We start from the raw sequence: 227,261 nt of genomic DNA on the forward strand, positions 1-227,261 counted from the left end.
CCACATTGGATATCAATGCTACACCACATTGGATATCAGTGCTGCATCACATTGAATATCAGAGCCACATTATATTTAATATCAGTGATACATAAACTATATCAAGTTCTACATTTTAACTGGACATTGAGCACCAAAGCAACTTTTTACATTTTGCTTTTTATGACCGAACCCAAGATCATATGGACTCTTGTTTTTTCCAGCCTCTCTTCCAGCACCACACAAATGAGGAATAAATACCCTTTTAAAAGCTACTGAGTGTTTCATCATTCAGAAAAATTACCACTAGCTGGCGAAAATGTTGAAATAAAAATAAAATGAGTTCTAATAAACTCACAATAACAACCGGAACATACTAAACATACTAAATTTACTAGCGCCAGTGTGTTCTGGAGTGCAAGGAGCAAAAAGAAAATTACCTTTGCCTTACTGCACACAGTGGACAGCAACAGAAGCATCGTGTAAAGACCACTCCTGTAAACTTCTCAGGACAATAGACTGACCAAATATGCAAATATTTTAGTTTGTACAGAGTTCAGACCTTAACTCAGTTTCCCTGGGGTGAAGTGGAACACGCTGGTGGCCCAGGGTGAGCCTGTTTAACGCACTAATGAAGAGAAGTGGACTTAAGAGAACATCTAGGAAGGAGACATTGTTGTGTCCTTAACAGCAGAGCTGGGTTTACAGAGAGCTTCCCTCCGTTATCCTGCAAATAAAGCGGTTTGACATTCGGAAGACATGTTTAGTTTGTGACGAGTGTTTTTCTTGTTTTCTTTCCTGTGAAGCCGGAGCAAGGATTTCTGGGAGACAGTTTCTATTTCTCGCTAAAAGATTTGAGAGACGCAGCCACAATTTAGCAGAGTAGTCCAGTTTGAGCACCGACAGTCCCCTCTCCCCCTGTCTGAGGCAGGGTCACGACCCCAAGGTGGGGGGGGGGGGGGGGGACTCAGGAAAAGGCAACATTCGGGGTCGACGATCAGTGATTCTGATTGGGTAACTGATTTGCCCCCCTGTTCACCTTTAATTCTTGATGTGACTGCCCGCTGAAGGGACCACAGAGTGCTACTGGGGAATTTAACCTATACTGGCAAGCAGCTTGTGTAAATCCGGCGGGATATTGTGCTTTTCACTAGTGTTTGTCTTCTCTAAGCTGCAGTTCCTAGACAAATCCTTATAACTCACAGTACGGAGTAAATCTGCTTTTTGTCCTTTTGAAGACATTTCAGTAAATTGAAATAAGTGTGAAAGAACTGAGCAGACATTGATATCAGTAACATTATAAGGAAGTAGTGACAATTGCATTAAAGGGGTATAGTACTGGAGAGTATGGAAGTAGTAACAATTGCATTAAAGGGGTATAGTACTGGAGAGTATGGAAGTAGTAACAGTAGCATTAAAGGGGTATAGTACTGAAGAGTATGGAAGTAGTAACAGTAGCATTTGCAGCGTTAATAGTTAATATCAGTGATATCAGCTGGCAGCAGTGCGGCTCCCTGAGAGCCTTGCAGAGAAAAACTCCTGTCTATTCATGTGGAAAAGATTTTCTACCTTGAAAGCCAATTAACAAAATGGCAAACGCCTCATTATCTCATGTCTCACAGTAATGTATGATTAGCACAGCCTGGAGGTTGCCGTGGCAATGCCAGATTCTGTAGTCTATCTGCCCACCGTCTGAGAGGAAGCCGGTTGGCGTGGTGACAGGGCAGATCGGGGGGGGGGGGTCAGGGGCCACGTCTGCAGTGCGGTGGCCGGACTTGGCCGCGTTGGGATCGAGCCCGTATGCTAGAGGAAAGATTAGGCGGTAATTGGCTCAGACAGACTCCAGCGGCACTCATCTTGCCGAAAGAAGACCATGTAGCGTTGGTGCCCAAGAACACGCTTCCATGTTTCCATCCCATCCCGTTCAACCCAGAGCCAAGGGACTTACCGGCATCCTTATGGGAACGCGCACGTTAGCCCAAGGGTGCTGGCAGCCGCTCCTGACATCATTTGGATTCGGCCTGCTGATGGATTAACTGGCGTGCTTTTCCTCAGTGTCTCCGAAGGATTAATATGTTTCGCAAAGCGATTCTCACGCCAACCGCGCTCTAGGGATGGACGTAAATTACTCGAAGAAAAGGGGGATGCTCCTGCGGCCGGGGGCTTTTGTGGAACGGAGTGTATTTTAACAGCTGCTTCGGGGAAAACAGAGACGCACTTCCATTTAGACGGGGTATGTGGATTGCTCTGTTAATATAACGCAATCCAAACGTTTAAACAACAAACTAAAACAGTGCCATTAGGGCTCGGAATGGGCAATGGGCGCTTAAACGGCCGGACCGCGACTTTCATGTAGGGAGTCCTGTTTACACTGGAGCTTAAGCCCTGCATTAGTGTCCCTTAAAGGTGGGGGCCTGGCACCTTGGGGAGGGCTTTCACAACCTGTCTGCCTGCGCTGGCCCCCATTAACAAGGACCTGTGGCATGGAGATGGGCAGAAAGTATGTAAAAGATGCTGCAGGCAGGGACTCGTGTCCAGCCACCAGGCCCCATCCCAAGTGGGATGAAGCAATCGCTCACCTGTGCCTGAGCGCAGAGTAGAGAGCGAACACTGCCCTCTACAGGCAGCTCCAGGTGTAGCAGCCGTTGACTTACCTCCCCCCTCTACGAGACCGCATTACTTACAGGAGGTGGTCACCCACAACAGACTTACAGACCTCTCACTGTTTTTTAATACACTGGATATTAAGGGGGTTTTTTTCACCAAAGGTATAGCAGATATTTCACACCATCAAGCCTCCGGCGCTAGTTTAAGCTTCTTACCCTTAATGCCCCCCACTGTCGTCAGGTCCAGTGAGGAAGGAGTATCACTGTCACACAAAATATCTCCTCATGGAGCAGCTCCCCCTCCAGGCCTTGCTTGGGACAACAGCTTCACTATGCTTGCCTACAAAACAGGGGGAGAACAGGACAGGTCCATCAATTAGCTACACCATCAAGGATGTAGGAAAGGGTCGGATATTGTGGGGACACAACAATTTATATGTAAAGGTATATTTTTGGGGGGAGATGAATGAAAGCAAATTAAGTATTAAATACGCAAAACCCCCCCATCCTCCTTAATTCCTGCAATCCAAACACAGTACATGGTTTATGGAGTCACTGGTCTTTTAAGACATAACCCAGGGGACACAGGTGACACCAGCCCATAGGTACACTGTGGGGCCACTTTAAGCATTTGCAACCCGAAATCCAGCGGCTAAACCGATCGGTTTTTTATCAGAGTTCTCGGCCTATTGGATAGCGTTAGCGTTGTGCTAACAGTCAGAGCTGTCCCACTGGAATTAGCCATGGAGCTTGTTATACGTGTTAATGGAGGCCAGCCAGCTCGCTGGGTTATCCCGCTTGCTGAACACTCCCTGGGCTCTCACTCACGTTGGTTATTTTCCCCATAAATTAAGCTCAAATGAGACGAGAAGTGACAAGAGCGCACTCGGTGGAGCGAGAGAGAGAGAGGGAGAGAGAGCGAGAGAGAGAGAAAGAGAGAGAAAGAGAGAGAAGGCCAGAGCCAAGTTTCCACATTATCTAATGTACCCTTGAGGAGCAAGACAGAAGCGGAGCCAGGGAAACGTGCTGAAAAGACAAGCATCGCGTGGGGGACAGGAAGTGTCTGTCCCAGTCAGTCAGGGCCCATTGGTCAGTTACAAGCTAAAAGACAGAGGAACGTGGCAGGACGATAGCAACCGGCATGCAGTAACCCCCACAGCCTTGCTTTGGTTCCAGAAATGGCAGGGCCACGTTCAACCTCCGTCTTGGGACCAGGATACATAGACATTCTGGACCTGTCCCATGCTGAACCACAGCATTCTGGCACATTCCTTCCCAGATTCCTTCATCTGCCAGCTCAGGTGCCACTTCTGTGTTGTCTTCCATGTTCAAGGAGATGCTCTCTGGTGACCTTTTCACATTTTCCTCACTTACATGACTGGACAAGGAGATGAACTGTGTGACTCAAATCCAGCAAAAAAAAAAAGGAAAATAAAATTAAAGGATGATCCAACCCATAATGCATAGCGCTATACCTGGTCAGTGTCACAAGGCCACCGATTCTGAGTAGAATCGGCCCGCAGAACGACATGGCGCTTTAGACGTGACGGCAAGTGACTTGTGGAGTCTTTGTAATTCTTCATCACATGACACAGATTGAGTCTTGCCAGTAGGCGGGGTCTGATCACGGTTAACCTGGGATTGACTTGGATGGGGACTTCTCCATAAACAGCTGTGGTCTCTTGAGGGTCACTGAGAACGTACCAGTTTCCAGCACGTCCCGCTATACCCATTAGTGGACGGGAAACTCTTTTGACATCATAACACCCCGCCCACTTCCAGCCACCATCCATCCAAGAGTCCCCATACGTGAAGGAGTAACTTACAATGTTCAGAAAAGCCAGGTGTCCGATTTAAAAAAAAAAAAGGCAGAAATAATGGAAAATGTGGGACTCTTAAAGGACGTTTTAATATTTTTTACATTTTAACAGTCCACGGAATATGTCGAGAAGCTGTTCCAGGTTTTTCACGCTGTTCCTAAGTGCTGCGGTACATGGAGTATTTTCTTTGCCGCTCGGCCAAATCCTGTAGCCAGGGCGACTTGCACTTTTGCCCACAGACACCTGCTCTCTTTGCTGGCGCTGCTCTGGAGAAGGAGGCCCTATGAGAAGGACAGCCGAAGGCCTGCAGAGAGGCAGCCGAAGGCCTGCAGAGAGGCAGCCGAAGGCCTGCAGAGAGGCACGCAAAGATCTGCTGGCTCTGATGCTGACAGCACTTTCAGGGCACTTTTAGGGGCAGCCCACCCCCCCCATCCTCTCCGCTGGTCCTTCAGGCTCTTTCTCTGCTTAGCTTACCTGAGCTCTTAGCTGCATGATTAAGCCAATTGTTCCTTTAATTGAAGGAGCTTTAACCCCCCCCCTCCCCCCGGTGATTTAAAGACTTCTGTAATACCAGCTAAACCAGCGCCCCCAAGCCCGGACAGCAGGGGTCAGATTCATTTCACACACAGGAAACCAGCTGAAGGCGCCGTTAGCGCAGTTCTGGCAAAAAACTGAAAGGGCCCGCCAGAGATTCCCCCAGGCCTCTGCACCAGCAGCATCCAGCAGAGTACAGATGGGTCATCAGACTTCGCCGGACTGTGAAGCTTCTGGTTAACAGGTTTGTCGTGGGGCGGCGAACGCAGCAAAGCAGACAGGGAGAGCGAGCCAGCGAGCTGCATCCTACCAGGAGGAGTCGTTTGTTTAGGACCGGCACCAGAACCAAGGCGGTGTGTATGTTACTAACCCACCTCCCGATCCATGTGCACACCAGAGCCTCTTAATGCTGTAGTGTTTGCGGCAGGGGGGCGTACGGCACGGTTTATGATTTGTTAGCTGACATGGTCTGGTGACCTCAGAGGACTTGCTGAATGTTGACTGAGATGATCCGAAGTTTTCATAGCTGCTCTGCCAAATCAGGTGAAAAGTGGTATTAGGCTCGATTTTGACCCCCCCCCAGCCCACCCTTGCCCAGCTCGCCCCCAAAGGTATTTCCTAGAAAAAAGTATTAGTGGTGACTAACCTCTTAGAAGTGACAAGGCTTCATACATCATGCAATTTATTTTATCTACTAGTTTATCTAAACTATTGTGTGCAGAGTGTGCATGTTATCCCGGTGTCACAGGAATTCTCCTGCAGAACAAAGGTATGCTGTAAAGCTAACTGGCATCGCTAAACTACCCATAGTACATGTGTATGTGCAATGGACTGGCATCCCGTCCAGCGTCCACCCCGGCCTTGTGGCTTATGTACCCTGGAATAGACGCCTGCATACCTTGTAAGACCCGACCCAGGATAAGTAGTTAGAAGATGGATGGATGGATGGATTGATTTAATGTACTGAAACTTGCAAAATCATGTCACCTATTTTTATCCTACACCCACTTGATAAAAACTATATGAAGTTATACATGTAAATGTTTGGATTTTCCCCAGGAACAAAAACACACTGAGAGGTGTCATTCTAACACACCTTCCAGACCCCCCCCCCTCGCTTTCTTGGCTGCCGGGGAGCCCTGAGCGCATACCAGGGGGCCGTCGCCTGCTGTGCAAAGGCTGAGATGGTTACTGCCATGACCCGGTGTGAACTGTGAACCAGGACAAGGTGGTCTGAGTCTAGTGTGTGTGGAGCAGGGCGAGGGGGGGGGGCATTACACAGCAGAAAACCTTTCGTTTGTGAGGGGGAGGGTTTTCAGACATATCGCTTGGGCTAATCAGGTTCCTCTCCAGCTTCCTGAACCTTTATCATGATAAGACCTTGTCCCGTCCAGCTGGGACCTGAAGATTCAGGGGTTTACAACCTGCAGCCCGTCAATAAATGTCAATATCTGTGCGCCGCACAGGTTTCCTGTTCCCACACCGAGAGTGTTTATGGACCCCAAGTCCGTCCTTTATCAGCAGCATAAGCGTGTCCCCTAACTTGTTGTGACACATGAGGAGCACACAAAGCCTCTACATCCTCGTAGCTTTCCCAATGCAAGCAGGCAGGAGGCTGCCCTTGTTGGAGGGGACGACTCGAAGCGAAGGTGACGTAGTGGGGCCTTTCAGGTGGTGCTGGCTGGCTTCTCCCTTGCTCTCTTGGTACTTGGCAGGCAGGGTTATTGTTTGGAAAAGCTTGAGCCCAAAGCAGTGGTGACTGTTTCATGGCTGCGGAGCAGAGCCTGTCTGTCACTGGCCAAAACAGGTCACACTCTCGCATTCGGTTGCCTGCGGGATCTCCTCCGTTCTCACCTTCCTGGGCATGCGTTGTGTCGCTTTTACAAGATTGTTCTCTTCACTCTGCACTACCTTTAAATTTGACTTCATTTGTTTTGGTTAAAAATATGCTTCAGACTCAAGGTCAGAGCAGTTCATTTGAAGCTCTTTCTCCCGTGAAGAGGATGATGTAGGAAACTGGAGGGAGATTAGGAGTCAGGAAGCCAGGACTGCACAACAGGGAGCCAAAGAGCCAAGATGCCTGATGCACTTCAATCTCCTGCTCCATATCACTTATACATGAATCAGCGGATTAACCAATGAGTACGATAGACTTCAGTGATGTCATGAAGTCTCTAGACTATGAATAGGGCTGCACTCCATATATGCTAGTCGCATAAAGTGCTCAAACCAGGCCATGTTTATACTTTTCTTTTAAAACAATATACATATAAATAAAATCCCAGATATTCATCGAAACGTTTCTCTGTAGAGATTCATCTTTTAATTCTTCATCTTTTAATTAAGAGTAATTGTTATATACAAATTCAAAAGGCCACGTTTCCACACGAATAGAGCACACAGGTAGAATTTGAACTTATCTTATGGATTGTTTAGTATTGCTCATACTCAATAAACCAGTTGGCCCTGCTCAAGCCCAAGGCATTTATTGCAGTTAGATTCCCAGCAGTTTAAGCACGGAACGCTGGGCTTATCAGCTGCTCCGTAGGACTGAGAATATTTCAGGAATGTAACCTTTACTTACCAGGTCCTAGTGCATTCTTTACAGCGCGCGGTCCCGTCCCATTGTTTAATATCGACCCGTGCCGCAGTACAAAGGACTGCGCGCGAAACTTTGAAAGCTTCTTTGCTTAATATTTCGTCTCGCTGCATAAAATAATACGTCTATATGCGACACATGCTGTAAGTCCGTCTTTCACCCACTAGTGGGACTAATCATATATAATAACCATTAGCCCAACAATGGAATTTACGTGCGTATAATTAGAAACTTTTCGAAGTTGGCATACTGTTTTAAATGGCTTTGGGAATGTCAGTTTGGCCATTGGACCTGTAGACTAACCACTACATAGGCCTATATAGTTTAACAAACTACATAAAAATAGTTATACTAAATTACTACCAATGCCCGCTTCTAAAAATGACATAACTTCATGCCATATGAATTAATATGCATTCAATTGCGTTCTATAATTTCCCTAATACAGGAATGTGAATCGTTTTTTCAAATGAAACAGAAGGAGGCATCAGAAATCCGCAGAGACGCGCCCAACCTGGAAATGAGTTGGATATCCCTGCTCTGCTCGTATTGCCGTTCTGTGCCGTATTGACTGGCATGCAGCGCCATCTTACGGCGAAAGTTTGAAACTGCAGTTGGCAAGTATACAGAAAGTAGGTACCGCAACTTGATGATGTCGCACATTCTTGTGGAAAACGTCTCATTTTCGAACGGGTGACTATGTATTATGAACAGGTAAATGCAGGAAATACTTCAACGCCCTTAAATTTGTAAAGGTTAACATTTTCAAGGCTATATTTTTAAGATCATGAATAATATACGAATGAAACATTGTTTTAGATTGTTACGAATTAATCCATCCTCCCACAAGTCTCCTAAACGCTTAATCAAAATGGGTATTTAACGGATTATGTTTTAAGATGGTGGTCTACGTTGTTATAGTGCTGTTTAAGTCAAACTTTTATCAGCAGCAGTAATTTGTCATGGAAATTGGCGAAGTTCAATTTACAACATGTATTCTAAGCTATTAAATCTGTTACTCTTAAAATTGCCTACAGGTTATTAAAAATAAATATCTCTAATAATACAAATGTTTTTTTCTTAAAACATGAAATAATCACATTCTGTTGTATTTTATTGAAATCTTTAACTTTTAATTTGAATTTTTTACTTGAAACAATATTAAATGTACCCAAATTATTAATTTGTCAAGTTCTTTAGTATCATATATATTTTAAAATATACTTTGCTTGATTAACTGCTCAACTGGTACATGCAGTCGTAGTGCAACCATCCGACCTCCACTCTCGGGGATACGGGGATATCTGCCTTACTTTTTCATAGGTCTCATACTGAATGTAAATCAGCCCGGAGAGTCATCCTGTAAGACGAGACACACGTGTGGTATCAGCATACGACCTGACCGAAAGAAACGGAGAAGAGGCAGACAGTAAATCAACCAAATCCTTAGATAGCGCTGCTTTGCGCAGGCACTACCGCGTCCTTTGATGGGATCGCCGGGGAGTGGGTTTTGCATGTAGCTGCCATATGTCAGCTATATATCACACTCCTAAAAGCCATTACCCAAGATTTTTAACTGAAACCATCGCTCTTCCAGGCAATGTCATAATCCCCCTTCATCGGTATGTGGAGCGTCCCGCACCATCCCGGCGGTGAGCCGCCTTCCCAGTCGGCTGCGGGTCAGAGCCCCAGACTGGGACACATGTGCCGTCAGATTGCAACTGTGCATCCGGAGGCGAACTCCATCCGCAAGTGTCAGAAAATATTAAGGCGCTGGTACTTCAAAGGCAGGACCTTAAAGGAGTGCGGCAAAAAACTGCAGACGCTTACTGCGGAAGATGCTGAACTGCGTCTCTACGTTTCATTTCGCCTCTGCTTCAAACGGGGGCAACGTAATAAGCAGTTATACATTGCCCTGACTAACACAAACAGGAAATGTGGCTGTGCTTCTGTGATAACGTCTTCATATAGACCTCAAAGTAGCTTCAAAGAAAGAAAAGCATAATCTGACATCCACAAATAGTTTACACTTATTAGTGGTTGGTGTGATAGTGTGAAGGTGGCCCTTCGAGTCAAGGATTGCGTTGTGACTCTGAGCTAGGAATCTGACCCGAGATTTCATTAGTAATCCATTTGTAATGACTAGAAATAGTACAAATCACTTTGGATTATAGCTAAGCAACAAAGTAAAACTTGAGAAGAACCACTCAGCTCCGCGTACCTACAGGACACCGCTTTCTGTCGGCCAACATGAGCTAAACAAGAATAATGTGAAGTCATGCTCTATGAAACTTTATACACGTTTTCTGGTCATTACCTAAGATTGCTTTGTGTTAACTTTGGCAGACCCCGGCTTGGCTCTGAAATTAAAAGGGATGATGTATTTCCTCCTATTTATTGTTTGCACTGGGCTACTGAAGGAAAAATGAGAGACGTACGCCTGTGGCTGGGCGGCGGATGCCAGGAAAAACACGGCCGGGCTTACAGCGGTGCCTCATTAGCTTATGGAAAACAGGTCCCACATGGCACCACGGGGTGTAAATACATTAAACCATCTCAGACCGCTGCTGTCTGGTGCCAGTTTTTCCCCTCTTTTTCTTCTTAGAAAATCGCATAAGTCGACAGTGTTGATTTCCTTCTCTTGCACATCTCATAAATTTGATGAATAAATTCAAGGCGACTTTTACATATGATATACATATGAATAGTAAATGCAGTAAAATAATGGTATTTCTTGTAAGCTTCGTGAAGAAATTATCTAAAATGTCTAAAATAATTGTGGAATATAAAAATGCATGTGTTCTTGTCTTTTGTTGTGCTATAAAGCGCTATAAAGCTATACATTTTAAAATGCACTTATTACATGTATTCATGTCAAATTAAGTTCATGGTTTTATTTTCATTTATGTGGATACTGACAGGTAGTTAAAATGTAAAGATGCAGTTTTAGGTGGTAGTATTATATTTTGAATTATATTGTAGTCAATAATTTATTTTAAAACCACATAGAAAACTGAAGCTGATAGGGGAAAACCTGAAAAAATCGTATTCATCTTTACTTATGTCATGTATAGTATATACAGTCAAGTTATGGTCCTCCTAAGATCCTGCTTGATGGAAAAACGAATTTGCAGAACTTCCTATGCGCGTGCAGCGTCCAGTGAGGCAAAACTGTGATTGCTGTCAATGTAGCTAGAAAAACATGTAGTTTTTTATGTAAACAGAAGACAGGTGTTTTTTTTTTAGAATTTAGATAGGGAAAAGTGAATTAAGAGATACATTTACGAACAAAGTTGGGATGTAGAGCGCGTGTTTTCCTCATATTTGTCGATCATGCGCAATAACGTCGTCTCCTAGCAACGGACAACTGATTGCAGCTAACCTAGCAACGAGCATCCGCCGAACATGACGGACGACTTAGATGATTTGTTAGACGAAGTGGAATTAAGGTTTTGCCGTGATGTTTCCGAAATTTCAGTGACCTCTTCTACTTATAAAGAGGACAGAGCTCACTCATCTGGGAGCAAAAAGAAACCAGAAAGGAAAAGCGGAACGAACGGGTACTGTTCTGGCTGGCTAGCATGGCTAGCTTAGCATGGCTAGCTTAGCATTAACTCTATGTCCAACAGCCTGGACGGCTAGGTGGTTGTGGTATCTGCTGGGTAGTACCCGTTCGGCAACACGTTGCATGAGTCATTTTGTACTTCAGTTCTGCTGTTGTCCTGAAGTTAGTTAGCTCGCCGACTAGTTAGGCTAGTGCTTAAGCAAAGCTAACTCGAGGGTAGCAGATGTAACAACCACGCTAGTCCTTTCGTGCATTTTGGCCAGCTAGATGGGCGCTTGGTTATAAAGCAGTTTTCTTTGTTTTTAAAGAATTTCTAACACTGTACCCGCAATTGTAATTATAATTGGCTATTTACACGTCGCTAAAATACAGACTGTAGTAGTGGAAATCTGTATTCTCGTGGATGGCTAACGAGCGTGTTTGTAATAAGCAGCTGCTGTTTTAGGGTCACATTTGCGGATTTTGCTGAATTGCATTTAGCTTCAGGCTTTTGGATTAAATTATTTCTGCTTGGGTCGTGATTTACTATTTAATTCTAATGGTTATAATTATTTTCTTTTCAGGCCAGTGGTCATAAATTAAACAAAGTTACTAAAAAGTTAATGAAGGTGGACGATCCTTCTAAGTATTTTTCTCCAATCGTTTCTTTTCAGTTCCGGTAAATCGGGATTGTCAAATGGAGGTGCCGAGGAAGAAGATATAGACGCATTCCTAGATGACATATTGGACAACGACTTCGATTCCCTAAGTTTAGATGTAAGGGGCGTGTATATGAAACGTGTCCCTCACCCTGCATGCATGTTTTTAGCAACATCCGTGTCACTGTCGCACCCATGACAGCCTGTTATAGTGTTGTATACACGATAAGATTAAGGCCGACTTTATTCGTTCTCCTTGAAACGCTCATCTTTCATACCTAGTGCTGCCCCTTCTCACCGCCTGTCAGATAACTGGCATCTTGAAGCTGTCCAGGGAGTGTGTCAGGCAAGTTAGCGAGGAGAGATTGTGCCTCTCATCCTGTGCCTCCATATCTGTAAATTTAACAGGAGCCCAAAGTGGTCAAGCACGACGTGAAGAATCCACCGTGTTCTCCAGCAAATAGAAAGTAAGGCCAGTACTCCATTGCGGTGTTTAGTTTGCTGACTTCTCTGATGTACCAGTAGCTGAATGTTTGAGTGGTGTGGCACAGTCAACCCTCACAGTCCTTCAGTTTACATTTCTTTACACTTTCCTTTTCAGCTGGATGAGTTAATGATTCCCTGCTGTTTTCCCACACTCTTAGATGCTGCCCTGTCTTCTTGGGTGGAAGCTCAGTAGGAACCGGCCTGGGAACCAGTACTTCTCAAAGGTATGTGCAGGTGGACTGCCGAGAAGATGCCATCAGAGAAACTTACCTTTGTCATTTATGACAGCACTCACTCCCTTGTTAGTGCCTTTCGTGTTGAAAGCACTGCACCTTTTCCAACCCGTCTTGAACATGGCAGGTTAACATTTTCCACCAGTCAGTCCTGTGTTTCTACTTTGTTTTTCTAATTGCTGTCAGTGATACATCTTATTTGCGATTTTGGTCTCCCAGATCCCTCTTGTGTGAATGGGCAGTATTTACGCCATTGCACTTGTTGTAGCCAAGTTTGAGGAAAGCTACAGTCACACTGCTGGGACTTGACACACAAGGTTGGTAATATACACTGTTGACACAGCTGTTAGTCCACTGAAATGGTAAAATTCTTATGTTTCTGAACACATCTGGGTACAGCGACATCACACGCACCAGAGCAGTTAAATATCTGCAGTGCAATATGAAAGTCTAAGGCACTGAGGGAAGCCTCTGGATATGCTTTATAAACCGCTCTTTTAGCGCCAAAGCAGGCCATCGGTGCTGGAGCAGGCGGCATTCTGACTGGTGTCTGTCCAAACCGCGACGTTATCCAGCCGGTTTGCTTTTGCGTATGGTGCATGGCCATCTGCAGGGCACCGCACTGGGTGGAGCTGGTTTAGGGTGAGCGGGTGCAGAACGCAGCTGCTCACAGGCCCAGTTTCTTAACAACAGAGGTTTGAGGTTGATATCATTACCGTAACCATGCCTCCCCATGAGGCTTTGTTTCTCCTGCAGTCAGACTGCTTGTTCTCATCACTTGCTCTGTAGGGTTGTCTTATTTGTAATTAAAAAGGGATCCGTTGGGTTCTGAAATCAGCGTCGGGGAGAGAAACTGAGAATGTGGAGCGTAGGAAAATACACAAATCTGTGGAATAACACATTGCATCACCGGCCGCTCTCTCTGGCCTGTACTCAAATGTATTGAACCCTCGCTCTGAATTCTCCCAGGCTGCTGCCGCCAGTAACACAGAGGCGATTGATGTGAGCCGTTAAACTGCACACAGCGAGATGGCTGAGGTGGTAACGGGCTTCCCAGCAGTAACGTATATCAGCGGTCTGTCACCTGGGGGATGTCATGCCAGGTCCTTTGGCTAAGTAAACACGCCGTCCACACGCAGGAGCTTGACGTGCGTTTGGTCCCTGCTCCCGGCCTGTTCGCTGGGAGGGTACACACGGGTTAAGGCTTTAAAAGCCTCTGCAGCAGGCGATTAAGTGTTTGCAGTCTGTCATTCCAGCGGCCGAAACAATCTCTCGGCCGCTTTTTTGGTCTGAGCCACGGAGCCGAGCTCAGTTTAGTAACGTAGATGGGATCCGTAGTTGGCTTCTTGAAGCGGAGCCCCCACCGAGTGCCCAGCATCACCAGGCTGCATTGTGTGCCATTGCGGTTGGACCTGCTAATCGGGTACTCCGGGAGGGGGGGTCCGAGAGCAATCGGAAAAGCCCCCCCCCATGCACACTCGCTGGGAAAGGGGTCACTGGTGTTTATCTTTTTATGATCTTTCACTCTCTGTCGGGAACGAACTGTTATTTTAAGGACTGAGAACCAGCAGCGAGGCTGTTATTAAGGCAGAGACTGAGCCTGGGTGTGAGGTGGGGGGTGGGACATTCACACATCTTGTAGTGCTGCGGCAGTTTATTTTAATGCACTGTCACGATGCCCCTGGCGTTACCATGCAGAGCTTCTCGTTGTCTATGGTTTTTCCCCTTTTCACACTCCCTGTGTGTTTGTTTGTGAAAGGTGACACCAGAGGGTCCTTTATTTGCATTTCTTAATATCAGCGTGGGGGCAGTGTGTGCCTCAGTGGTCTAAGCCTCTGTGTCTGTGATCAGAAGGTCGTCGGTTCGAGCCAGGCCTCGGCACGTCTGCGGGTCCATGAGCAAAGCTCTCATCCCCCAGCTCCCTGGGTGCCACTTGGGGAGAGTAAGTTGGGGGATACGTAAAGAGAATTTCCGTAAACGTGAAATCATCATCATCATCGACGTTCTTTTAATCACGTGCGCTTTGTGTGTTTCGTGGATATAAACTCAAGGTTTAAAACGGATTTAAAAGTGTTTCGAGTTCCTGACAGCACTGTGGCTGTTCCAAACAAAGCTGTGAATTTTGCTTACAGGGCGTGCAACCAGTTGCGCTGCACTTCCTGCGATTTCCGTGTGACCATGTTTGACGATTATGAGTGGGACCCATCCTGCGATTACCTCTTCTTCAGGTAAGGTTATGCTGCGTTGGACACAGGAGTGCGTGACTGCAGAATGTCTTATCCCCTTTGGTCATTAGGGGGCAGTGTTAGTCCTCCTTTGGCAGGGCCTGTGGGTGGACGGGACAAAACACACGTGAGAGTCATCAGGAGCCCTGTGCCTCAGTTCAGTAAATCTGTTATGCTTGGTGTTCATTTTCGGCAGCTATTTTCTCTGAATATAAGGGCAGCTGAAATGCAAACCAGTTTTCTGCTGGCTGTAGTTATGGGTTTCACAGCAGGGACAATAGTTCATTAACAAAATGTTGTAGTTCATAAATGAAATATGCAGACCTTTTCACACCATTTTTGGGGGGTAGCAGCTGATAGCTGTTACTTTCTTTCATGCCGGGAGCCCTTTGATGCAGTGACCAAGACTGCAGGGCTGTGCTTCAGCAGCATACATGGGATATGTAGCTGAAACATTTAAATGTTACGTTAATTTTAAACAAGTACCCAGATCCTCATTGATACATGTGATAGGGCACGAGTTTGCTTCCATACATCTGTCCAGGATAACTGGGCACATGACCGGAGACGCTCTGAACTCTGAATGGGGTTCCAATTTATCCCAGGGCACACAAATGCATGCACTCACACAGAAAGACAGACACTGTCATTTAGAGACAGCAAGTCGTCTGTATTTCACTCATATTATTTTTTGGAAGTTATGCGGCAAGAAGCTGAAATACCCAAAGGAAACCCAATGGTGACATGGGAAGAACTTCCAGACTGCGCACACACAGAAGCACGGCTTGTCGTTTGATTTACGTCTAGATGTAAGGACCTCTTTTGCTCATAACATCATCCTCTGTAAACGTTAGATATTGTAGCGTGTGAAGATCCCACCACAGGTGACACCAACAACAAATGACATTAACAATCACTTCAGTCAGGTGTCTAAGCTGTTCTATCACTTAATCGAACAGTAAGAGATGCTCTTGGCCAGGGAAGTTACTAGGATCTTAAAACATCTGGGGACCCGCCTCAGAGACCAAACCTTTCTGAGGGTTTGAGAGCTGAGAATATGGTAGTTAAACATGACAGGTGAACCTAATATATTGGCCACATATTACAGATAACATCCATCCATCCATTTTCCAAACAGCTTATCCTACTGGGTCGCGGGGGGTCGGGAGCCTATCCCGGAAGCAATGGGCACGAGGCAGGGAACAACCCAGGATGGGGGGCCAGCCCATCGCAGGGCACAACAGATAACATGTTATTGGTGAATTATACACAGTGATATTAAGAATGTCTAGTATATAAAATGAGAGATTATGAAGGTCTTTTAATGATCTTTATGCATTCAGGAACATTAATTCTGTGATTTTATCAGTGTAGAGGAGATGCTGTAAGCATTTACGGGACCTTAGCGGTGTGCTGTTGTAATGGTGTTTTCTTACTTGTGTTTAGAGTTCAGTAGAAAAAGCAAACTTCATCCCAAGACTGCATCATAAAGAAGATCCTCCGAGTTTCAACTTTAATACACAAATTCTATACTAAACACTAAAGCCCAATATAGTTATGATATTTCGCAATGAAACATACCTGAAAGTTTTCTGGCAGTGACATGAGTAATGAAGAGTATAAAACTTTTCGCAAAATTTCCATGGCAGTGTTGCAATATCTTGCAAAGAGCATAACAGCTTCTCGTCAGAATTCTTTGAAAAATGTTTCATTTTTGTCGTAACCATGGCACCTGCTTTTGAACGTGGAGGACGATGAATGTGACGGGTTCCGTTTCACATTTTGATCTGACAGTTGTTTGTTGCACCCCTGCTGTCTTAAGTCATTTTCCATTCATCTCAGGTTCAGTGTTGGCTAAGCAATTGTCTGCTGCACAAATTACGTGCGAATGCATGCAATCAACTTCGGTAATTCCTCTTCGTGGGCTTGTAGCGAGCCTACAGTCAACACGGTGTAATGACAATTTGCTCCTATTGTGTGAAGAAAATAGCTTCTGTGCTTTTAAGCGTAATTCAAATGTCCTGGCTCTTATGTCCAATCCAAGGTGATCACACAAAGACTTCAGGCCACTGTGAGCATAAGACTGTTTAATTTATCTCACAGTGGGTCGAAAATTACAGTGACCTATTGGGGGGACATGTCTGAGGTTTCCTTCAAACTTCAAAGTCCCTATCACTGGGTGCAGTGAGTAGACCATGCAGTGTGAGTACAAGGAGTGCTGAAAATCATTCTGCATGTGCACACTTCTGGTTTAATGTTCCAATTGGCTGAATTGACTCTCATTTATATTTTATATTATCAACTTAGTAAGTTAAGAAAATTAACTAGATGTAATTATCCTTAAGGCATGTTCCGGACATCTGGCTGTGCTGCTAGTCCCGAATGATATTTGGAATCCTCCCCCCAGCAGGAGAGAAAGGGACCTGGTGTTTGAAATGAAATTCAGGATGTTGTTGGGCTGGGGGTGGGATGCTGGCATGCCGGGCGGGGGTGGGGGGGGGGACATGGCAATTTTTGTCAGCCGTGCTGTCGGTCTCCGCCCTGCAGGAACAATATGCCCAGCCGTGAGCGGCTGCACAGCAAGCTGAGGAGGAGGAGGGGGGCGCGGGCGTATGCCTGCCAGTGCAGCTGGCGCTCAGCACTGCACCTCACACACCTGAGGGACGAAGCCCGCCTGAAGTGGGTCTGTGGGAAACACCAGGTCTGAAGCTCCTGCTCCAGCTGTGATCCCCATGTATTTCTTGGTATTTTTGGTCATTTAATAACAGTTTTTTAAGATATCTTCCAAGTGTGTATGTGCGTGTTTATATGTCTTTTATATACACATACATGCGTGTCTGTGTATTTGCCGATATTGAATAAGGTTCTGCCTGTGTGGCCCTCTCTTTTGGCCACGCCTCCTAATCATCCAGGGTTTGGGGTGGAATAATGAGCCACTGATGTTTATCGCAGTGGGATCCTATGCAGTATTCTGGCCAATCTGTTACTTTGTGTTCTCACCCTTTTTTTTTTTAATTGACAAATTTGGAAGCATAGTAATACTGGGCGCCCCTTGAAATCTACCAGGGGAACACTGTTCTCTGCAGAGTGCCGTTCTGTGGGCTGGAGCGGAGACCTCTGCGAAGGGACCTGTATTGTTCTCTTCACAGCAGCTGTCAGGACGCTGGCAAGATGGGTGAGATGCTGGATCTGGGCAGTAAACACAGGGGATCCCCGACACGCACCTGTCAGGGCTCTTACACTGTCATGCTTAATGGTATCCTTGTGTCACACAACACTCTCTTCAGTCATCGATGTTATTCAGCTTTTCAAACTGGCCATATAATATTCTCCAGTATCTGCTGGTGTTGGCTGTCTGTCCTGCAGTGGAGAAGCTTCGGATTGAGAAAAGCACAATTTAACTAATGGAGTCATATTGAATTTGCATTTGTATGTGAAATATGAAACTCACATAGACATATCGATGCGGTTACTTTGCATGAGAACTTGGTTTATTTATATGTACATGGTCATTTAACAAATGCGTGTGTGGCTGGTCATTGTAATTTTCAGATGGATGTTTAATCCTTGCCATCAGAATGTTTATCTCTGGCCGCTATTGGCTGCTTTGACTTCAAGGCCCAGATTACCCTGCTGGTTCTGCCTTAACTGCTATACCAAAGCCCTCTGCTTCATTCTGTATGTGTTTCTTCCGCCTTTCAAGGGTCATATTATGTGAGAGAAGTACGATTTTCTCATCGTTGTAACATAGATTGTAACACTGGGTGTATGTCGTCCTCATGCCCTCTGCTGCCTGGGATAGGCTCAAGGCCTTCATGTGACCCTGACCAGGATAAGTGGATGGATGTATGGATGGATGTATGGATGGATGGATAGATGGACGGACAGACGGACGCTGTAACAGATAATTACAAAAATTACATTTTTGTACTTAGACCTGAAAAGGAAGCTAATTTTAATAAAAGCTTTGATTGCTTTGAAGAAAATTAGAAGATTCCAAAATACTGAACTATGAGTACTTGTATTGCTTTCTAGAATGTTCTAAAGTGTAGCTGTGTTCATGCTTACTTCTGTGTGTCTGGTATGAAATGTCACAAATGCTTATTTTTTTACACAGCAGGAATGATCTCTGTCAGGAATGATGTGTAACAAACAAATAAATCATGAAACACACCCTTTGGCACATGTACATTGTCTTGTTTGGGGGGATATTGTAAACACTTGAGGTATTGCACCAGCAGGTGGTTGTCTGTCTGACACTGTCTTGTCAACAGAGCTGCAGGCAGATTTCATCTCGCTTGTTTGCAAACATCAGTCTCAGGGTGTCATTTCATGGCACGTCCATGACGTTTTCATAGTCACTGTCAGAGGAGGATGCAGGGTCCTGGCTGACAGACGTCCGCAGGGGTGCTTTATCCCAGCCCACATTCTGGTAATCATCCTCTGAGGAAGTGCTAGAATTCCCTGGAAGAGGAATGACAATCCAGTATCAGGCTGGAGCCCCATAAATCTTCCCATCTTGGAAATGGAACAAAACCACTCAAGAAACTGGGAAAAGTTGCTCTTAACAGATATGTTTCTTTGAAAAGACATAAATTTCCATATTGACATATCACCAAATTAAAGCTGCACTGTTTATTGTTTAAATAATCAGCAATTAAAAAACTGAACATCAGTTTAACGCCTGCTCCTTCCCGCCATATGTGTTTCTTGCTGAGAACCACTATAAAAGCAGGCAGAAAACTGTAGTGGTAAATTAAAATAATTGGCATATTAATTGACAGGTTTAAAGCCAGAGTATTACGAATGCGTCAGAAGGGACCGGGATCACGCTGAAGTTCCAGTCGTGGTTTCCATCACTCAAGTCGGCACGACATCGGCCAGCCAGCCCTTTGGCTCGAAAGGGCCCAGGTGCCAAGACCGTAAATTACCAGGACTCAGCGGAGCTGCTGGGATGGGGTCATCAGGGTCTCCGGGGTCACTACTGCCCGCAGGGTGTGGGCAGTCGATGACAGGAGGCATAGTTGAGTCCTCAGGGGCCGAGACGTCACCCTGACCTTGGGGAAGAGAAAACGAATTCTGAGTGAAAAGCACAGGAGATTCTGTGCTTTGATTGTTAAACAGCCACTTGCTGCTCCTTAGTACACTGGTGTAGGGAAGCCAAAGTCAATTGCGCACAGAATTAAGCAGCAGTCACCAGCGTGGCTGTGTGTGTTTGGAGCCACTGGGAACAGGGGGACTAACCTTGTTTGAGTAGCTCCTCTGCGTCAGGCCCTGTGTTCGTGTACTCTTCTCCAGATGACGTGCTGGAGGATTCGTGGTCAAGCAGGTTCACTGTGATGTAATAAGAGTTGTAGATGGGATCCAGAAGACTGTTGCACTTTTTTTGTATAGTTACCTAATAGTGCAGTGGGGGTTTATCCAGAGCGGCTGAGATGCCCACGTTTGCATTTAATGAATGACAGTAGGGCTACAGAGGTGCAGAGCATCCTCACCGTTTTCTCTGCTGTCGCATCCGAGATCGGGGTTGATGTAGCACTCTCCAGATGACGTGCTCGAGCTGTCTTCGTATACTGCCGGTTGGTGTGGAGGAGAGATCGGACTCTCGGGACAGCTGGCTGAAATGAGTTTTAATACATCAAAATCCAGCTCCAGGTGAAGTTAACCTTTACTGTGTACGTGTGTTTTTGAAGTGCAGGGGCTGGTCTTGAAGCTGCCTTTGCACCATGTAAGTTGAGTCATTCCTTACCCTGTTCTTCAGCCGGCTTCTGCATCACTGCACTGCTTTGCACAGTTCCGCCATGTACTGAGTCTGAAACAGAGGATGTCTTTCATTTTGTCTATGAACTAGGGATGAGAATTATAGTAATTTCTCAGGCTGAGCTCTCTGGCATAAAAGCGAGCGCTAAGTACTTAGGTGCTCATGGGAGGGTGGAGCAGAATAACTGAGAGAGAGTTGGGGTTTAGATAACATAGTTAAGGTGGTCGCCTACTTCAAAAGAAATTGATGCAATAGTAGCAGGGTGCCAGAGGCAAACATTTTCATTTGTTCTGAACCCACTCACTGCCCACGATTAGCTGACATAATGTGACGCTACGGGGTTGGTCAGCAGGACTAATCACGCAGTCACTGACATGCTTTGCACCGCACCGTTCTTCTTTAAATAGTGTGAATCAATATGTGTATTCATGTATTTATGTTAATAGTAGTGATGTAGTCAAGACCACTTATTCTGAGACCAAGTCATTACCAAGACCAGACTGTATCGAGACTGAGACAAGACCAAGACCAAAGCAGGGCTAGACCAATTCAAGATCAGAAATAAACTTGGGGCAGGGCAATATGGCCTAAATTTTGCGTCAGGTATAATTCGAACATGGACATTTTAAATGCTTTTGTACAGATGTAACATTTTTTTAAATAAGACGCACTTATTGGTTGCAAACAGATGAATATAAAGCCATTGTGATAAATACTGAGTGATCTTGACTGGTCTCAAAATAAAACCTAGAGTCCTCTATATCAAAGACCAAGACAAGAGTCAAAATATAGTCAATTCCAAGATGAGACCAAGACCAGTCTCAAGTACTACAACACTAGTTAATATTAAATGTCACTTTAAATGTCGATTGTGGAGTGACACGGTATGAACAAGTTAGCAGGAGCATTTTATGTGTGCGACAGGTTGTTCTCGCCAATGTGTTCGATTTAATTTTGTCCGGACATCATTTGCAATGCGCAGCCTGCACCCTTAACTATTGTGGAGCTGGACTGAAAAATAAGTACATAGTACCCTACGTCAGTGTAACTGCATTGTGATTTGGCCATTAAAAATGTATTCCATTCCTGAAGCAACACGCTCTGTTCAGCTGTGCTTATTTGGCATGTACTAAAAGGGATTCACATTTCAGTGTACAAATATTCTAATATATCTCCACTTTCACCATAGAGTACTTAGAGTACAGATACACTTTTGAGTATGCAAGTATGCTTTCGGATACTTGAGTGCTCAAGTATACGTCCCCATTCCAATATCAACCTCAATTTGCTATTTTCGTGAGCATTTTATAATTTTTCCCAGACCCCGAAAGACCTGTGTTCGGTGAAATACAGGCATTGTCTCACTCCTATAGGATGCCATGGCAACTGCAGGCTCCAAACTGAAATCATAGTGTTCGTATGTCGAGTGGTCCGACGTCGAGTCGTCAGCGCTGGCCTGGGCCTGCAGCCTCCTAGGGATTGCCATGCCTGTGGGCAGGGAAAACGAGGCATGCTTTGGTGACAGGCAGAGAGGCCGGCAGCTGGGAAGTCCGTCAAGGCGCCCTTTACTGTCGGGGGGTGTCAATGTGGAAACAAAGCAGGAAGACAAAGCTGTGTCAGTCTGGAATGCTGGTTATGTGTTCTGCCTGTGTAAGATGTGGGGGTGGTCCTGACCCACTGGGCTACCACCTGGTTCTCCATGTTTGGGTAAGGACCGGAGTCACATAACCTTTTGAGCTGCATGTCGAATGGCCCTAACATTGTAGTTCTGTAGAGAAGCATGGATCAGCAAAAGGAGGCTGGCAGAGATGGTGTTTTGCGTTGAATGGCTGCTCACCGTGGCCTTTCCCGAAATACCGGCAGAGCGCGATATTCACAGCTGGAACCATCAGGAGAATGAGGGTCAGGACGATGCAGCCGATCACTGCGGGGGGCAGTCTGGCCGGTGCCCTTGTGATCAGGACTGTGCTCTCCATAACTGCAACACATAAACTCTTTAGGGGGTTGAAGTCTGTGCCTCATCTGCAACAACACTGGAATTAGGTAGAGCAGTATTTCCCAAGCCGGTCCATGTTTTTGCTCCCTCCCAGCTCCCTGTCAAACAGTCCACATTTTTTATCTCTTCCAGCTCCAGCAAGGAGCAGAAATATGGATTGGGAAACACTGAAACAGAGAAACATTAACTTGGTCATGTGCATATTCACCTGTGGTCAAAGTGAGGTTGTCGGGCATCTGTGTCATGTTGGCCGTAGTCGGATAGGAATGTTTTGATGCTGCAACGGCAGAGATGGATAGAGTCAATGGGAGACAGTTGCAGTGTTGCCTGTTGGCACAGGCTGGTAGAGGCGTTTAATAAACACTGATTATCCTCCTGCTGCTGAAGAGGCCAGCTGTGCATATGAAGTCTTAAATATTCAGGTATTGTTCATTAATTATGTATCTGCTTGACATGAACCATGCATCGGCGCCATGCACTTAGCAGAGGTGAGGGTTACCTGAGCATACGACTCCTGCGTCCTCTTTATGGCCACAGAACTGTTCATGTTTCTTGAAGGGGCACTGGCGCAGTTGGGTCTCATTTCCGGAACAGTTGACCTCAACCATGGTGATGTGGCCCTTGCCTGGCCCAAAGGACACCCTCTCGCCCGTCGCTTCCACAGCGATGCCACATCCCAGCTGCACGCAGACCACCCTCGCATCCTTCTCATCCCACCCATCGTCACACACGGTGCCCCAGGTCCCGTTCTGCCACATCTCCACCCGCCCTGCACAGCGGTCCGAGCCTCCCACCAATCGGACATCGGCGTTCCCTGAATGACACACGGACCCACCAATGAGGTGGTATTCCTCAAAATGAGCGAACAAGGTATCTTTTTTAAAATGCAGACTCACAACAGGTGATGTTGGACACTTCGGTGCAGCCACTCAGCGTGGCCCCCTTGCAATGCAGCTGGCCGTTCACGTAGCTGCAGTCTATCAGACAGAGGGAGTCGGCAGCCACACTGCCCCGGGTGACCTCATACACCCCCCCGCAGACTTTCCTTGCTGCCACCTTCGTGTCCTCGGTGGAGAGTTGCACTGCTGTCCACTTCCCGCCATGAAGCACCTCCAGTGTCCCAGAGCAGTTGTTGGACAGTCTGGGTGTAACACCCACTGAAAAGGAGAGGGAGTGGGAGACACACAGGACACACAAAGCAGGAACTGTCACACCTTCCTGCTTGACTGTCATAATAAGGACATGCTGGTGACATGGTGGGGACATAATGGACATGATGGGGACATGCTGGGGACCTGATGGGGACATTCTGGGGCAGGGTTGGGGGGTTAATCTATGATGGTCTCCTTGGTTACAGGCATCTGGTATATCACACAGAATGTCTTCCTATTTCCTATGAGGCATGCAGTTCCCCTGGCAACGCTGAATTCCTGAGGCAGCAGGGCTCCTGTGAGTGCGGGGTGGCCTCGTGGCTGTGGCCCGTGCTGCTCGATGCACCGAGCACGGCACCCCTGCCTGCTGCAAGGGCCCATCTGCCACCACATCCTGTGACTCATTTCCTCTGGAAATGTCAGACTTTCCTTTGTCTGCGGGTCGGAGCAGTTTTTAGAACAGCAAAGCCCACCCCTCCACCCCGATGCAAACCACGTGATCCGCGTGGCACGGAGGTCACACAGTCGTTGGCTGGTGACACTGAACTCTGAGATTTGTGTTCACGAAAGCTGCAAAGTTTATTCTCACCATGAAATTCTCGGAAAAACTATGATTTTTTTTTTGTATTAATTTTAATGATTCCAGACGAGTGATGTATCCATGACAGCTGTGTACGGCTCACAAACGAAGGGTGTCGTTCAGACTAATAGTGCACAGATCACAGTATTTTACCAGTATATATAAAAACCATCACATATGCCTCATTCCCACCAACATGGAGCCGGGGCTGGGCTGGTTCTCATTTGGTGCCTTTTGAGAACCTACCCGCGTTTCCACCAGTTTCAAAAATGAATGTAGGCGGAAGTGAGAGTAAAGTAAAGAGTCATATATATTCGGTTTTGTTGGATTTATTTTGATCTGTTTCAGATTTTAAGTTTTTATAAGTTGCCAAACGAAAAAAAGATTTCAGAGTATGACTTGTTGCGCCCCGTCTGTACTGCCTGTATCCAGTTCTGTCTCATTAAAAGCTCCACATCCGTGTGCGTAAGTGAGTTTATTCATTGTGTTACTGCTGTCCTCTTAAGGATCGCGCAATAAAAGAGTGCCAGTATCTGAACTTTGCTGTGCTCCTCATGATCTCTTCACCTCTCGAGTGCCACAGTATTTTATTTATTAGACCTGCGGCTTGGTTTTACAGTGCAAAGTTATTCTGCTAATAAGATATCTACCTGCTTCACTACAGGCACCGGTGATATCACACAAAACTATATCAGTTATGGACTAAATTTTCCGGGTATGCAGAAGGTTTGGTTAGACAGCCCATCCCACTTTCGGTGACATTACGGGCACTAATTTTCTTTGTGGAGACCCATAAATGTTTAATTAAACATTAAAAAATGTTACCTTATTATCATTACCTTATAAATGCTACTGGATGAACTGTATATAAGCAATAACATACTCAAAGCTGTGTGCTTTGTATCACAGCTGTGATCCTGCAGCCCTCGGTCTGTGGCCTCATGCCTACAACCGAATCACAGCCAGGATATATTGGAGTACAACCGCGCGACTTCGAGTATGTTATTGCTTGAATAAAAACGGACTGATTGCTGGTATTCCGAAGCTGTCAGACATATAAATACTTAAGAAAATTAGTATTCCTACGTGACATTGCAGACATGACGGCTAAACACCCAGATACATGGTGGGACCGCCAAGAGCATGATCACGCGATCTCTTTCCGGAATCTTCTGCACTCGCGCCGTCCGGCTTGGCTAGGTAGACCCTAAGCACCTCACTGAGGGGTCACAGGTCTGGCTGTCAGGACTCCTGAGCATCACTTCAGACCTTTACACAGCTAGTCTACCATGTGGCTCACCTCGCATATATTATTTACATATAAGAAACAAGCTGCAACCAGATACTTAATTGCCGCTCTGATGCTATAGGACGGGTAACATTTTTTCAACTTGTAAATGCTGTTGATAGCCAGAATCTACATAAGAACATAAGAAATTTACAAACGACAGGAGGCCATTCAGCCCATCAAGCTTGTTTGGTAAAAACTTACCTAATAGCTCAGAGTTGTTAAAATCTTATCTAGCTTTGATTTAAAGGAACCCAGGGTTTTAGCTTGCGCTACACTAGCAGGAAGAGTATTCCATACTCTAACTACATGCTGTGTAAAGAAGTGTTTTCTTCAAATTCACTTTAAAATGTTCTCCCGCTAATTTCCACCTATGGCCACGAGTTCTAGTATTTAAACTGATCTAGGCTGGGATTATTATACTGTAAATGACAGCTGTAATCAAGGAATCAATCACTATTCAGTTAAACATAAGAAATGCTACAGAGGTATGTGTACTATAGTTACGCAGTGTCAGAGTGCAGCGACAGGACAGGCAAGGAAGCCGATTGCCGGGGTGCCTGAGGGCAGCCGGTTAGACAGCGCGCCGCAATGACAAATCTGCTTTATTTGTGTATTCTGGAAACAAAGCACTACTGCTTATTAAATTATTAAATACTTACTTGATATTCTTAATTTAGACTTCACACTAAGTGAAGTATTTTTGTCTAGGGTCCCTACAATTGCCTGTGCGCCATGTTAAGGTAAAGTAGCTATTAACTGTACGATTTTAAAGGTTGCGCATCTTGAAAAAGCAGAATGCAGCTGATGCTGCACGGTGGTGATCTGTGCTCCTGCACTGGCATTGTGGATGAGCTGGACATGCCACTGAGAGGAGGTGCCACATCTGGGTACATTTATAATTATGAGGCACGATTGGCTTTTGTCTTGGTTTTTAACTGTTAATCTTTTAATCTGTCTTTCTGTTTCATCAGAGTTTGTTTCTGTGGTAACAGGGCCGTCAGCCTCACAGAGATAATGGCTGTACGACCAACAGGAGGACATCTCAGGACATCAGGAGGAGTTTTTCCATCGTTAAGAGCTTCACGTCGGTGTATCGCTGCCTCTGTTTGGGTTCCGCACGAGTTTGAACAAACAACTCCAGAGGCGACACGTGCAGCGGAGTATCACTAAGCATGTGTGTTTTTCAGTTAGTGGGTCTCCTTAAACTCACCCGGGGGTGCGGCCGATGTATTGGTCACTCCCGTGCCATTCGAGAGCTTTTCATGTTGCTTTTCCGGTGGGGTTCCAAGCCCTGTGGGGTGATAAACGGCCAGAGAGTTGGTGTTAAGAGACTGCACCATCCTTCACTCCGCGTCAGGTCTGCCGGCGTCGCCGAGGTCGATGGGCGCTACAGGGATTCACCATTAATGCTGGAATAAAGTTGCCCCCGGGTCACATGACCGTGAGCAATGGGTACATCCTACCGGGCTTAAAAATCCTGTGTTTCTGTTACAAAGGCTAAGGCCCAGGGGTAAACACCATGGCAAATGCTAATGAACAGTTTAATTAAAACGCAATTTTTTTTTTACCACAGACATGCTATTTAAACACATAGCCTATATAGTTTTTTTCCCAGTGAAAACATTTTGCCACAGACACAGATGAGTGCTGACACTGACGATTCCTCCTGTGGCCTAATCCCTAATTTCACATCTTACGGCAGTACCATTCAGTTACTTCGGATGACATCTGCCTGTCATGGTCACCTGGAGTTTTACCTGTAGTTTGACCTTTAGTACAGTCATGGTCACCTGGACTTTTACCTGTAGAATGACCTTTAGTACGGGCATGGTCACCTGGAGTTTTACCTGTACTTTTGACATTTAGTACGGTCATGGTCACCTGGAGTTTTACCTGAACTTTTGACCTTTAGTACGGTCATAGTCACCTGGAGTTTTACCTGTACTTTTGACATTTAGTACGGTCATGGTCACCTGGAGTTTTACCTGAACTTTTGACCTTTAGTACGGTCATGGTCACCTGGAGTTTTACCTGTAGTTTGACCTTTAATATGACCATGGGACAGTTTGTCATGTATCAAAAAAGAAGAATGGAATGCAGCCGTATCGGGTTTCACTTTTATCTGTACCGCTTTACAAGAAGACCTGCGTTTGTCATTTATAAAAAGTAGCAACTCATTAATAATTTTCTTTATAATCATTTATTAACGATTTACAAAGTGCTTACAACCTAATTACTGCACATCGGTACCTCATCATTGTGCTACATTTGTATCCCACAGTTGTGTTTTGTCACAGAGTGTCGTGCACTGGACGTCATACGGTGCCCGATTAGTATGCGACATAAAAAATTTGAATTGTAATAATTACTTACATTATAAAACATCTATGAATCTTTATTAAGGGTAGTCTTACTGTAGAGTGGTACCCAGTTAGCATTATAGAATTAGGGTTATAGATCAAACTGGGAATTGCTGGTGTAAAACCAGTGTTTTGTTATGATGATCCTGGGGACGAGTCAGTCATACATACAGCATTATGTTTGCAGACTGATGCTCCATTACCATGACCCTGAGACTTAACTGGTTATAGAAATATTGTTATATGTAAGAATGATGTAAACCAGTATACCCTAACTGGGATCCAGGGGATCTTTGTTAAGTTCATCAGTCTAATGGATGTTAATTAGTGATCTTTTAAACATTCCATGTAAATGTTAGATCATACATATAGCTAGGTGAAAAGCTTACCAAACAAAATCATTGTTTGCATGACTTCTGGAGCAGGTAAGAAAATCATGTTGAAAAACACTGAGAGACGTACGCAGAAAGCGGTGTGATTTTGTTACTTATTGTTGACGGATTTAAATTGAAATTAATCGTCTGATCGGCGCTATTTAATCAGGTGTTCAGGAAGTCAAATTTGAAGTATTTAAAAAATCAAAAATATTTTATAACCAAAAATAAAAATTTTTGGCTATGTGGATATATCTACGATGGAAAGACCAGAACAGTCATCTAAGATGTGGACCTGATCCCGGTATATTTGGCTCTTCTATTCAGCGTTTTTCTTGTCTAAAACAGAATCACACGCCTTTAATCCTGAACAGAGTGAACGGTCCAAAACATTCCTCACCTAAAAGGACATTTTATTCCAACAGAAGAACGCTGAAGAATAACATCCAGGTATTTTAAAGTTACTGACTCCCAGGTTGAAGGCCGTGTTAATGAAGGCATGTTGGTGACACTACAGCGCCAACAGAACAACCTTAATGTCAGTCATTCCACATGTAGATATGTGTGTCGAAGCTCACAGGTCACATTTCAAACAGCTTTTGTAAGGGGGGTATCGGATTGGGACCATGGCTTTTCAGTCACGGATTGGATTGTGACTGAAAGGAGATAATGTCGCATTCCATTAGAACTTAGAGAACGTAAAGCAGGGAACTTCTAATATGCTCCTTTCACACAAACACACGGCTGCCTTGTCTGTATCTTCACTGCAACTCCACACCGTACAGAAGCCCACAGAGAACATCCAACATTATCTTTTTCTGTCTCGTTATGTCGAGATCACAGCTCATTTTTCTAATGATCTCACCGTAGCCAAAGTTGTTTTCTCAAGAATACAAGCATATTTTCTTGAGATCACAAAATAATGAACGTTTTCTCCGGAAAACAAAAATTGTAATTACGCATATAATCGTGTCTGTGACCAAGATGTCCGCCGCGTTTGTCCAGAGAAAAAGCGGAACGGATTCCACTACAAATGCGACTGAATCTTTTTTGTTTATTGCATTCCAACCAAAAGTGTGAAATTCCCCCCATGAGCTCATTGTGAAAAATTAATTTCAGGCTCTGAATGCAAGTCCTCTATGGATTTCTGTAGGATCGAGATTTAGTGAATTATTCCTTTAAAAAATATCAGCGGCAGTAAAACTACAGGGTTAGCCAAAAGTAGGTATACAGTTTTTATTTTGCAAAGTTATTGCTTAAAGTAGGTATAGAGTTTTGAATTTTCAGTACTCATTCGGTCACGTTTAGTCACATTCCAAATGTCCTCCGATACTTTACTACAGCCTGTTCCTGTCACTGTGGCACACAAATCCCGGTTAGCATCAATGTCTACAAATGCTTACTAGGCGAAGTCCTTCGATTCATCGACTGTGGGGCTTCCTCTCAAAAACTACGCCCGAAAAACAAGCCCATGGGTGTGAGGTCAGGTGAGTGTGGTGGCCAGTCAGTGCTGGCAAGTCACCCAATCTAATGCGATGGAAAGGTGAAGGTGTTCTCAAGGTACCTGAAATGTCACAGTGTCGGGGACAGGCTGCAGGAATGTTTCATCCATATATCAGGAATGGAACATTAACAGAGGAGATTTCAAACATCTAAGACACTAAACATGGCCCAATTGATGTAATACAAAAAGCTCTATACTTACTTCAAAAAATAATCTTTACTTTGCAAAATGAAAACTGCATACCTACCCTGTACATTTCACAGTATTCTGGTTAAACCTTGTAATTGGTCCTCATTTCACGTACTTGCCGAACTTGGGGGGGGGGGGGGGGGGGGGGGGGGTGTTGTGCGCACGGATCATGGAACAGCTACAGTCCGTTATGCCAGTAGTTTTCACGTTGTCAGAAAAATGTCACACCCCATGTGTTAAATGAAGTATGGCAACAGAACCGTCAATTTGCTTATACAGTCCAGTGATTCATTATTACCACAAAAGACTCTTTATCAATCCACTCTCTCTTTATGTCCATGCTCAGCTTAGTATCGGCGTCCCGTTACGCAAACAGGACAGTCTGTGCCCAGATCGGCGGACAGCGCAGTGCCACGCGAGGCCGGTATAATGAAGGCAAGGAAGTCAAGAGCTGTGATGTTCATCGATAAAATCGGCAAACATACAGTCGCATCTAGAATAAGCTCTGTGCTGTTTCTCCTTTGAGCGGACCTTCCCTTAGGTACCCTGTTAGGTGTAGCTAACGAGAAGCCCAGCATTTGCAGGCCACGGGTGGGCCTGACGTGGACCTGCCACGGACCTGCCACACGTCCCGGAACTGCTGAGGCCACGACGCGAGTCAGCCGGCCCATCGCTGTCACACTCTGTCAATTTCAATTTCACGCTGGAAAACATCTGACTTCCAGTTTCTCTATGGATTAATATATCTGTCAACATTATATGTTTTTTAAACCAAATTTACACTTCAATGACTTGAATGTTTAATTAATATTTTCACCTGGTAACTATTAAAATCCTCTAGAGTGTGACTCTTAAAATTAGGATTAGCGATTGCAGTTCATTATATATATTAATATGTTTTTATGTATTCATGCTTTGACTCATTTTTAATTGAGGAGTTAATAACAGTTTCAAAAAGCGGACCTGCTGTCTTCTCCTTCCCGAGGAAGGCAGGATGCACACGTTTGGATCCAGAAAACCTCCCTGTGGACGCACGGCAAATCCTGTTCCGAAGTCTCAGTCACTGACTCAGTCTGGGTAGATTTCAGGTTATTTTGCGTGTTCAGTACTTTGTGGAGTGTAATCGATGCCTTAGTGAAGGCTGACGCACACTAACGTGAGAAGAGTGGCCAAGATGCACGCAGATACGCTCACACGCTCTACGGCGGTCAGACTGAGTGTCCCGCTCGCGGTTCTTGTTGCTATGAATAGGTTCATGTGTGGCCGTCCTGGTTAAATCACCAGACAATGTTAAGCATGCCTCAGGCCTCAGTGAAAACAGCAGTCAGTTTTAACACTTGTTCTTCCCCAAAGGACCTTTCCCCCCTACTCAATCCATCCTGTACTTATCCAATATTTTATTAAGGATTCTCACCACACTATACTCAATTTTTTTTTTCGCTCTTTTTTTTGTGAAATTCCAGCACTTTCCTGCTAATTACTTTGAGGAAGGTGTGTTCAGTGGTGTCTAACCATGTAGGAATTTCCCCAAATAATGTTTTTTTTTTTTTAACAAATATATATATATATATATATATATTTTAAAATTGCAAACTGAATGAAGAATTTAAAGGTATAAGTTTAACGCAAAAATAACGTATTTAAAAATTCTCCAAGTATGAATATCCATTCTTTTTCTCTTCCGGTCCATTGAACGGAAACAACTTCTCTGTTCATACTGATGTCGCAAATTTTTAAATTGTTACCAAATCTATTACCTGCCACCGATACATATTTAGCAGTTAATCTCAGGTGTGTTTTTAAAGTTTACTGAGTTTAAAGTATCGTTTCAAATATGCACTCACTGGATGCTCTGTAAAATATGGAAACTATTAAAAATATATATATATATTTAGCGCAATAATTTAAGGAAGGCCCCTTTGGTTCTGAACTGGATTTGGATCCAGGTGACTGGACTTGCTTAACAAGCCAGGTGTGTGGTTTGTCTTTAAAAAATAACTTTCCAGGAGCAGGTGTTTGTGTGTGTCACCTGCACTGGACTCAGGACAGAACCATGCAATTTCAGATTTCCGCAATGGAGGATAAATTAATTCACATGCAGGGGATGTGGTGTGTTTAACAAAGCACTTTGTTTATGGCTACACTGCCGACCCGCTCAGCGCCTCCATTTCTCTGCTTTGATAATATAAGTGCTTAATGAAACCGAAGTATTATAATTTACCATCTGAACTAAACGAAAAGCACTAAATTTCCAAAGCATAGAACCCTACTTCTCCTGTTAGCCACTGACCATAGACTTGGTTGTTTGTGTGCGGATTTCTTCTGCGTCAACAGCTACAAACCCAGATTAATGATTTGCTGTAAAGCATCAGTATACAGAAGAGGCAATTCCTCCTACCTTTATCAATTAGAGCCGGACTGGATGACATCCAGACGTGCCGCCTGTCCATCGTGGTCTGACCTAAAGGAGGCGGTAGCTCAGCTGGAGCTTCTTACCTTGGAAGAGGCCGACAGTCTGAAGGACAGTGAGCGCCTGCAGCAGTCTGTACTTCCATCTCATGGCGAGGACTCTGCTGTGGGGGCCGCCTGTCTCTTTGATAAAAAAGCGACGTTTGGTGACAAAAGGAAAAATTCTGTCTTCATGTGCGTCTGTTTGGCGCGGCGTTCGCAGAGCCTCGGCCCGCCAGCAGGTAACCTCAGCCACTGTTGGTGCGTTTGTAACATGTGGTTTCTGCCTTTGCTGCTTGTGGGCTTACTGGGTCACATGGCCCTCTTTGGGTCATGTGACCGCACACTGCTCCCCATGCTGAGTGCATGCAGGGCATCGGCGCATCTGATCACGGATGGAAACTTCAGATATAAAAAAAAAGACGATGCTTAGCAGTTCTGCAGGGCTGTGCCCTAAACATGCACCACATTCTCAAGCAGAGCTTGGGAAGTTGCATGTATAGCTGCTGCCGTTTATAAAAGCCGTGAGACTTGATTATTTGGGTCCAATGAAAAAGTTTTAAGACAAAACAAAAAAAAACAAAGAGCATTCACGGCCTTCTGAAATGCCACAGGAGCCATTAAAACCAGGCATAATAGTAGCATCATTAGTTATTTCCTTTGAAAAGGCTTTACACAGTATCGGCTATGAGCTGATGCTCTTTGAGGCCGCAAATCGTATTTCAGATCCCTCATAATCATGGTGTTTGTGTGTCCTGATTTGGCTGATTGGGCTCATTATGTCTGGTTGTGCAGGTGTGCTTCAGGTTAGACACATAACCACAGACCCCACGGACTTGCTGAATGAAGTAGAGCAGCACGCATGGGTCACTGGCTTGTGGTGCCACAGACCAGACCAGCTGCTCCTTTGCGGATACAGCTCTTACCAGCAAACTTTCCAGACCCAGTTCTGCTGTCCTGAAGGTAACTGCAACCTGGGGACTGAGTGTTTCTCTCTGTACAGTGGCTTTGGAGCCCATAAGGGTGACAGGAGATGAGAAAGGTGGGTCACTTGATGGCCCCCCGTTATCTAATGACTCCCGTGAGTCCTGCATATGAGCAGTGCAGCGGACATCTTGGTCACAGACATGATTTATATAGACTTCCCTCACCTGCTGCAACACTCACAGCAAACAGTGTCCAGGGTGGCGCTAGTGAGCAGGTACTGAAAGACAGAGACAAACAAAGTCTGCTTTACATTACGGTGAGGATTAGTGAAAATGACAGACTGCTCAAAGTCTCATGTCACCATTATTTTAATGGCCATATACCAGCATTACAATATTATTCCATGCGTGTAAGAGTAATGAAAACCAGCTATTTATTACCTTTGTTTTCGCCTAGTATAGGAGCTGCTGTTTCAGAGATTTCCCTAATAAGCATATTTGGCATCGGCTGTAGTTTCTGGATGGAGGCAGGTCATTTGAATATGGCAGCTACAGTACCGTATTCTTCCAGCAGAGGTCGCTGCAGCTTTACTCAGGTCATTCCCAGTCGTCCGTTACGTCATTCCCAACAGCTAGGTGTGTTTATCCTTAATTTATACTTGACGATGGTCATTTATAATACAGTATGAATAGCGTGGCAGTTTTTAAATGATTGTTACGTAATTCACAGCTTGGTGCGATTATACCACCAGAGTCATTTGTCCATATTTTTTTTCAGTTTACCAGCTGTTATTTAATTCACACCTTTACAGTTTAAACCGCTTGTTTTCGTTTTCATGCTTAATTACTGTGATTCTTTTTAAGCTTATCTGTTTTACCTCATTTTATTACTTGTTACTTCATGAAAGAGTTGTCAAATATGAAATCACTTGTTTTCACAAAATTATATGTCCAGTCTGTATTTCTTCTTTGTAATGAGATCTAAAAAACTGAAGAATTTAATCTGTCTTCTATTTTTTTTTTCTTTTGACAAGTCCCAGTTACGAAGCTGAATTCAGAACTCGTTCCATTACAGCCGTCCTCTGAAATGGTTATAAAAGATAACTGCAAATTGCTGTTGCCACAAGAGCAGGGAGGGAGACTGACAGTCCCTTCAGTTGGAGTTAATAATTCATATGTATAGATTTCTAATTTGACTAGGGATCAAATACCCTGGCCTTCCTGACTGGATTTCCCTGCTGAAATACCATTCACCATTTATTAATGTTCATAAAAGACATTTCCTATATTTTGGTTCCTATGAGGGGCGGCATGGTGGTGCAGTGGTTAGCACTGTTGCCTCACATCTCTGGGACCCGGCTTCGAGTCTCTGCCTGGGTCACATGTGTGTTTTGTTGTGGGGTTTCCTCTGGGTACTCCGGTTTCCCCCTACAGTCTGCATGTGTGTGTGAATGGTGTGTGAGTGTGCCCTGCGATGGGCTGGCCCCCCATCCTGGGTTGTTCCCTGCCTTGTGCCCATTGCTTCCGCGATAGGCTCCGGACCCCCCGTGACCCAGTAGGATAAACGGATTGGAAAATGAATGGTTCCTATGAGGCAGCTCTTCCATACAGAAGATTTTGGAATTCATTGATGCTTCAATGGCAGTTAATATAATAATATATTCATGTTATGAGTTCGGTGAAGACAGTAATTTCCAGATCCTTCCATTTTTGTTTTTCCAGGAAGTTAATAGAGGTCTGCTTTTGCCAGTTTCCTTGCCTGTACCAACATTAGTGAATGAGTGTGAAATTGGTGCAGCCAAAATGGAAGCCAGGTGCTCCACCTTAATCTTAGTGGGGACAAGTAATCCATAAGAAAATCCAGGTCTTTGTCAGTAAGTCTTGTAAATTATCAGTCTGTTCATAAAGTATTTGCTTAATCATAGTTGTAAAAAGGCACAATGCTTGACCTGTTATGTTGCCCAGAGCTTGAACAAAGAAACATCTTAACTTGCCCACACCCAGGAAATCTAATCCAATGAAAATTCAGTGGCATATGAAAAACATGCGTTTCCAGTCATATGTATTTACTGTAAAGTGGTGTCAATTTTTCTACCAACTAAGAAGAAGGATGTTAAGCCGGGAAGCAGCAATAACAGCCTCCAGTTAGGAAGCTGCATTGTTGCGTGTTGTGTGTCTCTGATAGGAAAGTGGACAGCCCACTGGTTAAGAGCACGAAGTCTGCTGCAGGTTTTAACTTGAGCTGCTCCATAAATTCCCCCTATATCATGTGTGAAAAAAATAGTAAGATAAGCAAGTAAATGTAGATGTATATCGCCACCTGCTGGCGGATTGTGAGTATGAGTAACGAGTTTAGCCCCCATACTGTGCTCCTCAGCTCTACATAAAGACGCATAGATAAAGCAGGATGCCAGTCAATTAAATCTAACCTCAATTTCACCCCCACACTTACCCAGAACCCTTCGCCTGTAGGACTTTCTGTGGCTGGGCATCCTTCCCATCAGTAATTACTGTTGGCTGTGGTAAATTGTAATTGTGGGGCATGTAGGGGTTGCCATACTGAGAGCGTTTAGAACGTCTTGGGTCATGTGGGACCACTTTCGGCTGCAGAGGCGATTCCTCCTCTGGATGTCGTCTTCTTTCAGCTCTCTGTGGAGTATTAGCCCCCACCTGCACACTGGAATTTCACGGGGCAGCTGTTTCCTGAATCAGCAGCGATAGTGCTGTGCCGGTATCCTGATCGCCATGGGCATCAGGCATGTAACCCCCCCCCCACCCCCCACAAAATGTATTTCTGGCTATGGACATGACGGGCATCAACGCGAGAAAGGTGCCGCATCCCCGGCAGTGAGTGTGACTCACGGAGCCCAGTGAACGCTGACACTGCTGGGGGATCCTCTGCAGATCCAGCAGGCATCTCAGGCTCTGTAACTGGAAACTGTTCCATCCTCATTTTTGCTTCTATTTTCCCCAAAAGGAAAGATGCCATGTGTGAGTGCGTAGTAATAACATTAATAATGACGACATTCCACAGAAGAACAAGCCCACCTGACGGTCAGTTCCTAGCCACAGGTGTGATGGCAGCACAAGTCACATTCATCAGTTATTTCTGGCCATAGCGATCACCCAGGGAGAACAGAATCGCACCGGCCCCCTTTCTCGATACTGGCCTTTCTGACTGTTTTCAATCTAGTCTTTTCACAAGATAACAAAAACTACAGCTGCTTTTTCCTCAGAGAGAGCAGAAATTTTACCAAGAGGAAACGTTAGCTTGAAAAATCAGTGGCAATGCAGCACCGAGGCTCAGGAATCACACACAACGTGGCTTTTCTTTACTGTACAATCCTGGTTTTTCAGTAAGTGCTTCCATCCAAAGCAGCGCACTGAAGCGGTGAGACTCATTCCTAACCCCAGACAGGCAGGGGGACGAGCTGTAGTACTGTGTTTATGTAATACCTGCTGAGGAATCTGATAAATGTGTTTTCTCCTCTGACTGCAAGCACGGCTCTTATTCTGGCCCACACAACAACCGCCACTCAAGCAATCATCGAGGCGACCAGCAGCGCAGTAGGATTTACCCACAGCTCTTTGGGTGATTTTCTGGGCCTTTAGTTAAATTTCTGTGTGAGTGACATTGGTATATGGACACGGTGGATATCATTTTCTAAGATGGGGCCAATGTGACTCCTTACTGAATGTGCTGGATGTGGAAGCAGCACAGCTATGACCCACACAGGACAATCACACATAAGAATTAATGTGCCAGGACAGAGACTGACAAGGCACCATCCAGGACCATCTAGAGCAGTGTAGAACTGTGTAGAACGTAGACTGTCTGTGGGTGCCCAAGGAGCAGGTTGGGAAACCCCGGCGTGGGGGGCCTGCTGTACTGTCATAGCGCGTGGTAAACTGAGTTCACAGGATCAGCAAGAAGTGGTCCGAATGCTCCTCTATTTGCATAACTCAATTCATAAAGCAACGAGCGGCAACAGCGACAGTAACAGCAATAACATCGATAACAACTGCAGCCGCAACCGTGATACAACAGTAACAACAGCAACATCAACCACCACATAATACACATTTACAACAACTTATCATTAAACAAGCATGTGTGTACTATTGGTTGTGTGTGTGTGTGTGTGTGTGTGTTTGTGTGTGTGGACGTATACCTATATGTGTATGTATGTATGCAAGTGTAACGATTTCTCCATGGATGTGCGAGTAGTTGATGTGGGACTCAGCTGGAGGTTTCGGAGAATGTAACCCCGAATAGGGCTTTACTTTCTTAGCCTACTATAGCTAATAATAAATCACCTTACATAAATCGCTGTCAGTATATATTTTTTTCCGCGCCAGGTGCTCTTGTGGAAACCAGGCACTGATGCTCCTTGAGGGAGAAGATAAATACTGCAGCTTGTGCAGGTTTACTGGGCTGGTGTGTGTTAAATTTGGGGATGTGGTTAATACTGTTACATAACAGTCCTGGATTTTTGAATAAACCCGTTTTACCACCTTCTTTTACAAAATCAGGGTTTATATTTGAGAGACAGAACAACAATGCCAAGGTAAAGTCAGATTTTCATTCTATGGCATTTTTCATTACCAGAGTCAGAGGACAGGAGCAAGTCATTCATCATTCTGCCAAATGTTGTTTCACTGCTATGGTGGCATCTGAACATTGTTGGATTGTGCAAAGATAAACAGCTTCTGGTAAAACGTGGACATTTCTGACACCGGAAGGTTTCACACAGGCCTAAAAGTAGATTATATAAATTGAGATTTGACTCCTTTAAGAAAGCCTTGATTGCACTGTCTTAGAGAACAAGTCCAAAAAATTATATAATAAGAGAAAATTACAGGCAGTAACTCTAGCACACACCTGCCGTTATCGATAGGTTCCTGCAGAGTTATTGTGGCTATAAACCTGTTCTTTGAACTGATCAACCAACGTTTTTAACCACAGACTTCCTCTAACTGCCAAACAGATGCAGTAAAAGGTGTCAGAGATGGTGGGCCGTCACCCTAGGAAGGGCTGGAGGAGCGGAACAGTCCACTGAGAGGGCAGCAGAGTGTGCGGGAGCTGGAAGCAGCGCCTTCCCTGGAGCATATGTGCATATACTGGTAACACATCCAGGGCGGAAATGGGTGATCCATGAAATGGGGTCTCATTATTTGGACTTTTCATGCCTGGAAGCCAGGAACTGAATGACAAGTTACCACCCCCTGAAAGCAGGTTGATGCTGCACAAAAGCTCAACAGGAAGCCTTGTGGGTTTGCTTCTAGCCCCAGCTGTCTGCATTTCCTCAACTAATACATTTTCCCCCAAAATTTCTATGGTGGTACGTATCATGTTATCAGATAGTCCAGTAAGAACAAGTTGAGACATGTCAATCAAAGGCCACTAAGTGTTATGGGTAAGGGAAGCATTTCAATAGCACCTGCATTTTTGAAGCCGGGGCTGAATAACAGCACTTTCCCCCTCATGTTGATGCCACTCACATGAGACCTTGGTCATCCTCAGTAACATAGGGTCTCTGGAGACACTCATGTTCTGCTTGTCTGGTTTGCTGCGCTATTTCTGGTCAGAGCAGGAAACCGCAGAGACCAAAACTGACGAGAAGCAGCCATCAAGGCTTTTGTGAGGTGTATGGCAGTTCGCTCACCTGAAAGGCATCAGCTGTGGGTAAAACAGATTTACACTTAATATGGCAATATACAGTCACGGGAGAATAGAAATATGGAAATGTGTCCATGTCTGAACTCCACACTGCCAGCCAACCTTTCTGGTACAGGAAGCTCCTGTATGGTGTGGCAAAAACAGTGGCTGTTGGGCAGATGCTCATTTTTACCTTGGTAACATAGAGGGACAAGCATGTTGCAGCATAAACACCCCATAAACAAGGAAACTCCAGCAGGACCGAAGACTGGGGGAGTTCCTGTTTTCTCGGTGTGCACACCAAGCAGTAGGAGTCATATCGCAAAGAAAGTCATGTCACAAATAATCAGTCAGGTCTTAATTTTAAGACTGCTTAGAAAGGAAGACGAAAAATGCTCAGACGTTTTTTCTGTGACGATAATGGAACAAAAGCTTTAATGACAAATGCTTTTAAAATCACTGTTGAAAAATAAACCAAATGAGAATACTACAGAGAGACAACTGGACAATGAGTGATGTGATGCTCTTTGCAGAACTTAATTAAGCGGTTTGCCAACAAATAAAAAGTATGAATGCAGTAGTGCAATTTTAAAAACGTGCATGCATGCTTGTAATTGGATAACACTAGTTTGGACAGCATCCGGAAATCATCACATCAGGCAGAATCCTGCTCCACTCCGCCCTGTTGGTCAGCATAATGCTGATCTTGTTTCACATTTGTCTTACAATGTTTCACATTCCTGCCCTTGTGTGATTCACTACAGCTGCCTCTTGTTTTGCTCCCTCATTAGTCGTGGCCTTCACGTCGATCTTGCTTGTGTCCCGGCCCATTCGTAGGTGTCATGCCCGGCTCGTCCGCTCCTCCTGTGTGCCACGCCCCCTGATTACCCACGTGTTTTCTCCCGATTGTACCCAGCTGTATCCAGTTCATTTGCTCAGTCCTGTCTATTTCAGTCCGTGTCTTACCTGAGTCCTTCGTCCGTCATTGATGTTAGTGGCGTTCCATGTCTCCTGCTCCCCTTTCCTTTATTAAAACCCCGTTTTCCCCGTATCCCGCTTGCCTGCCTGCTCCTTCCACTCCTTATCCGCACGATCGCCGCTCTGCTCGCGATCGCTGCCCACGACCCGTGACAGTAGGTTCTGTGCTCCTGGTTTTTAATCACCCGTGACCCAGTGCTGCCATCTGGCATGACTCACGCTTTCCAACTCACGCAAGAAATCTTACGGCAAATCTATATTATTCCATTATAAACCTAAAATTAGCCATATCAAAAGCTTTAGGTAGTTTGCAAACCCTACAGATTATTGACAAGGCAATAAAACTCTTAAATACATATAAGTGCTTGTGAAAATTTGTCTTGAATTGAAAATCTCACACTGCCAGCTGACCAATGCTAGCAATCCAGTCGCAATCTTGTTCCTTTCCATTTTAGTCTATTAGCTGAACGATCCACGTTTGTTTGCCTCCTCTCCTGCTCGTGTTTTTGAAAGAGGATACAAGTTTATTCTTAACAATATGAAGATGTGTTAATATGAAAACATTTTGTTTGAAATTAAATTTTGGTTTTATTTATATTTAGTGATAAAGTTCATATAAAGGCATTTAAGAATTGGAATGTTCCTCATTACAACAGTTAAGTCTATGTCCTTAAACACTTCATTCAAACCTAATGTCACACTATAATGACGGCTTTAAGGATGTTTCCTTCAGGAATTAAGAATTGATTGAGGTAGACTAATATGTGCGTGCATGTGTGTGCATGTGTGTGATAGACTATGACTAATCCTGTTAGTTTCATTTGCCTACATGTACTGTAGATTTAGTCGACTAAATATTCTGTAATTTGTCAACAAACTAGACAAACAAAAACCAAAAAAAAATCAGAAGACTAAAACAGCTAAAACTGTTTTTTTGTCAAAGAACTGACTAAAACTAAATCAAAACATGCTGTCAAAGTTAACAGTTTCTGAGATAAAAATACATCACCGGAACTCAACCATGCTGCAGAAAACAGCATTTTTATTTATAAAAGTAACCGTTTTTGAAACTTGTTACTAAAAGTGATGGATGTTAAAGTTACCGCTAGATTTCACAAAAAAAAAAAAGATACAACTGGATGATTTTCTGATAATGCAACTATTACTTTCACTTAATAACTTACATATTTCCTAATTGCGCATGAAAATGAATGCTTCAGTCTAAGTATCATAAATTAAAATTATTTCTCCATTGTGGTAAAATATGTTGTAACCAAAGGAAACCAAAAAAAACATGGCAGGAGAGGAAATAGTCGATTTAGTTAGTTTCCTGCAGCTGACAGTTATTCCCAGCCACAGGCTACAAGGCAGCAGCTCAATATGAGCAACAAGACAATTTGCAGTTTTCAGGACCAGGCAGACAAATCGATTCCGCCATTTATTTATTTTTTACCCCAAATAGGTAACAATAGAATCATGTGGGATGGCTGAACTACAACTGAAGCAGATACAAATCATTCAGGGGAACAAAGACTTTCCGAAGCTCTGACTGACCGCTTTCAGGAGCGAGATGAACATCAGTCTTTATGCATCACTTACATTTCAGGTGGTCGTTGAAGCTTGTGCTCTTCTTCTCTGAATCCTTTAAAATTTACATGGAGAGCTGAATGAAACACTCAAGTGCTCCAAAGCAACACTGTGGCAGACACTCATCAAGGCGGAGATTAGTGCATTTCAGACACAACTGTCAGCTGTGGAGTAAGGTGGACTACCAGTGCTTCCCTCTTTCATTTCATGCCACAGCAGACTTCCTGTTACCATATTCAGCATTACTTCCAAAAACAGGAACCTTCCATGAGTATCTCAGCATTTAGTGGCACCAAACACGTCTGACCAAGGTAACAGACCTTCACAAGATCACACAGCAGGCCAATCACACAGCAGGCCTATTACGTCTGTGGCCGTCTGGTGAGTGCGGCTCATGGTTTTCCCCGCTCTCAGCACCCAGAGATCTATGTAGGCTTCATCAAATGGCTTATTTCAACATCAGGTGGCTCCATTGTACTTTGAGCCGTCCAACCCCCCCCCTGTTGCCACTCATCCAGAATTTCACAAGAGTTCTTTCACTTTCATTGGACATGAAGACCAGTGTCAAGGGCCTTCTGTAGAACTCCCATACAATATATTGATTTTGATTGAATAGAGAATTTGAGATTGAGAGACTGCATGCAAGTAGGAAACTAAGAGCTTTTTTTCTCAATATTTCACATAAAACAAATTTGATGCACCACTTTGCACCACATTTTCTGATCACGTGTCAGTCATGCTCATCACAGCCTACAGACCTCTCGTCAGACGCGTCAAACCCGTCCAGAAGCAGACAAAGATCTGGCCCCCAGGAGCCATCTCTGCTCTTCAAGACTGTTTTGAGCGCACTGACTGGGACATGTTCAGGGAGGCGGCAACCTACGGTGACTCTGCTAACCTGGAGGAGTACACGACCTCGGTCACTGGCTACATCAGCAAGTGCATTGAGGATGTCACCATCTCCAAGAACATCATAACACGCTCCAACCGGAAGCCCTGGATGACTACGGAGGTGCGCACGCTGCTGAGAACCCGTGACACCGCTTTAAAATCAGGTGACCAGGCTCCCCTGAGAACAGCGAGGGCCAACCTGTCCAGGGCCATCAGAGTGGCGAAGCGTGCCCACGCCCAGATACTACACAGCCACTTCAAAGACACTGGGGATGTTCGGCGCATGTGGCAGGGCATCCAGGGCATCACCAACTACAGGGCATCTCCACCTGCCTGTGACGGTGAGGCCTCCCTTCCAGACGTGCTGAATAGCTTCTACGCACGGCTTGAAGCCCAAAACAGCATGGCAGTGAGGAAGTCCATCCCACCTCCCAACGACCAGGTGCTCTGTCTGACCGCGGCTGATGTGAGGAAAACTCTGCTTAGAGTCAACCCGCGGAAAGCTGCTGAACCAGACAACATCCCTGGTTGTGTGCTCAGAGGATGTGCAGAACAGCTGGCTGATGTTCTCACAAACATCTTCAACATCTCTCTGAGCACCACAGTCATCCCAACATGCTTCAAAACCGCCACCATCATCCCCATGCCAAAGAAGTCTTCAGTTTCCCGCCTCAATGACTATCGTCCCGTTGCATTCACACCCATCATCATGAAGTGCTTCGAGAGGCTCGTCATGAGGCACATCAAGTCCCTACTGCCACCTTCACTGGACCCCCTGCAGTTTGCATACCGTCCCAACCGCTCTACGGACGACGCCCTCACCCATCTAGACAAAAAGGACACTTATGTTAGAATGCTGTTCATAGACTTCAGCTCAGCATTCAACACCATCGTTCCTCAGCATCTGATCGGGAAGCTGAGACTGCTGGGCTTAAATACCTCTCTCTGCAACTGGGTCCTGGACTTCCTGACTGGGAGGCCTCAGTCAGTCAGGATAGGGAGCAACATCTCCAGCACCATCACGCTGAACACGGGAGCCCCCCAGGGTTGTGTGCTCAGCCCTCTACTTTTCACGCTGTTGACCCATGACTGTGCAGCAATGCACAGCTCAAACCACATAATTAAGTTTGTCGATGACACAACTGTGGTGGGTCTGATCAGTGGGAAAGATGAGGTAGCCTACAGAGAGGTGTGACGGCTGACGGACTGGTGCAGAGCCAACAATCTCTCCCTGAACGTGGACAAAACAAAGGAGGTGGTTGTCGACTTCAGGAGGGCACAGAGAGATCACTCCCCGCTGAGCATCGGCAGCTCCTCAGAGGAGATCGTCCAGAGCACCAAGTTCCTCGGTGTCCACATCACGGAGAACCTCACGTGGACCCTCAACACCAGCTCCATTGCCAAGAAGGCCCAGCAGCGTCTCTACTTCCTGCGGAGACTGAGGAGAGCGCACCTTCCACCCCCAATCCTCACCATGTTTTATAGAGGGACCATAGAGAGCATTCTCTGTGGCTGCATCACAGCCTGGTACGGGAATTGCAGCGTCTTGGACCGCAAGACCCTACAGAGGATTGTGAGGACGGCCGAGAAGATCATTGGGGTCTCTCTCCCCTCTATTACGGACATCTACACCACACGCAGCATCCGCAAAGCCACCAGCATTGTGGATGACCCCTCACACACACTCTTCTCCCTCCTCCCATCTGGCAAAAGGTTCCGTAGCAGACGGGCCTCCACTGCCAGAATGGGGAACAGCTTCTTCCCACAGGCCATCAGACTCCTCAACCGGAACTGAACACAATCCCCCCCACACATCTGTACATCTGTATATAATATTTATTGTTATTATACCACGGCATTTTTGTACAGCATTTTTGCACAAACAACCTTCGCTGCTACCATACAGTAACAAATACCGTATCCAGAATGTTACCACTGTTAATTGGCACTGTATGCTGTCTTGTCAATCTGTACTGCTATGCTGTCCTGTTTGCACTTATGATGTCGCTCTGTTTTGTCCTGCTCTGTGTTGCCCCATGGTCCTGGAGGAACGTTATCTCATTTCTCTGTATACTGTGTGTATGGTTGAAATGACAATAAAACCTACTTGACTTGACTTTAAGGTCTCTCCCTCACACACACGCAAACACACACACACACGCAAACACTCATTCACTCACTAAAATGTTATACAACGTCAACTGGATGATTTTCTGATGATGTAACTATTACTTTCACTTAATAACTTACATATTTCCTAATTGTGCATGAAAATGAATGCTTCAGTCTAAATATCACAAATTAAAATTATTTCTCCATTGTGGTAAACCAGAGGAATATAAATAATTTAAAAGGAAACCAAAAAAAACATGGCAGGAGAGGAAATGGTCGATTTAGTTAGTTTCCTGCAGCTGACAGTTATTCCCACCCACAGGCTACAAGGCAGCAGCTCAATATGAGCAACAAGACAATTTGCAGTTTTCAGGACCAGGCAGACAACTCGATTCCGCCATTTTTTTTTTTAACCCCAAATAGGTAACAATAGAATCATGTGGGATGGCTGAACTACAACTGAAGCAGATACAAATCATTCAGGGGAACAAAGACTTTCTAAAGCGGTTACACCAAACTGCCACGGAAGCTCTGACTGACCACTTTCAGGAGCGAGATGAACATCAGTCTTTATGCATGAGTTACATTTCAGGTGGTCGTTGAAGCTTGTGCTCTTCTTCTCTGAATCCTTTCAAATTTATATAGAGAACTGTACCTCTTTCCCTCCCCCCCACCCTTAATGCAGTTAAAGAACCCACAGTTGGGGGCAGGGAAAGTCAGAAAATCAATCACCTTTTAGGAATTCCAGTCTCCTTCATGGAGAAGCAGGTAAGGGGTTTTGAGATCCTATTGGTCTCAGACACAAAAGGAGCAAAAGAAAAGCTCATAATTCTGAGGAAGCTTGCATCTGAAACCCTGGAGGACTCGCAGGTGGCTTTGCGAGCTGCAGGTGGCGTCCTTTCACTTCCCCAGGATTTTAACAGTTCATTGTCATTGTGAACGATAAATGTGCAGTTTAAATTTAATGCAATCATTCACAGCATTGTGCAGAAATAACATCAGAAAGTTGTCAAGCATCCCTTGATTATGGTAGGTTTTTGAAAGCAAAGTGGAGCACAAGTTTAATAAAAGATAAGTTACAAATGGTACAGACCTAAGCTAGTCACGCTGACTGTCTCTGACCTAGATCATTGTAGGTTAGTGAAGCATAATGAATTATGTCTTATAAATTAATAAATAAAAAGAACCACAGCCATGTGGGGGAAAAGAAAAACCACGAACAGGACATAATGCAAAACCCAGCCACTTTATTGCTGTAATGCACTGGTGAATCACTGACAGGCCAATCATGAAAAAGGACCACAATCTTTGACCCAGCTGTGGGATGTGTAGAAAGGTGTGTCCTTGCATTGTTTACGCATACACCGCATTTGTAGTAGTATCTCTCTTCCACAGACAAGCGTTTTCTGTATTTTTAAAAAGACCCATAGTGTCATCAGGATATCATTTATTTAATAAAGACAGTCATGCACCTTGGCCCAGGGTCAGCCATTCCAGTGTTTACTGGATCAGCTGCTGTTCACTGTGAACACAAACCTCATTCCTTAGCCTCACCCAGGCAGGACAAAACACAAACACAAAAACTGGAGCAACACAAATATATTTCCTCAGAAAATAAGCAACTAAGAATTATGCTAGGTTACATTCAGGTTTAAGCCCTTCTGAAACATTTTAGCTTTTAAACAAGCAGTAAAGACAGACGATAGACAGGAAAATGAAAAACAGACAATTAAGAAACCATTTGTAGGAAAATCTCAAATAGGGGCACCAAGAAATGTCTAATTTACTGTAAACTAGACTCAGGTTCTCTAAAGTCCACCCCAGACACTTAACTGAAAGACGGGGGTGCTGCTATGTGGAGGGCTGCTTGCTGGCCCCCCCAGGCACGTGGGTAATAGTTAGGGCAACATTTCCCAAGCCAGTCCTTCCGGACCCACAGAGCGTCCACGTTTTTGGGAGCTGGGAGGATGCACAAACGTGGACTATCTGCAGGTCCCCGAGGACTGGATTGGAAAACACTGCTACGGAATCAGAGTGTATAGTGTGGGACATGAACTGAGGCACAGCAGACACCCTGATAAAAAAAACGGTCCTTTTTTTTTTTTGCTCAGACAGCTGAACCCTCAAAAGTACAGAATAAGAGTGAGAAACTTGAGAGAGCATTTAATCCTCCTTGCCATTACAGAACGCATTGTTGTTTATCCTCTACAAAGAGTAATCACAACACATCAAATGAAACGTGGTTGGGTGGGGGGGGGGGGGGGAATAGTTAAGTGCTCATTTGAGGGAAAATTATTGCTGAACATTAGATGTCTTTATGCTACAGTACAGCACAGCACTCAAAGGGAAGAACACAGGGGTCCCTTTTTTGTTTTTAAAGGAGTCATGTCTGCCCTTCAAGCAAACAATTTATTAAAAAGATAACACCTGTGCTTATGGGGACTGTTTTAGTAAAAATCACATAATATAATGCCTGTAATCCATTGGCCAGGCTGAACGAAACACTCAAGTGCTCCAAAGCAATACTGTGGCAGACACTCATCAAGGCGGAGATTAGTGCATTTCAGACACAACTGTCAGCTGTGGAGTAAGGTGGACTACCAGTGCTTCCCTCTTTCATTTCATGCCACAGCAGACTTCCTGTTACCATATTCAGCATTACTTCCAAAAACAGGAACCTTCCATGAGTATCTCAGCATTTAGTGGCACCAAACACGTCTGACCAAGGTAACAGACCTTCACAAGATCACACAGCAGGCCAATCACACAGCAGGCCTATTACGTCTGTGGCCGTCTGGTGAGTGCGGCTCATGGTTTTCCCTGCTCTCAGCACCCAGAGATCTATGTAGGCTTCATCAAATGGCTTATTTCAACATCAGGTGGCTCCATTGTACTTTGAGCCGTCCAACCCCCCCTGTTGCCACTCATCCAGAATTTCACAAGAGTTCTTTCACTTTCATTGGACATGAAGACCATACAATATATTGATTTTGATTGAATAGAGAATTTGAGATTGAGAGACTGCATGCAAGTAGGAAACTAAGCTTTTTTTCCCAATATTTCACATAAAAAAATTTTGATGTGCCACTTTAAGGCCTCTCCCTCACACACACGCAAACACACACACACACACACGCAAACACTCACTCACTCACTAAAATGCTATACAATGTCAGTTTCATTTGTAATGTGGTTCATCTGCCTATTCATTTAAGTCTGTGAAGTACAAAACAACCTTACTTTGTCCTTTCCCTGAAACTACGTAGCATTTTCTTGACAGGCTGAATTTATATATTTATCCTAAGGCACAGCGGTGATTAAGACTTACGAAAAGACTTATGTGAGCGTCTGCTTTTTCAAACAGCGCTGCAGAATTTTGCAAGTTTTGAGAAGCCTCTGCCTGATTTGTCATGAGCAATACAGATCAGATATGCATACAACATGCGGTCACATTTCAAGAAAATTTGATTTACCATCCAGGGTTTGCATATTCATTTGATTTGTTAATTACAGAGTGGATCATTATATACCAAACATAAGATTTTAAAAAGCTGTGTATAAAGGGTAGAAAAAAACTGAATAAAAATGTACACACACCAAAACTTTGCCTGAAAGCTTTACAACAGAAATGCCTTTTGTCGAGAGGGTACCAATGTTCACATCTCTGTAAAAACACCAGCATTGAGGCAGGCACATGCTTCAAGGTTCATTGGTAGAAAAATATATGGCTAGGAAAAGGAGATCAGAAGATATAAATTCATTATAAAAGCAGCTGACACCAGAACTGGAAATGAGCAAAAGAGAACAGAGCACATGTTGAAGTTCTGGGTTTTAAAACCCAGCCTTAAGTTCCTCAAAATGAAGAGTGACAAAAGAAACACTAAACTCAGGCAGAATCGGAGGCAATGAGATTTGGGTTGGAAGGGTGGGTTAGACTAAAACAGCTATACACTCACTTGCAGGTTATCACCATCCTCATCAGGCCTGGGAGACTAAGGCTAGTTATGGATCTCAGGATTCAAAAGATCAAACGAAAAGGAAAGGCAAACGCACACACACACCTCACTAGTGCACCTGCATGGTTTGCTAATTTCAAGCCCATTGGGGAAGGAGAAATTTCCAAAAAAAAAAAAGGAAAGATCCTATTTTACGGTCCCAGAAGGTGAGGAAAGTGCAGGAAGTCCTCAATCACTACTGTCGTCTTCATCCTCATCGTCAGACACATTGTTGCCACAGAATTTGTTTGAGCTATGGCTGTAGGAGTCCGAGCGGACAGAGAAGCCACTGGGAACCCCCGGCTGTCCCACAGAAAGCTGCTCATAGCAGAACTCGCACACGCGCACAGGCTTCGATGACTGGCTGGGCAGCAAGAATTTCTTCTCCGAGCACTGGCCGCACACCACGAAGCCACACTTTCTGCAGTGGTGCCTCCGGCTCACCGGCGTGAACTTAATCTTCTGGCAGCGCATGCAGACAGACGCCTCAGAGTCAGGGACCCAGACGGCAGCATGCTCACTGCTGGGCAACTTTCCACTCTTCTCTAAAAGGTCTGACACGCACTTGTTGATGTGGTTCATCCACTCCGACTTCTCTGTGGCAGTGGCAGCATAGACTGCAAAGGACTTGGTGGGCGTCTTGATGAGCCAGCCGTTCCGCAGGTCCCCTTCGTCCTCCACCGTGTCTATGGTGACGCTCTCCAGTGGGATGATATGTTGCTTGTTGTACTTCTTCTTCTGAATGACTATGTTGCCATAAACAAGGATGTCGTTGAAGAGGAAGAACTGACGGGCCTTGGGCTTCTTACGGCACAGTTTAGTTAACACACCCTCTCCGATGAGGACCCGTCCTGGGATGGCCAGCGGCTGACCTGCCGCCCCAAAGCAGCCCTCCACCACTGCAATGCGCTTAGAGTTGGCCTCACTGTTAGCTAGGCGGTCAACCATCCTTCCGTCACCTGCGGTGGAGAGACAAATTGCATACCCCGCATTAATCATAAAGCCAGATCTTGTGAAAAAGTGGAGGCAATATTTTGATAATCTGTTTGGTTTCATGCACCGATACCACACTGATGTACTACAGGGTTGTCAAGTGGATTGTCCAGTACTTGGGTATGCAGCGCAATTTTGAGCACACATGTAGTACTTCACATTAAATACAATAAGATGATACTGTACAGCCAATTTGTTGCACATTTGTAATGGGAACTAGAGCAAGCACTATACCCATTAATGCCTTGACACATTTTTCAAAGCTTGTCTGTTATCCCTTCATACATGTCTACTCCATTTTAAAACGGCTTATCCAATAAATCCCATAAGGTTCTCAGCCATCAATGGCTGCATTTAGTCACATTGCTACATGTTTCATGCAGTTTATACCTATTCTGCTTCTCAGACAAAGCTTTGATTTTACACAAGTGTAAAAAAGTTAATTCTTAAAAATATATGTATTAATTTTTTTTTATTAAACTTCTATTATTATTATTATTATTATTAATCTCTTAAAATTAAATCAGTATCACAATAGAGGAGAGCTCAATAGTTCAATGAACCCCCCTCCCCACCCTGAAGTTTGTCTCTTATGGAAATGAAAGTTTAGTTGAAGCGATCAAGGAAGTCAGGTTAAAAAAAAAAAAAAAAAACACGAGAGCAGCCCCCAGGATTTAAGACTAAGTTGCAGATTCTGTCTAAACAAAACAGCAGATGTAACACTGTGATTGATGCAGACTACAGAATTAAGATTAATATTCCAAAGCATAGTCAAATAAGGTACAACCAGACCCTTACGAATAAAATTTCTGAAGTGTCCCAAAGCTCAGAGGAATTCATAGACTGAAACACACCTTCTTATAAGTGGGTCGACAGACCTGAATTACTGCATGAAGTAGTATAAAAAGGAATGTTCTTGCAATTACAGCCAGCAAACAGTGAAAGTCTCTCCCACACAGCTAACTGGGGTGTCCACTGCTGACAATGCACATGTCACACCTTCAGGTGGAAGAAACTCGTGCAAAATTCCTTCCAAGTTGTCTCATTTCTACAATCTTCACTTCATCACAAGACACTCAAACGAGCTTTAAGCCCACACATTCAGCTTCAGTGAGATTCAGAAAACGCTGTCAAATGGAACATGAACTTGAGAATATTGTCCATTTATAATACACCAAAAACAGTAAGACAGTAAATATCTTGAACATTAGCCATGGCTTCCATTCCGATAAATTGAAAAGGATGAACTGAAAGCTGTCAGCTATGATTTTTGGCATGTGAAAAATCAGAGGTAGAAAGGTAGGTAGTTGAAATGTTACAGCCATGACAGCATGTATGGCTGCAAAAAAATCTGAATATCACCACTACTGATGAGTAGGTGTCATCAAAAAAAGGATATGTGGGGAAAACAGGCCCCTTGAGACATTTAGTTAACAAGGAAGCTGGTAAAGCTTGTAACCAAGGACAACAGGCTACACACACTACATGGCATGGCATGAGACGTGCTATGACAGCTCCCACAGCTTGACAGTAAACTTGTAACCTATGACTAACCTCTTCCATTCCATGGAACAGCAGCAGCGTTAAGAAACCAGGATTGGCCTGGACTTGCTCTTGCTTGCCAGTTGGGTAGAGAAGCGTGTTACTTCTACCTGCTTGGCTTTTCACACATATATAAAAAACGTATTAGTTGCCATTCAGCTACTCCAACTTTGTAGGTAGATGAATACATCTGATTCTCATAATGAGTGTCTATTAATTAAAGACGACCATGGAGAAACAAAAGTGCACTTAGAGGTTGACTGAGTGGCAGGAACAAGCTTGAAAGCCGGCTGACTCAAAAGCCTGCACAAAACGAATCTTTTGCAATCATGCAAGTATAAACAGGGGACAAGATTAGCAAAAACAAAAATGTAAAGATATCACCAGCTTTCAAAATCAACAAAATTCTCCCCTCAGTAGCAGAATATACTAATTCTCACTGTTTTTAGTCACAGCATAAAATGACCACCTTCAGAGCAATAAGACTATTTTAAAGTTATTGTAAAGTTGATCAGTCTCAGACTAATAATGGGAGATGAAGTGTTATTCAATATGGATGTGGCGAAATCGAGGCGTCATCAAATGAAATGAATATTTCAAATAAGTAAATATAAATATTACACTGGAATAGTGCAAGTTTGTATCTGTCAATGGCCATGGCAAATGGGCAGCATTACAATTTTACACAGTAAGAATATATTCTTAAAAAGGGAGAACAGGCAGTAGTGGTTCATCCAATGGCTATGACTATCGGGGAACAGGTGTCACACGCTGACCCCTTCTTACACCCCTCTTAAGTTATTTGAGGGATCCAGGCAAAAAGTAGTTACTATCACTGTTCCCTGGCCATTAGTCTCATTAAGCTGGAATCCGCCAGGCCATCTGGTACACCTGTTCACACATGTCCCAGATGGTGTGAAGCTTACTGCTTTTCATCAGTTATCAGGCAGAACAGTTTATAAGAAGGCAGGGAAAATGCTGCAGCTAACCATACATCCTAGGTAGCCACGTAGCAGCTGAATAAGTGGATCAGATGACCAGTGCAGGTGGCCTGTGAATGGGACTCAGGGAAATACCGTCCTGTTGCATCTGTTACAGAAGCATAATATACTGCTAAACATACTTTAGAGCACCTATCCAAACCTTTTGACGGATCAGGTATTGGCCATATGTGAGCTGACCGTACGTCTAATAATTTAGTTTTTGGCATGTTAAATGTATTTGTACAATCAATTGCACGACAGCTCTTTCCCATTTTAGATGCATTTTTTTTTTGCGGCATTCAAGCTGAACGCAACGCTCTTCTCTGTCTTTTTGACTCAGTGGGTGTGAGCGCAGTGACTTCCACCTGCTGTGATGTCACATACCCTAGGCAAAAATCTGGAAGTATTTTATGTTTTTAAAAACAACTAGTGGCACAGCAATTTGCAATCTTTGTAAAAACAAAGTTTTGAGAAGTGGGAGTAACATTTAGTGGAAAATCCTACTAAACAAAGTGCACACAATTGTTCAACTCAATGTGAGTGATATGAAAAAGGCAATGGATGATTTGGGAGTTGCTAAGTTGGCCTGTTTTGCACACTCGCTAAAGCTTGTGATGCATGAGGAGCTGCTATTACAACAAATTGTAAGTGACGCTGTTGCCAGTGGAAGAAAAACTGTGGGACATTTTAAGTATTTGCCACTTGCATATACGCTCTTAGAAGATATTAATATTGAACTGAAAATGCCTCAAAAACATTTAAAACAAGATGTACAAACCAGGTGGAACAGTACATTATGTATGTTTCTAATAGCTTAGAGATTTTTTGGCATATTTTTTCATCTGTATTTACTAGCTTAAAAATAATATATAAAGTATAACTACATATAATATTTTAAATTAAAAAATTTTAATAAAAAGAGCTCTTGTATCAGAATCTGTATTGGTATTGGCAGTAGTGTATCGAAATTGGATCAGAACTGGAAAAATGTGTATCAGCTCATCTCTAGTGTCTGTATCTTCGACAATATTTAAAATTTATCAATTTGACCACTCCGTTTAGTGACTGAGTTTAAACGATCATGTCATTCAGCAAAAAGTACACAAAGGGAAAATTACAGTAGTCTAGGCATGATCACAATGGTGATTACAATTTTACTTCAGCTTTCTAAACTCTTATCCACTTTTATTCTTCAAGAAGTGGACATTTTGACATTTTGTACATACTACTTTTCTGTACTACTATCTTTCACAGTCCAGTATGCACTGGTCGGGCATATGAAATTTGATTGTAAATCCACGCAGTGGTCAGAAAATAAAATTTTCATTACTGTCATATTTGCAAATGATTAATAACTAAGTCAGTAGCTACATGAGGAGTTAGCAGCACCAGAGCTAAAGAAATAATTACTAAACTAATGGAGACTGCATGCACTGGATGATCAGTCATTTGGCAATCTTTAGCGCCAGCAAGCCCCCCCAGTTGCCAAGTGGCTTGGAGGTTATTTGGCTATTGGTATTGGTGATATTATACAAACATGTATCAGTTATTGATCAAAATTTCCACATTGTCACGCCACCACTGACCCCTCCCAGACTCTCCTGCACAAAGCCAGCCATTTTTACATATGCGAAACAGCAAAGCTAGTGGCCAATAGCTTGTTGCCATATGACCAAACAATGAGATCCAATGTTTTTAGCAATTTTTCCATTTTTTCAATACCACAGCTCTTTACTACAGTTCTGGGAAGTAGGGTTCACAACAGTCACAGCAGACATCTGATAGCAGGCTGCTGAGCAGAAACCCACTCCATGGAATTGGTTAATTAATGAGCATACCATCCGCCTTTAATCTCCTGGCAGGTCAGATACAAGCAGACCAATTTGTTGTTCTGAACAAATTAACTTTAAAACTCCTGACAAACAGGGATTCCAGGCACCAAATATTTAGGCAGGTCATAAGTGAAAGCTTCCACTACCCCATTCAAACAGTGTGTCCTTAAGACTTTTCCAACTAGCTAAGAGATAAAATACCCAGGTCTTATCCTTGCAGTGTGCTGACACTGCATTGCTGGGTTACAAAAGAAAAGTGATGAGAGCCAGTTTTACTCAATATCTATCAATCTTTACACTTCACTCACACTTACACTTACAGTCAATTGAGTTTGCAATAAACAGTGCCACAACAAAGCACAAAGTATATTACAGGACACAAATCACCCCAGCTGTAAGCTGGCAGAAAGGTTTGTAGCACTAAAACGTACAGATGTAGGAACAGTTTCCTCCCCTAAGCTGCCCCCATCACCAATAGCAGACTCTGCACTACTGCAGTGTTATTGGTACCTGCACTTGTAATGTCTAATATCTTTTACTTATTTTTACTGCACTCTCGTACATCATCCTTGTATACTGAGAGTTATTCTTTGTACTGGGTGTGGCTGAACAAGTGGATTGTAATGTTCTCATTTCATAAAGCCAATAAAAAAATATTGAATCTTAAATTATATTGCACTTGCTTGGCTTTTCTCCATATTATGCTAAAATCAGTAACTAGAGTGGCCTTTGCAACAAAAATTCCAGTATCTATATTTAATGCCAACTGACACATTTAATTTTCTACTTAACCATAAAAAGAGGGAAAAGGCATCAAAGTGTCAACCTACATAACTGCCAACAGCAAATCCTAGAAGAAACATTGGGAATTAAATTTGTCTGTTTCCTATGGAAATTAATTTTGAAATTTAGCATAAAAAAAATCAACAGTAAATTAACATGACATATGGGAACTCTTTAAATATAAAAAAGCGAAGCTCCAAAAGTTTAAATTATAAATGCACTTTTAGTAAAAACCCAGCGCAAAACGCTAATTTCCTGTTTACCTACACATTCCAGTAATAGACACCCACAGGAAGAGATAAGGCTTTACATATGCCATTTAAAATACTGAAACGATACAGTGCTCCAAACCACATCCTAGAGGCAACTCTCTCAAGTGTTTAATAGCTTATCTAGCTACTAACATGGCACTCAAAATTAAAGTATGTTTATGCTGGCATCTTCAACCAGACACATACGTATGGATCATACACAAGTAAACTAAGCTTTAAATCCTTCAGGCCATTACTGAAGTACTTCATTGTGTTGAGAGTGGGGGTTTAAGGTCACCATTGACACATGTGGAATTGGGTTTGTATCTTGGGAAAAGCATATAATGTTTAACTTCCAATCAAACTCCTAGTTAAAAGGAATGCGTCCAATTAGAGGGAATGTGCAAAGGCTTGACCAAAAAGAAGCATAAAAAATAATGACAGTTCATTGACTGACTATGTATAGAGCATGCAGATGAGGCAGATCCCATCTTCTCTTCAAATATGGCAAAGAGTCATATCAGAGGTGGAAGTCATGCAACATGCATTTAGGAAGATGATGAGACATTTCTCGTGTCCCCACAAATTACCATGGAACACTCAAGTAGATTAAAGTGAATTTAATCTCCAGTGCACTGGCACTAATATGGTGTTCATTATATATGGTCATAAGAAATCGTTTACTTATAAATGGACTTTGAAAACAGTCAGTACCATTAATTCACTAAAAACAAGCTTCCAAATTGTAAACTTGTTAAAAAAAGAGAGAGAGAGAGAGAGAGAGAGAGAGAAAGGGATAAGGCCATGAATTAAGCAGTCCTCACAAGACATACCAGCAGGTTCATTTCTAATATACATGCATCCCAATTTAAAATACTAACTTGAGATTAAATACTTCTAAAAACCACAAAACAGTAATCGAATTGAACCTCATAAATTTTCCACTGCTAATGTTTCAAAATAACCTTCTTACATCATGAGAGACAATTCATTTGTAGAGTAACAGTTGGAATAAAGTTTCAGTAGTGCACATGATGGCAAGATTAGACTCAGCTCTGCACAAGCGTATTACGTTGAGAACTCTGCTAAGAGTCACTCACTCATTTGCAGCAACCAGGTTTCAAGAGGCAAAGGACAATCAACATGCTCACTGGGGATGAAATGAGTAAAGAGAATGATGAAATGACCGACGACGTCTAAAAGAACAAGCAGCTTCTATGTGCCAGATGTGACCCATAAGCAGCAAGGCGGAAGCCCACTATTCATCACAGTAACCTTAGCTGCACTGATATGCAAATTAAGTAGGAAGACTTCTCGCATTTTAAGTGAATTATTCAGTCAATAAATCTATTTAAAGGATTTTGCCCATTTAACTTAAATAAGAGGTCATCTAAAGACATGTCAAACAATGGACTTAACACATCCAAAGGATACCCAGCCTTTTATGACATTTTCATCTAAAATAACAATGCGCAAAAATGAATGTCAGCTTTAATTCTCACATATCAGACAATTACTTTGCAGACAATGGCACTGCTCGATGCAGCACCACTCTGATAGCCACTATACTTAATTTTATACCATGGTGAGCAATTCCTTCACATAGCAACTATGCTAGTAATTTTTCTAGATATCTTTGATGTTAAATTCTTCCAAATTACCATCAGTGTGACTTTTACTATCTGGAAGTGGTGTAATGTAGCTAGAAGGTGTTCCCCCATTTCTGCTATTAGGCTCCTTTAAAAAAATTCTAAACTATAAACATTATGTGACAGAAAATATATTGTCATGCGTCACATAATGTTTCAGTCAATGGAGGACCAAATATACGATGATAGTCCTGTAAGGAAACGGAACTAAAAATGTTTATAATGCCTTGTGACATTGTAACAATTGTAACATCACAGCGCAAAGCATGCAATGCGTGGTTGTGCTGATGCCGGTGTAAACAAACCTATTGTGCTGTCAGTCATATAAAGGCATAGCACATACAATAATATACAGTACATAACAGAGAAGGTTTCAAAGTAATACTCCACTTTGGGATAGCAGGAGAAATCTGTATTGGAAAGAAAGATATTTTAACAATATTTAAAAACTAAATTAACTAAACAATCACTACTCGGCTTACCCTCCATCAGCTTCCCCCATGAGATGCTAAATGAATGTTTTAGCTGTGAATTCTGGGATTCTGAGTAGTCACAACCAAAGCACTTGTTCCGTTTACAACCAGGAAGGAATACGGTTGGTTTCTATATAAATAAATAAATCTTCATTAAAGCCCTCATTTTATTGCACAGCTAAAGTATAAAACATACAGTATCTATATCTCGTTTTGAAAAAAATTGATATACTGTAAAAATTCTATACGGCCAGTCCTAGCTTTAGCAACATCATATTTTTTCCCCTACGCTTTGGAAACAAATCGTGTGGTCCTCCTTGGTCTTCGAAGCCCCTCAGTTGAAAACCACTGGTTTAAAAGCTCCATTAACTCCTAGAAGTTGGTACACTCATCGTTAGAATGGAGCAAAGTCAGAGTTAACAGCCAGGGCCGAACTGTTAGTTCTAATTCCAAAATATGTAATTGGCAAGTCCCACTTATCAGTGGGACATGCCCGAAACACCTCACCAGAGAGGTATCCAGGAGGCATCCTGACCAGATGCCTGAGCCACTTCATCTGGCTCCTCTCGAAGTGGAGGAGCAGTGGCTCTACTCCTAGTCCCTCCTGAATGGCCGAGCTCCTCACCCTAAGGGTGAACTGAGCCACCCTGCGGAGGAAACCCATTTTGGATGCTTGTATTCGTGACCTTGTTCTTTCGGTCACTACCAACAGCTCATGACCATAGATGAGGGTAGAAACGTAGATCGACTGGTAAATCGAGAGTTTCGCCTTATGGCTCAGCTCCTTCTTCACCATGACAGATTGATGCAGCACACGCATCACTGCCGACGCCGCACCGATCTGTTTGTCACTCTCCATTCCATCCTTCCCTCACTCGTGAACAAAGACAATCAGCTAGTGTCTCAATTGTGAATATGAATAAAACTTCTCTTGCCAACCTAGGTTTCAGATATCAACCTGGGAATAGGAGTATCTTTTTTTACCCATAAAAATCAATTCTGACATTACAGATCAATGCACTGAATTGATTCAAGACGATGGGGCAATGCATCAGTACACCCCTACAGAACATACATATTTCTTATTTTACTTTTTTTATTTTTTTCTCAATTTTCAGCTGCAGATCTTCACCTGTACAATATGTTCAAAACTTTTGAAAACAATCTATGAAATATCATTTGAGTTATCATACTAACCTACGTGTCTGCAGTTACGGTAGTGGACCAGTATGAGTCATATGTATTCCAGTCTGGGGAATAATGATTTGACTTCAAGAAACAGGTCAGCTTTCCAATAGAACATATTAAAAAAAATTTAAATAGGACATTCCAAACCATGATAAAAATCAACAGAAGCACTAGTGTGTCTTTAGAGACTTCATGTAGAGACCTACTCAAAAAGACGAGTCCATGTGGAACAAAGCAGTCATGCTGAAAAAGAAACATGACGATATCTGCTTTTCTCATTTACACGCATGCCAAGGTCCTCCCAACTGTCACAATCCAAGTGCTACACCGACAAAACTGGTAGCAAAAAACCAGTGTGAAACAGTGGGAAACAGATTTTTTCCACTAGAGCTGAAGAGCACAAAGCAATGCTACCTCAACGAGGCAAAACATCAAACATGGCCAGAGATCTGTCGGACAAATATCCCACCCATTTCAAGGAATTCAAAGACCGACAGGTGATTGCTGACCATTTCACTCCCCTTGTCCATAAAAGAAATCAGAGTGATCGAAAAGCCTCTCCGAAGAATTAATATACATGCTCATACATAGTCTACGGTGATGCGTGGGTCCATTTCACAAGTGACCTGAACTCGACGATTAATTCAAACCGACCATGACCTGAGCTGCTTATATTAATAAAGATAAACTTATGCCCCACCTTTTTTTGAATAATATGGGAGGTATACCGGTTCATCTGGTGTACTGATTTCCAGTAAGAATTTTTCATATACCGCCATACCATATGCGTTGTAGTATACCTGAAACAGCATAAGTAAGGCTGTACAGCAAATTATATAATATTGCTTGCCGCTAGAAGCACTACGGGGTGTTGTGCAGAGTATATTGAGAAGGGACCCCGATTAACTGTGCGCACCTTTCTTACTAACAGTTGTAACTTAGTGACAACAATTTCGCCATATATAACAGTTTAGGATTTTAGCATTTATAGGTACTGCTTCAGTCTGTGCCTGAAAATTTGGATTATGTGTAAAATTAATTAGGTCTGCAATTAAATGCATATTGGTAAAGCAAAATCCCTAATATTATTGATTTATCAAGCTAATAAAATCATGGTTGCTGGTTAGGCAGACGTTGCTACCAATCTAAAAAAAAAAAAAAATCAATAAAACATGCTACAGTGGAGCTAAATATACAGTTACAGTAAAAACATGTCACTATCTGGCTATATATGCATATTATTAATCTAATAAACCATTTTTTGATAACATACATCTTTTGAAGAAGATTCAAATGCATTTTACATATCTAATCAATAAAACATGCAGGTTGGGCTAAAAATGGTTATAATCAAATCATCTCAACCAAGCTAAATATACATTACTAATCTAATAAAACATGTTGATAATGTATATCTTAATAGCAACATCAAACATGTTGGTTAAACCACAATAAAACATGGCAGTTATACCATCAAGCTAAACCCACCCGTCCATTTCCTGTAACTGCTTGTCTCATTCAGGGTCACGGGGGTCCTGGAGACTTAGAGCACAAGGTGGGAAACAGCCCAGGATCGGGCACCAAGCCAACGCAGGGCACAGTCACACACCATTCCCTAACACATCTACACCAATGAGCAATTTAGCAACTCCAATTCACTTTACCATGTTTTTGGACAGTGGGGAGAAATCTGAGTACCTGGGGGAAACCCCACGATTACATGGGGATAACATGCAATCTCCACACACATGGAGCACATGCTGCACCACAGTACTGCCCTATATGTAAACCGTTTATATATTATATATATATATATATATATATATAAACTTTCCTGAATGTATTATACTGTGATAAATGTTGGCTGCAGAAATAAGGCTGAACTTGAAAAGTTATGTGGTAACTTGTAACCTTCAATTGCATCATCATGACTGTATCATTAGTCAAACAGTTGATCGACACAGGAGGTAGGATTTTGAACGGGGGAATACATTTTGCATGACATGGCCAAGCAAACCTTATGGTAATTAAAGCCTTAATTATAACACGATGAAATTATGTGTTGAATCACTACCCGACCCATGCCACACTTCCTCACCAGCCATGCCAATAGCTCACACTGAATTGCATTTCAAATACGTGACATATGAAAGAGACCCTGTGATAAGAACACATGGTATAATTTGGCCAATCAGCACAACCACAACAAGGTAAAGCTGCCATATCGCCCGGCCCTAAAGCACATTTTTAAAGGCCTTATCTGAATGAAGTAGGTGGGGGGGGATCGATTCAGTTACAAATCATGATTTTTTGACGTGGCGATTTTTTGGTCACCAGGAATGTCACAAATCAATATTTAAATATCAATTTAAAGATGGGTTACTGTAATTATGTTGATCACATTTGTTACAGCTGATATCTAACCTGTTGTATGTAACCCAATATTGTTAAGGGATTCACATCTGCAAGTCATGGCACTGTGCTATTACGAATGAGCAAGCAAGTGCAGAGGCTTTTCCAACACTGTATTTAAATCCAAAACAGAAAACAAGCTGGAATTGCGCTGAAACTAGCCTCTCTTTATGGTATGGCTCGAGTATGGTTTGGTTACTGTATGCCAGTGGAAAAGCACCATTAGAATAGGTGTCAAAGTACTGGCATGCTACATGTTTTTAATTAATCTGGTGCACAAATCTTTTTTCCAAAGAATTTAAAAAAATGTAACATCATTCCTCTAATCTCATCAGCAAACTTCCTTTAATGAGTTTGAGGTTCAGTAGTTGGAGTTTTGATAATATGACACCAGTGTGTTCTCTACATTAACATTGTGAGATTGTACTTTCTTTGTTTTCCACTAACAGTGTGTAAATAAGTTGCCATTTGTAAATTTTCAATGAAGTTTAAAAAAAAGGTTTAATCGAATGGCCTCGGGGACAATGATCTACACCCCTTAGATTAACTTAGCTTCACATAAAATAACCAAGTAAACAAAATAACTGCATAACCATAATATTCTCACACTTCTGACTTGAATGTGTTCCTGGGAGGAGGGGGATGAAGGATGGAGGGTTGCAATGTCATGGTTATCATCCATCTTGATAATAGCATCATAATTGGACCAAAACGTGGCACACAGTTAAATGACAATAGGTGCAGTGTAATATTTACATAATTTACAGTTTGCCCTAACTTTAGAAAGAAAAATTGTTTATTTGCACATGTGTTATAGTGTTAACTGTGAAATAAAAAGTTCCACATAATGGAAGCTCAACAGGCTGCATCAGCCGGGGGGGGAGGGATGTAGTGCTGCCGTTCCAGAACTGCGACATGAGATCATGAACATTTGTATCGCAATTTTGTTACAGGTTTCAGAACCTTTACACCATTACTTTAAATTTTGACCTTTAATGCTGGTCAGGAAAAACTGAAAAATCACGATACATAAATCGGCAAACAAATATCGATATAAAATCAAACAGAGGTCTCTGCTAATTATCAACACGGTCATCTAATAACTTAGCACTACTAATGGCAACAAGACAACATTTCTGTGATTACATAATAGGACTGTGCAATATGACCAAAATCTCATATACCGATAATGATAAAAACCAACTCATATCCCGATAGCAATATATATCACGGTTGCAGATACGGTATACAGAGCCCCAAAGAGATCTGGGTGGGAAAATATTTTCTGAAATTGTTTTGGTCCTCTCACAATAGTTTTGCGTTCCCTCACAATACTTTTCCGTTACTATTAACTGCATCCATTTAAATTACAAAAGATAGAAATAATAGACTAAAGTATAAACCTAAACAATACAGACATGTCCAGTTAAGCGTACTTTAAGCATTAAACTATGAGCGACAATACATTCCATGTAACTTTCATATGTTTTTTATACGCATTTGTAAATAATTACACTGTGTCCATTCACACTCAGTTTTTGTAAACAAAACAGCTGGGCTATTGAAGATGATGTGTACCCACAAACATTAAAATATTAATTAAAATTCACCCATAAAGAAATCTGGAAAACCAAGATGTGCTGCTTACTTTTGTTGAAAGACATGACAGCCGGAAACCTGAATATAAAGCTAAATTTACCGCAGTGTCATACTTAACGTTTAAACCGGAGCCACTCCATACAAGTGCCCCATCCCATGTGTTGGTGTGTAACCTTACAAAACTGTCATCCAAATGCTGCCATAAACAGTGTATTTTGCAATATCACAAAATAGAGCATAATATGCAATGAGACACTTATTTCATCATTCGATGTATATATATATATATATATATATATATATATATATATATATATATATATATATATATATATATATATATATATATAATAAATATATTGCACAGCACTATTACATAACAATAATAGATACTTTATTAAGTTCTCTTTTCTCTGCTGGTTGCAAAGACCAGCCACCCACAGCAGAGCCCAGGGAGCTGGGGATGAAAGCCTTGTTCAAGGATCCGCAGACGTGCCGAGGCCTGGTGACCTTGTAATCACAGGCACAGAGGCTTAGACCACTGAGCCCGACCTTAGCGCTGAGCTTGAATGATTAGCTCAAATGCACAAGTACAGCTTCAGACTGTACTTGTTACATTTACTGAAGCTTGCTACGCGCTAAGGTTAATCAACCCTAAGGGGGCATAACACAGCAGTTATACTACCCCTCTCCATAGTATAAAGTCTTGGGTGACAGAAAACAAAACTGCGTTACTTCCACCATATTTCGAAACAAACACAGATTACATGACAACCTGTCAGAAAACTAAAGAAAGGAGACGTTTAAGGTACAGTGAGATATGTATCTTTTAGTATAACAGCCTAATTAGTTTATTTCACTGACAGTAACGTTACCTAACCTTGTAAACACATACATGATGAGCTGCATATCACCAGGCATTACATATTACTTTTTAACAAATGAAAGTTCGTTTCACACAAAACATGATGCACATGAGACCGTTAAGGAGTTTAAAAGTTACGGGAGGACGCTATGAGTTTCAGTTCTTATATTTACGCGTTGGCTTAATAGTAACGCGTCTTTCGGAAGCTGTACTTAGACAACAGGCTGCAAGCAGACGACCGCATATATAATGTATTAATGACAAGGAGCCAAAAATACGTACAGGGCCAGAGCTCAAGAAAGTACCAGACACCCCAAAAACGACGGTTTAGTAAAACTTATCGGTGGCCTAAGATCGCACAGCCAGTAGATAAACACAATAAAACCGTACAGTTTACGTGTTTGTTTACAAAAATAACTCGAGACTCATAAAAACACTATCATAAGTGAACATAACATATGGTTGCCGTTAAGCCTGGTAGCGATAAAATACAGAGAATATTCCACGTCACAAATGCTTAATGTACTATTTGGGAATGGAAAAATGCCACCCTGCCTACTGCTTATAGCAAACATGCCGAATTTTGACCAGTTAGCACGTTAGCCAGTACCAGCTGCTCAGAAGAGGTCTAATAACGTTAATCACTAGGCGATGAAAGGTCTGTGTTAACCTGGGCTGGGAAACCATATTTTCAACGAACGATTAGTTACGACTATTTACAGGTCATGATGATTGACTAGTTACAGAAACGACCCGAGTAGAATATGACGAGTCAAAACAGACCTACCCTCCGCCTGAGGCTACTGGGAATTCCTCCAACGATATATGAAACAGACTGGGCGCTAACCAAACTAGCTCAGTTTCATAAGAAGTTACACTGTAATGGAGACACGCCAGAAAAGCTAGTCTGTGGGTTGTACCCTGACATTTATTACTCAACTTGGTAGCCGCATTTGGCTAACTCTCGCTAGCTAGTTAGCGCTGTTTGTATCCGGACGCCTCCCTCTCTTTCCGTGGATACACACTTTCCAAGTTGAACTTCGGTCGCCTACCGTCAAGACCTTTCGCACAGACAAACGGACTGAATGCGGGTGCGAATATTTACCTGCCTTCGACGGTGGCCGACAGCGTCCGTGCGGCTAACTTTCGCCGGTGCTCCCACAGCTCGGTGGCGGCTAGCCCTCCTCCCTCGCGCCGGCTGTCTCGCGCTTTCCCCGTACGGACACGAGCTCACGAGCTCACACGCACTCCCGAGTGCCCCAACAATATGGCTCCGCACAGCAGCGGGGATTCGTAGCGTCACCCGACCTGCAGCTACGTACGGCTCAGACAGGGTGTGCACAGCACAGAACGACCTGGATCGTTCCCCTTCTGGCTTAACGCAAATAAACAGGAATCGGACTTCAGGGACCTTAACATACGCAAGTTTTCGACGCTTCTCGTCCTTTCCGACTGAGATTACCCCGGCCTCCTCGAGTTTAAACTATGCACACCCCACCACACCTTTCTTCAACTTGTTTTTCCATCCGCGCAAAAACATTAAAGCGAAATTTAGGAATATATTATCTTAAGTTCCATAAAAAAGTAATTTGTTTTCTTTAAGTAAAAAATGTAACAGTAACTTGACAGTCTCGTCCTTAGTTTCGGGTAACTGCACTGTAGCTTTCCCCCTTTTGCGGACCGAGTTCCACAAGTTGTTGAACAACTAGAATAACCACTTATATTTAGCAGGAAGTCTCACCGGGAAGATTTTAAAATTCATTAAAGGGGTGTGTGTTTTTCCATCTCGAATGGATACAGTCAAGCGTGTAAGGCTTATCTCTGATTTGGATACAATTTAGATCAATAACGTCTAGCTTGTTTAATGTTTTTATATAACATATAGAATGTTTTTTTTTTAAAAGTTACTTTGTTTTATAATACAAAAAACATTCTTGACTGTAGGTGACAAGGTGATTACAAGATATTAACATGAAAAGACATTTCAGTAATACCCAGTGAGCATATCGATATGTGACGGGTTAATTGTTTTTGGTCAGTTCCATTTAAAACGTGAGTTGAATTAGAGATTTGAATCGCAGACACTTGGACCGGATTTCCGATTGAATCGTTTTTTATTACAGGCTTCTTAGGTTTTATTTAAGGTGGTTGATGAGATTTGGTTTAAGTAGCAAAGGAAAATCAATGAAATATTTTACCCGTGCTGGAGAAAATGACCAATGATGGAATTGAAGTCCAAAATACCAATGGACGAGCGCCCTGACTTCCTCACTGTGTAAAATAGCAATTCTGGCTTTCTACAAGCCTCCTTTCATTCTGCCACCTTGTATTTTCGGTACAATATTTTAAGAACGTTTACATTTATTTTGCTGTTGTACGCCAATAATTCAACATTTGAGAGACGCATTATTTTAAAGGTAATAATTAAAACACTTCATCAAAACATAATCGAACTACTGCTTAGGTGTCCCTGGTGACATACTTTACTCCGGCTTGTAAATGTATGCAAATAAATAAGTACATGCAAACAAAGAAATACACAGCACTTAAAAATTACCGTGTGGTCGTAGGCCAGCCCAGAGGCCGTCTGGTGTCCGATTTTTAGTCCTTGCCCCAATAAAGTGTATTAATTGTGGATTTACATTTGTCCGTTTTTAAAGCCTATTTGTATCACTAATCTATATACTACCGTTCTGTTGGAATTTTATGTTTCGTATCGTCGTTTTCACTTCTCTTTTTTACCTGCTCGTATTTAATTTTGTTACTATTTTAAGCGTTTTGTATCTTTGCACTCTAACACGTGGATTTTATTGTGGTATCCGTGGTAGTGATTACATGCTGGTCTTATTTTTGATAACTTTCATAAGACTAAGCATGCGATAAACAGCTGGTAATCGCTATTATAATTTGCTGTAATATTTCCTGGAAACTTTATCAGCCATTTATTCACCTTCAGCTCTCCAGCCGACAGTCGTCAGAACGTTGGATGCGTGTGAAACAGCACCGAATACTGCCCTCAGTCACTGCACTTGCCTGGGCGGAAAATTCTTTGTCACGCGGGTGGGTGGGTAGGTAGAGAGACGAGACGTACTAAGCTGGTGAAAGGATTCCCTTTTCACACTATTTCACACTTTTGTGCTTCACATCTCCATAAATCTCATGATGCATTATACCCTTCAGGTTCAATTAATCTGTAGGCCTACATACGTATAGACACAGTGCTTTCCAGAAGCATTGGGTCAAATTAATAATTAGTCCATTATAGCTATATTCGCCAGACCCCCCCCCCCCCCCCCCCCCCCAAGCATTAATATGCTTTCAGGTGATATTTTACATTAGCAACTATTCATTTAAATTAATAATGTATATATTTTCACAATAGTTTACATGTAACATAGTATCAGATTAGTAACATTAATTGTAGAATGAGAAACCAAAGTGTATCCCTATGTGATTCCGAAACTCGTCCGTATACTACAAGGGCATAATAGGATTAATGAAATGCAGTTGTGCCTTTGGGTCTTGGTTTGCCATCCCATAAGATTTTCAGTGGCCCTATGAAAATTTACTGGGGGCACCGCTGCAAGCAGGCTAAAGACCTGTGGATGTATAGATGTGGTTTCATATCTTTCAATCAAAGTGAAAAGCAGGGACCGATCCATCACTGACGGGGAGGCAATTTCATCTTAAACATGAAAAAGAAAGAAAAGAAGAAGCCAAAGTGTCAGTTTGGGAAGTCCATAGACGGGGAAGGGCTGGGGGCAGGGTGGCGTGTTTGACAGACAATGTCAAGTAAATAAAAAGCAAGAACTGCACTGTTGACGCCTTCACCATAAAAAATACAGAAGATTCACTGCAATGAGGGAGTCCCTCTTTAGCAGCAAGAACAGATGGCCCAATACTGTACTTTACTCAAGTATCAATATTTTTGCAAATATGACTTTCACTCCACTATATTTGCAAGACAAATATTGTACTTTCAACTCCACTGCATGTCTATGAATTTCCTCAATATTAATTACTTTGAAGCGTAGGTTTTAAGTCAGTAAACACATATTTTTTTCCAGTGTGATAGACCATATTGTGTTCGTCACAGAAAAAAATACTAATCACAGTAAACTACTCATACAATGTCAGTCGGATTGCTGGGCAGTTTATAAAGCTAGAGTTGTGTAACTGGCTTTGTAGCATATTGCACAAGCTTTTTATTCTATGGGTTCTACAAGCAAGTCATTCCATTCTGTAGGTTGTTTCAGAGTCATTCAGTCCTGTGAATGCATGGTGGCAACAATGCATTGACATTAAAAAGAAAATGCACTTTTTAATACTTAAGTATTTTTAAAATCAAGTACTCCAGGACTTCACGGAAGGGTGGCCAATTCACAATGCAGTTTACAAGAATATGGATTTTATAATAAGGAGTAAATCATAAGAACCGAAGAAACCACAAGGGGTAAGACCTAGGAAGGTAGAAAACAAGAACTAACTAGACTATAACTAAAACAAGGGAAAACCTAACACTAAACATGTTTGGGAAAACACAGGCAAGTGTTAAGGGACCAAATGCAGAGCAACGATGGCTACAATGACCAACTGAAGAACATGACACAAACAGGCAACTGTATACACAACTAACAATACAGAGCAAGGAATAGGTGCGAGTCATTGACAACATACCAAATGTTGGGAACTTAGGTAGCAAGGGACAAGTGAGGGTAATAAAAATCAATCAACCAGTTGGGACTAAGGCGACACAGGAGATACAGGGAACATCGGTGAACTAGGACAAAACCAGACACAGGCCGAGATACCCGGAACCAAAGACACAAAAACCAATTAATTAAGGTGACAAAAAAAATTGTCTAAGTTGAGGTTCCAGCCAGACTCAAACCCACAATGGAAGTAGATGCTCAGTTTGCTACAGCATGATCAGCCCATTCAGCCACACAGTGCAGGGGAAAAAAATGACTGTTTTTAAAACAATGACTGTCTCCATAAGCTGTCTGAACTTTAAAACCCATCCAGTCAAATGTGAAGCCTTGAAAGGAAAGGAAGATTTCTTGAGTGTGTTACGTTCCTCAGTCTAGGGTTGAGGACCGTCAGAAAGGTAAAGGGAAAGGAGAGGGGAAAACGAGACAACCAGGGGATGGGAAAAGGGAACACGGGACACAAAGGGATCTTTTTTTGTATTTTTTTATATTTATTCACAACACTTTCACAAACAGTAGGGTAATAGACTTCGGGAGAGACACGGCCAAAACAATAAACGAACAGCACTAACGAACACGTCTCAACTAAGCTAATTCTAAACGAAAAGAAAACGGGAAAACAAAATGACAAAACTAACTCCGACTCCCTCACCATGGTCAGGATCTGCAGAGCAACCCCTCCCCCTGAACCTTACGGCACGTAACAAGTGACACATGTTAAGAGGAACTGGAGTTTCCAAATAGTTTGTGGGTGCGAATGTGTGTGTGAATGGAGTATGCGCGCACACACTGTGATGAGTGAGTGTCCTTTTCTGAAAGTAAAAATCCCAACCAAGATTTTGTTTCAACCACCCAGTTGAGCACTCTGTGACTGTGACTCTTTAGATTCAGCTAATTGGTTGAAACAAACTCTTGGTCTAGATTTGTACTTTCTAGACCTGAACTTTTCACCTCTACCTGGGTTGTTCCCTGCCTTGCTCCTGAAGCTTCCAGGACAAGCTCCTTATACTACCACAACTTTGCACAGAACAAACTGATACAGAAAAGGGATGGATGGATGGACACAAAAAGAACTGAGGAGAGAGCTGCTGCTTCTCACTGACAGCTACATCATTTACCACTCAATTACGATGATTCACATAATTTTCTGACAATATGAATTTAAGGCCCGACTGCATAGATAATTTTCCGAGGCTAAAACAAACTATAATACTAATTTCAGCTCACATACATACACAAGCTGATCAATTAAAATCATTGTAATCAAGTCAGGTACTTTGCTTTGGGCTACCCTTGCAGTCCTAAAAATAGTCCAATATAGTCAGAAATACAGCCCCATAAGGGACCGCGGCGGAACCCGTCGCTAAGGGAAATAACCATCTGAACCATCACACAAACTGGAGCCCATAAAAACAGTTCATATCTACCGATGAGCCAAAAGATTACGACCACCCATATCAACCGAATATCAAGTGAATCGGATATCTAGTAAAGACGGTGCGTGTGAAGATCCGGGATGTATTAGGATTAGTTTCGGAGATGAGCTAGTGGTCTGACCTTAATGATTTGGCCTTTGTGCGCAGTTCTTCTGCATTCAACATGTCGACTACGAGTACCGCATGTTAGCTTATCCAAGACCAAATATATTAGATATATTAGTTTCAGATTTCACAATGAAGCAATGTGGTCTTTCTTACAGACAGAGGAATCTGTCAGATTGGTCTGACAGTTAACCTACCTGAACAAGAGATCTCCAATTAAGGTAAAGCGCTTTCATTGCGGTCCGCGCAGTGATTTGCAGCATTTCACACGTGAACGTGTAGGCGGGGAGGTCAATGCACTTTCCTCTCCGACTCAAAGCTGACTAAGAATCGGATTTAGACTGGTATGTACTACATCATCTCTAAAACTAAATCATATTGTGATAGTTTTTTTCTGTAGGCAGCTGATTTGCAAAGTATATGGATTATATTACAATTAGCACTAATTACCTAATTTTGAATGTCAGTTCTTTATTGAAATTTTGTTATTGGCACTGTTGATTGCTTTGGTTTTTAGACATTCCTGCTCCTTCTTTTGTTGTGCTGGGAAATGTGCATGTTTCATATTCTTTTCATAACTGGTTTTGTTTATTAAGTCCCCTTCTGCTGGACGAGCTGCCACCTCGAAAGAGAGCAATAAGGCAGTTCCGATTTTCCGCCACTGAAAGCGGCTCGCTTTGAATTGTGAAGCAATGGCTTCGATTAAATAGCTCGTTTCAAAGGATGCTTTATAACTCAGAACAGACAAGCTGCAGCGGCTGCTGCTGCACTTTGACTAGTAAAATTGTGCTCGTGGTTTTCATGATCCTGCTCATTGTTGCTATCATGTTTGGAAACTCAGTGACTCTGGCTGTTATCCTGCGGACGAAATACTTCCACACTCCACAGGGTTACCTAAAGGCTTCCCTTGCCGTCGCTGACCTCACAGTGGGCGCCTTTGTGGTGCCTCTCTCTGCGTACGCAGAACTATCATTCCTGATTAACGGATCGCCGGCGAAATGGACTACAGTAAATTCACTGATCGCCACTTTCCACCCATGCAGTTTCATCGGTCCGATATTTGCGGGCTGCACCTTGGTGTCAATCACAACAATCTTCTTTCTCACGATCGAGCGCACCATTGCCGTCCTGAAACCGCTGCACCGCGAAGCAGTGATCACCAGGAAACGGACAAGCATTCTCATCCTGCTCTCCTGGCTGGGAAGTTTCTTCCTAGCCGTGTTTCCAGTTCTTTATAGCAAGGAAATCGTGCTAGAATACAACCCGTGCAGTCGAATGTGCAATTACGCACTGAGGGCTGCGACGTTTCCCACCCAAGCTTGGAACATACTCCTCCTGTTTCCCGCTTTCGATTTCACTCTCCTGTCAGGCACAGTGGCGATCAATATCCTTTCGTTCTCCACCATCAGGATGCACTCCAAGCGAAGGCAGCATCTGGCCGAATCTGACTGCCAGCGAGTCACTGGACCCACTTTCACCGACATCAAGGCAGCAAAGACCATAGGGATGCTCACCCTCGCTTTCACTGCTTCCTTCACACCGATCGCAGTCTTCGTCGTGGGAAATGTAGCCGGGAAGGAGTGGTGCAATTTCTCGTTTTTTGCCTTTTGGATATTGACAGCCAACAGTTGCTGCAACGTTATAATATACAGCGTAAGAGACCACAAGTTCAGGCACCGCGCTCATCAGCTGCTGGTGCCGCTCCGGAGAAAGAGCGTGACGAAGACTTAGAAACTCAGTGGATGTTTACAGAAATGCGTGTTATCTAAAACGGAGATAAGCACTTACGATTTTCTTTGTCACGTTTGAAAGTTAAAATGCCGAAAAGATTAGTAGCTACAGTAGGGAAGGGGAAAATGACAGTACCTTATTCAAACACCATCTTTATCAGCGCAGGAATTTTTGATCTCAAGAGGAAATTAAATTATTAATTGGGATTAGGAGAAAAGTGTAAAGTTTTGTTACCAAAGAAGGTCGTCATTATACCCGTAATACTGGCATACTTTTAGTGCAATGCCTCTACAGCGGATGTAAGAAAAACTTTTTTAATACAGCTTTTGTGTTTGGATGTGCTTGTGTGTATGTGGTTTCCATAAATAAAATATTACGAGCGTTACCACACTTGTGTTCATTTAAGAAATCTGTTCTATGACGTTTAACAATTATAGGCTTTCATGGTGAGACAGCGCTGATTATACGTGTCATGTGACCTGTGCTTCCCGAGGTTCCAGGCTCAACCCAACCCTGTTTCTTTACCAGATAAACAGTAGCGGAAGATGGATGGTTATTTTTAATGTAAGCACTATGCTTATTTGCTTAATTCAACAAAAGCACATCATTAAAATAAGCACAAAGAACATTATATTAAAATACAAATGTGGGTTTTAAAATGAGACTGTAGTATAGTCTCTACTGGTGCTGCATTTAACACCATTAGCAGGGCAGAATTGTGGTGTTAAAAGCATTTCCCTCAAAAAATTAGCATCTTGCATAGCATGCTAATCAGATATTTTTCCATAAACAAGTCAGCTATAAGGGGACTGGAGATTGTGGGTGCAAATAAACTGGGTATGAAATTAAAAGGAGACGATTAAAGGGACGTTTTTGACCCCTGAATTCATCTAGCAGAGCATCTAATCTTTGTCGATGTTTTGGGACCATTTCCACTTGCAAGTTCCTTTATTCCAAATTAAGCATTTCATTTTCTCTGCCGGGCGGCATGGTGGTGCAGTGGTTAGCACTGTTGCCTCACACCTCTGGGACCCGGGTTCAAGTCTCCGCCTGGGTCACATGTGTGCGGAGTTTGCGTGTTCTCCCCATGTCGTTGTGGGGTTTCCTCCGGGTACTCCGGTTTCCCCCCACAGTCCAAAGACATGCTGAGGCTAATTGGAGTCGCTAAATTGCCCATAGGTGTGCATGTGTGAGTGAATGGTGTGTGTGTGTGTGAGTGTGCCCTGCGATGGGCTGGCCCCCCATCCTGGGTTGTTCCCTGCCTCGTGCCCATTGCTTCCGGGATAGGCTCCGGACCCCCCGCGACCCAATAGGATAAGCGGTTTGGAAAATGGATGGATGGATGGATGGATTTTCTCTGCCCTGCAAGATAGTGGTTAGCCCAGAAAGGCACTGAAAAGACCAGGGCGAGAGAGGACAAGGAGGCAAAGCGTCCTGGGAGCTTCGAAAGGGAGACAAGATAACAGGTCTAGACGGTGCAGCTGGAGCTGTTCCAGCCAAAGAGCAGGACCCATGTTCTCAGAAGATCACAGCTCTGAATGCTATAAAACGACAGGTTCTAATGGACCGCTGAGGAAGAGGCTTCAATGGTAACCAAATGTATGGAATCAGGGCCCGTGTTCGGATAAAAGCATTTAATTATTGAGCAAATTAAATTTATAAATCAGAGGTGAAGCATTTTCTGGAATAGATAACAGCCTACAGGGACTTATATTTAAATACAACAATGTGCAATTTCCAAGCATAAATATTAACAGAAATAATTACATTATGAAAAGGTGAATTTTAAAGTAACATCCTGTTTATTTGTGCTAAATCTGAGCTGAAAGTATAATTATATCGGTAAAACAGGCCACGCTATTAAAAGATATTTTCACTTCATGGTTTCTGGCTATTTATTTCACTGTCATAATTCATTAATGCATTAACAGATGTGTGTCGTTTCGAGTCGTGAGGTAAATCTTGGGGTTAGTCCACTGCGTCTACTTCTGGGTCCAGCTCCCCTAACAGCAAAAGTTCAAATTGTTGTAGGAAACCGCTATTTTGCTATAAGGTTGTGCAGTTTGGCACAGGGAACTATCAGTGTAAAATCCAGTTTAAGGCATGTGTGGGAACATCGAGACTCCGGAGGTAGCATCTCCATCCACTGAGCTTTCCTGCTTCTCTCAAACCCAGCAGGTACAATCCGGAGGCACTAAATGTGCTCCACAAAAGGGCAAGCTCAGCGCAAAACCTGACTGGATCCCTCAGTCTGATGGTGAGTCAGTTTCAAGCCACCTTCTTAAAACCGCTCCAGTGACTCTACTGGAGTCTTGCGACTTTGACTCAAGTTAGTAAGGGAAAAAATGGTATGTCTGTTGTACCATAGCATAGAGACACATGAGAGTTATTGCAAATTATCTCATGTGTCATTCTGATGGGAAAGACTTAATATTGAACAGATCATATCCATGTTTCTCCACTTTCACTGTGTCTTTCCAGAACATTCCAACCACTGTCTGTCATTGTCCCATAATGCTTTTTGGCTGTTGACCATAAAAAAGTCAGTGTGTATCACAAAGATGAAATCTCCCTTTGATACTTGAATGACCCCAGTAAGAATATCCGGTGTGTAACACTTTGGGAATTTGCTTTGTTTCGGACAAACATTTTGTGACTGTCAGGTTTAAAAATCAGATCCCGTGTATGAATGTAGTGGTTCAAGAGCAATAAAAATTCAATTTGAGATATCCATCCATCCATCCATCTTCCAAACTGCTTATCCTACTGGATTGCAGGGGGTCCGGAGCCTATCCCGGAAGCAATGGGCACGAGGCAGGGAACAACCCAGGATGGTGGGCCAGCCCATCGCAGGGCACACTCACACCATTCACTCACCCATGCATGCCTACGGGCAATTTAGCAAGTCCAATTAGCCTCAGCATGTTTTTGGACTGTGGGGGGAAACCGGAGGAACCGGAGGAAACCCCACAACGACATGGGGAGAACATGCAAACTCTACACACATGTGATCCAGGCAGAGACTCGAACCCGGGTCCCAGAGGTGGGAGGCAACAGTGCTAACCACTGCACCACCATGCCGCCCCTCAATTTGAGATATTTCCCATTTGATATTTTGGGGGGGAGGCCGTGTGCTGGAGAACGCACCATTTGATTGGAGCCTGGGAGTCAATGTCCATAACAGGGGCATCTACCAGTAAGGAAGGTACTTTTTCTATAAGGGACCTAATGTCCAACTGGTAAGTGGGCAGGTTTATCCAAGACTAACCAGGGCTGCTGTGTTTGGAAGACGAGCACATGGTAAACTCTGCTTTTTTTCTTTTTAACACATTTATGTGATTCACACAGGAGTGAAAAGCATACAGTGAGTACAGCCCAGAAGCCACCTTTGTGCATTAAACCACAGAGATTACAGCTGCAGACGCCTGACTCTGTAGCCCATTTACCGTGGGAACTGCCTACTCCCTGCCAATGCTAAACCAGAACGTCCTGCAGACCTTCTGACTGGCTCATGCCGATTTTAACTACCGCGAAATTAAACATTCACTTGTATCCATGGAAACAAGTGATTGCAACCGACTCAAGGCATGAGCCAGGCATGACATTTCATTCCAACAATAAAGTGAAGCAATCCGCTATGTATGAATTAGGTACAATTAGTTAGTCAAAAATTTACAATAAAGATTTTTTTCATTCATAGAGAGGATATAAGCCTGCTTTTCCGGAAAAATCTTTATTAATATTTGTATAATTGCATGTATGAACTGAACCATTAGTTATGCAACCATGATTTTTCTTTAGCTGTTATTTCAGTTTTGTCTGATTTGAATCTGACAAATAATTTAGTCATGAACTTAATGAAACCAATTGTTTCAGTTTCAGATCATACCAGAAACTTTAAGTGCTTTAAAGTAAAGTAGCCAGTTAGGCTTAGTTTAGCTGCCTGTCTGTCATTCATGCCGTTCCACAGGACGACCTGCAGTCCAACAGCTGTCTTCTGACAGCCAATCTGACAGCAGGGACGCCCAGGGCCCAGTCTTCCATGTCTAGGGTGTATTTAACAGTAAAAAAATAGCCCTAAGGCATGGCAGCCCAGTTCCAGTTCTGGAAGCCAAAATCAGTTTGCAGTTTTCCCTGCTAAAGCACATCTTAATCAGCTAATTACTGGGGTTAGTAGCTGGGAAACCTGCAGACTGTGTTGGATTTTGGCCTGCAGGAAACTGGGGAAGCCTGGCATAGTGAAATGCCAAGCTAAAACTAGTGTACTCATCAAGAACGCGATATGGGAAATTCAGAGAGGGCAGTTCATCAGGCTGCCTGCTTATGCGCTGCTGGAGGAAACCAAAGAACCCAGGGGAAGCACACGTCACACGTGGAGAACATGCAATCTCCAACACGCAGGGTGGTGACAGGATCACAACCATCCAATCGTACAAGTGTGAGGCTGCAGTGGTAACCCCTAACCCAAGGTGCATCCTCTGCACCATTACATAAGATGGAAATCAACAAAGAAGCCGACTCTAAATTTTGAATCTGCCAGCGCAAAGAGCGAACTCTCTCCCAGAGGCGGAAAGTTCAGGTTCAGAAAGTAAAAATACAGACCAGGATTTTATTTCAACCAACCATATATAAAGAGTCACAGTCACAGGATCATCAACATGTTGGCTGAAGCAAAATCTTGGTCTGCTGGACCTGAACTTTCCACCTCTGCCCTCTCTGCCATGGTAGCCCTTTTCCGTCGCTAAAACTCAAGTGTGCTGTAATGCGGGTGAAGCTCTCCTGGCGTTTGCTGTGGAGCCGCGATCCAGGAAGGACCTTACGACACGTACATCATCCATCTGGCCGCGGCGCGGGAAACAGTCGCAGGAAGCATCGCGGACAGCCTGGACGGCGGCTTCAGTCAGCTGATGGAGGGTGGAGCCCTGAGGGGAGCAGGATCTTTGGGTTTTAGGAACCAAGCTTCCAAGCTTTTGCTGTCCCAGTCAGACATGCTAATTTACATCCCACATCCTTTACTCCTTTTATAGTTATAAAAAAATGAGAATTACAGCGAAGGCTGTTTGTTTCAGTACGGGGCGGGGGGGGGGGGGGGCACTGAAGGGAGCCGAAGAGGCAGAAGCTCCAGACAGCTACCCAGCCATTCGGATGAAGCTTAAACCACCTCCTGTTTGTTTGTGCAGATTCCTGGTCAGGGAAGCAACACAGCTGACCTTTGCTGTACACGAGTCAGGTGATCCTCAAAAAGTAAACTTCCATATTAACCTTGGAATCCTGCGTGTTCGTGTTTCAGTTTGTATGTACTGTAGTTTGACCATGCACTATGTTGACTGTTTCTTGTATCGTTGCACTACTTCGCCTGGTACAGTCTGCAAGAAGGCATTCAAGTACGAATTTCATTGTACTTTGTATCTGTACATTGTAAAACTGACAATAAACCTTTGGATCCTTTAATCCCTGAATGTCCAAAGTAGCTGCAGACAGAGGCACCAACCCATGAGGGAAGAGATTGTGCTCTTCAAGGTCCGTTTTCCTGAAATATTTCCCCGTGATCATTCAGAATTGTAAAACTGAAAATACCAGATTGATGCTGTAGTGAAATAAAATGAAACAGTAATTAACCAATAATGTTAGTCGCCTCTGACCCTCGAATTTATCCGCTCCCTGGATTTGCTTAACCAGAATCCAATTAGACAGCAGCTACTAAAACAGCCATCCGCTAATTAATCATCTCACAGATCACTTAATTAACAAATCATTTCATGTCCCATAGCGTAACGGCATTCTCTGTTGATCTGGAACAGAAATAAAATACAGCTTCATGTTGGCCTTCATTAAAATGTTGAACTTTCCGTACATCGACACAACAATCTGTTTGCTTTATTTAAAACGATCGACTGGTGTACCTGACGTGTGGAGGTGAAATTTAAAGTAGTCTGTTACGTAGTCTGCTGGTAGTCCGAGTGCTGCTGTGATTGCTCTCAGTGCCTTTGGCCTCGTCCTCTGTGACTATTTACTAAAAATGTGACTATGGTATGTACCGCACAGATGGTCTCAGAGCTTCTTAGTGTTCCTGCACGACCGCAAGACTCTCTCCCTGCTGGGAGGCCACGCAGCACTTAGTTTGTCCAGAATGGTGCATTTAATATTAACTCTTGCTTAGCTGGGATTAGAGAACATACACAGCGTGAAATGCCTAGGTTTAGTGCCAATGAATCGTGTAAGTGAACCAGTGTAGGTGAAGAAAACAAGCAATGGAATGATATTTTACTGAATGAAGTGTCTATAGGTTGCAAGAAATCATGAAAGGGAATGACGCCTCTGTACAAGACTTGGAGGGAACGGCAAGATGTGGGAGGATAGGGAGTGAAAGGCCTGGGAAGAGCGTGACCCTCAGGTTAGCAAGCAAGAAAACAGCAGGAAATACCCGGCGATCTCACGCAGAGGCCTCACATGCAGGAAAGGTAGAAAACGCACATTGATTTGTAAGTCGAAGGGTTCGTTCTTTGTGGAGAACCAAGACCCAGCAGACCCAACAAACGGGAAAACTAAAACTGCCCATCCATCTGTAGGGCTACCTGAAGCCACGAGGACAGCCCAGCATCCTCAAGATCGAGGGGCACTTCAGGCAAAGGAAAACCACAAGAGAAGACGATGGAACCCACATCCTGGGGATTATATTCTAAACATCCACAGGTCAATGATAGATAAATTCAAACATCTATACCAGTTTTTCCTAACCCCCAGACAGTCCATGCTTTTGCTCCCTCCAAGCAAAAATCTGCACTGACTGGTAGGGAGCACGGGGATGCTTCTTTTCCCCTGGTGGAGAGCTAGGAGGCAGCAAAAATGTCCACTGTTTGGCAGGGGGGTGGGAAGCGAGCAGAAAGGTGAACTGTCTGGGGGTCCCCGAGGACCGGGTTGGGAAACACTGATCTATACAACAGGAGATATCAGTAGACAGCCTTCCATGAACGGAGGTACAGTTGGATGGGAAGCAGAGGGTTCCGCTTCTGTAACGTGGGATGAAAGACATCAAAGTCCACCTTCCTCACTCTCTGCAGGTAGTCCTCTAACACGACCTAGAACAGGACACACAGCGCGACCGTAAACATGCAAGCAACGAAGACTATTCTTCTCTATCTGGACCATTTTTCGACCCGTTTCTTGAGCAATATGAGACTTTTTAGCAACATGGAGGCAGCCACATGCTGGTGTTCTGAACTGCATTACTGTTGCCAACACAATTCCGGCATGACGTTCTGGGAGAGGGAGAAGACAGGCTGTCCGACTTCCAGTGGAATCACGCGGCTGCCATTTACATTTAGGCGTCGTGACTAACGCTTCCACCAACTCACCTATGTGCGGCTCGTCTCAGAAACGCCCCCCCATCGGTTTCCTGCAGCCCAGATCCATTATTGTCTGGCCCATCATTAATTCTTGGCCCTATTATGTTCCCTTTTGGCGGAGACTCACCGTCTGCAAGAAGGCAGGGAAAGCGGCTGTCGGTACATTTCTGGCGAACGATCGAGCCTGGGAGCGGAGATTTAAAAAAAGACAAAAACAGAATGACAAGCAAGTGTCAAGTGTCACGGGTGAGCTCATGATAGCCCAGGGCTGTCATATCAGAGGCCAGTATATGAGACCATGACCCTCTTCATTTAGGGAGGCGGCCAAGCTGTGCTTCAAAATCACTTTGTTCCTTTAACAGCAAAAGAGACACCTGTTCATCTAATCCTACATTTATCACTCTCCAAGAACATGAGTCACGTAACGCATAAGTCAGAGCCGCAACCTGGACAAAACAGAAGGAAAGAAAAACACAACATGGACCCCACCCCAAACACACCAAAAAACAGGGCAGCCAGAGTAGAGGCTGGGATAGTGACTGTATCAGCATACAGGAGGCCAGGGAAGCAGCAGCTGTAAGAGGACAGCAGTCACATCCACGCCGTTACCCGCTACACTGCATGTGCCGGCGGACTGCATACTGACGTGCTGTAGATGCACGTGGGCTTGGCTGGCGATGTCATACACCACGTCTTTCACGCTCTGCTCCCGACTGCCTCGCATGAAGTCCTCCTGTGAAGCGCCGTGCTGGAAGGCAGGACAGCAGCCACATCACTGCCACTTACACATCATCATAGTGCACAAAGACAGTAATGTTACCGCTGCGATTTAATAAGCTCACCACTGACCACTCCTACGATTTACAGATCTTTTTAGCGCCAGTAAGCCTTTTCACTATCATTTCTAACCTTCATCACACTTAAAATGCACGGAGGGGAAAAAAAAACAGATGGTAGCTGAAGCAGGCCTTACACATTTTTCAAAAATGTCAAACGCATTACAGTGACATTTTTAAGCATGGGGGCATTTCAATAAAAAAGAAAGTGGATTCAGAAGCGAAGGAATCCAACCAAAAACTTGTACGATGTTGTGCTGACTGATGCAATGCAAAATAGATGGTCTTTAGCAAACCTGGACCTCAAAACTGCGACACTTTCCGCTTCTATCCAATTATGCTATTTTTACCCAATTTTACCTATATCTACACCTCTTACTGGAGTTAACTGGGGTGAGTACCTCACTAAATTGCACTTCAGCGGTGCCAGTGCTGAAACATGAACTGTTAACCTTCTGGTAAGGAGTCCACTAGCTGCCTCAATTCAACAGGAGTGCTTACGGAAGACAGTGGTACTAATAGTGAAGTGCGGATGTGACAACTGCGCCCCCTGGGGGGCTGAAAAGGCACTTCACATTCCTTAGGCTTTAAACTCCTGTAAAGTGTCACTAAGTATCCTAATACTCCATAACTCACTGGACGATTAAAACCAACAGGGAGATGCGCCAAGACAGCATGAGTTCAGGATTAATTGTAAAGACAACATTTGGAACGGAGTTAAATTTCCTCATAATTATATGGACCACCGTTACCCACAGACTTCCTAGTTAACATGTCACCACGGGGTAATGGCAGGACATTCAGCCAATGTCACTTTCAGGGGATTTCAGGTCACTACAGAAACCTAGTGAACTTTATTGATCCAAATACACTGTGGTATACTGCTAAGTATGCATTATTAGATAAAAGGGAAGTGTGACAGATTTTGTTTAAAAGGAGTTTAGCAAATCTAATAGCTGCCATAATTGATTTACATGCACTCTGTTAAAAGTACTTTTACGGAAACAGAATTTCGGTTTGTTAAAATTTTGGTTTTCTGGTGTTGCTATACCTGCAATATTATGAACTGACACCGGTTCACAATGGCAAATGTTTGGGGTGGAAGATTCTCACGAATCCCCCATTATTAGAAATGTGAAGGCAGGATTCCATGGTCACAGAGACAGCTAATATGCAAGTGAACTTGGTTGCCAGGAAAAAGATGCACAGCGCATCCAGCACAGCACATCCAGCACAGCGCATCCAACACAGCGCATCCAACACAGCGCATCCAACACAGCGCATCCAACACAGCGCATCCAAGCTAAGATGCATAGATTTATACCAAAAATAACACAAATATTAAATGACACATCACACTTATATAATTTTATACGAACCAAATCGTTTTTCACTGTCATTTATATTTTTTTGGCTTAAGTGTCAGCCAAATACATTCCTATCTAATTGTTCAAAGGCAACTGGCGAATAACTGAAACCGCCAATGTCAAATTCATGAATCAGAGGGGCGAACATATTTAACATACTTTGGAGCTGTCACGTTATTAATATTTGACATGGGTGCACGGAAATAACAGCCGTCCGCGTGAATTCCAGAGGCCGTTCGACGGCGGTTGTCTCACCAGCATGCAGAGTTCCATGGGAAGATAGACCTTACGCCACTGGCTGTAGTAGGGTGTGGCTCGCAGGCACGTCACGACCCCCTGGGCCTTCCCGATGTGACTGGCAGCGTGGTCGGCATGGACGTCCCTCACACCTTAGCGGAGCATACGGAGGTAAGAGGCCGGGCTCAAACGGGCAAACCTGTCAGCCTTCGGAAAGTGGCTGACATCACCAGCAAAGTCAAGGTCAGCATCGACAGGTCCTTTAGGGGAACAACCATTCCAAACGGAGAACATAAAGCCATTGCATGAACCACCTCCCCACCCCCCACCCCTGGGGGGGGGGAGGCAGGACGTGACACCTCGCCTTAAAGTTCTCTAACAGACGAGGGCGTCTCAGGTTCTGAGTCACACCTCAGGGGTGTGCCAGAATTTCTTAGTTTAATTAGTTGAAATCCACAAGGAGGTCAGGGGTACGGGGGGGGGGGGGGGGGGGGGGGCAGTGTGATGTGTTTCCCCATGTCCAGCTGTGCACGTCAGGGCCCCCCTCAGGAGACACCCTGCGTAACAGCAGATGTGAACCCCTTTACCGCTGACCTACGGAAGGTCTGAATGACACTTGTGACAGGTCTTCACAGTTTTTTTTTTTATTTGATTTGATTTTTTTTACAAGCTTTTCCAAAGTCGGGAATCACAGAGGTACCTGAAACCGATCCCCTGTTTTTCACCCTTTCACACCGCATGGAAATAACGGGGGTGAAAATGACGACATTGTCAAAACATAGTAAGAGCTGTTCCATATGGTCAGAACTGCAACAACAGTTAAGCCGGCGCCGCGTGGAAGGGAACGGTGACATGTTCCTGAGGCACACGCTCACATGTAATCCTTACTTTACTCACCGGTCGAGAAAACACGGCCGTTTTTAAAGTTTTACTGCCCTCTAGTGGGCGATAAGTGAAAAGCACTTTTCGACGCTTTTACAGCAGCTGCTACTAGAGAAAACGCGAAGCCATTATTGCATGCAAAATTCAAAGTGACACTGACCAAATAATAATACTGCCTGCACCATTGCATAATGAATATTTCAAAGCGCAAAATATCTACTCTTTCAAAATTTCATAAGGAGCAGAAAATGCCGGAAGGTAAAAGTAGAAATCCCAGTGTGGGACAGCCCAATGAAAATCAGACACCTGTGATTTACAGTAAAGGTTGCTTTTCTCTCACAGTTACAAAATGAGGTACAGACCGGGCCGTTGACAGTATCCAGACCCCCGAGCCATTTACTCTTACCCAGAGACTCCAAAATGAGGTACAGCAGTGCGGAGCAGGTATTCTCAGAATACGTCTCCAGCTCCTGGAGGTTCCGGTACGTTTTGTCCTCCAGATCTTTCTCCTGAGAACAAAGTGCAGATCAGGGGTGTTCAACCTTTTTTAACTCAAGATCTACTTTTCAAGTGGCCAGTGTGCCGAGATCTACCAGTTCAGATAGGGAGCCACAGCTATTACTCTTTTACTCTATTATTACTCCAGCTATTGGCCTTTCTACATAGTTAACATGCACACAGCAAACCCGGGTAATTCTCCAAATTGAAAAAAAGTGTAAATAAATGTATTTCTCCACCTTAGTGGGACTGCTGGCACTGGGACGCTATAGCTGCAGCCTTACTTTCGGTGTTCGGCTTGGTAAAAATGCTGTTCCGCTAACTGACTTTTCAGTTCTCGCACCTTTCGGCTGCGTATGGCTGTTGTAGCAGGGAACTCGGTCTTTTCGGAACTCGTAGCTTTTGTGCATCGTTCTGAAATGCCGCTCCGAATCGCCCTTCTTCGGTAAAGCCGCGCTCACATTGCGTATAAGACATACGGACTTCGAATTTGAGTAGACAAAGAATAATCCTCTTCTCACTCTGAATCAAAATGATCTTTCTATGAACCGCATGTCTGCTTCACGAATCTGCCCAGCGAAGCAAAAGGCAGAAATATCTGCACCTCTGCTTTACAAACTAACCTTCTAAGAAAGAACATGTTTAAAATTACTCATTAAAAAAAGGGGCAGATGGAAACACTCACTCTTTCACTGATAATTCTCAGCAACCACCGTTTAGTCAAGTTGTGTTTCTTAACTGCCTGCAGAAAAAATACATACAAAACAACATTTCAATGTCCAAAAGTCCTACATCCTCACGGAAAGTAAGCAGGCACACTGGTGCCAGGTGGGGAGGGGGGGGGGGGGGGGATTGCTGTACCAACCAGCCAGAGCTCTGCGCCAACAGGCTGCTCCGGTGGCTTGTCTCTGAACACGTCCTCCACGGCCATCCTCCAGAACTGCATTCGCATGAGGCCCGTGCTCTTCTGGGTAACCAGGTCCTTCACCTGATAAACAGCAACACACAGGTAGCTTGTCCACCAAGACATGACTCCAGAATTAATTTCAGAGGTTCAACACACACACACACACACACACACACACACACAGTCAAGGCATTTACACGCTGCCTTAAATCACACAATTCTGGTCACAATGTTGCAACAGAAACTGAATGAGGAGAATAAACATGCAGGCAATATAGCCACCAACAGCATGACTACAGCAAACATGACCTAACAAATATGAAATGTGTAAGCTGTTATTTCAATTTACACTCATGAAAATATTACAAAGGGTCACATAAAGGTGCACTTATCCACCCAATGACTGTCTGTGAGAAACTGGCTTCTTTAGAGACATACACCCTACCCTCCATCTTCCATAACTGCTTATCCGGAGGAAGGTCGTGGCGAGCCTGCAGTGCCGGCGAACCTACTACCTGGGCAATCTCCACGTTGAAAGCTCGCAGTGCCAGGGATGCCCGCCGGGCGGCGCTGGGGAGCAGCAGGGAGCACAGGAAGCCATCATAATCCCGTGTTCTGCGAAAATATCAATACACAGGCATCTGGCAAACCGTGCAGCTGTTACGTGAAAAAGAAATCCAAATAATAAAAAAAAGCTGAACAAAGTTCTAAAAACAAATTTAATAAAATGTACCATTTGACCATATTGTGAGTATAATTAATGCTTCTTGTTCCAGGACTCGTACGGGTGATACTATTGAAATAAAATCACAAATTACTGAAATAATAGGATATTCTCCGAATGCCACTGTACTTAAGAGAATTTCTTGCAAAATTAACTAAACACACACGTCATATGCATTGTCGCCTGCAAACTGCATCCCAGTTCTCCATAAATTGGCAGCAAAGCATACGAACACGTTACTACACAGGCAAATTCAGGACACTTTGTGGGGATATAGTTATGTTAATATTATAAGATGGTTCACCCAGTCGCAATCATGAGAATATTTAAACCCTGACTTTTATTTTGATGCCTAACTTCCAGCAATACAAAAAGTGTTATTCTGGATTTAAAAATGTATTGTAAGATACAAAACAGCTGCTCCAATGACCTGAAATGCAAAACTGCACGTTATATGACAGCGTCGCATACTGGATCTATACATTAGAATAACTCACCTGACAATATCAAGACAGTATTTTTCGTTGTGTTGCGAGCCGGCGCTTGAATAGGCCGATACCCAGAGAGGGTTAACCTGCAGGGGGCTTGGGGCGCGTACAGTACCGGGAAAAGCACGTAACTTAGAGCATCTGTGAGCAAAACCCCCCCGAGTAACGCAGACGCCGGGAAACATGTTACTTCACGCCGCCATACCCTTCAACTTTGACTCCCGTTTGGTGTTTCATCTAAAACCTTCCCCACGGGGACGGAAGCAATACAGCCCGTAATTATACATGCACCACAATATATCAGTATAGTATTCCATTGTAATATTTTAAAAGCAAAAAGTCCCCAAGAAAATACTTTTAACTTGAGTCTTATTATATAAAGAAATATGTAACGTTTGTTATTGTCATATAGAGAAATTCTTGATTTTATTTCCTTTATTGCTGTAAAGCAAATTAATATCCTGTTCTTCGATGCTGTTCCCAGGTAATCTGACTATTAAGAGATTTTGTTAAGTAAGTAACGATGGTCAACTGTTAACAGCATTCATTCATTGATTTGGGGGCATAAATATATAAAATGCTTGCTCTTTTCCCAATTAATATATTCTGTAATTAATATATATATTTTCTTCAATTTTAGTATGAAATTAACAATTTCACGAAAAGCCATATTTTGCACAAAATAGCACTGATGTCAATTCATGTTTGTAATACAGTACACACTTTTCTTGACAGGTACATTGAGTTCAAGTTTAAAGTTTCGAGTTTCATTGTCAAAGGGTAAGGGACAGATCAAACACTAGTGCAATACGAGATACAACAGTGCAAGACAAAGCAGTGAAATGTAGGGAGGAGTAAACAATAAGGAATAATACATATGTACAATGGAGAAAAGTATAAGCTCACCACAGTTCGTTCAGTTTCATACTTTTTTGATAAGATAAACCGATAACAAAACAGTACAAGACAGACTTCCCAAGAAATGAACAGAAATACATTGATTGTTATAATAACAATGCATTCATTTATTGCTTATTACATAACGGAAGATGGCATGTCTGAGTTTCTTTTGTGAAACTGTTAGGAAACCAGCATTCGAAAGGGAAAATGAGACCCATAGTGAGGACGCATGCGTAAAACGCGCAAGCAGACGCCTAGGATCACGTGATACGCGCTGTCACATGATCGTATGGAGTCGCCTGGTTAAGCGTGACTGCTTAGATAATGTAGGCGCTTAATGATTTCGAACACGCTTCGTGTTTTATGGCAGCGCCTTCAGTAAATTGCGGATGGCTTCTGCTGCTTATATGTATTGCTTACGGGTCCTCGGAGGACGAAGATGTCTGGTAAGGCTGTAGTCAGCTAATCTGTTTAGAATAGTTTTTACTTTGCGTTATGGTTGCTCAGTAGTTACAAGTGCAAAGCGAAACCGCCTTAATTTTTATTATTTTTATTAACTCTTGCGACAAATTCTGGGAATCTGGACACAGCAGTAATGGTGATGCAACTTGCAATCAAATCAGTCGGATGAATGTATAAATAGTTGCATGGATGGCTGGGTAGATGGGTTGTGACGGAGCAAAGTTCAACTAGCTGTCACGCTGACATATTCGATTGTGAACTTACGCTGGAAATCTAGATAGGTTTCGTAAGTACGCTGGTTTCACATATCTTTTCTAGTCGCTTTTAACGTAATCAGCTTAACAGCAAAAGTTTGTTGTTTCCGCAAACTTTCAGTTTGTTATATTTTTGTTAAAATTGTAAATGGAGTGAGGGAAATCTTTTTATAAAGAAATATAACATTTTCCTATAGACGGCGTTAGTTTTTTTAACTGTTAGTCATAGTTAGTTTGCGCTCATGACTGAAATATTAGGCGTTTTTCAAAATGGCGCTATTGATTAAATCAAGAAGTGGGAATTATGGCGTGTGACTACACTAGTTAAAGGTGATAGCTTTTTCACATGTATGAATGGTAAAGACGACCGCCGATCGGTTGCTGAGCGTCTCACTGTTTTTAAATAAATTCATTTTTTGAGTTGGAAATGTTTGAAATCAAGCGTAACTATAAAGCATGTCATTATTTCCATGTAAAATAATCGTGTCGATATTTTAAAATATTATACAGATGTTTATATATATATATATATATATATATATATATATATATATATATATATATATATATATATATTATAGTAAATCTCATTATCAACCCCTGGAAGTTGCACTGTAATACAGAGTACTTACCCTGGTATTTTATAATCACTGAAATTTGTCAACACTTAAATTCATTGGTCACACAAACAGTAATAATGAGTTTACTTTATTTGAATAGATAGTTATTCTAAAGTGCAGTGAATCAGAGATGAGTCCTGTGTGAAAATGCATCCATCACACACTTCGTCTAAAGTTTAAACCGAACATGTGACCTTCTCGTTATACCTCTGCTGTATGAGCTGTGACCTGAAGGGGGCGCTGCGTGGCTGTTGGCTTGGCTTTTGAGCCCAGCTACTGTCCCAAGGCAGATAGGCTTTTCTTACTAAACATAAAACAGATTTGTGGTCATAGTTAAGGCGTTTTCATGACCTCAGTGGCCACTTTCAATATTCAGAGCTCTCTACAGTCGTCCGTGTAGCTGATCTGATCTATACTGAAGGCACCTGTGCTGTAGATGTACTTCACTTTGTGCTGTATACAAATCCAGCAGCTGGTCTGTAATGCCACTGTTTGCACTCTCTGTTTGCACTTTTACAATGATAGGCACACCAAGTACTGCTGTACTGAACGTACAAGCTGTTGTGTTTGCGTTTTTTGTTGCTCTTAGCTACCCAGTGATATGTTATCTTTACCAATTTACCTGTAACTGATTGTTGCCTATACTGTCTGCCAGTCTGTTTTAACTTCTATTTTCTAAAAAAATGTCTACTCGACAAGCATGTTTTTTTTTTGGCCTTTTAGATTTATCTTCCATAATTGCTTTTGCTGCGCAGGGTAGTAGATGTAGTTTGTTTAACTTTTGTGGGATATCCTGAGGTGGTGGTTTTAAGCCTCCTTGGCCACAGAGGGCATGTTGTTAAACCGGGCTTTATCCGCAGAGGGCTGATAGTATGTGCTGGTGTTTGGGATTCCCTTTAGGTCAGCTGATCAAACCCAGGTGTAAGGTGCAGAAACAAAGACTATTATACACAACTGCCCTTTCTGGATAAGACCCCCCCCCCCCCCCCTGTAATTCGCTTCTCAATTTAATCTTCAGTGAGGGTGTCTACCTACTGGGGAGAGCCCCTCTCCATTAAAGCTTTAATCGTTGTTTTCACAGGAGCCCATTAAATGCTGATATCCTGCTGCCATATGGTCCCGGGGGGGCACACGGACCCCCTCACTCCCATCGCTATGTGAGGGACTGTCAGCCCATCACCCACGGCAACATCACCTATGAGACCTGGCCCAGCAACAGGGATACCCATGCTCCGGTGGCAGAAACAAAGTTATTTGTTTCCCCCATCAAGAATGGGGAGTGGGTCCAGGGACATGTGACTGTGGTCAGCAACCCGCTGCAGACCTTCTCCGTGCTGGAACCTGGGGGACCAGGTGGCTGTGGGAAGCCCCTCACGGAGACGGTCGCCCGCACTGCAGGGACCAGGAGATGCCTCTATGCCCAAAATGGTGGTTTCTTCAACACAAAGAACAAACGCTGCCTTGGGAATGTGGTGAGCGACGGGACACTGGTCCAGAACAGTGGGGGAATCCAAAATTCTCAGTTTGGGATCAAGAAAGATGGGACTTTAGTGTTTGGGTAAGGAAAAAAAAAAACAGTTTGTGGGACTTCCTGCAACTTTGTACACGTTTGGTGTTTGTGTTTCTGTAGAGATTGTTTGAATTCTTTGTTTTTAAAACGGGTGATCAACATTTTCCATGTCAGATATTAAATATTCATGTGTTCTGGTCATGTTTTCTGCTAATAGGTTTAATTTATGTCCTACTAAGTCTAACAGACTCAGAAATTGTTGGGTCTTAGTCTAAGGTGACTTGAAGTCCTGGATATAACTACGGGAATATAGTTTTGCTTTTAAGTGTCGTCTGACCACAGAAATGCCCTTTTTTTAAGGTTCAGTGTTAGCGGATCCAGCCCCGGGTGTGTCCGTGTCGAGCAGATGCCAGGTCAGGTGACCTGGGGTGTCACATCTAGAGAGCCCTGATAGTCATTCTTTACCTTACAAAAAGCAAGAAAGATTTAAGACATTTGGACACTGTCGCCTCTGTAGGAAGTTCAGCAGTAGGGTAATCTTGGGTTGTGGTGGAAAACCTTTAGGACCTTGGCTTGTGGTAATGGTCCCCAGTTGCAATGGAATCTGCCCATTAGCATTGTGTGAAATAACTGCCACTAGGGGTCACAGCGACTGTTTTATGTTTGTTGTTGGAAGACATGAAGACGTGAATTTCACCCACTTTAACAGCGTTCTTTAATATTGAATGGAGGCTGATGAATTGCAAGGTACTTATTGCACTCTTGCTGATTAGCTCTTATGCTATTTCTCCATGGTGAGGTTTAGGGAAGCTTCTGGTTTTCACTGCACCTATGGTTTGTGGTGCCGGTGAACTGTCACTGTGATGTTGAGCAATTCACCCGCTTTCTGTCTGTCTGTCTGTCTGTCTGTCTCTGTCCGTGCCGGCAGCTACCTGTCTAAGGAGGACGTCCTGGACGACGGTAACCAGTTCGTGCAGCTGGTGAGCGGTGTGGTTTGGCTCTTGAGGAAGGGTGAGGTGTATATAAAAGAGAGCATGGAGGCGGAATGCAACAAAACCCAGGAGACAGGTAATAACCCACCCCCCCCCCCCCCCCGACACATACACACACACACACAGGCACTTCCTTCTTATTGAGACACATAATCTCTATGTTTAAAATCTGCCAGGGTCATTCAGCAGGTTTGTAAACGTGGTTTCCGCCCGAACAGCCCTGGGGCACGACGCGGAGGGACGACTCGTTCTGTTCCATATCGACGGGGAGACGAATAATCGGGGGTGAGGTGGCGCAGACCTCGGGGCGCTGGGGTGCTGTGGGTTAACGTCACAGCTTAAGACGGATCAGAGCGTAAAGACAATGGCAACTGTCATGCAGTAAATAGCAGTGATAGTGCAGTGATAGTAATGTACGAAGGCTGCGAGGTGCAGTCTGTCTTATGGATGACTGTCATACTGCCATGCTGTAATGTGGTTGTAGAGCTTGTGTGTGTGTGTGTAGTGGGACGTCCCTCTGCTTACACCCTGCTGCTCACTTCCACTGTAGGATGGATCTGTGGGAGGTCGCGGAATTCCTCCAGAAGCAGGGAGTGGTGAATGCCATCAACCTTGACGGCGGTGGCTCCTCAACCTTCGTGGTCAATGGGTCGCTTGCCAGTTACCCCTCAGACTTCTGGTATGCTGGAAACGAAGCACATTTTTGTGGGATTTCGTGCTTTATTAGTATTTATCGGAGTTAATTATCTTCTGTGTCAAGGGTGCTATATGGAAATGGAAGATAATTGGGTTTCTCCTTCGGGTGCATTCGCGCTGTAGCCACCCCGATGACCGCTGGTGGAGGTGTCCGCGAGCCGTGTCCACGGTGCTCTGCGTGCACGATCCGCCATGCCAGCCCGAGGACTGTAGCGGACACGGCTCCTGCGTTAGCGGGCACTGTGTGTGCCACAGCGGCTGGGCGGGGCCGGCGTGCCACTCTCCCACGTGCCAGCCATCCGCGTGTGGAGACCACGGCCTGTGCACGCAGTGTGAGTGAGGGCCGCTCCCTCTTCTCTGGGGGAGATCAACGCTAATTGCTCATACGGGTGGTTTTATTAAAGAATGATTTCCCTGTGTTTTTGTCTGCTGGATGCTGTGGTATCCGATTGGGGGGGCATCTTGGAGCTTTCGGTTACCCCCTCCTGTTTGGTTGTGTTTCCTGCAGATGGATGCACCTGTGATGCAGGCTGGATGGGGATCAACTGCAGCCAAGGTATCAGTCCCTGAGCCACCCCCCCCCCCCCCCCCATGAGGGGGAAAAAAAACAGGGTTCGATGGAACGGCGTGGTTTAGGGGCGGCCTGTGTACAGAGGGCCAGGTGTTAATCTGTCCTGCCACGTTTGGCTGACCATGTGTTAAAACCCACCCCTTTTGCAGTGTGCCCTCCTGGTTTCTATGGCGATGGCTGCAACCAGACATGCACCTGCACCAATGGGGGTGTGTGCAACCCAGTCCACGGATGGTGCTCCTGCCCCGCCGGATTCCAAGGGGACGCCTGCGAGCAAGGTGAGGGGGCAGGACGGACTCTGGGCGGGATCTGTCCCGGAATTCGGGCATTTTCTCGATCTGTCGTCACTGTTGCTGTTTACAAACCTCGTGTGACACGCTCCCTCGGCGTTCTCGCTTTTCATTTCCTGGAAGACGCATTACGGCCGGCGTCTGGCATTTTCACACGGTGAGACTTCCTGCGGGCCGCTTTCTGTTTCTATAGTACTGGGGCTGACTGACAACCGACATCACAGCGCAAGTCTCGGAAGGGTAAAAGGAGTCAGGGTATCGGGTGGTGATGGAAGGCAGGCGGACGAAGCGAAGGGGTGACTGTAGAGAGGCAGCATCTCGCGGTGCTCATAGTTTCAGGATTTTAGGTTAAGACGCACATCTTTAGAACATCAGCAAAAAAATGTAGCTGTAAGGGTCTTTAATGCGTCTCTTGGTGGCCTGTCAGGTTTTTAAAGACGGTTTTGTAACAAGATAAAGTTAGTTTATGGTTAATAGATAGCCTTTGTTTTTTTTTTCATTTGTGTCCGTGTGAGAATGTTTTTGTAGTAGAATAACCACAATCCAGCACTTGCAGCCAAATTCCTGGTCAGGATTGTCAATTCTCAGGGGGAACCAGTTGCCCTAAACAAGCTTGCCCTTGTATCTGCTTCCTTTTGCTGTGGTTGCCCGGATGCTGAACTGGGCATAAAATTTAGCTTCAGGGCAGATCTCACAGATATGAAACGGGGAGGGTTACATCCATAACGGGTGGCGGCTGACATTTTCTCTCCCCCCCCCAGAGTGTCCGCTGGGCTTCTATGGCCTGGGATGTAAGCAGGAGTGCCACTGTCCCAACATGTGCCCGTGTGACCCAGTGACGGGGAGCTGTAACGTCACCTGGCGCGGGGAGAGAAATCAGACCCTCCAAACAGGTTTGGTGTTTGATGTACTTTCATGGTAACACTCATCTTGCTAGTTTGAAGACGGATGGAATATGTGGGTCCTTACAGCCAGTGGTAGCCCTTGCATCTGTCCTAACAGCCAGTGGTAGCCCTTGCATCTGTCCTAACAGCCAGTGGTAGCCCTTGCATCTGTCCTAACAGCCAGTGGTAGCCCTTGCATCTGTCCTAACAGCCAGTGGTAGCCCTTGCATCTGTCCTAACAGCCAGTGGTAGCCCTTGCATCTGTCCTTTTCAGCCAGTGGTAGCCCTTGCATCTGTCCTTTTCAGCCAGTGGTAGCCCTTGCATCTGTCCTTTTCAGCCAGTGGTAGCCCTTGCATCCGTTGTCTCCCCCGCCTCTCACTGGTCATTTGCAAGACTGACAAATCCAGTTTTTCTGGCAAGTTTCCTAGCAACCGCACCCTGCATTTACAGTGCCTGCATTGACAGACATTAATTTGAGTGTTTGATGTGTTCATGTGAAAGACCCCATCAATATCCTTTTCCCTTTTAAAATAATATATATATATATATATATATATATATATATATTTTTTTTTTTTTTTAAATGAAAGGGAAAAAAATACATATCCTTTTCCCCTCTTTTGTGACCAGTCAGGGCTATTAATTTGCCCCCCCTCCCGTCTGCCCCGTCAGCTAGCTAATGTCTTATCTGGCTGGCACTCTGACATGATGTCATAGGTCACTGAACCTTTGACAGATGTTGATGTGGACAGATGTTGGCAGTGGACACGACCACCTTTGCCCTGTAGTGATTTGAGCATGTTGTTCATAGCAGTTTCCCACCTGCTGGCTAGTCCCCCCCCCCCCCCTTTGGAAACCCTTTCGAGGAGCGTCCTGGGTCAGGTGGGGACGTGCGGTGTCGTTTTCAGAGGGTTGTCATCGGAAGGGTCGGGCCTCCTCATGTTTACAGGACTCGGCTGTGAGGACGACTCTGAGCTTAAGGGCCGGACCCAGGGCTCCGCGCGCCTTCTGGCTCGGATGTCGGGGCCATGCACGCCGCATTGTGTCAGACGTGCAGGGATATTATCTTTCTTTGTGTGTCGGGGCTGGCAGCGCACATGCAGTGACTCATCGGCGCACTCTGACTCACCGTGCGTTCATTTCAGGTCTGCTACCCGAGCCCTCACTCCGTACCTCGTCCCTGCTTGCCTGTTTTTGTGCGAGTAAAAGCTTCAGTGTGCCGTGTACTCCTCTCGATGCCCAGGGGTCACTTCTATTTGAATAAAATGCAGGACCTGCCCCCCCCCTCCCAAAGCTTCTCTTCCCTGGTCACAAAAAGCTGTAATTCTTGATAGTCACTGGACTCGTCGACCCCCAAGAGTATGTGGGGCCCCACGCAAAGAGGAGGGTCTTTTAAAGATGGTGGTGGGCTGTTTGGCAAGCAGAGAACCTTAGTGCTGTGCTGTCCCTCTAAACCCTGTGATATTTTTTTTTTTGTGTAGAATGTTATGTGATTTGGTGTATGTGTTTGTGCCTCCATCAGCGCCTGTGTCCTTCCATACCTGCAGCATAGATGCCTCTTGACTCCTTTTTGTTTTTGTTTTTTTTTACATTGTCCTAACGTCCCCCTTCAGCTGGCCATTGCCTTGCCAGGGAGCTGCTGAAGACTTGGCAACAGGAGGTTGAGGCCCACAGGGTCACGCCGTACTTCACGGAGTAAGTTTCCGTCGTCTCTCCAGTTAGGATCGGTACTGGTACTTTGTGGGTCCTTCCTGGGTGCATAAATTGGAATCAGAATTGCATATCGTATCACCAAGTACTTTAACGTACAAGGAATTTACTTTGGGGTGTTGTGCAGGACAAGCGAGGACAGTCAACATATCAATTATATACGTACGAATAATATGTGCTTCGTGCAAAATAAATGTAGCAGTAGGTTCATTAGACGGGATAATATGCTGGGTGTCATGTGACAGTAGGTGATTAAATGTGCAGGGGGGGAGGGAGAAAATCAATGGCTGTTGATGACGCCAACTGCTACGGGGAATGAAAAGCGGCATGACACCCTGAATACGGAAACGTCTCATGACGTAGTAATCGGGTTTTTACCAGTGTGAGGCGTACAGACGTGTGAGGTTGCTCTGTGCACTGTGGGGACTTCGTAGGCTCCTCACGCTCAAGTGTTTGTAAACGGACCCCAGACCCTTTCTTATGCAAGTGACATATGGAGGAGTGTTGCCATGGTTTCAGTGAGCACATTGTTCTGCGGCTGTTTTTTTTGTTTTTTTTTTCCCTGAGGGCAGTGAATATGGCGGAGGGGTTGCTGGGGGGGGGAACTGAATAATGGTCTCCTGCTCCTTTCAGGAGGACCTGGCTGACCATCACCGTGGTTCTGGGTATGATGCTCCTGGCCAGTGCCGTGGGTAACGCGATCCAGGCGTCCAGAAAGCCTGGAACCACTGGGTTTCGGGACACATACTCCTACGTTCCCCTGATGACCGAGATGACCACCAGGATGGACTATGAAGATGGGCCTGATGAAAGCAAAACTACAACAATGGAGTCCTCTGTTTCCTACTAATCCCAGCATCCAGCCAGTCAAGGGGTGTGTTTGGCAGCTGGGATAGGTCATGGTGGGTTAGTCTCTCAGGGTCTGCAAGCAAGGCTTGAACCAAATTCTGAAAGCTCAACGTATCACCTTCAAAAGTTGATTTTTTTTTTTTTGCATCAGGGGGCTAGTTGGGGCATGTAGAGGCTAGTTGGGGCATGTTGGGGCAAGTTGCCTTTCTGCAGGCCCATTGTGGTTTTGCTTGCGGTCCATGCAAGGAGTTGCCATGACTTTACAGAGAATCATCAGGACGCCACAGCGGCTTTCAGGCTGCTCGCCCACTGCCTGCCATGTCGGCGCTGGGCACCATATGTCCAGTCTCTCAGTGTTCCATGGAAGGTGCCGGAAATGGGCCCGGGTTGTGATAGTGTTCTCGCGTTCTGCTTTTTGCTGCCAGTATTGCATGCTTCGCTACACGTTCATGCCGGCGATGGATGTTTTTCTTAACTGATCTTCAACAATCCAGTTTATCTGCTGTCAGCACTGCATTTTGTGCAGTGATTTCATGGCTGTAGGTGGCACATAGGTGCCATTTTGATGGATTTGTGAGGTGTTTGTTTTCTAGTCAGGCATGACTTAAAGACAAAGTCCAGATAGTGTCACTATGCCATTGTCTTGTCGTCATACCACAATGTGGTTTATGAGCCTCCCGTATATAAACGATATAGACACAGGACTTCCTTTTGCTGGGGGGGCAGACCGTGACTTGTGTATAGAAACCATTCTGACATGTTGCGAGCTTTTTAAAGTAGACTTACAGATTTGAGTAAAAAAATTCATTCATGAGTTTTCTCCTGCAAGGAGTACAATGCATTGTCAACACGTCTAGAAATCATTCAGTAAAATAAAACCAGTCGCATTCTGTTTTGCTTTGGGCACTTTTATGCCCCAGTAATTGTTTACATATTTTTATATATATATATCGTGGTGCATTTTTCTATGTGAGAGTGCTAGAATGTGGGGTAATTTGAATACTGTTCTACCATGACTCTGTACAGGAACTGGTCGGGAACAGTGGTGGGGGGGGGGGGGGTTTAACGATGGCTTTCTTTTTTGCGGCGATGATATGAGTCCTGAGCGTGTAGCTGGGTCAGGGGTGCTTTTGCGTGTATGGTGCCCCCACCCCTCTACCCAGCGGTACTAGCGATAAGGACAACGGCTGTTTGCATCAAAAGCCCCAGATTTGGGGTGTGGGTGTTTCGGTCTGTGTACGGCCCTACGGACTGCAAACCCTGACTGCAGCAGCACAGACTTCTGGGAACATAGCGGCTTCCCTTGGATTTTAGACGGGTAAGGGTGAGGGCAAGAAGAAGGTGTGAAACAACAGTGCCATCATAATGGCACCTTTAGCCTTACCTCATCACGATGAGGCGTCACACTGTCGGAGTCATTCTCTCACAATCAGTCAATTCTTTCATTATGGTTTTGTTTTTTTGTGGGTTAGGACCATTATCCAAAAATTAGCAGTAAAAACCTGACTGGATAAGGTCTAATAAGTTAGTTTATGGTCCTTATCCAGTGTTATTGTTTACATAAAGAATATTGTTTTTCTGTTTATTTGACCCGTCGCCTTGCTGTTTGTCTCACCACTGTGGCTCTAGAAATAAAGTTTTTTTTGTTTGAATGTAATTGTTTAAAAAAACAAAATGTATCTGGGTCTGTGTTTTTAATGGAAATGTATCGACGGCCATTTGAAGAGGTCTGGGTATTCTTGGCCAGCTACTCTCTCTTTTCCTCTCTCTGAAATTGACTGATGAAAATCTTTGAGCTTTTTGGATGTTTGCATCCAGGCCAGTGTCGTGTGATATTTTCCTATGACTGTTGAACTGTTTCTTAAGCAAAAAAAAAAAAGTGATTATTACACAGCTGCTGTCGCAGTAACCTCATGCAGTGTTGAAAATTGAAAGTATTGTTTTAAAATGTGGTTTTGTTCTGTCATGCTACTGGGGCAGTTCTGTGCTCTGACCTTGGATATATACACTTGGCCTTCAGTGGGACAGGGACTGTCTTGCTTATCAGACCTCTACTCGAGATTATTTGCCCACCTGCATAAATGTGTAAATTTGTGTTTTACTGGAGAAACTCCATTTACCCCCCCCCCCCCCCCCCTCGCATCACACTGCTGTTATTTTCTTTGTGATCCAATAATGTACTCCATGTGCCCCCCCCCCCCCCAAGTCTTCTACAGGACAGAGCTTCTGTAGCTGGTGTGTGTGTGTTTTATTAACCGGCTGGACGCGTACAGGTGGGGTCCTGCCCTGCTCCGCTTTTCTCACCGACGCTTTAAGGATACTAGGTTTGGGGTTTCATCAGACATGTCCGTACATGTCCTGAGTGTAGCACTGGTGCACAGCATTTGTGCACTGATAGCATGAACTGATTGTGCTTGGATGGACCTAATCTGAAAGGTCTTTTGGCCCTGAAAGGAAATATTGTGGCAACGAGCTGTGACACTGTAGCCATTTCTGACCTGATGTGCTAAAATGTCCTGGAAGGGGGTGTTCCTTTATTTCTGTACTTACAAACAAAATACATTGGCAGCGCCAAAAGGTTTTGTGTGGCATCTAGGCACATGCCAATCAGTAAAAGGCAATAAATGATTTTTTAAAACGAATGTGTCTGTGTATTCATTGTCATTAGTAAGCAAACGGCTTTAGCCCAGAAGTGAGGTGATGTTATGAGTGAAAGGCCTCACCGAAACCCGTGAGTCACCACCCCACCCAGCCTCCTGTTAATCTGATGCAACTGTTTCCTGAATTTTCTTACCTCCAAACTTATTTGACACAGTTGTGGTAAGACTTAGTGCTGTGTGCACTAGAGTTTGCCCCTGGAATTAGTGAAGTTTCTTATTGTTTGTGGTCACAGAGTGTTAAAGATGGCAAACTGTACAACTTTATTGGTCTAATTCTTTAATGAAATTGGATTGGGGGGGGGGGTGCGATTTACCAAGAAGCCCATGTCATGTGACTTAGAATATGTTCTAATGTAGGTGACAAGTGCACTGAAACAAATACGGCATGATTTTTTGTTTTGTTTGTTTTTGATACGGTAAGCTCAGTTTTATTTTGTTAAAATTTTCTAAAAGAAGGTAAGGGAAATTAATTATTCTCTACATCTACCGAAACACTTAAACTTTAAAAGGTGAGCCTCATACAGTACACTTCAATAAGGGGGAAATTCCTAGAATATATTTAAGGATTTGAAAATCTGCCTCCCCGAACCCAAAGCGACCGCTTAGTCAGAGCGCAAACATTTATCAGGGGTACGTACATGGAAAGCACCTCTGCTATAACGCTGCCTCTGCACAGCTGGGGCTGTAAATATTAACCGACTTGTGTAAGAAGTGTTGTCTAGTGCGAATGAGTAGGACATGAGCTGTCCGGCTCACAGCGCTGCTCAAACATTACGGCCACGCTGCAATTTACTAATTTGCCTTTATTTTGCTAAAATAATAGAAATTAATCCCATGACATAAATTCCCCTATTTGTTAAACGTGGTTTGCAGAATATTTTTATAAGTTGTTTATAGTTTAAATGTTTTGTCAAAATAAATCTAGAATTTACCGAATTGCTGTATTTTTCATATAAAGTACAGGATTCCTCACTTTTCCACAAAAATAACAGTCTTCCTTATCTTTGGATATATTTGAAGGGTTGAAAGGATGGTCAAGATCAAGGTATAAAAAACCATAGGACAGTCTGCAAAAGTTACGCATCGAATATGGCGTCATTATTATTCATACAGATTTACAACGTTTACGTCATACCCAACTGCTAAACAGTAGCTGGGGAAAAATATTTGCCTTTCAGGGAGAATGTTCTCTAGTTAGACAAGAGCCTTCACTCCCCGTGTCCAGACATATAGTTCAGCAGCATATTCCAATATTTTACGCTAGTGATGCTTAAATGGATGTGCCAAATCAGACCCAAACCCCTTCAAACCGCCCTCTTCCCATTTCCAATAATCATCGCAGAAGTAAATCCTCTAAACTAATGTTTTGCATGATTGTGCTGATTTTTTATTAACATTCCTTTTCACTACGTCCATTGTTTTTATTTGGAATTTTTTTTAAGTAATGGAGATTTTAAGGTAAAATATTGATTAATTTTTGTGTTCCTGGTGATAATATGTTCTATATATGAGGGATGTAACTAAACTTAGAATTGATGAACTCACAAATGTATAAAAAATCTATTGTGGAATATAAAATTATATACATCTTTCTTCCTGTGCTTTTTTGGTATTTCATTAAGGGCTTCACCGTTAAATATAATAGGAAATTAAAGAAACTCAGCTCCCTGTAGAAAAGCCAGACATGATGATCATTGTCCCGGCTTACTAACCCTCCTTCGCCTGTATACGGTTCTCATGTAGGCTATGATCAGATTCTGCCTATTTAGATTTTACTCTACATTTTGAAATATTAATGCATAATGATCAAATAAAATCAGGACGTGGGTAACAATGAACTGCCCTGAAAAGTCAAGCTTCTCTGGACAATAGTTGAATATTAAAAATCCTTAGTTTTTGACCGCACTAACTTTCTGATCTGCTCTAGCTCGGTGTGTCACGTGCGTTAGTGACAGGCTGTCGCAGTGCACGGTTGTGCCTGATTGGCTAGCGTCGAACCGAGAGGCCCCGCCAGTGGGCGTGGCTCACATACGTCATCGCGGATCAGCTGTTAATGTTCCACAACAATAACAAAGAGCTGAGTTGGGAAGTCGGGAAAGGCTGGCGGAGCGAACGGAGTGTAGCGCAGCTGGGTCCATTATACATTATTTCTTCTGCGAAGAATTTTTAAGTGTGTAAATATAAATAAAGTACTTACTACCTCAAAGTCAAAAGATTTTTTTCCTTAAGAAATATTTTTTTCCCCGATTACGTTTTTCTTGCCGCAGGTGAGTTTTAAGTTGTTTTGTTTCAGTGGCAGGAAACAAAAAAAAAAGTTTTATTTTTTTCCGCGAATCGGCTGTTGTTAGCGGTTGATCGTTTCGGCGATTGATCGTGACGTACGAAGATAATGCATTACAATGAAAAGGAGTGACGATCGCCCGGACGTGATATTTCTAGCTTTGATAAGCGGATCGAGGGACCGACAGGCGGGTTAACGAACCGAGACCTCCGCGCTGGCGTATAGATATTTACACGCGGTTCTTATTCTCGACCGAAGTGTTTTAAAACGCCGTATTTCGTGAGACACCGCCTAGAAACACATTTTTTCCTCAAATTTGTGGTCGGATCTTGCTTCTGGGTGTGTAGAATTGCAAGCGACCACCCTCGGTGCTTGCAGATAGCTGTGGAGGACCGACTCCGGACCGATGCATATCTAATCGCCCAGGCCGAAGTGACGTTTTGGGGGGAATATTAAGGGTATCAATCTACGATAAACGTTTAAGATCTTTCGTTTTGAGTTTGGCGAACTATTGTGGTTTTATTCTATATACTCGATTATGGATTTTTTTTTTAGTCCATTCGCGTTTTTTTCTGTATAAGTACATGATGATTACCTTCGCTGAAAATGGTGGTCTGTGTAACAGACTTGTCAAGTTTGAAAGGATTCTTGCACCTTCCTAGTTAACTGATCAAGTTATGGTTATACCTTACGCATTCTGCTCGCACCACGCACGCGCCGGAGGGCGACTTTACCATGGGCTGACGTCATATGCTCCGCTAGTTATCCTTAACTTGGTGGGTAATTAATTATCGCTTCAAGAAGTCTTAGTAGCTCGGTATATTGTTAGACTCGTTTCCTGTGTCGAAAACCGCATTTTGAAATGCATTTGCGGTTACAAGTGCAGCGGATACTTCTGCCGCTTATCAGCCTTTTTTCTCCGGATGAAAGGCTGGTAGCGGATGATAATTCGCTGTCGTTGAACAAATGGAGTAGGTTCGTAATGTGGCCTTTTCACACTTGTGTAAAGATGCGTATTATTCAAATTATGGTACATAGCAATAGGTATACTGGACCATCTGATCCAGTGTGGAGCGTAAACGCAGGACACGTTTGTGTGTCTTTACGGTATTTGCGTAACTCTTTGCAGATGGACGTAACCGATGCCTATTGTGCATGCGAAGTGTATAACATACACGAATTGTAGACACCTGTCGTGACTGAAAACCAGCCTAACTAGCTTGAGAACTCCGCACTCACCCAGAAAGCCTGGCAGTTTCCCTGAATTTGATCGTTAGGTGCACGTTAGTTGCAGAAAGATATTTTATCCATGTCGTTCGTCCGGTTTTGATGGCTGCTTGCGTCGCCGTCTGTCACTGGTTTTCTAGGGCGTTCTGTCTGCGCTTATCTCTACCACGTCCAGTTTTGGTGCCCCTAATCCGAAGATCACGGCCAAATCAGGATACACCAGATGTTTTTGTGGTGTTGTAATCCCGTGCCAATTAACAAGGCATCTTCTCTCGAATGCAGCTGGTTGAACTATTGTTTGGATAGTGTTTTTTTTATATATTGTTTTCCAAGAAGAAGCTGCAAGGTTTACCCTTAGCTGAGCACAACTATCCATACAGAACAAACCCATTATTGAGGACAAACAACTATTAAAATGTGGTTTAGATGGTTTTTATTACAACACATGGATGTCCTGATTCCCCAGAGGACTTGATACAGTTGAATTTGGCACTGATCGTGAAATTTAACCAGCTGCATTGATCACTAACATTCCCAGTTGCTTTGGATGAGTTTTAAATGTGAAAAATAGTATTGTATGTAATACTTGTTGTGAGACCTGTGCTTAGTTGGTCTCGGCCTTTGTGAGATGACAGCAGCCCCTTGGATGCAGAACTTTGACCTTTGACTCCGAACTCTGTTGGGAGGGAGCTCTCTCCTCTCCGGTGGCCCTGGCGAGCTCCCAGTGATGTCCCTAACCGCTGGTCAGATCAGATCAGCGTTCTCCCCTCTGCTCCTGACCATAACTCCCATGATCCAAAAGGGGCTGTTGGCCTGATGTCAGTTTTCTAAAACGACTGGCCTGCCGATGAGAGTGAAAGGTCAATCGTGTCGACTTAACAGCCAATATGCAGCCGTATGCCAGAGAGTCACTTGTATAACATGCATGTATGCTACAGAATATGTTTAATGAAATGGCCGTTATTCGAATTGCTTTGTTTAACGCTGGTTTGGAAGTTTCCAATGTGCTTCTGCCTTCCCATCCACAGACACACACTCCACACAGGCAAAGTATGTCTGCTGTTCATTCCACCTCTACCAGATGAGCCGGGAGTCCTACGCACCAGTGAGCCCCGCCCTCACCTCCTACGCTGCCCGGAGCAGCGTCAGCGGCCGATGAGCAAGGCGCCCGGTTCTCACCCTCAGCCGGCCGGAGACGCGCTCTCAACGCCTGGGGGGCCGCCAGCATGTTCCACAGGTTTGCCAGTGCCATCTTCGGGGATGGCGAGCAGGACGGTGGCAGCTGTGAGGCGGACCTCAGCTTTGACGAGAAGGAGGAGGAGAACGAGTGGATTCTTGTCGATTACCTAGGTAACCCGCCGACCTGTGACCCGAGGCGTTGTAAGGGTTCCTACACCTTCCCCGCTTACACAAAGGTCACAGGTGGTAACTATCTGTGCTATGGGGTGTTTTATTTGCACAAACGCTCCCTGGTTCGGGTGTAAGAGACAGACAGGTAGCTGTTGGGCTTGAGGTTTTAGGTTCTCAGAGGTAACAGCCCACGGTCTCACTTCTTCTGTTCCTCCATGTATCTCTGATACTTGCTTAGCTACAGTGCCCAGTGTAATCAGCATTGTGGGCCACTGTCCCATGCTGATCACCCCATGCTGATCACCCCATGCTGATCACCCCATGCTGATCACCCCATGCTGATCACCCCATGCTGATCACCCCATGGGGCCATTGTTGCACAACCGTGTTTCACGTCACATGACACACGCTGAAGTCAAAGCGGAAGTGAGTCTGAGTTACCGGCACATCTGCTGGCCCTCTCTTGGGACATATTTCTGTCTGTGCGAAGACCTCGGTTTGTATAACGCAGCACGTTAGCATGAGTCTGTGAATCAGGGGGTCTGGTATTTTTTTCTGAGGTGCTGTGATGGCAGTGCTCCTTTTTTGTCTGCCGGGGGGGCTCTGTCTCACCCCTGGGTTACGAGTCACCTCTGCATGCCACCATGTGGTGGGGGCGGGGGTCACAACCCTGTCCCTGTCTTTAAGTGCCCTCTAAAAATACAATAAGCATGACTTGCTCATAGTGACCCATCCTTTCGGTTCCCTGTTTTGCTCTTCAGGTGGATATGTCAGGGTTAGTGTATCAGGGTGTATTTTAAGATTTCCCCGAATGGACACTCAAGACCCTTTTATCAGTGTTTATCTTGGTGCTTAAATGAAATTGACAGGTTCCAGACCTGCACACGGCCATTCTGGACAGCATGATGGAGGGATTGAAAATAGTTCTTTTTTTTTTTTTCCTTCACTCAAGTCATAATTTTAGTTGCATGATTTTTTTGAGCTTTGGGGAACTTGCTGTGTTGTGTTTTGAGGTTCTTGTAGCACCGCAAGCAGCAAATCCTAAACTCCCCTTCGTCATCATTGAAGGATGTTTTTGTTTTTCTCCCACGTAGTTGTTTGTGTTCAGGATTCAGGTTTATTTTCCATGCCGGTCACTCTGACATCGATTCGGCTGTGATGTCACGGAGAAACCCAATATGTTGTTGAAATTGTGACAGTCACTGAACCAGGGTTTGTTGTAAGAACTATACTGATCACTAATGGGGCAGCGCTGACCTCTGGTTGCATTAAGGAGGATCTAGTTTAATTTGAACCTTCAGAAGTGTTTCCCAGCGCGCCCCCTGGAGGCCAAAAGAGGTAATGCAGTCAATGTTGACATGACCCAGGCAAGGATGGGCTTCTTAGCATAAATATTTTAAGTGACTTGTGTTCTGTCCTTTGAAGTCTCTGCTGTGTTGTGACGGGTTTGTGAATGCAGCCGCTCTGACCAGAGTGATCTTCCTCGCAGCTGAGGCCTGCTCCAGCCCCCACAGCGAGGTATCCGTCGGGATACCTCCACAGGACGAGCTCGCGGTGGGCACGCCGCCAGCCTGCTGCTCCTCCTGCTCCTCGCTGGACGATGCTGAGGATGACGGCTTCCTGCGGCTGGGCACGGTGGCGCTGGAGGAGAGCTGGTTCGTCACGCCACCCCCCTGTTTTACCGGCCAGTGGCCTCGAACCCGTGCTGCTGGAGACCAGCCCCCTGGAGGACCTGCTCATCGAACACCCCAGCATGTCCGTGTACGCGGGACACTTGCCCCGGCCTGCCCAGGCCGCTGACACCTCTCGCTCGCCTCGACCAGTCTCTCCTCAGGTACACGCCCCTTCCCTCAGTGTACCCTCCAGCATCCAGTGTTCCTCTTCCCTTCTATCCACTGGGCACCAGTGTTTCCAGTCAGTTGTCAGGTTCTCAATTCAGCGTCACACGGCCACATTTAGTATAAGGGGGAGGGGGGGGGGTGGACTCATGTGCACTGTGGTGTTCCCATGAAGCGAACAGAAATTATGAAAACATCCATAGTTTCGTTTGTTCATATAAGCTTAATTCACTACAGGAATGTTTTGGACAATGAACGTATTTCTGTATTGTATACAGGGGTACCGTAAAGGGAGGGGGGACAGTTAGGACGATTCCAGGGGCCACTTGATATGCTTGCATGGGGCCACAAGCCTCTAGCAGTGCCCCTGATTATATGATTATATAATCTTAATTATATAATCTGATTATACAACTTTTTTAAAAAGAGATTGGCAGTGTGACAAGCCACGAAATTGCATTGTGTAGCTTGTAGGCCTGAGCTGAAGACTCTTTCATTGTTTGCTCAGGCTACCAACAAAATACATTGGTATATATGTAGATTTAACAACAGACATGTTTAGGATATAGAATATAGATTTAATTCAATTAAGCACTTTATGTGTGGGGGGGCGGCCGTCGGCACTTTGTTGACATGCCGCTGTTTGTCTGCAGAGTGGACGTCCCCACATGCTGCCGGACTCCATGCTGGCTGCTACGCAGCTGCTCTTTCGGCTCATGCCGGCCTCCTGGAGCAGGCCAAGCTGGGCCGGCTCGCCCAGCGCGTCCGGGACGGCGTCCAGAAGCACCGGCTGTCTCGCAACGCCCTTCGCCGCCTCAACCTGTCGCGCGAGGGCACTGTCCGGCAGGCCAAGGGCAGCGGGCTGCTCGTGCATCAGCCGGTACAGAGGCAGTTCAACTACTGAGATCGCCCCCTGCTGGACACCCTCCCCCCTGCAGCCATGCCGGAATGCTAGCTGTGTGTGTAATCAAGTTGCTGGGGCAGGTTCCCTCTGACACCGAAAAGCACAGGAACATACGGGTGTTTGGAGAGAGCGGCAACCGTCTGCTTTTAGGGGTGTAGTCAGGTGCTGCCGTGAGCTCTTCAGAGTGAAGGGAAGGTGTCTCAAGATGAGAAATGTCCTCTACGCTTTTGCTATCGTTTCCACAGAGCTGGAGAGTCATGCATCTGACGTTTTTATCACACATGTGCAATATAAACCTAAATCCTTACTCCCCGTTTTCCGGTTGTGCAGCTCGGAGGGAATCTGCCCTAAACTCTGTAAATCAGTACATTCACACTATTTTTTTTTATGGTTATCACTAAAAGCCTTGTATTCAATACGGATTAAACTGAAAAAAAAAATGTATATTAAAAAAGAGGGGAGAATAAAGAAAATTAATTCCAAAAATATTTTTAAAAGGAAAAAAAAAAGTGAAATTATTTCTTATTAATATGAAGTTTGTATACAGAAGAGTGTATTATGTGTGTGCAAAATTCAGAGTATGTTAGTGTGTGTGTGGTGTAGTTGCATGGTTGTATATTGTTAGATTCCACCTAGGTGAAGATTTTAAAGTGTTTTATTGTATCTTTAAAAAGTAATTGTTCTAAATCTGCAGTATGCTTCTCAGGGTCATAAAAGATCATCTTTACAGTTGCAGATTACTTGACAGCAGTTTCTGTTGGTACATATTGTAAAACCTTCCAAATGTGTCCAGGAGTTAGTCTGTGGCCTTGTATACATGTATTTTATTATTATTTTTAAGGAAATGCGTGTTTCTTTAGAAAATAACAGGACTTAATTAGTTGCTGGCGTGAGGACTGTGAAACTCACTTTCTAGTTAAAACTTTTCTCAACTGACTGTTAAAAGCCGATCAGAAGACTGAGTGAATTTTCAATGTATTTGTTCATAAACTGTCTGTATTTGTTTACTCTTAGTTGCATTTAATTGAGAAATATTTAAACCAAAAACTAGCAACTTATTTTAGCCTACAGTAGCGTTATATTCTGATGTTTTGTTTTTGAATTTGCAAACAGGTTCTGTTTTGGCGGGTTGTCTTCAAACCTTAGGTGTTTTCGGTTTCTGTCTTTGAATGTGGGCGAGACGATGGCGGTGGTGTCATAAAGAGTCAGACCCCTGTTTGGGCAAACTTATCCACACGTGTAGCAAAATGGCCGCTTTTTCTGTTTGGGAAATTTTGTTTTATTTATACGAGTATGCATGGTCTATTGCGGTTGTCTAATAAGCACTAACTTTGCATTTTCTTCAGATTGTATGTATCGCAGTGTGTCCAAATGTGTTTTTACCCGCGAAGGTGACTGCGGTGTATCGCTAATTTCCCCTGAATTTGTAATTCTTCTTGTCGTTGTATCTAGCAAAGACGCTTTCTTTTAAACGTCTGTTTTTTTTTCCTTTGTGAAATATGGTCAACTGAGGAAGTGAACGGAAAAACTTCCAGTGCAAGAAGGACCCTTTCAGTTGTCTGATTTTTGTTGCAACAGGGATGACTATTTTTACTTCTGCCTTGAATTACTTGTTGGGGATCACGTGCCTTCCAGGTTCACATTACGTCATTGCATTAATAACTTGAACTGTCCGAATGGACGGCACAAACAGCAGAAAATCAACTATGCACAAAAGGTAGTTTCTTTGAGCCACTTTGCTCTATACACTTTTATAAGCAGATGTAGCAACCCTTTTGTTTAAAGTGTGACGAACACGTTTATGTTTGTGTAACAGCTTTCAACTGTTATAGACGTTGCGCGTTTTCTTTATAGGTTACTGGAATAATGCAGCACTTCGCCAAAAAGTGTAGGAATTAGCGTTAGTCCTTATTTATCTGAGTATACTTTGCTGTTTGGATGTATGACAGATGACTACAAAATCCTTGCTTTTTAAGGTCAGCAAAACGGACAAGTGAGAATAACGTAGTATGTTTCTTTTTAAAATCTTGAACATTTTAATCATGTTGTAACCCACCAGTCTTCAATAAAACGTATAACATCTTTGTTAGTTTGTTTAATAAATGTTAATACTGAATCTCCACTTTGGAAAGCATGCATATATTATTTCAGAGTTATACAAGGTTTCTTTGGTCAGTTTAGGTACAATAAGAATGGCATTACGGCCTACCAGATTCTGAATGATAATTGAATTTTTTTGGTAACTCCAACACTATAACTAGTAGTCGTGGACACATAAACACAGCTTTTATTCATATGGTTGTATCGATTTGTATGAAATTATGTGATTTTTCGTCATTGCTGACCGCTGTGTTCTAAATGACACCCCAGACGTCCCCTTTGTCCCCTCTCGCCACCGGTTTTTTGGTACGTGGTAGTGGACAGATTCGTGGGTGCTTTTCTCTAATATTTCTGTAAATCGTAAATACTTATTTGAGTCATTTTTAGTGTTTTTCAGGTGATCCCATAAATACATTTCTGGGCGATACAAATTAATTACTGCGCATGTTTAACCCAATTCCGCAGCGTCACGTCAAGTAACATGTAAATTTGCTAGTTACAATTTAGCATGTTATTCTTAAAGAGCCGGCGCTGAGCCATGACGGAGAGTAAAGCATAATTTGGTGTCAGCTCTCGCTGATGAGCAGCAAAAACTGGAGCTTTCGGCTCGCCGGCTCGGTTTGTTTACATTCTGCGCCGAGCACGTTGTCTCTTTCAGTCTCTCTCCAATTGGCCGACGTTCTGGCGAAGCCCCTCCCAGAGGCGCGCCAGACCAGAGCGAAGAAGCCGCAGAATCTGTTTTTTTACCAAACAAGTCTGATATTCGCAGGATTTCACGAACGGTCCTCATAGGGCTGGCAAAGCACTGGGTTTCGGCGTCTTTCGCGTTTGACCGGAAAAAGGGGAAAGCCCTCTTTTTTCAAATTTTTTTCGCCGAACTCCTCCTTTATCGCAGCGGAGCTGTCTCCACCTCTTTCCCGCAATACGTTCAGAATACATTTCCTAACTCTATTTACCAAGGTTAGACCCGTCCAATGTACTATAGAGAATGACAGTCCTTTATATTTATTTATATGGGATTTTCAGTGAGAATGTTCAGGTTTGAAACACTTTCTTCGCTGACGGGTGCGCGGCCAGGGCAGGGAACGCGCCTGCGCGTTGGCGCCGCGCCTCCTGACTTATAAGGCTTGGCGCCGGCGCCAGCTGATGCTTTTATTCGTGGCGCTTAGCTGGTAAGGTCTCCTGGAGCGCCGTCACCGGGTCCTGCTTCGCAAACGCGCTTTTTCGGAGGTGATTTAGCCATCTGCGTATTAGGGACTGGGGGTTATAAGTAAGGCACATGGTAATGTCGTGTCCGCACAGCTTAGATCACACTCTGATGGGTCTCGGCTGGCTTTGGACCGGCTCTTGGTATTTCGGGTTCTGTTATGACCGCGTCCCCAGGTTAAACCGCGTTTATGTGCAGGGTGGGTAGTTAGATTGTCATTACAAGTTGGATTTCTGGTTGGCGGCAGAATTGTGTGCTTCGGCGCAGTATCTCCGGCTGAGCTGGTATTGCGAGGGGAAGTGCCAGTTTAACTGCATTTTTTTTACTTCATTGTCTTTCTGAATCCGATGGTCTGAAAACGACTAGGCGAGTGTATAATCTAACCATCCGGTGTGCTTTGGGTTATCCGGCCAGGTTTGCTAGCTGTCTGTCCCGGCGCCCGGCTAACTAACCCGGCCGCTACGTGACAAAGGTTGATCCTCCCGCTCCGCCGAATTGGCGCGTAGCGTCGGCGCCTCAAGCCGGGGCACCGGGCGCCCAAAGCCGCCTTTTCGCACGGGAGCCGGCCCAAATGCCCGCTCCGCAGCCCGCCTTTTAAAGCATCTTAATGTTAATTGTGAGCGTTTTTAGTTTCGTGAGTAACAGAGTTTTTTTTTATGGGGGGTGAGGGGGGGGGGGTTGCGATTTTACCGCCTTGAAGCTGTGTCCGGCCAAGGGAGAAGTTTCACCAAAAATCTGTTAGCCGTGATGTTTTTTAGTATTTGAGTTTAAGTAATTGTAATTGTTAATGTATTGTTTTAAACTTTATTTATAGGAAGTCCCACTCGGTAATCGCTCACACGATGTCAAGACGCAGGTAAGAGTCGTACCTGGAGAAACAGAACTGCAACTAATTAATTTATTTTTCTAAATAGTAATAAAATATAAATATAATTTCCATTGTATTGTATTATTAGTAGTATTATTCATAAAACTGCCCGGCGGTGTCCTTTGCAGTGCTCGAGTCACGTTACAGCCCAGGGACGATAATGCGGCTGCACATAAAGGCAAACTTGCAAGGAAAAGGAAATCGGAGGTTCGTGCACATAAAAAAAATATATATATATGTGTATATAATATAAAGTTGGTATGTATATGTATGTGTATATATAAGTGTGTGTAATTCACTATAAGTTTGTGTTGCCGATTTTAACTCCTTTTCCTAACCGTTTACAGTGCAGCAAACGAAAAGCGCCTCTCTCCGAGAAAAAGCACAGTTATGAAATCCAGGTATATAATCTTGCGTAAATCTGCAACTAAAATGAAAGATTAACGAACGATAGCGTGGCTGCAAAGTGTCTGTATGAACGTATCCATTGTGTATATGACTAGTAACTGATCTGAAGCATTTTTTTAGTCCTGTGGATTTATATAACCTCATGTCCTGGGTCTTTCATCTTCACCTCATCACACGCATTACATTGTTTTGCATAAAAGGGACATTTTAAATGTCATTTTTTTGGGGGGGGGGACATTTGTGGCTTTCTGATGAATAGACGTCTGGCCTGTGAGTTTGTTGTAGGGCTTCCATAACCTTTTCGTTTGGACATTTCAGAACCGGTGGGCGCAAGGAGCAGTCAGCCCTTGCATCCTTATAGAGACGCCCTGCAAAGATGAAGAGGTGACCAGCAACCTGTCTGGGTTCAAGCAGTACAGGTTCAAAAACCTCTTCATCAAAGCCCCATCTCTGCCATGCTTGAGGTACGTGGACCTTTGGTTCTCTGCTCGGGCATGTAGGTGACACTTTGCATGTGCCTTGCATGAAGCTTGCATGTATCGCTTTATGTCCAAATATCATCTGAAGAGCCCTTTTCTTTGGACGTTCCCTTAATGTTCCCCCCATCCTCGTTCTGAGGTTCTTCCTGAGTAATTGTTGACTGCCATGTTCAGAATTTTGTAGCGTACCGTTTTATAACCTGTGTATGTTGCCACTGGTCTTAGGCTAGCGGTAAGCATATTAGAACATGCCAACCACAGGAGTTTGCCCCCCCTTAATCCCCCCCGTGTTTTTTGCAGTTGGGCTAGTTCTGAGGACGTCTGGGTAAACATGCTGAGCAAAGAGCTGAAGTATGTTCATGACAAGAGCCTCATGGAACGCCATCCTGCACTGCAGCCCAAGATGAGGTCCATTCTCCTCGATTGGCTCCTGGAGGTAAAAATGTGGAACTCCATTCAGCTAATATCCTGTGACTGGCAGAGTAGTCGCATCAGCTTTAGGGCCCTTGAGCAAGACCCTGCCCCCGTAGTCATTTCACCCTGTTTGACCCTTTGCTGAATCTAGAACTCGTGCAGAGCAAGCTGGGATATTCCTATTTATGGCAAGGTTAATGGTTAAAACCTGATTTCATTGTTCGAAGGCACTTCCAAGAGCAAATTTTCCAGTCTGAATGTTAAGTTCGGCAGACGTTGTACAAGCTTGTGATGTGTTAATTTCTGTAGGTGAGTGAAGTGTACACACTCCATCGAGAGACCTTCTACCTAGCGCAGGACTTCTTCGACCGGTTCATGTTGACACAAGTGGACGTGCAGAAGAACAGGCTACAGCTGATTGGCATTACGTCCCTCTTCATCGCTGCTAAGATGGAGGTACGGACTTGGTTATATGCAGTGGTCCGCCTTGCCCTTCAGCGTTTTTGCTCTGCGTTTGTTCATCTTTGTAGCAGCCTTCCCTCCGGCCTGTCGCCAACTTTTCATGCCCCCATCTCCCCCCCCCCCCCCCCCCCCCCAGGAAATCTATGCCCCCAAACTGCATGATTTTGCCTACGTTACGGACGGTGCCTGTGACGAGGAGGAAATCCTGGAAATGGAGCTCATCATTTTGAAGGTACCCCTTTTTGAAACGTATGTTCTTGATGGCCAACAAGTCTTGGTAAGCAAATAAAATTTATTGTATACTAAATTTATTGTATCCCCCCCCCCCCCCACAGGCCTTAAATTGGGACCTGTGTCCGGAGACTGTAATCTCATGGCTGAAGCTGTACATTCAAGTGGCCTCTTTGAAGGATGACATCAATTTTCTAATACCTCAGTTTTCTCAAGAGACATTCGTACAGATCTCTCAGGTAAGTGTAAGCTGATCAGGTCCCTCCACCCAAGGGCCCCTGCCTCCTAAACACACAGAGTACTCCCCCGATATTGGTAGGGAGACGCCCCTACTGTCAATACTCGAATCTAAACCTTTGCTAATTCCTGTAGCATTTAGCAGTACCATACCCCATATGCATACGAATGTCTGGGGCACTTTATCTGTGCACTAACACTTGATTCCCTCAGCTCCTAGATCTGTGTATCCTCGATATTAATTCGCTGAAGTACCACTACGGAATGCTGGCAGCTGCGGCTTTCTGTCACTTCACGTCGTTCGAAGCCGTTGAGAGAGTCTCAGGTAGGCGGCGCTCGGTTTCCCGTAAGAAGCTCCCTCAAAGGCATTTATGACTCTTCTTTTCGGATTTTCTCCTGTACTTCAGCGTGGTTTGTCCTGTGCGCTTGGTTCCGATTTTTCGCTTTCTAAACGGCGTGTCTCTTCTGCGTGGTCGGGTTAAGTCAGACCGCCACAGTGTCACTCAGAGCTGCGTCCTGTAAAACCCGGCTTCGCGGTGCCTTCTGTAGGTCTGACGTGGGACACTTTGGGCGACTGCGTGACCTGGATGTCGCCGTTCATGACGGCAGCCTGCGAGTGTCCTGTGCAGCTCAAGGATTTCAAGAAAATAGCCGTGGAGGACAGGCACAACATCCAGACGCACGTCGATTACCTGCTCATGCTGGTGAGCCTCCTGACTCTCCGTACCGTGGGTTTTGATGGGGTGCTTTTGTTCGCCGTAATGACATGAAACTGGCCATTTTGCATCCTTGGTGCTAGTGCTATCATGCTAGTCGTAGGGCTGCCAGTTTTGCGGTCAAGTTGTGGCAGTATGTGTCTGGAAGAAATTTTTAAAAATTTGAGTTTGGTGTCTCTGCTTTCAGGATAATGTTCAGCAGAAGCAGACAAGCACCCTTCAACTCTCCCCCATTCCTGCTGGAGGAATCTTGACACCCCCCAAAAGTACAGAGAAGGGTGTTTCCCACTGAGCCTGACGTCCTCCACGGGGGGGGCTCACCTGAGCCAGTCTGCCTGCTGGCCGCCGCCTGTCAGCTCAGGTTTTTCTAGAACTTTATGGCAGCTTTTTGTTTTTAAATGATTTTTTTTTTGTAAGCAGTACTTCAGCTGTGAAAAGGGTTTTACCTGATTTTATTTTCCTTTTACCCATTGAAATGTCTTCCTGAAGACTCGCATCTACCGTGGTGTGATTTAAGTCGGACTTTACGCACGTTACTGTAGATGAGGTTGTTGCTAATGCTGAGCTGGAAGGACTTTTTGGGAATGAATTTTTCTGTTCTGCCTTCTACATGTAGAATCTATAGAAGACTCAGTATTTAACTCCTATTTTAGAATATTTAACTCAATGGTCTTGCCCTGAGCAGCATCATTTGAGTACGATTTACTTGATCATTTCCTCTAAACTGGCTGTTCACACCCCACGTCGACTTCTGTGCTGGTTTTAGTTCAGCTGGTGGGGGTTTAGGGATTTCCATTAGTAAATCAACTTGGGAAGGCTCAGTGACACCCCCCCACACACACACACACACACACAGGCAGAGGCTCACTGCACACTGCACAGGAGTTCAGCTGTCACGCCTCCTAATGATCTGAATGTACAGTACACTTCAGCACATGCAAACTGTGCTAAACTGGTGCTAAAATGGAGTTTGTTACCCATGCAGTAGGATAATCCCACCTGTGGGGTGGGACGGGCCTTTGTTTTGCAAGCTCAGATTGTCACAAGCCATGTTAGGTGTGTGTTGGGGGGAGGGGGGGGTCATGCTGTCCCCTCTATCAAAATCTGATGGCTTTGTGGTTTCTTCTTCTATTCATTGCCTCCCTTCCCCCATGAAAGGTGCTTTATGTTTGCAGTTAGTCATTCCTGAAAGACTTGAGTTTTTTTTTTTTTTATATGAAAGTTGGTGCAGAATTATTACATCTATTTATTATTGTATAATGTCAATATGTAAAGGTGCCTACAAGCATGAATTGACTTTCCTGTAACTTAACACTGCCAAAGGCAACTATTTAATACAGGGTGCATGTTCATCCCATCTTGTACAGAGCCCCATGTGTTCCTGTGCCTCTGTCCAGGGCCGACCTGAACTCCAGGAACCAACAGGGATGTGAATTTTTTTTGTTGTGCTATTTCAAAGCTAGACTTCGAATAGGTCTGAAATAAATGCCTCCCACCTTCCTAGGTACAGAAGTGGACCAAGTCTGCTCAGAATACAATAAATGACATACAGTTAGCATGTATATAGGACATATGTATATGTGTACATATAAATTCATTAAGTGACTTGTTTATTTTCTAATGTGAAATAAAAAGCTCTACAGCTTGCCTGTACAGTAACATCAGTTGTGCTTATTGCTATTTAACCCCCCCGATCTGCCCGATTTTAATGAGTCTCTGTAAATGACATGTTCTTTGGGGGTGGGGCGTGGGTGAATTTCCCATGCTCAACTCCTGTAAGCATGTCTACTTCTGTCCTTGTATTCATCTGTTAGTCTTTAATTTTTCTTATAGCTATTCTAAGTTTGGTGGGAAAATGTGGTGACATTTAGTTTAATGTAAGCTGGTAAGCTGCTAAGGCAGTGGCCCTAAAGGTCTCTGCTTTCCGTGGACCCCGGCTGCTGCCCGGCTGTGTCTGTGCCCATTCTTCTTCGAGCAGCAGATGTTTACACTCTGCTGGGTCGCGGCGGCTTTATGTCGTGTAAGAACAGGTGCCCTTTTTTTGTAAATGTGCCATCAACCTGCACTTTCAAACTAATTTTACCAGTGAATGCGCAGCTGAATCAGGCTAGTTTCTCTGTTTTGATCGTGAACAGATTCCTTCTGTTCATCCTTTGGCTGAGACTGTGAGGGTGTGTCTTGGATCTTGGGGGGGGAATAATGGAGAACGCGATTCCCCCCCCCCCCCCCCCCCCCCCGCCGTCACAGCAATGAGTCCGCATGTCATTGTCCTACATCTTGTTCTGCATTAACGTGAACGCTGTGCCCTGCGCTCCGATCATGTGCTGTGCTTCCCTCTTTTCTCTGAGCGTGACTCGCAGGGATCCCACTAGTACTGGAAAACCTGGAAAACGCAAACGATCGACGTTGCCGTATGAAGTTCTGAATATGTGGACATTGAAAATTGCTTGAGTGTTTCCCAGGTTTTCCCGGATGAGTGAGAAACCCCCACCCGTGACTCATGTTACTAATCCTTGCTTTATAAATGTCTTAAAGCTGTTGCTTTACAATAGTGCTGATACCAAAGTTAGCAATAATCAGCTTCTTTGATAAGCAGTGCTGATCTTGTTTATTCCTATGACATCCTTACACTAGTTTTTGGACAGATGAGTGACCAGGTAAAATCCACAGACAGAACTTGCTGTAGAATAAAGGTCATGTCATGGTAAGTATTTGTTGGCATGAGGTAGCAGGTGGCACAGAGATGACAAGAGCCCAGACTGCTGTGATCCTTTATATTCCTGTGGTGATTCATCGCTGCTCCTGTCAAGAGTCTTTGGCCGGGAAATGCCAGCTAGTCCTTATTGAACTAATTTGGTTTCAATGTATTTAGCTGACTGGTTACAAGTAGAATTAGGTGCAGCCTCCATTCAGGGTAGCATGGGTGGAGGTTCCCAGCCCATTAAGAGATTTGGTGATTTCTTTGCTAACATTATCACTCTAATGGGATTCAGATTTGGGTTTGTACTTCGTTTTAAGTTGGTGGCTGAATTGTCAGCTAAAATCAGGTTAAACTAAGGTATTATTTAAATAAAATGGCTTTATTTGCTCTTTTCCTACCTCTTAAAATAAATTTTCACCCACACCTATTGTAGACGGCTATAGCAAGGTCAATGTGATGCAGATCCATATTGCTCAGTTTACATCTCAGGAATGATGAAATAATATTTTCTGAATGCACGCAGCTCTCCCATTTTTCTCACAGTGATATGCATGTCTCACCGTAACACCGACTTGGTACAACAGGCCAAACCCAGCCCTCGTCGGGCATGTTTGAATTCAGCTTGAAGTTGCGCAGATTCAATTAGCCGCTCGCTAATGAAGGTCAGTTATTAGAGTGTGGAGGGGATGAGATTCAGCCTGAAATCGCCCGGGAATCTCACCTGGAGCTCCCTGTGTAATTCAGACTCGCAGATGCCTTGACCTTGCGTGGAAGCAGAGGCTGGAATACAGCTTTCATCGGTGGCTTTGGGACGGGCGGTTTGAAGTGTCCGCCTTGGTGGCATCTGTCTGGCTGCTTCCTCAGCCGTTGGCGCCAGTGGGCATCACACGCTCCCTTTCTAGGCCCTTGACAGTTTCTTGCGCCCCCCTGTCCTGGGCCTCCTGCCCCCCTACAATGCTCCTCTTGTTAATGTCTTATTGTTTGACCCTGGGAATGAGTTGGGCCCCCCCACTGGGGTTCAGTGCCCTCATCCACCAGCTTCACCAGTACTGCAGACCTGCCCCCCCACTCCACCCCAGACAAAGGACCCACAAGGCCAGCTGAGTAACGAGTGCCTGACTTTCATGGCTGTTGTCCTATTTTGTGACCCCCCCCCCCATACACATAGATGCAGTCACAGCACAGACGGAACTTGAAAAGAAAATTGAAGAGGGAGACGTGAAGAATGTAATGTACATGGTGCCGAGGTGACGGAGCTGCTAAATTGATGACGTGTGACGCAGACCGCCCGTGCTTATGCTTACATTAAGTACATATTAAGGACAGCTGGCAGACCTACTGGCTTTAAGAAAAGGTCTGTCGGCCTGAATTCATTCAGATTAGATGTTTTACATGAATAGGTCTTTGAACATCGGTGTGCAGCTTTGCGTTTGCTTTGTCTCGTGTTTTTCTGCAGGCCCATGTAGCTATTGACAGACTGTAGACTCATCTGTGGAGGCAGCAGCAAAGGGTCTGGACTTTCTGCTCCTCAGCTCTGCCCCCCTGCTGCCTGTGAGTCTGATCTGTGGCTCGAGCTCTAGTCTCTACATTATACCATTCAAGCACCAGGATTGGCTAGAATTTGGATTGCGTTAGAAAAAGCATCTTGCTGTTGGAGTCCTTCTTGACTTTGGGATGCCTGTTGACCAGTTGATCTTACAAGAAGATGTTCTATCACACTGTCCTGAATGTCAATTTAAATCAGTTATTTGGATGGGCGCTGCCAGTTTAGTTAATCCTGGTAAATCAGATACATCAGTGACTTGCACTGGATGCACTGGTGTATGCACTGGAGTGAAATACATCCTTGTCTCTTCACCCAGAAGCAGATGTGACCAACAGCAGCGATTTCAGAACCATGAAGTGCAAACAACCTTAAAAGAGATTAAGGGTTACCATCTATAAGTTTGATAGAACAGTTACTCACTGTGATTGCGATACTAAAAGGAAACATTATGTTTTTGGTCATTAATGTCGCTTTCAAATATACCATAGTCTGCAACCTCCTCACTAAATGCATGTATCTAATTTTCTGGACTGGATTAGTGCTGAATTTCTAAATGTATCATTTCTGGCCAGTAGGTGGCAGTCTACCGCTTTCAACAGTCAAGTCTGGCCTATTATGTTTCGATTGCTAGTCGTAACATCCTTGTTTTCTCATAAATGACATTATGAACCTTTATGAACCTTTATGAACCTTTAAACTCAGTGTTGAACTGGGCTTATTATTAATTTAAAAATGTTTTTTTATAATGGATCTACCTGAGGCAGCAACAAGCGTCTTGGGGCTGAATAGACACAAGTCACTGTGAAATGACCTTACAGGATGCCAACTGCTATGAAGATCTGCCTCCATCTTCCTTCCTAATCGTGATGCCGACGGTGTTGCTGTGCGCCTCTGTGTCGCACAGCATTTACGGCTGTGCCGATCCGCTGATTTCTGACTTACTGGCCAAGCTACGCATAACAATACGAGGATAAATCACATGCGATATGCAAAGATCTTGATTTCTGAACACCGAAACCTTCCTGCCCGCCTTCCAATAAAAGAGATCATCTTGTGATGCCATCAGGAAAATCTTTTTATTAAAATTTCATATACAAAAACAATATCTGATGTTAGGCTGCAACATAACAAAAATATGTACATAGTATGCAGGCGTGCGGTGAGCCTGCTTTAGTGGTGATCAGGGTCAGACGAGGGGCCACTGGATTGCTGTGGCACCCAAAAAAAAACAGCGTTTCTGTCCCTTTGACGGCCGATTTCCTCTCCTCTGTCAGACTCTATACAGTATGTTTACTGCTGATCCGTGTCCCATCGCGTGTTCCTAGGAATATGTGCTGTGATACACGAGCGCCAATGAAGAGGGGAGGTTGGCAGCGCTGCTAGCGTGGCAAGCGGTTTGCGCGGGGTGGGGGGAGGCTGGCTGTGTGTTCGCTGTTGTGACACCCACCGTCCAAATTTCCGTCTCAGCCTATATGTTCTTTTTGGGTCATGTGACTGGGGCGGCGTAAACACAGCCTTTGCGATTTCTTACTTACTCGAGGCTTCCTCCCAGTGTCACAGGTACCAGTCTGAAGCTCATTATAAGCTAAAGGGTGCTGAATTTAGAGACGATCACCGTTTCAGAGTGTGAGATACTGTTTTTTTTATCAAACACAGGCTGCATTATTCAGCAGTGCGTACCTGTTCCACGACTTTTACGAACTTTCTCCGCATGCCAGGACTCCATGAACGGACACGTATACAGTATATACGTATATATACCCCACATACAGTGCAGACATTTACAAAACGTAGTGGTAACACCAAACTTTGTTATTTTTGATTATTATATATTTGTTTAATAAAAATATACTATGGAACCATTTTGGGAACATAGCTATCAAGTTTCAAACATACGTAAATAAAAATAACATGGTCGGTTGTGGTGGCTGTTTTGCACCGTTGTTTAGGTGCTGAATAGACTCTGACTGGACCACCCCTATCCCTCACTGTCCACTGACCCTAACCCCTAACCCATCCTTAAGTACATTCTGGCAATTCCATCATGACATCACAAGATGTCTGTCCCAACTTAGCTCCGAAGATGGGAATTTTCAAGCAGTCCCACGTCTCAATACAAAAACAGATAAATAGTCTAGAACAGACATCAACACAGTGTACATCCAGGAGGGAATGTATTGCAGTATAAAAATAATTCACATACAGTCAATGGTCAACATCTAAAGTTAAATCCAGCTATTCTCGCTTGCTGTCAGTGGAATGCATTTCCCCACTATCAGCTTATTAAAGTCTGTATTTTTGGCAAATGGATTCAGGAATCCTACACAGAGCAGTGGAGGCGCTTTTGTAGTGCAAGTGGGGCTGGATTAAAAAGAAAACCGGTGTGCTTGGAGAGGCCGGCATCAGCTCACACGCGAGGAACCATCTCTTCCTTCCTCTCGGGAGCTGTGAGGATTATCGGAGATGCCGGGACCTTCTTTGTCACCGAGAGACCGGCACGCGGTATTCTCACGCTGCACCCCGGTCACATGGCATTTCTGGTCACAGCCTCCAAAAACAAATTACCGTTACTTATGTACTGGGGCGTCTTGCTGTTTCTCTTAATATTTAACCCCCCAAATAAATGCAGCGCATTCAGAATTTCACAAAGAAACATCAATAAATTAGACTCCCGACCTTTCAAGTGCTCCGCTCCTGCAAACCCCTTTCACAGAAAAAGCATCGACGATTTCCTCACAGAAAAAGAAGAGAAAGAAGGTCACTCTGAAAAAAAAAGTTTTGTTTTTTGATTTTACAAAGACTTAAATTAAATTAAAGAAAGTGAAGAAACTGGTTCAGTTTGGTGCACTGTGCCATCAGTGGGGGTCCTGGCTCTGGCCGTACTTCTGAACAGCCTCTTTGTAGGTCAGGACGAGCTCGGGCCGATGGTACAGCTCCCTCAGGGCCTCGAACTTGGGGCCCCACTGGTGCAGGCAGTCATAGGCAAAGAGGTCGTCAGGTGCGGCTGAGCCGAGTGAGCTGAGGCTGCCGACAGGCGAGGCTCCGCCCTCCACACAGTACACGTGGTATGTGTCTGCCGGGAACGCCTGGTCATCGTTATCCGCCTCCCACACGATACGGGAGACGTAGCCCTGGAAGTCCATGGGGCAGTGGGTGCCGCAGCCGCCGGAGTGGGGGCAGGCAACGGAAGCAGCAGCGGCTCCTCCTGGATGCACCTCCTCCTGGGAGCCCTGGGAAGATTTGATAAGAGGAGCCGTGGTGCAGGAGGATGACTGGGACAGGCTGGAGCAAAGGGGCCTCTTCAGCTCGGTGATGTCATAGGCATTCTAGAGCGAAAACACCACTGATACATGAATGTCCAGCCTGGCGGCGTACAAGGGTGACACAGCGGGTGAAAACATCAGCGTTACGAGGATGACAGCGGGTGAAAACATCAGCGTTACGAGGATGACAGCGGGTGAAAACATCAGCGTTATGAGGATGACAGCGGGTGAAAACATCTGTATTACGAGGATGACAGCGGGTGAAAAACATCTGTATTACGAGGATGACAGCGGGTGAAAACATCTGCGTTACGAGGATGACTGCGGTGAAAACATCTGCATTATGAAGGTGACACAGCGGGTGAAAACATCTGCGTTACGAGGATGACAGCGGGCGAAAACATCTGTATTACGAGGATGACAGCGGGTGAAAAACATCAGCGTTACGAGGATGACAGCGGGTGAAAACATCAGCGTTATGAGGATGACAGCGGGTGAAAACATCTGTATTACGAGGATGACAGTGGGTGAAAACATCTGTATTACGAGGATGACAGCGGGTGAAAACATCTGCGTTTCGAGGATGACTGCGGGTGAAAACATCTGCGTTACGAGGATGACAGCGGGCGAAAACATCTGTATTACGAGGATGGACAGCGGGTTAAAACATCAGCGTTACGAGGATGACAGCGAGTGAAAACATCTGTATTACGAGGATGACAGCGGGTGAAAACATCTGTATTACGAGGATGACAGCGGGTGAAAACATCTGTATTACGAGGATGACAGCGGGTGAAAACATCTGCGTTACGAGGATGACTGCGGGTAAAAACATCTGTATTACGAGGATGACAGCGGGTGAAAACATCTGCGTTACGAGGATGACTGCGGGTGAAAACATCTGCATTATGAAGGTGACACAGCGGGTGAAAACATCTGTATTATGAAGGTGACAGCTGGTGAAAACAGCGTTACGAGGACGACAGCGGGTGAAAACATCTATGTTACAGGAATGACACAGGGTCAAAACATCTGCATTACAATGGTGACAAATGGTGAAAACATCAGTGTTATGAGGGTGATGAAGGGTGAAAAACGTGCTATGAGGGTGATAAAGGGTGATAACATCTGCGTTATGAGGGTGATAAAGGGTGATAACGTGCTATGAGGGTGATAAAGGGTGAAAACGTGCTATGAGGGTGATAAAGGGTGATAACATCTGTGTTATGAGGATGTCAGTGGTGAAAACATGTCCGTCACACATTGCATTAGGAGGAGGGCCCTACCTGGTCTTGCTCGCCCCCTCCCTCCTCGTTGTAATTCAGGATGTTCTCTCGGATGTCCTCCAGCTCTCGTGCTCTGCCGGGATGTGGTACACCCCTTGCTTCTGGAACTTACTTCGGCTGCCCTTCTGGTTCCACACTGTGACGGCGACCAGAACCGCTGAGGGGCGGGGCGGGGAGGTACAGAAAGGAATGAGCGTGAGTGAAACTGCTGCAGTCTGACCCGTTCAAACCCATGACAGAATGAGAGGGAGGCAGCGCTGCCTCTATGGACGGCCAAAGCCCTGCCAGACTGACTCCCCCCTGCTCATCGGCCACGTTGTCTTCCTGCCGTTTCATTTCTTGAGTCATCCATTTGTAAATTGCAATGTGCGTCACCTCCTGTTTTCAATTAGGAGGGGGAGGGAGTGGCACCCCCTGCCGAATGTGTGGCTGACACCCACCATGGTGCTGGTACCAATTGTATTATTAGGTCTGGTGCCATCTTTCTGTTTCTTTCTTCTAAAGGGGTACTGATGTTTTACGGGGGGGGGGGGGGGGGGGCTGTCACCGTGGAAGTTGCTGACCTGTCACTCTCCCCTCGCTCACTGTATACCCAGAAGCCCCTGTTGCAGCCTCTGGCTACATCTCAGAACAGTCTGCCTGGTTTAATCTGCCTGTGAGCACTGGTTTAAATTAAAATGGTCTCAATGGATGGGCGGAGCCTTCTGGTAGGGGGGTGGAGCTTTGCCGTAATTACCGAAGAAGATGAGCAGACACATGCTAATGGCCAGGATGGAGCTGGGGCTCAGGGTGGCCAAGCGCAGCGCCTTCGTCCGGCTGACCTCACACCGTTGGCCCCGGAAGCCGTCCAGGCAAAGGCACTGGAAGTTCTGGGGTGACTGGGTGAGGCACGTGCCACCGTTGTGGCAGGTGGAGGGTGCACATGGGGATGGGGCGCAGTGCTGGTGCCCCGACACGTTGTCCAGCACCATGACCTGGCCAGCCGCACACCTGGGGAAATACAGAGAGCAGAGAACTTGTACACACACACATATACATACAATGTCCTACTGGGAGCCACTAGTACGGATGGCTGTTATATGATTTAATGGAATCTGATTTTGTTTCCAATCCTGCTTATCGATTCTGATTTTTATCGATTCCCTGTTTCAATTTAGATGCGCTACAAATGTATCAACATTTGGATACTAAACGTATCTTTCCTCTGTGTTTGTGTGGAATACACAGCCGAACCTGAATACCATAAGGAAAAATCAATAGGCTGCATTAAAATGATAATAAACCACTGATTGTGTAAAACAAAGTCCACTCACATTTGGAAAAATGCATTAACTTGCTTAAACCTGTATGTGTGCAAACCTGTAGAGTTGAAGTGCGTTTAATGCACAACACTTATTGGCTGCAACCAAATAAATAAAACACTAATAAATGCAGAAGACTCTTTCAAGCACAGTTAGTCAGTGGGCAAATATAATCAAAGTCTAGGGATAGCACATCTAATTAATTTAGGGACTGAGGGTGACACACCACTTTCTGGGACAGTATGAAAAATGTTAACTAAATTGTGGTTTCCCTGGATACTGGGACCCAGAACTATGCCAAAAAACACCTTCGTATGTCTGTAGAAGCCAAAACCTTTCTAACCCTAACCCTCGCTTTATTTTGCCAACCTTAATTTGGCGACTTGGGTTACACAGGCAGTTGCAAAGTGTAAAAACATAGTCAAACCCAGCTAAATTGTGGTTTTCCTAGGTATGGGGGCATAGACGCATCAAGAAAACACCTCTGGATGTCTGTAAAAGCCATATCATTTCGAACCCTAACCCTAGCTTTTGCTGGCTAACCTTGAAGTGGAAGTTCTGTATCACCGACCGATGAACTTGGCGCTGCTGTACATATTTTATACAAATAGCTCATTTCCTATTTTACCTCATGGGTGAATTTCACCCATTTTAATTAATCTACTATTATTAGGTCTCCCTTCACATACCCGTTATCTATTAAACAAACATTTTTCAACTGGACACTTTAATTTATGTTCATGTTGTAATTTTTACCGGTAAGTTTAACTAAAGGACCAACTTCATCATAATAAGCAAGAAAGCATCAAAGTCTGCATCGCTATATATATGATCTGTGCGAATCACAAAATATTTTACTTTCATAAACCTATAATATATACATATATATATATTATTTTGCACTGAACCTGCAGTTAACGCTGCGCACAAGATCATCTTGCGAATGTATCGTAAAAGTCCAGCTTCTCCTCAATTCCACCACGAACCTGAGATGTGACCAATATCAGGGAAGTTCCGCTCTCAGCAGTTATAATTGCTTCAGTCGAGTTGCACAATGAAAGGTGCCTTGTTGTTCACGATGCAGTTGTGTGCCTGTACAGGGGTCCAATCTGCAGTGACTCGTGTTTCTCAACCCATCTCCAGTGCTGACAGCCCACTGGGAATATTCCAGAAGCTCCCCATCCGGCTCCTAACGGTGATTAGTATCGATGGCAAACATCACCGGTAGTTCTGCATGCGGAAGACGTTACGGCTGCTGGTTCGGTTTTTTGGCCATATATCTAAAATGTATATATATACTTGGTGAGTTTTCTTGTGTTCCACACCCTACAGTAAGATGAAGCGGTAAAATTCCCATATTTTGATAACAGACTGAGGGAATAAATTGTATTGTGACCAAAGCAATGAAATTCAAGACCTGATGTGAAATAAAGATGTGGTGTATTTGAAAATGTGCACATAGTAATCGATAAGCTGAACTGAAATTAAAATCTTATAACCAGTTTCAAATTTCTGACCTTAAGGACCTGATTTCACATTTGGAATTTATTTTCAATTCCACACTGTAGCCACTAGAGGGCCATACAGCAGAATGGGGACAGAGATGGGACCAATATAAAGCCCCAAACCCAGATGCCCTCTCGATCTCACACACTAATCCTGTCCCACCTGCACTCGTGCCTCCTCCACAGGTCCACGCAGTGCAGCGGGGCGCGGCAGGGCCTGCCGGCGCAGGCGTCCGAGTGGCAGCCAGGCTGCACCCCCCGGCGCTCCATCACAGCGGCGAAATCTGTACTCTGGCCGTCCAGAGGCAGCGAGTGGCCGTTGAGCCGCACGTCCCGCAGGCAGCCTGCAGGTGGCGTGGGAAGCACGGCCTCAGTGAGTGCCACCCCCCAGTCTGCCCCCCACCCCCACGTCTCTGCTGTCATTGCAGATAAAAGATCAATAAAACTGCAACCACATTTTCCAGCAGATAATTAGTAAACCAGTCAATTAAAGAATTGATTAATCATTATGAATAAAAGGTGTAAGAACAGGAGTGTCCAAAATGCCACAAAGGTTCCCCAGGACGTCTCTCCCCCGAGCCCAGACAGGCTGAATTCTCCTGACAACACTGGGGCTGGGATGTTACTCATGCAGACTGTTCTCTACATCTTCAGCCCCATTTATCTATCTAAAATGTTCCCTGGACAGTGTGGAGAAGTTACTCACAAAAATAATCCTTCACAGACAGACGTGGAGAGTTCTGGTCCAGAAGGTACAAATCCAGACCAAGGTTTTATTTCAACCAACCAGCTGAGAGTATATAGAGTCACAGAGTGACTCAATTGGTTGGTTGAAACAAAATCTTGGTCTGGATTTTTACTTTCTGGACCTGAACATTCCACGTCTGTCTGTGATGAATTACTGCTTCACCACTGTCCAGGGCTGCCCAGGTAGAGGTGTGATGTGACTGGGTTCCGGCCTACCGTGGAAGTCCTGGTGGGCCAGACGGCCGGGGCCCGAGCCCAGCAGCAGTGTAGCGGGTGGGTACCAGCGAGTCGCCGGCTCTGGGCCAGCACGGCGCTGACCTCATGCGCCCCACCGCCTCGTTCCAGCCGCAGTGTGAAAAGGCTGTCGTGCCGCACGAGGCCCGCCAGTATCCACTGGCCTCCGTCCACACGTGGCCCAGCGAGGACAAGGTTCCGTTCCCCCTCACCCAAGTCGGCACGGACGCTCAGGTGCCCATCCGCGATCTGAGAGCACAGACAGAGTTTCAGTAAGCGTACTACTGTACAGTGTCATTCATAAGCATTCATTTTATATTTTTCAGAATTATGACCATTCCTGTGATGATATTTATGTTTGTGTGATACTGGTGTTATGCCGTGATGAGAAAAAAATCATCTTTGTCACGTTTATGACAACGCCGGTGCCATTATTTCAGTACTTTTCCTCTTTTTACGGGGCTGTTTTATGCACTTTCTGTTTCTGGTAAAAAGAAAAAAAAAAAAAAGCTAGAATTTTCCTTTGCTGCCAATCGAGCTCATTTGAATTCCGGCTCGGGAGGCTGAGAGCGAGCGCCAAGGAGAGAAGGAGAGATAAAGGTCATTCTTAAGAGGAGAGGACAGAGCTGCACTTGTTAGCTGAATGTGAAAAGCGCTTGGAGGCTGGACCAGAGTACTGTGCCGGCGAAGGACATTGGGCCTGTAGTGAAAAGCCCAGATACCGGAGGGTCACCTTGCCTGTCCCCGCCTCCACTGAAGGACGCACGTCTTGGCAGTGGATAATTAATAAAAGGGTCGTTTATCTATAGCCTCCTGCCTTGAGCTCGTAATGAACAGCTCAGGACGGTGCCGGGTGTAGGTGCGGCGCAGAGACAGCAGGGGGCGGTGGTGAGACCTCCAGGGTGATGTGCCGGCTGGTGTTGTGTGAGGCGAGGCTGAGCAGGATGCCGTTGGAGGTGCGGGTGCGCAGGAGCAGCTGGATGTCAGTGTGCCGGGGATCGGTCACGTCCCGCAGCTGGTAGTGCAGCACGCTGTCCCTCTCGAAGGACCACTCGGGGAGACCTGGCGGAGGGGGGCAGACACAGGTCTCACACACGCTGTCGGACACCTCATCCTTCAGGCAATAAAAGTAAAACCAGCGGGGCGGGGGAGGGCCCAGGAGGAATGGGACACACCTCTGTCGCATTTATGTCCGCTGAATCCCGCATGGCAGTCGCAGCTGAAGGAGCCCCATTCTCCCAGACATGTGCCATGGACGCCGCACGATGCCCCCTCCGCGGTCAGACACACGCCGTCCGTCAGGCTGCAGCCCGGTGAGCTGTCCATGCTCTCGGCCGGACTCCCCAGGTCGTATACCTGCCCAAGGGGCAGAGCAGCAGGCTGATTGACTGCGTACCTCAACGGTTCAAGCACTCAGGACAATCTCAGGTGCAACAAAAGCCTGAGCTGAAATAATCTCAGGTTCAAATCGCATCAGAGAACCTGCTGCTCTACCGCTGCGGGAGGTACCTCAGCGGGACTGTACCGCTCTTACTCTGTAATATCAGCGGAAACTTTAATCCCTGTTTTGAGGCGCTTGATGCAGACAGCTGGACACAAACCTGGGAAAGGTGGCATGACACCCCCGGTGCTTTTTATTTTAATGTTATTGTGGACCTCCTCCCCCATCTCTTACTCCCCTGGTGGCCGGCACAGGGAGTGCATACCTGACTGTCCACCACCAGGTTCTGCACGCAGCCTTTGAAGCTCCGGAAGCGTCTGTGTGCAGGGGTCTGCTTCACCCCACCCAGCTGCAGGGGCTGCCTCACGTTGAGGAATCTGTGGATGGCACCGGACAGCCGAGCAGCGTTAACGTAGACGGCAACTTTCAATTGACTTTTAGTGAGTCTTTCGACAAAAATGCAATTTAGGTGTATTGCAGTTTGGTCATATTTTACTCGTCAGATTGTTTCAGTCTTAGTCTAGTTTGAGTCAATAATCACAAGAAATTAAGTTGACTAAACCTGTAGCACGAGTTCAGTCATAATCCAATAGATCATTTTTACATTTCTTTAAAAATTTCATTTAATTATCTGTGTACACACACAGACTGGTCTACCTCTTTAGTACATCAAAGGGCTCTTAAACGGTGCAATTATTGAGTACCAGCTAAGTCAACTCTATATGTTTGAGAATGCAATATGTATACACAGTTAGCAGTATGTGCGTAATGTGCAGGAGTGCAGGATATAATCATAGAGGGAGTTTATCAGTAGTTCACCAGTAATTCTGGTCGATATTACACTGCAGGTGACAGTTAATTGAACGTCCATTCAGAGACTGGTTTGGTTAATGAGAGACACTGCCTGAGGGAAGAAGCTCTCTGCTTGTCTTGTGGGCTTGGTTCTGATTGCCCTGAGTCCTCCTGGAGGGTAAAGTTTGAAGGATGTGGTGAGCAGGGTGAGATGGGTCCTCAATGACTTTGTATGCTCGTTTCCTGGTTCTGATGATGTACAGTGTCTGGACAGTGCCTGAAGGTTTGATGGTTGTCCAAAAGAAATTTTTTAATCTTGGTGAAAAACTTCACCAAGCAGGGCAGGGATTCCGTGATAAAATCTGCAGAGTAGCGGTCACCGAACCAGACGCACTTCAAACTGGCTAAATCGACATTATCCAATCATGCCCAAATTTGAAATTTGCCTCTTCCTGACATTTTTGTCATTTTTACTCATTGACGAAATTGTCAGTTCATTCTATCGTAGTCATTGGCATTATGGATTAATTTTTATGTTATCATCATCTCATTTCGGTCAATGAACAATTGTCGTCGGCGAATAATTTGCATCATAATGATGGGGTGGAGCTTAGCAGTCCCATGTGACCCGGGACCAGAAGCAGGACTCTAACCGCGCAGCGGCCCTCCTACCTCGCCGTCCCTGGGGTCTCGCCGGACGCCCTGCAGGCTGACTCGTCCACCTCGGGCTCCTCAGACCCCAGCCCGTCCCCCTCAGCTACTGTGGCTCCAGAGCAGAGATCCAGCGTAAAGTGCACAGTCTGTGTGAAAAGCCCCGGCTCAGTGACACCATTCCTGACTTTAGAGATGTAATCCAGCGGGGGGATTGCGGGCCCACGCCTTCCTGCCAGTTACCTCCCTCTCTGCCTCACCTGAACCCTTGTTTGTAGCTACTGGAAAGGTAAGTCACTTTGATATTAAGTCTACTGGGCATTTCCATTGTTCCTGTTTGAGGTTTGTGGGTTTATCAGCCAGTGACTGTGCCAGGTGTCTCCTCTAAGCCTTCCATGTTAAATCAGGTTATTACCCTCAGCAAACCAGTAAAACCCATTAGTGAGGCAGCCCCGCTTACGCGTCCCCTCACTTAAATCCCCCTCCGTCATCCTACCCACAGCCCTGTCATCCATCTTTCTCTTTCTTGCTGCATTATGTTCTGCCTCTTCCAACCCCCCCCCGCCCCCCCCCCCCCGCCCCCGCGTACCTTGCCGTCGTTCGTTATGTCAAGGCGGTGCCAGCGCCGGTCGGCGACCCCCAGCTTCAGGGCCAGCTGCAAGGTCAGGACCCCAGAACCATGGCTCACGCTCAGGGTGGGAAGCCCGTTCTTCAGCTCTGCGGGACAGTGGCACAGCAAATGTGATGTCACGCCTGACGGGGGGCTTTTTTTAGGAGACTGACAGCAACACGCTGTAAACAGGAACCCCGGAGGAGGCTGGAATGTCTGAAGAACTTTCTGTTATTTTCTGACTCATCACCACGGTTTGACATTAACTGTTACAGGCACTCTGGGGGCGACCGACAGGCAATCACAGACAGATCCTGATATATCTCACTCAGCGGCTGAGATTACAGCGCCTGTCAGCTGATTAAAATGCCGTTTCCCTGTCCGCCTGGCATCCTGTACTCTATGAGACGCAGACGCTCTCGGGCAAACAGGTCTGCTGAGCACAGCCACGTACACAGCGTCGCCGTAACCCCCGGCGACCTGCAGGCCGTCATCGGCAGCGCTATCGAGCCGAGGCCGTGAAAAATGCCTCGGCAGGATCAATCGTGCCCAGGTTCGATTTCCTGCCTGCGATGCGGACGAGTCGACTCGATAATTACAAAACGGAAAAGGGGCCTCGTCACTGAGCGTGGCGGGACCCATGACCTCTGGGGACATCAGCGAAGTCTGAAGATCAAGCAGAGAGACGGAAAGGAAAGCAGCCGCGACACTTTCATTTGCAGACAAAGGAAAGGACGGTGAACAGCTTAGACTCTGAGTGACGCACGCTGTTTGCCTCCCTGTCCCCGTCCCTGTGTAACGTTACAGTGACTGATACGGGGGGGGGATACAGGGGTGCCGTGATGTAACACTTTGGGTCCAGCCCTCACCCAGTGCGATGAAGTCCTCGACATCGCCGGCCTGTGTGGGACCCAGAGGCCCGTTGTACAGCAGCAGCCCATCCGGCTCCTCCGTCAGGAACTCCAGAGAAATGCGGCTGTAGAAGCAGGGCTTCAGCGGGGGGAACCAGGCGTATCCGTGCCCACCGAACGTGTGCTTCACCTGCTGGCACTCAGGCCCGTCGAACATGGGGGGGCACTGACACCTGCAGGGGGCATGGCACAAAGGGGCATTCTGTTGGACCTTAAAGCCCTCATTTTTCATGAAAGGGCTGTAGCTCCTAATACAACATCCATCTAATAGGTGTGAATCGGTGAACTGAATATCAGATCGGTGCATCTCTATCGGAGCCCCTGAACACTCTACCGAACACATTCTACTGAACACACTCTACTGAACACACTCTACCAAACACATTCTACTGAACACACTCTACTGAACACACTCTACCAAACACATTCTACTGAACACACTCTACTGAACACACTCTACCAAACACATTCTACTGAACAGTGACATGCATGTCCACCAATAAACATGCAGGAAAATGCAGCCCGGCCCCCTGAGGCGGGGGCCCCGGGCATATCCCCGTGGGTAGGTGCCGACCCCTTCACCTGTATCCCAGCTCCCCGTCGACGCAGGTGCCCCCGTTCAGGCACGGGCCGCGTGGGTAGGAGGCGCAGGCGAGGTGGGGGCTCTCCCGGGCCTGGCAGCCGCACCGGGCTCCGACAGAAGCGGCCAGTGACACCAGCGCAGTGCTGCCCCTGCTCAGCGGGGTGGGGGTGTCGGCAAAGCGCACGCTGCTGCTGCAGCCCCCCGTGGAGCCGCAGTCGCTGAAGACACACTCGTCCACACCCACCTGGGAAACGGGCGTGCCCAGTGCAGCCTCCAGCTGCGGAGGAGAGCCGCGACACTCAGCGGGACAGTCATCGCGCACGATCAGGTCAGACTCACCCACTTTAATACCTCCTCTAAATCTTGGGCAGTATAGGCGAAATAAAAAGGTTTTAAAGCAGAGAAACGGCCAGGGAGGACGACTGAGAGTCCCGCTGGCAGCAATGAGCGAAACGGGATTCTGGCTTTAGAGCAGGCTGAGGTTTGGGAGTGGAGCTCTGTGCACATAATAAACGGGCCTACAGCCCCCCCCTCCAAAATAAGCAGCTGCTATCTGAGTGTTTCTGTGAGCTGCAACAATGTTTTATTTACCCAGAAATCCCCCGTCAGATTTTTTTTTTTATTATGAGAAACGTCGAGACCTTTTGCTTCTTATCAGTTCTGGCATGTTTTCCAGTTTTGTGAGGTTTGGCTCGGGGCCGTTATTTACATTAAAATGATGTCACTGTAAAGACAGGATTACAGGCGCACGTGCGTGTGTGTGTGCGTGTGTGTGTGTGCGCGCGTGTGTGTCTGTGCGTGTGTGTGTGCATACCTTAGCCTTATGCAAGGCCACGTTCCCATTGAGCTTCTCGGCCTTGTAGTAGGGCGAGCCGTGGGCGGCGTACCACACGCTGACCTCTCGGGGGCGCCGCCGGCTCTCAGCCACACTGAAGACATGCACGCATTCGGGCTCCGTCCGCAGGGCCTCGGACAGGAAGCGCCTCAGCCGCAGGAATCGACTCTCCCGGCCTGGGGCCCTTGAGAAGAATTCCTCCAGGGTGATGTCTGCGGGAGTAAGATTATCATGGCCGTTACCCACCCTCTCCCTGTGAGCCCTGGGGCGGTTTAGATGGTCGCTGGGAAGGCAGGATCACCCACTAGACAAGCGCAGGGAGCCAGCATTCTGCACGGCCTCCTCCTTCAGCTCCATGACGATGACCTCTGCGGTGGAGATCACGTCGGGCCAGGTTCCGTCTGACACCCGCACCTGCAGGCTGTAGCTTCCAGGCGGAGTGTCGGCCGTCAGGCTGATCTGCCCAGAGCTCCGGTTCAGCACAAAGTGCCTGAGAAACAGAGGTGTTTTCTCTAAACTTGTACCCAAACAGTACCTATCAGTGACGAAGCAGTGTGGGGGTGAGTGCTGACCCAGAGCACCCTGGGGATAAGGGCCTTGCTCAGTGAAAACAATCTACCAACTCTGGGATTTGGACCGACAACCTTACGATGACAGGCAGAGCATCACAAAGACTAATTTTTACTTCTGCACCATATGTCACTTACGTAGGCTATAGCATAATCTCTGCATAGGCTCGACTCATAAATATAAATCAGCCTTTAGGTTGCTGTGACAGTGATCAGAAGGTTGTTGGTTCAAATCCCAGAGTCGGCAGTGTTTCGCTGCTGGGTCCCTGAGCAAGGCCTTTAAGCCCTGATTGCACCAGGGACTGTCTGACCCTGTTTTTCAATTGTACATTGCTTTAAATAAATTGTACATTGCTGTTAGTTAAAGAATTTATCATTTGAATGTATGAGCAGCAAATATCTCAAAACAAACAGGAGATTTTACCACTTGATTTCACTCTCACATGGTAACACAATGGCTTCCCCCACTATATAACACGACTGCCTCAAGTTCCCCCACTACCCCACTGTTCCCAGTAAGGTTAGTGTACCTGCCATGGGTTTCTAGTGGGACGGTTTGACTGTAAGTCACATGAAGCGACAGACAGGGGACAGGCGAGCCAATGTTCCGTTAGCTATGACCCACAGCTCCCATCCCACAGCAGAAAGCTTCTGGAGCAGAATGATCCAGGTGTGCTGTGTGTGTTTTGAGCACCGCGCCCACGCCCGCCTGTCGTCTGCAGGGCTGCATGTCGGCAAGGTCACAGGGCTGACCCTGGATCCTATTCAGATTAGATTTTAAAAAGTGCAATCACGACTCTGTAACAGAAATTGAGCTGCGTATTGGCAATGGCCTTCAGTGCAAGAGCCAAATTAAGTAATTAACTGTCAAGTAAGCAAATAAAATATGGCCTGGATCGAAGACGCCTTCCAGACTACAGATGAAGGTGCCAAGTGCGGCCAAGGACAAAACTATTACTTCAGGAATACAGTAATGAGTCCATTATCCGCAGTAACGACACTCAATCCTCCTGATACCTATCTGGGGCAAATCTGTCTGTCCACAAATAAGAGTCGCTTCAGAAAGTCCGCTCCGAGTCGTGATTTAACATCACACGATTTCTGCCTATTTGTTAGGTAACATGCATCACTGGGTCATATACATTTTGCCCAATAATTTATTTTTATAGTAGCAATAGTGTTAAACAGGTAATTGCTCATCTAATTAAAGAATGTTAAGCTCAACAGAGTAATGGTTTTCCATAAAAAACGAGAAGGAATGAAAACAGGAGGCAGTGATCAGGCAGGGAGGGTGACTTTGGGTTAAAGGGGAGGCTGACGACTCTCAGCGTGAGGGACGGCTCGTTAGGAGCCGCAGACGATGGTGCGCAAGGCACGAGCACGAGCTCATGCTGGTGTTACTGCTAGCTAATCCCCCTGCCACAACCCTTATGAAGGATTAATGCCTGCACATGGTGCGGGACGTCGCACTCGGGAAGGCTCTTCTCATCCTGCCACTTAGCAGGTCTCACCAGAGCTTCACGCGGAGATCAAGGTACCTGGAGGGCTTGCCTTCCAGTCGGTAAAGCTTCTCATTCCAGTCATCAAGGTCGGGGGATCGAACCTGTCCGAGTGGCGCTGTTGGCAGGAAGCCTGTGGAAAACATGGAACCTGTTTACTGAACACCGGAGCAGAGGAAAATAGCAGTGTAATTATGTAAGTATGTAATCCTGTCAGGTATGAAATAGACGTCTTTTAAAACAGGCGTGTTTGCATGCCTATTAAACCAGGGCTTCATGTAAAATTCCTGCTTAATGGTCTGCTTGAAACAATAAATTTTCATGAGAAGGTTTGATATTTAAATACACACACATACACGTATATATATAGTAATATCTATTCACACCAGGTGTTTGAACATTTACCTTTGTAGCTGTAAACGATAAAATCTGTGTGGCCAGCTACATGGGGATGGTCATTCCGGTCGCCGATGGTAACAGTCAGCGTGTTGGTGGAGCTCATTGGAGGAGTTCCGCTGTCAATCATTAGGATGGGCAGGAGATACTCCTTCTGCTGTTCACCGGTCGAAGGTGAGCAGGGCAGTGAGGAGAGCGCTGCCGTTCCTGAGGTCCGTCAGGTTGAAGCTAGCCGCATCGTGGCTCTGTGTGAGCAGGCGGATGGCGAAGGGCCGGCGTTGGGGGAGGAGTCCCTATCGGTGGCGTGCAGCCAGGCCGAGGTCTCATTCATATGGACTATCTGGGGTGCAGCTGAGTTCTCCCACACGATTGGCTTATAAGGTGCCTCAAACTCTGGACCGTTGTCATTGACGTCCTGCACAGTCACCAGTACGATGGCTGTGCCTGTCAGCGCCGGGTTGCCCAAGTCTGTAGCATGAATCATGAGGCGGTGCTGAGAGATCTTTTCTCGATCCAAGGAACCTGCCACGACCACCCATCCATTCTTATCCACCAGGAACTGGTCATTGGGATCAGATTCAGGAACGATGGTGTAGAAGAACTTCCCGTTCTGGCCTGAGTCCAGGTCAACGGCAGTGACTTGAGCAACTATCGTCCCGATGGGAACGTCTTCGAACATGGAGCCTGTGTCGTAGAACTGGGGGAAGAAAACAGGCGCGTGGTCGTTGGAGTCCTCCACCTGAATGACACAGTAGGCCAGGCTGAAGAAGTCCATGTCCTCCACCTTCAGGGTCAGGTTGAAGGTACGTTCATGGGGCTTCTCGAAGTCGATCTTCTTCTTCAGCCGGACAGTCCCCCGCCGATTAACCTTGTCCGTCTCGATGAAGAACTTGCGGTCCTCGTCGCCTCCCACGACGCTGAAGGTCATCAGCGCATTCTCTCCCTGGTCCCCATCTGTGGCGGACACCACCAGCACTGCACTGTTGATGTCCAGGTTCTCGGTCACAGAGGCTGTGTACACCTTCTGGGTGAAACGGGAGTGTGGTCATTGACGTCGGACACCATAATAGTCGCAGTTCCGGTCCCCGAGAGACCACCTCCGTCTTGAGCTTCCACCACCACGAAGTATCGATCCACTGCCTCCCTGTCCAGTGAACGAAGCACTGTATAAATGGTCCCTGTGGAGGGATTGATGGAGAACAAGTTCAAGTTGATCTCGTTGCGCACGTTCTGCATGATCCGGTACGTCAGGATGGCGTTCTTGCCGGCTTTGGGGTCATCCAGGTCTGTAGCCCTCATGTCCATGATGGACGTGTCAGCCGGCGAGTTCTCTGGCACGTAGCCCACGAAGCAGCTCTCCACAACGCACGGGAACGCCGGCGCATTGTCATTGACGTCCCGCACCTCCACGATGACATCGGCGAAGCCCGTTAAGCCCCACTCCGTTCTCATCGGTCGCCAGCACCAGGAAACGCCAGACTGCGCGCTCCTCTCGGTCCAGCTTCTTCTGTGCGTAGATGCGGCCTGTCCACTCCTCGATGGTGAACTCGCTCCCGGCCCCCTGCCCATGCAGCGAGTACCGAACAGCAGCCTGGTCTGCCTCCTGATCGGGGTCGATGGCTGACACCTGCAGAGACACACGGTTAAAAACTTTGCTTCCCCCCGTAAGCTATGAGGCAAACTAAGTCATCTCCATCTCGCTGACAACCAAGGGGAACGGGGAGGGAGGGGAGAGGGGTATGCAAATGGATCCCAAATATCCATCATCGGGCGTAAAACACAATTAAAAGTTAATAGGCACGGCAAAGATGAAATTCAGATATTTTTTTTTGTCGTCTTTCACCAGAGGGTTTGTTTACAGAAAAACCTTTGAAGTCTGACGGTGCCACACAAAGATCGGCACGTGCCGGCTGCAACTCGGCGAGCCGCGCAAACGCCTGGGCGCCTTCATGAACACCAGGAAACACTCCGAGTCATGGGGGTCCCCCCCGCCCCCCCCGCCCCAGACAGGCGCAGAGCTCACTGCTTGGCAAACCGTATGTTTGCCAGTGGAGGCAGCCTTGCTGTAGGTACCTGTTACAGACGAAAACTGCGCTTTGTCACCATGCTGATCTCTTACTGTTCTTTTTCTTTTCCCTGCTCTGCATTGTTTTGTTTTCATTCACTCACTGTCTGAATGGACCAGAACCACTTATACACCCACCCAGCCACCCACCGGAGCCCTCAGCGCCCCCCCTGACCTCCAGCACCAGCACGGGCCCGCCGCTGAGCTCCTCGGTGACGGCCGCGTGATACTCGCTCTGCCCGAAGAGAGGCGCCTCGTCGTTGCGGTTCACCACGTTCACCACCACCGCCGTCCGGTTCTCCCACTTGCCGTCGGAGGCCACCAGCCACAGCTCATAGCGCCGTTCGACCTCGTAATCCAGCGGCTGTGCGATGAACACTGTGCCCACCTCGGGCTCTACGTCGAAGGCGCCCAGTACGTTGCCTGCCGTGATCTGGTACCGCAGCTTGGCATTCGCCCCTGGGCAGGAACAGAAGAGAGAGATGTCAGACTAAACACGGATCGCAGCTCTTAACGTTACTTATAAAACCGCAGCTGTTATCGTTGCTTATAATTTCGCTCACATGCATTCATACAGCTGGATACCTGCCTGCAGAATTCAGGTTACGGTGCCTGGATACAACAGGGTCTTAGATGCAACAGCAGCTTCTGTCGTGGGACACAAAGAGCCGTGGGGCGGAGGGGGGGGGGGTCCTACACCACCTGTTATCCTGTCCTGCCATAACCTCACCAAGGTCCCACTGCATGCATAATTACCATGGGCCTATAATGAATAACCCTGCTCCAGCCTCACCTCCGTATCCACACAGCCCCCAGTCCCTGTGCGCCATTAATTTTTCACGAGACAAACAAATCACGAGGGACAGCTATTATCCCAGTAACATCAGATCCTGCAAATTTCATCAGGCCGCGCCTCACTGCGAGATGGCCGTAACCGTATTTTACACGCCCGTCCGCCCCCCAACCCCACCCCCCCCCCGCAGTTCTTAATTTGGGCACTAGCAAATGGGAGATGAGATCCTACACCCCTTTCAAAAACAGATTTAGGGCTTATATGTTTTCTTTTTAATCCAAACCGCTTCATAGCAGCCGCCATCAAATGTTCTGCTGGTGTAGTGATGAAGGCTTATTAGCGGCTGGTAGCTGCGCATCCATCGGATGGAAGCCTCAACCTGCGCTGAAGCGGGTGCAGGATTCGCAGTGTTGCGGAGGGGATCTGACCCACTGCGGTATCCGAAACTCTGAGCGCCTCCTTCTAGCCCAGGGTAAGGGTGGGGGGGGCGGGGCCATAGGGACCCTGGCCCCAGCTGAAAGCTGATTGGCAGCTGGAGAGCCCCTCCCCGATTCAAAATATGCCACTGGGTAAAGGTTGGCTCCTCTGTTGGCCCCTCACCCTAGAATCACCCCGGCACAAATCAGATTCTCTGATGATGGTAGAACTTCCTAGGCAGGAAGGGGTCAGGGATTGAGGAGTATGCACAGTGTGTCCTCCATCCAGCCAATCCCCAACCCAGCCCCCCCCCCCCCCCCGGTCCCCTGTGTCAAACCAGCACACTCTACTATTAACTTGTTCGTTTCATGCATTTTCTACCCTTGATGAGAGTCGGTCCCTGGCTGAATGAAGACCTGACAAAGCAGGGGAAGCTAATCAGCCTTTTGAAACATTTAAAGGCCCCATAAACCCCCCCCCCCCGCTCCCTTCGGATCCATCTCTAATTATTTCGATCCCCCATCACCATACTGAATGCAATAAAAAATATTTAGGTCTAATGGAAAGTCATTTGATGTGAATTTGGGAGCAGCGGTAGAAGTGCTGAGGGGATCGGATTTTGATTTGCACTTTTGTTCCTGACCATCGCAGACTGCTAGCCAACTGCAGAAGCAGTAGGATGTCCCGGGCGGGCTGAATCTGAGCGACCCTGTCACGCACATGTCTTTCGCTAACAGCTAGCATGCTAGCAGCCGTGACGATGAAGCTCGTTAGCGTGCAGCACCTTGTGGGAGCCTGTTTGTAGAAACCTTCTGTCCTGAGCAGCTGGGTATGGCTGCCTGGATCGCTGGCACAGCGGGGGGCGTCCTCCGGTCTCTGCCTGCTACCTCTCAGAGAGCCCATCCTGCCTTGCTGAGGCAGCGAGCGAAGGAGGCATGAATGTAACAAGCTCTGTTATCTCAGAACCTCAGGGTGTCATAAATAAAACAAAGGAGAGCTTCACTTCGGAGGTCAAACAGGAAGAAGAGGGCTGTGTGCCAAAGACGCTGACGCACCACTGACTGGAGAGAGAGCCAAAAACGGTGAGAAGGGGCTTTTGCGCTCGCTGCTTTAGTTGGACATTAACGGGATTGTGGGCTCCATCCATGATCTATGACTCATCACAGGGAGCGCCCCGCTGCATGGTAGAGGCTAGCTCGCTAAGTCCGGCTTTCATTCTTGGTTTGTGAAGCTGATACAGTGCTTGGACTTCCTCATTACCAACAAATGGAGGCGCCAGCACCTTTGATGGCATCCCAGCTTACAGCACACCCATAAGAAGACATAGACAGACTGTGGAGCTATAGGACACAGACTGCAGGGCGAGGGGACATGGACAGGCTGAGGGACAAGCGGATGGAGACAGGTTGTGAAGCGAGGGGACAAGGACAAGATTAGGAGTGCAGGGACAGGCCATGAAGTGAGGGGACAGGGACAGGCCACAGAGCAAGGGGACGGGGACAGGCCATGAAGTGAGGGGATGGGGACAGGCCATGAAGTGAGGGATGGGGACAGGCCATGAAGTGAGGGGATGGGGACAGGCCATGAAGTGAGGAGATGGGGACAGGCCACAGAGCAAGGGGACGGGGACAGGCCATGAAATGAGGGGATGGGGACAGGCCATGAAGTGAGGGGACAGGGACAGGCCACAGAGCAAGAGGATGGGGACAGGCCATGAAGTGAGGAGATGGGGACAGGCCATGAAGTGAGGGGATGGGGACAGGCCACAGAGCAAAGGGACAGGGACAATCAGCAAGCCCCAGCTCATAATGGGATCCAGTCATGATTTATGGATCTCCCACTAATGCAGAGCATCGGCCAAGTCGGACACCTGAGCGGGCTGACAGAGGTGGGGGCATCCCCAAGGTCATGGAGGTGTCCAGTCACACCCGAGAAGGAACAGATTACTCTAATGGACAGATAGGAGGCGTTGTTCAGGTGACAGATCCGGCAGAGCCGACCCTAGGTAGGACACGCCTGGAGGATCAGGCAGGGCTGGGAGCTGAGCCTTCCTCAGCCCCCTTCAGTGTCATTTCAGCTGTTTCCCTCTGCAAAGCCTTTAGCGACAGAAAACCTCCTTCGTCCTGATCTCAAACAGCGGTGGAAACATACGGTGCCATTAGATACCTGTGCGTGGTTCTGAAAATTGGCAAAAAAAAAACTGTTTACCCGGATTTTCTCAGCTTTTTTTTTTTTTTGTTGGTCTCACTCGTGTTTTGCAACTTTGTGCTAAATCAGTTGTCACTTCCGATGTCACAAAGGCACCATGAAAAGTGACATTCTGCGAAAATAAACCCAGCACCATTTTCACACAGGATTTTGCCACCGTCATTAAAGTGTTCGCTCCTGTTTATTTATTAATCTTGGAAGGCAGCAAGGGACAAAGAAAACAAAGAAACATCAAATAATTACCCCGGGAGGCCTGAATCAGTGACTCCTACATTAGCTGGGGAGGACTTGCTAACGAGCTCTGAAAATAAAACCCTTTGCTGAGTTTCTTTCAGCCCCACTGCAGCGCTCGTCTGGATCGGGGCTAACAGGCAAAGAGTGGCCTGTAAACAAAGACACCGAGAGGCACCAGAGCACCACCCAGGCCTCTCAGATCCCCTCCAGCACATCCTCCATCCGCACCCTCCTCCTCCACCACGCTCCGCAAACCTTTCCGTCAGCCACACGCGCAGACGCTCGGCTACCTTCATCCTCGTCGTTGGCTGTGACAGTGATGACCGCGGAACCCACTTCCTGGTCTTCCTCCACGCTGATCTCGTACACGGGCTGGGAGAAGGCGGGGGCATTGTCGTTGACGTCTGTGATGAAGATCCGCACGTAGGCTGTGTCTGCGCGTCAGGAGATGAACGGCAAATGGGCTCGTTATGGGGAAATCATATTTCGTGCGGCGGAAAGACTGAAGAACCTGGGAGGTTCTCAGAAATAGACCCTTAGTACATCATCACTCAGCCGGAAACTTAAACAACAAAGGAATCCTAAAGGCTAAGCGAAACTGATTACAGGGAGGATTATGACAGCAGCCACTGCCCTGTCCCTCCTGCAGCTCAGATTAAAGACCCTGAAGGAGATGTTGGCAAGCACAGTCAGGGGTGAGGTCCAGCGAAAGGGTCGGACCGGCACCTGTGTTGGGCTGCCCTTGCTGGCCCGGCCTGGCCGACTCCGAGCTGTCCTGCGACTGGACCTCGATCAGATAGGAGCCCTTCTGCTCTCTGTCGAAGGAGGCGCGGCTATGGATGACTCCTGTGTGGGCGTTGATGCTGAAGAACTGCGAGTCTCCGGTCTGGTCCTTCAGGATGATGTAGTTGATCTAGGGCCAGATGTAGGGAGCGTGGTCAGAGGTTCCACAAGAGACTGACATCCTGAACACCCTCAATATCATTTTAAGTGCTACTATAACACGGGCCGCGTAATTACATAATGCGACTATACATCACTGTAGTATTATCACATATAATAATACTCTATATTTTATTATATTCATAAAAGTAATGTAATTTTGAAAAATGGATTCAAACCTTACTAGCTATGAAGGCTCAGTACTAAGAACTATATAAACATCTATAATGGGAATAATGTTTACACGCTCGTTGTGTCTTTCAGTGTCGTGTGTGTGCAGAGCATCTCTCTGATTTATCACTTTTTTAATTCGATCACAATGAGCACATGTGATGGGCAAACAGATCAAACTACTAGTTAAGTTTGCAGTGCCTGCTTGGTTGACCAGCCTGTGATCTGTACTATCTACTAGAGAGAGAGAGAGATGGTGTGAGTGGCCGGTGGAGCAGCCAGTCAATTCAGACTCATTTTCAGGAAGGGTTTCTCTCTCAGGATAATGTTCTGGCTCTTTGCTCCAAATCGGGCCCTGTAGGAATTCCATGGCTCTCGGTTTTTCCAGAATCAGGTCTGAGATCCTCACCGTGCCATGGAGGCCCAAGTCCAGGTCCACGGCAGACACCTGGATCACCGACGTGCCGATGTCGGCCCCCTCGGGACAGTGGCCTCGTACGTGGGTGACATGAAGAACGGCACGTTGTCGTTGACGTCTGAGGACACGCACGCACACAAGGGTAGGTCACCAACGTGCGCCACCCGTTGGTGGGCGGCGGATCTGAAGACCCTTCAGGTCACGCCACACGCCTCGTTACCAATGAGCGACGCGTCTTTCGTTCCCTGCAGACCGCTGATTACACCACATCTATAATGAGCTTCGAGGGCCCTTTGTCTTCCGTTTCATTACATTTCAATTTCCATTTTCCCTTAATTAATGATAATGCATTGTCAAGTGTTGCGGCTGGCTGAAAGAGCCTTCGCCGATCGGCCAAGCCGACACTTACTGAGCTGGCCCCACACAAGAGTGACTTTCATGAGCAACAATAGTGCCACAGCCTCACCATTAGAAATGTGAGTGGAAAAAATGCAGTACTTCGCTTGGAGACGGAACATAATCGCTAACATAATCTAAACAGGTTGGATGCTGGGAGATTTACCAGCCTCTGTGGGGAGTAGCTTTCGGTGGGTGAGAGCAGTAATTCAGGTCAATGATTCTCAGATGGTGATGCTGGGATACCACTGTTACGCTGGGCTAGTTAAGGGCAAGACTGGCCTCCTGCTCAGGCTAATCTGGGCTGTAGCCCAGGGCTTGGAGATTGAGGAGGTTTGTCTGGAAGTTGTTCCAGCCTCATTTTGACTTATTTTGTGCTGTAGGTAGAGCTCCCACAATAACATTAACCCAGGGCCCCCATCCCACTAGATTCAGAACAGTTTATGTGGATGTTTAACATCTCCATCACTACTGTGTAATGTAAAGAAGCATATTTCGGTTAATCTGATTGTATGACAATGGACTTAAACATTGATAGTCTAATGGTGTCAAAGGTCCTTCTCCAGGAACCCAGCAAGCCCCCTCACCTGTGAGGTTAACATAGACAGTGGTGAAGGATGCCAGCGGTACGGCAGCCACGTTCTGCGCCCGGACCCGCAGCGTGAAGAACCGCGTGACCTCGAAGTCCAGAGGCTCGGCCACCAAGATGGAGGCAGAGCCGTCGGCCCGGTTGGGCTTGATGTAGAAGCGCACGGGCATGTTGGTCTCCGGAACTTGCCCCTCTTCCAGGTTGTAGGTCACCCGGGGGTCACCCAAGGGCGATGTGGCTTTTATGGTCTGTGAGGACGAGACACCGTGAACGTCACTGTGTGTGTCTGTGCTAATCTGGGGCTAATCTATAATTGTCGATACAGGAAACTCACAATGGAAGTTTGGCTAAACCTTACAGAAAAAAACATGAATGGTTAGCAAAGTGTACCCTACAACAGCACGGACTACAAGTCTCTGCTGACCACACCACAGGAATACATTACACAGAGCAAAGAACGCAAAGATCGTACTTGTGGTATTAGCAAGACCGGTCTTGCTAACTTGCCTCCCAAGAATGAACTTGGGATTCATTAAATCATGGATTGGTTATGTTAGGGTACAACACGATGTACCCTTGGTATTTGGGGAGGGCCAAGAATGACATTGGGGGATTCTTACCATCCTCTGTACTTCTGATCTTGAGTTTTGGAATTGGTCTTTGGCAATGGAAGACGGCTTCAAATGGGTACGTGAGAATACTTGTACGGTCGAGTATACATGTGGAGAAATACAAAGTCCACACTCAGTCTGTTTCATTCTGTAGCGAGCCAGTATTGGCAGATCTAGCTTAACCCCGTATGCGAGGCTTTGCTCTGCTTTTGTGATCCGTGGCAGCTGTCGAAGCTGACGTTACGGCAAGAGACAGATGGGTCTATCGCTGTCCCACACACCAGGACGTGGAGAGACCAGCTAACAGCATTCATCCGTCCCCCCCCACCCCCCGCCATCCACCACACGCCTTCCTCACGGACTCCATCTTTTTTTTATCTTTTTTTCTTTTCAGTGCTAAAGTACGGCGTGCAGCAGCGAACGACTCGAGGGGATCTGAGGAAAGCAAGGCGGAGTTTTAAAAGCTTCACACGTGCTAACAGAACTCAGGAGAGGACGGCCACATCCGTCAGCGTCGCACACAAAGGGAGCTACGGCTCCCCGAATGAGTCACCATGCTCCGTGACCCTCATACTCACTACTGGGGAGGCACGTTTCCAGTGAGACCTACAGCAAGCCGGCCTCATCCACAGTGTAGTTCAGCTTCAGCAGAGCCTGCGGGCTTCACGGCAAAATGCCGCACTTGTTGACCAAAGGCTGTCATTTAAAATCCTATGAGAGAACCAGTAAAATTTCGGCAAGGACATAAAATCCAGCTGTTAAAATGGGTCGAACTGCGAGCGGATTTGAATGAACACACCGCCTAGTACATGCACTCTGGTAGCATGCTCTGAACGCCTGGGGGGGCAGCAGTACTCACTGAGCCGTGACACACATCACCCGACCCGACCCCTGCCTGCTGAGAAATGGGGGGGGGGGGGGGAGGGACGGACGGACGGACAGGCTCCACTGTTACCGCCGCCTGGTTGCACGCCCCCCCCGATGACCTGCACACCTGCCTTCTGCATGATCGCGTGTCACACGTGGTCTGCTGAGCCACAATCATGTCCTTACACCACATTTTACCATTTTGTACAACTCAGGGTGTCCACAGGGCTGCTCCCGGGACCTGACCCAGAAACCTCAAGCAGGTCCACCTCAGTCCAGATCCATCTTCCAGCACTACGCACTTGTAGAACAAATCAATGCTTTGGACCAGCTTGGTGAACAATCATAACTTAGATGTGCAGGCATTTCTTTTTCTCATCATTCTCCGATAGCACATTTTCACAACATTACATTGTCTCAAAGCGCTTCACATTATCCCTGCCCAAAGCCCCCAGTGAGCAAGCCAAAGGCGACAGTGGCAAGGAAAAACTCCCAAGAAGGAAGAAACCTTGCGGGGAACCAGACTCAAAGGGAAGCCCATCCTCCAGGGGGCAAAGTTAAATTAAACAAATATAGTCTACAACATATCCAAGTAGGTCTGTACTGTCATTATTATATTAGTGTTAAGCAGATATAATTCTGAAGTGCTTATTGCGGATACAACTGCAACCGGTCGTGATAAATTATCGTATCACCTGCCACTATATTCAAATCAAATAACATCTTCATACTAAATGCATTGTAATTAATGTCGGCGTTTGTGTGTGTGTGTGTGTGTGTGTGTGACCGGAGCCAGCTGACTGCTGTGGCATGCTTCTTCCCGCCAGGCAGCTGTACTGGGTCGCAGAGGGATGGTATCAAGCAGGCAAGGAGCAGAGCAGTCGATGGCTAATTACCACATTGTCTTACACCCCCAGCAGGCCCTGCTCCGCCGTTTGGGACAGATCCATGCTGCGAATGGGGATCTTACAGGAATGCTCACTATACATTTAAGATGCGGTTATTCTCATGATTTCACAGGTCTGGGGGGAAATTATTTTAAACCTAGCAAGAATTTTAAATATTCATAACAGTTAGAATTAATTTAAATAATAAACTGTGATTATCTGCTTGCAAAATACAAACTGTCCCGACCATAAGAAGATGCCGTTATTAATTTATCCCCTGATCTACCTGGCAGACCAACGACAGCGGTACTCCCATAATCCAATGCACGCGTGGGAACACAGTCTCTTAATTATTTACTCAAGGTTGCAATTACGCTGCTTGGAATTTACTAATCATTGTTCCTTCAGATAATTCCGCACTGAGACCACTGATATTTAAATTTTCTAATTAAGAGACAGAGAGAAAGATAATGGATATGAGAGCGAAGAAGAGAGTCTACAGACAGCACCGTACTCCACATGAATGTGTTAGACTGTTAACGAGCCTAATTTGTATTTTGAGTTCCAAGGATGAATTACTGTAGGGGTTCCCAATGCACAGCAGAGATTTTAACCGGCAGTTACTGCTCACCACAGAGTAAATACGGTATTTACAGGGAAGAAGAGGATTCACGCTAATCATTCATAAACGGGGTAAAATAAAGGATGAGGGGCCCATTAGCCAGCTAGCTGCTAATAATCTAATTAGCGTTACTCAGAGCGGCGGTCTATGCTGGGCAGATAGTGCTTGCGTGTGGCACCATTATCTGAGGCTGAAAGGCTGCCGGTAGCCATGGCTCTGTCTTCTCACGGTGGACGGCAACCGTCTTGACTTGTACGACCAATTAACCCCGCGGGGTGTATCTGGCACGACGGATTTTCACAAGCAAGTCGTCACATGGTGCATTTCAGCAATACATATATGGGTTTTCATATATTTCAAAGAGAAACAGTAACATATAAGAGGCAAATTTTCCAGGAGCTTGAAATTGAAAGTGATGCTGCCCCCAAAACGCTAGCTACACACACACACACACACACACACACACACACATACACACACACACACACGCAAACACATACATACCAGTACTTATAACAACCTTAACCCCTACCCAGCCCTAACCATAAGTAACGAAACAAAATACTAGACTTTTGGCATTTTTAGTTTTTTGATTGCTTTCACAGAGGTTTATATTGTGAGGACTTTAAAACATGTCCCCACAAGGTAAAAAAAAATAACAGGTTTTTCTCACATTGTGGGGAAATCTGGTCCCCACAATGTAATAATTACAAAAACGCACACACGCACACACACTAGCACACTGCTCCGGTCTGCTCTCCATCCTTGTTGCCTCATCACCATGGACGCATCATCTACCTGCACCAGGAATTTCCAGTAACAATCACCTTGGTAATTAGGGCTCAGCAGCAGCTGCCGTTCCAGAATGTTTAAACTGTGCCACTGAGAGGGATGAGGCTGGAGAGCATCAGTATGAGGCTTTGTGCGTTTAATGCCTAACGATCCCTTTGCAGACCATAGATGCTGTTCGTCATCAGTGGAGGAGATACGATAATTAATGATCTTTGTTACACACGGTTCCCAGTGATGAGAGAAGTGGGACTGAGTTTGAAGCTGCGATCAAGGACCAGCAAGCACTGCCCTTGACCTGCAGGCTCCGCCCCGAACCCGCAAGCTCCGCCCTCAACCCACAAGACCCGCCCACGACTCCCAAGCTCCATCCACCACCCACTGTGGTCTAATTACCAGTCAGTACGGCATCAAATGCTGCCACACTGACCCAGGAGTCATATTTTAGCACAGAGCCCCCTGGGGTGGGAAGGCTAGAAGGTGTATGTGTGTGGGAGGCGGGGGAATCAGCCCACATCCGACGGTTCACACAAGAAGCCGGGATGACTGGGAGCAACGCGAGTGATGTGTCATTTGTGGCGTGCGGCTGCGCCGGGGCCCCGTGCACGGCAAAGTGCGCTCAGCTGCTCCCGCGGAAAGTGCCGGCACTGGCGATGAAAGCCCCCAGCGGGGAAGGCCGCCCCTGGTCCTGTCTCTGCGTGATTCACAGACACCAGTGCTAGGAGCCTTTTCATGTAAGAAATAAAATAAATGTCAAGGTAAGTGTGCGTACTGAGGTGTTGGCTGCGGGGCAGCGAATTCAGGAGAGACGGGGAGGGGGGGCGCGGGGTGCATGAGAGGCCACGCTGGTGAAGACTCACCACGATCTTGGTGTCCCGCACTGTGTTCTCCGGAATGGTGACCAAGTACTCCGCCCGCTCCCACTCCGGGGGCTGGTTGTAGATGTTGGTGATCATGACGGTCAGCTCCACCGATACGCTTCGGTTCCCCCCGTCTGTGGCGATGATCTGCTGGCTGATGCGGGACGTCTGCTCCGGAGTCGGGGGAGGGGAGGGGCGGACAGAGAGGGTACTAAGTGGCGGAGAACCTCTGCTATCGGCAGAACCCATAAAGGGGATGAGACCCATCTTGATACCATTATCAAGACGAATTATGGCCCAAAGCGACCTTCGGCATCTTCCTTACGAGGATCATCGAGGCAGAAAAAAAACACTGACATATATAGCAAAGAATAGTCAGCATTATTCATGGGACCTTAGCAGGAGAAGTTCAGAAGAACATTGTGCTGAAGAGCAGATAGATTTATTCACAATGCTGCCATCTATTTTGCTTCTTAATTTGACTTTCAAGGCCAGGACTTCACAGAAGAAGGCCCACCCCCCCAGCCTGCCCCGTACCCCCACGCCCGACGCTGTTTCATTAAAACGAACACTGTAGCATTAATAATGGAAGAAGAGTCCGCTGGGGTGAAGTTGGTAGTAAAACTCTGCTTGACGGACGTGTGATCACATGACCAGACCCAGCACCTCCTAGCTCCCCGTGCCAATAAGCAGAGAGCCCTACTCTCATCTTAATGAGCTACATCAGAACAATGAGCCAATTAAAAGCTGCGCTTGCCCCCGCCTCTCTGTCCCTTTCACTCCCCCCCGCCTCTCTGTCCCTTTCACTCCCCCCGCCTCTCTGTCCCTTTCACTCCCCCCGCCTCTCTGTCCCTTTCACTCCCCCCGCCTCCCTGTCCCTTTCACTCCCCCCCGCCTCCCTGTCCCTTTCACTCCCCCCCGCCTCCCTGTCCCTTTCACTCCCCCCCGTCTCTCTGTCCCTTTCACTCCCCCCGCCTCCCTGTCCCTTTCACTCCCCCCCGCCTCCCTGTCCCTTTCACTCCCCCCCGTCTCTCTGTCCCTTTCACTCCCCCCCGTCTCTCTGTCCCTTTCACTCTCCCCGCCTCTCTGTCCCTTTCACTCCCCCCCGCCTCCCTGTCCCTTTCACTCCCCCCCGCCTCCCTGTCCCTTTCACTCCCCCCGCCTCTCTGTCCCTTTCACTCCCCCCGCCTCTCTGTCCCTTTCACTCCCCCCGCCTCCCTGTCCCTTTCACTCCCCCCGCCTCCCTGTCCCTTTCACTCCCCCCGCCTCCCTGTCCCTTTCACTCCCCCCCCGCCTCCCTGTCCCTTTCACTCCCCCCCGTCTCTCTGTCCCTTTCACTCCCCCCCGCCTCTCTGTCCCTTTCACTCTCCCCGCCTCTCTGTCCCTTTCACTCCCCCCCGCCTCCCTGTCCCTTTCACTCCCCCCCGCCTCCCTGTCCCTTTCACTCCCCCCCGCCTCTCTGTCCCTTTCACTCTCCCCCGCCTCTCTGTCCCTTTCACTCCCCCCCGCCTCTCTGTCCCTTTCACTCCCCCCCGCCTCCCTGTCCCTTTCATTCCCCCCGCCTCTCTGTCCCTTTCACTCCCCCCGCCTCCCTGTCCCTTTCACTCCCCCCCGCCTCCCTGTCCCTTTCACTCCCCCCCGCCTCCCTGTCCCTTTCACTCCCCCCGCCTCCCTGTCCCTTTCATTCCCCCCGCCTCTCTGTCCCTTTCACTCTCCCCGCCTCTCTGTCCCTTTCACTCCCCCCGCCTCCCTGTCCCTTTCACTCCCCCCGCCTCCCTGTCCCTTTCACTCCCCCCGCCTCCCTGTCCCTTTCACTCCCCCCCGCCTCCCTGTCCCTTTCACTCCCCCCCGCCTCCCTGTCCCTTTCATTCCCCCCGCCTCTCTGTCCCTTTCACTCCCCCCGCCTCCCTGTCCCTTTCACTCCCCCCCGCCTCCCTGTCCCTTTCACTCCCCCCCGCCTCCCTGTCCCTTTCACTCCCCCCCCGCCTCCCTGTCCCTTTCATTCCCCCCGCCTCTCTGTCCCTTTCACTCTCCCCGCCTCTCTGTCCCTTTCACTCCCCCCCGCCTCCCTGTCCCTTTCACTCCCCCCCGCCTCCCTGTCCCTTTCACTCCCCCCCGCCTCCCTGTCCCTATCATTCCCCCCCGCCTCCCTGTCCCTTTCACTCCCCCCGCCTCTCTGTCCCTTTCACTCCCCCCCGCCTCTCTGTCCCTTTCACTCCCCCCGCCTCTCTGTCCCTTTCACTCCCCCCCGCCTCCCTGTCCCTTTCACTCCCCCCGCCTCTCTGTCCCTTTCACTCCCCCCCGCCTCTCTGTCCCTTTCACTCCCCCCGCCTCTCTGTCCCTTTCACTCCCCCCGCCTCTCTGTCCCTTTCACTCCCCCCCGCCTCCCTGTCCCTTTCACTCCCCCCCGCCTCCCTGTCCCTTTCACTCCCCCCCGCCTCCCTGTCCCTTTCACTCCCCCCGCCTCCCTGTCCCTTTCACTCCCCCCGCCTCCCTGTCCCTTTCACTCCCCCCCGCCTCCCTGTCCCTTTCACTCCCCCCCGCCTCCCTGTCCCTTTCACTCCCCCCGCCTCCCTGTCCCTTTCACTCCCCCCGCCTCTCTGTCCCTTTCACTCCCCCCGCCTCTCTGTCCCTTTCACTCCCCCCGCCTCTCTGTCCCTTTCACTCCCCCCGCCTCTCTGTCCCTTTCACTCCCCCCGCCTCCCTGTCCCTTTCACTCCCCCCGCCTCCCTGTCCCTTTCACTCCCCCCGCCTCCCTGTCCCTTTCATTCCCCCCGCCTCTCTGTCCCTTTCACTCCCCCCGCCTCTCTGTCCCTTTCACTCCCCCCGCCTCTCTGTCCCTTTCACTCCCCCCGTCTCTCTGTCCCTTTCACTCTCCCCGCCTCCCTGTCCCTTTCACTCCCCCCCGCCTCCCTGTCCCTTTCACTCCCCCCCGCCTCCCTGTCCCTTTCACTCCCCCCGCCTCCCTGTCCCTTTCATTCCCCCCGCCTCTCTGTCCCTTTCACTCCCCCCGCCTCCCTGTCCCTTTCACTCCCCCCCCGCCTCCCTGTCCCTTTCACTCCCCCCCGCCTCCCTGTCCCTTTCACTCCCCCCGCCTCCCTGTCCCTTTCATTCCCCCCGCCTCTCTGTCCCTTTCACTCCCCCCGCCTCCCTGTCCCTTTCACTCCCCCCGCCTCCCTGTCCCTTTCATTCCCCCCGCCTCTCTGTCCCTTTCACTCTCCCCGCCTCTCTGTCCCTTTCACTCCCCCCCGTCTCTCTGTCCCTTTCACTCTCCCCGCCTCCCTGTCCCTTTCACTCCCCCCCGCCTCCCTGTCCCTTTCATTCCCCCCGCCTCCCTGTCCCTTTCACTCTCCCCGCCTCTCTGTCCCTTTCACTCCCCCCGCCTCTCTGTCCCTTTCACTCCCCCCGCCTCTCTGTCCCTTTCACTCTCCCCGCCTCTCTGTCCCTTTCACTCCCCCCCCGCCTCCCTGTCCCTTTCACTCCCCCCGCCTCCCTGTCCCTTTCACTCCCCCCCGCCTCCCTGTCCCTTTCACTCCCCCCGCCTCCCTGTCCCTTTCACTCCCCCCGCCTCTCTGTCCCTTTCACTCCCCCCGCCTCTCTGTCCCTTTCACTCCCCCCCCGCCTCCCTGTCCCTTTCACTCCCCCCGCCTCCCTGTCCCTTTCACTCCCCCCCGCCTCCCTGTCCCTTTCACTCCCCCCCGCCTCCCTGTCCCTTTCACTCTCCCCGCCTCTCTGTCCCTTTCACTCCCCCCGCCTCTCTGTCCCTTTCACTCCCCCCCGCCTCTCTGTCCCTTTCACTCCCCCCGCCTCTCTGTCCCTTTCACTCCCCCCGCCTCTCTGTCCCTTTCACTCCCCCCCCGCCTCCCTGTCCCTTTCACTCCCCCCCGCCTCCCTGTCCCTTTCACTCCCCCCGCCTCCCTGTCCCTTTCACTCCCCCCCGCCTCCCTGTCCCTTTCACTCCCCCCGCCTCCCTGTCCCTTTCACTCCCCCCGCCTCCCTGTCCCTTTCATTCCCCCCGCCTCTCTGTCCCTTTCACTCCCCCCGCCTCCCTGTCCCTTTCACTCCCCCCCGCCTCCCTGTCCCTTTCACTCCCCCCCGCCTCTCTGTCCCTTTCACTCCCCCCGCCTCTCTGTCCCTTTCACTCCCCCCCGCCTCTCTGTCCCTTTCACTCCCCCCGCCTCCCTGTCCCTTTCACTCCCCCCGCCTCCCTGTCCCTTTCACTCCCCCCCGCCTCCCTGTCCCTTTCACTCCCCCCCGTCTCTCTGTCCCTTTCACTCCCCCCGCCTCCCTGTCCCTTTCACTCCCCCCCGCCTCCCTGTCCCTTTCACTCCCCCCCGTCTCCCTGTCCCTTTCACTCCCCCCCGTCTCTCTGTCCCTTTCACTCCCCCCCGCCTCTCTGTCCCTTTCACTCCCCCCCGCCTCCCTGTCCCTTTCACTCCCCCCCGCCTCCCTGTCCCCTTTCACTCCCCCCGCCTCTCTGTCCCTTTCACTCCCCCCGCCTCTCTGTCCCTTTCACTCCCCCCGCCTCCCTGTCCCTTTCACTCCCCCCGCCTCCCTGTCCCTTTCATTCCCCCCGCCTCCCTGTCCCTTTCACTCTCCCCGCCTCTCTGTCCCTTTCACTCCCCCCCGCCTCTCTGTCCCTTTCATTCCCCCCCGCCTCCCTGTCCCTTTCACTCCCCCCGCCTCTCTGTCCCTTTCACTCCCCCCCGCCTCCCTGTCCCTTTCATTCCCCCCGCCTCTCTGTCCCTTTCACTCTCCCCGCCTCCCTGTCCCTTTCACTCCCCCCCCGCCTCCCTGTCCCTTTCACTCCCCCCCGCCTCTCTGTCCCTTTCACTCCCCCCCCGCCTCCCTGTCCCTTTCACTCCCCCCCGCCTCCCTGTCCCTTTCACTCCCCCCGCCTCCCTGTCCCTTTCACTCCCCCCGCCTCCCTGTCCCTATCATTCCCCCCGCCTCCCTGTCCCTTTCACTCCCCCCGCCTCTCTGTCCCTTTCACTCCCCCCCGCCTCTCTGTCCCTTTCACTCCCCCCGCCTCTCTGTCCCTTTCACTCTCCCCGCCTCTCTGTCCCTTTCACTCCCCCCCGCCTCCCTGTCCCTTTCACTCCCCCCGCCTCCCTGTCCCTTTCACTCCCCCCCCGCCTCCCTGTCCCTTTCACTCCCCCCGCCTCCCTGTCCCTTTCACTCCCCCCCGCCTCTCTGTCCCTTTCACTCCCCCCGCCTCTCTGTCCCTTTCACTCCCCCCGCCTCCCTGTCCCTTTCACTCCCCCCCGCCTCCCTGTCCCTTTCACTCCCCCCGCCTCCCTGTCCCTTTCATTCCCCCCGCCTCTCTGTCCCTTTCACTCCCCCCGCCTCTCTGTCCCTTTCACTCCCCCCGCCTCCCTGTCCCTTTCACTCCCCCCGCCTCCCTGTCCCTTTCACTCCCCCCGCCTCTCTGTCCCTTTCACTCCCCCCGCCTCTCTGTCCCTTTCACTCTCCCCGCCTCTCTGTCCCTTTCACTCCCCCCCGCCTCCCTGTCCCTTTCACTCCCCCCGCCTCCCTGTCCCTTTCACTCCCCCCCGCCTCCCTGTCCCTTTCACTCCCCCCCGCCTCCCTGTCCCTTTCACTCCCCCCGCCTCTCTGTCCCTTTCACTCCCCCCCGCCTCTCTGTCCCTTTCACTCCCCCCGCCTCTCTGTCCCTTTCACTCTCCCCGCCTCTCTGTCCCTTTCACTCCCCCCCGCCTCCCTGTCCCTTTCACTCCCCCCGCCTCCCTGTCCCTTTCACTCCCCCCGCCTCCCTGTCCCTTTCACTCCCCCCCGCCTCCCTGTCCCTTTCACTCCCCCCGCCTCCCTGTCCCTTTCACTCCCCCCCGCCTCCCTGTCCCTTTCACTCCCCCCGCCTCCCTGTCCCTTTCATTCCCCCCGCCTCTCTGTCCCTTTCACTCTCCCCGCCTCTCTGTCCCTTTCACTCCCCCCCGCCTCTCTGTCCCTTTCATTCCCCCCCGCCTCCCTGTCCCTTTCACTCCCCCCGCCTCCCTGTCCCTTTCACTCCCCCCGCCTCCCTGTCCCTTTCATTCCCCCCGCCTCTCTGTCCCTTTCACTCTCCCCGCCTCTCTGTCCCTTTCACTCCCCCCCGCCTCTCTGTCCCTTTCATTCCCCCCCGCCTCCCTGTCCCTTTCACTCCCCCCGCCTCTCTGTCCCTTTCACTCCCCCCCGCCTCCCTGTCCCTTTCACTCCCCCCCGCCTCCCTGTCCCTTTCACTCTCCCCGCCTCTCTGTCCCTTTCACTCCCCCCGCCTCCCTGTCCCTTTCACTCCCCCCCGCCTCCCTGTCCCTTTCACTCCCCCCCGCCTCCCTGTCCCTTTCACTCCCCCCGCCTCCCTGTCCCTTTCACTCCCCCCCGCCTCTCTGTCCCTTTCACTCCCCCCCGCCTCCCTGTCCCTTTCACTCCCCCCCGCCTCCCTGTCCCTTTCACTCCCCCCCGCCTCCCTGTCCCTTTCACTCCCCCCCGCCTCCCTGTCCCTTTCACTCCCCCCGCCTCCCTGTCCCTTTCACTCCCCCCCGCCTCCCTGTCCCTTTCACTCCCCCCCGCCTCCCTGTCCCTTTCACTCCCCCCGCCTCCCTGTCCCTTTCACTCCCCCCGCCTCCCTGTCCCTTTCATTCCCCCCGCCTCCCTGTCCCTTTCACTCCCCCCGCCTCCCTGTCCCTTTCACTCCCCCCGCCTCCCTGTCCCTTTCACTCCCCCCGCCTCCCTGTCCCTTTCACTCCCCCCGCCTCTCTGTCCCTTTCACTCCCCCCCGCCTCTCTGTCCCTTTCATTCCCCCCGCCTCTCTGTCCCTTTCACTCCCCCCGCCTCCCTGTCCCTTTCACTCCCCCCCGCCTCCCTGTCCCTTTCACTCCCCCCGCCTCCCTGTCCCTTTCACTCCCCCCGCCTCCCTGTCCCTTTCACTCCCCCCCGCCTCCCTGTCCCTTTCACTCCCCCCGCCTCCCTGTCCCTTTCACTCCCCCCCGCCTCCCTGTCCCTTTCACTCCCCCCCGCCTCCCTGTCCCTTTCACTCCCCCCCGCCTCCCTGTCCCTTTCACTCCCCCCGCCTCCCTGTCCCTTTCACTCCCCCCCGCCTCCCTGTCCCTTTCACTCCCCCCGCCTCCCTGTCCCTTTCACTCCCCCCCGCCTCCCTGTCCCTTTCACTCCCCCCGCCTCCCTGTCCCTTTCACTCCCCCCGCCTCCCTGTCCCTTTCACTCCCCCCCGCCTCCCTGTCCCTTTCACTCCCCCCGCCTCCCTGTCCCTTTCATTCCCCCCGCCTCCCTGTCCCTTTCACTCCCCCCGCCTCCCTGTCCCTTTCACTCCCCCCGCCTCCCTGTCCCTTTCACTCCCCCCGCCTCTCTGTCCCTTTCACTCCCCCCCGCCTCCCTGTCCCTTTCACTCCCCCCGCCTCCCTGTCCCTTTCACTCCCCCCCGCCTCCCTGTCCCTTTCACTCCCCCCGCCTCCCTGTCCCTTTCACTCCCCCCGCCTCTCTGTCCCTTTCACTCCCCCCCGCCTCTCTGTCCCTTTCACTCCCCCCCCGCCTCCCTGTCCCTTTCACTCCCCCCCGCCTCTCTGTCCCTTTCACTCCCCCCCGCCTCCCTGTCCCTTTCACTCCCCCCCGCCTCTCTGTCCCTTTCACTCCCCCCCCGCCTCCCTGTCCCTTTCACTCCCCCCCGCCTCTCTGTCCCTTTCACTCCCCCCGCCTCCCTGTCCCTTTCACTCCCCCCCGCCTCTCTGTCCCTTTCACTCCTCCCGCCTCCCTGTCCCTTTCACTCCCCCCGCCTCTCTGTCCCTTTCACTCCCCCCGCCTCCCTGTCCCTTTCACTCCCCCCGCCTCCCTGTCCCTTTCACTCCCCCCGTCTCCCTGTCCCTTTCACTCCCCCCGTCTCCCTGTCCCTTTCACTCCCCCGCCTCCCCGTCCCTTTCACTCCCCCCGCCTCCCCGTCCCTTTCACTCCCCCCGCCTCTCCGTCCCTTTCACTCCCCCCCGTCTCCCTGTCCCTTTCACTCCCCCCGTCTCCCTGTCCCTTTCACTCCTCCCGCCTCCCTGTCCCTTTCACTCCCCCCGCCTCTCTGTCCCTTTCACTCCCCCCGTCTCCCTGTCCCTTTCACTCCCCCCGTCTCCCCGTCCCTTTCACTCCCCCGCCTCCCCGTCCCTTTCACTCCCCCGCCTCCCCGTCCCTTTCACTCCCCCGCCTCCCCGTCCCTTTCACTCCCCCCGCCTCTCCGTCCCTTTCACTCCCCCCCGTCTCCCCGTCCCTTTCACTCCCCCCGTCTCCCTGTCCCTTTCACTCCTCCCGCCTCCCTGTCCCTTTCACTCTCCCCGCCTCTCTGTCCCTTTCACTCCTCCCGCCTCCCTGTCCCTTTCACTCCCCCCGCCTCCCTGTCCCTTTCACTCCCCCCGTCTCCCCGTCCCTTTCACTCCCCCCGTCTCCCCGTCCCTTTCACTCCCCCCGCCTCCCCGTCCCTTTCACTCCCCCCGCCTCCCCGTCCCTTTCACTCCCCCCGCCTCCCCGTCCCTTTCACTCCCCCCGCCTCCCCGTCCCTTTCACTCCCCCCGCCTCCCTGTCCCTTTCACTCCCCCCGTCTCCCTGTCCCTTTCACTCCCCCCGCCTCCCTGTCCCTTTCACTCCCCCCCCGCCTCCCTGTCCCTTTCACTCCCCCCCGCCTCCCTGTCCCTTTCACTCCCCCCGCCTCCCTGTCCCTTTCACTCCCCCCCGCCTCCCTGTCCCTTTCACTCCCCCCCGCCTCCCTGTCCCTTTCACTCCTCCCGCCTCCCTGTCCCTTTCACTCCCCCCGCCTCCCTGTCCCTTTCACTCCCCCCGCCTCTCTGTCCCTTTCACTCCTCCCGCCTCCCTGTCCCTTTCACTCCCCCCCGCCTCTCTGTCCCTTTCACTCCCCCCCGCCTCCCTGTCCCTTTCACTCCCCCCGCCTCTCTGTCCCTTTCACTCCCCCCCGCCTCCCTGTCCCTTTCACTCCCCCCGCCTCCCTGTCCCTTTCACTCCCCCCGCCTCTCTGTCCCTTTCACTCCCCCCGCCTCCCTGTCCCTTTCACTCCCCCCCGCCTCCCTGTCCCTTTCACTCCCCCCGCCTCTCTGTCCCTTTCACTCCTCCCGCCTCCCTGTCCCTTTCACTCCCCCCCGCCTCTCTGTCCCTTTCACTCCCCCCCGCCTCCCTGTCCCTTTCACTCCCCCCGCCTCTCTGTCCCTTTCACTCCCCCCCGCCTCCCTGTCCCTTTCACTCCCCCCGCCTCCCTGTCCCTTTCACTCCCCCCCGCCTCCCTGTCCCTTTCACTCCCCCCGCCTCTCTGTCCCTTTCACTCCCCCCCGCCTCCCTGTCCCTTTCACTCCCCCCGCCTCCCTGTCCCTTTCACTCCCCCCGCCTCTCTGTCCCTTTCACTCCCCCCCGCCTCCCTGTCCCTTTCACTCCTCCCGCCTCTCTGTCCCTTTCACTCCCCCCCACCTCTCTGTCCCTTTCACTCCCCCCGCCTCTCTGTCCCTTTCACTCCCCCCCGCCTCCCTGTCCCTTTCACTCCCCCCCACCTCTCTGTCCCTTTCACTCCCCCCGCCTCCCTGTCCCTTTCACTCCCCCCGCCTCCCTGTCCCTTTCACTCCCCCCTTCTCCCTGTCCCTTCCCCCACCTCTGTCTCCGTCATCCTAGCTCTGGTCTTCAGGCCTTGTCTGGGCCCACGTCCATCACCGCCACAGATATCATCCAAGCAAAAACGTGTCAGACATGAAGCCTACAGAAATGATTTAATATAAGTCACCTGAAATATCACCCAAATCCCCCAGGACTCTGCCCCCCCTCAGCAGCCCTGAGCTCACTGGGGTGTTATGGAGGAGAAAGCAAAAACAGGGAACATCCACAAGCCCCCGCCCCCTGGGTTCCAACAGATAACGATTACACTAATTAGCCATGACAAAAGAGGGCTGATGTCCAGGCTCACCGCCCCCTTGGTGGGTGCTGGGGCAGGGGGGGGGCTAATATTTTTAAGGAAAGGCAGCACTCCATGGCAAAAGAACGAGAGCTCAGGTGTTTCTGTGAAAGCGAACTCTTGCGAATTCCCACATATCCGGAAATGCATAGGCGAACAGCGTGATGGGGTGGGATGAAGCGCCGGTGGCAGGCAGGCGGCGGAGGGGTGGGGGGGTCTGCGCTCTTGCTCTATAAATAAAGCTTCATGGGGCGGCGTCAGCGCCCCTCCACCAGGAGCATCGTGCCGCGGAAACCTGCCCTCATTAATGCATTTATGCCTGTGTGAGAACAATCCCTACCTGCCCGTCAGATATATAAATACACAATTGTGTGGCGAGAGAGACAGCAAGACAGGCTACTGCTGCTGGGTCATGCTGTGCCTAATTGGCACCCGGAGAGGGAACAAGCACAGGCTGTGATGACTGAGGATTGTGGGAAGACGGATTGTGTGGTGCGGCTCTGGGAGAGTGACACAGAGCCAGGCAGGTGCTTCCAGAGGGGGATGCGTGAGGCGTGACAAGCCAGGTTGGCGATGCCACACACACATGCGTGCACACACACACACACACACACACACACAAAGACACGCACACACACACACGCATGCACACAAACACGCACACATGCGCACAGACACGCACACACATGCGCCCACAGACACACACACAGACACTCACACACATGCGTGCACACACAGACACGCACACACGCATGCGCACAGACACGCACACATGCGCACAGACATGCAGACACATGCATGCGCACAGACACACACACACACGCGCACACACATACACACACATGCACACAGACACATGCATGCGCACAGACACACACACACATACGGGCACACACATACACACACGCACGCACACACACAGACATGCACACAGATGCATGCGCACAGACACACACACATGCGCACAGACATGCAGACACATGCACGCACACAGACACACACACACATGCAGACACATACACGCACGCACACAGACACGCACACACACACGCATGCGCACAGACATGCACACATGCGCACAGACATGCAGACATATGCATGCGCACAGACACAGCGCACACAGACACGCACACATGCGCACAGACATGCAGACACATGCATGCGCACAGACACACACACAGACACTCACACACATGCATGCGCACAGACACACACACGCGCACCGACACGCACACATGCGCACAGACATGCAGACACATGCATGCGCACACGGGCAAACACATACACACACACACGCACACAGACCCGCACACACATGCGCACAGACACGCACACATGCGCACAGACATGCAGACACATGCATGCGCACAGACACGCACACACACGCATGCGCACAGACACGCACACACGCACAGACACTCACGCGTGCACACACGCACACACATGCGCACATACATGCAGACACAAACATGCGTACAGACACACACACACATGCGCACAGACACACACACAGACACGCACACATGCGCACAGACATGCAGACACACACACATGCATGCACACACACACACGCACACACATACATAGAAACATACAAATACACACACAGACACACACACACATAAATACAAACAGAAATATGTACAAATAGACACACAGACACACACATTGAAACAAGCACACAGATATATAAACACACAGAAAAACATGCATGCACTCTCAAACAAACATATGGACACACACACGCAGAGTGACTCACACTCGCCCGCAGCGCCCCCCACCTGTGAGATGGGCTGGTTGACGTAGATCCAGCCGGTGCTGGGGCTGATGTGGAAGTAGGCGGGCTGGTGGCGGGACAGCGAGTAGGTGATAGCGGCGTTGGCCCCCTGGTCATCATCGTGGGCGGCAGCACGCAGAAAGCTGGTCCCCACGGGTGTGTCCTCACGCAGGAAGTCTACCGGAAGGAGGAGCCTGTTGTCAGGCCAGCCAGATCCAGGCAATATCCCAGCATGCCGTTGGAGATGCTTAATGAATCGACGCTTTACGAATGGCTCGGAGAGCATTTCTGAGCTTCTCGAATGGGTGTTATGAAATAAAACACAGATCATACCAGCAAAGGGCTTCAGAGATACTGCTGATTAAATTCTGATGATTTACTAAACGTTACTTTATAAAAATAATTTGAGCTAAAACGTGTGCAGACTGGATGCCCACCTGTGAGTCAAGAAGTATGACAATAATGCAGACAGAGGAGCTCTGACCCCTAATCACATGACCCTCAGGCCCGACCGATACGCGGCTGGTGCCAGGTCTTCTCCCCACTCCTGGCTCAGGTACCCACACTGATATCGGCTGTTCTCAAACTTGGGGTCGTTGTCATTCTGGTCGGCGATGAGCACGGTGATCTGGCAGATGCCGATGAGGGGCTCCTCCGCGAGGTCGGTGGCCGTGACGGACAGGGTGTACTCCCGCTGCCGCTCGCGGTCGAAGCTCGCCGTGGTGCTGATGACACCTGTGGCAAGCCGCACGCGCGCCATGTTAGGAATGGAGCCGCCCACACACCCCAAGCCTGGCACTGCCCAACGCGGCCTCTCTACCTACCGGTTTCGGGATGGATGGCGAAGCCGGAGGTGGCGCTGTCACGGTGCATGATACCATATCGGACCTGCCCGTTGGCACCCATATCAGCATCGTGGGCATGTACCCGCAGCACAAAGGTCCCCAGCGGCTGGTTCTCAAGGACCCAGGTGCTCAGGCTGTAGTTCTGGCACTGTGGGGAAGACATAGGGTTTTGATTATGGGGGGTTACTGGGGTGGGGGTGAAGAGGCTTGTGAGAACTAGGTGGAACTTGGGGACCAGGGGGCAAGACGGGGGGCTGGAGAGCAGGGACCTGTACAGAGGAGCTGACATACAGATACCCAGAGACAGACAGACAGAGACACACCGGCAGACAGACACAGACAGACAGACAGACACACACACAGACAACAGACAGACAGACACACAACAGACAGACAGACACACACACAGACAACAGACAGACAGACGGACAAACACAGACAGACAGACAGATAGACACAGACAGATACACACACAGACAACAGACACAGACAGACAGACAAATACAGACAGACAGACAGATAGACACAGACAGACACAGGCATCCTGGCAGCCCTCCAGTCACCCAGGACCTTGCATTAATATTTCACAGACAAAGGAGTCTTTCATGTAGGATGACTGTGTGGCGAGTGCGCTGGTGACACCTCCCTGACCCCGTTGGCCCCCATGTGACGGCCCAGCACCGAGCATCAGGTCCCACCGCACACGGGGGCTGTGCTGAAGCATTAATCAGAGCCGTGTCAGGGATGCAAGGACAGCATCACTTCTGTGAAGCCACACCAGCAAAACCAGTTCAGCCCCCTCCTCTCTTGAGGTTCTGCTGAGGTGCTTCGTGACGGGCAGCCACACGACTCAGGTCCATGTTTTCACCTGTTTGTACAGCCGGATAATTAGGGGACTGATCAAGGCCCAGTACCAGGCCCGGACTGGCAGCGATTCCTGTTCTGGGACCTCAGCAAGGAAGGCTTCAGTCATGCCATGGAATCCAGCACTCCCAGTGCCGCCAGCCCTCTGAGCTCCCGGCAGCTTGTCTGGGGGTCCTTGCTGAAATATTCATTTCCGCTGAGGCGGTTTGGACCATCTCTGCGGCTGAGTGCCACCAGGCCCCAGTAGGGCCAGGAAGCTGCTCAGATGTTCCACCAGCAGCTGTCACCCTCTCAGCCCCCACAGCCCAGATCCCAGTTCAGACCCATTCTGACAGCCAGCTCTACCCCTTAATTCACGCCGTGTGCGTCTCCGGTCACCCGTGTCTCACCTCGTCAAAGACGGGTTTGTTGTTGTTGATGTCGTTTATGCCCACGATGACCTGGGCGGAGCTACTGAGTGGGTGGGGCCCACCGGAAGCATTGTCGTCCGTGGCCGTGATATTCAGGATGTACTGGGGGCCCCGGAGCCTGGGAGGAGGGCTTCTGCGCAGCTTGATGATTCCTGGGTTGGGGGAGGACGAGGTCAGGCTCATAATGGGCCCACTGCAGTTCTAGCACCGAGACAGATGCGTCCGGTCCCGCAAACATCAAACGGTGGCCCAAACTCGGAACCGAGCCAAACGCCGCCTCTGAGGATGGCGCCGAGCGGAGGCAGACAAAACCAGAACAGAAAGCGGAGTGTTTACCGTGAAGGGAGAGAGTCGCCCTCATGCAGCAGTCTTTACAATCTGCTACAACAGACGCTTTGGCTCTGAGTATCTTTGATGGCTTTTCCCCCATGAAGCTCCAGCGGAAAAATAAATAAATATGTTGCCGGGAAGGGGGTGGGCAGAGAATAAATAAAATGCCTCTGAGTCTTTGAAGTGACAACTTTTCACAGTTAAACCGTGAGAGAGCCGAGAGCCATCTGTGTGGCTGGCCTGTAACGGGCTGGTCAAGGAGGCCGCTGTTCGGAGCCTCTGATAAGCTGGGCAGAGGCTGAGCACCCTGTGCCGCACCACACCCCCATCGCAAACAAACGATAACCGCGAGGCGCGCTTCTCGGCGTGCACCTCGCCGCAGCCATGCCTCTGAAGAGCTCGGGATCGCGGAGGGCGAAAGGAGGGCCGGCAAGCAAAGAAAGGGTTAAGAAAGCGAATGCAAACAAGCACAGGGTCTGTTTGTTCACGTAAGGGGAGGCTTTTTTTTGGTGAGCATAGTGGGGGTCCTTTGCTTACTTTCTGTGCTGTCTGGGGGGTCTTTCTCGGTGATCTCGGTTACCAGAGCAACTGCAGTCAACTTAATTGGAGGACTGGAGGGGTGGCGAGACAGTGGCGGTATATCTTGTCTCACGTCTTTACTCACCCTTCTGATTGTCTAGCTCGAAGTTGCTGTCCTCGTTGCCCCCGGTGATGGCGTACGTTACCGCGTCCCCATCCGGGTCCTTGGCGTGGACAATGGCTACCAGCGTCTCCGGTCCCGCGTCCTCAGACAGAAAGGTCTTATACCTGCAGGGAGCAGTGATGCCCGACAGGACACTCAGATGAGACGTCCATCATGAGCTGAGATACTTCCCATCACGAGACAGCGACAGGGGGCACTTACATGGCTTGTGAGAAGACAGGGACCTCGTCGTTCACATTGGCCAGACGGATCCGGACGGAGGCGGTGCCGGTGCGTGCCGGAGCGCCGCGATCCACCGCTACCACCACAAACTCGTACATGTGGTTGGGCCGCTCATAATCCAACGCATGGCGCGGACTCACCACGCCCTGGCCGTTAATGTCAAAGTCTGGACTCTGGATGAAATAGGAGACTTCCGCATTCAGGCCACTGTCACAGTCCCGGGCCAGCACTGCATTGTGGGACAGAAGGGGGACATTTTTCAGGAGAGCCATCCCTACCGATACCTACAACCAGCAGCATTCATTAAGCTACTAATTCACAACAGAGACCAGGAGACACAGAGGAGACACATGAAGGTCCAGGTGGCTGGTAACCGAGGGCAACTAACAGAATGCGACAGGTTACCGGGCGCCACGGAAACCGTGAAGCACCAGTACAACGCATGAAATAGTCTGCGGAAAGATAGAAGTTCGCATGTCTAACTGACGACAGCTTTCTTCTGAGGAGAGCCGGTTTGAGAATGTTATGGTCGGCATCCCCAGAAAGGGCTTCGCGGCTCCCAGAGGTGGAGGCTGGGCGCTTATCGGCACGTCTCCCACCAGGCAAAGGTCTTTCATTCGCAACAAGGGGCTGCCGGATTTGTACAGTAAGTGCTTTTTTAATTAAGTATTCTGTCATGTTAAAAGAGCCAATATTAATTAAAACTATGTTGCGAGGCCAATTCTTTATTTGATAAATTTAAGGGCCCATCTGTCAGAGGCACAGGGAAAGCTGGTGTTGACTCCCGCAGATCAAAAGTGAAACTTCAAGAAGGGTTTGCTGTCATTAGGCAAGGCGCCAGGATCCGGCTGCCCGGGCTTCATTACGCCGCGGGGCCGCAGCATCCCGCTCCGGCGCCGATGAAGGGCCGCTAATCTCCAAGGCAAATGCGGTGCTCTGCAGCCACAGATGTGGCGGAGAACTTGTTGCGGACTGGGGAGAGAGGGCAGAATGGATGGGTAGGTGATGGGTGGCGGTGGTGGTGGGGGGGGGGATTCAAACAGAAGGTTCATTAAAAATACACAGAATAATATAATATCACTTTGGGCTACCTATTACCATTTTTAATGCGTGTGCTATAAAATCGGAGCTGGAGTGGAAACTAAATTAAACATCGGAGCCGCAAACACATTTGGAGGGAATCAAGGGGCGGCGTTGGAGGGAGATGTGGGTGTTTTTTTATTGGGGGGGGGGAGGTATGCTGGCTGTTCTACTGCAGTAAATCCTTTCTACTAGTTTTTCCATGGAAATCGGAGCGCGAACTCAAACCTGCTCCCTGTACATAACATTAAGCACCAATCTTCTAATTCAAACTCGGGCTTAAGGTGAATGATCAATACTAATCTCTTCCCCGTGCTCCTCATCCCCAGCGGGGCTCATGCGCTGCTGGTTTGCCTTCTTATACTTTTTAACTGGCATTTGATAAGCAAACAGTTTACAAACTGGGTTGGTCTTAGTGTCTGTGTGCTGCTTTCCATGTTTTTGGGATCCGCCCTCAGCTTAAGGTACCAGTGATTACAGTCTCACATAGAGCCACGCGGGCGAATCCTGGACCAACCGGTGCTGCATCCAGCAAGATGAATGGCTGACACGGCGGGTGTTTGTTTCCACGGTGATGAACCCAGGATCATTAGGCCTCATTACCAAACGCAGCCACTACCTAAGGCTTGCCCATGCTCCGCTCTCGCTACCAGAAAACAAAAGGCGGGTTTCGGATCTTTAGTTGATTGCGGTACCCTCTACAATGCCTTGAATTTTGTACCAAAGTGGCTTTGATCTTCAGACATGGCTTTTATGCAGAACTTTGCCCTACCATGAGCCCACTGGCACAAAATACCGCTTACAGTATCTGATGAAAATTCATCAGTGTGCTAGTATTTTCTGCGAGACAGCAACCACTACAAGGGCCCTGCCTGTCTCCCTCACACACGCAGCCATGCTGACAGCCACTGAATAAACTGTGTTTATCTAGAAGAGTATATGTGTGTGTGCATCGCCGTGCAGGTCTACCCTGTGCCCATAAAACATGAACGTGGAGAGACACCTCTTAAAATGGCAGCACTACTAAGCTAAGCCCCAACAGGAACAGACCCTCCTTGGAAACACAACAGATCATCCATTTTTTAACAGACATAAAACGCTTTCAATTACTGGGATAGGATCATGGCTGTGTGAGACGCTGATAACTGAACCCAATTCCATTAGTGCCGCAGTTTAGCGAATGGCCACATGGGGCCGTGCCCACAGCCTGCTTCACTCTCATCGGCCTGGGATTTCCCAGGGGCCCCGGTCGCTTTGATACGAGACCATTGGGCCTCCCTAGTGCACCAGTTCCGGCGAGGAACAGCCCGCAAAGAAGTTTCTGGTGCATGAATCTGCAGCCCAAGTTGCGAAGCGCATGCGGGAAATGGCTGCATAGAAACAGCGCAGTAGTGATGGTGGGGGCTCCATAAAATATGACACTGTGGAGAGGAGCGCCCTCTTCCTTGGAAGGAACACAGTCTCCTCTGCCTTGCTCCGGCAGCCGCAAGCAGACTTTGATTACTATCTATTTCCCAGCCAGAAAACCCTGCTGTAATTAATTATTTCTTAATTATTTTTCAAACCGCATGTGTGATCCCCCCACCCCCCACCTGCCCATTAGCCAATCGGTGTGCAGCTTAGCATTTGGGAAAAGGCAAGTGCCCTGCAGTGTCGCCCCATGAAGGTCAAAGGAACTTCACCTCGGGGGGGGCAGCAGCTGGTAAACTGAGTACTCCTGGATTCTTAACAGAGCCTTTTGGGAAAGGCCATTAATGCCATTAGCGCCATCTACGGGTTAAATGGCACCACATGCCTTGCGATTAGAGTTTGCCCAGTGCTGAAAGCACGTTTGTGGTGGGTGTACACTTCTGCATATCTGATTAACAGTTCTTTCAGGGCCCGTGGGCTTTGCTGACACTGGCACTATGTTAAATGCTACTGTACCTTGCAGCAGGGAGGTTCCGGGGGGCGTGACCTCGGCAACATTGTCCCGGCTGTATATGGAATGCATGAACTCTGGGGTGCAATCGTTCTCATCAGTGATGTGCACCACCACCTGGAAATGGGACAGAGTATGTTAGCGGAGGCTGGGGGGGGTGAGTCCGGACAGAGGCTATCGTGTTAGCAGGTGGGGGATGAGTCCGGACAGAGGCTACCGTGTTAGCAGGTGGGGATGAGTCCGGACAGAGGCTACCGTGTTAGCAGGTGGGGATGAGTCCGGACAGAGGCTATCGTGTTAGCAGGTGGGGATGAGTCCGGACAGAGGCTATCGGGTTAGCAGGTGGGGATGAGTCTGGACAGAGGCTATCGTGTTAGCAGGTGGGGATGAGTCCGGACAGAGGCTATCGTGTTAGCAGATGGAGATGAGTCCGGACAGAGGCTATCGTGTTAGCAGGTTGGGATGAGTCCGGACAGAGGCTATCGTGTTAGCAGGTGGGGATGAGTCCGGACAGAGGCTATCGTGTTAGCAGGTGAGGCCATTGCCTCTTCCCAGCGCACTGTTGACCCCCACATGCCCCCACTATGACACGATGTACCTTCCCATGACAACAGTCACTGTTCTTCCCCCCTCCAAATCTACCTGGCCTGAAAACACATTGGTCAAAATTACAATTTGCTTTATCTTCTTCCCCCTCCCCCTCCTCCACAACCCCACCCTCGGCTTCTGCTCTGGCCTCTCGGCCCCCCGCTGTTTGGAGAGCTGTCAGAGCCCTGCTCTGCTGAGCAGCAAACCAGCGCTGGACTCCAACGGCAAACTTAGTCACGCTGGCGCGAGACTCCCGGCTGGGCCTTATCGCTAAGGAACAGCCGTGCCAGGGGGTGCAGGGGGGGGGGGGGGTGTACTAACAGACAGCACCAAGGCCAGTCGAAGCTTAGAGAGAGGACCGAAGAAGTACACTGGGATCCTGGATCTCCCAATAAATCCAGACATAATCCTCATATGATAATAACAGTAATAATAATTATTATTACCCTTAATAAACATATAGCAGCACCTAAGCTGTTGGCCATTGAAATAACCTGTCATCTTCATCAGGCCTTTTCTCAGCCGTCCCTTAGTGAAGGAGTCCATGCAATGACCATGAACTCCATAGCCCTGTTCAAGTCGCACTGGAAGAGTGTATCTGATCTCCCTGAAAAGGATATCTAACACCCTTAAATATCCTGAATGCCAGCTGGTGCCCCCTCATGGCCGATGTACACTACTACAGAACTTTTTCCCGCTTCTGTTATTTCTGATCTTCCGAGTTACAGAATCTAGGCGCCGGGGAGAATACGATGAGAGACCAGGAAAAACAAACTGATCAGATCAAACGGGCCCTTTGGCTTTCTGTCACAGAGGCGCTGCCGGCACGTGGCTGACAGCCATGGGACCAGCTCTCGTTAGACGTGCTGCTCCCCGAGCTCTCCTAAGTAACAAACGCGGAGAGGCCCTGATCCTAATGAGATCACAGAGTAAGAGCATCACATGCTGCTGTGTGCCGGTACCACGCGGCCATTAGGCCGTCATTACAGAAGGCCTGCCGCAACCTGCCTCACTGCAGGCCCTGTCTGAAGCAGAACTGCTATAAATATCTGGCAGGCTGAACTACCACGAGACGGCTGACACCAGCCCTCCGGCAACTCCAACGCTCATTAAGAATGGGGAGCCGGTGGTCGGGGTGGCAAAGTGGAGCACAGAAAATCATGTTGGGAATCAATGACGGGCCTGTCCACAGGGCCCCACCATGAGTTTGAGCCCACTGGCCGGACAGGGTTATGTGTGTGACTGTGTGCCTGTGTATGACTGTTTACATGATTGTCTGCATGGGCCTGTGTGTTGCTATATGCATGTCTGTATATGATTGTTTACCTGTGTGTGTGTTGCTGTAGGTGTGTCTGTATATGATTGTTTACCTGTGTGTGTTGCTGTAGGTGTGTCTGTATATGATTGTTTACCTGTGTGTGTTGCTGTAGGTGTGTCTGTATATGATTGTTTACCTGTGTGTGTTGCTGTAGGTGTGTCTGTATATGATTGTTTACCTGTGTGTGTTGCTGTAGGTGTGTCTGTATATGATTGTTTACCTGTGTGTGTTGCTGTAGATGTGTCTGTATATGATTGTTTACCTGTGTGTGTTGCTGTAGATGTGTCTGTATATGATTGTTTACATGTGCCGGCGTTTTCCTATAGCTGTGTTTCTATGACTGTGTGTGATGTGCCTCTGTATATTTACATATGTGAATTTCTGAGATCATACTACCTCTGCCAGGCTGCTCAGGCCCGTTCCTGGTTCGGAGGCGCGGATCTGCAGGTGATACAGGTGCTGGCCTCCCTCATAGTCCACGGCTCGGGTGAGGCTCACGGCGCCGCTCTCCTGGTTGATGCTGAACAGGTTGCCAGGATTCATCGTCAGCGTGTAGGAGAGGGTCTGTCGCTGGAACGATATGGCCTGCGCCACGGTGATGCTATGGGGGGGGAGGGGTGGTACAGGCGCATGTAAATAAAAACGCTCTTAAAAAATCAGTGGGAAAGTGGGAAGCCTGTGACATGCAGCACAGGGATCATGTAGCAGAGCAGCGAGGAACTTTAGTCTTCATTAAACACTGGTGCCCCGACACTCTGCATCATGTTTACTTTATTTGATAAATATTTGGGTTTGAGACGGTTTTTAATTCGGAGCCCTGTGACACCATTGCGCATCTGCGCCCCCCCCCCCCCTCCCATACAGCCCTCTCCCCATATCACACATAGCCTCTGCTGCTCTGGAGGGCACATCTATTTATGAGAAAGATAATGCAATGCTGCTCGGGGTCGCCATGGCCGATGGCTGGCTTCTTGTTTTCGGTCTCTCTGCCCGTCCCCTGCCCCCGTGCCCCCCCGTCTCCCGCCCTGTACTCACGCCTGCCCGGCTGCCATGCTCTCTGGAGCAAAGGCCGTGTAGGACGCGTTGGTGAACTGGGGTGGACGGAAGCCCACCAGGACGGCCACGGTCGCGAGCGAGCCCCTCTGGGCCAGCGAGTCCTCCACCTGCACCGTCAGCACATACTCCTTGTTGATCGTCAACGGCTGCTCTGTGGTCCGAATCTCCCCGGACGCTGGGTCGACCTCAAACCGGCCCTCCCCTCCTGGAAGCCAACGACAGAGTGGACCATTTTAGGGGAAAGGTTCCGGTATCGCCTAGCTGTGAAACTCCACACACAACAGGCACAACTCTGATTCTCATAATCACCTTCACAGTTTATATGTCTATGGAATAACAGCTATGGGTTAGATTTAGCTTATAACAGGGGAGGGTAGCAAGGGGGGAGGGGTCTCCAAGCTCCCATCTAGCAGCTGCTACAGTGCCAGGGGCCAGGCTCTAAGTTTCCTTGCGGGTCACTTTAACCTCTTACCCCTCAAGCGCTGGCTGGCGCTCAGACGAGAACAGCTGCTCCTTGCTGGAGCCAATAGTAGAGTGGCTCAGCCCTGCTCACACGGTTCAACCACACCCACACAATTGGGCCCCGCCCACATGGTTCAGCCCCACCCCCACCACTTGACCCCGCCTACACAGCTCAGCCCCGCCCACACAGCTTGTCCCAGCCAACACGGCTCAGCCTCATCCAGGAACATGCATCAGTCCTACTGCAAAATCACTGCTGTCACCAAGGTCCAACACTGACTCCCTTTTACAGCCATTTTACTGACACCTAGGGTCCATGCTGGTCTTACTTCAAAGTCTGTGCAGTGTGTAGGGTACAGGCTGATCCCATTTCACAGATGTTGGAGCAGAGAGGGTCCAGTATCTTCTCATTTCAAAGCCATTGTACTTTTGAGGACACTAATTAGTCTCTTTAGGACTTTTTGTGACTACCTATTATATCTGCTTTATTAGTCACCACAAAGGAGACCAGCCTGGGGACCTGGGCATCACTGGATATGCTGCATAGTGACAGCAGTGTGCTGTTTAACTAGGACTCTGTGACCTGCCATTTTATAAAGACATCTATGTAACTCCGGAACTCCTGCCGTGTTCTCAGTCACAACAATTTTTCAGATGTCCTTACTTTTTTGTGACTAGATGAAAAGGAGGTGATTCCACAAGGTGGCAGAGTAATCAATTTAAATCTTCAGTGCACTGACAGGCCCGTTAAACAACACCGCGAATGGTTATTAAAACGAAACATTTAAATTTCTCCTCTACCAAGGTGCTTCTCCACAGCTGTCGCTCGATAATCGGCAGTTGGTGAATGATGGAGAATTTTTAAAGTGAGGTGCGGATGAGGGGTATCTCTCCCCACCAAAAATAATCTTAATCACCCGGGAAATGACCAGGGGACCCATTAACTCAGAGGCTTCACATGTCATAGCAAGAGTGGGCTCAGAAAGTTGGAAAGCTGAAGGACAGACATCGCTGTTTCGTCAGGCCGCACTTCGTAACTGCGCACAGTCGTTTTATCAGGCCGTCCTTTGTAACAGTGTACGGCTGTTTTGTCAGGCCACACTTTGTAACGATGATTCGTAATGTTATTGCCATTTAACGCACCTGACAGTTTTATCAAAGACAAATTAAAATCATGGCAAAATAACACTTCGATAGATACACATACATATACATAACCCCCCGCCCCCCCAATCTTCCTGCTAGTACTCGCTCCTCTTTTGACCGGTGTGTGGGACGGATGGCTTACCCTCCACCAGCAGAAAGCGCAAGGAGCCCAAAGAGTCAGTGGTGCGACGGGCTGACAGTCGGTAGACCGTGGAGCCTGGGGCTGTGTTGGGGCCGATGGCGGCCAGGTAGGGGAACGGGAACATGGCCCACTGCAGGTCTGACATGCCAGGTGCACGCAGGGTCAGCCGGCACAGGTACCACTCGTCTCCTGTGTGGGGAGAGAGAAGCAAGGATGGCTGTGAGGAGGCCCCATGCAAAGACACCCAACGGGAGCTGGATTAGATGGAGGCTGCTGCCTTTGTATGCCAGCAGTGTCCAGGAACGCAGAACGAATCCCGTCTGCTCCCCAGAATCCGATCGCTTATGTGTAAAGCAGACTTACGAAGCCCCAGCAATTTTACACATTTCCCCCATTTACTCACAGTTCTGCATAATGATCTGGGCTACAAATGATGCTCTGTTTCTGAAACTAAACCTTCCGATCAACCTTTTGCTCACCTGTCGATTCATGGTTTCCTCTGTAAGTTAGTCAGCACCACCCACCCTAACCTGCTTGCCTCATTGTGAGTCAGCGCCCCTCACTAACCTGCTTACCTCGTTGTGAGTCAGTACCCCTCACTAACCTGCTTGCCTCTTTGTGAGTCAGCGCCCCTCACTAACCTGCTTGCCTCATTGTGAGTCAGTACCCCTCACTGACCTGCTTGCCTCGTTGTGAGTCAGTGCCCCTCAATAACCTGCTTGCCTCGTTGTGAGTCAGTACACTTCTCTGACCTGCCTGCCTCATTGTGAGTCAGCGCCCTCACTAACCTGCTTGCCTCGTTGTGAGTCAGTACCCCTCACTAACCTGCCTGCCTCGTTGTGAGTCAGTACACTTCTCTGACTGGCCTGCCTCATTGTGAGTCAGTGCCCCTCACTAACCTGCTTGCCTTGTTGTGAGTCAGTACACTTCTCTGACTGGCCTGCCTCATTGTGAGTCAGTGCCCCTCACTAACCTGCCTGCCTCGTTGTGAGTCAGTACACTTCTCTGACTGGCCTGCCTCATTGTGAGTCAGTGCCCCTCACTAACCTGCTTGCCTCGTTGTGAGTCAGTACACTTCTCTGACTGGCCTGCCTCATTGTGAGTCAGTGCCCCTCACTAACCTGCTTGCCTAGTTGTGAGTCAGTACGCTTCTCTGACCGGCCTGCCTCATTGTGAGTCAGCGCCCCTCACTAACCTGCTTGCCTTATTGTGAGTCAGTACACTTCTCTGACCGGCCTGCCTCATTGTGAGTCAGTGCCCCTCACTAACCTACTTGCCTCGTTGTGAGTCAGTACACTTCCCTGACTGGCTTGCCTCATTGTGAGTCAGTGCCCCTCACTAACCTGCTTGCCTCGTTGTGAGTCAGTACACTTCTCTGACCTGCCTGACTCATTGTGAGTCAGCGCCCCTCACTAACCTGCTTGCCTCATTGTGAGTCAGTACCCTTCTTTGACTGGCCTGCCTCATTGTGAGTCAGTGCCCCTCATTAGACGTCTGCCTCATTACGGCCCCGCAGCAGTCGTCTTACCCTCTCACACCTAGAGGTACTTTCCAGTCTCCGTGGCTATCGCTGCTCCCCCTCCATTGCCCAGCCCCGCTGCTGCTCTCTGTGCTGGGTGCCAGCCACTCTTCAGCACACTGCGTTTTTATCATTTAGCCCAAGGATTCTTTCATACAGGAAAACGACACTCCTGTAAAATTTGTCGCGTCCTTCCATCTGCCTTTTCTCTCTGCCTGTGTACCCCCTCCCCCCACCCCTTTCACAAGAGGCTGTCAGAAGCTGCTAGCTTTCGGTGTAACAGAAAGCAAGAAAGGGAGATTCAGCTGATATCGAATAGGCTGCGAGTCCTCTCATCAAGTCTATATATTGACCTGGATTGTATTTGCCTTGCACTCATAAATAAAGAATATCATATGAGCATGGAATCATCACCGACAGTTTCCCTTTTCAGGGGAGACAAGGAGAGAGAAAGAAAGAGAAATGAAGAGAGGGAAGTCTGAAGGAGGCTTGGGGTAGATAAGCACCAGCCCTACCAGTTTCAAGGGCTTTGCTGTTTCAATACATAGGTGTCCGTCAAGAATGTGGAACAGACTGTTGTCCATCAAGCTTGATTGGGATGCAACAGATCAAAGCGACCCCACCCCAAGAGCAGGCCCCGCTGGGGGGGCACCCATGCGCATATCCGCTTCAACAGCAGGGAAACGCACCTGCACTTGTAATCACAAGACTCAGGGCTGCAATTCGTGACTTGAATACCATTTTGGAAAAAAAAAACATCTCGATTAAAACATCCACCTGGAAAATGGAAATGAACTAAACAAATATGCAACATCACTAACATCAGGGCCACTGTGCTTAAAGCCCAAATAACACACCCACAGGAACTTTCATGACATGCCATTATAAATCTCTAGGCATCAATACGGAGCTGGTCCCTTCTTTGCAGCTATAACAGTTGCCACTCTTCTGGGAAGGCTGTCCACAAGATGTTGGACTGTGTTTGTGGAAACTTTTTGCCCATTCACCCAGAAGAGCACTTATGAGGTCAGACACTGATGTTGGACATGAAGGCCTGGCTCACAATCTCCGTTCTAGTTTATCCCAAAGGTGCTGGATGGGGTTGAGGTCAGAGCTCTGCGAGGGCCAGTCAAGGTCTTCCACACCACACTCACCCAACCATGTTTTATGGACCTTGCTTTGTGGACTGGGGCACAGTCATACTGGCACAGAAAAGGGCCTTCCCCAAACTGTTCCCATGAAGTTGGAAGCATAGAATTATCCAAAATGTCTTGAATGGGACGTCATAAAAGTTGCAATGGGTGTAATGGCCAGGTGTCCCAGTATGTTTCTCCACATAGTGTATGCATGTTGGACTCCCACACAGACACATGCAGAACGCCACAGAGCCAAGGGCAGAAATTGAACCCTGATCTTCAGCTCACAGTACTAACCACCAAGGCACCAAGACTCCCGATTTGGTGCATAAATGGGTAAATAATTCAAATTATAATGCTCTGGGTGGCTCAGTGGGTAGCAGTACAGCCTCATGTCTCTAGGCTTGGGCCTTAAATCCTCTCTCTGCTGAGTATGTGGAGTTTGCATGCTCTCCCTGTATCACAGAGGTATCCTCCCGCAGTCCAAAGACATGCCGTTAACCTACTTGGCATCACTAAACTGCCCGTGGTGTGTGTGCCCTGTGAGGGCCTGGCATCCCATCCAGACTGCACCCCTGAATGTGATCTATGCTGCCTGGGACGGACTCCAGGCTCCCCGGTGACCCCAGCCAGGATAAGTGGTTGGAAGATGGATGTAATGTTCAGTAGCACGGTAGGTGTAGCTAGAAGCACCTGCTGAAAACTGAGCCTGTCCATCATTTGTTCTTTGCTTGGATATAATTTTACCCTAAATGCCCACTTTTGCCATACAAACTGATTTCCATTACTGTTATATAAACCAATATCAAACTAATTGTTCTGGTGGCATTGGCTCTGTTTAACCAGCTCTTTCATACAATGTTGTATACTTGGATAACCCCCCCCTGCCCCCCCCCCCAGGTATTGCCTGTGTTTCAGACTAGAAGGCCTTTGGGCTGGGGGGGTTCTGGGGCTGACAGTGCAGCTGAGCTACTTAATACCGCCCTGAGTCTGCACAGTCTGCACTCCTCATACCGTTACAGCTCCGCACCCCCCCCCCCACCCGAAACCCACCTCCAACCCATCACAACCTGACCTCAGCAGCCGGCCAGCCTACCGCAGAACAACCAGGACGCACGCCCTGACCAGCGACCGTCTCTGAACGAACTGTGCTCAGACCAATCGCTTAACCTCGACGTGACCGTGCTTCCTTCCATTTGCGAGGCAAACGGCCGTCGAGTGCCGTTTTGGGTCCGCGTGGGAGTGTCCCTGATCTGAACAATCGCTATTTGTTGGGGGGGAGATAAAGACAACAGCGGTGAGACAGAAAGTCTCATGGCGTATCTGTGCTTGTTTATGCCTCTCTAATCCCCTTAAGCTCGGACGGCAACGAAGCGAGATGCCGGACACAATGCGCACTGTGCACAAATAGCTGGTGAATTTAATCTGAGACTGTCCAAAGCTCTGTTCTAATTTGAATATCAATGCAGAAGATGTCACGGGCTGTTACGCTAAAAAAGAGAAAAAAGAGAAAAAAATGCGCTTGCTGAACAGCTCTTTATTTTTTTTTGTCCCCAACCCTTATTTGAAATTCAGTGACTTTGAACAATTGCACAGAAAAGTGCTCAATATATAAACAGGAAAAAAAATACATTAAATTCGAATGATCTTCAAATGCATCTCAAAGACTTAGATCAAACAGATGAAGGGACCAAAAACACAACCCCCCCCATCACCCCACCACCAGCACCACCACCCACTATTTGACTAACGGAGTGTTTCATTTGCAGCGATTGTGACCATGCACTGTGCTCTTCGATCTCGGCGCCTGCATTCAGCGGAATACCTGTGCGGACAGCTGTGGAAAAAGGGAGGTGAGCGTCATAACAGGAAAATCCATGCAAGTGGTGCTGTGGATACGCGCCTGTATAGATCCCTGTCTTGTTGAATTACCGCTTGACAGATACGGTGTGTGTGTGTAGACAGGGGCAGCCTAACGGGCCACGTCAGCCCAGTCAGCCCACGACCTGTCAGACCCTCCGACGAGCCTCGAGTTAATGCAGCTCTCACATAGGCGGCGGCCGCCCGAGCGACACGCCCCCCCCCACCCCTTCCTTAGCCGAAATTTTGACTTAGAGCTCGCTTATGTAATGCATGGCTTTGGTCGGCGGTTTCTTAAAACAGCATATCGGCAACTTGGAACGTGACCCTATACGATCATCGGGAAAGTCCCCTAAAAGAATGGTCCCCTTGAGGAGGGGGAAGGCCGCTGAGATCATGCCGGGGAGGGTAGGGATCTAACAGCGGGCATCTCTACTGCTTTGTCCCCGCCACCCCCCCTCTCCCCCCCCCCCCCCCACAGGTTACATCTCCGTGACAACCAAAGCCGTTCCAGGTAATTGGCTGCTCCTGCTCACCTCCCATAAGCTGATGTCGTGATGATGTTCTTGTTGCTGGATAAGAAGAGGCTTCCTTCTTACGCTCAATTAGCTACTCAGTGATGTACATCTCATTGTTGCGCTGATGACATGCATTTTTGGGGAGGTATAATTAAGTTTTCAAAAGAAGGGCTTTTGTCTTTTTTATTTCTTTATTTCCCGCTCCCTAAGATGATGCTTTTGGTACGGGCGAGTCGTATTTATATCGGATGGGCCAGTACTAATGAGAGCGACTGGTCGGAGCCGGTGAACGTCAACGTTCAGAGCCCCCGGTGGGGCTCGAGAGCACATGCAGAGAGCACGAGTCAGGCCGGTTTTGTTATCAATGCAATCTCAACCTTAGACCAGCATTTATGTGACAACGATGCCTGGATGAAAATGAGTCAGTATGACGGTGGAGAGAGACAACCGGGTAAACGAGTAAATAAATGGATAAATAGACAAACAAATTAATAAATAAAACTGATGGGGGGGGCAGGGGTATGACCTAAGGACAGCAGAGCCCCTGGCCAGGCGAGAGTGGCGGGGGGGGGGGGGGGGGGGGGGAAGCAGCCCAGTTGGAGTGGACCCCCATCTGCTCTGCGGGAGCCAGGGCATTGGGATGCAGTGCATCCTAATTAACGATCTTATGGACTGCCCCACTTTCCCTCCCCATTGCCCGTGGTGTATAGCTAATTGGGGGGCAGGAAGAGTAGGAAAAAATTGTCTCAAAAAATCATGTTAAGATTTGTTTGGAGTCAGGACCGATCCCCCCCCCCCCCACACACACACACACAATCATTTCTGAGACACTCAGAGAGAAACAGTCCCTTCATTGTCTGATGTTTTTCTGCAAACTTTGAGATCAAGCTTCCAGCTTCCAGCTAGCAGTCATACTGTTAATTATCATCTCAGCCATGTAAATACTGCACACAATCTCCACTCCAGATCATCCATGATCCTGACATTCATCTCCAAGGAAATCGTTCATACAAACAATTAAAGGAAGGAATTTTCAACAGCTAAATGATGTCCTTTCGATAAAATATGATTCAGAAACACAAAAAGGCAACCAAGCAGACAGCTGGTGGACAAAAATAAACCTAGAAAAAAAAGCATATTAATACAATGACGATTTCACAGCTGAGAGACGGTTCTCTGTGTGGGCGATGTTGTCTGTTTCGGTTGTGCAGATCTGACAGGACGCCCGGAGGGGATGTCTGTGGCTCCAGCAGATACACTGGAGGCATTGGCCCATAAACAGTAGGCCACACTGCACTCTGAAAGCCTTCCAGGGCAGTGTCCTTCACCACACCCAACACCCCCACCCAGACTCAAACCCTCCTTCTCTGTTGTCCACACTAACTGTGAGCCCAACTGCACCCAAGGGGGGCTAGTTATGGGCAGACACTCAGAGTTGTTGCCATGGACACCCAAGGATACAGACCCTGCTCAGGAAAGGTCTCTTTGCTAATACACTCAGGCTCTCTCAGCCTTTTCTCATGTTCCAAATCTGAACTCTCATCCGGCTATTTCCAGAATTTACTCTTCACGTTCAAGTCATCCTGACCGGGATAAGACCTTTCATCTAGCATCTCTGGACTGACCTCAACAACCAGGAGATCCCAAGGTAAGCACAGCCCCCTTAACAGGACAATTGATGTGCTGAGGTGCTGCCTCTCTCCCAGTTCTGCTCACCTTTGGAACAGATTTGGTCCAGTATCACAGATGGAGGTTGACATTTCAACAAATTCTACTGATTATATCTGCAGACTAAGAAGAAACATTGTAACAACATTATCTTAATAAAATTCTGAGAAGAACTGGGCCCTTAATGTAAATCACTATGGATCATTTTCTGAATGTCCTGCGATGTACTTCCAGATGTCTCCTAGATTACAGCTACCATACATTACCAAAGAGTCAGAAAGCAACCAGTGAGTGCTGCTTCTGATTGCTCACATGATCCTAAATCATATGTAGTGATGTCATTAGAGATGCTTCTCTGTCACTGTTGTGCCAACTACGATTTCCAGCTACACACTGCTCTCGTCTAATCGAGACATGTATGCACTCTCTCTGTCCAACAGTCACAGTTGGTTTGGTGCCCAATTAAAGCAGTTCCCAGTAGCCTGGAGAAGCCTGGAGTCACGCTTAACGACGTCTCTCCTCTGAGAGCTGTCTCTGTTAACCTCGGACCCACATGGTGCCGTTTCTTTCTCCATGGACATCAAACGAGGGATGGTTGAACTTCTTATCAACAGGCTCCTTATTGCAGCTGATGACCGAATTCACACTGATGTTCAGCTTTGCTGGGGAAAGAGCCGGCCAAGGTGGAGTGCTGATTTATCTGTAAAAGGCTCACGTTAAGCTTTTTCCCCCACTTTACACATTTGACCTGATTTGTTCAGAAGCTCTGAAGGCTCCTACATAACATGGCCTGTCTAAGTCCTGCAGGCAATCAATTACTATGGTAACAGCATTATACTCTGTACACAAAGATGGCTTCAAATGAAAGGTACAGGGTCTTGATTATCACATCCATGAAGTCCTGATCCTGTAATCAGAGAGACACGTGGGAGGGGTACAATGTGTGTTTAGGACTGTAGGCCCAAGTCCATTAGATTCCATCCAACCAATTCACCATCCAACCACCATCACTCAATACAGACACGGGGGGGGCTGGGACCTACCTCAGGCAGCATATGGCACATAGCAAGAGAATATTCTGGACAGGATGTCAGTCCATCCCAACGCACAATGAGACATAGTCCAAAATAAATCATTAAAAAAAAAAAATCATTTCCTCTTCTGTCTCGATAGCCCGTAAATAAGAGCGCTTCTTCAAAGGGGAATGAAACTCAGTTCTTCACTCTTCAGTGAGTTCTAAAGACACAAGGATCTTCCTGACAAATACAGCAGAATCATCACAATCCAGTTGTTTGATTTTCACCATGCAGTCAGAGAACGAATCAATCGCTTCATAGAGGTGAAGAGGACAGATCGACGAGAAAAAAATACAACCATTCCATTTGATGCCCCTGAAAAGTGCCTGTTGTATAGTTTTTTTTTAAACAAGAAATCAAATTATCAAAGGGGAGTTTAACATATTAATGAATGTTTATCATGGGAAACATTCAAACTGAGTTTTTGGACCAATAGACAGCACCCTCTCAATTCAGTCGATAATCACAGACTCTCTGTGCTACGAAATTCAATACAGCACACAGGGGCTTGGAGTGATCTGTCTTATTTACCACAGCGTGGTGTCAGACTTCCCCAGTTGTCAGGGACCCTTGCTGACTTGCTTGACATCGTGGTGGCCAAAAAATGAAGTGAAACATGGTGGAGGTCGTCTTGCCCATGCAGACTCGATAGGAAGATAAGTTTGATGATGAAAGAGAAGAAAAGCAAGTGAGCTTGAAAGAGCAGAAAGGACCTTCTGAGCTTCAACATTCCACACTGTAACATAATGAGACTGAATTTTTCTTTTTAGTTTTTTTTTTTAATTTTACTTTAAAGTTCCCTCAAAGGAAATACTACAGAGGATGTTGCTTATTTGGTGTCTGGCTGCTCCGTTTTTTTTACAGCAAATTTTCTTGCCGTGCACAAGAGACCACCTCAATAATTTACAGGCTCCATATTTATAATGAGAGGCTCCTGTTTAAAAACTTCAGGGAATCATTAACCCGGAGTCTTCAGAGCATTTTCACCAAAGAAACAGTTTCTGAAATATGGACACCTTCGTCTCAATTATGAATGTCTGACGGCTTTTCCTCAGCATTGAAAATTAAACCTTAAAAAATGAGGCACTGGCCCATTCCTCATTTAAAAATGAGAAGCGCTTGTGGTTGGGTGGGGGTTGCTGTGCTCGTGTCGGAGCCCGGCGGGGCTGCCGTGATGTCACTACCAGGGAAAGCTGGACTGGTGATAGCGAGTGGCCCTTAAGGGGAGCCGCCTGTCACCGGCCCGTTACAGCTGGCCCCCACCATTGCCACAGAAGAAGCACCTGCCACATCACCCTGGACCTGCTTCCTGACTGGATCTCTTCGTCCACTGAGAGATTAGTTCAGTCCCGCACGAACCAGACCAAAGATCCAAAGACCCACATGTTTCTGAGCTGCAGACCCATGCCTACACATGTCTGAAGCATGTAATTAGACAGGCCAACAACCTTTAAGCACAAGAAAATGGCCTCTGTATCAAAACCCAAAGTTTGGGGGTCAGTGCAGGGTCAGCCAATAAGTGGCACCCTGAAGTTGGGGGTTAAGGGCTTTGCTCAAGGGCCCATGGACATGTGACTGTTCTGCCGAGATGGGGGCTTGATCCGCCCCCGAGTGCATGATAAGTGGTCTGAGATGAAGTGCTGCAATGTCACAGTAGGGAAGGCAGAAGAAGCCTTTGCAGCCCTTAGCTGCAGGGACTGAGAAGCTTCAGTCTTTCATCCTCTGTCAGCTGACCTATACCCCATCATACCTCCTCTCATCCACATCTCCATTGGCTCCACCATCCGTTGCTGCTCCCAGATAGATTTGAGTGTTTTAACCATTGAAACTGTGATGAATAATGATTAATGATGGACTGATAGGGCCGGCATGGTGGTGCAGTGGTTAGCACTGTTGCCTCACACCTTTGGGACCCAGGTTCGAGTCTCCACCTGGGTCACATGTGTGTGGAGTTTGCATGTTCTCCCCATGTTGTCGTGGGGTTTCCTCCGGGTACTCCGTTTTCCCCCCACAGTCCAAAAACATGCTGAGGCTAATTGGACTTGCTAAATTGCCCATAGGTGTGCATGTGTGTGTGAATGGTGTGTGAGTGTGCCCTGCGATGGGCTGGCCCCCCCATCCTGGGTTGTTCCCTGCCTCGTGCCCATTGCTTCCGGGATAGGCTCTGGAACCCCGCGACCCAGTAGGACAAGGATGGATGGACTGATAATGACAGACAAGGAGGACCAAGAGGGTCTACAGCAGCGTTTCTGAGACCCGGAGACAGTCCATGGCTGGGAGGGAGTAAAAACCATGGCTGGGAGGGAGCAAAAACGTGGACCGTCTTTGGGTCTCCGAGGACCGGGTTGGGAAACACTGCTCTACTGGGCAGCCCCTAGGCCCCTTGCTCCCAACACCCCACCCTCCACCCTCATCTCCATCTAGAGCAGTGGTGGCCAATCTTATCCGAAAAGGGCCGGCGTATGTGCATGTTTTCGCTGCGACTCCCTAATTAGATTACTACTTAGAGTACTGATTGGTTGAAGAGGCCTCACACCTGGGTGTGAACAGCTGACCTACAGGGTATCCCAAAGCCGCATAAGCACTGGCCATTTGCGGATAAGATTGGCTACCTCTGATCTAGAGTGTAGAGTACAGTGGTATTGTAGTTTTGATGTTAATTTAGTGTTTATTGTATATTATTTTAATTTTTTTTAAATTTAGTTTTCAGTGTGGTTTTATTAGTTTGTATTAGCTTTTATTCTAAAGAAATATTTCTATTTAGTTTTTATATATTTAAGTTTTAGCAATTCATGAATACATAGGGCACATTATATATTAAAGACCACAAGAAGGGCCAAACATGTTCCAGGTGTTAGTTATGGTCATTAAAGACAAATAAATCATTACTTTAGCTGAGTAGTGTTAAAAAAATTTGATCTTATTTTATTTCAATTTATGAAAATATTTTGTGCAGATTTAATTTTTGTTAACACTAATAACTCTGGTAGGTCTTAAACGTCGTCACTGGCTGAGTCAGACCCACGTTTGCAGGAATCACCCAAACAAGAGGACCATAAGGAAACTGGATCCCCAGTTAGCAGAGATCAAGCCACCCTCGCTCGTGTAATGAGGCACAGATAAATGAAACGCCCACAGCAGCGACACTGCCCCCAAGAGCGATGTTACGGCCCCACGGTCGAAAGATAAGACTTATCCCATTGTTTGCCTTAACACAGAGCAAAGCTAGAAAAGAACTGAGTGTGTCTCTGGGTTTTGGAGACGTTTGCCAGGGTTTTGTTGCTATTTATGGATGAACAACAATGAAGAGTCAGAAAATCTCCTTTAATCCTGGCACCCAGCCACGCTGGCCTATTCTCTGGAGGAAAGTGCATCAAGGGAAAAGTCAAGTCCTGTTTTTATTTCAAAATGAGAGCCCCCCCCCGCGTCTCTTTTTTGGTACGGTGACTTTAAGGCCCAGATCTGTGAAGGTCTGGGGATTACGCGGGAGTCTCCAGCGCCCGGCCTCCGAGCCGGAGTACGATTTGAGTGTGGCTGCACACAGACAGCGACCGGAGTGTCTCCCTCTCAGCTCCCCAAACACAGACCTTTTACACTCTGTGCCTTTTCACCCAATTCGAGCGTGAAGTGCGAGTCGTGCTACAGAAATGTTTCAGCTTTTAGGGAGACACTAACTGAAAAACCCAGTGACATTCGCTTATTTAAAAGATTTGTACCCCCACTGGGCTGAGGCCTGATAAGAACAAACCATTTGCAGATCTGTTTACCATGTCCCCCCCCCCCCCCGTTTCACACAAGCTTGGGTCTGATTTGAATTGGGCCACCTAAAATACACTCGTCATGGGAATTGCAGGCGTTTCCTTCAACGCACAGACATCAAATATCTTCCTGGAGCAATTAATTAATCTGGAACTCTGGGATGATTAAAAACGCCGAACGGAAGGTGCGTTCTCTAACGACAGCAGCTCACTACGGCAGCCTTTGATACAACGGGCCCGGTCTGTCCTGGCAGCTCCGCAGAGGCATGGCTGCGAAGAGTGAATTCCCTGAGCCCCCCCCCCCCCCCATCGGTTTTCCGGAAAGTTCATCTTGTGTCAAGAACCTGTATCAATCTGGTGCCCTAACCCATAACTCCAGTACGACCTGCAGCCTCGTGGGTGAAACGCAAATGATCGCACTCTAAAAATCCATTATTTCAGGAGCATAAAAAGAAGTGTTTTCTCAGAAACTACATCACAAAATAAACCTAAAATTAATTATTAAGACGCCATCAGCACCACAAATATAAACATATCTACACAGCCATCATGGAAGAGTTGAATGTTTTAGATGGACTTAGGTGGATTATCAGTCAGGTAAATATGTCAGTAACAAGACATAATCTTGCATTAACAATTAACAATGATGTTAGTTAACTATGGAACGTCATAGAGGGCACACATGGTCCAATGACAATCACAATCGCACCATTATTATGAAAAGTGGCATTATGAAATAAAATGCTGATTTGGAAAAACGTCATTCGGAAATATATCAATGTTCAAAGTTGGATTTTATTGTGAAATAAAATTTTAATTATTTAAATTAAACATCTGCATTGTATTCTGACATGTGATAGCATTTATTGAATTGTTTAATAATAAAAGTATACATCTACTTAATTATTTATATATTTCATTTCTATATTTATACATTTATTTATTTATTTATTTAATTTTGAGCATTATGATGTTCCATAGTTAGCTACCGATCAATGCGAAAAACCGTTTCACACTAAATGCGAATGATATCGCCACGAATTTGCGAAAAATACTATAATTTGATGTAGGACATGCAAACTGCACACACATGTAACCCAGGCGATACTCGAACCGGGCGCTGTCTATTCATGTTTTTCAAATTACCATTAGTACGGAGAGCTTTTTAATATCTTTTGTCCTTGTAGATACTAAATGCACTCATTATTACACCTATAAAGTTGGCTGCCTGCTACCTTAGAATTTCCATTGAATAAATGTTTGAGAAAATGTTTATGCGGAAATCTCGGTTTAATCTACGTGGATTGACGGTGCCAGTGTGTGTTTGTGTGCATCGGGCTCGTTAGGACCAGTGTTCTGATCGCGAACTAAAACGGACACTAAAAAAAAAACAAAAACAAAAAAAAATATCATAAAATAAGATAAAAATGAAAACTATATTCACTTAAATAAATGCCTGACTTTAGATTGCAAAAAATACCACCATCCACCAACATACTGTTTATACATAATATCTCCTCCTTTATAAGAAGGTGTTCATTGTTGATCTGTTCCTTTCTCCACCGCCACTTCAGTACTTATCGTTTCCATGACTTACCAAAAAAAGCAGCACGGTAAAACCGAATTTAATGAACCCAAGGATATTCCGAATTTATGCCGATTACTAACTTATGGGCCTCACGGCATGTCTCTCATTAATATGTTTGGCGTACTACTGATATGCTTATGTAATTGTGGGTGTAATCAAGGTCCGTATAGTGTCGAAAAGCCGGCATACATTATCTAAGGCCCTGCAATGACATAGTTTTTTTGTTGTCAAAATAAAATAAATTAAAATGAAACAGTCAATTTCATTTTCTGAGGGGAAATTAATCATTTAATCGACCAATCGGTAAAATATGTAATTGATTAATTGATAGAAAAATAGTCGTTAGTGGCAGACCTAATTTGATGAATTTCCACACCAATGAAAGTAAGTCAGTGGTATCACACATTGCTGCTGGTGTCGTAAACCAAATGAAAAGTTTTCTTCCTATTCAAAAAAACTGATCATATGTGTAAAAACTGACATCCTATTGGTTTTTGACTTTTAATGCATCTGAAAACTGTAGAAATTGAGCTCTCTGCAAATAAAAAGACGGATCACAACAATCTGATTTTCTCAGACTTGGTAGAAACGTTTTCAGAGAAATATGTTTGTTAATTTCAGAATGACTTGGTTTGTTATTTTTTTGTGTAAAGAAATTGGACTTGGTGTGGTGATGGGCCTTTAGTTGCTAATAGCTATATGAAGCATTCTATATAAATGACCATCATGAATTCAAATGTTGACTAGTACAAACATAAATATTAGTTAAATAGATGACTTCATAAAAAATAATGTTACAATTACATGTCACACACTATCAGTAGACATAAGAAGGGGAATATTTCATCTATCATATAAAATCACAATCGTCAAATAGAAGAGATACACAGGACAGTCACAATATTATGGTCTGCCCATCCCACACAACCATGCTGCCCAGTGACCACTCAGGGGGGTTTCACTTGCTCAGTGCAGGGATCAGGGGTTTCTAAGGCTCCTCCAAACCGCAGACCATGCTCAACAAATGGACATCATTGTAAAGTGCTGGATTACAGGATTGCCAGAGACTCGGGAGTTTAAGCTATTAGCTGCACCAAAGCCACGCCTGAGCACAGGACCAGGGTCCCAAACACTTTCACCTCCCTTTAAATCAATGCCAGTTAAAAGACAAAATAAAGAGGACAAGCCCAAGGGAAGGGTCGAATTACAAGGCTAGAGAGAATCAATTAGGGAACTTGTGTTCAATAAGTCTGCGGATTTAAATCCCAGAAGTGAAACTGCTGTTGTACCTTCATGCATAGCGCGTGAACTGTTTTATTAACTATGCTGTCTAAACATCAAACTATAGTCACTCACACACACACATACATACAGTATATGCAGGGACGGATTACGGACCGGGCCAGCGGAGCCGCTGCCCAGGGGCCCTTTGGGGTGCAGGGGGCCCATGGAGCCCCTAGCCCAAAACAATTTGCAACGCTTATCAACAATGTATTTTCGTTTGTCTATTTTAGAGGGCCTACATTCTTTGATCCTCTGCCTACAAGGGCCCCTGACCCTATAGGGAGGGCCCTTGAATTGTGGTGGTTGTGGTGGTGGTGCTGGTGGTGGTGGGGGGGGCCCTCGTGAACGTTTTGCCCAGGGGCCCACACAACCCATAATCCGTCCCTGAGTATATGTATCTATCTATATATAAGTATATATCTGTGTGTGTGTGTGTATAAATACATATAGCTATAGACATTAGGAAATTTCGTCCTTGTACCTGCAACCCCACAGCTGCTCAGCACTCTAAGGACCTTCCTTGCTACCATCTGGGATGTGAAGTAAGTGCTTTTTGGTAAAGGCTGCATTTGCAATTCAACTGTAGGGTGTTCTGTGTACAGCTCTTCAGCTGAAGGCAGGAGAGTGAAAGGTCAAACAGGGAAACAGAGAGAGAGAGAAAAGAGGAAACCAGAGAGAGTGGAAAGAGGGATGCAGAGAGAAAGAAGGAAACAGAGAGAGGAAAGAGGGAATCAGAGAGAAGAAAGAGGGATGCAGAGAATGAGGAAATCGGCGAGAGAGGAAAGGATGCAGAGAAAAAGGGGAACAGAAACAGAGGAAAGAAGGAATCAGAGAGGGAGCGAGAAAAGGGGGATACAGAGAGAAAGGAAAGAGGGAATTAGAGAGAGAGAAGGAATCAGAGAGAGAAAAGAAGGAATCAGAGAGGAAGGAGGGACAGAGATAGAGAGAGGAGATAGGGATGCAGAGAATGAGGGAATCAGCGAGAAAGGCCAGAGGAATGCCGAGAAAACGCAGGAAGGAACGCAGAGAGAGAGAAAAAAGGAAATCAGAGAGGACAGAAGGAAGGGGAGAGAAAAGAAGGAATCAGAGGGAGGAAGGAGGGACAGAGAGAAAGTAAAGGGGGAGTCAGAGAGACAGAGGAAAGGGGGATGTAGAGAGAGACGAAAGGGGGATGCAGAGAGAGAGGAAAGATGGATACAGAGAGGAAAGGGGGATGCAGAGAGAGAGGAAAGAGGGCGTAGAGAGAGATAAAAGGGGGATGCAGAGAGAGAGGAAAGGGGGATGCAGAGAGAGAGGAAAGACGGATACAGAGAGAGAGGAAAGAAGGAAAGGGAGAGAAAAGAAGGAATCAGAGAGAGGAATGAGGGAGAGAGAGAGAGAGTAAAGGGGGATGCAGGGAGAGGTGCGCTAATACACCTTCCTTCCTTATCCCACTGCTGCCTTCATCATACCGGCAGCCTCCTTAATGGATGCCGATCCGCGTGCCGTTTTGGTGGCGTCTCAGATGCATGAGGACCCGCTGCCCAGTACCCACCTCATACACAAGCCAAAGACGCCCCGTTATCGCACATCAGCGGCGCGCTAAAGCTGATTAAAACGGCCCAGCGGTAAGCGGCAGCATTGCAGGGAGCTCCATGAATTATTTAGCACACTGTTAGCGCCCTTGGAGGAGAGGGCTGCCACCGACTTGCCGCTGCCGAGGATGCGCCTGTGTTCAAAGCGGCCACCCCAAGCGCTTCCTCTCGCTGGCGTTGATTAATAACACGTCCGTACCATCTGAGCCAGGCCATCCATCTGTGTTAGGCCCGGATGAGCCTCCTCTCTCTTCGGGGAGGGAGCGGGTGGCTGTGCTACTGCTACGAGGTGCAGGTGCTACAGGGCCATGACACAGGTGACTTCCTGTCCCCTCCCCTTTAATTATTTTTCAGGGAGAAATGAGGACGGGGGGGTTGCAACATTCTCCAGTGGGAGGAGTGCTGGGAGTTAAGATTTTACCGTGCCGAGGTTGAGGAAAAGAAGGCATCAGGAAAGTCAATGTTTAGATGAATCGGGCCCCGGGTCCTATTTAATCAGCCTTTTAAATGTGTCATTTCCACACCTGGGCTGGCGTAATGAATTCGGCGGAACCGCTGCTGGAAAACAGCCGAGCACCAGCGCTGTGAAGTAGGATGCTCTTCGAGGGGCTCTAGGTCCCAGCAACCAGACCATTAAAGCTCTCCTGTGTTTTATAATTTGCAGCATTAATATTCAGCAGTTATATTGAGGTCATAAGTGTCCCACCAAAACAGTCCTAATGATTAAATGGAGTTCCTTCCATTTTTCTGTAACCAATTATTCCTCCATAATTCTGCTATCTGCACAAAAAAGGGAGGGATAACCTCTCACCGTTTTGCTTCCACCTTAAATTAAAAAAAATAAAAAATAGCCCAAACCCCTGGTCAGAAGCAGCGGGGGACCTGGATCAGCCCAGGAAATTCAGACTTTGCTTCCCACTGTGCTGAAAATCTGTTTGTCTGCCTGCTTGGTTTAGAATCCTGAGAGCAGGTATGGAAAGAGGAGAGAAAAAATACAAAACAAATGAAAACCGCAGTGTTTGTGTACCTGTTCACCCTCCTGCTTAGTCTGATAACAGGGGAAAATATTTTTGCATATTAGTTTAAAAATAAATGTAATAGGCCGGAAGCCTGCAGCAAAAGCCTACAGACGCCATACTTAATTTTACATATATTAAAGCAGAGGAAGTGTAGTGTATTATTTATCTTCATTCTACAGAGAGGGGATTAGCTATGATTGATGTGTGTTTGCCTTTGGAAAGCCTGGCGGCACAACAAGGCTTGAATAATAGTGAGACCGCGAGAGGAAAGTGAATCACGGCGAAAGGAGTTTCTGTTCGGATGGTGGCCGAGATGCTGGCAGACCGTTCTGCCAGGGGACAGTGTCCGGCTCCAGGGTTTGACATGGCCCCCTCGAGGATTTCAGGGATGCCAGCTAGGCTTGCGTCAGGCTGAGAAACCCACCTGAGTGGCCGGTGGCCCGTAAGACGCCAACCTGTGCATCTGCAAGAAGGTTTCCTGGGTTATTTATCATGCCGTGTGGAGATTGGCGGGTCACCCGACGCTCCCTTCGTCTCCCTTCATTAAACGCGCTCTCCATAGCCGCAGGCCGTGTTAATGAGTTTAGGGAACGTTTCTTGCGGCCGATGACATGTGAGATCGATGTGGCCTTCTTTGTGTTCGAGCTGGAGGTGAAGGGGAAGCCTTTTCCTACCGTCATGCAAGCTAGACGGGAGCAAAGACCAGGATGGCAAGACGCGCCACAGGGGGGCATTAAAAGCCAAATATAGTGCTTAGTAAACATCATCTTTGTCTTCTGGTTCCCCCCCCCCCCCCCCCCCTGCGGGTCTGCTCTGGGTGGGTTTTGGCGATGTAGAGATGGGTGAAAACCCACAGCAGAATCACATCTCCAGTACTTCGGCTGTGGGTGCACTGCAGGGTGAAGGATCACACGAGGAAGCCTTTCCTCTTTCGTAGAGCTCTGGTTCTGCTCGGTCTGGCAGACAATCTTTGTAAACAGGACTACATGATTTGTATGTATGGACATGGAAAAAGCAAGCTTTAGGAATAAATCTAACGAAAGAAAATAGGAGAAAAAAAAACCGCAGATCAACTTGAGGACAATCGATATGACGGAAGGAATCTGAAGCGGGGCCCAGGCGGTATTCTGAGTAAGTCCCGTTTTCAAAGCGTGTGAAGCGTGGTTAAGTCTGTACAACAGACAAGAACAAATAAAATGAAAAAAAAGAAAAAAGATTTTTCACTCAGGTGAAGTTGCAGGGGAAAAAAAACACAAACTCATAGAAATAAAAGAGAATAAGGAGGTAAAGCGGAGCAGTGTGCAGTTCGGCGAGTTAGGACCCTGTGTCTCCAATCAGATGGTTGTTTGTTCAAATCCCAGGGTCAGCAAAGCCCTAAACCCCTATTTACTGCAAGGATTGTCTGACCCAGCCTTCTTAAAAATTTGGGTTGTTTTGACTAAAATGAATAAAAATGTAATAATTGAGAGCACAGAGGAAAAGTCACCCGACTTGCCATCCCCGAATCTTTTACGAGGCAGTCCGCAGCGGTAGCAATCCCTCGAGCTGCCAGTATACATGGTGTCACCATGTTTCCTGTGTCCCCTTAATGCTGCTATAGGGCTGGAACTCATGTCTCCCAGTTAAGTCTGGACACTTTGATCTGGCCGTTACCTCGCATATCAATTCGTCTGAGCCAGGTCAGGTGAGGATTGATCCTGCAGTAGAGCTACAAAGTAGAAACAAGTCTTTTAATTCTTTTAATTAAATCGGGGCAAAACCTTTTGTGCCTTGCCACCAATATTGCAAAGAGTTGCGATAGCAGGGGAACCCGATGGCAGGAGGCCACCCTTCAGCACAATGTGTCCTACAAAGGATGCATCACCATACAGCTCACCAGCTGTCTGACGGATAGGGCCAGTGTCAAACGGGTGGGCTGCATAATAGACTCGACTCCATGGCCAACAACCAGCCTGCGGGTGCACCTGCATTGAGGGCATGTGTAAAGGAGAGTGACTGGTGAGACCCTGTCCTGACACTCAGACCACAGAGGAGAGTCAGAGAGAGTCAGAGAGGTCAGTCACATCCCATCTACTGCCAGTGAAGGCCTGTTAGCCTGGGCATTGACTCTTACAGCTCCAAAACTATCCATACCAGTGTCAGTGACATTGTGGGGCTCGAGGAGGCAGGGCAGATAAACCCACTGGGGCTGAATATGATGGGCAGTTTGGGGGGAACCTGGTAATGTTTGGGGATTAGTTTGTATGGGATAAGACACTCTGACAAAGAGATTAACCCTTTGAACAAACACTGATTAATTCATCTGGTTTATCTCACCTTCCTTTCTAGATTGTATACGTAAAAATACACGTTACCACAATTCAACCCAAAAAATACTATTTTGTTACATGTGATTTTGGCACCGCGCAACCCCTGCCTGGTCACAGCACAGAAGGGGACAAAAACATTATATGTAACTGGGTTTGTTTGCAATATCACAATCCACTGACATTGTTTAGATCCTGTGTATTTTCAACATTTTTTGTGGGAATTTTGGAGAAATACCTTTGCCCCAAAAGGTGTCCTGGGCTAATTCATTAAACAGGCTAGCTTCCCCCTGATTTAAGAGTGAAGTGGGGACAGGCTGAGGGCTTTAAGCAAGCCATAGATATTGGTTATATATAAATCCCTCAAACTACCAGTGTTCCACATCCAAATATTCAACAGCAGAAGGAGTACCGAGTTTCTGTATTTCCGAGTCCCAGGAAGCCCTTAGCTCTCTCCCTCTTGCCTCTTACCTTCCCCTGATGACTTTTGGTCAGACAATAGTTACGTGCTCAGTCTTATTGAACTATAGCTTTTTTATGCTTTGTCCTTTTTATAAACGTTATCAGCACCAGGCTGCACATCCCATTAACATATCACTGAAATCATAACCTGCTGTGCAAAAGATGAGACAAGGAAGCATACAATGTAAAAGCATGTAATTCCCATAAAAGCAGTTAACCAATGATGCAACATTCATGCATGTCTAGGTTTTTTTTGTACGGAATCTGTGTTGGTCTGGAATGGGCAATTAATTTTTCAGATAAAATATATTGTGAGTATGGTTTTCAGATCCATTTGTAAATTTGGGGACGGATGCACTGTTTGTTGTAAATCTCTGCACATTCCCAGGCTATTCAATTACATACATGCTGACTTCAAAGTCTTCCCACGTCTGGACATTGACCCAATTACAAGAGACCAACGATTTCAGCCATGTGTACAGTGTAAACACCACTTCCACAGAGTAAAAGGACACAGATGCTGTAGTGATTAAGGCACTGGACTAAGGTGCTAATGAAGGTTCTCACCGTATGGTAACACGCAGTATGCTTCAGAGAGGGCAACTAGCCAAGTGGCTTCAGCAGACATCCAGCTAAAAGTTAATAGCTACACATCAAAATTAAATGAGCACTGCTAATTTGTAAGCAGGTATCACATAGGTAAGAGACCCAAGGAGACCCAGTCACTGTGGGGGATTTTGGGGGAGACCAAATAACCATGGGGGACTTTGGGGGAGACCCAATCACCTTGGGTAACTTTGGGGGAGATCCAGTCACCATGGGGGACTTTTGGGGAGACCCAATCACCTTGGGTAACTTTGATGGGAGATCCAGTCACCATAGGGGACTTTGAGGGAGACTCAATCACCTTGGGTAACTTTGTTGGGAGATCCAATCACCATAGGGGACTTTGGGGGAGACCAATCACCATGGGGGACTTTTGGGGAGACCCAATCACCTTGGGTAACTTTGATGGGAGATCCAGTCACCATAGAGGACTTTGAGGGAGACTCAATCACCTTGGGTAACTTTGTTGGGAGATCCAATCACCATAGGGGACTTTGAGGGAGACCTATTCACCATTGAACACTTTTGGGGAGACCCAACACTATGGGGGACTTTTGGGGAGACCCAATGACCATGGGGCACTTTGGGGGAGACCAATCACCATGGGGGACTTTGACTAAAACCCAACACCATTGGAGACTTTGGGGGACACCCAACACCATGGGGGACTTTGGAGGAGACCCAACAACATGGGGGACTTTGGGGGAGACCCAACACCATTGGGGACTTTGGGGTTGACCCATTCACCATTGGGGACTTTGAGGGAGACCCAGTCACAATGGGGGACATTCATATCATGTGATTTCAGAAGGTAGGTCAACAAAATGCAAAGATCAATCTGTCGAGGTGAAGCTTGCTGCTAAAGTACAAACTTTCAGGCATGACGGGCAGCAGACACACACAAGTAAACATGTGCGAATATGCATAGACATGTAGGGGGTGTCACCTCAGATACCAGAGCAGGGATAAGGTCCAACGAGGGGGACACACAGGATGACACGTAGCCTAGGAACTAAAGGGGGACGGAGGGATAGAGAAGAAAGGTAGGAAAGATGAAAAGAAAGACAATAGGAGAGAAAGGATAAAGAGGAGGGGAGGGAACGTGAAGTGTGGTGAGAGAGGGTGAGAGAAAGGAGAAAACGAAATGAGGAGAAAAAGAAGGAAATAAGGAAGGAAGGAGAGAAGGAAGGGAAAGAAGCAGAGGGAGGAAGAGAGAGAGAGAGACAGGAATCTGCACATAATGAGCCATGGCCGTTAACGTGATTAATTTTTATCAGTAATAAGACTAATTATTTCCCCTCTCTCTTAAATACACAGAATTAATCCAGTTACGAGGCTCGGTATTTTGGGCCAGCGCTTAATTGGCACCGTAGAGCTTAGATGGGGGGGAAAAAACAGCAACTGTAATTATTGAGGCCAGCATTTAATTTTACAGCAGATAGCAGAAGTGCATGAGAGGCTTCACTACATCATCTGAACATATGAAATCAATTAAATATACAATAGTAAATCTCTCTGTTCCAATGGCACGTAATGGGGGTGGGCTGACTCCAGTATGTCCTCCTCTTGAACACACAGGAATGCTGTATGAAATACGGAGGGGGGCCAAGCGCAACATGGGCGGGGGCACCCCCTCAGCACCAGAGGGGGCTCTGCATAGGCTTCAGTGTTACACGTAATCTTCAATCCTGCACCTACATCTTTAACAATAAATCCTTTATTAACCCTTTGCGCGAGTACAGGTACGCTGCAATTCTTCTCTTCGCCTACCCCATCTTGCACCCAGCATCCCTCGGCCATGTGAACACAAGGGCAGCATCTGAGATCCTCCAGACCAGGACGGTTCAGCAGACGAGATCCGACACGACAGCCTTTCGCCCTGGAGGGCAGCAAAAATGCGGCGGACGCCCACCTCGGAAATCAGCTTCACAGAGATACTCGGCTATTAAAGAATACCGGAGTAGGAATGAGTCGCCTGCCGTCTCCCGCACTTGTTCTAGCAGGATGATTTAGCACCGTAATCGCCCGCAGAGGCCCTCTTCCTGCACTCAAGTCTGAAAAAGCCAGCGAGGGGGGGGGGGCATCAGGTTAAATAAATTGCTCTGGAGGGATTTGTTCCCAGGCTGAGCTGGCCGTACACTGAGAGAAGCTGCACCCCTCGTGACATTAACTCCCTTGAGTATCTCCGGGTTGTGTGTGTGTGTGTGTTTGTGTGTGTGCATAAATCCGCAGGGCACACATAGGGCCCACAGAATTTTGGGGGGCACTTTGTGGCTGTAATGTGAACTAGTTCCTCCTTTTAGGCCCCCCAGGCCCCCTCCTTCCTTCCGGGGCTCCCCCCACGCATCCCGAGTGCCGGAATCCTCACCACTGTCAGTGGCTGTCAGCCTCACTGTCATCGGTCCTGACATGCAGAGCCTCAATGATGGATCCCCACTTTCCACCAGTATAAACCAGGACATTTCAACACCTGGCTGAAATGGATGCTCTCAACGCTGCCTATTCACACCTTTTATTTTCATAGAAAGAGACCTTAGGCCTTTCAGCCCAGGTACCGATGACAGACGCAGCCCCTGCTCCTTTCTGGGCCTCTGGGCGTTCGGACACGTTTGGAGATATTAATGTTGATCGTGACAGACCTGTCACTCGACGCCAAGCACACAATCAGCGCTATAAATTCACCGTGCATCTTCGGCATTTTCTTTGTGCCTCTCTATGGCTCGTTAAGACCCCCTTCCGATGATGATAATCATGAGAAACCCCATTGCTCTTCATCTCAGATACGACTTGCAGCAGCCACACAGTGAGTAGAGAAAAGTTTGAAGTAGAATGTAGAACTACCTGCTGGGATTAGACAACCTGCCGGGATTACACAACTTGCCGGGATTAGACAAACACTGTTTCTCTTCCCTCTCTTCTGCTCTGAGCTCCTCATTTTAATAATGCATTTATATTTAAACAGGAATGAAATCCCACTCATCAATAAATGAACACGCTGCTGCCTTTGTTGTCCTTCACATCATCGCTGCTCTGCCGTCCCGACGCCTCTGCAACAAACACCGACTCACAAGAACAAGCTGCCCGCTTCTTCATGCCCTGCTCCGAGTCGGCATTCTTCTTTATTCTCTCCAAGAAAACAACGTCCAAATAACATCTAGTCAAAGGCTGCCTGAACTTCTGACAGAGTGGACTTCAAAGTGTAACCATAATTCTGATTTGGACAGGCAGTCATGGAGATGACTCTGAGCGCAGTAAATGTAGCGCAAAGATCAGCTGACAGTCTCCCTCCTAGAATGATAACACACCTACAATAGCGCTCCTTACCCTCAGGGTCCTCCATGTCTATCCCGTCAGGGGGGATACAAGAGCGGCCACAACACTAGCAGCTCAGAATCTCAGAACCAGTAATATTGTAGTTTTTCTCTGCATTAGACAAGATTGCCAATCTAGAGGAAGTAAAAGAGCATGTGTGGTCTGGGCACCGCCAGGGACACGCCCCCAGAAGGTGAATGGCAAACATGCGGCCCAGAAGCAAGCAGCACTCAATATTTGTGTGATTGCAGCCACTCTGTACCTTCAAAACTGTGTCTATGTGTTTAAAATTGACACTGGCTGCTAATTTCACACAGTGAAAGGGGTTGTAGAGAACTGAGCTGATCTGGGGGCGGGATCTGGACGCACCAATCAAATCCTGACCTCGTTCAAGTGGCACCGCTGTGTATGTGTAGCATGTGTAGGTGGCACCTGCATAACTGGACGACATGCTGTCCAAGTAGGTACACTGCCTCTGGTGAGGGAGGACGACCCAGGTCGTGCACAGCTATCATTATCCAAAATCATCAGCACCTCATCACAGGCCATGCATATACATACAAAGTAACCCCTAAAAAACCATACAGGATAAAAGAAATGAACTTGCTGTATAATCACTCCCAAAAAAAAAGAAAATTTTTATAAAGATGAAAGTTTTTGAACTTGGGGTTCTTCAGATGTTTTCAATAAAATGGGTTCTTCTGTATTATCATACGGATTAGAGTGGATAAGAACGAAACAGGAGAGGAATTTAGAGGAATAAAACAGGAAATGTAATACCTGAAATATACAGCCTCCAGATCAGCCTGCATGTAAACATGTACCCAAACACATCTGGGTGTGCTGACGTGACACGGGGCGGCTGTCGCTGCCTACACCGCGTGGGTTCGGGTTGACCGAGCTCGGCACGGGCCAGTGGCGTGCTGTGACCCACGGAGGGCTCCCCAAGCTGCCGTGCCCCGTTTAGGACACCCCCCAGCCCACAGCATGTGGCACATCCCAGGGCTCTCGGGGTACCTCACACAGGCAGGGCGTGTGCTCTAACACGCGGAGGGAGGCTCAGCTCGAGCCTGAAAAACGACTCGGGAAGTATTAAGCTATCCCAGAAAAACAGTGCTGCTACAGATAAAAGTTTACACTAAGAAGATAAATTATGTTTACTACTCCTGATAACTGAACAGAAGATAAAGAAAGACTTGTAACCCAAAGAGTACGTTTAAATCCCAGGACAGGCCTTGCCGTTATATTCCCAATCCAGATAAGTCACCTGACTGCCTCTAGGAAAATGTCCAGTTGCAGAAATGAATAAAAACCATCTAGATAATCTAAATGTTAATGTAAAAGTTAATGAGAAAATCATGCAATACAAAGTGTAAAAAATGTTCCAAGAAAGAGGCGTCTTGGTCAACAGCATCTCCCAACCAAGCAGTTCCGTAACTGTAAGAAAGTAACTGGGTCTAGTCCGCTTACGTAGCACTCAAACATCAAGGTAAGAGAAATGGACACTCGGAAGTTTCTGGACTTTTGAAATGGCAGGGCAGCGGCCGTCCCTGAGCAGGATGGAGGGAGACAGCCGCATCTTTCTGGAGTGGCGCCTGAGCGCGTGAAGACAGCGAGCAGGAGCTCTCCAGGACGGGGAGATTTTTGAAGTGCGGTGATGCCGTTTGATCTGACAGATCTTTGGACTCTGACGCTGGACCGCAATGATGTCAGAGGAGATGATGCACGGACTCCCCTCTTCTTTTGTTTGTGCTGTAGCTCGATGCTCTGGGAGGAAAAAAAGAACGTGGACCGTCTGTGGTTCCCCAAGGACCGGATTGAGAAACACTGCCGTAGCTTGATAGACAACTCTCAGTCACAGGGAGGGGACATATCCTCAGAAAGGTATTCAGAAATGCTGCACGGCATGCAGGCCACCTCTCCGGAATGTCATGGGGAACGGGTAAACACACAGGTCCGAATCCCAAGGTACGGCCTAAATCGACAGCCAGGCTTCGCATCAAACCCGTCAGATACATGTGCTGGCTGCTGATTAAGACCGTTCCGAGATTTCAGAGCCGCAGCTTCGCGTTCTCAGCTCGACATTCCCATCACGCTGATTCCGAGGTCCGCTGTGGGAAAAGCCCCGCTTGCCGCTCGGCTGTTCCCGTTGTCGCTGGACCACTTTTTGCTGCAGATTTCTGAATGGGATCCTGATGCAGATCGAGAGTCAGGGCAGAGATTGTGTGGTGGGTCAAAGTGGGTCAACCTGAATGAAATACCCCCTCCATTGGGGGGGGGGAGGGGGCTGGGGGCTTTGCATTTGGCAGGCGGGCCTGGAAGAGGTTGGCAGAGGTATTACTCGTCTGTCCTGGGGTGGCACCTGTCCAAAGTCCCTTGCCCCAGCTGCGAAAGCTGGCACCTCGTCCATCTGCTCTTGAATGATTCAGTCATGCTCCGCTGCACCACGGTACCATGTCACCTGCAGGGGGCGCTCAAGCTTCCTGAGGTATCCCTGGGGCGAGACGAGGTGGGGGTGGCTCTGTACACCCTGGAAATAAAAATCCTCCATCCCGTCCCATGGAGTGTAATGAGAAATGACACCTCGTCAGAAAAAGGGCTGATTAGCCAGAAACAGGATTACCGTCTTCCACCCATTTTCATTTTCAATAAACGTAGCGTGGCCAAAAATACCGAATGCGACAGAAAATGCATGGAAGGATCGCACCAGCGGGAAGCCGAGCGTGACAGAGAAATGGATTCACGCGTCGACGTGCGGGAGAAGGAATTTTCTCCTTGTCCTTATAACACATGACAAAACTGGTATGAAAGGCAGAAGCGCGAACAGGCTATGCGGAGCTGCTCAGGTCCTTCTTCGGCGAGAGATGCGTGTTTCTAACACGACCGCGGTGGTGATTTACATGCAGGTGACAGGTGGGTTAAATCACCACAGACACTCCGGGAACGTGTCATTCCCGGCTCAGGTTTCAAGCTCCAGCGAGCGCAAACAACGGCGGCATTCTTCTCCCTCGGCATCATGGGAAGCCCAAAAACAAAAACAAGAAATCAGAGAGGGCGATGCCACAATGGCGCCCGCGCCTGACAGCGGGGCGAGTGCTGCGCGGGCTGCGCAGCGGTTAGAGAGCGACAGGGAGGAACACGCCAGCCGCTACATCACCCACAATCCCCGACAGCCTCGTCCCGAATCCACGACGATGACGAGTGGCTGGAAAAAGGCCTGAAGGGACCTAAAAGAAGACCTGCAGGAGCCGTACTGTTACTTTAATATTAGAGAAAGATACTCAATCGCCCTTAACGAAAATGTCCCACCATATAAACTGAATGAGGATGGATCCAAGATTTTCAGTCCAATTTTACAACTGAATATAGTTTTCACCTTGCATCCACACTTCCGTGAGATGCCTCCTGAACATAACACAGCTCGGATATATATACAGTGGTACCTCAGTACTCGAACTCACTAGAACTCGAATTTCTTAAAATTCAAACCAACCAGTTCGGAAAAAAAATGACCTAGAACTCGATCTGAATCTCAGAAGTCGAACCGTGAACGTGAACCTAAGATAACTTGTACGCGCAGGGAAATGAGTCACGGGGCACATCTCTCAGCAGGAACAAAGGGTAACGCTTCAGTCTCGCATTTGCTGTGATAGCATCGTTTGTTGGAGATAGGGATTTTTTTTATTGAAAATATCAGGTAATACACTGTACTTTATATAATTTTGGTAGCCATTGCACATTGTTTGGATACATTTATCTTCTTATTTTACAAATTTGTCACGCCCGGCTCTTACGAGCCATCTTGTGTGCATCGCCCCCCTTTTTAACCTCGTGTGATATCAAGATGTCATCAGCTGTTTCTCGTTATTTCCAATTAGTCACGTGTATTTAAGTCCACGTTCAAGTATGTTTTCCCCAGTCCTGTCATTGACATCTACTCCGTGTTCTGCCTTGTTTGCCAGCAATAAACCCCGAGCTCTTAGATTTCTGTCTGCCTGACCCTGATTCCCGCTCCCTGCTCGCTCGTCCAGCACATGGTGTGACAAAATTACAGTTTTGATAAATGTGCTTAGATGTGTTTAGTATATGTTCTTGTTTTATCCTGTTCATTTTGTGTTTAAATGCTAAAAAAAAACATTTAGTTGTAAATTTTGGGGCCGGGAACCAATTAATTGGATTTCCATTATTTCTTATGGGGAAAATTTGATCAGAACTCAAACTTTTTAGGATTCGAATCTGAGTTTTTAATGTATTAAGTTCTGAAGTACCACTGTATATATATATATATATATATATATATAATCTGTGGCCAGTTGATTAGGTACCTCTACATTCTGCTTCTCCAAACAGCCAATCACACAGCTGCATCTCAATGCATACAGCACATTTACTGGGTCCCGAGGTTCACTCACTGTTTGACTGAGCATGTTAGTGCAGCTAGAGTGGCCGAGCGAGGCGATTATTGGTGACATGCGGAGGAGAAAGGAGCGCCCCGGCACATCTCATTGGGAGCAGATTTATGGGCGAGGATTCCTCCAGGAAGAAAGAGCAAAAATCAGAGTTTCTGAAAACTCAAGCCCCTCCTGTAAAGAGCACAGAGACAGCCATTTACTCTGAGAGATAGAACAGCACATTGTCTTTTATCTCAGCCTTCTCAGGCCAGGAGGTATCTAATGCATTTTCCATCCAGTCTTTTTCCTGTCAGGATTCCCAGGAGAAAGGAATCAGGCAGCCAACATCAAAGCAGCCTTTCTCACTTGCTAGGAGGAAACTTCAAAGGTTGGATGTGTTACTCACTGCAAATATGTATGTTCAGCTAAAGCTCGCACAGATAACACTGAATACACTGTAGCAATTTCATGCTCATTTCAAACAGTATTTCAACCTGAGGATCTACTTCTGCTGTGTAATTAAAAGTGAACGTTTAGAAAAAGATTTAAATACCTGCCGTTTACTGTGGGTCTCAAGAACCCCTCAAAAACCATTTGGGGAGAGTTTGAGGAGAGATATTTGTCTGATTCACTTATCTCCTCTGTAGCTGCTCGGCAACATCCATTAAAAGAAGAATCAGCCAATTTTTAGGGCCGTCTTTGTTGAGACGATAGCTGTTGACTTTACTGGATTGGATAATAAACCTCCGGTGAGGCTCCCTTGATAAATGTTATTACCTCCAAGAGTCCATTCGGCTGCAGCTGACCCTCGTCTCCGCACTTCCTGGTGAATGTGGCACAAATCGAAGCAAACTGGTTGGGGGGGGGGGGCAGCTTCAGCGGCTCTGGTGAATGGATGCGACATGACAGGCCTCGCCAATGTTGTCCTTTTTGTAAACAAACACACAGGGGCCGTTCGTTCCCATTCTCCAGGAAGCACGCTTGCATGCACACACAAAGACCCACTCAATGCCATGGCAACAAGACACGGGTCACGGGAACTAATAGGTAAAAAAAATAAAATAAACTGAGCTACATGTGGCTGAGTCAAAAAAACTGTCAGAAAAGCGACAGAGTCCATGATCCAAGCCCAGGAGCTCTGCGGATTGCAGAATCACCAGTAACAGACTCCGTTTCCCAGCTTTACTATGAGCTCTGGTGCATTTGGTTTGGTTTGATATGGTATGAAAGCCAATCACACTGACATTTATCCAGTTCCAGAACCTTCCCTCTAAAAAGAGGAAAGAGAGTTGAGTGGTTATTCTTGCCACCATACACAGATTTCCGTCTATACATTTTCATATTAGTTCGTCTGTATGAACAGATCCACGTGACCATAGATCTACCCATTTTTAAACCTGCATCATCTGTTTCAAAGCCACCCTGCTACAGCACGATGACGTGAATGTGTGTCCATACACACACACCTGTCTACCATCATTCAACTTGAAAGCCATGGTCACATATTCCACCCTGACTCCACCCACACCAGCTATCACCTTCCTGGGCTCCGCCCACATCCAGACAAACCCCACCCAGTTCTCTCTGGCTCCACCTTAACCCATCCTATTGCTATGCATTGCTGGTGCGCATTCAGAGCTGCATGGTGAGTCTGATTGACATGCAGACATTTATCAATGCCAGGCTTGGAAGAGGACAGCGAAAGGAGGAAGAAGTAGAGAGACCAGCACCCTGGCAATCTACAGAGACACACACAACAAACAATCCTCATGCCTGCACACAGCTGCCACTATAACCAATAAATGTTTTTCTTTATTACCCATAAAAAATGTGTTATGGTGTCGTTTCCTACCCCACCTTCTCTTCTGGATGATACAGATAAGGCAGAAATAACTGGGACCTCAAGTAACATCACTGGGCAGACTAAAGGCATCAAAGCAAGTCCTTGGCTTGCTGCTTCTGAACAAGAAACCCTGGCAAAGGGTTTTAGTAGCTAAACAAGGGAGGTTGGATACTCTAAATTCTATATAAACGCTCATTTACTACTGGAGCTCGTTTATGCTGAAGTCCAGTGAGTCTATACTAGTGGTCTCATGGAAACATAAAGGTGACCGGTCTTTTCGATCTATCTTTTTCTCCCGTCGGTGATTAGACAGACCGCAGTGACCTCGTTTTCTCATTTGCGCATGGAGGTTTCGAACTGGTTAATCCACTCGAGGTTTGGGTCTTAGGGCGGGAAGGGCGTCTGCTGGTGCTCCTCTGAAAGAGACACTTAACCTTCACGAATCTCCAGCTAGCCGACTGGGTGTCGCTGCCGGGCATGTCACATCGGATGAGAACAATTATTAATAATAATTAAAATTATAATGAAAATTAATAAGAATTTTTATTACACCCAAAGGACAATAAGTTGCGCTGACAACGTATCACTGGCTGAGGTGACATCCTCTTAATTTATTGATTAAGTTAATTAATTTATTGACTCCCTGTTAAGGAACAGCTGTAGAGAGGTGGAGCAGAGGGCAGAGACCTGTATGGTAGGTGTGATGAAGACCACGAAGTCAAGGCTGCAGTGAAGCAGAGATGCCTGCCATTTACAAGCCTTCTGTTTAAACGGTTTTCTGGGGAACCATAACAAAGATAATCATGTCGGCAGAAAATTCGGGACATGAAGTGCCCCCCCCCACCACCACAACCCACCGGTTTCCCATCAGCACCTGCAGATCAGAGGTTGTGGCTCAATTGGCACCACCGCCCAAGCTGCTATAGCCCCTCCCTCCCATGTCTGGTCAGACGACAAGGACTATTTTTTTTTTTATCCTGCTACCAGTTTGAGACTCTATCCACCAATAGCATCCTTGGGATGTAGCTTTAATAGGCTTGCAGTCAGCAGGCAAAAAAAAAGACGGCCGACTCCCGTAAGTCCTGGATTTAATGCACAGTTCTAACTAAGTGGATTATAAAACAAAAAAAAATGTACGCCAAGCTCCCCTCGTGGGCGCGGAGTGAAAAATGAAGCAAAAAATAAAATGATGGACTACTTAGGAGGAGAATCTCTGATCCCTGTAATGAATGCTGTCTCATTTGAACACTGAATTATTGATGACAGAGACTCGCCTAATGTTAAAAAAGAAAGAAAGAAATAAAAAAAAAGCCTATCACATGGCAACAACGTTGCTTTTTGGTTATTACAGCGTTAGATGAAAGGCTCTGGGCTAAGAGGCAGCCACCAGCCGCACGGGGACACCAGGGAATGCGCATTCTGCATCTCCGCATGGACGCATGTCGCTCTGCGCCAAAGGCATGCGGCAATGAGAGACCGAATTAAAACTTCATTTATGAATGTTTAAATAAGAAATACTTTAAAGACGGATGAGAGTTTGTCATGGGCTATAAACACACAAACATGCGGTTCTAATGCGAGGATGGTACTGCAGGACCTCTGGACGTCACGCCGGAGGATCGCCCCCCCTCCAGGGTAAACGAGATCACATCCGCGGCCGTGCCAGACTGGTAGCTCGCGTTCCGCGGTTCTGTGTCGTTAATGAGGTGCTGATTAGGAAAACGTGCTGAAAAGGAAGGTCTGGAGAAGCCCCCCACCGCCCAACCCCCCTACAATCAGCCCTTCAGTTGGGGCAGGGGTCAGAGGTCAGGAAAGGTGGGGTCCCGCCCAGCCCTGGTATCACTCTGAAGCTGAGGTGTGGACAGCGTGGGACCCAGACTTCACGGCCTTCTCGTTAGGGACGGCGATCAGGTTACGTCTTCAAGCTCATAAATCAGCTATGGGGAGGGGTGGCAATTCTCTGTAGAAGCAAGTGGACAGGCTCCGGCTCCCAGCCCATTAATCAGAGGTCCTGCAGGCACTTCCCTGGCTTTGATCCTGGGGAGGCGGAGCTGCCAGATAGATAGTTCAGAGGAATGACAGCGGGACGTTAACATAACCCTACATGCCCGTTTCATCAGTGCATCGTCCCTGGTACCATTTAGGATCCTCCATACTCTTTATTACCATTTATAATTATAATTTATTGATGTCTCCCAGGGGTGAACCTTCCTAATGAAGGACATATTGGTTTCATACCATTCAACATTCAAAACAACTTATAAATGGTCACTATGGCGATGGCCGCTTTATATTTTGCTCCACCTTGTTAAGCAACAGCGCTAAGAAAATGAGAGACTAAATCACAATACCTGTGAGGCTTTTACTTAACCCCCCCCCAGTCTTCCACAGTCCAACCCATCACTGCACGTTCATTCTCTTCTGGATGGAAGTTCTGGAGGCAACAGCAGAACTGATCTGAACTGAATCAATGCGTGAGATAGCAAGGAGATAAATGATTAAACCAGAGGGGTGCTGGTTTAAGCTCCAATGAGGTAGCAACATGAGCAAAGCACTTAACCTCAGTGAAATATTCAGCTATGAAAATTGGCAAGATTGGAAGCTGCATATGGGCTTTCAGCACATCTGCTTAAGCATGCCAATAAATAATGCAAATAGATTTTTTTCCCATCCTCTTCTGGTAGCATAAGATATTACCCAGCTTCATCTCAAAGGAGTCAGGGAAGCAACACGGGGTGGTAACACTGAACTGGAAACACAGAATTAGGAATCGCAGATGTTTCCATTTCATGCTGGGCTTTCCATTAAATCCAGAAGCGAGTGAGGCAGAAGATGGAAGACAACAAGCTTTTTGAAGTACCCAGTTGTTAACATTTTATTGAGAAGAGATGGTCAGAGAGGCATATGGTCAAGAAGGGAACATATTTACACTGTATCTTGTTTCAAGACTTCTAAAAAAAAGACATTTTCAGTGTAAAACATAAATGAATAACCGAATGATATCAGACAATTAAGGACTACAGAATATCACAACTAGTCAGTTTCTTATATAAACATGCAACTTCCACAAGACGCAAAAACCGTTACTTACCAATGCAACTATTTGCTGCTATTAGTACGATTCACTGAAATCCGTCAGTCTGCTGGCCTGTGCATTGTCTGCAGGTCAGTTACTCTCTGTGTCTTTTGCTAACCTTCTAGGAGATGTTTCATCACCACTAATTCCACTGGCAGGAGCTGAATTCAGTAGCATCTTATCAGTCAGCAAAAACACAGTTCTGTGTCGACACCTGAAAATTGCTGGATGAGCTCTGTGAAGATTTTGTCCAGACAGATATTATTTATAAACTGCACACTATACCATCAACTTATTCACAAATAGCTATTGCACTTGTTCCTGTGCAAAGTACCTATCTTACCACTGGATGTTATTTTAATGTGCTGTTGATGTTACACAACAGCTTAGGTGTGATGGGTGCACTTGTTCACTGGAGAGAAGAATGACTTACATCTCTGCTGTGGATATTCTCCTCAAATCCCGCACTATCCCTGACACTCCACAGACACGTCGTGTAGAAGATGTCTGCATCTTCATCATTTTAAGTGTTCCCCAGCTCCTGGTTGTGCACACTCTTCAGTTACAACCTCAGTCTCAACTTGGATCCCTGGTTTTTTAGCATCTGCATCAGTCACATGCCCTAACTGTACTACTGGAATTGCTGCTTGACTCCAGGGTCATTCAGTTATGTATCTTCTGATGGAAAACAAAGGCACCCAGTTGACCTCTCATTGGTCCAGTTGTGATTCGCACCTCAACTATGAACGTGTTACCACAGCTGCTAACATACTTTAATAACAATTTACTTCCTGCAGATATAAATACAAGATATTTCTCCAATTAACTTCTTGATGATTTTACAGAAAATTATACAAGAGCCATGCTTTCATTTCCATTACAATTACTTTCCAGATCCTGAGACACTCTAAATATCAACTTTTCATCTAGCCAGCTAATAATGGCTTACGGCTTGTTTGTTTCCCACGTTACTGGTGGGAGGGTCTCGGGTAACTAGTGAGATGCTCGGTGAGATCCAGTTTACTCTTGTTTGCTTACTTATCAAAAAGAGCCTCGATTGAATGGGAAATCTCAAACTGGCTGTATTTGTTTGTTGATTTTCTGCCGAGCGTAACCGTAGAGCTCTCTGCATATTTGCTTAATTGATTAATGTAGCCTTTAAATCTTTAAATGGCTCCTTTTTTCTGCCAGTTTACTTCCCCTTTGATGTTGGCATTTGAAACGAGGGGCTGTGAGGTAATATGCAAATGATTGCATATGACTTTATTGCAGCCCCGCGTGAAATCAATAAGAGCAGAGGCGGGCTATTCGCAGCCATGCTTACATAAGATCGATGGCCCATCCCACTCCCCAATCCCCCCACTTTTGCTCAGATGCCTCCCAGACGGGTGTGTGAGTGGTGAAAGCCGTGAAGGAAGGGGGGGGGGGTGGGTCACATGTTCCTGCTTTCCCAGGTACGGATCATGAAGTTGGCGTAGGACTGCAAGAATTACGATTGATGGAGATGCTTTGGTCATTTCCTCACAATAATACAGGCACCCCCCCACACACACACACACACACACACACCCAGCTGTTGCCACTCAGGTTGTTCGTGCATAAGAGCTTCTGGCATCGCTGTGCAGTTCGACAAGAGGGCAATCTCACCCGCGCCGCAACCCCCGATAAGGGGCACGGGCGCTTAAACGAAAGCTGAAATCCCCTGTACTTCCCTGTAGCGGCCAGAGCTGTGGACCAGGCTGCGAATGGTTAAGGGGTGAGCTGTTGAGGGGACTCTGATGACCTTGTCCTATTTTGTCATTAAAACGTCGTCCCCTGGGCCAATGCAGGAACGCTGTCGATAACCTATTACAACACGATGGCAGGGCCAACGGAGCAGGTGGCATGAACTTCAATTAGCCGACAGAGGCTGCATGTGACAGGATCAAAATGAGAAGATACCGACACCTAGGAGAGCAGACTACACAGGGTTGGGGGGGGGCACATTGGCGTGATGATGTGCCCCCTGTCCCTATTATGGCACAGATGAATGAGTGAGTGACTGATGACTGACAGCACCTCTAGGGTCGGCGCTTGAGACCTCTGGCCCCAGGAAAGCTTATCATACTAGACCCCAACCCATCCATCCAGCCATCCATTTTCCAAACCGCTTATCCTATTGGGTCGCGGGGGGTCCGGAGCCCATCCCGGAAGCAATGGGCACGAGGCAGGGAACAACCCAGGATGGGGGGCCAGCCCATCGCAGGGCACACTCACACACCATCCACTCACACATTCACACCTATGGGCAATTTAGCGACTCCAATTAGCCTCAGCATGTTTTTGGACTGTGGGGGGGAAACCGGAGTACCCGGAGGAAACCCCACGACGACATGGGGAGAACATGCAAACTCCACACACATGTGACCCAGGCAGAGACTCGAACCCGGGTCCCAGAGGTGTGAGGCAACAGTGCTAACCACTGCACCACCATGCTGCTAGACCCCAACCCAGACCAATCCAATTACGTTCCTGACTTTTTAGGGCTCCTGTCACTCTGGGGCCTTTGTATTCATCCTGACTTCCAGGATAGTGCATTATAGATGCGAGCTTCATTGGAAGTTATGAAGCATTATAATCATCACTGCAATGCCTTATGACTGTCAATAGAAGACGCTGTAATGCTTTATTATTTCCAATACCTACCATTATAATGTATTATGACTATAGTGCATTATAGGTGAGAGCTTCATTGGAACTTATGAAGTATCATAATCATCACTGCAATGCCTTATGACTGTCAATAGAAGATGCTGTAATGCTTTATTAATTCTAATACCTACCATTATAATGCATTATGTAGGAAAGTATAGTGCATTATAGATGGAAGCTTCATGTAAAGTGTTGCCGATTTTAAGTCTTAAAAATTGCACTGTAGGTTTTCTTCTCTACAACACCATCTATGTTATTCCCCTCTGTCCCCTGCATAAATACTGCAGGCAGAGTGCTCAGACAAAGCCCACCTGACTCTGTGCCCCGACTGGCCACCCACTGGGAAGATGCAGTAATTGTAGTGAGTGCTGACGACAGACAAGTTCACGGGGTGTCAAGGCCTCCGAGTTTGCAGCTCAGAAACCCAAGCGTCGGGCTGTCATCAAAATTAGACACTAGAGAACACCGAAGCAAAGAACATTTTAGAGAGCTGCTTTTTTTCCACCATTATAATTTGTTCAAGACTATTATTTTCCCATCTCACCCTCTTTCTTATATTATATATAAATACACATGCTGAAGTGTGTGTGACGAAGTATATATGAAAAGCAGATAATAAGGCACGCACTTCTGTTAATCCAAAAAGTGCTCCGAATCTAGCCGACAAAAGTTACTGTGTATTAGAGTTCGCACAAACATTAAAACATTACTCTCTACAAAGCAAAAAAGTAATAATAAATCTGCTAGCAAGTGATGCAATAAAACAATAAAAAATGTAAATCTGTTTTTTCTTTACACACCAGGGAATCAGTGAAAGCCTTTATCCTGGATTTCACCGGCTTTTGAGCAACTGAAAACAAAACTAAGTACCAAACATTCTAACACAGGGACAGGTGCATGTCTGTATGTATGTTTTTTTTCCCTCGGCACAAATTAAGGGGACATGGCAATCACTCTGCTGTGCAGCATGTGTCATTAAATGCAACCTGGCTTGCAGGCGAAGAAAGCCGGTCTAGGGAGTGACCCAGGCAGCAAAATCCCGGCTCGCAGACCAGTTCACTTCAGATTCACGCTCAGCAAAGTGTCCTACACCCCCACCAGATTCAGAAAATCCATTAACATAGTCATTGGGCCATAAAACATCCTCTCCCCAATTTTTATCGCAGTTCGGTCGTTTCTTTATCTCTGTCTGACTCGGCCGTCCACAACAACAGTGTCTTCCACAAAATGGATATATAATGTCCTCCTTAGGATCACAAATCCACCCACACTGCCTTCCTTTCAGACGCTAAATCAGCGGGTGCCATCGGATGGAACTGCTGGTGACCTGTAACACGTGAGCACCTAGCAGGATAATAAAGGCACATGCCAGGCAATCGTGACACTACCAGCCAATTAGCACACTCCCACCCAACCTGACAGAATGACATCTGTCTCACAGTCACGGTCTGTGAACAAACAAATCATTCCCTGAGAGAAGTGCAAAATCTATCACGTCGTTATTCTGTTATGAAACCAACGTTAGAGTGCCAAACAGCGTGCGGGCACCACTCTCTGCTCACTGAGCTACCTTTTGTCTGAGGGATGTCGCAGTAGCGGTCTTCTTATGTGAAGGTCACAATGCACAGACGTCCCAGCTGTACTCTCTCTTAGACAAAGACAGCCAAGAACACAGCCGAAGAATAAGGCCCAGAGAAAAGGGCTCACCTGTGCGGTTGCAGAGGGGGTGGAAAATTTCTGGCAAATATCCAGAAACTTTCCACGGGAGGTAGCGTTGCAAAGGGGCAGCAAATTTCTGAAAAACTTTCCAGAAACTTTCCATGGGACACTATGCTGGGGAATCTTGAAAATGCTGAACTCTGTGGAACTCCACACAAGCTGTCGATTATGGCAAAGAAAGTAAACTGTATGAATAATACAACATAGAACACAGCAGTGTGTTTGATGCAGATTCTTATTTAGTGATGTTTTAACACACACATAATTACTCAGAAACACCTGATTACACATCCATCCATCCATCCATTTTCCAAACCGCTTATCCTACTGGGTCGCGGCCTGATTACACAATGATATAAATATTAGTGTCGTCAAGATGTTTCTTTTAACTACATTTAACTTCCTTGTTATAGCCTAACCAGCAATAGGTTTTGCAAATCTTCAGTTTATTCCCATTAATTCCCATGGAAAGTTTCCCAGAATTTTATTCACCTGGACAATGGCAGTGGCAGTCAACATCCCTTCGCTATAACAGCAAACATTGGGGTGTTACCATCAGTGGCCACTGACATGCAGCCATTGTGACCAAAGCAGTGACAATTTCAGAGGGTCCATTCCTGATCTTTGGGCCCCACCTATAAGAGATCCTCTGTAAGTGTGTCTTCATGAGCCCCCCACCCTCTGTCCCAGAAAACTTTCTCTCTGAACATCTCCGGTTTTACTCTTCAGTCAGCCTCTCTCCTGTTTTCCCTTTCATATGTTATGCGCTAGTTTTTCTCAGTGATTTTTTCCCCCCCTGTACCCCTCTATCTCGCTTGCAAAACCCCAGGCAGGCGCTTAATGTAGAGTATTTTCTGTGTTCGGGGAAAGATAAAGTTGTTTTCATACTAGGTTTCAAACTTTCATGGGGGCCTCCATCCCTTAAGGGAAGAATACAGCGGTTGTAGGAGCACGATGAGAGAATGAGCCACATGTACAGAGCCCATTATCAGTGTTTACCAAGCCAATGGCAGAACCACAGGGATCATCTTTAGGAGGATTAGACAGTCTCCCTGCAGAGACTCTCTCTCGCACACACATACAGACACATACACAACCTTTGCAGCTTGTGTCCTGCACTGTTACGAAGCCTGTGTGTGTGTGTGTGTGTGCGTGTGTGTATGTGCGCGCGTGTGTGTGTGTGTGTGTGTGTGTGCGTGTAGCTTGTTAATAACAGTAATAGTATCTGACATACCAATGAGTCACCAGTTTGTGGGCCTTGAAAGAAATCTGTAGGCACAATTACATTTGTCACTTGTGCATAACAGTTAAACACACAGACACACTGATGGTGCTGGATGACTGAGTGGATTAAATATAGAAAACAAATGATGTGCACTGAAACTGTAAAATAAATATTAAACCTTGTTAAATGCTCACACCATCCATCTATCTTCAAAGCGACTGTCCCATTGAGGCTGCGGTGGGTCTGAAAGGCAAACCCAACGCTGCACACATCTCAAGCCGGGTGTAGTCCCTGGATGGGACACCAGTCCACTGCAGGGCACATATGTACAAACTCACAATCATGCATTACGAGCAATTATGGAGCTCGGGAGGAAACCAAAGTACCCGGAGGAAACCCAAACACATGTGGAGAAAATGCACACGGAGTGGAGGTTAGGTTAACTCCCCAAGCGTGGAGGTGCGATACAGCACTGCTCTTCACTGAGGCACCACTTACAGTACGGCACCCCAATTTTTGGGGATGTTTAATTATATATTATTTCTGGCGTTCAACATATACCAGATATTTGTCATAGACAATTTACTATTGGAGCGAGTCAGAATAGCAAATACAAATAGCACATAAACAAGACCTACAGCCAACAAACATGGCTCATACTGTTTATGTGGCATTTATTTCATGTGAAAGAAATGCAGGGTAATTGTTCTACTGCCGTGGAAGCTGTATCAGGCAGGACATAAGAAGAGGGGAAAAATAAGTACATAGACACGCACAAAGAAATTCGGTCACCTAAAGTCTCATATAAATGGGAGAAAATAAACAATGCTCTTCAAAACACACAAAAAAAATAAACGTGCCAGAATGGGGGTGGACAACAGTTTCAGCAATAATTATCTCCCTCAAGACCGCCAGTTTGACTCCCTTTTCCTGAATGTAAGGAGAGCGAGTGTCTTCCGGATAACCCAGACAAAAAGCCCAGGCCCGCAGAGACAGGCTGCACTACTGTATATAATTGCTTTCTCGGATGCTGCAGAAGTCGCGGTCCTTGTACGCAAAGACACACTGCGACGACGACCTAGAACCACGAGACCTCCAGACGTAATCCAGACGCCTAAGACACTCAGCAGTCTATATGTACGTCACATAATGAGCTTTTCCTCAAAGTAAACAGCAATGGCTATTCTGCAGAATCCGAGGTGGAAGATGCCGTGTGAAGCTTCTCCGGCGACTAGAAATATTAATGCTGTGCCCATACTGACCATCCAGCAGAACATCTGAGACTAAACAACAGAAAGAAACCTGCAAAGAAGCTCATAAGTCTCTCATTCCCCCTCTCTTCCCCCTCTGTGTGCGAACATAATAATGTCATGAATATTGTTGGTTTATATGGTCTACTAAGACACAGGTACACAAACCAGGCATTTATGGGATTTCCCCCAAATCACTATATTCATGGCAGGATAGGCTACCTTAAACTCACTGCCTTGTCATTTGAAGTACCCTGGACTAGTTCCCTAATCAAGGAACCTATTTAATTCAAGAAACCTAAGCGTTACATCAGAAGCTGGTGCAACCCTTCCTTAAACAAGCAAACTGCAGTCCCAGTGGGGATCTGTTTGGAATTGCGAGTAAATTTCCAGGTGGCTAAATATCACTAATTACTTCAAACAAACACGCCGTGTGCGTTCGCCTTCAGAGCAACAGAATAGCTCACAGGGGCCACATTTTCTGCTGCTCTGCTTTCTTTGAGACTTTGCAGATGCAGCAGATTGTGAGGGATTATGCCTGCCTGAAACCTAACCTTGACAACTCAGACTTCAGGGAATTTTAATTCACTGTGAACTGTTAAGCAAACCAACTTAAATTCAACAATGGACAAAAAACATGAATGGTGCTGGTTGTAGAGATGTTTTTATACAACCAGCAACAATGCTGAGTGGGGTCCTCCATAAACCCACTGTTCGGAATGTAGCTGGGAATTCGATGAGCTTGGCAACAGGACCACAGAATTCAGGAAGCTGAATCTGCACGTAGCTTTACCTCATTCACTAATTACCGAAGGCAACCCACCCATCCCCGTCAAGGGTGACAGCAGAGAGCGAGCCACGCGGACACCTAGCGGGGACCCAGCCACCCCACAGCCGCTTGAACAGCTTGGTATGGGTCCCTGGAGTCTTCTTCCAGGACCTCCTGTCACATCTGCTTCACATACCACATTAAATTATATGGAGCGAGGTCATTAAAAAGTTTTTTAGGTGCGCAACTCAAAAATAAGTGCGCATATATAATATATAAAATATATTTTTAAAATAATGCACGTAAGCTACACAAGCGCCCCCTCCCCTGCTCAAATAATGCAAATTAGTGACTGTGTGGCTCTCTGCTCTTTGTCAGCGGAGCTGCTCACGTCTGCGGAGCCTAAAGCGATTTTGCGCTGCACATCACGACACTACAGCAAACGTATAAGCAAAGTCATACGAGACTAAATTCATATGAAACGCATTAAAATGCAAATGAATGAAAATTCCGATTCTGTTTCAGTCTGGGCATTTGGGATCTGGTCTTGTGGTGGGTGTCGCTCTAACGGTTTGTCTACCTGCGAGTCCGCCGATGTGAAATGAAATTACCAGCAACTATGTGCAATTCGTGTGCTTTAAAGCATTTAACATTTTAATTACATCGAAGGAGGTGAGATCTCAGAGCGTGATATTTAATTACCTTATTTAAATTACACAGCGAACAAAACATCACTGACAGTCAGATACGTGAATCTTCATTAACTCGAGGGCTGGCAGATACATTAATTAACCATCACCAAATTAGTTTGACGAGTTAAATAAGTATGTTAAATCACGCCTTAAGTTCAGAAACTTTTATTAAACACTTAAAACTTTTTATTCGGATACCAGCGCCTTCATTTTAATACACTTATGGGTGTATCCACACCGGGCTGCTTAACGCAGCGACCTTACCTCCGAAGTTGTGGATTTTAACCAGCACATCAGCAGCGCTCCCCAGCCTACTGGCCAAGTACAGCCGGCCCGAGTCCCGCTCGATCTGGACCGTCGGGTCCCCGCCCAGGACCACCTCGAACCACCGCCTGGTAAACCTGTGATCGGGCACCGTGAATATCAGGTCCCCGATACGCGCGTCCTCGGACACGGGGACAGCGTAGGACAGCTCCCCGGGCGCTGCCCTCGGCATCCGCGGCATGGGCATAGGGTGCTTGTTAACGAGGAGCCGCGGAGCGACGCCGCCCGCATCAATCGGGGGCCCGGAAGGCGTTGCCTGTCCACTTTCTGGGGCGCTGCTGTTTACGTCCGGGACTTGGATCTCCAGCTCCGTGGCATCGGCTTTTAGTGCATACTGCCAGCCTAAACTTCTTGAGGCTTCCAGAGACCGGCGGCTGTCGTGGCTGGGAGGGACAGCACTAAAATCGGAGGCTCCCTCTCCCGCTAAAGCGCTGCCCGGTCCCGATTCCGGCGAGGGGTCGCGGCGCGGTGCTCTGACAGGTACGAGCGTCTGCGAGGTAGAGTTTTCACCCACATTTCCGTGGTACGCCGTCGACGGAGCGGTCGTGGAGGGGGGTAAAATAAAGATGAGAAACAGGAATGGAACTGCAAACTTTACAGCGTCCGTCATGTTTGTGGCAGCTCACTTTCTGTCCAGTGTGACATGAAACTTCCCCCTTTTCATCAATATTTTACATTTGAGCCAAGAAACGCGCAAATAAAATACACAGAAATCTGCTTTGTAAAAACAGAACCGGAGCTGAGGGGATTAAAAAGTTATATGGCACGCATAAAAACAGAAACTGTCATTCAGTCAGCATTAGACAAGTGTGAACAAGACTCTGCTCCGACAGAAACATCATTCGGCTTCGGAGCTGCTTCACTCCACCGATACGGAGAGGGAGACTCCATGTGGATGCCAATGGTCGCTCCGCCCATCGTTTTCTAGCCAATCAGCGCCACATGTGGGCGGGGCGTACGCGCCACCGCGCCCGCCCATATGCAAATCTGCCTTTGTGCGCTCCGCCAAGCGGACGTTACGGAATTCAACGTTCATGTCAGCATCAGACCGTTTAACGTTTTTCAAACAAAAATACATCTGAGGGCTTCATTTACAGTTTTAGGCTGCGCAGCTGCCATCCAGTGAGCCCAACGGTGCCCTGAAATTTCAATAAGCTATTCACAGCCCCTTATAACGCTTTAAATTTTAAATGTATACACGCGGTGCATCTGGGGGAGAAAGACAATAACCAAAGGCGATTTCCCGACACCCTCAGAAAAGGCAAGCAAGAAGGCAATCCTGACAGATTGTTTCCATAAAAATACGTATGAAAAATGCAGTTGTAAGAAAAATGCATTTACATTTGGTCGTGTGTGGCAGCAGCTGTCTCCGTGCACTTAATCTTGCCAGCCAATTGCATGCTATAATTCCATTAGAGAGATCAAAATGAAACAATTGAGTCAGAAGATATTCAAAATAATTAGGTAATACTCATATTATACTGGGGCAGTCAACACCCAAACAAGGCATGAAACGTCTTATTGGTTCATCACATACAGCATTAGATCTGATTTTCAGACTTTTGTTATAAAGAAATTTACTGAATAAGTATGTTATTGTTCTATCCTATTTTCAATTTATATTGTAGATCATATAGGGTTTTTATGGAGTACCTCAGTGGGTTGTACTATTGCCTCGTACTGTACATCCAGGGTTGTGGGTTCAAATCCCACCTTTGCTCTGTGTGGAGTTAACACATTCTTCCCATATCAGACTGGTTTCCATCCACAGTCCTCAGACATGCAGGTAGGCTAAATGGGTTCTGTAAATTGCGCTGCGATGGGCTGGCATCCCATTCAGGGTGTACCCCAGCCTTGTGCCCTGTGTCACCTGGCTTCATGCCCCCCTGCAACCATGTCGACGGTAAGCAGTTCCACGTGGCATGGATGTCTGCTTTTTGTACTTACTTTTGTCCATTGTTGTATTACTAATTCATTCTGCAAGTTTATTACAAAGAAATCTAAGATTGTCTTTATTCCCAGCAAGGGAGAAGGATGCAGTTATAGGCATAACTTTTTAATAGTTTACTTGCTTGTCTTTCCAGGCAAGATGAAATAGTTTAGTGGAGCCTCATTTACTTCGTAATCTCTGCAAACCCCACCTTAATGGCCACATTTTACCAGAGGCTTCGTTTTTATGAGTCACTGTTACCTTTTACAGTGTGCCACAATATTCATTGTAGGGCTCAGAGTGGAAGCAAATCCATTAGTAATCTCCCCAATTTCTGTTGGTGTTTTACTTGATAAGACATTATTCAAATCAAGGGCTTTACCTTTTCAGGGGTGAGCGTCAGAGACTGTATCTGTAAAAGTGGCAGAGGTAAATTTTTTGTTTTTTGCTTTTTGGATTTTACAGGGTGAGTCACTTTCGGTTAGGGTTAGGGTTAGATGAAAAAAATGCATTTTGTACATAAAGGCACATGAAAGCAGAAGAGTTCGAGTTCATGCTGAAATTCATATTCAGGTTTTAAAAAAAATGTACCTGAATATATTTCACAGTTAATCTGAATTGGTTAAGCTCCGAGCTCCAGTCATAAAATGATCACCCTGCAGCAAAAGCCCTTACTTCTGCTTGCTTTGAAAAGCATAACACAAATTACAGCAATTTACCCCAAGAGGCAGTGTGTCTGTGACAGGGGAATGGATTCCAAGTTGACGGTGTCGAATGTCGTGTCACAGCCACTCATGACTGTCTTTCATCACGTTCTGGCATGCCTCTCCGTGGAAAAGTGACAAGAATAGCGAGGGAAAGGAGGCAATCGCGTGAACCCTGATTCAGTTTCTCCCAGTAAGGTCAGTGGGAGAACTGGCAGATTCTTTTTTCCCCCATGAACCCCTTCTCTCTCCTTCATGTTCTCTCTCCCTCATTGGGCACCTTCATCGTGACAGCGGCAAGCTTTATTATCTGGGGGCTGACAGTCAAATTAAAGCCAGGTGGATTTCACTTCTTTCGCCACAGAGGGAGAATTATTCAGCAGTTAAAATACAGCTTGTCCACCCCCCCCCCCCCCCACACACACACCCCAGCCTGCCCCGGCTTGCGTAAAGCAGTCCCTGTTTGTGCACCCCCTCTAAACCCCCATCCCAGTCTCTAATGCCTACATCTTCTCTGACATGCCTTAGACCTCTGGGGGTGATGGGTAGGGGGCTCCTGCACCCTCGGGACTGGTTTTTGTCTCACTAAAGTGTAAGTAAAATAACCACATTAATACACACTAAGTACATCCATGTTCAGTGTCACCTCTTATTATTCCCTTCTATCTATGCCCCATGCTAAATAATCTGTTTACATTCTGCCAATAGGCAGCCTCTCCTCTTATTCAGAATCTCCACGGCAACTCACAATCTCCTCACCTGCCACCATCAAAGGTCTGGCCCAATGTGGTCCACAAGCCACACCATAAACCAATCAGGGTTAAGACTCTATGTTATAGCTAATGAGCAATCAGCACCCCCCCCCCCAGTTTCTCTTGCACCACCCACTGTTTTACCCCCCCCCCCCACTCATCTGATTGCAATCAGCAGCAGCTCCTCTGAATTCTGCCTGCACTGTTTCCCAGACCCCCTCAAAGTCCTTTAATTGCTAACAAGCGGCAGCAGAGGGTGACAGGGTGTCGAACCTGTGACAGATCCGATACAGCGTGACTCATATGTTCAGAGGAAAGGGCTGTAGCCTGCATAACCGGGGACGTGTTGGATTCCCCAGGCAAAAAACCTGAAAACTAAATCCAAGTAGGGGCAGGAACGGCTCAAGGAACTCGAGCGCGGAATGAAATTCTAAGCCGCTATAATTCTACGAATACAAATTCCATACTCTCAGAAATCATCCATCTCCCCCTTGAATCATGAAAGATAGGCTATTAGTGCATAAGAGCATAGTTTATTCTGGGCAGTCCTCCTAAGTGGAATCACCTCCTGACAAATCTACAGTGTTCACAGCATCAGCCTTTGCATGTCAAATGTGAAACACACCATAGCACGCAGAAAATGGTGGCGGGCCTCAGCCAGCGGGGCCCTGGACCCGGGAATCACGGTTGTGGTTTTAGGAAGACGGAAAAACTCAGAGCGCTGCATTAGAGTGTTTTATTTCAGGGCTGGAATAAAGCCCCAGGCCAGTTCCACCTACTAACAGGAGCTGTATGTGCGAAATCAGCTAGTACTCCAGTTCCTTAATTTGTTGTTCCCAGTGTCCTATTTCTTTTTATTTGACATGCAAACAAAAAAAAAAGACAAACATCTCACAAAAAATGCGTGAGAGGTAAAAAGGAAAGAAATGCTTATCGTCTTTGGGGGCCGATCTAATAATAGAATTTCATGACTCTGTTGGTTTAACAAAGCATAGCTAAGGGCTATGAATTGTGCGAGGTTCAATGTTTGTCAAATGCACTGCATTGCGTTCCCATTTGCAAATAACCTATCTCTGTATCTTTCTGCATTCAATTCCAGTGCATCTGGCCGTGCCTGATTTGTAGCTGAGGCACACTTGCATACGGAAGCACACACACCCCGCTCGACATACATTGCACCAGGAGCTCAAAGACCATCCTAACAATCTCAGTCGTTGTTTCCGCACGCGCTGGGAGAGGAGCCTGAATGCAATTATGAGTTCCAAGAATCCAAAGTTGTGTGTTTTTTTTTTGGCTTCCCAAACAGTGCAGAGAAGAAAAAAACACAAGCAGATTAAATATTAACTTTGTCCTCTTTTCACGAGTGTGAAGTATTGCACCGCAGGTTGGTGTGAATCACAGAGTGTGAGCTGAAACAGAAGAGAGGGGGGGACAGGAGGGGGCTGACGGCAGGGCAGGAGGTCGTGCCACTTAGGCTGCTCCTCAGCAATTACGCTGTTGCGGCTCCAGGGTTGCCCTGGGAGGAGTTGCTTATACCACCTTGGTGTGACTGGACTGGAGTCCGGTCACAATAGGGTGATGACAGGGGTGTAATGAGGGGGTGAATTAGGATGATTCCAAGGGCCCAACATAATTGGATTGGTCTGGGTTGGGGGCTCGGAATCTCTTGCAGCACCCTGGGGTGATGAGGAACACATATACACACCCAGCAGGCACAGGTGAGGCATTTTTTTCAAGGGTAGGGTTCGAATGGGATTGATAAAGGCAGATCCACTTCCATAATCAGTAGCTACACAGACTTGATGTCATTTAAATGTCCTGCTGTGGCAGATCGGCGATTAGTGTCGTCACATGACGAACCCTGGATCCACCGTGGACCCCCGGTTACAGCTCTGCGTGTGCAGTTAGCATGTTCTCCTCTTATTTACACAGGTTTCCTCCCACAGTGCAGCTCCACTGCGGTGTCTAAATTAGCCAATAGTGCATGAGTGTCTGTGTTTACTCTGCAATGGACCTGAACCCCGTACAGACCACTTCCCTGGGCATCCAGGGAAGGGATGCAGGTCCCCCACTCCTGTCCTGGATAAGCAATATGGAAAATGGATAGATAGAAATCTAATTCAAATTTTGAATCCTTATGAGTAATTTCATTGAGCATAGGTATCTAATCTTTTTATTATTTTTACTAGTGAGGAATATACATAAATAAAAAATATCTGATTATTTGTTCTGATGTGTAAAGAATTCATCTGGGGTACTAGCCAAGATCACATGGAGAGATTCTCCTTTTCCTGCTGAATATTGCCATCATCAAAGAGGACAACAAAGCCAGCTGTGTTTGTTGCTGGTGCAGAAGGTTGTCAGGGATCCTCTAACAGAACCTTCTAGGGACTTGTTTTCGGTAGGCGGTGGACTGCGGTCATCTAGTCTCCTTTACTCTCTCCTGCATGGGGCCATAGTGTGGAACATGGTCCCTGATAGTGAATCGGAAGACTGCTTTTAAATCCAGCATGGAAAATGCTATACTGTGCTAGTGATAGAGGGTAGGGGGGTCACAGTACTGCAGACACCTGTGAATTACTTAGAAAGGGCAACCATTGAACTGAGGAAAAAATGGAGAAAAGGTCAAAGGAAGCCTCTCTCATGCACACTCTTCATATAGCACGACGCCAGCGGTCGTCTATCCAAATGTCCTTTCTTACGAGTCTAAAAAGTTTCTCGCCTCTCGGCGAGGTTGATGATGGTGTCAGCAGTTCACTGCCTGGGCTTAAAAAGTTCCCTCCCCATGCAGAAAGCGGGCAGTGGGACCGAAGAGAGTCTGGAGATTTTGCTGATTCATCTGAAAAAAAAATAGAAAAAGTGACATGAGTGGAAGGGAACCTGAAGATTTGGGATCAACTCCAGTGGAGCAATATGCCAAAGTCTCCTAGCGTGGCAGAAGAGAAATAAGGGGCTGTAATCGGCAAGAAGTAAATAAATACGCATGATTCATCAGACAGCCTAGATTATGTGGCGCTGAAGATGATTTGGGGTTGGGGTTTATTAAAAACTGGAGGAGGGAGAAGAATCCTTTAAATCACACATAGCCTGTAGCCAGCTCACAGAGTAAAATCCCATCTTACTGCAGAGGAGGAAAGAAAACAAGCAATTACAAAGGGGAAACTCACATTTCCCATGGTCCTCTGCAAGCAAGAATGTCCTGGCTGAGATAAAAGCATGAACTCGCATTTGACATGCGATTTAAAATTCTGTCGTGGAATAGAAACACACACAGGATTAAAGTATTTGGTGGCTTGCCAGCAATTAAACGGGACAATGACACGGGCGCCGGGCCGCGTCCTGGCAGCTCTGCGGCTTCGCCGTCGTTTCCTTAAGTCTTCCTGCTGCCTTTATCGCCGGTACGTCTCAGCGACGTCGTGGCACACTGGTCCAAGCCATGTTTGTCACCGCTGCAGCATCCGGCATGTCTGCAAGCTGCAAGACACAAGCCCTGCACAGGGAACAGCTTTCAACAAGAGTGTACTGGCAAACATTTCTTTGGGTCGGATGTCAGCATGGCATGTGAGAGGCGCTGTCCGCTTATCTTTGCTGTGATACGCGTCATGTGACCTCGGTTCCATCCTACGCTGGAAAAGCCTGTTCAGGTGCCCTGCAGCCAGCCAGCACCACCTTCAGCGCAGATGTTCACCTTCCATGAGCCATATGTTCACTTCCATATCCAAGAAAGTGATTCAGCTTTCCAGGTCTAAAATCCATTTCAAACCAGGGATGGGGGCATGTTTAAATATATGGAATTAAAAACAAAGGTAGTACTTACCGGCCCTGTAGCCAAGATAGTGCAGATGGGGGACCCACTCTGGTACCATACCAAAAGGGACTTAACCTCTGCAAATGGAGCAAAGTGTGATTCTCTGAGGGGTTTTCCATAAACTCATCTTTTAAGGAATTAAACGTGATATAACATAAAACAACATCAACCGAGCTACTCCTTGCCATCATCACCTGTTTTACCTGACAACTCTTCAGCATCCCTTACGGTACATTACCTTCACAGAGCCTGGTAGCCATTATTATTTAACATAAAGCTAAAAGGAGAAAAGGCTGGTATTAGAGTCTCTCCCTGGGGTCCTGCCGAATGACAGCGCAATTGTGTTTCACGAGGAGAAGTCACATGGGACTCGAACCGCGACCTGGAGCACAATCCCTTTTTGAAAACCAAATTGCAGTTCATGCTTGAATACTGGTCAGAAAATTACCTGAATTCAAGACGTAGTATAATTCCACTGAAATCCACGACAGGCGATTTTGTGAGACTTAAGGGGAACTCAGTGATGGCCATTCATTGCCTTCAGTGCACAAGGCAACGGTCTCGCTTTAAAGCTGATAATGAATCCCAACAATGTTGAACTGTGGAAAACCCATAGTGTTTTTAATAAGAAATGTAATAAAATACACAGGGGCTTATCGAAACACGGGCTGTGATCTGAAACAGATACAGCAGTTATGGTTTTCTGTCTTTTGCTCGGTTGGAATGAGAAATACCTTCGGAAAAAAACAGCTTTGAGTCCATGATCATTTCTTGTCTGAAGTCATCTCAGCGGCTGCTCTAATGACAAAGGGCTGTGAGTCTTTAAAGTCTTGTGACTGACATCTAAAACGGCCGGTTATGTTGATGCAGGTGGTCTGTGATATACAGCTTGCTGGCAGGGGCTGCATAAAAAGCTGGGGGGAGCGAGCTGGGTAGCTGGTGGGGGCTGAAGGCAGATCTTGCAACTGTCATTGTCCCGGTAGAATCTAACTGGAAGTGGCTCTAACGGTTAGAATCAAAGACGACTCCCCCCTACTCAAAATGCCCTCCCCCACCCTCAAAAAGTCACAGGGGACATTCTGAAAGGGGAAACATCTGTTAACCTTTAGAGTGAGTGAACGGCATGTACGGCTTTCTGTCTGAAGGCTAATGTGACGAGACGCCTGATGTTCGCTGCGTGGCTCTGCCCATTCCTGCCCTCCACCACGTCCCTGCCAGCTGACAGTCCATCCGGTGTGATTACGGAGCCCCCCTCGTCTGTTTGACATGCAGCCCTCACCTTTCATTAACTCCACCACCTCCCAACTTCTCTAATGTGCCCTCTCACGTATCTGCCGCCTTCCCAGGAACTGTGCGGCAGTCCTGAACTTTAGCAGCATAAATAAAAGACATGTGGGCAGCAGAGAGCATGTATGCTGGAGGAGATGGTAAGACCTAGTAGAAGACAGCTTAACCGACCAGCAGGGGGCGCAGCGGTTAAGGAACTGACCTAACCGATCCACAGTCAAGCACCAAGGAAAGTTATTGCTGTGGAAACGTTCAGTATCCTGGTGAATAAACAGGAAACTGTAAAGATGTACGCTATAGGAGCTGCTTTTAGTTTGAGCTTCGTTTAAGCAGCTAAATGGTGATGTGATGTAATCCCCTGTAAGAAAGCTGACTGTAAGAGTGGACAGTCAGGGAGGAGGAAAGTGGGGGGGAAAGGGGGGCTGTGAGAACGCCCAGATTACAGCAAAGCTACCCTGACTATTATGGGCTATCCTGATATACTCTTTAAGATCTTTGACATCTTCTGGGAAACGCTTATAGGGACCTGCAGCTTATGAGCAGATATCATATTGGGATCAGCAGTTAACATCACAGTGGGTTAAATACACATGATCATCATTATTGCATTATTGTTTGGACATATCTTTTGTTTAGCAGTCTCCTCTTGACATGAGGAATGTGCCTCTTTTTAATAGGCCAATGAGAGCTGGTTTGAGGAAGCGTAAGACAAAGAAGGGCAGCATGATGAATATTCATTAATGCTGCTGCTTGTAGACGGTGCCTGTGGTGTGAATCAGGCTGAAATTAATTTTAGGGTTACAATTACTTTTATACGATGCGTTGCATTTGTGATTTAAAAATGAAGAAGAATTTGTAAATTCGTTGTTGCTTGGAAACAATTCGGAAGTGATTCGGAATGAAAATGGATGGAGCAAAACATTGAGAGCCTGCTCAGACAGACGTGTGCTGATGTGAAGTGCACAGTATCAGAAAAGCGAATGGAAATGGGGGCACTCTGAGGTACCCTTCTATTATAACGTATATTTGGAATATATCTGGAATTTGAATAGGCCAAAAATAGCACATTATTCAATGCATTCATCATAATTCCGGTGATGTCTGAGGGAGCTGAAATTGGCACATGAAACAAACGTAAGCCACCGTGTCAATTATTTACTGGGAAATGAGTGAAAAGGACGACGTGAAAGAAGATGCAATATGTCATATAATACTGGGTAAAAACTGGAACAGTTCTGTGGGGTAAAAATGTTAGTGTTTTTCTGTCCTGGAGACTCAGAAGCTCCAGCTGCGAGTGCGACACAGCGCCAGGTCATGGCGGCCCCACGCGGACAGCTCCATAACTGTAGATCACTGATAGCGCATCCTGACATGCCATTAACTGCTATCATCCCGCACCAGACTTTGTCCTACAAATGCTGCTGACCGCTAAATCTGTGCTACTAACCGCTAGCATACCTTTTGTTTGCAGGCACCGGCATCCGACAGATGCTGTTAACCACTAGCACCCCACCACATACAAATGCCACTTAGTGGCCCGTCAAACCCATGGCCTAGCAGGTGGTAAGGCTCCCGGGGAGGAGGTCCTTCCTGTCTTCATGCTAGAGGCAGCAGGAGGACATCTCGCAGCCGGGTAAAAATATTCATCTTAGATCTGGAGGCCTTCAGCCAGAAGAAGGCTCGTGTTTGTTTGGTTTGCAGGGGTCTCGTGAAGCGAGGGGGGGGGGGGGGGGGCTGGGAGGTGCGGATGGATAATAGAGCAGCCCACCTGTGAGGGTTGGATCTGGCTGTGTATTTGACCTCACACTCTCCCTCCCATGGATACCGAGATACCAAGTAACACTGGATGAGTGTTACTGTCAAAACCCTACATAGTAAATAAGTGTTATTTCAAAGATGGCTTTAGGCATGACGGTGCAAAGGACGTAAATATACATCTCTGACAACACACACACACACCTGGCAGCGCTGGTGTGCGCCGAGATACCGGCAAGCACTGGGATGTATATTTTTGAGAAGATACACTTGAGGAAGTGCAGACGCCTTTAAAAATTCATGGGGGCGTCAAAGGAAGCAACCTTCTGACAGGTGTGATGAGGATGATCTCATTCAGCGGATTCTAAAATTTCAAACCGTAGTAAAATCAATGATTCACCACAAGGGAATCAGCAAGAAAAAGCAATGCTAACAATAACAACAGCAACTGTTTCAAAGTATTTCATTACGCATGCAAGAAGTATGGAAAATGCACAAAATATTCAAGATTTCGTTTCAGTACAAATGGATCCGCAGAAAACCGAATGGAAATGGCGGCCTTGCATTAACCCTGAAACCGGGACTCATTTGTTACCTCATGGCGTGAAGGTTTAGTGATACAGAAAGGATATGAAAGCCAGTGCGACTTTCCTGGCTGAGACAGACAGGGGTCCTGCTCAGGATGGGGATATTCCAGCTCCATTAAGCTTTACGGCAAATTCCAGCCTAATACCTGCATCGCCATACGATTCGGTGGAGTGGAAATGGTTAAGGACATGGGGTTCAACGCTGTTACAGAGGATTAAGGGTCACCCAGGCTACAGCCATTAGCGCCCATGTGAAAACACACACACACACACACATACTCACTCCCAAAGCAAGAAATGCAAATTGTGTTGGGTAATGTTTTATTAACAAGGCAATAAGGTTTAGAGAGGGCCTCAGTGAGCCGGCGGACTGGAGCCCAATTTAAAATACAACTCAGGCGTACGTGACCTTGCTATATGAGGGCCACCGCTTGGGTGATCCAGTCTGTCACAAGAGCACAGTGCTTGCTGAATGCTGGCGCCCAACACTGTACGGTACGGACACATTAGGTGACCGAGGGACCCTAGCCACCTACACGTCCTCTGTTTCCAGAACACTGGCCCCTTAGATCTTATGACACGCCAGTCAGATATGATCAGCCAACAGGTGAACTGTGATTACCCTAAGATTCGCCGTCATGTGGAATGTGTTTAATATTCTGCACGGCTGATATTTGCACTTGTTTGGTTAGCAGGCTGGGGGAAAATACTAATGTATGAAAATAACTCGCCCTCAGAAAAAAAACAGGCTAGTTACTGGATTAAAACGATTGACCAGGAAAGTGTAAAGCAAGGGTAACCCACTAATTTCAGCCTCGGTGTTTCATCTACGACGTGGAAATTGAAGTGACAGTCTGGTCATGCATCATGTGAAGAAGCTCAGACTACGGATCAGGACAAGTCAACTTCATCCTCTCTCCTGTACCCACAGGAGATTTACAGGCATAGCAAACCGTTTATCCTTTTTTTGTTTGACGTCTCCTTCTCCTATAACTACCTCTTGGTGAATAATGGTTTCCTTTAGCTAATGAGACACAGGAATTAGCTGCCTCAGCCACCTCTAGCCTCATCTTTAGGTGCTGACCTCCTGTACCCAGTGATGACCTGGCTACGGTCCCACATAGTTATTTAAAGAGGGTAGGACCTGACGCAGGTCACCTAGCTGAGGTGAGACAGACTAATGACCTGGGTCTTTCAGCTGAGTTCTTCTCAGCTAAAATTTCACACTTAGAATTTTTTTCAACTTGTGGTTTGTGTTTGATTGCTTGTTCACACTTTGGCTTGGAATCCTTGGAGGGATCATGTCAGTCATCTTTGAGCCGAGGGTGAACGTTCCTTTGGAACATTAAAATGGCCGAAAGAGGAGAAGGCTGGGAAGTGGAGCCATGCGGGGTGATGTCTGATCTTTATGGACAAGTACTTGGGCTGGTGTTTAAAAATGTTCTTCTCAAACCATTTTTTGTGAATGTCTTTGATCTTACAAAGATCCATGGGGTCACTCTGCCATAAGCTTTGATGTCTTCAACTTTCAGAATCTGGTTTTTGCCGTTTCTTTGGATCCTCTCCAGACCACACACTGGACGCCGGAGGTATAGATACAAGGAAACCAGTGGTGATGTCAGCGCAGTGCGAGGCCGGACCGACTGTAAACACACTCGCATTCGCTTCTTCTCAAGATCTGACAACATGCTTGTGAACAGAAGTTCTGTCTGTTGGCGACACATATCTCAAAAACCGGGGAGAACCGCAAAGGAGGTTCACACACAATTTTGTATGTCATTCATAACACCTACAGAATGGACAGCGTGGGGATTGAAAGGTAGGGAATTGAGAAAATTGCTTCAAAGTGCACAGCTGTCAAAATGGACATCAACGGTGGATATTATATTGGATAGAAGTGTTTACCAGGAAGTCAGGTAATGTATCAGATCATCTCCTTACATGTAACTCAGTCTCCAATGATGAGTGAGAGCAACCGAACCTTAAACACCCATCTACAGAGCACCTCTGAACCACACAAGAGGATAAGGAGTGAATGAACCACATTAGCTACCATGTTCACACAGAATCACATGTCTTGGGTCTGTGGGGGCGGCCGGGAGCCGTCCAGATGTCCTAAGAGCCTTAATCTCACGCCGATTGCAGTACCGGTGAATCGGTTTTCATATTGTTCTCTGTTCCCATGAAGGTCTCCCCATCCACTGCTGTCAGTGGAGTCTGGTGACTGGCAGAATCGTAAGACAGATGCTGCCTTAAATGATCCTCTATGTAAAACAAACACAATCACATATATAAATGAAGAAGTGGCTAAAGCAGGTCTGTGTGAATCCCAAACCTCTACTATACACTAATCTTATCATTACTCAGTGCAGCACCAGAGCACAAGGACGCGCTGGAGAGGCTTACTGGTGAGTATGTGTGTGTGTGTGTGTGTGTGTGCATGTGGATTAGGCTTATATTACATTGTGGGTACCAAATGTAAACATTGCCAGGTTCCCACAAAGATATAATTACAAACTTATGTGTGTGTGTATGTGTGTTTGCGTGTGTGTGTATGAGATAGCAGGTAGTATGTTCAATACAAGCGCTGTGACTTTATAATGGGTGTCTTCCATAGGATCAGGGAGATGTTCCTCTCATCTGCTTTGGGGCCAATTTTAGCCAGTTTTTCTCCCGCCCCTTCTGCCTGCTTCGTGAACTGGGAGCACTGGGTATCCCCTCCACCACTGGAGCCTGTCTGTGGGGATCACTTTGGACTCATTTCAGCATTAGAGTGCTTATGTTGCAGGTGAGTGAGTGAGCGAGGGAGTGAGTGAGCCAGTTAGTCAGCCAGTCAGAAAGATGTGTGCACTGTCTGTGTAAGCAGGGTCCATAATATGTGTGTTTATGCTATTGTGAAAGGCTCCGCTTGTCACTTGCTGCCTGCACATGCCACCTTGCGGAGTGTCACTTAGTTCCACTGCATACCTGTAGTGTGGCAGTAAAGCCCACCTCACTTCACTTGATAGGGACAGACAATCAAATTGCACCCATCTGTCACCCCCAAACTAACCTCCGGCACACATCAGCCTGTTTGAAATGAAGACATGTCTGCTACAAACCAGCAGGACAGAGATGGATAGAGAGACAGCGTCCGAGCGTGGGGCTGCTTAGCTGAACGTGTAGCTGAACATCTCACTGACAGGGAGATATGCGTTTAGGGCCTAGGACAACTGAACACCACGTGTGGCTGCAGGCTGCTTGTACCCTTGATTGCTGTGCACATTGAGGGAGACGGTGCTTTTGACCAAAACTCGAACCAAGCCCCCCCAGTGGTCAGTAATTGAAGCACTTCTATGTTAGGCAGGCACTGTGTGTATCAGGGTGGAGGGGGGCATCTAACCCCAGGCCCATCAAGCCAGGGGAGCCACTGCAAAATTTACCAAGGGGGAACCTCCCCCCACTCCCTTAACCAGCAGATTTAACTGAGTGCTCCTTTTTGTAAAGGATGATCACACAAAATTTGCAATACAGTAAAATCCTGTTATTGTGGACTCGCATATAATGGAATTTCGCGTATAACGGACAAACGATTTGGTCCCCCGGGTCGCTTTTAGCTGTAGTTTTGTTCGGCTATAACGGACATGCAGGCTCCGCCTACAAGGCGCGTGGCGTGCCGGTGATATCCAGTGCAGATACGTAGTCGGGATTATTAATAGTCACGCACATGTGGTCAGGTAAAGTTGGATTACTGCATGTACAATATAATAATCTATACCACAAGTGTGTCTGCTGGGGTGTGGCATGAGTAAATGGTGTCCTGTAGTTGTGTTCTGGGCATACAGCAACTCTGGATATAACGGACTTTGGATATAATTGGGATGTTTTGTCAGGTCCCTTGAAGTCCGTTATAACGGGATTTTACTGTAATGTACCCCCCGCCCCAGGTTGCTAAATTCTCCCCAGGTCATCCCCCCCCCCTGCTGTAAGACCCCTCATCCACCCCTGACTGCCTGTAGGGTGTGGGGTGGGTACTGGAGGAGAGGAAGCAGGCAGAGGAGTCGCCTATAAAGTTACCGAAGCCCGGAGAGAGCGGCTGCGCTCCTCTACTGCTCACCGGGGAAATATTTTATCTTTTTAAAGGCAAAACCTCATGAAGAGGAATCCCCGAGCGCATAATGAGTGAAGCGGGGGGAGCTGGGAGCAGCTGAGGGGGGGGGGGGGGCTGCACAGTACCCGCCAGCTCCTGCACTAGTTGAAAGCATGACCTTGCCTGCCTGGATGACGGCGGGATCCGACGCACTTAAGACCGCCGCCTTTGTTATTCATGTGGCCCCTTGATTTCGGTCGACTGGCCCACATTTTTAATGTCCGCGTATCTAATCTGGATGTCTGCGGTTTGAGGTGAGGTCCTCTCACTGCATTTTTAATACCGGCCGCCTCTTTGTTAAGCCGTCCGCCTCTAACTGGCAGCACGTCTGACTAGCTCACGTGACCGGTGTGTGACGCCAGAAGATTCCGCCGCTCTCTCGCCGCACGCAGCCGGCCACGAGCGGGCTTTTCCTCACCGCCTTCGCAGCCAGGTAGTCCGAGCAAAGTGGGAAGGCAGGGGAAGAGCCCCTGGTTAGCAAACCATTCACAGGAGAGAGAGGGAGCAAGAAAGAAGAAGAGGAACAGAGAGAAGTTTTAATAATGCAACGGCAGCCCCCACATTCTCAAAGTTAACCTGCAGCAGCAATTAGCATGAAATATTCAGGTGGGCGTAACTCCTCAGCGACACGGGGACCCAGTCGCGGGGCCACTCTGTGCGGGGCAGCCTCGTATCGGGCGCCTGGGGGCCTCGGGCTCCTTCATGGCCACTTATTGCTCCAGAAGGAAGTGCCTGATAAGGAGCCAGGCTTTTTGGCTGCATCTTTCTGCAGACAGAGAAAAGTTAAAACACAGAAGAGATGTTCACTGCTAAAAATCAGCATGGATTTGACCCCATACTTTAAAATTGTAGCCGATGGCAGAGTGGTTAAGGAACCGGTCTGATGTACCTTACGGACACCAAATCAATTATGGTCAGAATCGCTTACTGAGATGTGAACCAGGAACCTCAGAATACCAGAGCAGCACGTGAAAATGATGAGACCTTACATGTTCTTAGGCCACAGAACGAAGACGAACGTTGGTTTCACTCATTGTTCGCCATTCCCCTGTCTCCTTATTTCATTAAGTTTGGAATGTATCCTGTTAGTCAGAATTATGCAAAACCATGTCATGTTCTTTTGAAGATTTGTCCATTATGCCCCGGGAGAAAGACGCATTTCCATAGTGATCAGACTTAGGGGTGGGGTGCTGTTGGGGGTGGGGTGGGGGGGCTGATTGAGCATACATCGCCACTTTTGGTTTGGGGTGGATAGGGGGTGGTGAGGGGCTGATTCCACATTTATCTGGAGTGCCCCCCCCCTCCAGGACACTGGCATCCGATCAGCATTCCTGACACCCTCACACTCCCCCCTCGCATCCGCTTCTGCCAGCGGTGACAAATGTCCTGCTGTCCGCACAGAGCCGGGCCGTCCTCCCGCAGCTCGACCGCCGCCGCCCCCCCCCCCCCCCCCGCAATAAGTCGTCTTCTGACCGTGACAGTTGGCCAATGAGGCTCATGAGTTTCTTTTTCATGGCAACCCAGAGAGACGACTGTGAAGAGCGGAGAGAGAAGAGAAATTAAATATCACAAGACAGACCCATAGAAGGTCTCTGGGATTCTTGGACCTTCAGAGGGTACTTGGAGCGTAGTACAATCACCAGTGTGCAGAAGACCCCCGTGGACAGACCATGCCCCTAGACAGCTATCCTGTCCCAGATGCTGCACTAGACAAATTGAGCCGGGCCTGGGCCCAGTAATCCACAAGCCATTTCATCTTTTATTTTTTTCATTTGTTTTGCTTTCTTGTGGGATGCGTTTATCTTTTTATTCAGACCTGTTTATACAGCTTGCATGTTTATACGTTGCATATGCTTTAGTTAATTGACCTGAGCCCTCTATTCCCGCCTGTCCCACGGGCTCTGAAGGTGTGAGGGACGCCAGTAGTCATTCACGTTTTCTCATACCCAAATACTACGGTACACATTAATATTTCCGTCACATAATCGGTAGCTTCAGTCACACTCAGACTGGAAACTGAGGTGACTGACAATACAAATAATTATTCAGTAGCGCAAATAAAGAGTAGCTGAACAGGGAAAGTCCTCTCCTTTCACAATTTTTGAGGATTGAATGTCATTTGCACGAGTGCCTCTGTTGCCCCCTCCTGGTACAACACGATACTGCATCGGAGTGATAATCCAGTCGCTGCATTAGTGCGTCGCAGGCTTGTCTCTTCGAAACTGACCTTCCCGACAAATACTGAACCCCGCAGTCATTCCACATTCCACAGGCGCCAGTCCCATTGGCCTTTTTAAGTGTTTCCTGAAATTACGCTGAGGAGTAATTAATTTCCCTCTGAACATTTTGTGTCTGCGCCCCAGCGAGCACTACATACTGGACAAGGTCACAGTAACCTCATGTGGCGGTTTCGTGATTGATTTGTCGGTGTGAGGAATCCATTTGTAATAGAGGACAGCCCTTCGTTACGGCCTGACAGCAGTTTATGGTGAAACCCAAAGTATAATCGCTATATATCTAAACGGCTAAAGCCCTCCATAAAGACGCATGTACGAAAAAGTTAAATGCTGACAGCGTGCTGTCAACGTCACGGGTTAGTCGTTTGATTCCTGCCGTATGTCCACTGGGCTCCGTGCCACAACTGTGTTTATCTCTGTGTCCC

The 227,261-nt window shown here is 47.0% G+C and overlaps 9 protein-coding genes across 17 annotated transcripts; 5 read left to right on the top strand and 4 right to left on the bottom strand.

Annotated features, from left to right (window-relative positions):
• Window positions 1–10,904: 10,904 nt before the first annotated feature.
• On the top strand, window positions 10,905–18,858 carry cfap418 (cilia and flagella associated protein 418). Its single transcript, XM_049024683.1, has 6 exons — window positions 10,905–11,098; window positions 11,757–11,859; window positions 12,150–12,208; window positions 12,386–12,451; window positions 14,593–14,688; window positions 17,233–18,858. Exons 1-6 carry the CDS (start codon window positions 10,944–10,946, stop codon window positions 17,390–17,392), a joined length of 639 nt encoding a protein of 212 aa, XP_048880640.1. The 5' UTR covers window positions 10,905–10,943; the 3' UTR covers window positions 17,393–18,858.
• Window positions 18,150–45,153, bottom strand: LOC125748487 (T-cell differentiation antigen CD6-like). The gene is made up of 14 exons (XM_049024681.1): window positions 45,078–45,153; window positions 33,491–33,543; window positions 32,388–32,483; window positions 26,675–26,755; window positions 23,339–23,599; window positions 22,942–23,256; window positions 22,651–22,719; window positions 22,284–22,424; window positions 21,812–21,934; window positions 20,435–20,497; window positions 20,181–20,303; window positions 19,930–20,019; window positions 19,617–19,742; window positions 18,150–19,149 (listed from the first exon to the last, which is right to left on the bottom strand). The coding sequence occupies exons 3-14, from the start codon at window positions 32,449–32,451 to the stop codon at window positions 19,016–19,018; spliced, it is 1,590 nt and encodes a 529-aa protein (XP_048880638.1). The 5' UTR covers window positions 32,452–32,483; window positions 33,491–33,543; window positions 45,078–45,153; the 3' UTR covers window positions 18,150–19,015.
• Window positions 45,154–45,719: 566 nt separating this feature from the next.
• Window positions 45,720–65,745, bottom strand: plekhf2 (pleckstrin homology domain containing, family F (with FYVE domain) member 2). Of its 4 annotated transcripts, none has more exons than XM_049024687.1 (2): window positions 65,615–65,745; window positions 45,720–49,446 (listed from the first exon to the last, which is right to left on the bottom strand). In XM_049024687.1, exon 2 carries the CDS (start codon window positions 49,433–49,435, stop codon window positions 48,677–48,679), a length of 759 nt encoding a protein of 252 aa, XP_048880644.1. In that variant the 5' UTR covers window positions 49,436–49,446; window positions 65,615–65,745; the 3' UTR covers window positions 45,720–48,676. The 4 variants fall into 4 exon arrangements, with proteins under 4 accessions (XP_048880644.1, XP_048880642.1, XP_048880641.1 ...); XM_049024685.1 differs by lacking the exon at window positions 65,615–65,745 and adding an exon at window positions 64,167–64,813; XM_049024684.1 differs by lacking the exon at window positions 65,615–65,745 and adding an exon at window positions 64,163–64,805.
• Window positions 65,746–69,835: 4,090 nt separating this feature from the next.
• Window positions 69,836–71,384, top strand: LOC125749144 (beta-2 adrenergic receptor). The gene has a single exon (XM_049026078.1). It carries the CDS (start codon window positions 70,031–70,033, stop codon window positions 71,036–71,038), a length of 1,008 nt encoding a protein of 335 aa, XP_048882035.1. The 5' UTR covers window positions 69,836–70,030; the 3' UTR covers window positions 71,039–71,384.
• A 5,892-nt stretch (window positions 71,385–77,276) lies between these two features.
• ndufaf6 (NADH:ubiquinone oxidoreductase complex assembly factor 6) lies at window positions 77,277–84,575 on the bottom strand. 2 transcript variants are annotated; one of them, XM_049026710.1, is made up of 9 exons: window positions 84,333–84,573; window positions 83,627–83,726; window positions 83,070–83,192; window positions 82,890–82,946; window positions 82,113–82,215; window positions 80,843–80,976; window positions 79,031–79,132; window positions 78,512–78,568; window positions 77,277–78,117 (listed from the first exon to the last, which is right to left on the bottom strand). In XM_049026710.1, exons 1-9 carry the CDS (start codon window positions 84,506–84,508, stop codon window positions 77,989–77,991), a joined length of 981 nt encoding a protein of 326 aa, XP_048882667.1. In that variant the 5' UTR covers window positions 84,509–84,573; the 3' UTR covers window positions 77,277–77,988. The 2 variants fall into 2 exon arrangements, with proteins under 2 accessions (XP_048882667.1, XP_048882668.1); XM_049026711.1 differs by lacking the exon at window positions 82,890–82,946 and having other exon boundaries at window positions 84,333–84,575.
• A 921-nt stretch (window positions 84,576–85,496) lies between these two features.
• On the top strand, window positions 85,497–96,704 carry nagpa (N-acetylglucosamine-1-phosphodiester alpha-N-acetylglucosaminidase). 2 transcript variants are annotated; one of them, XM_049025881.1, is made up of 11 exons: window positions 85,497–85,669; window positions 87,641–88,117; window positions 88,998–89,137; window positions 89,238–89,346; window positions 89,612–89,740; window positions 89,881–90,089; window positions 90,266–90,313; window positions 90,478–90,606; window positions 91,380–91,511; window positions 93,117–93,198; window positions 93,847–96,704. In XM_049025881.1, the coding sequence occupies exons 1-11, from the start codon at window positions 85,587–85,589 to the stop codon at window positions 94,061–94,063; spliced, it is 1,755 nt and encodes a 584-aa protein (XP_048881838.1). In that variant the 5' UTR covers window positions 85,497–85,586; the 3' UTR covers window positions 94,064–96,704. The 2 variants fall into 2 exon arrangements, with proteins under 2 accessions (XP_048881838.1, XP_048881840.1); XM_049025883.1 differs by having other exon boundaries at window positions 89,280–89,346.
• Window positions 96,705–98,776: 2,072 nt separating this feature from the next.
• On the top strand, window positions 98,777–106,404 carry tp53inp1 (tumor protein p53 inducible nuclear protein 1). Its single transcript, XM_049025955.1, is given in 5 exon segments — window positions 98,777–98,989; window positions 101,259–101,580; window positions 103,070–103,263; window positions 103,265–103,420; window positions 104,074–106,404. Coding segments are annotated over 4 exon segments (723 nt in total). The 5' UTR covers window positions 98,777–98,989; window positions 101,259–101,456; the 3' UTR covers window positions 104,323–106,404.
• Window positions 106,405–106,452: 48 nt separating this feature from the next.
• ccne2 (cyclin E2) lies at window positions 106,453–113,103 on the top strand. 4 transcript variants are annotated; one of them, XM_049025953.1, is made up of 12 exons: window positions 106,453–107,382; window positions 108,444–108,485; window positions 108,626–108,704; window positions 108,845–108,898; window positions 109,224–109,369; window positions 109,685–109,820; window positions 110,108–110,254; window positions 110,397–110,492; window positions 110,596–110,730; window positions 110,942–111,053; window positions 111,278–111,432; window positions 111,632–113,103. In XM_049025953.1, exons 2-12 carry the CDS (start codon window positions 108,472–108,474, stop codon window positions 111,734–111,736), a joined length of 1,179 nt encoding a protein of 392 aa, XP_048881910.1. In that variant the 5' UTR covers window positions 106,453–107,382; window positions 108,444–108,471; the 3' UTR covers window positions 111,737–113,103. The 4 variants fall into 4 exon arrangements, with proteins under 4 accessions (XP_048881910.1, XP_048881908.1, XP_048881909.1 ...); XM_049025951.1 differs by lacking the exon at window positions 106,453–107,382 and adding an exon at window positions 107,463–107,594; XM_049025952.1 differs by lacking the exon at window positions 106,453–107,382 and adding an exon at window positions 107,551–107,652.
• A 3,639-nt stretch (window positions 113,104–116,742) lies between these two features.
• si:dkey-22o22.2 (neural-cadherin) lies at window positions 116,743–210,510 on the bottom strand. Its single transcript, XM_049026598.1, is given in 40 exon segments — window positions 116,743–119,017; window positions 120,241–120,299; window positions 120,302–120,397; window positions 120,977–121,230; window positions 123,210–123,390; window positions 124,010–124,073; window positions 124,076–124,276; window positions 124,923–125,089; window positions 125,203–125,383; window positions 125,734–125,845; window positions 126,933–127,060; window positions 127,501–127,628; window positions 128,391–128,605; window positions 129,015–129,292; window positions 129,830–130,062; window positions 130,156–130,340; window positions 131,958–132,051; window positions 132,324–132,477; window positions 132,479–132,588; window positions 132,591–133,349; window positions 133,352–133,751; window positions 133,753–133,941; window positions 134,555–134,838; window positions 138,322–138,465; window positions 138,758–138,944; window positions 139,554–139,630; window positions 139,633–139,680; window positions 140,546–140,795; window positions 145,184–145,351; window positions 156,899–157,071; window positions 157,459–157,629; window positions 157,719–157,887; window positions 158,993–159,165; window positions 160,008–160,150; window positions 160,248–160,497; window positions 163,275–163,386; window positions 165,572–165,776; window positions 166,211–166,436; window positions 167,982–168,170; window positions 209,588–210,510. Coding segments are annotated over 40 exon segments (8,298 nt in total). The 5' UTR covers window positions 210,258–210,510; the 3' UTR covers window positions 116,743–118,546.
• Between the last annotated feature and the right edge of the window lie 16,751 nt (window positions 210,511–227,261).

The sequence above is a fragment of the Brienomyrus brachyistius genome, chromosome 9 (assembly GCF_023856365.1).
Source record: "Brienomyrus brachyistius isolate T26 chromosome 9, BBRACH_0.4, whole genome shotgun sequence".
NCBI classification, from domain to species: Eukaryota; Metazoa; Chordata; class Actinopteri; order Osteoglossiformes; family Mormyridae; genus Brienomyrus; species Brienomyrus brachyistius.

Excerpts from the sequence above, each read along its gene's own strand:
- cfap418 (XM_049024683.1), top strand. The coding sequence starts at position 10,944 with ATGACGGACGACTTAGATGATTTGTTAGACGAAGTGGAATTAAGGTTT. Across the intron at positions 11,099-11,756 it reads AGGAAAAGCGGAACGAACGG|TTCCGGTAAATCGGGATTGT; the intron begins GTACTGTTCTGG and ends GTTTCTTTTCAG. Across the intron at positions 12,452-14,592 it reads GGAACCAGTACTTCTCAAAG|GGCGTGCAACCAGTTGCGCT; the intron begins GTATGTGCAGGT and ends TTTTGCTTACAG.
- LOC125748487 (XM_049024681.1), bottom strand. The coding sequence starts at position 32,451 with ATGAGATGGAAGTACAGACTGCTGCAGGCGCTCACTGTCCTTCAGACT. Across the intron at positions 23,600-26,674 it reads TACATCGGCCGCACCCCCGG|TGGGTGTTACACCCAGACTG; the intron begins GTGAGTTTAAGG and ends TCTCCTTTTCAG. Across the intron at positions 21,935-22,283 it reads GTATTTCGGGAAAGGCCACG|GCATGGCAATCCCTAGGAGG; the intron begins GTGAGCAGCCAT and ends CCCTGCCCACAG.
- plekhf2 (XM_049024687.1), bottom strand. The coding sequence starts at position 49,435 with ATGGTTGACCGCCTAGCTAACAGTGAGGCCAACTCTAAGCGCATTGCA.
- LOC125749144 (XM_049026078.1), top strand. The coding sequence starts at position 70,031 with ATGCTTTATAACTCAGAACAGACAAGCTGCAGCGGCTGCTGCTGCACT.
- ndufaf6 (XM_049026710.1), bottom strand. The coding sequence starts at position 84,508 with ATGTTTCCCGGCGTCTGCGTTACTCGGGGGGGTTTTGCTCACAGATGC. Across the intron at positions 83,727-84,332 it reads TACTGTCTTGATATTGTCAG|AACACGGGATTATGATGGCT; the intron begins GTGAGTTATTCT and ends ATATTTTCGCAG. Across the intron at positions 79,133-80,842 it reads CCATGGAACTCTGCATGCTG|CACGGCGCTTCACAGGAGGA; the intron begins GTGAGACAACCG and ends CCTGCCTTCCAG.
- nagpa (XM_049025881.1), top strand. The coding sequence starts at position 85,587 with ATGGCAGCGCCTTCAGTAAATTGCGGATGGCTTCTGCTGCTTATATGT. Across the intron at positions 88,118-88,997 it reads GATGGGACTTTAGTGTTTGG|CTACCTGTCTAAGGAGGACG; the intron begins GTAAGGAAAAAA and ends CCGTGCCGGCAG. Across the intron at positions 90,607-91,379 it reads AGGGGACGCCTGCGAGCAAG|AGTGTCCGCTGGGCTTCTAT; the intron begins GTGAGGGGGCAG and ends TCCCCCCCCCAG.
- ccne2 (XM_049025951.1), top strand. The coding sequence starts at position 107,569 with ATGCTTTTATTCGTGGCGCTTAGCTG. Across the intron at positions 109,821-110,107 it reads TCCTCGATTGGCTCCTGGAG|GTGAGTGAAGTGTACACACT; the intron begins GTAAAAATGTGG and ends TAATTTCTGTAG. Across the intron at positions 110,731-110,941 it reads CATTCGTACAGATCTCTCAG|CTCCTAGATCTGTGTATCCT; the intron begins GTAAGTGTAAGC and ends TGATTCCCTCAG.